At 40.0% G+C, this 241,096-nt stretch overlaps 4 protein-coding genes across 22 annotated transcripts; all 4 read left to right on the top strand.

The window, feature by feature from the left end:
• The first annotated feature begins 25,267 nt into the window (after window positions 1-25,267).
• ADGRG5 (adhesion G protein-coupled receptor G5) lies at window positions 25,268-50,728 on the top strand. 6 transcript variants are annotated; one of them, XM_012540694.3, is made up of 16 exons: window positions 25,268-25,379; window positions 27,047-27,116; window positions 28,726-28,856; window positions 29,219-29,306; window positions 31,020-31,167; window positions 32,313-32,435; window positions 32,978-33,094; window positions 34,218-34,260; window positions 35,590-35,699; window positions 35,828-35,949; window positions 36,329-36,385; window positions 36,925-37,208; window positions 38,611-38,728; window positions 38,864-39,141; window positions 39,756-39,964; window positions 48,007-50,728. In XM_012540694.3, exons 3-16 carry the CDS (start codon window positions 28,790-28,792, stop codon window positions 48,040-48,042), a joined length of 1,800 nt encoding a protein of 599 aa, XP_012396148.1. In that variant the 5' UTR covers window positions 25,268-25,379; window positions 27,047-27,116; window positions 28,726-28,789; the 3' UTR covers window positions 48,043-50,728. The 6 variants fall into 6 exon arrangements, with proteins under 6 accessions (XP_012396148.1, XP_012396146.1, XP_012396154.1 ...); XM_012540692.3 differs by lacking the exon at window positions 48,007-50,728 and adding an exon at window positions 27,455-27,554 and having other exon boundaries at window positions 39,756-41,223; XM_012540700.3 differs by lacking the exon at window positions 48,007-50,728 and adding an exon at window positions 40,074-41,223.
• Window positions 50,729-78,463: 27,735 nt separating this feature from the next.
• ADGRG1 (adhesion G protein-coupled receptor G1) lies at window positions 78,464-152,873 on the top strand. Of its 6 annotated transcripts, none has more exons than XM_031949905.1 (14): window positions 78,464-78,581; window positions 136,097-136,192; window positions 137,172-137,597; window positions 138,649-138,778; window positions 140,223-140,364; window positions 140,691-140,822; window positions 141,604-141,720; window positions 142,292-142,337; window positions 143,247-143,350; window positions 143,443-143,561; window positions 144,616-144,884; window positions 146,011-146,119; window positions 146,531-146,799; window positions 149,839-152,873. In XM_031949905.1, the coding sequence occupies exons 1-14, from the start codon at window positions 78,479-78,481 to the stop codon at window positions 149,964-149,966; spliced, it is 2,190 nt and encodes a 729-aa protein (XP_031805765.1). In that variant the 5' UTR covers window positions 78,464-78,478; the 3' UTR covers window positions 149,967-152,873. The 6 variants fall into 6 exon arrangements, with proteins under 6 accessions (XP_031805765.1, XP_012396157.1, XP_023351184.1 ...); XM_012540703.3 differs by lacking the exon at window positions 78,464-78,581 and adding an exon at window positions 78,634-78,736; XM_023495416.2 differs by lacking the exon at window positions 78,464-78,581 and adding an exon at window positions 89,453-89,617.
• A 3,504-nt stretch (window positions 152,874-156,377) lies between these two features.
• Window positions 156,378-193,827, top strand: ADGRG3 (adhesion G protein-coupled receptor G3). Of its 3 annotated transcripts, none has more exons than XM_023495422.2 (12): window positions 156,378-156,641; window positions 159,156-159,312; window positions 160,018-160,159; window positions 161,012-161,158; window positions 170,819-170,953; window positions 172,992-173,025; window positions 173,163-173,263; window positions 173,459-173,571; window positions 177,399-177,679; window positions 177,814-177,907; window positions 178,471-178,745; window positions 193,695-193,827. In XM_023495422.2, the coding sequence occupies exons 1-12, from the start codon at window positions 156,545-156,547 to the stop codon at window positions 193,703-193,705; spliced, it is 1,587 nt and encodes a 528-aa protein (XP_023351190.1). In that variant the 5' UTR covers window positions 156,378-156,544; the 3' UTR covers window positions 193,706-193,827. The 3 variants fall into 3 exon arrangements, with proteins under 3 accessions (XP_023351190.1, XP_012396166.1, XP_012396164.1); XM_012540710.3 differs by lacking the exon at window positions 193,695-193,827 and adding an exon at window positions 180,546-182,289 and having other exon boundaries at window positions 156,382-156,641; XM_012540712.3 differs by lacking the exons at window positions 161,012-161,158; window positions 193,695-193,827 and adding an exon at window positions 180,546-182,289 and having other exon boundaries at window positions 156,379-156,641.
• DRC7 (dynein regulatory complex subunit 7) lies at window positions 187,916-224,206 on the top strand. Of its 7 annotated transcripts, none has more exons than XM_031949907.1 (19): window positions 187,916-188,105; window positions 192,995-193,220; window positions 193,695-193,895; window positions 194,842-195,016; window positions 198,727-198,852; window positions 199,565-199,759; window positions 200,303-200,461; window positions 200,888-201,106; window positions 205,546-205,671; window positions 208,414-208,486; window positions 210,294-210,422; window positions 211,786-211,914; window positions 215,067-215,287; window positions 216,916-217,131; window positions 217,770-217,880; window positions 219,564-219,674; window positions 221,241-221,435; window positions 223,554-223,693; window positions 224,009-224,102. In XM_031949907.1, exons 3-19 carry the CDS (start codon window positions 193,714-193,716, stop codon window positions 224,100-224,102), a joined length of 2,601 nt encoding a protein of 866 aa, XP_031805767.1. In that variant the 5' UTR covers window positions 187,916-188,105; window positions 192,995-193,220; window positions 193,695-193,713. The 7 variants fall into 7 exon arrangements, with proteins under 7 accessions (XP_031805767.1, XP_031805769.1, XP_031805768.1 ...); XM_031949909.1 differs by lacking the exon at window positions 192,995-193,220 and adding an exon at window positions 191,604-191,799 and having other exon boundaries at window positions 187,916-188,076; XM_031949908.1 differs by having other exon boundaries at window positions 187,916-188,076.
• The last annotated feature ends 16,890 nt before the right edge of the window (window positions 224,207-241,096 follow it).

Raw genomic sequence — 241,096 nt, forward strand, 5'->3', positions numbered from 1 at the left:
TGACATTGAGATTGTAAACATGGAAATAAATGGGATGAAATAGGCATTTATATAAAGCCTTTTATATAAAGCATATTTATATATGCTAGATGTTGAGCTAAATACATCTTCTCCAACTCCTTTCATGTACTTTATGATATTCTTTTTTGGGGGGATATATTAGTCATATCCAATTCTTTGTGACACCATCTGGGTTTTTTTTGGCAAGCATATTGAAATAATTTGCCCTTTCCTTCTCCAGAACCTTTTACAGATGGGGAAACTGAGGCAAACAAGGTGAAGTGACTTGTCCAGCATCACATAACTAGTTAGTGTCTGAGACCAGATTTAAACTCAAGATTTCCTGCCTCCAGGTCATTACAGCAGCTCAATGACCAAGGATATTCTTACATCTGTGTTCTCTATGCTTCCTGGTTCTTGTTGTCTAAGGTCCAAGCTTTGCTTAGATTTATGTCAGCTACTTCCAAATGCCAGTCTGTTGGAGAAGAGAGACTGGGGAAGGGAATGAGTTGAGAAGAGCTCAGAGAAGAGATTGATGGGTTCCATACTGAGGCTAGAAGTCTAGAACCAGAAATAAGAGACCAGGGAAGAACAAGCTATTTCCACAGCTCCAGAAGACAGAGTAGAGTATCCAGTTTCTCCCTCTGTGACTGGAGACTGAAATCAATCGACCAATTAACATTCATTTATTAAAGCTTTATTATGTGTGTGAGGGATGTAGAAGACCCTTACCCAAAATGACTACTCAGAGATTACTCAGTAGAAGGCAGAAAAGTTGTTTATTGAAAACTTCCGGAGGATGAGCTGTCCCATAGCGAGATAAGAAAGAGAAAGCTTGCGGTAGGAGGGCTAAAGAAGTAGTAAAGATACATAGCTTTTATACAAGAAATTACATCACAAGTAAGAGAGCATTGAGAAGGGGAGAGGGAGGCATCTAATTGGTTGTCGCTATTTGGCGAGATTGGAATGGAAGGTTTCTGTTTCCCCGAAATCTCCTGATTTCAAGGAAACAGAAAGTCAGGCCTTCAGGCTTAATCAAGCAGACAGTGGTCCAGCTAATAGACTAAATATCGATAAATGTCAAATACCAATAAATGTCATCAGCTCAGGTTAAGTAAATATGTTTCTAGCTGGCCAAGGCTCAAGTAGATATGAGCCTGCACATATTATACAGGTCATAGGGGAAACACAGAAATAATGAAAATAAAATACAGAAAAAGAATTCATACATCCCTGTAAGTTCTTCACTTTATCTCTCTCTATTCCATACGTGTTAGGAACTGTGCTAAGTGCTGAAGATACAAATCCTCACCTCACCCCAAAAAAGCAAAACAGTGTCCTTAAGAGGCTTACATTCTAAAGAGGGAGACAATGCATACATACATAAAATATATATGTATATATAAAACATATATGTTTGTTAATAATGTTAATATTAATAATGTTAAAATTAGATAATATATAAAAATTAAATAAATAAAAGATTATATATAATTATAATATATATTTATGTATGTATGTGTCTTAATGTGACTAAAATCCCAAAGGCCATTGGTATGAAATTCTCTCCTCGTTGGTGGATCACAATACCTTCTACCTATAGGAAGGGAGGTAGAGACAGAGACAAAGGCAGAAAGACAGAGAAAGAGGAGGTCTCTTGAGTCATCTTTCAGTTGTCTTTGAGTTGTTGAGTCTTTCTAATTGCCAAAAAAAAAAAAAGATGTAAGAAGTCAGTTCCACTTCAGGTTATTTAAGGAAAAAACTCTGGGAAAAACCCCAAAAGGACCCAGAAGCCTTCATTATGCCCCATCCTTAACTTGTTACACAAGAGATTTCAAGGAGTTTACTTTGGATGAGATCTAGTACTCTCCTGACTGAACTAAGTTATATTGTTCCTAATGGGTAAGGTCCTTTACTCTGTTTTATGTGGTATGTATACTTCTATAGACCCTCTCTGATTTCTGTTTTGCTACCAATTTGGATAAATGAATTTTCTTGGCTATATGCTATGTGTGTTCATTGTAGAACTAGTATTTGCTGGGAAGTCTTAGATATAAAGTTTGGGTCCTGTTTTCCCCAATAATGAACATTGATCAGAAGTCAGATTGTACCCAATATATCGCTTAGACAAATAACATTTAAGGGAGCAAATAGATATAATTCTAGTCTAGTAATCCCTCTCTCTGAGGAAAGCAAAGCAATCCTTTCCTGCTTCCCTTCTTGGCAGGTTATAAAATCTCCAGAGAAGGGTGGGAGAAAAAGAGACTAGAGATGTCTATTCTGCCTTGCTTTAAGCCACATAATGACACCCCATGCCATATTTGGAGGATATCTTTGCTTATAACTTTACATAAAACTTAGACAAAAGAGAGACAAGGTAATGGGAAAGCAGTAATAGTTTCAAGGGACCTCTTGCTGAAGGTGACTGACCTGACTCTTAAAAAAGCCATAGATCCCAAAAGATTGAGGAAAGAAGGGACAGCAGTCTGAGTATGGGATTCAATCAGGGCAAAGGTAATGAAGTATTGTGTGTGAAGAACATTCAAAAGCACAGTTTGCCTGGGAATTGATGTCACTTTCTACTCAGATTCCTTACACTTGACATTCAGGCCTCCCTCTTCCATGGCCTCTGCCCCAAACCTCTACAGACAGAGATACTGAATATATGAGATTAAGGAGAAGGATGGAAAGGAGGAAAATTAGTCAGAGAAGCAGAAAGGAAGATTAAGGAGAAGGAAAAGAAAAGAAGAAGAGGAGAAAAGGAAGAGAAAGAAAGGAGGAGACAGAGGAGGAGAAAGAGAAGAGGAGGAAGAGGAAGAATATTTTAAGGAGGAGGAGGAGGAGAAAGGAAAGAGAAGGAGGAGAAAGAGAGAAAAGGGAAGGGAGGGAGGAGGAAAAAGAGAGATTAAAGAAGATGAAAAGAATAAAGAGATAGAAGAGGAGAAAAGAAGAGAAGAAAGGAAGAAAAAAAGAGAAAAAGGAGAATGATTAAGAGGAGAAAGAAAAGGGAAGATTAAAGAGGAAAAGAAAAAAGAGGAGGAAAGAAAGAGAAAAAAGGGAGGAAGAAGAGGAAGAGGAAAAGAAAGGAAGAAAAAAGAAATAAAGGAAGAGGAGGAGAAAAAGAAAAAAGAGGAAGAAGATTTGAAGGAAAAAGAGAATTATGAGAAAAAGGAGAAAAAAGAAAGAGAAGATAGGGGAAGAGAAGATGAAGGAAAAAGAAAAAAGAGGAGAAAGGAGAAAGGACAAGAAGAGTGGGGAAATAGAGGAAACAGGAATAAGGAAAGAGAATAAGAAGTTCGGTGAAGAGAAGAAAGAATAAGCAACAAAGGGAAAAGGAGAAAGAAGGGAAAGAGACAGTCTTTCTAATGAGCATAGTCTCCATAGAAAGAGGAGAAGAAAAAATGAGAAGGAAAAGAAACAAGAGGGAAGGGGAGGAAAAGACAGAAGAGAAGATGGTAGATGGGAAGGGCTGCTGCTAATTGATGATGATGTCCTAGAAATGATTGAACTACCTAGATCTGGATCTGTAAGAGGATCTTCAATGAAGGGAAGAAGTTCCCCCGGGGGACAATTATGCCCCAGGTAAGCTCAGATGACCCTGACAGTCAGCATTTATTGGAGGAGAGTTCTTTGGAGAATATGGCAGAGGTCAGGAAGGTGGCACACCAGGGTACATCCAGCCTTTACTCCCACGCCCATAGAAAGGTGACAACTGCTAGCCCCTTCCTGCCTCCCAATTCTTGACTTCCAGCCTCAGCATGTGGCTCAGCAGTCTCTTTTCTGGCCTCCTGATCCTTAACTTCACCCTGAAAGGAACCTCTGAACTATTTAATGAACCGAAAGGTAGGCATAGGGAGCATTCAGATACTCATGACACGGACCATTTTCATTCAGCTTCCTCTTTCCACTCTCCTGGGATCCCCTTAAAACTAGTTTGCCTGCTCTAAATCTTCATGTGGCCAAAAGCAAGGTACTTAGCAAGCCTAGGAGTGGAGTGGGTGTCGGGAGTAAGGGAGGGAGTTAGGAGGGGAGAGCTTTGGATGGACAAAGACATCACAGAGGTGAGTTTTCCCAGAGGAGGTCCAGGATTGTCCCTTCTTGGCCAAGTTATAGTATTACCAAATTCCAGAATTGGATGAGCTCTTGGAAGATCTCTCTGTGGTTTCCCAGTCCTTGGCCATATTTGAAATACTGAATCAAGAAAAGTGGTCTTCCAGCCTCTGTTGAATGACTGGAATAAGCATTCTTCCAAAGCAGGATGATTCCAGTTTGGGAATGAATTTTTCCTTATAGCAACTCTGAATCTGTTACCAAAACTGTTCTCACACTTGCCCCCATCACTTCTAGTTCTGACCCCTGGGCTGAAAGCTCTATCTCTCTTTCTCTTTCTTTCTCTCTATTTCTTTCTGTCTCTTATCTCTCTGTCTCTCTGTCTGTCTGTCTGTCTGCCTGTCTCTCTCCCTCTCTTTTCTCTTCTCTCACTCTCCAGCTTCCATTTCTCTTATCTTTCTATTCACCCTCTTTTCTCTTTTCTCTCCCTTTCTTGTCTCTTCTTTGTCTCTGTTTCTCTGTTTGGCTCTTTTCTTTATTTTTCTTTTCTCTACCTCTTGTCTTTCTTTTCTTTTTCCTCTCTGTTATCTCTTTCTATCCTAATTCTCCTCTTCCTTTCTCTTTTATTCTCTAACAACCTCCAGGTGATGGGAAACCAGGGATGTGCCCTGTGGACCATTTTAAATGTCGGCAGAAGCTACCTGGAGAATGTGCTACGGATTATCAGTGCTTCTGGATGATGAAATGCTGTTTTCTTAGTTGCCGATTCAGATGCTTGAATCCTGGAGAAGGTAAGATTGTTCCTCCTTGTACAATGGTTAGGCTGAGACAACATTGGGAAAGAGCTTTATAGTGCTAGCTATTGATTATTATCATAATTGTAGAATCCCAGGGTCCCCAGACTTTTTTCTCTTCTCACCCTTAAATTTTCCTCTTTCTGGCCCAAATCCTGGACTCCTCTCCTTCCTTCTTCCCGGAGGTTGGGTGAGAATTTCAGGGATCTTAAGACAATTCATTGTCAGAGGTTGGGGGGGGGGGGGCAGGAAAGCTCAGCCCCATTCCAAATTATGGACAGTATCAAATGCCACCCTGAGGGCCCTTTATATGGAGTCCTGAGGCACAAAAATGACTAACAGCCCAGGGTCTTGGAAGAAATGAAATCCAGCTGGTGGAGATGAGGGAGTGCATCCTACATGAAGTGTACTTAATCTAATGATGCTGAGGGCTGAGGGCTCTGGGTGAAATTGGAAGATCAGGAGAAGATGGTAGAACAGATTGTAAGTAAATTTGGGACATTGAGAAGATGAAAGGGGGGAAGAACATTGTATCTGAAAGGGAAGGGGAGGAAGTGACTGGGAGATGCCTTGGGATTTAAGAATTTAGGAGACATAATTCTGTGGGAGGGCAGTGAAAAAATCCCCTAAATCAAGTTTTAGGGGATCAGAAAAAGGGTAAGGGTAAGGTTTGGGGAGTGTGAGCAAGAAAGTAAAAACATGAATGGGAGATCTGATCAGAGAGATTGGAGAAAGGGTGAGCACTCAGGTTTCAAGAGGGGTGAGAAAATGATAGATTTGAGAGGGCTAGATTAGGGTCCTTAGAGGCGGCATCTGGAATGGAATCCATGGACTGGAACATGGGAGGTCTTCAGGAGCACATCCAGGGAGCTAGAATCCCATTTGCTCTTATTTTATTCAGCCCAAGTGTCAAGACTCAGACTCTGTGACGAAATGCCCCCACTACCATACTGCAAACTGGGGTGTTATGAAGACAAAGATTGCCATAATCAGAAAAACTGTTGTAATTCTTACTGTGGAAACATCTGCTTCTTGTCTCCAGACCCCGAGACCACTGTTAGCCCAGAGTAGTTACTGGTCTTTAGCTTTGTAATCCAGGCACTTAATAAATGTTTATTGACTGAGTGATGACTACTCGAGTTTTTATTTTCTTCTGATTGGGGGAATCTGGATAGTGTGAAAACAAGATAAAAAGTTCATAGGCTGGATCCAAATATACCACCACAGCAGTCTCAAACCTATACTTTTATTCCTTTCCTGTATGGGTTGGACTAGATGGCCTTTTCTAGTGCTCAAATTCCATGATTCTGTGACTTGGGTGTTGCATCTGCCTTTGGTTCCTCTCACCAGTTTGACTGTCTACCATCTCCATTCCCATCTCCTCAGTCCTTCAAGTCACAAACATCGTCCCCTTCTCTGGACCCAAATTTCATTCCCGTATCCAAATAAAGTTATAGGAAATCACCATTGGCGTAACTCCCTAGTCAATAGGGAAAAAGTAGGGTCCCCAGATCATATCTCTGCCTCCAACGTCCCATCTTATTCTCCCAATCTTCTCCTCCTCCTTCTTCTCCTAACTCACAAGACTGAAAGTCAGAAAGTACCTTAGTGGTCACCTAATTACCTCACCTTATAGATAGAGCCCCTATAAATGAAGTGATTTAAAAAAAAAGGATCATGGATTATAGAACTAGAAAAAGAGAATGAAAAAAAGATATTACATGGAAGAGAAACAGGAAATAGCATGTGCCAGGTTACTCAAATTACTATTGCCTTAATCACCACAGCCATTAGTGAATCAATTGCTGAAGAGAAAGGGCTCGCCTTCTTGCTACCACCAATACCAATTGCTGATCAGCTGCCATGAACAAGCAGAAAAGCACAAGAACAGGGGAATGGTGGCATCCCACCAGCCACACATGCTGCTTTCATCTTCACCAGCATTCTAGGCAGCAAACCCCATGGAGACATGGTCTGGCAATTCTTTCTGTAACAATCACTGAAAATGAGAATATAAAATTCTTGCGGGGCAAGAGTGGTTCAGAATCAGAAACTGAACTCATTTTACCAGTGGAAATGTTATTTTAAAAAACTATCAGCTTTGCTGCTGTATCTTAAGGACCATGGGATTTTCCATTTGACTTGGAACTGAAGTCCTCCATATGTGTTAGAATGTGTGTTCTTAGTTCACTTTTCTAAGTATTTAGCACAGTGCTATTTGCACATAATATACTTAATTAGTGCTTTTCACTTAGTCATTACATATGGGGAAACTGAGGCCTAAGGCTCATCAAGTTTCATAGGATCATTAATTTAGAGCTGTTAGGAATATTAAAAGCCACCTAGTCTAACTCTCTCAATTTCCCCCTCTCCTAAATCTACCACTTTTATGTCCTTTCACTAAGCCCATGGCCTCAGCACCCAACATTTCTTATGTAATTTATTTAAAATTATTCAGGGGCAGAGCAAGGATTAAAGGTAGCTTCTCCTTCCCAATCTAGATCTCTTGTTATCATACTATGTCCAAGAGATATGACTGGGAGAAAAGATGAAGTGGATGACCCTTAAGTCTGTACTTCAATGACTTTTCTGAAATTCTGAGGTTGTAGACTGGGATCAGAGAGGAGCTTTGAAGAATTAAAAGATTAGAAGATTAGATAAGAAGACCTTAGAAGATTAACTACTTTAGAGGGACAACTGCCCCTGCAGGGATTTCTGGCCTAGCAGAAGGCATAACTTGGAGCCAACCTTGCCCAAGGAAAAGCACACCAAGCTACAGGGTTTTGACTTCTGGGGAAATGGGCAATAGAAGCATTAGGAGGAAAAACTCCAAACATTTAAGGCTCAGTGACCTTGAAACCTTTCTGCTATTATCAATTGATAGTAGTAACAAGGGTAAGTGGGAAGCAGAGGAATGATTTGAACAGGAATTTTCATCATAGCAACTTGAATGAATGGATGCTCATTTGGAGTTTGCTGGAATACTTCCAGTGTGGGGGAATTTATTTTTTCCAGGGATAGTCCATCCTACTTTTAGTTAGCTAGAATTATTAGAAATCTTTCCCTTACATAAAGCGGAAACCTACCTCTCTGAAACTTCCATCCATAACTTTTTGTAATGTTCCGGCTTGCTTTCTGGAGGACCTTGGCACCAGCCTTGATCTCAGCGCAAGGGGAGAATGGTCAAAAATAGAATGTTTCATTTTCAGTCCTCTCAACCCTTAAATACCCTATTGCAATTACATCATTACAGCAGACTGAATATGTGTGAACTAGAGAACCATTATATCATCATGCTAAGTACTAAGTATATATGTGAACTAGAGAACCACCATCTCATCAATTCCACTGAGTTAACACCTTGTTGTAAGTATCCTTGCTTCAAGTATACTTCTCCAGAGTTCCAGTCTTCTATAACTTTTAGTTTTCTTCTCTTGTGCCTTCTAATTTTTGCCTGTTTTCAAAGTCCAACTCTAATGACTCCTCCTTTTGGAACCTATCAGTCAGTAGTGACTTTTCATACTTTGGCTCTCAAATGAGTTTGTATTCATATTTGTTTTATTCTTCTCTAATTGATGAGGTTCTAGTGGCAGTCAGAGAGTTGTGGAAATCCCGTTTTGATCAGAGGCACAGGTTCTTTGTGAAAGAATCATGAACCCCAAGAGTTTTAGGGGGCAAAACGGAAGTTTATTGTTAAGTAGGAAACCAGCTTTGCTAAGAGACTGACATCTTTAGTGGCAAAGTCCTATTAGGGAAATGGAGGCTGGCACTGAGACGAGAAAGCCTTCTCAGCAGTCAGGGTCCTGACAGGCACCTATACCAAGGGACAAGGCATAGTCCTGCTTTGGACATTCTGCAAAGAACAGGTGGGAGGAAATAGGAAGGTGGAAAACAACTTAGAAGAAAGAAAGGAAAGAAGCAAAAGGAAAAAGAGAAAAGAATAGAAACAGGAGCAGAAGAAGAAGAAAGTGGAACAGGAGAAAGGCAAGGAGCTTTAGAATAATCTTAGATGACTAAAGAGCTAATCTTGAGATGTAATGAAGGCTAAGCCTTGTTTAAGGGATAAGGGTGACAGTGGTCACCAAAAGTGTTTAGGACACAAAAATGGTCAGGAGCCTCTGGAGAAAGGGGAACACTGGATTTAGAATCAGAAGACCTGGAATTGAATCTTGACTCAGTTATTTGTGTAGCTGTGTGACTTGGGACAAAATATGTTTTTTCTCAGTTGTAATGTCCTTGGTTGTCTAAGGGGCATTCTAACACCCAACATCTGACTGTCTAGTGCTCCCATCCCATTTCCATTCCATGCTCTTCCCTTTAGTTCTCCTCTTGAAGGGTTTGTCTTTCCCTTTGAGTGGGGGCAGGGCAGGAGACATTTAGAGGTTCATTCCCTAGGCTGGGATTCCTAAAGGCTCAGCTGATATTAATCTAGAGCCATTAAAAAAAAAAACTCTGTAGAGTCTCCAGGGGATGTGACACATGGGTCAATAATAAAGAGCCAGTTCTTCATGGCTTAGTGCTCAGACACTGGTTGTCCTGCCAAGGGCACTATTCTGAATGCTTCAGATTGACCTTTATGGAAATTTGAAGTTTGGGGGCTGGGGAAGGAGTCATCCTAATCCTTGTTCTAACCCAGTCTTGGGATGAATGCACTTGTAGTCCAATCCTAGCTTCCTGGAAGGTCAATGACTTAAATTTTAAGAAGAGGCTCTTGAGAGCATCTTGTCCAATCCTCCCATTTTTCAGATGAGAAAACAGCCATAGAAAAGGAATGTATCTTGCTCAAAATTACACAGGGATGTGGTAGTTTAGCTGAGAACCAAACTCAGGACTTTTGGTTCCAAAGCCAATCTCATTCTGCCAGGAAAGATCCCCTCATCTTCTCTAGATCCAGGACTCTAAGTAGAGGCAAGGAGGGGAGAAAAGCCATCTAGACTTCTGGTAGGGAGAGAGACCTGGATTATCCTTAGAGAGAAGCCTAGTGGGAAAAGGGTGGAGGGAGGCTGGGAGCGCAGGGTTTGTTCCTGTCTATGCTACTAAGACCTGGATACCTAGACCTCCAGGAATAAAGGCATTTCATGCATCAACCCCTATGACTCCCCCTTATCTGGAGGAACATATATAAAATGCTTTGTTTAGCATAAAGACCTCTACAACCTTTGTCATTTTGAGTCTTCTGCTTCCCTTCTCCTCTACAGACCAACAATCCTGTGACATTGGTTTTCTTGCGGTTCCTTCCATGTCACATCCCTTCTTCCAAATAGGAGAACCTGACAGCCCAGCCTCTGCTCACCCACCCAAATCTATTTAATGGTTGGGAACACTGGGCATCAAAACTCCAAAGTAATCTCATTGTAATTGTAGAATATATCATGGGATGTAGAGTTGGGGACTTCTGAGTAATTTAGTCCAGGAATTCTCAAACTTTTTGGTCTCAGGACTCCTTTTCACTCTTAAAACTTACTGAGATTCCTTCCCTCTAAGAACTTCTATTTAAATGAGTCCAATCTAATGATTTACCACATGAGAAAATAAACTTCCTAGTATTGTGGAAATGGTTTCAACCTTGAGGACTTGCTTAAAAGTGCTGGGGATTCACCTGCAGACCACACATTGAGAACAATTAATTTAACCCAATGTCTTCATTTTGCTGAGGAATCTGGGCTAAAGCAAGTAACTTTATACAACTAACAAGTGGCCAAGCTAGGATTTGGTGGGATTTTAAAAAATTACTATTTTAATCTGTTACTAATGCCTATAGTTGTGATTTTTGTATCACAATCGTTTCTGGATATACCCGACATCATCCAGTGAGCCTCTCTTGTCATGAATCAGTTAATCAACAAACATTTACTAAATATCAACTATGTGTCAGATACCATATTAGACTCTAAGGATATAAAAGTAAAAATGAAATAATCCCTTCCTTCAAGGATTTTCCATTCTATTATGGGAGACAATGTATGTAGATAGGCATATATAGAATTTGTATTAAATTCATACATATATTGTATAAATATATTATTCATTATATTTGCATTAAATTATTTATCTATAGTTAATTTATACTATATATTCTATAATATATTTATAATTTAATGAAATAAATAATATAATGTTACATATAATTTATACATATTTATATCATGAATTATTTATTTATATTAAGCTTATTTATATTTACTATTATTTATACTACTATTATTTATATTAAACTACTATAAATTATCACAAAGTAATTATGGGGAGAAAAGATACTCATGGCCATCGAAAATAGAGGAAAGGGAAAAAATAATCATTATAAGGTGCCTACTGTGTGCTAGGCACTGGGTTAAGAGTTTTAAAATTACTATCTCATTTAATCTTCACAACAACTTTTTTATCTCCATTTTACAGTAAAAAAAAAAACTGAGTTAGACAGCAGTTAAATGATTTGCTCAGAGATATATAACTAAGGAGTGTCTGAATTTGAACTCAGGACTTCCTGATTTCAGATCCAGCCCTCTTTCCAATGCATCACCTAATTTTGGAAGATGATCTCTGAGCTGAGTCTTAAAGGAGACTAAGAATTCTAAGCACAGAGCAGAACATTCTCAAGTCTCCTCTCACACCATGCTCTCCTCTGACTTGATTTCTCCTGACGGCTCCTTCTCTTAGGAATGAGAGGGTCTAGGCTATCAGTGTCTACGTCCCAGGGGTTCTCCAATTAATCAGGATTAAAATACTGCAGAATTCCCTAATCATCATTCAGCATTGTTTTCCATTATCCTGCTACAAGGACAAATGATATTCAATGATCATCCCTTCTCCCCATTTTTCACCTTTTGCTCTGGGAATAGTAAAAAACTTGTTTTGGGAAAGGGAACACCATTCATTTATTCTATGGCTCTACTCACCAGCCTTAAAATTCACCCTTTACTGGCTTTCACCACTCTATACATTTTACCTCTCCCTAATATCATGCAGTAATAATGCTAATAGCTAGCATTTATATAGCTCTTAAAAGTTTGCAGAGTACTTTGCATGTCATCTCGTTTTATCCTTATAAGAACCTTGTAAAGTGAGGGCTATTACTATCCACATTTTACAGGTGGTTTGAAACCTGAGGAGGCACAAATCTGGGTCACAAAATCAGACATAAGGGAGATCTGAAGCAGGAAAAGCAAATAAAACCTCCCCTCCCCTTAGTGCTCTTTGCTTAGAGGCCCCCACAGATTTTTCTTCCTTCACTCAAAAGAAACCCCTCCCTGGAATTCCATTGTCACCCATTTAGACGCCTGAATTTTTCTAACAGAGAGAAGGTGAGAGAAACAGGAGGAGATGAGATCAATATTCAAGTCACAACATATTTACCAAATACTTAACATGTGCCAGGTCCTTGGCTAATCTCTGAGGATTCAAAGAAAGTCAAACATGGTTTCTGCCCTCCAGAAGCCCCCATTCTAAAGGCCAACATGCAGAACCCCATTTTGTATATGTAGAAATATATCTAAAACACATTGTTTTGTTATTTATCCATATATTTAAAACATGTTGCTGTACATATGACAGATATAGGAATATGGTTGAAAGAATAGTACATGTTTAACCTGTGCTAGATTGCTGTCTTGGGGAGGGAGAAAATTTTGTCAAATTTGTAACACAATCTTACAAAAATGAATGTTGAAAACTATTTTTACATTTATTTAGAAAAACAAAATACTACTGAAAAATTAAAAAACCCATATTGGTATATATCTTATATGTATATGGGTATGTATATTATATATAGATATAAACATACATACATATATTTGTGTGTGTGTGTGTGTGTGTGTGTGTGTGTGTGTGTGTATTAGCTAAATGGAGCAGTGGATAGAGTGACAGACCTGGAGTTAGAAAGATTGATCTTCCCGATTTCAAATCTGATCTCAGACATTTACTAGCTCTTCTGAGCAACCTATTTGGCTCACTTTCCCTATCTATAAAATGAGTTGGAAAAGGAAATGGCAACCACTCTAGTATCTTTGCCAAGAAAACCTTAAACGGGGTCATGAAGAGTCAGACATGACTGAATAATTACTGAATAACAGCAACAAGATATGTTTTATATGTATTATATATATATATATATATATACATGTGTGTATATATATTTAACACACATCATTGAATATAAAACATAACAATATGTTAAATATCTATAGTATTGTATATAAATAGGGTGCTGGGCTATTTGTCCTGATCCCATTAGAGTAATTGGGGAATATAATGTCCATCACAAGAGATATGAGTATCAATCAGATGGGAATCAATGAACAGGCAGAACAAGGATTAAGAGAGCCAAGATGTGCAGTGAGAGCATCAATGAGAAGAATTCATCTTATTCTATGAATTAACAACATGGCCTTCATCTTTCTCCTTGAAGATAGAATGAAAAAATTGGAAGATTCTATAGAAATTTTCATTTGAGAATTGGTAAACTCTGTGAAATGGAGCCATGAAAATGGAAAAGAACCTGGAGAGAGATTGGGAAGGACAAAGTGTTTAAAGCAAGTCCAGGAGTAGGGATCGGGATAATGATTAAATCAATGAGCATTTACTAAATATCTACCATGCATCAGACACTGAACCAAGTGCTTGGAATTACATTGGGTAGGTACTATACTCAGACCTTCTCTACAACTCATGACTTAGAGAATTGTGTTGAGTATGGAGAAGTTAATCACCTTGCTTAAGGTCATACAGCCATTATGAGGCAGATTCAGGATTTAAACTCGGATGTTCCTGACTTTAAAGCCAGTTCTCTCTCTGGTGCATCTTGCTGTTTCTTTTAAGTCCAGGAGTATCCAGGGCATCAGAGAGACCCAGATCCTGGAGACATATTGGCATTGGCTGAAGAGAAATGAACTCTATCCAAATGCGTCTCAAGGTCCCATGACCATTGACTGCAAAGGTCTTGCAACCTTTGACCCAAGCCTGCCTGAAACAATTGGGAAGGTCTCATGAGGTATTATTGAGAAGGTAACTATTATTGATCTTGAACCCTGACCTTTGATGTGGTCTCTACTTGAAATCTCAGACATCTTCTAGCACAACCCAATGCATGAAACTTCCTCAGGGATCTCCACAACACAAGGGAACGCAAAACAGGTTCAAAAGAAGTGGCCATGGGCCACATTTATTTGCCATCAAAGGGTCTTTTGCTTTCCCTCCTGTCAATACAGTCCTTGTTATAGGTTGAGCTGGAGGCTCAAGCACTTCCTACTCTTACCTATTGCTTAGAGGGAGTCTGAGAGCAGGACAGAAGAAGGTGACCTCATTAGTTGTTGTTGTTCAGTCATTTAAGCCATGTCTGACTCTCCAGGACTCCATTTGGAGGGTTTTTTTGCCAGAGATATTGAAGTGGTTTGTATTTTTTTCTCTAGCTCATTTTACAGATGAGAAAACTTTGTCAAACAAGATTTGCCTAGTAAGTGTTTTAAGACCAGATACGAACTCAGGAAGGTGGTCCAGTGTTCTAGCCACTCGGCCCCCAAACTTGCTATCTTTCTGCTACCCCATCTAGCTAACCTTTCTCTGGCTATGATAACAGTGGGAAACTAAAAAAGTTAAATAGAAAGCTAGAAATACAAGAGAGCAATGGTAGACCAAAGTCTCCAGGTGGGATTTATAACCAGACAATCCTATTTCTGACTGGGGGGGTCTCATTCTTGGACAGATGCAGTGGGTGCAAAAGTCCCAGGGTCTAATCTAGAGATAAAAACATCATGGTGGAGAGAGAATGTAGATTATATCATTAGATTCTGTTCCATGACTCTTATGTCCATCTCTAGTCATGCTTACCATACCATTGGGCCAGGGCACGGCTTGTTCTTGCACTCACTGCCTCAGCCTTTTTTGTTCTCAGGTGTGATCTCATCCCTTTCATCCCTGAGAGACCCACTGGGTAGCCCCAGGCCAAGCCAGAGCCTTCAAGAAACAAAGTCATGAGCTTTATCTGTCTTTTTTAATGTACAATCTAGAGAGAAAGACTCTATTTTCAGAAGTTTGGTTTGAGTATAATGATCACTCTGTTCTGTTTTATTGAGTAAGGAAGCAGCTTTGGAAGGGAGATTTTTTTTTTGAAATTCACCTGATTGCTTTTTCTTAGAGCACAATTGTATTCCATTACAGTCATATAGCACAACTTGTTCAACCACACATTGATGGACATAAAAGGGAGGTTAACAGTCAAGAGGACCAGGAAAGATTTTGGGGAGGACTTAGTCCTTTGGATTTTTTTTGAGCAATTTCTTTTTTTTCCAATTTTGGAAATTAAATTTTTCTAATATTGACCCCTGCAAAACCTTTTATTCCAAATTTTCCCGCCTTGCCTTTACCCCCTTCCCTAGCTGGCAGGTAGTCCAATACATGTTAAATATGTTGAAATATGTGTTAGATCCAATAACTTAATACATATTTATACAGTTATCTTGTTGCATAAGAAAAATAAGATCTAGAGGGAAGGAAAAGTAAAATTGCAAAAGAAAACAAAATGCAATAAATAACAGCAGAGAGAGTGAGAGTGCTACGTTGTGTTCTACACTCTGTTCCCATGGTTCTCTCTCTGGGTATAGGTGGCTCTCTTCATCACTGAATAAGTGGAACCGGTTTGAATCGTCTCAATGTTGAAGAGAGTCACGCTTCGACTGGATTTTAAAGGCATTATGGTGTTCAGTAGTCAAACAGAGAAAGTGAGAACAAGCAAGACACAGGGAGCTGTCAGATTGAGGAAAGAGAGATCAGAAAGCCAATAAGTGTGTTTAGGGGAGGGAGGGATGACAGAAACTCCCCCCCCCCATTTGGCTGCATGTTAGAATGCATGGTAATATAAGACTAGAGGAATATGATGGGGACAGATTGTGAAAGGAAGGAATAAGCATGTGAGTGCCTACTATAAGCCAAACATTGTGCTAAGCATTTTACAAATATTACTTCATTTACTTCTTACAACCCTGTGGGGTAGTTGTTGTTCAGTCATTTTGGTTGTGTATGACTTTTTGGACTTCAGTTGTGTTTTTCCTAGCAAAGATATTGAAATGATTTGTCATTTTCTTCTTCAGCTCATTTTATAGTTGAGGAAACTGAGGCAAACAGGGTTAACTGACATGTCCAAAGTTTCATAGTTAATAAGTGTCTGAGGCAGGATTTCAACTCAGGACTTCTTGACTTTGCTATATCATCGATCTGTCTTTAAGCATTTATTAAGCACCTATTATGTACCAGGCACTGTGCTGAACACTTTACAGATATTGTCTCATTTGGTCACATTTGGACAGCGAGCTGGTGCTGTGGACTGAGAACCAAGTCTGCATTCAGGAAAACCTGAGTTCAGATTTGGTCTCAGACTTGAACTACTAATGGTGTGACCCTAGACAAATCACTGGGGAAAAAACACCTCCGTCTGCCTCAGTTTTCCAAATTGTAAAATGAGACTTTTTGTGATTCTATGATTCTATTTAGAGACAGGCTAGAGTTACAAATTTTGAATTGTCCATATGGAGTCAATGGTTGAAGTCATAGTATCGCTATCCTCATGAGGATGAGTGATGTTTCCCCAGAATCCACTAGCCATTAACGCTGTATAGCAGGAGAGTTGAAACTGTTTTGTGAAGATCTATGAGAGGAGGACATTGAAAGCTGGAGAGTTTGGACTTCATCCTCCATCTTGTCACCATATGGACATTTCAGAGAGGAGCTGGATTGGGCTCTTCTTTTCCTTCCTACAAAGACCCTGAAAGGTGTTACAGGGTGTGGCTAACAACTGGGAATTTGGGGGCATTAATTAAACTAGGTACAGTGAGATGGCCCAACTGTCCCATTAGAAATCCTTATTTCTCTTGACTCCAAATAGTTATAGGAGGAAGTATTGATTAGTAATTATTCCTAGTCCTCTGGAGCTTTGCCTCAATTCTTCCCTCAATTACTGGGAACTTCTCCCCCTTGAACATTCGACCATTTCTGGGGCCTTCTCATTCTGGAATATCCCTTTCTAAGACTCATCCTTTTCTCCAATTGATGAAGTGCTCCTGAGACCTCCATTTTGTGCAGGATCCCAAGCTGGCCAGCCTTCGTTCCCTCCCATCTCATCTTCTTTTTTTTAGACTTAATAATCATACCCCTGAGCTGGGTACTTTCATCTCTACAATATAGTCCCTCCCCTCACCTCCTACTTTTTCAGCTCTGGAAGTCTGCCAGATGAGAGCTATCGCAATTAAAAAGAGTTTGATCCAGTCATTCATCCAGAATAAATAAAGTAGATGAAGAATGTCTACTAATCAGATTATATAACATGCAATTGGATGAACCAACTTAAAGAGTTGGTCCTATTCTAAGGTTTGGACTTCTCCCGAAAGGGAAATACACTAGGTTCAATCCTTCCTATTAATCCATGTCTTCCTAAAACAAAGTCAGTCTCTATGTCTCAGGGGCAATTAGATGGCACAGTTGATAGAGTAGATGGTTCAAATCCAGCCTCAAACAGTTAACACTTCTTAGCTGGGTGATTGTGAGCAAGTCACTTAACCACAATTGCCTCACTATTGTGCCACAGTTCCCTTTTTTATTGTTCTGACTCAGTTTCCCTAATTGTTCTGCCTTAGTTGCTTGAATTGTTCTGCCTGCAACCCCTCTTCCTGATCATTAGGACTGAGATAATTAAGGCTTGCAGATCTGGCCGCTCTGACATTCCACAAGAGTCATAAAACTCCAGATGTCTTATCTCAGATACCAAATTGGTATCCTCTATCTCTAAGTTCCAGACTTCCTGGCTATAGTTTGACTATCTCCTTTAGTCCCAATTGGTAAGAATTTGTGGTCCTCCCCCCAACCTGTCAGAACTGGATTGATGGTCCCTTCTTGGGGATTCTCACTCACCCAGAGTTTGGACTTCCCCCCCCCCCCCCCGGTTTTGAGCCTGAGCTTAGAGTCTCATGTATATGTATTTCATGGGAACCTCACATTGGCTGCTGGATACTTTGAGACTTATTCAGTCCTGGGGGCAACATGGATCCTGTTTTGTCCCCAGCACAATCTCTCCCTCTCAAATAAAATATTAATCTCTATCTTGCCTCAGTTTCTCCAGTATTCCATCACTCCCTCCCCCCCCCCAAAAAAAAATCAATGTCTATGAGTCTTGTTCTCTGCAATCATGGTTTCTTAACATTTCTCCACCCAGTCCCATAATCCATATATGAGCTTCTCTTCTCTTTCCAAGAGCCACATACTCAGGAAATTTCCTGTCTCTGGATAGAACATGGGATTCTGATCTTGAGACCTTGGGGGTACCCATGAAGCAACTTCTCCTCCCTCCGGGCTGCTACCCTCCGCAGTATATTCTCTGTCTCTGCTTAGAATGCTAGATTCTAAGCTAGATCACGCTGCCTAGGAAATTCCATGCAACTCCCTGCACCCTTCTCCTAACTAGTGACTTTGTCAAGAAATCCCCCTCACTGCTCACGTGGGTGGACATGCATCTATCTATTTCTGTCATATATTCTTGCCAAAAGGCAGTTATTGACTCTCATGGGTTGGGGATGCGGACTTAGAGTGAACACATCTGCCTTGCCTCGTGCATCTGCCAGCCGTGAGTAGGGGGACTTGTAGTCAGGAAGTCCTAGATCTGAATCCCACTCAGACCCTAGCTGTGTAACTCTAGGCAATTTACTATCTCTGAGGTTTAGTTTTGTCATCTGTACAATGGGAATTATAAATCTCCATAGCACTTGCCATAGTATAGGTTGTACATCCTGTACATACATACAGGATGACATATGTAAACTACTTTACAACTCTTAAAAAGCTACCTACAAATGCCAGGTCTTAGAATTCATTGGTTTATCTGAGGTCCTGGCTTCCCTAATTCCAGGGGGCTGGCAGCACCCCCTGCTGGACACAAAGCATGAATCTCCAGAATCTTCACCTGCTTTTTACAGGTAAAATGTATCAATGGGTTTGGGAGTGGGCAGATGAGCAGAAAAGACTAATGAAGGACCGATGAGAGACTTGACCTCCCGTATGTTCTTGCTCAGCTCCCCATGTTTGATCTTCCAATTGCAGACCTCTACATAAATGCTCATTCCCTTTCCCCTTGTCCAGGGCATCTATCTTGAAAGGAACTGAGGTCAGATTCCAACTCAAGAGGACTCCATCCACTCCAAGGTGCCTTTCTTTTCAGATATAGTAATAGCAATTAAAATTCTATCAATCTTTTGCTGTTTATTCTTTTGAAAACTAAATTCTCGCTCTTCTGAGAATTAAAAAAAAAAAAAGACTGCCTGGTATCCCATTGAGTGGGAAGGAATCTCAGAAATCATCCAGCCCAAAGCCCTCATTTTAGAGATGAGAAACTGAGGTCCAGTTAAGTAATTTGAACAAGATTATAAAGCTATTAAGTGGAAGAGCTGAACGGTATTATCCCAAGTCCAAGAGTACTTGGGGATTCAAGCTCCCAGAACACACAGCTGGGACCCCCCATTTTCTCCTCTCTACTAACAGTTCCAACAGCTTCCTGGATCAGCTTTAGGAACATACTAGGTTTTGTCTTTCAAAGGGCAACACTATCCTCCCTGGCTTTTTCCAGTTATGAGTCTCTAAGATTAGAGATTGGGAGCTTCTGCATGGCAGAAAACTCAGCTTAGCTTTTGAGAGAGCTAAATTGCTGGTGTGAACAGGAAAAGACTCTTGCCTGTCCCACTCTGAGAGTAAGACTTCCTGAATGGCCTTAACACCCTCTGGACTAAGCCCCTGGGAACTGTGCCGTGGACCCAGACTCATGTAAATGTGGCCAAATGATCTGGGAACAGTCTTGCCAACTGCCCAGCCTGGGAGAGTACTTAGAATTTTAATTTGGAGATTTAGAAAGAATCCCTGTGGCAGTCCAGATCAACCCACTCACCAAAGGAATTCTATCATCCCTGACAAGTTTTCATCTGGTCTCTGCTTGAAGACCTCCAAGGATGGGCAACATTTGCAGTGATAATGTTAAATGTATACATCTTCTTTAATAAAAACAAGGAGTCCCCAAAATCTGAGTGCATTTGGATGCCTAAATTTAAACTTATGCTTAATATGTTAAACTGCACCAAGACTTTTGGGACATCTTGCATATTAATTGATTCCCTGGTCATTGGAGAATTTTCCCATTTCATCACCTCTCCCAGCTGTGAGCATTGTTAAATAGCTCTAATTAGGAAAAATTCCCCCAAATCCCAATTAAATTGATGTCTTTGTAACTTCTACCTATTTTTTCCTGTAACTAAAGAGAATGAGTCTAATCCCCCTACCATAAAAAGACATTCAACTACTTGAGACATCTATCTTGTCACCCCTAAATCTTTTTTTCCAGACCAATATACTAATTTCTTTCATTTGCATAGGGAACTATTTCTCACCCAATTAGCTTCTTAATTCACCCTTAGCTGGCTCCTGCTTTGCCATCCCTCCCCTTCCCAACCTTCTCTCCCCCAACTTCTCCAGTTTTTTCCACTTCCCTCCTCAGGAACTTGCTGATCTTTTCATGGCCTGCCTTTCCCCTTGGGCAGCTCTGCCCTCCCAACCATCTGAGCCACCTCCAGGCTTCTATGGGTTTGAGACCCTTCTTCTGCTCATAATGGGTAGCTATTCACTCCTTGGTCAGTGTGTCTAATTTGCACGTCTTCCCAGACATTGTGACTGCTCCAATTCTGCCCTATAATTTTGCAGACTGACCACCAGTACATGTGTTCCTCCATCTGGGCTTTCCAGGTCTTCATCTGCCCCCTGCTTCAGTGGTCACCACTTGTCCTGGCTCTCCTCTGGGGACCTGACAGCATGGAGTTGGAACTCCATGTTGTCAATAGCAAGTCAGCCAGGCTCAACTGATCAGATAAGAACTTTCCAAAATGTTCTGGAGGCCATTGGAGAGAGCTGAGCAGTTGGGCACCTAGGACGGCACTGTGGCTCATGGAGCACACTAGAAGAGGCAAGAAGGTCTGCTCAGCTGGTTCTGGGAACAATAGGACTAGACTCAGGAAACATAATGGAACAGTTACTCCCATTGACTATTGTTATCTCTAATAGGGTCCTATGGATGGCTTCTCTAATCAAGACCCCTATCTCTGTATGGGAGCTATTGAAAACAGCCTCTTCTGACCTTTCTGTCTATCTGGGTAAGAGAGGCAAGTCTCTTCAGGGGGCATCCTTGAGAGGTAGGACAGAAAGTAGCAATAATGACACTGGTACCCTGCCCTTATATCACAATTAAAGAAACTTTTTCAAACCTTTCTGGGTTAATGTCACAACCAAATGAGATGATATTCACTTTGTGGATATTAAAGTGCAATATAAATGTTAGTTAATAATAATAACATTTTATTATTTTATAACAATTATTATAATATTTTATTATTATATAGTGACTGTCCCCCACATGCAGGATGGGAGTGATGTTTTGTGCCTCCAAAGGAGGGAGAATAGATACTTTTTATCTCTATTTTTCCAACCCTTCTTCAAGGGAGACTTTGTTTCCTGCGTTATGGGAAGCTTGGACATTTTGCTGGCCTTAGAGAAAGGGGTTTGAGGCTTAAAATTATATCTATCTGCTCCCTTAAATATTATCAGCCCAAGGGATCTAATTCTCAGGTGCAAGCTAAGTTTCTGATTGCTATTCATTGGGGGAAAGGAGGACCCCAAGCTTTACACCAAAGGCTTGACTTCCTTCTCACCAAAGATCACTTCCATAATGAACATGCACAGATAGCAAACAGCAAAGAAACCCATGTATCCAAGTCAATAGTAAAACAGAAAGGAGACAAATTAGATGAAAATATACCAGGAGCTCTCCCATATGGAGTGAGGAAATTCAGCTCAACCAAGAGAGAGTCCGAGATTTAACTCAGATTTCACTTAGATTTTCCAGGGGAAATGCCCCCAAATCTCTGGTTTAGCCAGCTAAGGTAGAGACATGCTGGAGACTACCAGCTCCTCTCATGCTAGCTTCTTCCCAGAGTCCTCGGGGCTTCCTCGGGTAGAGATTCTTTTGGTCTCTATTTGTGTATGTTTCATGAATGAAGGGACGATATTTTATCTAAGGTTTCCTCTTGGCTCTAATGTCTTGGACAATATACAGTAAACAATAGATGCTTAATGAATGTTTGTTATTTTATGCTTGTCGGGTTGTATCAGCTATTTCCTGAAAACCAAAAACTTCACAGTTGCAAAAACTCTGAGTGGTCATTTTTTTTTTTAATAGAGAAGTCTCTAGTACAGCTAGATTCAGACCTTGGGCTCTTCTACTGATTACATGTGTGATCTTGGTCAAGTGGTCCTCCAAAAGAATTTTGTTATTCTTTTCCCTAAGTCTATAAAAATTTTTTTCCAGGAATTTAAATGGTATAATACTGAATAAGTAAATTAATTTAGACAATATTTTAATTTTTGTCCTATTGGTTTGACTTACTCATGAGCAATGAATGTTTCTTTAGTTATTTAAATTTCTCTATTTCTGTAAAAAAATTTTTGTAGTTATATTCATACATACAAAATTCATATAGTATTTTAGTACATACACTCCTCAAAATTTGATAGTTTCGGTAGTTATTTTGAATGGAGTTTCTCTTTTTAGCTTGTTTTCTGGGGTTTATTACTGAAAGATGCTAGTGATTTATGTGGATTTATCTTATAGCCTACAACTTTACTGAAGTTATTAGTTATGTCAATTGATTTTTAAATAACTCTCTAGGATTTTTTAAGTATACCATCTTATCATCTGCAAAAGTGGTAATTTTGTTTATTCTTTGCCTTTTTCTTCAATGCCCTTTTCTTATTTTATTGTTATAATTAGTGCGTAAATATATCATGTTAAAAAGTATTAGTAATAACTGATATGCTTCCCTTATTTCTGATATTGTAAGGGTTTTTAATTTTCCCCCATTTTACAAAATGTTTCTTCTTGGATTTAGAAAAAGAATATATTAATGAAATATGCATTACTCCTATAATTTCTAGAGCTTTTAATAGAAACAAATTTTGGGTTTTGTCTTTTCAAAATCTATTGCTTGAATAAAATGATTTTATTATTTATATTATTTCAATATCTCATTATATTGTTAATCTTCCTTATTTAGAAGTAGCTAGGTAGCAAAATGTATAGAGCACTGGGTTTAGAATCAGAAAGACTAATTTTCATGAGTTCATATCTGGTCTCATACAGCTTGTTGTAAGTTGTAGGTTGTTGTAGACCCATCACCTAACCCTGTTTGTCTCAGTTCCTTATTTGTAAAATAAGCTGAAGAAGGAAATGGCAAACCACTCCAGTAGCTTTGCCAAGAAAACCTCAAAATGGGGTCAGAGTCAGGCACAACTGAATACTTTTTTGTTTTGGACCAACTCTGAATATCTGGTATAAATCTTCTTTAGTTTCTAAGATGTTTTAATATAACTTTTCTAATATTTAGGCAACTTGCTAATGTGTGTGTCTGTGTGCATGTGTGTATAATTTTGCATCAATGTTAATTACAGATATTGGTCTGTGGTTTTCTTTTTCTGCTTTTTTTCTCCCTAGTTTAGGTAAAAAGACTGTACTTGTATTACAGAAAGCGATTGAAAGAGTGTCTTATTATTGTAAGTGCAATCAACTTACAAAGTATTAAAATAAACTATTCTTTGAATGTTAGCTAGCATTAAATTTAAATCTATCTAGTTCTAGAGATTTCCTCCCACCCCCCTTGGAATTCACTTGTGGATGGTTCAATTTTTTTTCAGACTTTAAAAACCCTTAAATGATTTGTTTCTTCTTTTATTGATATGGATATTTTATATTTTTATAAATATTCAGCTATTTCCTCTACATTGTATGTTTTGTGGCACATAGCTGGACACAATAATTTCTGATATTTCCTTCATTTACTTTTCAGTTATTGCAAATTCTGCTTTTACATTTTTGATGTGGACAATTTGGTTTCCCTCTCTTTTAAAAAAAAATCAGGTTAGCTAACTTTTAAAGATTAGTAATTAAAAAAGAGTTCCTCAGATTATTTATCAGAATAATGGGGTTTTTTATTTTCAATTTTATTAAACATATATTTTGCTCCTAACTCTAAGATCTCTGCAGGACTCAGGGCTATCTCTCTGTAGATTTGGGGACTGGGTAAGGAAATCTAGAAGTAATCTCTTCTATACCTTATTATTCCCAGTTTACAGATGAGGTAACTAAGACTCAGAGACAAGTGACTTGGTTATTGAGTTCTGAAATTAAAGAATCTCAGAGGACTTAAGTAAATTAATGGACATACAAGTAAGGTTAGAAGTATGATCAGAATCAAGGACTTTGCCAGTTCCAGGTTTAGCCTTCTTCATTTTTCAGTTATACTGATTTTTCTAATTCATTTTCATATATACTCCATGCATTCCACATACACTACTTTCTATTGAATCTTTTCTACTGTACAAGATTTTTTAAAAATGGCCTCAGAAAAAGCCAGAGGACAGAATGACTTTATTTGACAGCACATGAAACATTCCATATCCAAAATTCCTGCCTCCTCATTAAAGGACAAAAGTTCATTTTCTCAACTCTTCCCCAGAATCATGTTTGGCCATTATAATATAGCATTCACTTTTGTTTTATTGTTCATTCCATTTACATTATCAAAGTCATTTTGTACATCGTTTTCCTGGTTCTGCTTATTTCACTCTTGCATCCATTTATATGTCTTCCCTTGCTTCTATGAATTATTTATATTTATCACTTTTTTTGTACAATAATATTCCATTATACTCACATGCTACAAATTCTAGGTCATTTCAATTAAGACCATGCAATTGTTTTTGCAAGGGAATTGGGGTTAAGTGACTTGCCCAAGGTCACAGAGTTAATAAGTGTCAAGTGTCTGAGGAAGGATTTGAACTTGGGTTCTCCTGACTTCAGGATCAGTGCTCTATCTACTTCATCATCTTAACTGGTTCGAGATCATAAAATTTAAAGAAGAATGTCTTGGAGCAGCTAGGTGGCTCAGTGGATAGAGCATTAGCCCTGAAGTCAGGAGGACCTGAGTTCAAATCTGATCTCAGACACTTAATACGTCTTAGCTGTGTGACCCTGGGCAAGTCATTTAACCCCAATTTCCCTAGGCCCTCAAAAAATGTCTCTAATGATCAATATTGACCCATTTTTTTTTCCTGTTCTTTGCTATTGCCAAAATTCCAGCATTCTTTCCATTACAACCCTAAAACTCACACACTCAAGTATATATGTAGGGACACACCAAGATCAGTTATGGAAAGCCCAATCCAAGGCATAAAAAAGAGGAGAAACGGGGCCTTTAATTTCCCCCTTCCTCCACCCACTCTCAGAGGAAGCATTTACAGGTTTCAAGGCAAAAAGAGAAGTGGGTTCTAGAATTCACAGTAATAGTTAATGTTGCTTGAAGAGACCAATTAGCCACTACAACTGAAATACTGACTTCCTCTTTCCTTCTGAAAAACTCAAAGAGTTTTTCTCCTGGGAGGAGAAGCAAAATCATCCTCAAGGCTAAGGTCAGTATGGTTCCATCTCTCTCTCCCCATTTTTCTGGTCTCCACTATCTTTGCGTTCTCTCTGTCTCTCTGTCTTTCTGTCTCTTTCTCTCTCTTTGTCTCTCTGTCTCTCTCTAATTAAAATTTTTCTGCCTAAGCTTCAGCTACTGTTCTCTTTCTGAATTGGCAAGGGCTTGGTAATACTCCAAGGCTGGGAGACAGGGTTTCTAGACGCTTTGTCCAATGTGGCCCTAATGCTTAAACACCAAAGTTCTTCATCATCTCTCCTTCATCTTGATTGGTATCTGGGACTCTTTGGTGCATCCCAGCTGACCCTGGGTGTTCGTCTAAACCTTATTGATAATGATAGGCTCTCATCTACTATGGTGAGGAGTGACAGACTTAGAGTCATTTGAACATACAGCCTCTGCTTCTGAAAAATGAGGGGGTTAAATGTGAGTATCCCTGAGGTATGGCTAGTCAGTCATTTGGGGTTTTGGGATCCTTTCTAGTGCAAACATCCTAATGTCTCTTCCATCCCAAAATGCAGTAATTCTGTAAGTTGTCCAAAACCTAATCAAACTTCAAGGTCAAGATCTTGTTTGAATCCCATCTCTTCTAGAGAGTTTTACCTGCTTACTCTAGTCTACTGTGTGACTTGCGGTTTACTCATTTTGCTGAACTTTGTTATTTAATTTCCCTAATCTTTTTCCCAGAACAGAGCTACCATATTTTTTCCTTCTGTAACCTCCCTTCTGACCATCCTTGCCCCAACCTCAGTTGCTAGTGTAGACATGTCAAATGACCCAAAGCCAGTCATAGAGAAGGCTCCCCTGTACCTCTGGGACTGACGTAGGTTTCGCCCTTCTGAATGGTTTGTGAGACTCTATTCTCTCTGTGTTTCAAATATGGCAAAGTAGTCTCATTTAAGTAAAACTTATTATTTTTCCTCCCAAGCCCTTTCCCTTACTATCTTTTCTTGTATAGAGCAACCTCCTATTACTCAGAAGAGTACATTTTAGGGAGCAAAGTCTAAGAAAAGTGGAAAATTAGGAGAGGGCTGCATTATAAGGAGCTTTGAATGTCAAACTGAACATTTTCTATCTGATCATCCTCCTAATCCCTCAGGCTCACAAACTAGAAATCAATCTGGATCCTCACTATCTCTCAATCCTCTTATGCAAGCTATCGTTAAGACCTGTAGATTTCATCTTTGCAATATCTCTTGAACAAACCCCCATTCTTTCCTCTGCACTGCCTTCCTTCTATGGCAGATCATCATCACTTCCCACCTAGACCACTGCAATAGCCTGTTTGGGGGTCTGCTTGTTGTCCCTCCTCACTCCAATCCACCCTCCATATTTAGCCACCAAAGTGATTTTCTTAAAGCTCAGGTTCAACCATGTCACCCAACTCCCCCATCCCCCCGGCCACCACCACTGAATAAACTCTAAAGACTCCCTTTTGCCTCCATGATCAGACAGAAAATGTTCTGTTTGACATTCAAAGCTTCTTATAATGCAGCCCTCTCCTAACTTTCCACTTTTCTTAGACCTTGCCTCCCTAAAGTGTATTCCTCTGAGTAACACTGCCTAGTCAGTGTCAGAGCATGGACCTGCTTCTAATCCACTTCTGTCTCCCAGTTGACCACTAGTAACCAAATTGCTGACATCTAGCTTCTCTCACAGAGAGCAAAGGACCCAGCCCTTCTAGAACATTAATTGCTGGTAGATGATCTCAGCACTCAAGATAAGCAAGGTAAGCAGAGAAGGGGACCTTTCATTTCTTCTAGGTGCACCCTAGTCCCAAGCTCACTAGTCCATCCACTTTGCTCCTCTTGAAGAAAGTTGAAGCATTTGGGAATGGCAAAGCTTTCAGAGAAAGAAAAATTTGGTTGGACTGAGACTAGGGAGCAAACTTCCTCCCCTTTTCTGTCCCTCCTGAATTGTCCCCAGGAGCTGTTAAACCTCTCCTAGAAAAGTCAGACATGAGCACTCCTATGTCTAAGGAAACATTATATGTTCCTAGGGTGGCTCAGTCCCTGTTCCTGAAGCCCTGGGATCCTTGGAGTTTTCTCCCTTTTTCTCTCCTAACAGAGTAGCGCCCCACACTTTCAATTTGGTCCTTCTTTTCACCCTATCTGGTCTCACCTTCTCTCCTCTCCTGGGAACTCTCAGCCTTGAGGAAATTTGAAAGGTGAGAATTTTTTTGGGGGGGGGAACAAAGTCACTGGGATCAAGTTTAGACCTGTTTCCCTGGGAAGGCAGAGAAGAAGGATCCCACAGGAAGGGTAGAAGATCTATATCCCTTCCCAGCCATCCCCATCTCTCCCTTATCCCACCAAAAACTGTCTACTTTTTCTGAAGTCTAGTTGAGGAGATAGAAATGGGACCCTTCCTAACTCATTGCTTAAGACTTTCTAGAATGGTAGAACTTATATCTCACCATCATAGTTTTCAGAAATAGTCACCTCATGTCACAGTGAAGTATCAGAAGACAAAATGGAAGAGGTATGATTAGACAGTTGTTCTGGAAAAGATCTGGGAATAGTATAATGGGCTTCAAGTTCAAATATGAGTCAACTAGTGAAAGATGGCGGCCAAAAAAATTCTAGTGCAATTTTTGACTGCATTAAGAGAGGTTTAACTTCTAGGAACTGAGAAATCATAGTTATCCAGTAATCTACGCTAGACTCAATGCACATATGGAGTATTATGTTTAGTTCTGGTTACTATGGTTTAGAAGGACATTGATAAGATGGCGTGTATCTGGAGGAGGGCAACCTTCATGCTGGAGAGCCTTAAGTTCATGCAGGAAAAGATTGAGAGGAAGAAATGGGATTGCTTAGCCTGGAAAAGAGAAAACTGCAGGGAGGGGGAATATAATAGCTGTCTTTGAATATTTGAAAGGTTGTCATATGGAAGGGGGATTTGACTGGTTCTGTTTGTCCTGGGAAAGGAACTAAAAACAATAGATGAACTTTTCAAGGAAATTTGGGCTTGATGTCACAAAAATCTAGAGTACCCCAAAGATTGGATGGTCTACTATATTGAAAGTAGTGGGTTCCCTCTCATTCAGCAGCTTCAAGCAAAGAATGGATGGCCATTCATCAGATATATATTTAGGGGGGATTCTTTATCAATAATAAATGAAAAAAAAGAAAACCTTTAAAAATCAATAACAAATGACTGAAATATGGTGGCTCTTTGAGCAATCAATTGGAGGAAGACTCGATGACAAAGACAAATAATTAGCATGTGCCCTTAATCAGTAGTAACACTCTGGACCAACCACTTGCCATCTGGGCTGGTTTTCTCCTCTGAGAAATGAAAGATTTGATCTAGATGGTGTCTAACATTCCTTTCAGCTTTAAAGCATGTGAGTCAAACAAGAAGTCTGCAAGTACACAGTGACAGAGAGACCGTGGGGCAATGGTGTTCCCCAAGTGGCCCTTCTTGTTCCTGTGCCTTCTGACTGGTTGGGGCTGGACTAATGAAGGTAAGCCAGCTCACATCCTACCTACTGAGCCAGGGATACGGATCCAAGTCAGATTCTGACTCTGTGAGTATATACAATGCATGCATGTGCACTTGTGTTTTTGGAAGACCCCCAAGGCCTGGGAGCATGCAAGGTTGGTGGGAGGCACACCTGGGCCCCTCGGGGACTTGGGCATGGGGCAAGGCCCTGGATGCATCTAGGGAGAGACCATCCAGATGAGAAAATGAGGACGAGGAAGACAAAAGAATGAGTTTTTCCAACTCTGTCCAATCCACCCTGAACCTTGGGGAAATGGGGGAGCACAAGGGGTAAGTCCAAGCTGAGGTCTTAGGCCTCTGCAACTTTCATGAATATGACTTCAGTTCCCCACAGAACAACAAGTGAAATTGTTGATTATATGAAGAGACTAGAAACTCGACACTTCTCTCGGAGGGCTCAAAATAGCCAAAGGTGAGAGGGGATGGGAAGTAACCTCTTCCTCTCTCCTCTGCAGCTACTTCTCTGCTACTTCTTTCTCCTTCTTGGGGTGCAGTCCTAAGATAAGGGAATCAAGAGGCCTGATACTAACAGGCTGCACGAAAGACACAGAAAATTGACTTTGGAATCCTGCCCTCTGAGAGTTACTAGTTGTGTGACCCTGGGCGAGCTGTCTAATTCTGGGACTCCGTCTCCCCATTGTAGACAAAGAGCTTGATTAGAGACAGGAAGGCTTGAGTTAAAATCTGACCTCAGATTCTTACTAGCCAAGTAACTTAATCTCTATCTTTGCTAGTTTCCCTATCTGTAAAATGGGGGTAATAATAATACCTCACAGTGGTTGTGATGATCAAATGAGATAATATTTGTAAAATGATTAGCACAGTGCCCACCACATAGTAGAAGCTTAATAAATGCTTGTTTCTTTCTTCCTGTTCCCCATAGATTTGCTATGATAGAGAAATTAGTTACTATCAATCACCTCCCTGAGCCTCAGGAATATTAATGACAATATTTGAGAAATGAACAAATTGGAAGGGAAAGAACTGCACAAGTTGAATTTTATAATGGGCAAACCCACTAAAAACATTGTTCTAGGCACATGACATTGGTATTAATCCAGGGGTTCACCTAATCAGCTTCCCCCCTACCTTTCTTCCCATTTTTTTCTTCATTCTTATGCTCAGTTCAGAATAGACTGCATTATTCTTAAAGATACAGGAGGAAGGGACTCTTTTTAAAATTTTTATTTTATTATTAATTTGTTTGTTTGTTAAAGGTTTTTATTTACAAAACATATGCATGGGTAATTTTTCAACACTGACCCTTGCAAAACTTTCTGTTCCAAATGTTTCCCTCCTCCCCCCCCACCCCTTCTCTGAGATGGCAGGTATTCCAATCCATATTAAATATGTTAAAATACATGTTACATCCAATATTTGAATACAAATTTATACAGTTAATTTGTTGCACAAGAAAAATCGGGTCAAGAAGGAAAAAAACCTGAGAAAGAAAACAAAATGCAGGCAAACATCAACAGAGAGAGTGAGAATTCTATGTTGTGGTCCACACTCAGTTCCCACAGTCCTCTCTCTGGGTGTGAGGAAGGGACTCTTTTCTTTCTTTGTCAATCTTCCCTTTTCTTTAGTGGAGGAAGCCTCCATGGCCCAGACCACACACAATGGCCTTATTGGTCCAGAGTGCAGACAATGGTTCCAACTTCAATCTCATAATTCCTTCAATCTTCTAAACTGAGTATTGCATGACCAACTTAGGACCTAGAAGTGGGTTGCTGGTCCCCTAGGTGGCTTATGGGGAAGGGTCAGGAGTCTATAAACATCTTAGCTTTGCTTATGACTCAGTGCAATCCTGGTACCAAGTCATCACAGACCTGAACTCCCCTCTGGATGAATCATGTCAACCAGTAGGTACAGTGATTAAAGAAGATAACTTGGTATCAAGAAGACCTGATCTTGGGGCAGCTAGAAGGCATGGTGGATAGAGTGTCGGCCCTGAAGTCGGGAGGACCTGAGGTCAATCTGGTCTCAGACAGTTAACACATCCTAACTTACCCCCATTACCTCAAAAAAGAAGAAAACTTGATTCTTCAGTCATTTCATGCATGGTTCTTATCTCCTTCCCTCTATTCCTCTCCATCACCTGATAATCCTTCCCTTCCTTTCCCAGATCAATTCAGTTATTGGAGGCTATGCTGAACAATGTCATCTTCCCTAGTGTGAATGTCACTCTTCAGACCAACAGCATCCAGTCTCTGGTCTTCAAGCTCACCTGTGACTTCTCTGGACTCATAATCAAGGATTCATACCTACAGAAGGTCAGAGACATCTCCTTCATTAGCTCCTTTCATGTTCTGTACAGATGCTCTGGGAGCTGTCCAGTCTAAATTAGCCTCCAGTCTAAATTCTTGATTCCCCTCCCCCAAACAGGTGGTGAGTAGGGGTCAAGATCCATAGATGTCATCCTGGCTTTGCTTCTGACTCAGTAAGATCCTGGCACCAAACATCCATAGACAGGATCTCCTTTCTATGTAAAATCACGTTGGATAGGTGGGGGACTTGGAGCTGGAAAACCTACATTTGAGTCCTACTTCAGACATATCTGTGTGATCCTATGATACCAAGTTCTCTGGACCTCAGTTTCCTCATTTATAAAATTGGCATAATAATAGCACCTTCCTCTCTGAGTTTTGTAAAGATAAAATACATTAACATATATAAAATATTTTGCAAACCTTAAGGTATTATATAAATGTTAGTTATTACTATTATTTGACTGTAAGTTAAGCACTTTGAGTTCCTAATGGGAAATTCTATATATATAATGGCTAAAGAGGAAAAGGGATTTGTATAGGGGGAAGAACACCAGATGTGGAGTGAAAAAACTTTAGTTATTTGTGGCTACTCACCTGTCTGAGCTCCAGTTTTCTCATCAATGAAGTAAGGACTTGGATTACCAGAAAATCTCTAAGGTGCCTTGCACTTGTGGCCCTATGACCCCATCCTTCAGACTGAAGCTTTACCAAGGATAGAAGACTTGTCTCCCCAGTGGAAGTTTCCCACTGGCTGCTCTAATGGAACTGCTGGACTTGAGTTCTTTCCACAGAAACTAGTTAATTCATAATATTGACTTCTTGACTAGTCAGTTCGTGAGAACATCATGATCCATAGGTCCCAATGGTATATGAAGTAACACTGGTACAGAGGAATACAGAAAGACCTCCCCACCACATGTCTTGCCCCTCCTGGTCTTCTGAGTCTAGTTTAGTGTGTAGCATACTGAATCTTGGAACGTCAGCCTGAACATTTCATCCAATGGGTACTATGTCCCTTCTAATTGCTATCTAATGTCTTCGTGTTTCCCCAAGAGCCTGGGCTTTTGGCTGGCCCCTCCAAAAAATGAGAAGCAGATCCTTGTTACAATGGCTTGGTCAATGCTCATACCTCTTCTGGACCCCCTCAGGCCACCACCAGGCATGTCATGCAGTTCCCCGCTGAGCTGACTCAGCAAGCCTGCGCAAAAAGGAAGGCTTCCCCGGAGCTGCGGTTAATCTGTATCTACTTTGACCAAAAACATTATTTCCAGGTCAGAAAAATGGAGACTGCAGATTCTGAGGGAGTCAAGGTTGGGGGGGGGGGATCATCTCAGTCTCCCTCCCAGAAGTGTCCCATTATCTGGGTCCTACCCTTCTAGCTTTGTCCCCCGTTCCCCTGATTCTATGTGGAAGAGTGGTAGTAATGTAAGAGGATCATGTCCCAATCTTTCCATTTCCTTTTACATTAAATCTCACCCCCCTTTCTTTTCTGTGTCAACTTCCTCTCTCTGGGCCCTGTCCTGTGCCAACTCTTGGGTACCATTCTTTACTAGTCCCATTCTTTTCTGTACTAATCCCATCCTTCTTTATCTTTCCTGTGCTAACTTTTGCCCTCTCTGCCCCTTCTAGTACCAACCCTCCTTTCCTCCAACTTCTTCTGACACAAACAAGAATAAAAAAGTTATTATCCATCCTCTAACAGCTGACCTGAAGACAGGCAGCTGGGCAATCTCATGGCTATTGTGTTTGGGTGGCAGGAGCTGGGATGCTCTTCCTTGCCTATTTCATCCCTCTTCCTCTTTCTTCACTCCAGGATGACAATAATAGTCTACTGCTCAACAATAATATCCTAGGAGCCAGCTTGGTGAACCATAGTGTGTCCAACCTGAAGCAGAATATAAACATCAGCTTTTGGCACAATGAAAGCCTGGTGAGTAGAGAGGAACCACTCCAAGACACACATACACACACCCTCTCTCTCTCTCTTTCTCTTTCTCTCTTTCTCTCAATCTCTCTCCTCTTCCTTTTCTGTCTCTCTCTCTCTCTCTCTCTCTCTCTCTCTCTCTGTCTTTCTCTCAATCTCTCTTCTTCCTTATCTCTCTCTCTCTCTCTCTCTCTGTGTGTGTCTCTGTCTCTCTGTCTGTCTCTGTTTGTCTCTCTCTTATACACACACACACATACACACACACACACACCTTTGAAAGCTGCTGGTACAAAACCAAAACACTTGAAGCTATTGCCAAACCATTGCATTTTGATGTGATAGTTTCCCTAAATAACTTAGCTGGACAGGACTCCATCAATATTTGTTCAATGTCTGGGAGTAGCCATGGGATTGAGGTTTGAGCACAGTCTTTGGCTGGAATGAACCCCCAAATGGAACTTTTAGAAAGTAAAATATCTTGAAGTTGGGCTACTCAGTGAGTAGCTTGAACCCTCCCATGGTACAATGGGGCCTTTGTCCAGATTGAAAGAGCCCTCTGTGCGGGTCAGGAGACACAGCTCTTCCACTAATTTGCAAGATGATCTTAAGTAATATGCCTTCTATCAGCTTCAGTTTTCTTATGTGTTTAATAAGGAAGTCAACATACTTGATCCCTGAGATCCATTCTAGCTCTAGCATTCTATGGCTTAAAGAACTGAAATCATAATCAGATAATCCAGGTTTGAGTCTTGTTTCTATTACTTATTAGCTGTGTATCTTCTTGGTTTCTATTTCCTCATTTGTAAAATAAAATTAAATGTGATAATTTCTAAGAAATAACTGGAGGGAGACTAGCTTCCACATTTTCTCCCTTCTCTAGGTGCCTGTGACATCACACAGAATATTTTCTCAGCTTATATCAATCTTAGAACATTTCATCCAGTGATTTGACAGTGTGGGAATTTGCTCAGCTCTGTAGGGAAAGGTAGTTGTCACCGAAGACAAGGACTCAGCTAAGACCAAGGCAGTTAGGGAAGAAGTGAGGATGGAAGTCCTTTCATTCTTAATACTGATTTTGACAACTGACCAGGACCTTCTCTCACTCGAGCTTCTCTTTCCTCCATCACAGGCTACATATGACTTGATGTGTGTCTTCTGGAAGGAAGGAGCAGGTGAATTCCAACAGAGGGCACAGTCCTGAGAGGGTTTGGCAGAGGCTGAAAATGTCAGCAAAGAATGAACAACTGGTTGACTAAGTCTACAGAGTGTTGGGGGGAAGCCATAGCTACCTATATCTGTTAGAAGTAACCAGTTCTTCACTTTCCAGACCTATTTCAAGGGGTTAGGCAATCAGCTCAGCACTCATATTGGCTGGGATGAAAGGAAACTCATAGGCACTTTTTGTCTTTCCAAAGCCTCTTCCATCTCTTATCTGATTTTTTTGGTTTTGTTTTTCAAGGTAGATGTTATATATTTTGTAGGGTTTTTTCATCATTTAGATTTCTCCCATGTCCCTTCCCCTTCCCCTTTCCCTTTCAGAGAACCATTTCTTATAACAAAGATATTTTCTAAGAAAGAAAAGAGGAAGAAGATGGGAAAAAAGAAGTAAAACCAAACAACATATGGAAAAAATACGGTATTTTATGTAGCACCCATAGACATCATTCCCCTCCCTCCAATAGACACTACTATAAAAAAGTTGGGAACAGCAGAACCTCATACTTCTTTTTTTGTGGCTAAGCTAGATTTTTTTTGTAATTTAGAAATGCTAATTTTCAATTTTTTTGGGTGCTCAGTGTCCTTTCCATTCACATAAAGACATTTAGATTCTTTGTGGTTCTGCTTACTTCACTTCATATCAGTTCATATAAATCTTTCCATACTTCTCTATATTTTTCTGGTTTTGTTCTATGCCCAATAATATACCATTTAGCCATTATCCATATGATTTCATTTTATCCTTACCACCACACTAGAAGTAGTGGTAGAGTATGCTCACTTCTCAGAGGAGAAAACCAAGTCCTAGTCTTGGTTTTATTTGTATTTATCTTTGGGGTCTTTTCTTGTCTCGTTCACTTTCTTTCCCTATCCCTCCACAAAAAGTGCTTCTTAATTCTGCTATGCTCAGGCCAGTATTAAACTTAGCTGACTTCTTCAAGTTGATTTGAGATGAGAATTGGTGATAAGGGGGAAGTCCAGCTTGGGCAGAGTGGAAAGATACTGGAATGGGAATCAAAATGGGATTCAGAATGGGAATGGGAAATATCGCTGAGCATTGGTGTTCTACTGTAGAAAGAAGGGGACTGGACCAAATTATATCCAAGTTCTTGTCTAACACTAAAATAAAAAATCTATGATGCCATATTTGCCATGGGTAACCCACCTTACTCCCCACCTCACCTCACAACTTGGATAATAGAGAGTCAATATTCCTTGCTGCCTACCATGTTTATTGAATTGAATTGAGATCTTGGCTACTTCTATCCCTCTCCTTGCCTTAGGAAAAGCCAGTTGGGGTGCCTGGAGCACTGAGGGATGCAAGACCGTGCAGGTAACACCATATAAAGTCCTGTGCCAATGTGACCACCTCACTTACTTTGCTGTCCTCATGGTAAGTGGCCAACCCAAGGTTGAACTCACCCATCCATTCTGGTCCCAGAGAAGAAATACTTCTCCAAAGTCGTCAGCTCATCTGTTTGCACTTAATTATCCTCCTGCCTCTCATTTCACCTCTTTCAGAAACTCTCATCCAGCAAAATTAGCATAGAGCTACTGGATCCGCTCACCTACATCTCCATTGTGGGCTGTAGCTTATCTATTGTGGCTTCGTTGCTCACCATCCTACTCCATTTCTATTCCAGGTACTCCCTAGCATCAGTGGCAGGTTCCCCTATGGATCAAATTTTCATGTCGTTCCATTCAATTTCCATGTCATCAGATTTATATCCATGTCAAATTCCTATTCCCTCTCCACCAAGAAAAAAAAAATCCTCATCTGTCTTCCTCATGTCTTCCTCTTGATTTGCCCCCAGGGAAGGCAAGGAAGATGGACAATTCTATGGAATAACAGAGCTTATGCTGAGTTAGTAGAATGGGTTGGGAAGAGCATCTGCCCTATTTGTCCTTCTCTAGAATGGGAAAAGGGTCAGCTATAGCTTGAGTTTGGGTTCACTTTGTCCTGGGATCCTGGGAATGTGAGCTAGGTCATCTCATCCTAATCTACTCACTTCCTCATCTCAGAAAAATCCTTGGCTGCTTCTGTAAAACCTTCAATTTGGGGATCATAGAGAATTCCAGGTAAACATCTCTCCAGCTTTTCAGTCATTTTCCCTGAACAGATGGAAACAATAAGGCAAAGAGCTGGAATTCCTTCTCTGCCTACCTGAGCAGCTTTCCTCTGTCCCCTGGCTTTCTCACTTGAGAAAGACCCTACACCCATGAAGTCTGGAAGTGGCAGATACAGTAATACCTATTTGTGCGGGGTGGAGAGTCTCCAGGAACAGACAAGTTCCAAGAGTTGTTCACAATAAGAGCTAAGTCTTCTTGTTCCTGCTCTGTTGGAAAATGATGGAGAGGTGGGACAGAGAGTAGGCTAATCTAGACTGAAGATAGACAAATTCTAGTAAGGACAAATAAGTGATTAGTTTTTAGATGAGCAAATTTAGAAATTAGCAAAATTTCTGGACCTGGAACTCCTGGTGATTAGCTAGGTCCTGTTGATGTTTTTGGTATGGGTGAGGGTGGTAAACTTTTTAGATCCATTCAAATCCCAACTTTCATTCAAGATCCTTCCATCTTTGAAGGGGAACTAATTATTTGTTCTATTCTAATCACAGGGGGCCACCCACATCTCATTTCAAGAAGAAGAGAGATTCCACAACCTACATCCACATAAACCTACATGTGTCTGTCATACTCTTGAATGTCACCTTCCTGCTCAGCCCTTCTCTGGTCTTCCAGCCAATAGGGTGTGTGGCCATGGCTGCCTTGCTGCACTATTCCCTGCTCAGCTGCCTCACCTGGATGGCCATTGAGGGCTTCAACCTCTACTTGCTCTTTGTCCGAGTCTATAACATCTATATCCGGAGATATATCCTCAAACTCTGTGCCTTAGGTTGGGGTGAGCACCAATCCCTCCCTCCTTCTGCCATTCTTTGACCTCTGTTTTCTTCTACCCAGATCCTCCATCCCCTTTTTCCTTTTCCTTTACCATAATAATTTTCACCCACTTCCTCAATAGTACAATCAATGCCAGGAGATCAGAGACAGAGAGACACAGAGAAAGAGAGAACAGACAGAGAGAGAACAGGTAGAGAGAGAAAAAGAGACAGAGACCGAGACAGACAGAAAGAAAGAGAGAGAGGGAAGAGAGAGAAAAGAAGAAGGAGGAGGAGAAAGAAGATAGATGAATAGATAGGAGAATGGATAGATGGATGGATAAAGAGATACATAATGATACATACATAGATGATAGATGGAAAGATGGATTGTATATAAATAAATAGGAATGTAAGCAGATGGACAAATATGAGAGTAGATGTATGGATGAATGGATGGATAGATGAAAGAAAGAAAAAAGAAAGGAAGGAAGGAAGAGAGGGAGGGAGGGAGGAAGGAAGGAAGGAAAGAAAAAGAAAGGAAGGAAAAAGGGAGGAAGAAAAAAAGGAAAGAAGAAAAAAGGAAAGGAGGAAGAAAGGAAAAAGAAAAGACAAAAGCTCTATTAGTAGGAGGGGCTGGTGAGTCAGAGAAGGATAGAGAGATGGAAAGCATTTGTTAAATGCTTACTATGTAACAGAGTATGTGCTAAGCACTAAAGATGCAAATATAAGCAAATGAGAGAGTCCCTACTTTTAAGTACCTCACATTTTAATGTAGGAAGTCCATACCTAAGGGAGCACTGGAAGAGGGAAGGATATCCATTCAGGGGCATGATGGCTGGTAAGCATGGCTGGGACCCCTCCTGGGACCCTTGATCGAGTCAGCCAATCAACACTGAGGAAAATGGACTTTCTTTGGAACCTCAGAGCATGTTGGGGTGGCTAGAAGAGAATGATTGATTACACTTCTAGGAGAAGATATCATTAGAGACCTCAAGAAACAGACAAACAACTGATTGTGTATGTGTGACAAGAAGTGGTTGCAAACCGATAGGAAGAGAATAAGCAATTATTAAGTACCTACTATGTACTAGATACGGTCCTAAGCACTTTACACATAATCTCATTTTATCCTCACAAAATCCCCACTTTACAGGTGAGGAAACTGAGGCACACAGAGTTTGAGTGACTTGCCTATAGCCACACAGTTACTAAGTATCTGAGGCCTGATTTGGGTTCACACTTTCCTGACTCCAGGAACTCCATTCTATCCCCTCTTAGGTTACCTAGTGAATATTAGGGCTTAGAAGACACTCATATCCATTATCCTTCCTAGGAACAACTGAGAGTCTATTCCAGGGCATCCAGTAGACCCTCTCCACTGGCTCCATGTCTCCCCTATTTGAGGCTCTCTTCTCTCAACAGGGTTTCCTGCCATCATAGTGCTTTTCCTCCTCCTTTTGAAGAGGTCTGCATATGGACCCTATAATATTCCAATAAAAACCAGCCTGGAGAATGATACCAACTCTCAAAATGCTTCCATGTGAGTGACTGGGAGTCTCAGGAATTTGGGAGCCCCGAGTTCTAGGAGTTGTGGCTCCAGGGTATGAGTGGGAGCAAGGACTTCCTTCCCCAGCTCCAACTGGTTTCTGGAAACCTTCCCTTCCTTCTTTCCCAGGTGCTGGATCAAATCAGTGACAATCCACCGGGTCTTTGTCATGGGCTACGCAGGTGTTGTATCCCTTTTCAATCTGGTCATCCTCATATGGGCAGTGAAGATGCTCTGTGGTCTGCGCTCCCGGGAGAAGAAGTGGGAATCACGAACCTGCCAGGACTTCACCACAGTCCTTGGCCTGAGCATGCTGCTGGGGATCACCTGGAACCTGGCTTTCTTCTCCTTCCAGGAATTCCTAGTCCCTCAGCTCTTCCTCTTCACCATCTTCAACTCCCTCTATGGTCAGTTGCCCCTCTCTTGACTTTGACTGAGGAAGGGACAGGAAAGCCTAGTGTGGTTATAGGAATACTTGTCTCTGTAGAGAAGGAGAGACAGGGATCTCAGAACCATCTCATCTCTTTCTCAGTTCCTGTTGGGTGATCAGAGGGAGGGTTGGAAGGATTGCACAAGATCTGTGGGCTTTTGCCAGCTGGAGGAGAGGGGAGTAGAGTTAGGGATTACTCCTATGACATTGGCATAGTGCTGATTATTTCCTCCTGTTTGTCTCCTCATCTTGACCACACAATCTCCAGAAAGTTGACTCGTGTTCCATGTGTCTTAGGCATCTTCTGGGACAACTTATTAGCCTTAGAGCCTTGGAATTTGTCCAGCTTTCCTGGCCAAAGGTTGGCTAAACTATCCAAAATCTCATTTGCTTATCTGTTGGGAATAGTGGATTCATTTCCTTTCATCTTTTCTAAATGTTCCACCATGTCCTATTTCCTTTCCTGAAATGGAAATTGTGCATGGCTTGGGATCTTAGGGAATGGTTAAATTCTCTCAGGAGGGTATCTGAACTCTAGGTTAAGATTACTCATCCGATTCTTCCAATGATGTGCCATCATTCTGTTCACAGGTTTTTTCCTCTTCCTGTGGTTCTGTGCCCAAAAGCGACACTCCGATTTGGAGGCTGAGACCTCCAGCTCTTCACAAATTCGGACTGGGCTCCTGAGCCACAATTCTCCTTTCAGAGCTGCTCAGCCTTCTTCTGTCACTTGCTTGTCCAGTCTTCATGGCATAAGTCACCAAAAGGATGAGGTGGAGAAGAATATGGGACATAAGGAGGTACAACCTTTCATGCCCAGTACTACTGGCTTCCCTGGGAGCCAAGATACAGCCAAAATCCTGAGCCCACAGTCAGAGAACTAATTCTTGTCCTTGATTTTTCTCTCAGAAAAAAAGATAAGGACCATGGCCAGAGGCATGTAACTTTCCCCATAGGTCATCTTCCTTCAGAGCAGGAGCAGAAGACTCAGTTGGAGGCTATCTAAGCATTGACTCAGTGGTCTTTGGAAACAATCAAAGTAATTAAGTGGAAACAAACCTTGGATTAGGAGCCAGATCTGAAGCCTTGATCCTGCCATTTGTTTATTGTATCACTTTGGGCAAAGCAAAAGCAACTCTCTGAGTTTCTGTTTCTTTATCTGTCATATAGAGATGATCCTACCTATATCTCATGAATGTTAGGAAGAAGTAGTATATTGTAGTAGAAAAAGTGATAGACCAGCAATCAAAGTTTTATGTGACCTTGGGCTCTCTCTGGCCCTCAGTTTATCCATCTGTAAAAAAGATGACATTGAACTAGATAATTTCTGGGGTCCCTTATAACTCTGGAATTCTGTGATCTTTTGACCCATTGTGCTGATTTCTGTATAAGTACTTTGGAGAACATAAATTCTGTGGAGACTTTTTTTAATTGTGATTTTCTATTTGGGAAATTCCCCATGTGGAAGCTTTCTCCATCTGTGCAGATCAGCAACTCTTTTGTAACTTAAGATCTTAGATTTTTTTTGCCTGGGCACAGCCCAGGAGGTTAAGTGATCCAGGATCACATAGACAGTATGTGTTAAAGGAAGGTCTTGAACCCAGATGCTGCTATCTCTTTAGGTATCCCCTTACTTGCTTCCCCATGCTTCTTCTCTAATGGACATAAGAGGCTATTGCTTTTTTTTTCTTTCTTTTTATGTATTTAATATTTTTCCCCAGTTAGATGTGAATTTATGTAAAACTCTATGAAAGTCAAGTTGTGAAAAAAAACCCACAGTTCTCCCTCCCTAATGAAAATAAAAACCCTCAAGAAAAATTAAGGTAAAGAGAGAGAGAGAGAGAGAGAGAGAGAGAGAGAGAGAGAGAGAGACAGTAATAGAGAATAGTTTGATCTATGTTCAGACTTGATCAGTTCCTTCTGTGGGTATTGATAGGATTTTTCATCATAACTCCTTCAGAATAGTAGTGGATCATTGTATCACTGAGAATAGCAAAATCATCTTCACCTGGTCATCTCAGAACATTGCTATTACTTTATTTCACTTTGTTCATGGAAGACTTTCCAGTTGTTGTTTTTTTTTTCGAGAGCATCCTGCTCATCATTTCCCAGAGAACAATAATATTCCATCAAAGAAACTTGCTTTGAAATTTTTTTTTTACAATTACTATTGCTAATTTTATTTCCCCCCATTAATTCTCTTTCCTTTCACTCTGTCCCTTCTCAAAAGTGTTTTGCTACTGGCCACTCCCTTCCCCAATATGCCCTCTCTTTTATCACCCTTACCTCTTACATATCCAATTCCCCTCCTCTTTTCCTGCAGAGTAAGATAGAGCTCTATAATCCCTATTGAGTATATATGTTATTCCTATTTGAGCCAAATCTGATGAGGATCTCTTATTAACAAGAAGGAGGGAATAATTGAGAGTTTTACTTATCTCTGCCTTCCTCCCCTCCCCTGCCACCACCCACTCCAACATGAATGTGAGCATTTTCCTGTTATGTGGTAAATGTTGTCCAGTCCTTTCTCTGTCCTACCTCCTTCACTTGCAACACAATGGGCAAGACTTCCTCATGGAGACATTGCTATCTTGTGTTTCTCCAGCACTCAGCAGAGGACCTGGCACATGGTAGACACTTAAGATATGTTAGTTAATTGATAGGGGGTGAGGAGGAAGGGCTAGTTAAAGGGAGATATGACACATTCATTTGGTTTCAGGCATGTTGAACATCAGCCACCTGTGAGAACTGGTGTTCTGATAAAAGACTTCCTAAATGTGGATCAGGACCAGGGCCATTGGGATGTCACTGCTAATTGATTGAGCTACAGAGCCTCTTTGGTGTAGATGGACCCAGTTAACTAGCTCTGAGGGAGGGACCATTTCCTACTTTGTTTGGATTCTGTTCCCCACTAATTTCTTGATAGACGCCAAACCCTTGGGCATCTGGGGTGAGATAAATGACGTATCAATGTTTGTATAGTAACTTGGCCAAAACACATCACTTCTCTAAATCTCAACTTCCTCAACTGAAAAAGGAAATATTAATAATATAGTCACTTCGTGGAGCTATTGTGGGAGCGAGGGTTCTGTGAAATTGAAAGGAAGGAGATCATGTATGATAAGGGACCATAAAGTCTACAGTCATCATTACTATTGTGAAAAACAGACCCATTTCCTGTGGGCAGAGTCTTGTGCTAGGTGCTTTAAGGGGAGGCAAGGGACTTGGGAGACAAACCAATTACAATATAATCTAAGGGGAAGGCAACATGGGGGGAAAGACTACATGGGGGAAAGCTCAACTTTCTGAAGGAGGCGCATCTCCATATTACTGATGCCTTGAGCCCTAATGAAGGGGAAAGGAATGTGTCTGTCTGGCTCTTTAATCCAGATCAGGCTTACCCTGCTTTGTTCAGCTGACAAACTGCATTTCCCTTATACAGGTACAATCCTGATAAGAAGGCCATAGTGAGAGAGGGGCCCAGTAAGATTGATCTGTTGGCCAAAGCTCACTGGCAGAAATCAGGAGTCCCAAATTCCATTCACAGCTGTCAGGATAATCATGAAAGCAGCCTTGGATGGGGAGTTGAGAAATAGATGGGCGATCTTGACCAAGTCATTCAGTCTCATCAACTGAGCAGGCTGGATTGATCAATCAGTCTATAAACATTAAACACCTACTATGCTCCAAATATTGTGCTAAATGCTGCCAATAGAAAGGGAAACCAAAGACAGTCTCTGCCCTCAATGAGCTTATAATCTGGTAGCCATCTTTAATATTCTATGGTTTTGTGAATCCTGTTCAATCTAGTTTCTCCTTCAGAGTCAACAGTGGGGCCAGGAGACAGGGTATACCATTAGAGATGTACCTAGGTGATTGTGTGAATATAATGTTGGATATGGAACCAGGGAGACATCAAATCCCACCTCAAACACTACCTCACATTCTCTCTTTATGAACGCTGGGAAAATAACTTGATTTCCAGTTTACTCTACTTGCTGACTTCCTACAAACAACTCTAACCCCGGAGCCAATTCAATGACTGGTACTTGGAACTTCCATATCATGAGGAAGCCCAGCCTTCACTCCTGGCTCACCCTCTGAGCTATTTGTGAGTATGTGTTTTTTGAATGTGTCTTGTTCTGATCTTCTGAAGAACCCTATCCCTCACTTTCTACTCAGTATAGGAAGTTTATAAATAGAAAGTATAAAGGGCAATAGCAGGAAGTAAGATTGCAAAGGGAAACCTAGAAGTTACACATAAACCTTCCCAATTTACAAAGTGTTATCATATATTAACCATAAGTCACAATCTGGTAGAATGTGCTAAATCGGGGGAGGCGATTAAGCTCTGGTGTCTGTACCCTTTGGTCCTAGGACAGGTAAATCTCAGGTAAGTTCCAGACATCCACAATAAAGACCAAGAGAACACCAAATGGTGTTGCTAACTTTGGGGCGATGTGGATATGCCAACTTTCAAGTTTTGCTGAGATCTTTGAGATGATTTGGATATATTAATGAATTAACCCCAAGATGACATGGGTGAGAGTAGGTTCCCCTAAAAAAAACTATAAAAATGAGACTTCAAAGTCTTTCCTTTCCCTCTCACCCTCAGCTCTCTTTTAATTTTTATTAATCACATGCTGTCCAACTCTAATCCATGATTACGTGTGATGTTCCCTGCCTCTCCCTCTCTTTCCTCCACCATCTCATCCCTTGTCCCCATTACATCTACCTCTGTACACCTTTCACCACTTGTCTGTAAATTTCCTGGACTTGTTCCTTTCTGCACCTTATAAAAGTGTGATTATAATCTTACTCCCTACGCTCATAATAGTCTTTAAATACCCAAAGAACCAGGCATTCCTGCCTCCCGTTTCATAAGTTAATTAGTGATTCACTGCTCCATCTCTTGGAGATGCCTTGACCCTATGAGAGTGACCTTCTCTCTTCCCTTTCCATTTCTTCTTTATCTTTTGTCTTCTCCTATTGGAATGTAAACTTCTTAAGAATATGAACTGCTTTTTTCTCTTTGTTTTTGCATTCTCAGGGCTTAGCATCTTAAAATGTCTTAAGGCGCTCAAATTGAGTCTTAAATACAGTAAGCAGTTAATAAATTATTGAATCCATCTATCTATCCCTCTCTTTCTCCCTCTCCCTCTATTATTCTGTCATTTTCTCTCTCTTTCTCTTTTTCACTAGCCATCCATCCATCTACTCCTTTTCCCCTCTTCTATCTAACTTCAATAATCCATCTATTGACTTCTATCTTAATCAGTTTCCTCATCTATAAAATAGAGATAGTAATAACACCTACCTCATCCAGGGTCAAAATAAAGCATGATCATATACATGCATACAATGTACATATATACATATAGGTAAACACACAATATACATATCTACGTAAGCATGCACGCACAATACGTGCTTGCAAACGTGCATGTATACACATGCTTACAAAATAAATTGGGATTACATGCATGTACATACACCTGCACACATGCACAATACAACTATGCAAATATGCATATATGCACAATGCATAACACAATGTACAATACACATCTATGTAAGCATGTAGTACACATATGTACATGTGTATCAGTACATGTAAATATATGTTCATGTATACATCTATACATACAAAATTAATTGGGATTGCATATGCATACTTACATGTATACACACATGTACACAAACCTCTATGTACATACATACATGCACGCACACTATCTGTATAAATGTGTGTGCACATATATATTGCACACACGTAAATATGCATACATGCATATGCAAGATACATTGAGGTTGCATGCATGCATACAGGTATACAGCACACAGATGCACATTATGTAAACATACACACGAACACATATGTAAATGTACACACATGTGTGTGCAAAAATTGGATTGCATATACATGTATTGCACTGTACAGACGTGTAAGTATACATTTATGTAAATATGAACATAAACGTGCATGGACCTGAAAACTTTAAAGAGACATATAAATGTTAGTTATCATCATCAAGTATCTTCTTTGGAGGTGGGTGGGAAGGAGAGTTAGACCGTGTGACACTAGATGGCGGTGCCGCACTGCTCTCTGCTCAGATTCCTGTTGCTTTTGTCTGGAGCTACCTCAGTCTCTGGGGAGGAAAAGAGCATTAAGTTCCTGGTTTAGCCTCCTAGGGAGGACAGTCCCAATTGCAAGTCCGAAATCCTCCTCAGGCCCCAGTTCGAGGCGCCCTGATTTCCCCAGGGCTTCCATGGCGGGCTGGATGACTCCCCCATCCCCTCTACAAATCCGGCTCCAAGGTGTCATGATTGGATTTTCCAGGTCCCATAAATAATCATCTCTGAAATTCAGAAGATAAATGACACAGAACAGAAACTAAGATTTCTCAGAACTGGGACAAAAGAAACAAAAGAGAAGTAAATCTTTCCTCTCCCACCCAGTTTGGTCCATGTTACCCCAATTGTATATCAACTGGAATCTTCCTTCTCTGGATGCAGCCCAAAACAGAACAGCAGAGAGCAGTGATAGGGAGGGAGGAAGCAGCTCCTCCAGTTTATAATGTAATAATAACTCCCAGTTAATAATAAATAACAGAACTTTTTGGTTTACAAAGCATTTTCTTCACAATCAGGTGAAATGTCAGTATCTTCATTTTGTAGATGAAGAAACTGGGGTTCATGAGCATTTATAGAACATCCTACGTTTTGAAAAGTGCTTTACACATATCTCACCTGATCATCCCAATGGAAAAAAAGGCTATTATTGTATCAATTTTATAGCTGAGGAAACTCAAGTTTAATGTCTTGCCCAGGACCATTCAGAAGTAAGTAGTTTCCTTTTGAATCATCAAATTAAAAAGTCAAATGTTTGCTGCCACAAATGAGTGCAACAACATTTCTGCAGATTTCAATTCTGCCTCATTTCATGCTATCTTCTGGGGATGATTGAATATCTTCCTTTAAAAATTAGACAATGTGGAATAGATTGTCTCTCCCTCTCTGTCTCTCTCTGTGTCTCTCTGTCTCTGTCTCTCTATGTGTGTGTGTGTATATATATATCTGCACATACATACATATATATATACATATTTCTTTAAACTTAATTTTTTCTTAAAGGTTTTTATTTTCACTAGTGAGGGAGACCTATTTTTCCCACAACTTGACTTTTATGGAAATATTTTGCATAACTTGACAAGTGGTTCCTTAATTGTGTGTGAGAAAAAAGAACAGAATTTAGAAATTAAAAAAATTAAATCAATATATATTTTTTGTTTTGAATGCAACTGAGAGAAAATATTGAATAAATATATAATAATAACAAAAATTAGATAATAAAGTGATTAATTACAAAGAAATCGAGGGTAGCAAAGAAGGGAGTTAGTAGAATCACTCATTCAAAAATGAGAGAATTCTCCAATAATCAGGGAATCAATTAATATACAAGATGTCCCAAAAGTCTTGGTGCAATTTAACACACTAAGTTAAAGCTTAAACTTAGGCATCCTACTGCACTAAGATTTTTGGAACTCCTTGCTTTAATTAAAAAAGATGAGCAATATACACATTTGGCATTATCACTACAAATGATATCAGAGATCAAGAAATTGTAGGTAAGTAGAAGGATGTCTTAGTTTTTTTCTTGTTGAAACAAAGAATTATTTTGCCACATACTCATTAGGCAACAGGAAACATTATCTCATGGGATACCAGTCAGTGTTCACTATGCGTGTGAATAAATAGATCATCATGAAGATAATTATAACTCCTATGCAAATGAAGAAATAGAGACATTCTATGATGAAAAATTTTCAGGATGCTCAGTCTCATACCTACATATCAGGAAGACTTTCCTTGAAAAAAAGAATTGGAAGTTGCTTAGTGTGATGAACACTTGACAACATATTCACACACATATATACCAATGAAACTAGGTCTTAATAGATAGGAATGGATTGATTATAGATAAAGCAATGGTTTCCAAATCTCCCACAGGTATAAAACCAGTTGGTCTGTTAGTTAAAGCAAAGGCTAAAGTCAATATAAAATCTAAAGAAAGATAAAGATGGAAAAACACTGAATCTCAGCTCCTACCCAACCTGTTGCAACAAGATGATGACTGGTAGCTTAGGGATCAGATACATGTTAAATGTCAACTCTATCACTATATCTTACCTATGTTTAACCAAGACAGTTGCCACAATGAAGAGGTTAAAAGAATCTAAGTTAATTGGCATTTGGTTTCCTTATCAATGGAGAAACATGTCATCCAGTTTCAAAGATATTCATTTGTAGAAATCTGCAGAAGATGACAGAAGATTGTGACTAAGTAGCATGTAATGAAATAACAAAAAAACAATTGAGGTGAAAACAAAGTGGCAGGGATTTGGGCAATTTTGTTTTAAATTTTGTTTTAAAGATTTTCAGGAATTGATTTTCAAGCTGTCTCCAAAAGGGGATAATCCCAAAGAAATGAGAAAACCCTCCACAAATATGAATTTTACAAAATAAAAATGAAATAAGGGAAAGACGTTACAGTACTGAGCCATGTGCCAATATTCATATATATATATATATACATATATATTTATATGTATTATATATATATATTGGAAATGGCCTATGCAAGCATTGAAGGCACTCTTGATGAAAACACAAGGGAACAGGTGAGCTTTCACTGATGGTTTTTCCTATAGTAGACCATAACTTCTCATTTATGCAATTGACTGAAAGGCATTGGGCTCATTATTTGTTGATATAGTAAAAAGTTTAGTCCATTCTTGATGAAGTAATGTTAGCTCTCTGTAATCACAATTTCCTTTTCTAGGTGTTTACTGGCAATTTCTTTAATGATCTCTCCTAGCATTTTCCTGAGAAGCTAAGAAGAGCACTGGTAAGATGCAAGGCTAATGAGTTGTAGTTGGGGTAGAGTGGAAAAAGAATAATACTTGGAAAAAGACAACTTGAACTTGAGCTCTGGTTGTGAATCCTACTCTTTGTTGATTTTGATCTGCTGGTTTCCTTAGAGATGTGGAAGCTGTGGTGAGACTCTCTTGTTAAACCTAATTTTGCACCCTCCCCTCCCCCCAGCCCCAGATCTACTCCTAGAGCAAGCACACAACCCCAAAACCTCAATAGCACAGACGCTGACTAATGGAAACTGCTGATATTTCCCCAAAACATCAAGATTACTCCTCAATTCAAAAAATAGCTTTTAGGGGCTATGTATGCTTCACATTATACTTGAATATGTTTGATTTGCAGTATTTTACCATTAACTTGCTGAGTGATCTTGGGCAAGGTATTTCTCAACCAGGGTCTCTGTTTCCTTATCTGTCAGATGGAAAACTTCAGAGTCACAGATTTAGAGCTGGAAAAGATCTTAGAGACCATTGGGCCCCACTCCTTTATTTTACAGATGTGGGAACTGAAGCACAAAAAGGTCAAATGACTTTACTGAAGGTCGCCTAGCTAATAAGTTTCTGGGAAAGGATTTGAATTCAGGTTTTTCTGATTCCTGGGCCAGCTCTCTACTCACCACACTTTGTAGTTGCCTTTAGTATGTAGTCTATCTCCATCCTACCATTAGAGGAAATACTAGGGAATCTCATTTGGTTCCTCTTATGCCTAACTGTGCACTGGGTATTGCTGCTGGTCATCTTTTTCTGAGTCTCTTGGCTTTGGCACTTCAGTGAGGACAGCTGAAAGAGAAAAGGGTGCAGCTGAATACAAAATAATACAAAACCCAATAAGTACCTCATTCCTGATGAGATATCAGAGAGATTTTAGACAAAATTTCGGGGTTTGACTGTGTTGATCTGAGGAAACCAGAGCTCAGACAAGATGACCAGGGTCTCAGAACGATTGCTTTCTAACTTGGGGACAAAGTGTTTACAGGAAAGGATTCCCTGCTTCCAATAATCCTTCTTTGCCCTCTGGGGAGGAGAGGGTGGTTAAGGGTCTCAATTTCTCATCCACAAACTGCATCTTGGGCCAGATTCTGCTGACTTTTCTTTTGTGCCCTCATCCTCACTTAGCACTGAAGGAAACCAGAAGTTTCCCATACTTGGACTATCTTCTTAGTCTGGCTGCATTTTCAGTAAGATGCTAACATGAAACCCTTGACCAGTCATCCAGGAAGCCGCTAATGTCCTTTGGTGGAATCCTCCCTGATCTTCTACAAACGTGGACAAAGGAGAAACCTCTGCTCTTATCTTTTTCTGAGGGATTAGGGGAGATAGGAGCTAAGGATTCTGGGTCCCTGTCAGAAGGGAACACTGGAGATATAGTAAGCACTTTATAAATACTTGTTAATTAATCAAACCTGGACAAAGGAGGAAACCCTACTCTTTTTCCTTTCTGAAGGGTTAGGGGAGATAGGCTCTAAGGATTTTGGATCCCTGACAGAAGGGAAGTTTGGAGCTGATAGAGAGATCTGAGAGAAAGTAAGCACTTTAGTAAATGCTTGTTGATTCATCAAGCCTGGATAAAGGAGGAAACTCTACTCTGTCCCTTTCTAAGGGTTTAGGAAAGATAGAGCTAAGGATTCTGGGCCCCTGTCAGAAGGGAACATCAGAATTGATAGACTTAGTATATAGTAAGCACTTAATAAATGTTTGCTGATTAATCAAGCAAACCAAGAGCTAATTAAGCAATTTTTACTTGCCTCTAGAGGCCTCATCCTTTCCTTCTGTTCTCCTTCCTCCAATTATTTGAATGTTTACAATTTATCCTACCTATAATTTATTTAGCTAGAGTTGTTATCTCCCCAATAGAGTGTGAGATTCTTGAAAGTAGGGATTGTCTTTTGCCTTTCTTGATATACCCAGCACTTAGCACAGTGCCTAGCACCTAGCAGGAACTTAATAAATGCTTATCGACTAACTCACTACATATATACATACATTTTTCTTTCATCGTGATTCAGATCTGGAACATTCCAGTTGTCCTGTTCTGAACTTTCTGGGGTCCCTGGAAGGCTCCTCTAAGATTCAGGGACCACAGACTTATGGGCAAGTAGATGAATGGTAAATTCTGCACTGGACTGGGATATGGGGGCCATTTTTGCCTGACAAGACTTTGTCCTGGGAATTCCATAAGGGGTATCTACTGACCCTTGTCAGAGACTCTCCCTGGCTCCAACAGATGTAGCCTTTATAGAGAAAGCCCTTTTTGGCTAACCCTGAGCAGATCACATAACTTTTCCAGACCTTGGTTTCCTCATTTGTAAATTGAGGGGTTGGCCTTTGATGACATCTAAGGTCCCTTCCCAGTTCTAAAGCTACAATCTTCTCTCTTTTTTTTTTTAATTTGAGCAAGCAACCTCTGCAAAATGTCTTAGTTTGTTGCAACTTAAACATTCAGGTTGCTTGCCCCTCATCATCTCTGATCTGAGAAGAAACCACAAAAAGCAATGGGGAGCAAGAAGAATCAGAGCCAGAGAGTGGGAGTGCTCCTCCTTTGTCCACTTGAGGGGGGCGAATGCTGCCCAAGTTCCTCATGCAATGGTATTGAGATGGGAAGATGGAATATGTTTATTTTTATCAACCTTACAGGATTGTTGTGAGGATCAACAAAGATGGGGCATGTGAAGCCCTTTGCCCACTTTAACGTGGTCTATTAATATCTATTATTATTATTTATTTTTAGTTTTAGAGGGTGAGAGTGGGTGTTTCTGTATGGGGTTCCTGCATAGGCAGCCCCACTTCCCGGTACCATAAATGTAGGTCCTTGGAAAAAGTTCAACTTGTTTCTGATAGGAACAATTCTCTTGCCTCACTGTAAGTGAGACTTGTGGCTAGGGTGGGTGGTAGGAATAATTTCGTTTGGTTTCTGTTCTTATGTGGTAATTTTTCCCCACTGTTAAGTGGAGGCATGACTTCCTCCCTATCAGAGGGCTCTGGGAGTGCTACTTGATTTCATTCAATTGGACAAATCTTTTATTAAAACATTGTACAAGGCAGGAAGATTCAAAAATAAAAGTCAGACAGCTATTGCCTTCAAAAAAACATAGGAGGGAAAGAAGGGGGAGCAACATATTACCAATAAGTAAACACAGAGTTTATGCAAATACCATAGTGAGGAATAGAGAGTCATTTCAAGAGAGCCGACACTATTAATGGGGGGAAGAGAGGTGTGGAGATCAGGGCAGGCTTCACATGGGAGGTGTCAGTTGAGAAGTTTAGCAATCTGTGAATTGGAGGTAGGGAAGGTGAGCAGCACAGATCTAGGAGAATTTTATACAAATCACTCAAATAATCAATCCACAAGCATTTACGAAAACCTGACTGCGTCAGGCATTGGGCTCATTACTGGTTATAAAAAGAAAAAACAAAAACAATTCCTGCCTGCCTTTAATCCTGATGTTTAAGGGGGCAGCGACATGGACACAAGTGGATAGTTTTTAAGAGCAGATGATAAGCACATTAATCAGGGAATGCTCTAGGAGCTGGAAGGAACCCTCTGTGGAAGAAGGAGCTGAGTCTTGAAGAAAAGTGATGATTCTATGAGTCAGAAGAAAGGAGGGAGAGCACATAGACAGAGGAGACAGCCACTTAGGCAACTGGAGATGGGAGAATCAAGTGTGAGGAAGAGCAAATTATCCAGAATGCCAGGACTACAGAGAACATGGAGCCGGGTATTGGATAGCCAGTAAGGGACCAGGTTAGGAAGAACTATTTTAGTTTTTTTTTCTTTTTCTTTTTGTACTTTGGCCATTTATTCCTTTTTTTTTTTTTAATAGCCTTTTATTTACAGGATATATGCATGGGTAACTTCACAGCATTAACAATTGCCAAACCTCTTGTTCCAATTTTTCACCTCTTACCCCCCACCTCCTCCCCCAGATGGCAGGATGACCAGTAGATGCTAAGTACATTAAAATATAAATTAGATACACAATAAGTATATATTACCAAAACGTTATTTTGCTGTACAAAAAGAATCAGACTCTGAAATATTGTACAATTAGCTTGTGAAGGAAATCAAAATGCAGGTGGGCATAAATATAGGGATTAGAATTCAATGTAATGGTTTTAGTCATCTCCCAGAGTTCTTTCTCTGGGTATAGCTGGTTCAGTTCATTACTGCTCCATTGGAAATGATTTGGTTGATCTCATTGCTGAGGATGGCCAGGTCCATCAGAACTGGTCATCATATAGTATTGTTGTTGAAGTATATAATGATCTCCTGGTCCTGCTCATTTCACTCAGCATCAGTTCGTGTAAGTCTCTCCAGGCCTTTCTGAAATCATCCTGTTGGTCATTTCTTACAGAACAGTAATATTCCATAATATTCATATACCACAATTTATTCAGCCATTCTCCAACTGATGGACATCCATTCAGTTTCAGTTTCTAGCCACTACAAAAGGGCTGCCACAAACATTGTGCACATACAGGTCCCTTTCCCTTCTTTATAATCTCTTTGGGATATAAGCCCAGTATAACACTGCTGGATCAAATAAGTATCACAGTTTGATAACTTTTTGAGCATAATTCAAACTACTCTCCAAAATGGTTGGATTCGTTCACAACTCCACCAACAATGCATCAATGTCCCAGTTTTCCGCATCCCCTCAACAATCATCATTATTTTTCCTGTCATCTTAGCCAATCTGACAGGTGTGTAGTGATATCTTAGAGTTGTCTTAATTTGCATTTCTCTGATTAATAATGACTTGGAGCATCTTTTCATATGACTAGAAATAGTTTCAATTTCTTCATCTGAGAATTGTCTGTTCATATCCTTTGACCATTTTTCAACTGGAGAATGGCTTGAATTTTATAAATTAGAGTTAATTCTCTATATATTTTGGAAATAAGGCCTTTATCAGAACCTTTGACTGTAAAAATATTTTCCCAGTTTATTCTTCCTTCTAATCTTGTCTGCATTAGTTTTGTTTGTACAAAAACTTTTCAGTTTGGTATAATCGAAATTTTCTATTTTGTGATCAAAAATGATCTCTAGTTCTTCTTTGGTCATAAAGACCTTCCCCAGGAAGAACTATTTTAGTAAAGTTTTTATTTTCAAAACATATGCAAAGATAATTTTTCAACATTGACCCTTGCAAAACTCTGTGTTCCAATTTCCCTCCCTTCCCCTCACCCCCTCTCTTAAATGGCAAGTAATCCAATATATGTTAAACATGGTAAAAAAAAAATTATATGTAGATTGAATATAGGCATACATATTTATATAACTATCTTGCTACAAAAAATCTGATCAAAAAGGAAGAAAAATGAGAAAGAAAATAAAATTCAAGCAAACAACAAGAAGAGTGACAATGGTATGTTACACTCAGTTCCCACAGTCCTCTCTCTGGATGCTGATGGCTCTCTTCATCACAAGATCATTGGAACTGGCCTGAATCATCTCATTGTTGACAAGAGCCATGTCAGTCAGAATTGATTATCGTATACTCTTGCTGTTGCCATATACAATAATCTGGTTCTGCTCACTTCACTTAGCATCAGTTCACATAAATCTCTCCAGGCCTTTCTGAAATCATCCTGCTGGTTGTTTCTTACAGAACAATAATATCCCATAACATTCATATACCATAATTTATTCAGCCATTCTCCAAGGATGTGCATCCATTACATTTCCAGTTTCTTGCCACTACAAAAAGGACTGCCACAAACATTTTTGCCCTTGTGGGTCCCTTTAAGATCTCTTTGAGTAGAAGTCCAGTTGGAACACTGCTGGATCAGAGAGTAAGGGCAATTTGATAACCCTTTGAGCACAGTTAGGAAAAACATTTGATGCCAGCTGGGAAGTTTCTTGGATAGGTGATCAGATTTGAGCTTTATGAAATTGTCTTTGGTAGGGTGGGGAGGATGGGTTGAAATAGGGAGAAACTTGAGACGGCTTGGAGGCTACTGCCTCCCTCAACCAGATAAAACATGATGAGGACCTGGATTGGAGTGACTGAGTAGTTGGAGAGAAGAGATCTCAATTGAAAAATGTGAAGAAAGAAACCAAGTTTGACAAGTGACTTTTTTTTTGAGGTAAGAGAAAGAACAGGGCTGAGGGTGATATCAAGGCTACAAACCAGAGATACCAGAACAATGATACTATCCACAGTAATAGGAAAGTTTGGAACAATGGAAGATTTGTGAGGAGGGAGAAGAGGATGAGCTTGGGGCTTTTGTGGGGGCAGTACGTGTAGAGATGCTGATAGGAAATCCAGTTCAAAATGGTGCTACTTTCTCTGTGAAGGCTCTCTTGATCCCCAACTTGTTAATGTTATTTCCTTTGGATTATTTTGAACTTAATAATTAGATTTTGGGGATTGGAATCAGAAGGATCTGGTACTTGTTACTTGTTAGTATATATACTTGTTAGCTAGGTGACCCTGAGAGTTTCATTTCAATTCTCCCATTCCCCTGTCATCTCCTTGCCATCTGGTACCATTAAAGTGGTAAATACCCCTGTGACCTTGGGCTCTAATTATTAAGCATTTCTCAGACTCACTAATCCTTTTTTGTTATGGGCCAGAACTCTGAACTTGAAACAAAAGATTCTTACAAGTGGAATTGATAGAGATAATAGTTATCTAATTTAGCATGGTTCACTATGGTTGATTTATTCCTACAAGAAGATATTATGGGCCAGAACTTGAAACAAGGTACTAAGTGGAATTGAGGAGACAATGGTTAAATCTAGTTTAACATTGATTTAATGCTACAACAAATGATGGTTTCCTAGTGATATAATGAGTACAAACCAATGTTTGTACTCAGTGTGGAACATATAAAAAGAAGCTCTCAGGGCCAGAAAAGGACAAGTGCACTAGAAGCTCTGGGAGGCTGAGACAGATTCATTCCATCTCCCATCTTTGTGGTGGCTGCAGGCTGAAGTACAAACCTTTGAATTTGGAGAGAATCAGAGGGCAGAGAAGGAGGTAGGCGCTCAAGCTCACGGAACCAAGGAGAAAGATAGGCCTCTAAGAAAACTAGCCGAGCCCCAAGTGAAGGAGATAGGACTTTGAAGGAGACAATAAAGGATTTGGACTTTAACCCCTGGCTACTCTCGTGGTGATTACTGAATTGAAATGAAGGCTACCTCCAGAGACCCTAAGAAAACCTCAACAGAGAACATTACATTTTAGAGAGACTATTACACTTTTTAAGGAATTTCTACATAATAGCTGGCTAGGTAGCTCAGTGGATAGAGGATTGAGCAAGGAGTCAGGAAGATCTTACTCCAGTCTCAGTTACTTACCACCTACATGACCTTAGATAAGTTACTTAACATGTCTGCTTGCATACTATTTGTAAGAGCCTGCTTTTTTCCTACTAATACTATCATCAACAATGCTTCAATTTGTCAGTAAACAGAGGGAAGACTGTGGGTGAGAAATATAGCATCAAATAAAATTTGTATCTTTTAATATATATCAGCTCTTTAAGGAATTTCAAGAGCAAGTGAGAAAACATCCAGATAACATTTATATCTTGCATGTCCACTTTCATAGTGAACTTCCAGGTCCTGTTTTTTATGGAAATTCAAAGACAAATAGCCTTCTAACCATATTAGCCAATACTTCTTTATTTCAGGCAGTCCAAGAATCTCATTCTAAATGTCATCAGGCTGCTTGAGCTTTATGTTTGCAATTTGGGATAAAAGAGGAATCTAGTTGCTTCCTACAGGTAAAAGCTGTACAGCTTACCTTCCTTCCCACGTTCCTATACTATCTCCAGGAAAAAACCCTCATGGTTTGAGACCTAATGAAATTTGGCAAATAGATATGACCCATGATAAATTTTTCGGCCATATGTCTTTTATCCATGTTATAGTAGATACCTTTTCAGGATTTACTTTTGCAATACCAACAGCAAAAGAGACAGCTCAAGTAGTCACTGAATTCCTTATACAAGCTTTTGCAATTATGAGTGTGTCACAAAGATAATGGACTTGCATATACTTCTGAACATTTTGTACACTTTTGTGCACAATATCAGATTTTACACACCACTGGCATACCTTTTAATCCTCAAGAACAGGCAATAGCAGAGAGGAGAAATAGAGACATCAAGGGGCTCCTCCAAAAACAAAAGAAAGGGGGAGCCACATATAACCCTAGAGAACTTCTAAATTTAGCTCTCTACACTATTAACTTTTTGATTTTTGATAAAGATGCACTGGCTCCAGCAGACAAGTTTTATAACCCACCAGAAGAGGAATGTCCATGTGAACATCTCCACTATCTTTAGATAATTGCCAGGTGATGTGGAGAGATCCAGAAAGTGGTGAATGGAAGGAACCAGATAAGTTAACTTCTTGGGGGAGAGGGTTTGCTTGTATTTTTACAGATGGAGAAGGAATCAGATGGGTGCCAATGAGCCATATTTGCCTTGTCCATCGGAAAGAGATGGAGAAGACCCTTGAAATAAAGGAGAAGACCCAAGAAACATCAGATGGTTCCATCTCTGACTACATGTGCCAATAAACAACAAAAATTATTGATGAAACTGCTATAGGACTTCAAAACCTGCAGGAATTATTGGATTCCCTGACACATGAAGTAATAGACAATAGATTGGTTTTGGACTATCCCTTGGCAGTTGAAGGAGGTGTATGTGTGATTGTTATTTATATACCCTCCTTCTAGGACTTATGGATATGTATAATTCCTCATGTTGATTCATATTTGTTAAGTCACTACTAGGCTGAGTTATATTACTATGTGCTTGTGTAACATACCTCCCATGCTGATGGATTTATGTATACCTGTTTCAATTTCAACCCAGAGGAAACCCACTAACAATATCTGGTTTGACTCCCCATTTCCCTTTGGTATTTTCGTCTCCCCTCCTGAGAAGTCAGGGAGAGCATGATCACTTCCTTTGTGGTGTTTTCTCCTCCCTTCCTGAGAAATCAGAGAGGGCATGACCACCTGTGTTCCAAAACAAAACAAAGTGGGAGATGTAGAGGGCCAGAACTCTGAAAAGATGTTCTTACATCTAGGTCAGCATGGTGCTTATAGTTAAATACTTATTCAATGTGAGATAATGGTTCTCTGTGGTGATGTAATGATTGCTCATGCTCAATGTGGTATAGTGATGTAATCATACTGACATATTTTAAGGACTGGGACAACTGGGAATACTCTCTCAGCCACAGCTCTCAGCCACAGACATAAGAGAAGACACCAGATTCCAGACTCCATCTTTGACCAGTCATGTGACCCTCCTATCTCCTTCACTCCTCCACTAAGACCAAGGCCTTGGGCTGATTCCAAGGTCCTCCAGAGAGCTAGTTTGGATGTTACAAACCAGACTGGCAGGAAATTGTTTCAGGGAAAGAGTGTCCAATCCTAATGTATAGAAAATAGGAAAGAGCATCATGGTTAGAATGAAGATTACTTTGGTGCCTTTCTACAGTGACCAAGCTACTACCATCCACCCTGTTGCAGCAGGACCATTGTTTTGGGGGACTTTACCCATCTCTTCCTTTAGGAATAATAAACAAATCAATACTTCCATTTCTACCAGCAATGAAGAAAATGTATTTATCAATTCCTCTAGGGCCCCACTTGTTATCTCAGTGGTTCCCAAAACAAAACCCCCTTTCTCTGGCCACCACTTTCCTATGTATGTGGTTTGTCCTCATTAGGCAGGTAGGCAATAAGCCATTTATTAAGTGCCTACTATGTGCTACACACCATGCTAAATTCTAGGGATTAAAATTCAAACAAAGAAAACTCTATTCCTTCCTCTTCAAGAGTTTATATTCTAAAGGGAAACAATATGTAAAAGCCACAGGGAATGAGGAGACTGGGAAAGTCCCTGTTTGAGGATAAGATGTTAAAGTCCAAAGAATTAGTTCTGATAAAGGCCTCATTTCTAATATAGATAGAGATAGATAGATAGATAGATATCCCAAAGAATTAGGAGAACAAATAGGGGAGTAGTGAGGGACAAGCATTTATTAAGAGCCTATTACTGCGCTAAATGCTTTAAAAAATTACCCTATTTGATCCCACAGTCATCCTAGGAGGTAGGTGCTATTATTATCCCCATTTGCCAAGGAAACTAAGGAAGACAGAGGACAACTAACCTGTCCATGGGACACTGAATTGCCCATGACAAAAGGTCACTCAGATTTTCTTGATATTTTGCCTCATTTTGAATTATTAGCACTTAGCACAGTGCCTGGCACATAGTAGGTGTTTAATAAAGATTTAACACTTTCTTGCTTGATTGAAGTCACTTAGATGCACAAAAGAGCAAAGCATGAATCCCTAAAATGAAGGCTGTAAAAGAAACTCACTAATGGGGCAAAGTCCCAGCATGACAGAAGGATATTCCAAGATGGGAAGGCCCCAAAGATTCAGAGAAGTTCCAGTGTGAGAAGGCAAAGTGTGAGTCAAGGTGGCAAAGGCCTCTAGAGTTAAAAGCATAACCAAGAAGGGGATTATAGGCTCCTTGATTGCCTCAATTTTGTACTGAAATCTTAGTACTTAACCCCAGTGGTTGGTTAATAGTAGGTCTTTAAGGAATTTCTTTTCATTTGTTCATTAATTTTCTTATAGCTGACAAAGCAGGGCAAAAGAAGAGTTTGTTACATGAAAAAGAGAGGATATGTCATTCTTCCTGGGTTGGGGCTCTAATTCTGGGGTTGTTTAGACGCCACTGCCTCACAAATTCAGGGGAAATCCCTCATGTTCAAGAAGCACCCTTTACAAAGGAGAGCTAAGACTTCCCCTTCCCCTAATGGAATCCCCAGATGTATGTGATGATTAGTCCAAAAGCCATCTCCTCCTACATAGAGCCTTCTCTCATTGCTAGAATCCTCCTAGAAATCACCTTGTATTTACTTCCTATAGTTGCTTTATTTACTTACAGGCATTCATGTTGTTTCCCCACAATAAGAATGAGGTCAAAGACTTATTTTTTGTTTCCATATCTGCAGCTCAGAAATTGAAATATGGTAAGCCTTGATAAGTAAGTGCTGAATGAATGAATGAACCAACTAACCCTTTTGCTGTTAATTCTGTTGCCCTTCCTAGCTTAAGGAAGAAATTTTTGGATTCCCTGTAGTAGAGTCTAGTATTCCTGTAATGTGATGAAAAAAAGTACAGGGATTATAGTCAGAAAGAAAGACTCAGTTCCTGATCATAATCCATAAAATTAGAGCTAGAAGGGACCTTGGAAATCATCTAGTCCAAATCCCTTATTTGATGATGAAACTGAGAAGATAAAACTGAGGCCCCAAAAAGGTTAAAGAATTTACTCAGTGTCCTCCAGGTAGTAGGAATCTGATGGGAGCTTTGACTCTTCCTGATTCTAAGTTCATTGCTCTACCCACTTGCTACTCCAGGCTTCCTCAATCCATCTCTAACATTTATTTTACTGCCTGGGGGGATGCCAGTTAACCTTTCTGAGTCTCAGTTTTCCCATTTACAGAGAGAGACTGAACTATAGAGACTGAGCTATATAAAGATATTGAACTATAGTGAGAACTAGAGAGACAGTCACTTTGAGTTGAGATGCTGAGATCAGAAACAGGAAAATTTTTTTTAAGTAAAAGTCCATTTATTCTTATACTTTCAAGTGTTTTTTTAAAAAAATAATTATAACTTTTTATTGACAGAACCCATGCCTGGGTAATTTTTTTACAATATTATCCCTTGCACTCACTTTTGTGAGTGCAATAATTTTTCTTGTATTCTGCCACAGGAACTTGAGGGCACAGTTTCTCATGCAGTGAGGGGCAGAAGGCAACATTGTTCTCTGAAGTGTGAAGACAGTGAGGCTTGGGGTTTCCTCTGCTTCTTATGTCATCTTATTGAGCAGACATTGTCAAGGTTCCTTATTCAATTTTCACACTTCGATTTCAAGACTTTTAATCCTTTGACCTACTAAAGCTTCAAATCGATTTACAGTCATGTCAGCTGAGAGTCCTAAGGGAAGGCTGGTCCTGGCAACAGAAAAGCCTGGTTCAAATCCTGTTTATACTATTCGCAACTTGTGGGACCTTGAGAAAACCATAATTTCTTTTTTATCATTGATAAAATAAGGAGCTTAGATTGAAAGATTACTAAGGCTTCTTCCAGTTCCAAATCAATGATTCTGTGAGCAGGAACAAACTGACTCTCCTTAGGGAGCTTACCATCTACTGGGGTTTTGAGACAGTCTAGGTAGGGGGGAAGTGGAGAGATTCCTCATCTGTAAAATGATTTGGAGAAGGAAATGGCAAATAATTCCAGTATCTTTGCCAAGAAAACCCAGGAGAGTCAAATATGAGTGAACAACAGCAATTTAATTCTGTGTGGTTGTTCTCCTTGATAATCCAGGTTCTCTATCTTTCTATGGAGTAGATGGTCTCTGAGAGTTGATACTGCCAAAAAATTCATCACATTGGAAATGACCTAGTAATAACAAATTTATCTGAGAACATTTTTGGTCCTCAAATAAGATGTATGTGGCCAAGCTAAATGTAAAGATATGGCTCAGTGTGGGGAGATATCTCTGGAATCTGGATCATTCCCTTCCAAGGCAGACTTTCTACATGGAGGGGAGCAGGAGAAGGCTTGCTTCTTCTCTCATCTATATCCAAGAAGAGTATTATAATGAATATACTGTTAAATGTTTAACAACCAGCTCTCCAGAAATGTATGACATACTTTGAGATTTAATGACTTATTAAAATCGTCTGCATTAGAACCAGGAGATCATTATATACTTCAACAACGATACTGTATATGGATTTCTTAGACAAAGAGAAGATCTTACTCAGTTCCAATTGATCAATGATGGACAGAAGCAGCCACACCCAAAGAAAGAACACTGGGAAATGAGTGTAAACTGTTTGCATTTTGATTTTTCTTCCCGGGTTATTTTTACCTTCTGAATCCAACAACAAGAGAACTGTTCGATTCTGCACACATATATTGTATCTAGGATATACTGTGACATGTATATTTAACATGTATAGGACTGCCTGCCATCTGGGGGAGGGGGTGGAGGGAGGGAGGGGAAAAGTCGGAACAGAAGTGAGTGCAAGGGATAATATTGTAAAAAATTACCCAGGCATGGGTTCTGTCAATAAAAAGTTATAATTATTAAAAAAAAACACTTGAAAGTATAAGAATAAATGGACCTTTACTTTAAAAAAATCTGCATCACTTTTATAAGCCTGAAGAAACAACAGAACAATAGATCAAGTCCTGATTTGTAGCACTGGCCAATTTCCAGAATGTAAATACTCATACTGAAAATTTAATAATTGCCTCTCCTGAGTCTGTACAGACTTGCTCTAGCACACTCCTGGGCATCAGGCTAGAATGATATCTATTCACTCCATCAAATATTGGAAGTTTGGGAGATGAGCCTGGTAAAGAAGGATAGCTGCTTTTCTAGTCTTTTTTAAAGAAAGGGTATTGGGTTTACACTCATGAACTGTTTATACCAAAAATAATCCCCAATAGTGAACAGCAATTTAACCTACTTATTAAGGCAAATAAAAATCAGAGATGTTAAACAGACTGAAGATTCTAGCTTAGTAAGAGCTTCAATTCAATATCTGATTCAATTAAATTGCATAGCCATTAATTAAGAGTTTACTATGTACAAGGTATTAGGGATTCAACAAGGAAAATTTCATAGTTTCTCCAATTGAAAAATCTGTGTTCTTCTGCAAATAAATGACATATCTATATATCTATATATATAATATGGGATAGATTGAGACAAGGAAAAATAAGAAGGTATGGGGGAAGAGAAATTTTAAAAAATATTTTATTGCCTTTGAGAATTCATGTTTCCTCCCCACCCCCTACCAAAACAAATATCTTACGAGGGTATTGGTTGTGGAAGAGACCATGGTCAGACCTCATGACAGATAGCACGAAATGAACATGAGGGTAAACAAGAACTACAGAGATAAAGAAAGAGACATCCCCAGAAATACTCAGCCTAAAGTTACTGCTGAAGACTTTCTTTTCACACAACTTTTTAAAAAAACACTTCAAAAAACCAAATAAAATGGTTTCTTCTTATCTAAGCTATTGTGAGAACCTTCACAATCTCTCTTATGTCTGCCCCTTCTCTCCACTCACATCCAAGGCCATCACTATCACTCAGTTCTCTTCTCATTCAGCCTGAACCACTGTGATAGTCTGATAATAATATAATGTAATGATAACTGATGTCCTTACTTCCAGTGTCCCTGCTGGATCATCTGTCCCCCCTTAGCTGTTCAGATAAACCTCCTAAAGCATAAGTCAGACATATTGCTGATTCCCTATTGCTCATCAGGGGAGTTTCAAACTCCTCAGGTCAGCATTCAAAACTGTTCATGGTCTAGTTCTAGCCTATCTTTTTATTTTCCCCAATTACATGTTAAAAAATTTTTTTTTACTTATACATGTACATTTTTTTACATATTTCCATATGGATCATGTTGGGAGAAAAAAAATCAGAACAAAAGAGAAAAACAGGAGAAGAAAAAAAAAAGAAAAAAAAGGTGAAAATAGTATGTACTGATCTACATTCAGACTTCATAGTTCTTTCTTTGGATGGATTTTCCACCCATAGTTTATTTAGCCTATCTTTTAGATCTTATTTAACATTACTCACCTTTATACACTGACTTCCATTTAATCTGAAGTTCTTGGTATTTTTGAATTCAGTGTCTCATCTCCCACCTCCAGATCTTTGAATTAACAGTTTCCTATCCCTTCAATGTATCTACTCTTCATTTTCGCATCTTAAAAAACATTTAATTACTTCAAGGTTCACCACAGGACTAAGAGAGTCTTGAGAGAAGATTTTTCCTATTTCTTTCAATGAGTTGTCTTCCTTCTCAAATTAATGTCTCTATTTTTATCTGTTAACATATTATATCACCCACCCTAACCCCAAGTAGAGTGTGTAGATCCTGAAGAAAGTTACTGTTTTCCACTTCGGCTTTGTATATCTTACACACAGGAGGAGTTTAATAAATGCTGGTTAAATTGAACTGAATTTGTCAGACTCCCAGAATGTTAAAAATAGATTGTGTTATCTCCAGAAAGAGAGACAGAAACAGGGAAAGAGACAGACAGACAGACATACACACACACATACACACACAGAGAGACAGACAGAGACAGAGACATAGAGCCAGAGAGAGAGAAAGACAGAGACAGAGAGACAGAGAGAAACACACAGAGACAGATTCAGACACAGAGAGAGGGGGAGAGGAGGGAGAGAGACAGAGACACAAAGACAGAGACAGATAGAAAGACAGAGAGTGAGAGTGAGACAGAGAGACAGAGAGAGAGACACACACACACAGAGAGACACACAGAGAGAGATAGGTGGGAAGAAGAGATATGAGTCATTTGATCTCAATGACCTCTACCTTCAGAAGACAGCATAATGGCTCTGCCTTTGCATTTCCTCTGTTTTATGGATGATAAATATAAAATACTGCAGTGAAGTTTGTGCATAAGATTTTCTCTGCCAAAAATACCCAGAAAGTTGTGACTCACCCTTTTCAGATCTGAGCCAAAAAAGCCTTCACTGAGACTTGGTATCATGGGAGCATCCCTTAAGAAAAAAGTTGCTTCATGGGGCAGGACAACAAAATATTGTGTTTGCTAAGTAGAAAGGCACTGCAGGGAGGTGAAGATAACTACAGGCTAACCAGGGAGAGATCTCCATTCTTCCCAATGTCTGTTGCTGACTCATTGCATGGCCTCAGACGATCACAGACTGAGAGCTAGAAAGAGGTGTGGATGTGGGGGTGAGGGAGAGAAGAGATCTTGGAGTTCATCTACACCTTTTTACAAAAGGTGTCACCATCCCCTGTTAGGGTTCTTACAAAGCGCTAAGTTGGTTGTCTAATTTTAGCATCGTGCTTAGCAGTTCTCTGGTTCACTAATGTATTTAGTATTCATTGGAGTTCTACAAGATTCACACGTCCAGGAGATTCACAAGTTCAGTGGAGGAGATTCACAAGTCACAACTCACACAATCCCACTCTCGGAGGAGGAGTTCACACCTCTAAAAGAGCATATAAAAGGACAAACCTCAGCCAAGAGTGGGGGGTGGGGGTGGGATTCAGAAGAAGAGAGGCTGAAGCTGGAAGAAGCAAAAGGACTAGTAACAGGAGCTCTTGGAACCAAGGAGAGAGGCCTCTAAGAAAGCTAACTGGACTGTTTTGAAGGAGACAATAAAGGAATTGAACTTTTAATTCCTGGCTCCATTTGAGGTGATTATTACTCTGAACTGAAATGAAGGCTGCTTCCAGAAGCCCTCCAAGAAATCTGCTCCCATAAATGATTATATTTTAGAGAAGAGAACATTACAGTCCTCTATTCAATAAACTTCAGTGGCTCCCTATTACTTCCAGGATCAAATAAAAAAATTCCCTCTCTTTGGTATTTCAAGTCCTTCCCAACACAGCTCCTTCCTATCTTTTTAGTCCTCTTATACCTCACTCTGTTCCACATGCTCCACCATACAGTGATATTAGCCTATTTACTGTTCCTCCACCATAATGCTCCATCCACTTTTCAATGGCTGCCTCCCGTACCCAGAATTCTCTTCCACCTTATCTTCTCCTTCTTCAAGATTCAGATCAAACCCCGCCTTCTTCAAAAGACCTTTCCTGGGACCTCTCTTCCCAATTCCCTCACCCCTTCTCTATGAAATTACCTTCCATTTATCCTATAGGGTGTCCCAAAAGTCTCAGTGAGGTTTTAAGCTTTAATAGCTTAACCTATCAGAGGCTCTGAGGTAGAATCTCTAATAGTATAAAACCTCGCTAGAACTTTGGGAATTCCCTTAACATCTTGTATATATCTAATTATTTGCAGATATCATCTCCCATCAGACCATATCCTCCTTGAGGGCAGGAACCATATTTTTGCTTTACTTTGTATCTTCAGCACTTAACCCAGCTCCTGAGATGTACTGAGCCTCTTAATAAAAGCTTGTTGTTGGGCTGGCCACTTGTGTGAGAGCCTTGAAAAACAGAAAGCATTACTATTGATCGAAAGGCATTTATTAAGAGCCAATTATGTGCCAGGCACCATATTAGGTGATGGGAGTCTAGTGACCTCAAAATGAAACATCCTTTGGGTAATAATCCTTTATGTGGGTATCTCGGTGACTTTTCTACCACAAAGTTCTTTCCAAGATGTTTTCAGAGAAGCCTCTTTTTTTTTTTTTTTTTTTTTTTTTTTTTAGAACAGTCCTGGAGAAAAGGCAGAGCAAGCATTTGAATTCCTTTATTTCTTCCCCATCCCATCTCAGAGAGGAAAGGGCTGAAATCAGAGAAATGAAGTGAGTTGGATTCCCTAAGTGCATAAAAAGCAAGGGATCCAAGCCAGTCATGGATGTGGGTCAAAAATCCGGATTGATCATTATTAGAGTGTTGTGTGATTTGGGGAAAATGTTTTGCCCTCAGTGGGACTCAAGATCGCTATTTACTTCCCAAAGAATGGTGGATTTGTATGGTTGGAAGGACCCTGGTATTTATAACTTTGTCCCTAAAACCTTTGAGACCTCAGTTTCCCTATTTGTAAAATGAAAGGGTTGGATTAAATGGCCTCTGCAGTTTCATTTGGCTTTAAGTCTATACTTTGCGAACTCCTTTTTAAATTTTAATTTTATTATAACTTTAACAACCCATCCAAATGCAAACATTTCAATACCCAAATACAGTGGAACCAGGGCCAGCAACCAGCTCTCCTGAGTTCTGAACCAAAGTTCAGAGGGAGGCTTTTTAATAGAAGTGTAATTAATGCATGGAGTCTGGTCTGTGTAAGCCATCAGCATTCTAAGATGGGACTGAGCTCACCAGAAGGAATGTGGGTGACGATGCTGGCTCCTGCCTCTCTCCCCTGTGGCTCAGGATGTGTCCCAGCAGGTCGAAGGGAACCACTTAGCCGGCAAGCTGGTGCCTGCTGGCTGCAGGCTGGTGCACAGCTCTGGAGCTTTCCACCCTTGCAGAGGAGTCCGGGGGAGGTGGGAGGCTCACTGCCAGGATATCAAGATCCTGCAGGGGCTCAGCCTCCTTTGTGAATGGGTAAACAGTAGTGGGGAGCCTAGATCTGGCCCAGAGTTCCTAGCTCTGCCCGGTTGGGGCTCATTTTTAAACTTTTTCCCCCCTTTTTACTTTTCAGGTTGCCTGGACCTCATTCAGCAAAATTCAGGAATTTCTCAGTCCATTAGCTTTTCTATCCGACCCTTTATAGATCCAGTGGGCCCTTAGTCTGGCCAGGAAATTGCTTACTATCTGGGTGATTTTTAGATAAATTACTTAATGTTCTGGGTTCATTATCTTCATTGTCAAGGTTAGATAGAGATCTAGTCCTATGAATTAGAGAGAGTAATCACAGAATCATAGATTTGGAATTGGAAGGGACCTTAAAATGTATTTGATTCAGGAGTTCTTAACCTAAGATCTGTGAACTATGGTTTTTATGTTTATTTAACTATTTCTTTTTTAAAAATAAGTTTTTACTGATGCATTTTGATGTTTATTTAACTATTTCTTTTTTGAAACAAGTTTTTATTGATGCATTTTAATGTTTATTTAACTATTTCTTTTTTAAAATAGTTTTTATTGATGCATTTTTAAAATATCACCATGATTTCCTCCAAATTGTTTTCCCCCTTCCTCAGAGAGCCACAAATGATTTTTTAAGACAAAAAGAAAAAAAAATCAGTATAATGTGACAACACATTGAAAAAGTCTTAAAATATGTGCAATGTAAAACACTTGTACACTCCCATCATTCAGAGAAGTCTTTTTTCCTAGTCATGTTTATATCCTCTATCATTTTGTAACCTTCACTTTTGATTTTTTCATGCGTCTGTTCTTTCTGTCGATATTGTTTTAGTCCCTGTGTTTAGTTTTCTTGGCTCTGTTTAGTTCCTTCTCAACTAATTCATTTAGGTCTTTCCAGGCTTCTCTATATTTATGGAGTTTGTCATTTGTTGGAGCACAGGAATTTTCCATTACATGAAGGCACTATAATTTGTTTAGCCACTCCCTAGTTGATAAACTTTGTTTCCAGTTCTTTTGAATCAGAAAAAGTGCTACTATGGTGGCAGCTGGGTGACAGTGTACCAGTCAGGAGAATCGGAAGTCAAATCTGACCTCAAATACTTAACACTTACTCCCTGTGTGACTTTGGGCGAGCCTCCCAAAAAACATGCTACTATAAATATGTTGGTGCATATTAAGACTTCTTTTTTTTTTCTCAATAACATCCTTGAAATATAAACCAAGTAACGGAATCTCTGGGTCAAACAGTATGGACATTTTAGATTCTTGATTTGCAGAATTCCAAACTGCTTTCCAAAATGGTTGCATGAATTTACATATACATCAACAGTAGACTAGTGTTCCTATCTTTCCCAAACCCTCTCCCATTGACTAATTCCAACTTTTGCCATCTTTTTCCATTTTTAGGGCATAAAGTAAAAATTTCAGAGTAGTTTTGATTTGTATCTCTCTTATTATTAGTGATTTGGAACATTTTAAAAAATGGTTGTTACATAATATTTTGCGATTCTTTTGAGAACTGTTTACTCACATCCTTTAACCATTTATCCACTGGAGACTGGTTTTTGGTATATATAGATATGTGTGTGTGTGTGTGTGTGTGTGTATGTGTGTGTGAGTTTATTTGTTCAGATACATATGTGTGTATATACCTAATCTTTATTAGAGAAATCATAATTGCAGTTCAATAGAATTGATTTCCTTTGTAATTCTGTGTATTTTATTTTAGACATTTAAAAATACTCTTCTGGGAAAGGGACCCATGTGTACAAAAAAAAAATGTTTGTGGCAGCCCTTTGGTAGTGGCTAGAAACTGAAAACTGAATGGATGCCCATCAATTAGAGAATGGCTGAATAAGTTGTGGTACATGAATGTTATGGAATATTATTGTTCTGTAAGAAATGACCAGCAGGATTATTTCAGAAAGGCCTGGAGAGACTTGCACAAACTGATGCTGAGTGAAATGAGCAGGACCAGGAGATCATTGTACATGGCAACAACAAGACTATACAACAATCAATTCTGATGGACGTAGCTCTCTTCAGCAGCAAGGTGATTCATGTCAGTTCTAATGGTCTTGTGATGGAGAGAGCCATCTACACTCAGAGAGAGGACTGTGGGAACTGAGAGTGGATTACAACATAGCATTTTCAATCTTTTTGTTGTTCACTTGCATTTTCTTCTTCTTTTTTTTTTTTTTTTTTTTACTGGTTTGATTTGATTTTTCTTGTGCAACAAGATAGCCGTATAAATATGTGTGTGTATGTGTGTGAGTGTGTGTGTATAGAATTTAACATGTATTTTTATCATGTTTAACATATATTGGACACTTGGCCTCTAGAAAAAGTCATGGGGGAAGGGAAAGAAAATTGGAACATAAGGTTTTGCCAGGGCTAATGTTAAAGAATTGTCCATGCATACGTTTTGAAAAATAAAAAGCTTTAATTAATTAAAAAATACTAATGTAAACACATAATATAATATTAAACTAAGATAAATAAAAAAATACTCTTCTGAGTAGGGGTCCACAGCTTTCACAGATTGCCAAAGAAATCCATAATATACAAAAAAGGTTAAGAATATCTGATCCCCCAAGCCATTCTCCAATTGATAAATGGTCAAAGGATATGAACAGACAATTTTCAGATGATGAAATTAAAACTATTACTACTCATATGAAAGAGTGTTCCAAATCACTATTGATCAGAGAAATGCAAATTAAGACAACTCTGAGATACTACTACACACCTGTCAGATTGGCTAGAATGACAGGGAACGATAACACGGAATGTTGGAGGGGATGCGGGGAAACAGGGACACTGATACATTGTTGGTGGAATTGTGAATACATCCAGCCATTGGAGAGCAATTTGGAACTATGCCCAAAAAGTTATCAAACTGTGCATACCCTTTGATCCAGCAGTGTCTCTACTGGGCTTATACCCCAAAGAGATACTAAAAAAGGGAAAGGGAGCTGTATGTGCCAAAATGTTTGTGGCAGCCTTATTTGTAGTGGTCAGAAGCTGGAAAATGAATGGATGCCCATCAATTGGAGAATGGTTGGGTAAATTATGGTATATGAATGTTATGGAATATTATTGTTCTGTAAGAAATGACCAGCAGGACGAATACAGAGAGGATTGGCGAGACTTACATGAACTGATGCTGAGTGAAATGAGCAGAACCAGGAAATCATTATATACCTCAACAACGATACTGTATGAGGATGTATTCTGAAGGAAGTGGATTTCTTCAACAAATACAAGATCTAACTTAGTTTCAATTGATCAAGGATGGACAGAAGCAGCTATACCCAAAGAAAGAACACTAGGAAATGAATGTAAACTGCTTGCATTTTTGTTCTTCTTCCCAGGTTATCTTCTAAATCCAATTCTCCCTGAGCAACAAGAAAACTGTCCGGTTCTGTACACATATATTGTATCCAAGATCTACTGTAACCTATTTAACATGTATAGGACTGCTTGCCATCTTGGGGAGAGGGTGGAGGGAGGGAGGGGAAAAATCGGAACAGAAGTGAGTGCAAGGGATAATGTTGTAAAAAATTACCCTGGCATGAGCTCTGTCAATAAAAAGTTATTTAATAAAAAAATATATATATCTGATCCCCATTCAACCCTTTCTTTTTACAGATTAAAGAAATAGACTCAGAGGTGTTAAGTGACTCTTATACAAGTACACAGCTTCAACAAGAGCAGAGCTGAGTTTTGAGACAGCTGGGCAGCTAGGTGTTGCAGTAGACAGAGTGGGAGTTGAAGTCAGGAGGTTCAACTTCATGAATTTAAATCTGACTTCTTGTTGTTTGACCCTGGGCAAATCACTTAATCCTGTTTGTCTCAGTTTCCTTACTTGTAATATGAGCTGAAGAAGGAAATGCCAAACCATTCTTGGATCTTTGCAAAGAAAACCCCAATGGGGTCATGGTTTATGACTGAAAAATGACTTAATAACAAGCACTCTGATGCTCAACCTAATATTCATTTTAGTTACTCCATACTGCTATTGCTTTTCTCTTGTTTCTCTTTTCTTGCTTCTCTTTCTTTAGCCTACATCTTCATTTTCCTCTCTTCCCTTTCTTTCCGAGAACTAACCCCCTCTCACTCCAGATTTGCAGCCCCAGAGAATGAAGCTCCCTTACTTCTTGTTGTCTCTCCCACAATCACCTCTTATACATCTCTGATGTTGTTTTCCCACTGATCCAAGGAAGGGGGATTCTAGAAACAAAATATTAACCTTCAGGCCCCATAAACAAGGGTTTAAGAGTAGATTATCTTCTAGCATTCAGCTCCATTTTCCACTCCCATGGCCAGAGTGGACCTAGAGTGTTTTGTAGTTTTGATCTAAAATTACAACTAAGCTCCCTCCAATTCAGAGAATCGGGAAACTTTAAGGCGGGGAGACACCTTAGATATTTAATCATTTTTCTTTGTCACTACTTATCTTTCCACCTTTCCAGACACCTATAGACAATGTGATCTCCCTAAATCTATTTGACTCTGGTTAATATTAAATCGTTTGCATTTACTGTGCAAATATCAACTGGCTGTGAGGGTAGCAGCCCCAAGCAGGTGAGGCTTTCATTGCTCTCCCTGACTGGAAGGGGCTCTCCTGACAATGTACAGGAACAAAACTGTTCCTCAGTGCTTGTAGCTTCCTCCATTAGCTCTTTGAGTCTGTCTTTTGCCTCTTTTTGTATCCCTAGCACTTAGCACAGTGCTTGGGACATAGTAAGTGCTTAATAAATGTGTATTTATCGATTGATTGAGACCTTAATGGAACTCCATTCTCTCAAGGGCTGGGATGGTATACTTAAGAAGCCACCAAATGAAATGAACTCATCCCTTTTGGGAGGGGATAGAACCTTCAATAAGTTCTAAGACCCCTTCTCTAAAGTCCTGGCTCACAGATCATCCCTGAAAGGTAAAGCTAATTGGTGGAATCACAAAGAGTTCCAGCCTCAGAGAGCAAAAGAAAAAAGGATTGGGATTGGAGGAAGGCCAAGGAAAAACTCCTTCCTCAGGATCTTCCTTCAGGTCAATCTGTACCTGGGTACATTCTGAGGTTTAGGAAGGCTTATATATGGGAATAGGGCTAACTGTGCCAAAAAAGCAGAAGTAGCCATTGGTACCTTAGATTAGTGACTCCAGAGAATAATGACAGTAACGATAACTTGTATTTCTATATTACTGGACAGTTTACAAAATTCTTTTCTCCCCAAAGTCCTGTGAGGTAAGTGGGGTATATATTATCTTGCCCCTTTAGAAATGAGAAAGTAACTTGCTCAGTGAATTGTTAAGCAGTGATGGTCTGGTAAATATTTAACAACTGGTTTCCTGGGAAGAAAAAGAACCACACCTATGTACTCATTTTTAAGTTCTTTTTTTTTTTTTTTAACACATTTAACATTTTTAACACATTTTAAAGTTCAGTTTGCATCAGAATATTTTCTACCCCTTAAATCTTAAGTTCAGACAATTTTAAGAACAATAAATCAAGTTTCATGATTAGCACAGGAGATTTTTAAGTTGTGAGTACTCACATAGAAAATTTAATAATCGGTTTAAGCTGGTTTCGGGACTTACCTGGTAATAAACATATAAACTGGAGTTTTTAACCAAGTCCAACACTCTTACTACTACACCACACTGTCTCCTAATAAATGACACTTTTGGCCTGGATTGATCATTCCAGTCTAAATTTGTGGTAGATAAGTGATACAAGAGGTGGAACACTGGGTTTTGAGCCAGGAAGATGTGAGTTCAAATATTACCATAGCTAATTAATAGCTATGTGACTATAGGCAAGTCATTTGATCTCAGTTTCTTTATCTGTAAAGTGGGAGATAATCATGGCACTTACCTCACTGGTTTATGGTCTCAGCTATGATATATTTAACTTCAAAGGATTATTCTATAAAGCCAACTATTATTATTAGCCGTTAACGTAATGCTCTATAGCCACATTCTTAGTGACTGGATCAAATAACCCCCTTACTCTTTATAGATGCTGACAGTTCTGTTCTAAGATGAACTTAAATCTAATCTCAGGTAACTAGGGGGTACCTTAATACACAGCACACTGGACTTAGAGTCAGAAATATCCATCTTGCTGAGTTCAAATCCAGCTTCAAACACTTAAAAGCTGTGTGACCCTGATCAAGTCACTTAACACTGCTTGCCTCAGTTCCCTCTCCTGTAAAAATGAGTTAGTGAAGGAAATGGAAAACCACACTAATATCTCTGCCAAGAAAACCCCAAATGGGGTCATGAACACAGGAATGTGACTAGAACAACTGAATAATAACCACAAATGCCTGATCTATTGTGGTAAGCTACATACTTAATGGATAGAGACTCGCCTTCATTCTTTCTCAAACACACATTGACTGGATCATCCTGGAAAGGCAGTTAACCTGTCGGTGCCCCAGGCAACCATCTGCAATTTTAAGTTGCAGAGAAGAGAACTGCCTTACATTAATAGAGGGAGTCTCCTTCTCTGGGGTCCCCTTACTAAGAGAAGCACAAGAAAAGCCCCTGTTCTCCCAGCTGATTTGTCCTAGTTACTAGCAAAACCTTTTTTCCTAGACTCTTAACTGAGTATATGTTCTAGACCCTTGAACTGCCTATGGATCCCTTTTTTTTTTTTTTTTGATTTTTCAAAAAATTCATTAAACAGTGTCAAAAGCAAAAGACTTTAAATTTTTTTTAAATAATTATAATTTTTTATTGACAGAGCCCATGCCTGGGTAATTTTTTACAACATTATCCCTTGCACTCGCTTCTGTTCCCACTTTTCCCCTCCTTCCCTTCACCTCCTCCCCCAGATGGCAAGCAGACCTATACATGTTAAATATGTCACAGTATATCCTAGATAAAATATATGTGTGCAGAACCGAACAGTTCTCTTGTTGCACAGGAAGAATTGGATTTAGAAGGTAAAGATAACCTGGGGCCTCTCTGTATTCATCCTGCTGGTTATTTCTTACAGAACAATAATATTCCATAACATTCATATACCACGATTTACCCAACCATTCTCCAATTGATGGGCATCCATTCATTTTCCAGTTTCTGGCCACTACAAAGAGGGCTGCCACAAACATTTTGGCACATGCAGGTCCCTTTCCCTTCTTTAAGATCTCTTTGGAATGTAAGCCAAGTAGTAGCACTGCTGGATCAAAGGGTATGCACAGTTTGATAACTTTTGGGGCATAATTCCAGATTGCTCTCCAGAATGGTTGGATTCGTTCACAACTCCACCAACAATGCATCAGTGTCCCAGTTTTCCCGCATCCCCTCCAACATTCATCCTTATTTTTTTCCTGTCATCTTAGCCAGTCTGACAGGTGTGTAGTGGTATCTCAGAGTTGTCTTAATTTGCATTTCTCTGATCAATAGTGATTCGGAACACTCTTTCATATGAGTGGAAATAGTTTCAATTTCATCATCTGAAAATTATCTATTCATATCTATGGACCCATTTGAAGAATCATGGTTTTAAATGCACAATTTAAAATGCACAGGATTACAAAGGACATTGATAATGAAATTTATTATTATTTAATCATTCAGATTCCCTGTCACCCCATTTGGGATTTTCTTTGCTAAGGTATTGGAGTGATTTGTTCCTTCCTTCTCCCACTCATTTTAGAAATCAGAAATTTGAGGCAGGTAGGTTTAAAAGACTTGTCCTGGATGACACAGTTATTGAATGTCTGAGGATGAATTTGAGCTCAAGTCCTCCTGACTTTGAACTCTAGTCCTGTCACTTTATCCATGGTATTCCTTCCCTTTCTAGACTGATATACATTTATCAAAATACTGTTTAAAAAAAACAAAACAAGCTCATGGACCTCAGTTTAAGAACTCACACATTTCCTTGAGAATTTATCCTGTGCATTGGCTTTAACTCAGGAGAATTGTATTCAAATCCCAGTCCCAGCACTTCTAGATCTGTAAACTTGAGCAAAACACTCACTATTAAGAAGCCCAGTTTCCTAATTTGTGAAATGGGAATAATAAGGCTTTCACTTAATTTGTTTATTTAAATGACTTCCAGCATTTTTTTTGGCTATCCCATCTGTCTCAAGTCTGCTCAATCTATTGTCCTTCTTGGCTTTCTTTAAATCCCAATTAAATTCCCACCTTCTATTGGAAGCCTTCCCTAATCCCTCTTAATTTCAGTGCTTTTCTCTTTTTATTTCCTATTTATTCTGCTTTGAATGTATTTGTTTGCATGTTATCTCCCCTCATTAGACTGCAAGCTCCTTGAGGTCAGGGACTGTTTTCTAGTTCTTTTTGTATTTCCAGGGCTTACACAATGCCTGGCACATGGTAGGCACTTAATAAATGTTTATTGAATGAATTAATGAAATACAACTCAAATGAGATCATATATGAACTGCTGCATAAATAAATGGTAGTTATCATTCAAATCATGATTTATTTGTGGCAATTCTATTCATAACTGAGCGACAGAAAACAAATAAAGGGCAGACACACATTCTAGAAAAACAGAGTTTTGCCTTTAAAAGAAATCAGTGTGGTAATTCTATTCATAACTGAGCGACAGAAAACAAATAAAGGGCAGACACACATTCTAGAAAAACAGAGTTTTGCCTTTAAAAGAAATCAGATGTCCAAGCAGGAGCAGGAAGAGGCTGGCGACAGTGACCCAGGCACAGCTCAATTTTTCATGGGGTGAAGGGAAAGAGAGCAGGGCCAGTACTACAGATTGAATAGAGCAAAAAAAGGCACCCCATTTAACCCCTGCCCAGGTAGGTTACAACAGTGGGGTCAGGGCCTTCAGAGTGAATGGGTGAAAGGGGAGTTGCGTGGGTTGGCTTCTGGGGAAATCATCGCAGATATAGTCTGGTGGCAAGCTCAGAAATTCTTTGGCTGAAATGGTTACTTATCACCCCTGGTATCAACCTCCTTCATGTGATTGACATCAATCTGGGCTGGCAGGCTTTCAGAGACCAAGGGTTGGCGTCCCTCACAAGCTGTGGTGGAAATCCCAGGGGAGTCCAGATACCCCCTGAGTGGGTGGCTGATAGGCGGGTAGTACATTCCCTCTATCTCTATTCCCTGTGTCGTTCAGGGTACCTCAGATGATTCCAGATATTATTATGTGCTTCCTCTCCCAACCCCCCTTTTCCCTGTCATTGACCCCTCTCTCCACCTCATTTATACCTATGATACCATCATCATCTCTCAAAGCCTCAGCTACCCAAGAGAAATAGTTATTAACCAAGAAATCTGATCCTATGGAGTGCTAGAAATTAGCGGGGTTGACAAATTGATTGTAAGTCATTTCCCCAAAACCATCCTGGATTCTAACAAAGGTTTAGAGATTGGGTTTCAATCAAATGGTTTTGTCTAGGGTGGTTCTTCCAGAAGGCAATGGGCCCAGAGTCACTAATTGGGCTCTTAATCTCAACTCAACTCCCAAATTCCAACTGCCAACTCCTACCTCTTCCAGGAAGTTTTCCAGGTTAAACCCACCCTCTCAACAAGAGGATGAAGCAACAAGGGCTTGAATTTGGACTCACTTGGAAACCTGATTCTGCTATTTGTTGGTCTGATCTTTGGCAAGTCATATAACTGCTTGGGCTTCTGTTTCTTCACATTCTAGAGGCAATATATTCTCTGAAAGACAGTCCGCTAACCTGGAATCAGGAAGACTGGCACTCTCATCTTGTTTCCTATCACTTCCTTGTTGGCATGACCATGGACAAGTCATAGAATCACAGATTTTAGAATTGAAGGTCATTTAGAGACCTCTAGTCTCCACCAAAACATTCTTGATGAGTAATCATCTGGTCTCTAACAATCCAATGGATTGTCAACTGAGGGTTGGAAAGGACCCTAGAGATCATTAAATCTAATTTTACACTTGAAGAAACTGAGGCAAATAGAGTTTAAGATACTTGTCCAGGGCTATTCAGAAAGTAAGAATCTGAAACAGGGATTTAAATCCAGGTCTTCCTTACTCCAAATTCAGTTCTCCATTTACACAATTCTGCTGCATCTATCTCCTCTATAGAGGCAATCATGTGACAGTGATAGAGTGCTAGGTCTAAAGTCAAAAAAGACCTGAGTTCAAATCAAGGCTCAAATATTAGACTATGTGTCCCTGGGCAATCCATGTAAACTCTATCTGCCTCAGTTTCTTCAACTATAAAATGGGGAGGGGGTGATAATAATATTACAGTTTCTCACAATGCAGTTGTTTTACTTATGTCCAATTCTTTACGATCCCATTTGGGGTTTTCTTGGCAGAAATATTGGATTGGTTTGTTATTTCCTCCTCTAGGTGAATAAACCGAGAAAAAAATGGGGTCAAAATCTTTCTCAGAATCACACAATCTGAGATCAATTATTGTCCTTCATTCTTGAAGAGAACCATGACAGTGGGGAGGTGATATCATAACATGCAAGTGAATTGGATTTAAGTAAGGGAGAGCTATACAAAATCCCCTTCACTTTCTTCTTGAGAGTCATCCAGGTCCAGATGGCCTCAGATGGGTCTGAGGTCACATTTGAACTCTGGGACATGAATCTTCTTGACTCTGGGTTGGGCGGTCTAATCCACTTCAGCGCCACCTAGCTGCCTCAAGGGTTGTCATGAGGATCAATGCCTGATATACAGAAGGTACTTAATAAATGCTATCTTTCTTCTTAAAGCAATTCATTCCATTTTAGAATAGCTCGATTGTTAGAAAGTTTGTCTCCTGACATCAAATTTAGAGTTGTTTCTTCTCAATGTTCACCCTTCTCCCGGGAACAGCACTCTGCACTCCTTTGTGAATCCCCTTTATCATTCTCCCTCCCTGCTCCCCATCTTATCTTTCCTTCTCCAGACTAATCATCCCCAGTTTTTTACCTGAACCTCTTTTGCCCTGGATTCCAGGCCCTTCACTGTGCTGATTATCATCCTCTAGATAGTCTGTAGGCCATCAGTGAAGATCCTCCTTAAATAGTGGCCTTGTCCCAAAACTGAGTATAATACTCCAGAGATACTTCAACCAGGACAGAGTACAGGGGGCTTCCCTGTTCTGGGAAGCCACGCCTCTCTTAATGCAGCCCAAAATAGCAGTTGTTTCTCTGGCTGCCACAAAACCCTATTGACTAATATTGAGTTTGCTGTCCAACAAAATCATTTTCCCCCAAATCATTTTCACTTAACCTCTGAACTTCAGTTTACTCATCTGTAATATGGGAATGATAATATTGACGATACCTACCTCCCAGCGGTGTAAAAAAAAAGATGAAATAAGACAATGTACGTAAAGTATTTTCGCCAACCTTTAAGTACTAATAAGGCAGTTGAGTGATGCAGTGAATAGAGCACTGAGTCTGGAGTCAAGAAGGCTCATTTTTGTGTGTTCAAATATGGCCTCAGACACTTAGTAACTGTGTGACCCTGGGCAAAATCACTTAACCTTGTCTGCCTCAGTTTCCTCATCTGTAAAACAAGTTGGAGTAGGAAATGGCAAACCACTCCACTTAAGTCACTTAAATGGGGGTCACTAAGAGTCAGACACAATTGAACAATGACTGAACAGCCATGTTCTAATGGAGATTGAGTGTCGCTGATAAGAATGATAAATCGATCAAATCACATTTGTGGATGGAACGCTGAACTTGGAGTCAAATCCTGACTCAGACACCTATTATACCGTGTGCCACTAAGAGGTCACTTAATCTGTCTGCCTCAGTTTCCTCAGCTGTGAAATGGAAATAGCACCTACCTCCCAGAGTAGTTGTGGGAATCAAATGAGATAATATTTGGAAAGAGCTTTGTAAATCTTAAAGGACTATTTAACTGCTATTATTTTTGTTGTTATTGTTGACAAGCCTTTAGTAAACACCACCTATCTTGCTAGGTGCTGGGGCTGCAAGTACACTCATTGAAAAGATCTCTTCTTTCAAAGAGTTTAGCTTTTAACAGCTTAATACAAAGAGGTAGAGACCACATGGAAGAGAATGAGTGCAAAAGCATCAGCTAAGGGCTTTCCCTGTTTCCAAGCTTTTTTTTTTTTTTCCAAGCATTTAATCTCTGCCTACACTTTATCCCTTAGATTTCAAGTTCAAGGGCAGGGCGTCCATTCCTCACACCCTGCTGAGCTCTGTAGCCATTGGGTATTGGTTGGGCCCATCCCAGGCTTTGATATTGTATTTCTATGGGAGGCTCGTATTTCAGGTTATGGCTCGAATCTGCTGCAGCATTTTTTGGTGCCTGCATCAAGCCTTTGGCCTGGGCTGCGGGCATGGTCTGGCCATCCCCTCCCCCTGCAGTGGTTGATGGACAGAGAGGGAGAGTTTTCCGGCTGGCAGCAGCCCCACCCCATCAACTAAAGGCAGCTAACACAGGTGGGCAAGGGCATATTAGACAGGAATAAAGCCAGAAAGGGTGGGGCCTCTAGGTCCCTCCTACACCTAAAGAGCTCTCTCTGTACCCAGACTGCTGGAAGAGGAAATCGGGAAGGTGGTGGTAGAGGTGTTCTGTGGAGGACCCAACCTGGGAGGTAAAATATTTAAACCATTTGGTATGGGAGGAGCAGGATGAGGGGGTCCCGAAGGAACCTGGGTGTTCTATCTCCCCCAATCTAGGCAGATCTCAGAAGCCGGAATAGGTTTGCCCATATGGAAATCTAGAATGCTAGAAGCAACCCTGGAGATTATCTGGTCCATGTCGCTCATTTTACAGATGAGTAAAACTGAGGCCTAAGGAGAAGGCTCCTAAATTTAGTGCTGAAAGGAACCAGAGAGGTACAATCCCTTCACTTTACAGAGGAAAGAATGGAGGCCCAGGAAGAAGTAAAAGTGTCCTGTGCCCTACTCAGCTGTCAGGGTCAGGATTTGAATCAAATTTTCACTCCTTTTTTTTCTGTCTAATGCACTGCACCAACTTGCTTAGAGAGAGCCCAGGATCTCTGATTCCAAATGCTTAGAAACTGCTGCCCTCAACTATTTTAGATGCTAGGGGAGCCCTGATGAGACCCAAGGTGCCTCGGGAAAGAGAGAAATAAATGAAGCTTCATTTCCTTTCCTTGATCTCCCTTCAGCTTGGAGGGGCTTAGCCTCAGGTTCAGGCTTGTCCCAGTCACCAAGAGCAGCCCTGGTACACTAAGGGAAAGGCAGGCAGAATGTTTTTTCCCAAATGAATGGCTCAGGAGCACAAACTGCTATCGGGACTCTGGCTGATGAAATTTGAGGAAAGAATTCATTTTTCCAGTTTGAGAAGTTTAGTCTGGAAAACAGCTCCTAAAGGCAGTGCCCGCCCTAAACTGGTTTGGCTTCTCCTGGGAGAAGTAACTGACTTTTGAAGCAGGCTTACGTAGTAGGGAGGGCTGGACTTGGAATTTGAATTCTCTGGGTCTCAATTTCTTCAACTGTAAAATGGGAATAGCACTATTGATCTTAAACCAGAGAGAGGGAGCTGGGAAACCTATGACTCTTGGAGGAATAAGGCTGAGAAATGGCCTGTGTAAACTAATAAATATGGATATGGAAATGCCTGTTTTTATTTTAATGGGACCAAGCAACGAAAGCAGTGGAGAATGAATGACTTTCTAAAGCCTTTCTAAAAAGCTTTGCTCTATGGCAGTGAACCTTGGTTCCCCATTATTTTGCTTCAGTTAATTTCCTTTGCTGATTGGGAAACTAGATTAAAAGGCTTTGGGGAGGCACCCCCAGGGAAACCGGTTTGTTCAGGCCAGTTTGACTGGCTTTATATAGGGAGTGAGAGAGGTTGCTTCTGACAAACAGACTGTTGGTAATGAGTAAAGATCATTGCTGTTTTTGAACTTCAGGGACTGCAGGGGGGCTCAAGGGAACCCTTGTGGTACCCCTTAGTCTAAGACGTTCCTAGCTTCAGTCTTCCAAATTGAAAATAATGTCAAAGGTCCAAAAGTAGTAGGAGAGAGATCTGTGGAGTTTGGAGACCCTGTGGTCTTACCCACTCTACGGCATATGCATTATAGTATAGGGAAAACCATTCTGGATTTGGTTGGAGCCAGAGGGCTTGAGTTCCAATGCCAGTCGGGTATAGTGAGAAACTTCCTCCTTTGCATTGGTCCAAATGATTTTCCCCACCCAGAAGAATCACAGGTGCAATCTTTGTCTCTGGCTCGTAGAACCTGCCTCACAAGTCTTTGAGGAGAGAAGAGCTCCAGAAACTATAATGTACTGTGTAAAGATGAAAATTTTGTTATTATGAAAATTTTACTCTTTTCATATTTTAATGGAATTCAGACAGAAACACTCCTAAGACAAGATACTACCTTGCTATTAATTTTTATGTTAAATGTGTGAAGGACTATTGCACAGATAGATAAAATTACTTTTTAAAATTAAATTAAATTTTATTTATTTAATATCTCCTCTCCCCCATATCCCATTACATCCAAAACAACTTTTTAACATTTTTTTTTTCATGTTGAGTTCTAAGTTCTCTCTTTTATTCCCACCTACAATTAAGAAATCACTTGGGAAGTTATGTAAAACATTTCCATAAAAGTCAAGTTGTGAAAAAAAAAACACCTAGATCTCTCACCCTAATGAAAACCCTCGAGAAAAAATTAAATTCATGAAAAATGAGAGAGAGAAAGAGAATGCCTCAGTCTCTATTCAGATACAATCAGTTCCTTCTCTGGGTATGGCTAAGATTTTTCATCACAAGTCTTGAATAGTAGTCATCAATGATTATACTACTGAGAATAGCAGTCATTCACAGCCGGTCATCCCGGAACATTGCTATTGCTTTGTATTTAATACTTTTCATTTTGCTTGAGATTCCAGATTGTATTTTATTTACTGAGACCATCCTGCTCATCATTTCCCATAGAAGAATAATATTCAATCATAAACATGGTTTATTGAGCCATTCCCCAATTGATGGGCATCCCCTCGATTTCCAATTTTTTTGCCCTGAGAAGAGAGTTGCTGTGAATATTTTTGGTGCATGTAGGTTATAAAATGCCTTTTTGTGGTTGAATTGAAAGGTTGGGATGGAAGCTCACCTCTTGCAGGCCCACTATTAGCATCTTTGGATGGGGATGATAAAGCTGCAACCAGTCCCCACATGTTTCTGCTCCGTCTCCTGATTTTGAAAGCTTTTCATTTATGGACATATGTGAGTCCTGGGAATTTTAAAAAACAATACTCTCACGTTCTCAGAGATCAGCGTCAAAGCAGGAGGATTGTGGGAGGTGATGTTATTGATACAATTTATTTCCAGAATCCTCAAGGATACTGTCAAGGCTTCTTTGTTTGTTCCTTTGTTACTATCGTTTGTTAGTTTGTTACTATCATCAGTTACATTTCTGTAAAGGCTCATGGGAAACCTGGATTAATAAGAACAAGATTTCCCTGTACACCCCCGGGGCTGGCATTCTCCTATTTTGCCATTGTGCTCATTCCCCCATCCCCCAGCGTGAATTTTAAGGTGGTTATTGTTGTTGTTGTTATGACCATCCCAGGTCCTCCACTGAGCTTTCAGGGAAACCCATTAATTGCCACTTACACCGATATCATCCAATGGACACAGAGACATCAGCCACAGAAGTGTGCTTCTGATTCCCCTCGGGACTTTGGTTTACCCCTTTATATTTTCCAACTATGGCTAAGGAAAGGGAGGGGGGTGAGATGCTTGTGAGGATATCTATCCAAAGCCAGCCCTGGCAGAGCCTCAGCTGTTGCTAATTGGGCTCCCCTCACTAATGAGGACTCGGGCAAAACAGCTGGCAGCCGCAGTCCCTGCAAATAATGGAATCATTAACTGACTGAGCCCCCTGGGCCGCTGGGAATGAGAGAATCATGGGCACAGATCCTCGTCAGAAAAAAGGGAGGGCAGGAGGGCATAGGAGGTGGGGAGGGGGCTGATCTGGGATCCAGACTGCAGGTGCCTTCGGGAAAAAATCATTAGTCTTGACTAGGGGCGGAAGGATCAGGAGAATGGAGAGGAGGAAGGTGGACAGTGTTTTGGTTCAAGGTCAAGGGAGTTTGGGGAAGGCCACGAAGTAATGGAAATGCTATTGAAAGGCATATTGCAGTGGGGAAAATGCCCACTCAAAAGGGAGGAAGAAGGCCTAGTTTCCCATTTAGAACCGAATATGATCCCTTAAGTCTTGGCTCCAAACTACACCCCCAGATAATCTGGAGCTAAGTTGAACTAGTTTAAGGGGAAATGGAAAGAACCCAGGCTTTGGCCTTAGACCATCTGGGTTCAAGTCTTAACAGCTAGATGGCATTGTGGTGAAATTACTGACCTTGAGTCAGGAAAACCCAGGTTCAAATTCTGCTTCCAGATACTTGCCAGCTATGGAACCCTGGACTTCATCACTCTCTGCCTCAGTTTCCTTATCTGTTAAATGGGAATATAATAGCACCCATCTCCCGGTATTGTTGAGAGGATCAAATGAGATGACACAGAGTGCATTGCAAACCTTAGAGGATTGATTATATAGATGCTAGCTATTGTTATCATTCCTGTCTCTACTCCTTGGAGATTATGAGGATCCCATTATGATTGCTAATAGCTAATTGATGCTGGATAAGACTCATTTTTTTATCCTTTTGTTATTTTTTTTTCTTTTGAACCATCCATGTGATTTTACTGGTGTAGAGAACTCCCAGATAGGGGGAAAAAACTCCTTTTATGATGCAGATTGGCACCCATTCTGAAACTTATGGAGAGAGCTGCCTGAGAATCAAGGCAAGTGACTTGGGCAGGATCATACCTGCCAGCAATTGAGAGCCAGAGCTTAAGCCCACTCTACCCTGAGAGGGAAGCCAGCTATTATACCATGTTTCTCATCTACAGAATGGTTAAAAATAACGCTTGTACTACCTGCCTCACAAGGTTGTGAGCTAAGTATTTTGTAAACCTTAATGGAAATGTGAACTGGAATTAAGCAGATTCCAAGGAAACAAAGTCATAAACAGCCCAGAGTGAGCAGGTTTTGCCTCTGGGTGCATTTCCTCATGGAGCTGGGAAGGTACATTTCTTGCCCTGGGCAATCGCTGATCCTGGACTTTATCCTGAATTCATGTCCACATTGGCACCTTGGGGGGCCTGTTGCCATGGTACTCCTCTCTCAAGGCTGCCTTCCTTCAGTCTGAAGAAAACAAGATTCAGAATTCCCTTTCTCCCAATAGATCGGACTGTCTTCTTCATGGCCTCCCCCTGAAACTTCCCCACCACAACCTCTTGCCAGGAAGCAGGAGAACTAGAATCTGAGCTCAGTGGGGACCTTGGACCTTCTATGAGATAGAAATGAGCACTCCCTTTTCTTGCGTGAAGGCAGGAGGCTGGACAAGTTTTCTCCCCAGCCCCCAGCTCTAGAAACTAGGATGTGTCCTTGAGAGCCTTTTGTGCCTCTTCCTTTCTAGCCACTCCTGGTGTCCCTTACATTGCACTTGTAATGTAAAATGAATTTTAATTCACACGCTAATAGAAATGACCACAGGATCTAGAGCTGGGAGGACATCCTCTTCTTTCATTCCATGTATTTCTCCTTAACTTGGCCCCTCCTGATTTTTAAACCTTCTCTGTCTTCTGCCAAGGTATTTATAGCACCTGCTTTCCTGAACCCCAAAGAACTAAATGGTTCCCCCCCTCAACTCCAATTTCCTCTATTGGGAGGCAGTTACCTTGATGGGATAGGGAGCTCCGGTTAAGATAGGGTAGCGCTTGGGAGTTATCCTCCAAAGATAACTTTCTAGACATTATGTCATGGGTTGGCCCTTAGGGAGGGAAGAAGGAAGGTAGGAGGTTGGGTGCCATAGATTTCAGGGAGGGGCTGAAGGCCTTTGAACAAACTCTGGCCTTGGGAAGAAGTGTGGGAGAAACAAAAGCAGGCTGTAGGGAAGGCCAGCAGCCAGGAAGTCACCCTGTTCCTCGTAGCATCACAAATACCCTTGACTTCTCCTTAGCAGCAGGCTTCTGACCAGATCAGCCAAAGAGAAGAGGGTCCACTTTCTCATCATCTCTGAGTAATAAATATACATGCAGTAGGTGCCCAGTATGGAGCCATTAATCCTGCAGAATGTAGGGAAACAGTATTGTGCCTGGAGTCAGGATGACTGACTTGGAATCCTGGTTGATGCTGATCAGCTGTGTGATGATAGATAAACTCTTTAATTTCTTTGAGTCTCTGTTTCCCCACCTATAAAATGGGCATGTTAATACCCATAATACCTACTTCATTGGGCTATTGTGAGAAAGGTGCCTTGAAGTATTCTATAAATATAGGTTTTATTAGGTTAAAGGGAACACTTCTCCCTCTTGCTATCTTTGGTCTATTCAAGATCCAGCTCAAGGGTCAATCCCTACCATAGACCTTTCCCAGTCCTACCTGCCTCAATGGCTCCATCTTTACTTTTTATATATTTGCTCTTACCTATCTATCTATATATATATATGTTGCTTCTTACATTATTTTCATTTTTCCCTATCTATGCTCTTAATAAATGATTGTGGAGAATTAGTATCATGAGAAAAGAACTAGTGTTGGGTGGGGGTCATCAGAGAAAACCCCCAGAAGAATTGCTCTTGGAGCAGGGACCAGTCAGAAAGAGGATCATGGGAATTCTCAGTGGTGAGAATGGCAGGATTTGAGTGTCTAGAGATAATGAGGATGATTGAAAACTAGGGACAAAAGTTCTTCTTAGCTAGTCAGAGAAGATCAGATGCAGGGCGAAATGGCCTCTCAAAGGGCATTCTCTGTGGCTGTGCAAAGGGTTAGTTTAAATCGGGATGTGTTGTTGAGCCATTGAGCCTGGGAAGAGTTTATAACCTTCCCAAATGCAAGTGTAGTCAACTGTATTTTTTTTTAAAGAATTAATTACTTTTAAAATCAGACTCAGGTAAACCCAGGTGGTTTATTAGGACCAGAGTCCAAGCGCCTCCCTTTGAGGGAACCACCCAGAACTACGGCTTGCTACAGAGCACCAAATAAGGACCCAGGAAAATCAGATCTAACTTTGATCTTTTTGCCAAACTTCCTCTGCTTCTTTCTTCAGCATTTAAATTGGTTCTAACAAAGCTGCTTAAATCCCTCCTTCTCCCATCCCAAACTTCATTTAAAAAATGGAATTAAGGCAGCTCGCGTCGTCCTGATTCTCAGCAGTACATCTGCTAGTGTTGACCAGCCCCCAGAGGAGGTTCCCCCTTTGACACATCTGGCTCCTATTTTCTGTGCCAGCTTGGGGGGGAAGGAGGCTGGCATCGGGTACACTGTGCCTTTTGTAAGGGTGGCTGAGTCATGGGGGCACACAGACTGTCAGCTGATTATGCTTTGCTGGGCTCTTCAAAGAGTATGAGTCCTGGAGAGAGGAAAGGGGAGAGGTAGGGAACTGTGTCATTATCGAGGAACTTGGCATAGGCTGCCAGGGTTTAGCAACTGCCTTGCTTTCAGGAGGAGTGTGTTGTATAAGCCAGTGCATTTCCCACGGGAATTGAAAGCTCCATGATATAACAAGGTGACGTCCCAAGTTAGTGCCTTTTACAGTAAGGGCTCAACAGCAACCCAGGATGCTCTCTGCTTATTTTATAGGTGAAGCAACTGATGCAAATAGGGTTAAGTGACTTGCCCAGGATCACATGGCTAGTAAATGTCTGAGCCTGGATTTGAACTCATGAAGTCGAGTCTTCCTAACTCCAGGTCTGGTACTCTATCCACTCTGACACACAGCTTTCCAACTATCCCTTTAAACAGGTAATTGATTAACATGTTAATTAACATAGAATCAAATGCAGATCCTTAGGGTCCTCCATTAGAAACTTTTCTTCCAAGTTGACATCACATGGACTTCTCTTGGGGTCAGACCATTCAACCAATTCTGAATTCACCTAATTTTATACTATCAGCCTTCTTTCCCCATAAAAATAGCAGAAGAGATGTTATTGGTGCTAAATCAGGTAAATTCTATCTATTGCATTTCTAACCACATCAAAGAGGAAATGGAATCAAATTGATGTAACCCGTTTAAAGTTTTCTGATTTATTTTTATCTCATTTTCCGTCTCAAAATATCCCTCTTCTGGCACTGAAAAAAAAATTAAATATAATTGTGAAATGTAGAACTAGAATTGATGACATATGCAACATTCTGCATCTGTAGTCCTCCACCTCTTTTATATTGAGAAGAGGGAGATATGTTTTGCCATCTGTTTTCTGGCCATGATACTCAGAATAGGTGCCTTTCACTTTTGTTTTTATTTATATTATTGAAGTCATTATACATTTTGTTTTCTTGTTATTGTTTTTTATACATAAACTGTCATTAAAGAAACTATACTAACTTCTTATGGCTACTACTTTCTTTTCTACATGTCTACTAACCTTCTCTTTAATATGTTCTAGAATTTTATCAAGAATCAAAGTCCAGTTTACTGAACTTGTGAGTCTGACATCTTCCCTTATTAATATTCTTTTTGTAAAAAAAAATTACAAAATTAGCCTTCTCCAATTCTGTGATATGCCTTCTCTTCTCCAGGATCTTTCAAAGAAATAGACAGTGGTTCAGCAGTTATATCCACCAGTTTTTTATCCCATTAGCAGAGAATGTATGTCATTTGGTCTTGATGCCTTGAACTCATCAACTCCTTCAGTTAGGGACACCCCCTTTCCTTCCCCTCCCACCCTTCTAAGGAAGTGAGAACAAACCTCCAAGCTGGGATGAAAATGCCATCTGGGAGAAATGTGATCTTGTAGGAAGGATTTGGGGATAGAGGGAAGTTGGGTCCAGATGGGAGGTTGTATCTTAATTTTCACTACTCACTGAGTTGTGTAATTTTGGACAGACACTTAACCTTGTTGTAAGTGCCCTATCTGTACAATGATGAGGCTGGTCAGGTCCCTTTCAACTATGAGTCCTCTAACAGGGATTCTTGAGTGTCCCTCTCTTGTGCTCTGTGTTAATATGTCAACAGGTATTAAAGGTCTTCCACAATCTGGCTCTCATCTTCCTCTCCAAATTCACTTTCCTCAACTTTTCTATGGACTTCAGCCAAACCAAACTGACTTGGCTATTCTCTAATTGCATCCAGTTCTCTTCCCTTGCTTCATCTTTGTTCACATCATTCCTTTTTTCTTAGGATGTCCTTCTCTGTATCTTTATATATTGAATCATTGTCCATATTCAAGGAGCTCAAAGCTTACTCATTCCAGTAAGCCATCCCTAATTCCCATAGCCATAAGGGAACTCAGGTGATCAAGAAATGGGGAGGGAACTAACTCAGAAGCTTTGTGGTCTAACCCACCACGGAGGAGTGCAGATTAAATTACTTGTCCCAATTTTTGGTACTAAGTGACTGAGTTGGGATGTGATCCTGGGTACCCTCATTACACTCTCCCACATTCAAATTTCCCTTCTGAATCCTTCAAAGAACTTTTATTTTACCCCATACTTCCCCATGCAGTTGTATGTGTATGTCACATTTCCCTAACAAAATATAAGTTCTCTGAGGGCAGAAGTTAAGCATCCTTCACAGAATCCAGGAGAAGGCTGGGTCCATAAGCTATTTGGAAATATTTGTTGAAAGAATGAATGTGTTTCCAGAAGGAGCTATGACTGCCCAAGGGCTTCCTTTTTCTTTCTTTGTTCCATCTTACTGGAAGCTGGCAGTGAGAACGGAGGATGGCAGGGCAAGCCCTCATGTCCAAAAATTACTCATTTCCAAGGCAGCTGATGTTTCGCCATCTGCCAGATGGGACTTAATCCCATCACCCCCCTCCCAGAGGAATAGTAGAAGTTATTCTGCATCTGTGAAATTCATACAGCCCCCTGGCAGAAAGGATCAGGGTTAAGACTGAAGTTTTAATCAAATGGATCAAATCCTTGAAGACCTTCCTTAAATCCCAGGGCCCTTTGTGGCTTTAGCTCACTCAGGTAGTTAGATGGCCGATAGCTGGCACTTATGAGATTGTCCGAGATCTGGGAGGAACGCTGAGTTATGTAGGGAACTCCTCTGGGTCCTTGATCTTTGGAAAGCTGCATTCTGGGCTCTGTATATGAACATGGCATACAGCCTATTGTAAATATAATCTCCCTTCTTCCCCACTTCCAAGAATGGCATGTGACATTCAGCTCCTCATTCCTCAAGTGGATGAATAACCAGCATGAAGTGAATCAAAAGCCAGGTAGCTTCACTAGTCTGAGTGACAGGTGGAAAGGGGCTTTCAGTCCCAGGACATGAGTTCAAACCTCGGGTCTGGGTGATCTTGAGAAATCATTCATGCTTTCTGAGGCTCATTTTCCCATCTGTGAAATGAAAGCTTGGCCTGGGTGACCTCTAAGTCTCTCCAAGTTCTAGAATTATGATGCTATGATCTGCTAAGACAGACAGGGCCATTACTCAGGGCTAAAGCTGGGGCACTCTGTCTGTATGCCCTAAAGGGCCACAGGGTAGGTCTCAGAGAGGTGACTCACAGGAAGAGCCATAGTGGATATGACGAGGAAAGAGCCAGTTCTGGCTGGGATTCAGCCTAGAACCGGGGGGCAGAGCTTACTTGTGGGTCAGGGACAAAGGGCAGACTAAGGGCTCCCCACTTCACTTTCTCTATCCCCCTGAAATGTAGCCTTCCCGTGGGCACTGAAGGACTGAGGGGGTCAGTGCACTGAGCTCCTGAGATGATCCTGCTTGATCATCAAGGCAAAAAGAAGTATGGGATAGAATTAAAAAAAAAAAAAAAAAGAATAAGGAGTTGGAGCAGGGGATCTGAGCTTTGGGCTCTCATGAGTTGCTTAAACTTTCCCAGCCCCATATTCCTAGCCTGTCAAATGAGGGCTTCGGACTCGATTCCATCGAGGTGCCCTCTCTCCCCACATCTCTGCTTTTGCTTTGTTTTAGCCATCCCGATCCTCGGGTTCCTCGTGCTCCCCAAGACACCTGCTCCCTTATGCCTGAGCCTGGGAGCCATCGGGTAAGGATGATAAAAACTCAGCGTCTCTGGGGGCACTGTTTCCCTCCCAAGCCTCCGTCCTAAGCATCTGCCTGGTCTGAGACGGTATGAGCAGCGGGACTGAGTCCCAGCGTCTCTTAGCTTAGCTCCCCACCTCCCCTCGCTACCTTTGCTGGGGCACCAGGCTTCCCACTCCAGTCCTTCCACTCCGTCCCCTTTCTTATTTCCAACTAACCTTCTGGCTGACTCACTTCTCTCCATTCATTGGGAAACAAATGAGATCCTAGGAAAAAAGGAGCCCCCCCCCCCCCCGACACACACACACCATCATCACCGACACGCACACATACCCCACCCTCCCCTCTCACTGGCTGCCAGCCTTCGCTGCCGGGGAACACACTGGCTTACAATTACCACGGTGACTCATCAGCCGAAAGCTCCCTCTTCGAAGTCCCATCCTCTCCGCGCCTCCAAAGAGCTCCCTCCGGCTCAGCACCAGGTACTGATCCGGGGCTGCTCAATCCCATGAGCCCGAGGGGGAAAGGGGGGAAATGCCTTCCAGAGTTGGAGGGGATGGGGCTGAAAGGGTTCTAACCAGCAGTTGGGGCTTAAGGGTGGGAAGTCTCTCGGGCATCCCTGAAACTAGTCGGTTTAGAGGCTCCCCAGAATTCTGTCATTCCACAGTGAGCTGTGCTATATCTTGTTAGGGATTATTTTTTTTTTCTCAGTTTTGTTTTGAGGTCGGAATGGTTGCAAGATTACTCCACTTAATGATTTGAGCACCTTGTTTTTCAGGGACCAGTTTTTGATATGGACTGGAATAGAATGGATGAGTGAAATATGGAATGGAGGTGGGAGGTGGAAAGGGGTGGAGGGTTGAAAGGGGTGGAGGGTTGAAAGGTTACTCTGCTTGATGCTTTGGGGCACCTTGGTTCTAAGTGACCAGCTCTTAACATGAAGTAGGGACATGATGAGTGAAGGGAGTGAAGGGATTAAGGCTAATCCCAGTGATTTGTAAATTTTAATTTCCTCAAAATCCAGCCAGAATTCAGGGTGATGGGGAGGGCTGTAGGGAATTCTCAGAACCTGAGAGATGCTTTGAATTTGTTGGCTAAGAAGAGGAAACAGAAGAATAGGTGAAGTATTGTTAAGGGCAATAGTTTTTAAACTTGGAAATCTGGGTGAATCAGCCTGCCTTCTGGTCCTTTTTCGGGGGAAGGGAACCCCTGGGCACTCCAACTGGGTTCTGACCTCATTGACTGGGGGGAGATGAAGTTGTAAAATTTTGTTTGCAGAAAGGTTTGTATGATCACAGAATGCAAGTCGTGTAAGAGAATTTAGAGATAAATTAACTCAGACCTCCTCCCCTTCCCCTTTCTCCATTTTTGTAGCCCATAGTTGTTGTTAAATGGTTCAGTGTGTCCCATTCTTTGTGACCTCATGGACTTTATCCATAGCATTTTCTTGGCAAAGAATGGTTTGCCATTTCCTTCCCCGGTGTGTTCCTATTTTCCAGATGAAAAACCGAGGCAAATAGGGGTAAAGAGATGTCCCATGGTCACTCAACTAGTATCTGAGATCAGATCTTCCTGATTCTAAGCCCACTGCTCTATCCACTGCACCACCCAGGATAACCCATAGAGGTCAGGTTAAATAATTTCCCCAAAGTCACAGAACATTATTATTTTGTTATCATTTTTATATATTTTGGGTATTCATTATTATAATTTTATGCAAGTGGAAATTGAGGTTCTAAGTAGAAAGGGGTGTAATTTGTGTAGGGTCACCCAGATAGCAAGTGTCTAAACCAGGAATGGTGTCCACTCCTGGCTATTGCTTAATTCTATGAGCTCATCTCTCCCATATATGGCAAAAGAAATAGATGGAAAGAGATGAGGAGGAGGATCCTCTGTGCCAGCTCACATTGGTACCAAGCTGTGTGGGCACTATCGATGGTAGCTACCCATGTATCTGAGACTGAGCATCCTATCGCTGTCAGTGATAACTAGAGGTGGAGCAGTGAGAGAACTGTGATTTCCCCAAAATCTCCCAGAAAGAACTGTGAGAGTGAGCCTCCCCTCAGCCACAAAAACAAAAAAAAGTCCCAATGAGGACTTAGGATGGGGGCATAAAGCTTCTGTGCGGAGGAAGTAAAGTTCTCACAGTGATAAGGGAAAAGCAGCAGAAAGAAACCCTCCCTCAACTCCCTTCTTGCTTTTATTTTTCAGTTGTAATCGGATGGTATCTTACTGCAAAAGTTCAAGGATTTCCTCTCTTGCTCCGCTGCTTGTACCCCCTGCCTCCCACAGCTGCCAGAGAGAAAGGCAGATGAGGGGCTGGGGAGGAAGGCCAGGCTGGGAGGAGGGTTAATTCCCTTAACTGTCAACGGTAAAACCTCAGACTAGCTCAGGTCCATTCCAGCTGGTTCCAACTGATAGATCTAGTGTTAGGGGAAACTTCTTTCTTCAAGAGATAAAGAACATGAGACCACTACTTCCTAATTCTTAAGGATTATTATTAATACCAGGCAACTTTATTATGACTCAGGTGCCCCCCCCCCCTTAATCACAGGTAACCCTGCAGCCTAATCCATATTCCAACATCCCTGATTCCTTATGTCAATATAAAATTTCCCTGCTGACCTTTCTCCAAAAGATGGAGTGGGAGAGAAGTGTCCCCGATACATTTTGTCCCAGGGGAAAGGATTTTACTGCAGAGTAGAATCTTTTTCTTTGAGACCACCACAGAATTCTGGCCATGATTAAGAGATCAAAATCCAGCTCATTCTGCTTTTTAATTTCTGGGAATGTTAGGCTTTTAAAAAAAAAATCATTCCTTTAAAACAGAAGGTTCATAACGCCTGGGAGTAAAGCTAAATTCTTGTTAGTTACTCATAGCCCTGACTTAGCTGCATGGCCATTAGCACATCATTTCCCCTTCTTAAGATATCCCTCAATAATACCTCTCTCCCTATCTTCTTCCTCATAAGAGGTTAAGAAAAAAAAAAATCAGAGGTCCTAGAAATAGAGCATTGAACTTTGATTCAGAAAGATCTGAATTCAAATCCTGCCCGAGACACTCACTAATTGAGTGGTCTCTCAAGGAAGTCACCAAACCTCTCTACTTCAGTTTTTTCATCTGTAATATGCATATTTTTATTATTATATCACATATGCACATTCTTTTGGTAAGAACTCCGATCTCAAAAAGCTATTGCAAGAATCAACTAAAATAACAAACATCAAATGCTTTAAAAATATTAAAAAGGAGGGAAGAGCAAGCCTTTATTAAGCACTTACTACATGCCTGGCACTGTGCTAAGCACTTTGACAAATAGTCAAGGATCATTTGATCCTAACAACACTGTGACTTAGATACTATTATTATAGGGCTATATAAATGGTAGTTTTAAAAAGCTAGAGTGCTTAGCACAGTGCCTAGTACATGAAAGGCACTTAATAAATGTTTATTGAATTGAATAGAGTTAAAGCAACACTGTACTCTCTATCTAGCCTTCTTGGGGCTAAGGCTAATTACGCCTGACCTCTCTAGACCTGGAGCAAACCATCTTCCCATCTCTGTGACTCATTTTCCTCCATCTGCTGAAGGGATGTGAACAAATAATCTCAAAAGGTCCCTTCTAACTTCAAATCCCATCATCTCATGCCATACACAAGGCAGTTGTACAAGCCTGGATGTGTATGTAATATAAGGCGTTGCCAAGATGCCCATTTTGGTGAGGTAGACTCTGTCTTGCCAGGGCACTTGGCTATGGAATCCCAACTGACCAAACCATGCTCACAAGTGTCGCAGACCTTACCCTAAATTTCAGTCAGCACAGAACATTGAGAATACTTTAGGGTTTGCTCAGCAACAGCTTTGCAAGCACCTGTGCGCCAGGGTCGGGCCCCAGCTGCCGGTGGGCAATGTCTGTGCCCAAACTGGGCTGCTAGAGTAGCATCCTGCTTCTTATGGTTTTGTCCAGTAGCAGTCACTGCTCTTAGCCCCCAGAGTCCTTCCCAGAAGCCAGAAATGAGAAACTTTAAAATTGAACGGGTAATGCTTAGGATTTCCCAAGTGCCCTGATAAGACCATGACTTTTTTCTCAAAGAAAAGAAAATTTTTTAAAAAAATTACCTTTTCCATGATGGGCTGATTGCTCTGTAAGTTATTTATCAGGCTCAAGATCTTAAGAGCCTGGAAACATATGGCAATATCATAATGAGAAAAGCATTTTGACACACCCACTACCCATGACATCTTGAGTAAGTCATTTAATCACCCTGAGGTCTCCATTTCTGCAATAAAAAGGTTGGATGAGGTGACTTCTGAGCCTTTTCCACCTCTGACCAATGATCCTAGAACAAGAATTTGGAAACCAACTCTGTTTCTAAGTCCTTTGAATATAATCTCTTCACTTCCCCGTTCTGATTCCTTCCTTTCATAAAATTAGGGGCTTTTGTAGTTAGGATAATAACTTTCTTTTCTAGAGCAAATTAAAGTTTACAAGCAGCTCTCCTACAAACAACATGTGAAATAGGCTCCCATTTTACAGATGATGAGGCACAGAGTTCTGATCTGTTTTGTCTAGTATCACACAGTGTCAGAGCCAGGATTCAGATCTAAGTCTTTTAATCCTAAAACCTGCTTTCTTTTTCACTAGACCACAGTCATCTATCTCAGCTCTCCATCCAATCTTCTCAGGGCTGACATTAAGTATTCAATCTCTTTATGATCTTGGAGAAACTATTTTCTAGGCAGTCATTTTTGTTTCTATAAAAGGGAGATGCCAGATTATATCATCTCTAAGGTCTTTTACTGAAATAAGACATGTGTTTACTGTGTTCTATTGTTTTCCGAGCTCTGTACTAGACTCTGAAGTGGAGCGAGACAGTTTAGGGCACCTGTGAGGTCAATGGTCTGAACCTATCCTTTCCCAGGGTTTCAAATTGAATTTTCCCTTTTCCCTAATCAGCCTCTTTGTCACTCAGCCAGACATCTGGATCACCTTGGTACTTTTCACCAGGAGAGTCATTGACACTACACATCACTTTGGGGAGGATGAGGAGATATCTTTGTTTTTCCAAGCCCTTGCCAGTACATTTGCAAAGCACTCTGTGTTTTATGCCTTTGCATGAATTATTGCTTCCCAGAATTCAGTTCTGTGAGGTTGGTGAGGAAGCAATCATGAGCCTATCTCTCTTTGGGCAAATAAAGAACTGGAAGCTTTCAGAAAGGCTGGTAATATAGCTGTAAGGGCCCAGGAGGATCCTGGAATTCAGTTCTGACTTGACTCCCCAGCTGGGTGATGCTGGCCAAGTCTCTTTCCTTCTCTGAGGCTCAGCTATCTCATCTAAAAATCATGACACTTTCACTAGCTATAGTTCCTAAAAGCTGAGGGGAGGAAAGTGCTATTGAAACAGGAGCTTTCATTATGATCATCAATGGGTGATGAGAACTGGGAATGAGATCAGTGTTTCTTTCCTAGGAACTCACAGAAATGTTCGACTTGTTTTCCAGTCACCAAAACCTCAAAGTAGCAAAGTTGAGCCTTTGGGACAAAGGTCTAAACCTTGAGTTGTACTTATTGTTGTTCAGTCATTTAAGCCATATCCAGCTCTCCCTGACCCCATTTGAGGTTTTCTTGGTAAAGAAACTGGAGTGTTTTACCATTTCCTTCTCCAGCTCATTTTACAGTTGAGGAAACTGAGGCAAACAGAATGGAGTGACACTCCTAGGTTCATATAACTAGTAAATGTACAGGACCAGATTTGAACTCAGGAAATTGAGTCTTCTTGGTTCTAGACCTAGCACCCTATCCACTGTCACCTAGTCACTCCCAAGCCCTGAGATCTGAATTTAAATTCCAGATAAGCCACTAATTACCTATGGAACTTTAGGAAATTTCCTCAATTGTGAAATGAGAACTTTCAACTAGACCAAAAGTTCTTAACCTTGGAGATTGGTTAGATTTGGATGAATTTGGATAGAAAAAGATTTACATCTTCATTTTCACCATTTTCTAAATTGAATATAAACAACAAAATGGTTCTGTAAGAAGAGGTTGGCAGTTGCTAAAGAAATTCAGGACACCAAAACCCGGCTAGAAAACATATAGAGGATTTCTCTGGTATTCCAGTTCCCAATTCATAGGTCATCCTCCCTGGGTCTTCCTGACTCCTGATCTCTCTGACCTCACCCCCAGGCCAGAAACATAGGAAAGCTGTGGATGCTGCCTCCTGCTCAGTAAAAAGCAGATTTCTCTAACAGTATGGGGTAAGCCATGGCCCCAGGTCATTTGACTCATGGGGACAGATGGAGAGGGAGGGAGGGAGATCATGTGGGCAAATTCCCAGCCCTAAGAATTGTGATAAGTCTTTCCCACTGAGGGAACTCAGACAATGAGCCTGGCATAAAGGACCCTTCTCACAGGCTTCTGTGTGTGTGAAAGGGGAGGAAGGGAAGAAAGGATCTGAACACACACACACACACACACACACACACACACACACACACATACACACAGCCATTTAACAATTTGTATTCTCCAGCCGAAGCTACAAAAGCTCAGTTTTCCCAAAGTCCAAGCGCTGATAGGATAAATTCTTTTCACTGAGGAGAGAAAATCCCCACGTAGTCAGTGAAAGGACAAAGAGATTGCCCATGGAAGTCACAAACCCAATCTGTTTGCCTGCGACTTTACAGATTCCGAATCTGTGTTGACAGCCTCCAGATGCAGATAGAGGATGGAGCATTATTGTGGTATTTAGGATTGGCAGCCTTGGGCCCGGATTAGAGCTGGTCCTGGTATCCTCAGCCAAGGGAATCCTCCCAGCCCGATTCTTGGACAACCTTTAAGGGAGAGGATTTTACAGCTATGGAATCACAGAATATCAGTGCTGAAAAGAGCTTTAGGATACAGACTATTAGAGCTAGGATTATGTGACCTGGTGAACTCATCTGGTCAACTATCTTGACAGATGAGAAAACTAAGTCTCAGAGATCTTATGATTGGTTCATGTTTACAGATCTAAGACCTTTGTCTCCCAGGCCCTTGTGCCTTGTTCTTTGGTAATTTTTATTTATTTATTTTAATTCAGAAGCAATCAGGGCTAAGTGACTTGCCCAGAGTCACATAGCTAGATAAATGCCTGAAGCCAGATTTAAACTCAAGACTTCTCGACTCTGGAGCTGCTTCTCTATCTACTGAACCACCTAGTTACCACTCCTTAGGGTTCTGAAAAATAAATTTTGAGGGGCACCTAGTTGATGTAGTGGATAGAGCACCAGCCCTGAAGTCATGAGGACCTGAGTTCAAATCTGGCATCAGTCACTTAACATTTTCTGACTTGAGCAAGTCACTTAACCCCAGTTGCTTCAGCTAAATGAATGAATGAATGAATGAATTTTGATAAGTCGGACACAATTGAAATGATTAAAGGAAATGATTAAAGGACAGTATGATGTTGGTATGATGGGGACTAGAAGAGAGAATCTAATGATTCAGCAAAGTTGTTTTTTTTTTTTTTAATCACTACAGAAATAGTGATCACAGCTCAGAGGATCAAGTTTATGTACACTGAATTAAATACATCACATTTGATCCCAGATTTACTATCTGATTCTTTAAAACCCCATTCGTTGTTCAGTTTTTTTTGTTTGTTTGTTTTGCTGAGGCAATTGGGGTTAAGTGACTTGCCCAGAGTCACACAACAGGTTTTGTTTTTTTTTTTAAAGTCATGTCCAACACTTTGTGGCTTCATTTGGGTCAAAGATATTGGAGCGGGGTTTGCTATTTCCTTCTCCAGCTCATTTTACAGATGAGGAAACTGAGGCAAGCATGGTTAAGTGCAGTGGTCACACAGCTAAAAAGTATCTGAAGTTGGATTTGAACTCAGGGAGATGAATCTTCCTGATTCAAAACCCAATTATCTATCTAATGCGCCACAGCATGTAAATCCATTGGTATATACAAAATGTTATTCGATCATTTCAGCCATGGCCATGCATTCAAGGTATACATTTTTGAACATGATCAATGTGGACATTTGTTTTGCTGGACTGTGCGTATGTTTCACATGTATTTCCCTTTTCTTTCTTTCTCTTTTTAATTTTTCAATTTGGGGAGGAGGCAGTGGGAGAAAGAGATTAAATGCTTACAAAATGGAGTAATGAATTTAAAACAACAAAGGGAGTTGGTAGCCTCCAGGCTGGTGCACTGAGGTGGAATTGTGGGAGAAGGTTTTTGTAGAGAGGTCTCCATGTTCTTGGCCGGTCTGGCTCCAGCCGTTGACTTGTGGGCGGTTGGTTCCTTTGTAAGTTTTGATCCTCAGGAAACCGAACTTTCCTTGGTTGGGATGATCCAAGCAGACCCAGAGGAAGTGGAAGCCTTCTTACTGGGGAAGGAACCTGGAGCTGAAGAGTGTTCAGTGTGTTTGAACATTAAAAGCACATTCAAATCATGGGTAACAGAAAGGAGAGCAGCAGCTGGGGCTTAGGAGTCTTGAGCAGGGCAGTTTCCGGGAATAGGACATGGCTATTTGTGTGTGTTTCTGGAGGGTTCCCCAAGGACACAGAGGCACATATTGTCCTAGAAATTACCCAGAAGTCCATCCTTAGATTGTCTTCAGGTTAAAGCCGAAGAACAATTTGCTTCCTGGCACAGAGTGAACTTGAAGAAAAGACTTTGGCTGATTAAAAACAGCAGCCAGTCCATAGAAGCTTATTTATTAATAGATGCAGCTCCAGTGCAGTATCCAAAATGCTGGACAAGCAGTAAGGAGACCTGAAACTTAGTCCCACTCACTATGTCCCTTGACTTCCCTCTTTCCCAAGGTCCTTTCTATGGGATGAGTGTGGGGTATTAACTGATACTTTAAGATTTGCAAATTGCATTGTATATATTTGATTCTCAAAAGAATGGGAAGAGTTAGCTATTATTTGCCAAATACTCTAAAGGTATTGTCTCATTTTATCCAACTCTGAGAAGCAGGTGCTGTTATTATTCCCATTTTACAGATGGGGAAATTGAGGCAAGGTTAAACAATTTTCCCAGGGCAATTTTCCCAGCTAGTATTTAAAGCAAAATTCAAACTCAGGTGCCTCTGACTAAAGAGCAGTGCTCTTTCTGCCAGGTGTTACCTAGCAGCCCCCATAGGTTGTGATTTTATGAGTCTAATGTGTATTTACAAAGTTCTTTGTTATTCTAGCTCTGCCGTTCATAAGCAACAGTACCGTAGACCTATTTTTAAACCTGTCAAATGATGGGGTTGGAATAAATGATTTCTAATGTAATCCAAGTAGTAATAATTAGAATCCTTTTTGGACACAGTTGTTGACACATGGACTTCCTCATCAGACTGTGGGTGGTTTGATAATAGTAGTTTGCTCCCTCTGTCTCATTCTGTATTTTGCCTAGTACAGTTCCTAGAATTAATGCTAGTTGATTGACCCCGTCCCTCACCCTCAAGGGGCACAGCATGTACAGTCATTGGTATATACAAAATATATTGTTATTTTTCGGACATTTCGGCTGTGTCCACACATTTGAAAATACATTTCTGAACATGACCTTATGTACATACATTGGCAAATGCAAACTATATTGTCGTTGTTCAATCGAGACTGACCCTTCATGACCCTATTTGGGGTTTTCTTGACAAAGATACTGATGTGGTTTGCCATTTCCTTCTCCAGTTCATTTTACAGATGAGGAAACTGAGGTAAACGGTAACTTGTTTAGCATCAAATACCTAGTAAGAGTCCCTGAAACCATTATTGAACTCCCTGACTGAACCTAGCTGCCCAAATAATTTATTGAGCTTTAGGAAAATCCCTTGAGAGGAGAAAGGCTTGCAGGCTGCTACAGTAATTCAAGTGGAAGGTGATGAGGAGACAGTTGTTGTTATAGTAGAAATACAAAGTTATTTCAGGTTTTGAAGGTCAAGAGCTCTAAACTGAGAGAATTGGGGAAGGCTTCCTAAAGGAGGCTACACTTAACTGAGCCTTGAAGGAAGGGAGAAACTCCAAGAGCCCCAGTGAGGCAAGAGAATGAGCATTCCCAGCATGGGATTGAGAGGAACAGCTTGTTTGAAGTCACAGGTGCAGAAGAGGAAATCTTATGTGGGGAGCCAGCCATGGGTCCATTTTGACTGGCTCAAAGCAGGGGAAGATTATTGATCAGATGCCAATCAAATTAAGTCACCTCTGAAGTCTTTTGCAACTCTCAGCTTCTGGTAGTAGCATGGGGGAGAGGGGAAGGAGAAAGGGACTGAACTATTATCTCATTGCTAAAGGGAACAACCAGAGCAGAATTTGAATCTAATTCTTCCTGACTGTATCATTTGTGATAACACAAAGACTTCTCTACAGATTTGTTATTTAGTTGTTTTTTAGTCATGTCCAATTCTTCGTGCTCCCATTTGAGGCAAAGAAACTGGAACGGTTTGCCATTTCCTTCTCCAGTTCATTTTGCAGGTGAAGAAACTGAGGCAAATGGGGTAAAGTGACTTGCCCAGAGTCACACAACTAATAAGAGTCTGAGGCTGGGTTTGAACTCGGAAACATGAGCCTTCCTGCCTCCACTGCTCTGTGTACCATGGCATCCCCTAGCTGTCCTTACAGATCAGATCCTTCCTTACATTGACCCAAATGGGTTGCCCTGAGATTTCCTCCCTGTAAATTTGAGTTTGTCCCCTGGAACCCTATAATCTCAAGTCCAGCCCTAAATATGTGATTCTATGATGATAATGAGATAAGCAATAATAATAATAATAATAGTTGACTTTATATAGTGCTTTAGGTTTTTAACCTAATGACACAAAATACACAGTCTCATTTGGGCCTCTATTAATCCTATGAGGTAAGAGCTTATAAGGATTATTATAATAATAATGATAATATAATAATAATAACCATTATTATTATTATTATCCTCATTTTCCCAATGAGGATATTGAAGCTCAGAAAAGTAATTTACTTGTGGTCACACACCTAGTGAGTAATTTAGACAGGTCTTCCTAAGACGGAGGCCAGTATTTTACCCACAACACAAACATTTTTATTAGATGAGGGACTAGGAGTCGGAGAGACCAACAGTCCCAAAGTCATCAGACCTTGGAATCGGAACTCAAACCTGGGCATCCTGACAATTCGTTCAGCCATACTTTCACTCTATCCCATTATCTCCATGAATATAAGAAAAAAATTTAATACTTGAAGCAACTACAATTTAATTGATATGATCAATCTCTCCACTGATGCTGATTGTAACCCTTCAATAACTTGGCCACAAGCAAAAGAAAAGTGACTAAATTTGGAGTCGGAGGACTGGGTTCTATTCCTGGCTCTGATACTTGTGACCTTGGTCCATTTTTCTGGGCTTCAGTTTCCTCATCTGTCAAGGGTGTTGGACTGCCTGCCTGACCTGTACAGTCCCTTCCAGCTCTAAATACACAACACTATGAACCTCAACAGTTGTTTCAATTAAAAAATCCATCCTTATTCCCCTCCCCCCAAATTTAGTGATGTCTTTCTAAACAACTTCTCTTTGAAGAGAAAACATTCTTTGTATTTCCTTAGTTCAGTCAACCAAATACTCAATAATTTAAAATCAGGGCTCCTGGCCCAGATGGGCTTAAGACACTCTCCTTTTATTTTTCTAATTTTTTCCCAATTACCAAGTTTGTTTTCTCTACACCTCATCCAATCCCCGATTGAAATGAAAGAAAAACAAAATCCCGTTAACATATACATAGCCAAATAAAACAAGTTCCCACATTGGTCTAAAAATGAATGTCTCACTCTGTATCGCCGAGTCTGCATTCATGTCTATCAGAAGGTAGGGAGCAAGGTTCATCTTTGTGGTTGATATATAATCTGAGTTCTTGGGACTTTCAAAGTTGGTTTTCTTTACAGTGTTATTTTTATGGTGTAAATTGTGCCATGGTTTTATCTCCCTTTACGCTTCTTTTTTCTGATTTTTTATTAAAGTTTTTTATTTACAAAACAGATGCACGGAATTAAGACAACTCTGAGATACCACTACACATCTCCCAGATTGGCTAAGATGACAGGAAAAGATAATGCTGAATGTTGGAGGGGATGTGGAAAAACTGGGACACTGATACATTGTGGGTGGAACTGTGAATGGATCCAACCATTCTGGAGAGCAATATGGAACTATGCATATGTTTTGTAAATAAAAAGCTTTAATAAAAATTTTAAAAATAAAAAAAAAAACATATGCATGGGTAATTTTTCAACATTGACCCTTGCGAAACCTTATGTTCCAGATTTTCCCCTCCTTCCCCCCACCTTCTCCTCTAGATGTCAAGTAATCCAATGCATGTTAAATATGTTCAAATATATTAAATCCAATATATGCATACATATTTATGCAGTTATCTTGCTGTACAAGAAAAATCACATCAAGAAGGAAAAAATAAATCTGAGAAAGAAAATAAAATGCCAGCAAACAATAACAGAAAGAGTGAAAGTGCTATGTTGTGATCCCCACTCAGTTCCCACTGTCCTCTCTCTGGGTGCAGATGGCTCTCTTCATCACAGAACAACTGGAACTGGTCTGAATCATCTCATTGTTGGAAGGAGTCACATTCATCAGAATTGATCATTTTATAATCTTCTTGTTGTCATGTACAATCCCATCACTCTTCATCAGTTCATACAAATCTTCCCAGGTTTTTCTGAATCCATTTTTTCCCCATCATTTCTTATCACATCCCTTTATATTCATATACCCTAGTTTGTTTAGCCACTTCCCCATTAATGGGAAACCTCCTTAGTCCTCAGTTGATTACCACCACAAAAAGAGCTGCTATAAATATTGTGCTTTTTCTCCTTCTTTGATCTTCTTGTGGGTCAAAGGGCATGCAGAGTTTCATGACTTAAGGGACAAAGCTCCACATTTCTTCTCAGAATGGTTTCATTCTGTCCTTTCAGAAGTAGGAAATAGCAGGGTCCTGTTTCCAGAGCTCAGAGCCCACCCTTTGCTGATAAGAGACAAGACTAAACAATGCAATCAAGTTGAATGTGATGGCAGAGGTAGTGGCCTTTACTACTTGAGATCTGTTCTGTTAAAAAAAAAAATTCTCTGAGCCTCAGTTCCCACATCTGTAAAATAAAAGTTTGTCTAGATGACTTCCAAGGACATCGATAACCCTAAAGCCATGAACCTATAATGCCACATGGTCCAATACCAATTGGCAGAAACCCCCTACCCCTATAACTCAGGGAATCCCACCTTATCTCCTAGCATCACAGTAGTTTGCTCACCCAACTCTTAGAGCTTTGAATGCCCTTGCTCTCATTCCTAATCTTGGATTCTGGACTGGGAGCCAATACCAAAGGCATCTAATCTCAAATCTTTCCGCCATGATAGCTTTGAGACATGCAACGAGATAATGTGCATGAATACACTAGACTGGAAATCCTTAACCTTTTTTTTTTTTTTTTTTTTTTTGTATTGTGATCCTTTTTAAAAATTTTATTTACTTATTTTTAATTTTTATTTTTGCTGAGGCGATTGGGGTTGAGTGACTTGCCTAGGGTCACACAGGTAGGAAGTGTTAAGTGTCTGAGGTCATATTTGAACTAGGGTCCTCCTGACTTCAGGGCTGGTGCTCTCTCCACTACACCCACTAGCTGTCCCTATTGTGGTCCTTTTTGTTGTGATAATGAAATCCCTTCTCAGAATAATGTTGTCAAATACACCGGAGTACAAAAGATCAAACAAAGTTAACAGATGGATTTTTTATAAGTTCATTCCTGTATCAGGATCCCAGCTTCTTGGGACAGGTTTAATCCCAAAGGAGAAGTGACAGTCATCCGTAGTGATTGGACTGAATTAGAGTGTGAGCTGAGTGGGAAGACTCTGCCTTCTACAATCTGTCGTGGCTAGTGCTATTCCTCAGTAACAGCGCTCACTTATCAAAGAACTTGAAAACTGGTCTTTCTGAAGTTCAGAATTCGGATTTCCTCGGAGCACTGGAGAGAGTAGCACCTCACACCGGTTCTGCCAGATGAACCCAAAAGAGAGGATGGGCTGTTCCCGTAAAGCATGAAGCTCTCCCTCTGTGTATATACTTAGTCACACAAGGCTTGGGCCCAGGCCAGCCCGGAGAATGCAGTTTGCCATTATTTCTTGAAGCTTTGTGGATGTCTGAGAATGTGTCTGTAGGCTGGCGTCACATGTCCAGTACAGTGGCTCATCATAGGAACGTGGGTTAATAACAGATGGATTTCAGTGCCCCCACGAGCCAGCCTTCTGGGTGGACCCCAGAAACCGCCAAGGACATCCAGCAGCACATTCTAGAATTCCACTGTCATCTACCATACCTGATCCCAAACCAGGTGCCCTCCCTGGAGCTACAATGAGACCTCCTTCTAAAGATGAAGTCTGTAGGACTAGCTGATCGAATCCCTTCATTTTACGAATGAGGTACTTGAGGGTATGGAGAAAGGAGGGACATGAGAGAGTAAATCAAGGTCTTCCTTGAACAAAAAGTACTTCAACAGACTCCCCAGCAATACAGTTCCCAGGACACATGACCAAAACATCACTTTTAAAATCCCAGCATTCCTCCCTCATCCTCAATAGCTATGGAATAATTTAAAGAGTCCTAGGAAGCCCTCCTTCTTTCAAAACTCCATCTATCTCAGTCCTTGGAAGTCTACCCTTAGACAACCATTCCTTATTAAAGCTCTTCTTGTCTCTGAGAGGGGTAACATCTTTAAACCCCATCAGGTATCATTCTAGTGAGGGTTAATTAACTGATTCCTGGGAGGTACATTGGTGGAGACCCCTACATGTGTGGGAAAGGGAGTCTGGGAAAGAAGGTGCCAATTATCTATCAGCTTTGCCCAGGGGTAGTTCTGGACAAGGGCTCTGGCTCTTGTACCAGTTTGATATTCTCAACATCTTTGTTCCTAATTCTGCCTCCATATTTGACACTGAAGATCCACGAACCCCAAGGATTGGAGTTATTCAGAATTGCTTGGAATATGGAGTTATGGAGGGGGAAAGGGGGAAAAGAAGACCTTTTTCTTTGCGCATGGAGGAGGTACTATGAAATAGAGGGAGTAACACCAGAGAGAAAGTCGATTCTTGCTTACTATGTGAGCTTGGGACAATCCATTAAATTTCTGAGCCTCAGTTTCCTCACATATAAAATGACTATGATTTTTCTTGTGTAGCAAAATAACTGTATAGATATGTATACATACATTATATTTAACATATACTTTAACATATTTAACATGTATTGGTCTATCTGCCATCTGGGGGAGGGAGTAGGGGAAAGGAGAGGAAAAATTGGAACAAAAGGTTTTGCAATAGTCAATGCTGAAAAATTATCCATGCATATATCTTATAAATAAAAAGCTATTAAAAAACATATAAAATGACTAGATGCACTCTGAAATGTCTTCTAGGTTTAGATATAAGATCCTAAGGTCTTTATACATGAGGCATTGGGAGATGGTAGAAAGAGCTCTAGTTCTAGCATCAAAAGAAACCTGTTATTGAAGTCTACCTGTGATATTTAGGAGTTGTGTGATCATGGGTAAGTCACTTAAAGTTATAAATGACCTTAAGGTCTGATTAGTCCAGCCTTCCTATTTTACAGATGAAGAAGCTAAAGTCCAGAGAGTTCAAGTGACTTGCTTCTGAGTTTAAGTTTCTTCATCTATAAAATGGCTTCAATAATACCATAGCACACAATTCACAGATTTGTTGTGAGAAACAAATGAGATGATACTTGTGTTGTCTATTTATGGGCAAGGGATTGATGGGAAACGTCTTTCCAGCTGGAAGAAGGGACTAAAAGGTCATAGGAGGCCTCTACCTACTCAGGAACTTTTGGACTTCATGGCTTCCTTGCCAAGAAGGGGCTACTTTTGTAAATTTCTCTGAATTTTTAAAATACAATATAAATATCAGCTTTAATTGTGATCCCGTGAAGATAATAAATGTGGCATGTGGCCCCTATTCTCGTCATCTGAAACCGTTTATGTAGGGAGGTCTCACACAAACATCCCTCATCCTCAGGCAAGGTCTCCTCCCTGTTTCTCCACAGTCTCTTCAAGCGTCTAATTATAATTATCAGACACTAATAGGTTCAGTATGGTGTTGTCAACAGTGGAAGCTAAACTGAACATTCATTAAGGAGTTGAGTTGTTAGAATGGATACAGCGCCCATCTTAAAAAAAACACTTGAGGCAAGGAGAGAAATCCAACCATCTGTCACCTGCCATTTGGAATGAAGCAGGACAGGCTGGGGATGTTGTGGCTACTTCCTTCTCCTCCTGAGGGAGTTGGGTTTTGGGGGATCCTAGATCCCAAGCTGACAGAAGCCATCAAACAGGCAGGAAAATGCAGGATCCAAAACATTGTCTTTCCAGTCTTCCCAATTCATTCTGGGGATGTCTAACATAACCTGGGGTCACAGGAATTGTAGCTGAAAGGGACCTTGAAGATTTGCCAGTTCAAACCCCTTATTATATAGAAAGAGGTGAAAATTTTGTCCAAGATTATACCATTAGGAATAATTACTCACATTTAGAGAGTCCTTTAAGACTTGAAATGTACTTTTCCCATACAGCTCAGTGAAATAAATAGTATTCAACAACATTTATTAAATGTTCATTAAATATAAAATACAAAAACAAACAAAAAATCTCTGCTGTAAAGTAACTCACATTTTAGTGGGGGCACATATAACATAAGCAAGAGTATAAATACAAAGCATAGATATAAAGTCATTTCAAAATAGAGAGAGCCTATGTATTTACATCTAATAGTCTAATAATACAGATATTTTAAAAGTAAAGAAATGGAATCTTAGAGACACCGACTTACCCAAGATCACACAGGTGGTAGTAATAATAACTGGCATTCAAAGTTGACAAGGTTTTTTCCTTGCAACAATCCTGTGAGATGGGTAGCATAAGTTTTATTTATCAGCATTTTAAAAATGAGATAATTGAGGTTCTAGATGTAAAAATTACTCACCCAGCTCAAACGGTAATAAGTGGCCAGGTTAAGATTTGAACCCAGGTCTTCTCATTCAATGCTGTGTACCTCAGTTTCCTCATCTGTAAAATGAGCTGGAGAAGGGAATGGCAAACCACTCAAGTCAGGGCTTGATTCCCTCTTTCTTGGATTTCTTTGGACTGATCATCTATGAGGTCCCAGGCAAATAATCTAGTTTTTTAGTGTTCCAGCTAGGTGCTCTCCATCACTTTCTTAAGTCTAGACAAGTAACAAAGCAATAAAATCAAGCCCTGACTTATAAGGTTTGCCATATGCTGCAGTCTAAATTCCTATGCCATGCCAAAAATTTAAAAATCAGCTCTCAAAAGCTAGCATGAGCTAGTCCCATCACCTGGAAAGAAATCATATGTAGGAAAATATTCATAACAACACTTTCTGTAGTAGTAAAGAACTGGAAATCCATTGGGGAATGGATAAACAGACCATTGTAGAGGAATATAAGGAATTTCTAGAGGAAGACACTTCTTCCATCAATGCAGGCTGACATCTTTTTTGCTATTTATGATCTTAGAGATTTGCTTAGTGAAGTGAGACACTGTGGTGTGCCCAGGGTCCCACAGCCAGCATGGATCAGAGGCCCAACTTGAACTTAGGCCCTCCCTTTTTCAAAGTCAGCTTCCTATTCACTCTGGCATACTGCCTCTCATAACACAACAAGGCAACATAATGCACCCCAGCATTTTCTAAGGCTGGATCATTTCCTTAGAGCTCCTCCTTATTTCCCCTATTACAGGAATAAGCATTTGAGGCAGGAGAGATAGGAAGGAGGCAAGAGAGTGGTGATTTTTTCCCCAATTAAGACATTTTTTAAATGACGTACTACTAAACAGTACCCGGTGTCCTGAACCAGAAGCCCAGAAACCCAGATTCAAATCAACTTTCCATTTCCTCGCCTTAAAAATGGGCATTTGAATGCTTTTCACTCCCTACTCCAAAGGATTGTTGTGAAGATCTAGTGAGATAAGAGAATATTGAGGAGGATATTGGGGAGAACGTCCCAAAAAACCTAGGTTTAAGTTCTGGCTGAGCTGTTTCCCTGCTGTGTGACCCTGGACAAGTCCCTGTCCAATAATCTTTCCATTCCTATGTTTTCTTCTCTGCAACATCAGGGAATTGGACGAGGTTCTCTTTTAGGTCTGAAACGTTCATTAAATCTCATTTGCCAGTGGAGTTGACCATCTGCTCTCATATTATTCCCTATCCCCAAATGGGCTGAAAGGAGAGCCTCCTATTCTTCCTTTATGAAGGATGTGAGAGGCAGTCCCTCAGTTTCTCATCATAAACTTATAAAAGGTGCATGAAACACCTCACAAATACCTACTGATAGCCGAGTGTATGGGGTAAGCAAGCTATTACATCCTGGTTTATCTCCTTTAAAGGAAGAGTTGAACAATGGGAAAAAAAGAAAAAGAAAAAGCCATTCTTCTCCCAGAATGGCTCTAAGATTTCTCTGGAAAGTTCCCTAAAAGAACACTTTCTTTACTTTCTCTTTTTCTCTTCTATAACTGAGCCAAAAATAGCGCTTAGGGTACCGAACACACATAGATTCCTTGTCGATCCTAGCGGGCAAGAATCTGCCTTTAGCCATACAGTTTTCACAGCAAATTGTGAATTGTCCTCTTTTGGGTTGGTTTTTTTTTCAGCCCAGAGCCATAACTAAGAGGGCATGACTGGAGTTTTGTCCAAAATTTAGAAAGTAAAAAACTTGAAAAAGATGAGTTGTAAAGTTGTGCAATTCAAAAATTGTGAGAGCACTTCTTCAGTGGGGATTCAATTTAGTCTATTTTCAGTCATGTCCAATTGTTTGTGAACCTTTTTGAGATTTTTCTTGGCAGAGATACTAGAATGGTTTGCCATTTTCTTCTACAGTTCATTTAACAGATGAGGAAACTGAAGCAAACAGAGTTGTGACTTGCTCAGGGTTATTCAACCAGTAAGTGTCTATGGTCAGATTTTATTCAGGAAGATGAGTCTTCCTGACTTTAGATCTAATGCTCTGGGCACTGTGTCATGTTTTAGCCCATTAGCAGGATTAGCTGTGTAATAATAGTAGTGAGAGAGTGAGAGTGAGAGTGAGAGAGACAGGGAGAGAGAGACAGAGAGAGAGAGAGAGACAGAAACAGAGAGACACACACAGAGAGACAGAGCAGAGACACAGAGAACAAACATATCTTGTTAAGTGGGTAAACTTTGGGCAAAATAACAACTTTTTAATCTTCTAGTCATCACTCTAAGACCTCAGGGAAGAGGTACTGGACTGAAAGTGGTAAAAGATGTTTCCCTGTTTTCCTTATCAGGGAATTCTCTACTCTTGCAGTGGTTCTCGAAGTGGGATCCAGAGAATCTTGGGGGTTTCTGAAACCCTTTCAGAGGGTCTACAAGTTCAAAATTAGTTTTTATTTCTAATACGATAAGTATATATAAATATAACTCACATAATCAAAAACCCTTTTGGCTGACCCTCAATCATTTTTTAATAGTATAAAGAGACTTAAAATAATAGTTTGAGAATCACACTCGAGTTTTAGCACAATGAGATCTCAGGTGCATTGACTATTGCTAGCCTTTAGCAACATGGAAATGATGGAGCTTAATTCCTAGCTAGTTGACTTCCCTTGCACTGCTAGGCCATGGCTGGGGTGACCCCATCCCCAACTTGGTCTCACTCTGCTCCCTCTCAGTAATAGCAGTCTTTGGGGGATCTTGGGTCTCTCCCCACAGTGGAATAGGAGGTGTCTGAGACTCTCCCTTCACCTTACTTGGACTTTATTACTCCTGCTATTGAGGCAGCTGCAAACTGCAGTGGATAGAGTCAAGAAGACTCATTCTCTTGAGTTCAAATCCAGTTTCAGATATTCACTATCTGTGTGACCGTCCTAGTCTCTATTTGCCTCAGTTCTTCATATGTAAACTGAGGAGGAAGTGGCAAACCACCACAGTATCTGTCATGAAAGCCCCAACATGACTGAAAAAGACTGAACAACAACAGAAGTCTGCCCATTACTTTCGTAGGATCTGTTATAGGATTTGAAGGTTTTCTGTTACTTGTCCCAGCTATCTCCCAGCAGCAGGACTTTGGTCGGCAAGGTCAGAAAGCTGGGGCGGCTCTGATAAGGCCATGCGGTGGTCAGTCTGCTCTGTATGGGAATGCTGAAAAACCATCACCTCAGTTAGCTTTCATGTCTGGCAGCTGACTCACACCGACTTCAAAGTCCCTCAGTCCTCCTCAACTATCTTTTCTCACAACCTACTATCTGGCAGTCTGTCCTTGTCTGTCCTTGTGCTGTCCATATTTGGGCTTTTAGTGTAGGATCTGACTAGCATCTCCATCCCATTGCATCTTCTTAGGTGTTTCCCCTTGTTCTAACCTGTCAAGAGCTTCTCTCTTTCTATTGTCCAAACCATCCGATGCTTTCTGAGAAGAATCTTGTCATTATGTGATGATCACCTGTGATGGACTTGGCTTTTTTCAACAATGAGGTGATTCAGGCCAGTTTCAATAGACTTGTGATGGAGAGAGCCATCTACACCCAGAGAGGATTATGGGTACTGATTGTGGATCACAACATAATATTTTCATCTTTTTTCTGGTCATTAGCTTGCTTTTTTTCTCTTTCTAATTTTTTTCCCTTTTTGATCTGATATTTCTTGTGCAGTGTGATAAATGTGGAAATATGTTTAGAAGAACTGCACATGTTTATATTTTGGATTATTTGCTTGTAGGGGAGGGGGATGAGAGAAGAAAGGGAGAAAGGGAGAAAAAATTGGAACACAAGATTTTGCAAGAGTGAATGTTGAAAACTATCTTTGCATATGTTTTGAAAATCAAAAGCTGTTATTAAAAATAAAAAGAATATCCCTGTCACCCACACAGAGATGAACATAAGCTTCCTTGTCTCTGATAAAAATATTGAGCAGAACAAATACCCCAAAATAACTTTAAGAAAGAAATAATAAAGGCATTGATGTTTTAAAATGGACAAAATAGGGAGAGAAATAGAATCTTCCTTCTATGTTGACATCAACAAGCCTTGACTAGAGTGGTCCAACCAACCAAACTAGCTACCATGTAACCCCTTTTTTCATACTTCCTTACTATTGTCAAAGGTACTACCACTTTCCAAATTACTCCAGCTGACAACTTTGGGGTCCTCCTGTCATCCTCACAGCCTCCCTGTGTTTAATTTGTTGCTGAATCATTTTTTTTTCTTTTCATGACATTTCTCTTACACATCCCCTTACTTCCATTTTCATACTCGCCATTCTAAAACACACCCTCATTGCCTCTTTCCTTCCCTCACTGCCTTAAGAATCACCCTCCAGTCCATCTTCTCTTAGCTGCCAAGGGATTTTCCTAAAGCTCAGTTCTAAGCATGTTCCACCCATCTTCCCTACTCAACAAACTCCAGTGGTTCCCTATTATGTCCTGGATCCAATAGTTCTCTGTTTGGCATTTAAAGCTCTTTACCTGTGCTCTTCCTACCTCATGGTCCAACAACACCGACTTATTTACCCTTCCACCAACCTGACACTCCATTTCCATCTCTATGCCTTTGCTGTGGCTGTTCCAGTGATTAGAATGCCCTTCCTCCTCCCCTCTACCTTCTAAGTTTCTTTCAAGACTCTATTGAAATCCCACCTTCTACAGGAAGCTTTTCCCAGTTCCCCTTTCCCCTCCTCCCACCCTTTGCTAATGGGATATACTCCATAGATGGAGCTCATTGAGGACAGAGTTCATGGTTTTGCCCTTTTTTGTAAGTCACCTGGCATGTGGCACAATGCCTGGCACAGAACAAGTGTTTAATAAGTGCTTGTAAGCTGCCTGCCTGCTCAATGCCATGTCCTCCTGCCAAGGTCACCTCCCCTAGACCCAGTCCAAGTCTTGGTCTGATTTGGCTTTCTGAGGTAGACAAGGTACAAAAAAACAGGAGGTTGGTGGCTACCTTCCAAGAGCTGCATTTGGAACGGTGTTTTGCTCTCCCTTGCCTTCCTCAGAGTGACCTGAGGACTCACTGACCTCATCTTCCCAGCCTTAGGCAACATCGGAAGCAGACGGGGAAGGGGAACTCAGACAGACATTGGAGCTTGTGGTTTGGGGGGAGAGAGGGCTGTCTGGAGAGGTGTGGGAGATGGAAAGAGGGAGAGCAGAGAGGGTCTGGATGTGTGGACCTCCTCAGGTAATGAAGGTGATGGCTCACTGCCCAGAACAACTATTCTTTCTCCCTTTTCCCATAAGTCACATGAGTGAATCCTGCCCTCCTGCTGGGCATTGGATTGGGCAACCACCTTGCTTCCCGAAAGGTCAGGTGTGCCAGACAGGGCGATGCTACAGGCAAAGACAGCATGATCCCATGCTGCAGGGATGGACATGGTGATCCCCCCACTACCGGCACTGCCATTGTGGTTTTCTGGGCTGGACCAAGACCTATGGGCAGTACCTCCTGGGTCAGCATTTACAAATAAACAAGTTCTTCTGAATCCATTTTGTTAACCCCACCAGAAAATGAACTCTTCCGTTGTAAATACACTCACTGGATAACTGAAGCTTTTGGTAAGGCAGCATGGGCTAGTGAAGAGAGAATTGGCTCACAAGAATGAGGATGTGAATTGGAATCCCATCTCTGCTACTTACTGTGGTCGCCCATGTGATCTTGGGCAAGTCACCACAATTCTCGGTTTCCCGATTAGCAAAATTAAGAAGTCAGAAAAAAAATAAAGAAAATTAAACTACTGTTGTGTTCTATGCTACTTTTCCAGCACCAAAACCTTTTGAAATAATGGTCATCATTTTGAGTAGCAATCTATCTAAAATTGGATCCCATGATTCCCTGACCTTTTAAGCCATGAATTACCTAAATACATCAAAAGATCCTTGATTACAACTGTATGGCTGTTCCTGCCCCATCACGACCAACCATGCTTTAGGCAATAATTTCAAGAGTTACCATAGAGCCAGAACACCATTTTCTACTGGCTAACTTTGGGTCATGAGTCTTTGCATTTGTCAAAGTGGGTCCAGTTTTGTGAAGTCAACAAGGATATTTATTAAGAAAAAAGTTTTATGTGCCAGGCACTGTGCTAAAGGCTGATGGTACAAAGAAAGGCAAGAAAATCACCTCTGCTCTCAAGGAACTCAAAGTTCAGTGAGGAGACAATTTGCAAACACTATGTACAAGCAAGATGCATACAGGATGAATTGAGGCTTCTCTTGGAAGGAAGGTATTCCCTATATTAAGCAGGGAAGACTTCTTACAGAAGGTAAACTTTTAGCTGAGACTTGAGGGAAACCAGCAAACAAATATGAGAAGGGAGAGTTCTGGGCAAATATGAGAAGGGGATTGTCGTTCATCCTTCGTTCTTGAAGAGGATCGATGACATCATAGGGGTGATGTCTTGACTTGTGTGTGAATTAGGTGTAAGTGAGGCAGAGCTGTCCAAAATTATCTCCCCTTGTTATTTTTTTTAATGTCTTTAGACAAGAAGAACAGCCAGGGAGAATGCCCAGAGTCAGCAGACAAAGTGCCCTGTATGGGGGACAACAAGGAAACTAGTATCACTGGGTTGTAGATTAAGATATAAGGTTTGCATGGGCTTGGAGAAGTCAGGGCCACTCCCACACCCCAGTGAGACATTAGAAGATGCCATTATAGGGCAGAGTTTCTTAATTTGTTTGTATCTGGACACCTTTGGTAGTTTGGTGAAGTCACTGACTTGCATAAAACATAAAACAGAAGGAATTACAAAGCATACCAATTATATTGTCATTTTGTGCATATGCATTTGTGTGCGTATACACAATATTACGAGTATCATATAGGTATATATTCAATGTTATATATATCTACATATAATTGTTGTATTGCATATAATGTCTTTTTCCCATTCAAGTTCGTGGACTCTGAAATCAATTCACAAACCTCAGAAACCCCTAGTATAAGGAATTTAACTTAATCTTCCAGTATGGTGACAATATCTTCAGTGACCCCTGAGATGTCAGGGATAGTTTACCCTACAATAAATGACCCCAGATTGCTGGGCTTTTTGAATTCTTATATTTATTTATTTTTCATAATTTTCTGTCTCTTCCCCTCTATCACTTTCTGCTGCTTTTCAATGTGTCTACCTCCATAACCACTTTCCCTCTTACTACTGCTACTTCTGTTCTGGGAAAGACTTAGAAACTAGATAACTAAGTAGACAGATAGATAGAGGGATAGATAGAGGGGTAGATGGATAGATAGATAGATGAATGATAGATGGATATTTAGCAAGTTGGGTAGATAGATAGATGGATGTGTGGATACTTCATTAAATGGATGGCTAGATTGATGAATGAATGGTAGGTGGATATTTAGCTAGTTGCATGGATAGCTAGATGGGTGGATACATGTATGGATATAGATGACTAGCTAGATGAGAGACAGAGAGGGAGAGAGAGGGAGAGAGAGAGAAAGAAAGAGAGAGAGAAAGAGAGAGAGAGAAAGAGAAAGAGAGAGAAGAGAGAGAGAAGAGAGATGGAGAGAGAGAAAGAGAGAAAGTAGAGAGGGAAAGGGAAGGAGGAATAGAGGGAGATGGAAAGAGGGAGGAAGGGAGAAAGTCAACATTTATTAAACATTTACTATGTATGAGAAACTGGATTAAACCCTAGGGTTAAAATACAAACTAGCAATACTGTTCCTATCCTCAAAGAGCTCATGTTCTAGTGGAAGAAGACAAAACATAACAGGGAATTGGAAAACTGGGGATGAGACTGGAGGAGAGCATGGTAAGGAGATGCCTGAGAAATGTCAGGGCTACAAGATAAGGCAAGAACTCTACTATCAGTGCCAAGGAGACTGGGAAAATTTTTGAATTTCCATTGGAGGGTCCATGAGGATGATAACTAGAAAATAGATGGCGTGGTTGTGATTGCCCAACATGAAACTGGCATGGTTCAAACTGGAAAGTTGCTACTGACCATACAGTGAGGCACCAATTGAGGTATGGAGGGATCTTCTATGAGTACCAGAAGCAAGCTCTGGTTCAGGAACTGGTGCAAGGACTCGGGGAGCACTAGGAGCAAGCTCTGACGCAGGGACTCAGGGAGCACCAGGAGCAAGCTCTGGCACAGGGACTCGGGGTGCAATAGGAGCAAGCTTAGATGCAGGAACTCGGGGAGCACCAGGAGCAAGCTTAGGTGCAGGGACTGGGGTCATCATTTTAGTTGCTCAGAGGCCTTTCTTGTTTCTTTCTTTCAAGCTAAGCTTCAGGCAGAGTGGGTGAGCCAGGGGGCTCAGGCCACGGCCGTGCATCCAGCACAGGTGCCGTGCCAATGGGGAGAATTCCTTCAAGAGCCTTGAAGTATGTGGCAGATCAGTGGTCCCTGGGGGATTTCCGCTCCTGGATTCATTCAGGCAGAGCTCAGAGCCAAGGGTATAAGTCCAAGAATGTGATTTTGGCCCCGGCTAGAGACTTTTTGGTGTCTCGGTGATCTTAGAAGAAAAGCCTTTATTCTTATTTAATTGAAAAAATACCTGAAAACTGGAGCAATGCTCCCTGCCAGGACTGCCCACCTTCTCCTAGCTGAAGGTGCCAGTTTTCAGCTATTTCCCTCCAGAACTCCCTCCCTTACACCAGTTTCTGTCTGAGCCTAATTTTGGTCTCTAGAGCTAGAAGTCCCTTAAATGATCCTCTAGTCCTCATGGCTCATACTATAAAGATACCCATATCAATTCAAGGTCAAGCTCAGGTGCTAAGCAATGGAGCAAAAATTCTAACACAAGCCTTGAGACTCAATCGTGGCATTTGTTTTTCTACCGCCTGGGCTGCCTCTCTGATAGGGCCATTGTGGGGATGAGATGCTAGATTGAGTGTGAAGGACTTTACTTGATATTGCTGTATATAAAGAAGGAAACTGGGGTTTAGGGGGTGAGGTGGGAAGGGAGAAGTTTATAAACATCAAAGGTAGGTTCTGAATTAAAGTCATCTTGACCCAGTCCAACACTCTGCCTACTATGCCACACTGCCTCTCAGAGACAACCTGGAAGCCCTTCAAATGGAGCAAGTCATAGGAAAGGTCCATGGAGCTTCTTTTCAGTCATGTCTGATCCAAGTCCTTCTGTTCTGCCTTCAAGGACTCACCCATCAGCATCATTTATTCTCCTTCTCACCATCAGCTTCTTAAGATAAGCAGACTCAGCCTCCAGTTCTCTGCCTAGGGTGTACCCAGTATGAGTATTCTTAGGCTCTCTTTCATCCTTCTGTGCCAGAATGTCTCTCTTCCTTCCCTCTAAATGTGGGTCCATATTCTAGGGAGCTTGCCCTTTTTTAGGGGGAATGGAGAACTCCATTCTCCAACCCATTGGTGTCCCATTGACTTCCTTTGAGATGTCTTGGCTGGATTACTCTGAAAAGGCCAGATTTCATTGTTTACTTTGGATAGAGCCATATCTGGAAGGCAGGCAGAGGGAAAATTAGAGCACCAATAATATCAGAGATCTTGGTACTAATCCCTCATGATACAAAGGAAAAAATGAAGGGTCATCTAGCTATTAAGTGGCAAGAACACTAGTGTCATGGATTCCTGCCTCCAGCTCTAGAGCTCCAGCCTCATGGCCACCATATTGATTCTTCAGCCAGAGTCATGGTCCTGGACACTCCTGCCCCAAAGCCCAGCCCGTGGGCAGAGTAGGGGGCAAGTGGATGTGACTTGACATCCTGGATGTTCTCCTCTATAAGCCTTCTTATGTATGTCAGACTTAGGAGGAAGCAGAACTAGGAGAAGGGCGCTCTCTAAGCCCCTCCTAGATGGAGCTGATGAAGCATCAGGCTCATTCTCAAGGGAGGGGGCTCTGTGTCCTTGCTTGTTGGTAATCTCTCCCTTTTTCCCCTTCAAGCTGAAGCAAGGTCACATTGTCCAGGGGCCCAGTCAAACCTTTTTCACCCGCTCCAATCTTTAAGCAAACCCTGGAGAAAGGATTAAAAATAGGAAGAGCGGAAGACTGGGGAGGAAATGGTACTCAGAGGTACAGGGTAGGGGGAAGGGAGTCATGGCTCTGGTAGAGAGTCATGGGGGCCTGGAATGGGACAGTCCAGGGTCCAGCTCCACCTCCCATTCCCCTTGGAGAGGAAATGACTCACATTCCTGAGATGCAGAAAGTAATCTCCTTGCCCGGAAGAGGTTGGAGGGGGACAAAGGGGGGGGTCTCGAAGTTGTGGGAACACCAAAAGTGGACCCCCAGGACATTTCCTTAGTTTTCAGGCTGCCCCCCAGGTGAGGAGGGAAGATCTTTATTCAGGAAATGAAATATCTATCCCCTGATCTCCACCTGCCTCCCCCTACTGTCCCCCCTCCTTCATAGTACTCATTTAACCCAACTGGCTCAGTTTTGTCCCATTGTATCTTCCCTGTTCTTTTATATGTATTTACGGAAGGGCAGGCCAAGGTCTAGGGCGTTGCTGTGTTCTTGAACCGAGAGGATGAAGTGGGCAGGCAGTGAGTGTGTATGTGTGGGGAAGGGCATGGTTAGGCGAGGGATGGCACTCCCCCAAGGGGAATTTTCAGGGGTCTGAGCCCGACCCTGGGGTGCTTTCTAGAGAGATGACCAGCTTGGGTGGAGAAGTCAGAGTTCTACCCTCTTCTCAAGGGAAGCCGCCTGGCAATATTAAGCTGAGAGAATCAGGTTTATGTTGGATGGATTCATCTGGTCCCAGGTAATATTTATTTTTGAGGAGGGGGAGGCGGAGGAGACATGAAGGACTGGGGTCCTCTACTTTATTCTATTCTGGGTGCATGGAACCATAGTAAAAGGTAATTCCCAGAGAAACTGGTAGAAATTATTAAAGAAATCACAGAATTTTGAAGTTAGAAGGAAATTAAAAATGCTCCTAACTCCAAAATTCTGTGATTACAAGTTCTAGATTTGGAGTAAATGGGATGTAAATTTGAAGTCTGTTTACATTGTTTACTACACTTATGTTACCTCAGGGAAATCCTTTTGTCTCTCTGGGTCTCAGTTTCTTCATCTGTCAAATGTGGAAACTGGACTACAATTAGGACTTCTTAACTTTTATGATGTCCTGGACTCCTTTGGCAGTCCCACGAAGCCAGCGTCCCTTCTCAGACACACGCTTAAAAATGCTTAAATTAAAACACATAGAAATGCAAAGGAAACCATTCTGTTGGAATAGTTATCAACTTTTTAAAAGTTCATAGACCCTAGTTTAAGAAGCCCTAGATTACATGATCTCCAGGGCTCTGAAGTCTGTATTGGGGGACCCAAGGGAAGGTGATTTGACTTTGGAGTCAGAGGGTTTGAGTTCAAATCTTGACTCTTCTCTTTTCTACCTGAGTAACTTTGAGCAAGTCAACAATCAATCAATCTATTAACATTTATTAAGTGCCTATTTATGAAGGCACCGTGTTTAGCACTAAGGATGCAAAAACAGACAAAGGTAGTGCTTGCCCTCTACTAGCTTGCAATCTAATGGAGGAGACACATGCAAACAAATACTTTCAAAGCAAGCTATCTACAGGATAAATAGGGCATAATTAATAGCAATAACTCTCTGGGTCTTAGTTTCTTCATCTGTAAAACAAAGAAATTGGACTAAATGATCTCTAAGATCTCTTTTAGCTCTAAATTTGTGATTCTCTGGTACTTGAAGGAAGGAGAAAAAAGGATATTAAGTCCACACTCAGTTATCTACATATTGGGACAGATAACCTGGAAGGACCCTTCTATTCTAAATCTGTGATCATATAATCCCATAATATATCCTATGGTCTCTGAGTCTCAGTTTCCCCAGTATCTAGCAAAAAAGGACAAAGAATAGAGGTTCTATCTGTGATTTTATTGATGTAATGTCCTCTTTATGAAGAACTTTCTTTCCTAGTTAGGGCTGGCACCTTCTATGTAACTTAGCATTTACAGAGTTGCCCAGAACACAGGGCAGGTAAATAATTTGTCCAGTCATATATCCAGGATGTGTCAGTCAGTCACAACTATTTATTTTATGATGCACTTACTATGCTGCAAGTACTGTCCTAAGTGCTGGAGATACAAAGAAGGGGAAAAAATATTCCCTGCTTTCAGGAGCTCCTAGTTTAGTGAGGAAGACAATATTCAAATGACTATATATAAACAAGCTATTGTGATTGTTACACCATTTTCCAGTCATGTCCAACTCTTTGTGATCCCATTTGGAATTTTCTTGATGAAGATACTGGGGTGGTTTTTCATTTCCTTCTCTAGCTCATTTTACAGAGGAGGAAACTGAGGCAAGCAGGGTTAAGTGACTTGGTCAGGGTCCCACAGTAAGTGTCTGAGGCCAGATTTGAATTCAGTAAGTTATTTTCCTGATTCCAAGTCCACTGCATCATTTATCTGAGAGCGAAGGTATTAGCAATAAGAGGGAGTATAACAGAGGCAAGATTTGAACCCAGCTCTTTATCTACTATATCCAGATGCCCCCCAATAAGGTGCTTAATAAATGCTTTTGAAATGAGATGATTGAGGCCAGTTCTTGTGAGGAAGAGTCATCTATACCCCGAGAGAAGACTGTGTTGTGGATCACAACATAGCATTTTCACTCTTTTTGTTGTTGTCTGCTTGCCTTTTGTTCCCTTTTTTACCTTTTTGATCTGATTTTTCTTGTGCAGAATGATAAGTGCATAAATATGTATACATATATTGATTTTAACATAATTTTAAACATATATTGGATTATTTGGCATCTGGGAGTGGGGGGAAGGAAGGGAAAATTTGGAACACAAGATTTTGCAAGGATCAATCTTGAAAAATTATTCATGCTTATTTTTTGAAAACAAAAAGCTTTAATTTAAAGAAAATAAAAAATAAATGCTTGTTGATTGATTAGTAAAATTATCCCTTTTTTGTTCCTAAATGCTGAGGGGAGAGAGAGAAGGATGGAAAGAGAAAGGCAAGAAGAAAAAAGGGAAAGGTGGATAGTGAGAGGAAGAGAAGAGAGAATTCTTAACCATGAAATAGTTTGGCTAATTTTGAATCCCAAGTCAACTTAGACACTTGCTTAGTAATGAAAACTCAGACTCATTTTCACAGTCCATTAAACCAAGCATGATTGGGAGGGTGACCTCCCGCAGACATCAGTGACGTGATACATTCCAAAGATGAACAGCAGCAAGTCTTAGACCAGTTTAGATCATGGAACCATGTAGCTCATTGTCACCCTTCTCTGACAAAAAGGCCTGGGCACTCGGTGTGCTTTCAGGATCTTTCAGTAATGATATTGAGAGATGAGAGCTAAATTACACTGAAGCTGATCCTGGACACAGGAGATGGGGATTTCCAAATACTTGTGATGGTCATAGATTCTTTGTCCACCCCAATAAAACTACTTCTCCTCCTCCATGGGAGCTCAGCCACAGGGTTATAAAAGTGGAAGAAAAGGAGCCTGGGAGATAGTGATGAGATTTGCCTGGACGCTGGATTTGTAGGCAGAAAACTTGGGTCCTGATGTTCTATTTATATACATAGGTGACTTTGATCAAGTCAGTTTTCCTTCTTTATAAAAAGAAGATAGATTTTCATTTCTTTTATCCAAATTTTATTTGAAGAAAGGTGGAATATTTAGAATTGGGTATTAATCCCAAAAAATGGAAAATAGAAAAAATAGTGGACTAGACATCAGCAGATTTGGTTTCCCATCCCTGCTCCAACACCTACTAGTTATGGGACATTAATTAAGTAAGTCAGTTTTCCCAGTTGTGAAATGGAATAATTATTCTACCCAGAAGTAAGTCTCAATTAGTGCAAATTATGATTGTCCCTGAAGTGATTGTCAAGTTACACTGCATATTTCTATTAGACTGGAATCAATTACCAATTTATATCATTAAAATTTCTAGTGATTAGAATTTAAACATATAGGACCATTCATGGGATTCATTATTTGCCCTAATCAGGTCCTCCTTGTATATCCTGTGACAAGTGAACGAGATGTTTGTAAAGTAAGAGTGAGCTATTGTCATTTTTCTTTTGCTTTTACAATCATCTTGTTTCTGAATATATCCTCTCCTTCCCCAATAAGACAGCCCTGGTAACAAAGATTTAAAAAGAAAAAGGAACCAGCAGTTCATTAAAACCAACCAACTCATCAAATAAGATATGTCAGTCAATATCCACAGTCTCCTTTTGCAAAAAAGAAAGAGGTAGGTTTTCTCAACTCTTCTCCACCTTGATCATTATAATTACATATCATTCAGGATTATTTTTCTTTTGATTTTGACAATCTTTTTGTACATATTGTTAAAGTCGTTGTGTTTATTGTTTGGCTGGTTCTGCTTCACTCTTCATCAGTTTGTATAATTCTTCTCTGAATTTTTCATATTCACTGTTTCTTTGGGTACAATAATATACCTTCATGTTCTGTGGTTTCTTTAGCTATTCTATAATCAATGGGTCTCTTGCTTTGTTTCCAGTTCTTTGTGACCACAAAATGTTCTGTTATAAATAATTTGGTGTATATGAGATCTTTCTCTCTGTTTTTAAACTCCCTGGGGGATATGACTACCAGTGGGATCTCTGGGTCAAAGAATGTACACATCCTAAGCATTTTCCCAGCATAATTTCAAATTGTTTTCCAGAATGATTGGATCAATTTTCATCTCCATCAACAATGTATTCACATGCATGTCTTTCCACAACCCCTTTGCCTATTCCATCTTTTTTTTTACTTTTGCCATTTTGGGGGTAATGAAGTAAATCTCAGTGTTATTATCATTTTTATTCTCTTATTATTAGTATTTAGAAAAAAATCTTTCATATAGTTTGCCATTTTTTTTAGCAAAATGTTCATATCCTTTGATAACTTATCCATTGGGGCCTCTGGGAGGGGAAAAAAGAGAGAAACGTTGGGGAGGAGAGGAAGGGAGAGAGAGACAGAGATAGACAGACAGAAGACAGACAAAGACAGGGACAGGGACAAGGAGGAGGGAGAGAGGAAGGGGAAGAGAGAAAGAGACAAATAAGAAGAGAGAGGCAGAGGGAGGAGGATACGGAAGAGGGAAGGAGAAAGAAAGAGGAAGGAGAGAGACAAAAGGAGAGGGGAAGGGAAGGAGAGAAATGGGGAGAGAGAGAGAGAGAAGGATGGAAAAAGAAAGGCAAGGAGAAAAAGGGAATGGTGGATAGTGAGAGGAAGAGAAGAGAGAGAATTCTTAATTATGTAAATATATTTTGAACATGAGAACCCTATCAAAGATACATGATACCATAGCACAAAGGCTTTCCCAATCAATACTTTCTTTTCTTATTCTAGCTGCTTTGATTTTATTTATGCTAAAGCTTTTTAATTTCATGCCATCAGCACTATCATATTACAGTTACTTTATCTTTTAATCAATTATATCTACTGCACTTTAAAATTTTAACTACTCTTTCCTCTAGTCATAGCAACAAAAGGTGCCTAATCTCTTGCTCTTCTAATTTAATAATCTGACTTTTTTCCAGAAGTTATATCCATTTTGACTTTATTATGGTACATAGTGAGTTGTTATTATTTTTTTTTACTATAGTTAGTCTATTTCCTCATCTGTAAAAATGAAAAAAATGAAAAAAAAATGAAGAGAGAACCTTTATAGCCCTAAACCTCTAGGATCCTATAATTTTCAAAAGCACTGCAGACGAGAGCATGGCTACTGCCCATCAGAGGGTTGGATTCTAAACTCTCTGAGTTGAGTAGTGAAGGCATCTCCTACTGTAGAGTTCTCATCCTAGGTCATTCAGAGAGAGTCTGATCCTGGAAGCAAAGATCTAGAGCTAGAGGGAAACTTAGAATTCACCTGGACTAGCTGCCTCATTTTACAGATGAAGAAACTGAGACTCAAAGAAAGGTCTTATAAGGCAAGTGAAGGAACACCTTCAGTGAACCAGTCATTGCTCTTCATCTCACCTCAGGAAACTAGTGGTCTGGATACCACAAATACCTTGAAGGCAGTGTAGGAGAAAGAACATGGAGTTTGGATCCTTAAGACCTGGATTCACATGCCATCTCTGCTACTTAGGTGACTTTAAGCCTCAGCTCCTGCCCCCATTGGATGAGGGGGATGAGCCAGATAACTTCCAAGGTACCTTTCATCTCTAAAATCCAAAGATCCTCTGAGAGCCTGATGATACTAGGAAAGTCTTAGGTGGCTCCACTAAGACTGTTTGGCATTTCTCATCCCGGATCTGACTCAGTCTGGGGAACCAGGCAGGAAGCCTCTTAGCAGGGAAAAAGGAAGCTGCAGCATGAGGAATTTCTCTGTCACTTTCCTTGGCTAACTGAGGGTTTCCTAGGGCAGATGTAGCACTGATTCTATTCCTCTTCTACTCCTTTCCTGAGCTGGACACACACTAGCAGCCGGATGTGACCCACGCCAGCTGCACATTCTCTGTTTCCTACCTGCTCCTCTCCCTTTCCCCAGCCTCACCAAACAGAATTAGGGAGGCCAATCCACTTAGAAAGGGAAATTTTTTTCCTATAGCTCAAAGACAGACAGCCCAAATCAGTGTATCAGTGTAATTAGATTATAAAAACTATGCCTATCTGTGTTATTCATTTATTCAGGGAAATCTTCATCAATCATCTCTCTGCACCAAACTCTGATAAAAGAGTATCCAAGAATGATTATATTCTGAAGTCCCAAATTATTTAGGAAGGAAAAAAAGGAGAGAGAGAGAGAGAGAGAGAGAGAGAGAGAGAGAGAGAGAAAGATGGAGGGGAAGGGAGGGAGGAAAAAATGGAGGAAAGGAGGGAGGGGGAGAGGAGAAAAAAGAAAGAAAAGAAAGGAAAAAGTAACAAAAGGAAGGAAAGAAGAAAAAAAAGAAGGAAGGAAGGAAGAAGAAAAGGAAGGAAGAAAAGAAGGAAGTATTTGGAACAGCTACCCTTACCCAGATTAAAATGGTAGATTCCCAAAGTAAAAAGCAAAAAAAAAAAAAAAAAAAAAAAAGCATTTATTATGATCTCATGAGAAAGGGCAACTCCCAAGAGACAAGGTGTCAGTAGAGGAATGTAAAGTGCAAACTGCAAAACACAAGATTAACACAGAATCCCTCACCCCCCAACCTTTTCTTCCATCATCTGGGGAGTCCAGGATTATACCCCAAATGGGAAGATCTATCCCAGAAACAAAAGAATACTAGTAAATAACAAATTCTTTATCCATTAAGTACTTAAATGCTAATTAAGAAGAGAGGGGAAACAGGAGGGAAATGTTCCAACACCTGCAACTTTTAGCTGTAGCTCAGCTTATTATTGCAAAGTCTCAAGTCACAAATAGGACATAGATCAAGACCACATTCTTATAAGAGGTCTTCATTGAGTTTATCCTATTCAGAATGAAGGGAGGGAGGAAAGAAGGAAGGGAGAGAGGGAGGAGCTTAATAAATGCCCACTATGTGCCAAGTACTTTATAAATATTATCTCAACTGATCCTCAAAACAGTCTTGAGAGGTAGAGGCTGTTGTTTTCTCCATTTTACACATGAGGAAACTGAAGCAGACAGTAGTCATGACTAGGGTTATCTAGCTAGGAAGGGTCTGAAGCAGGATTTAAACTTGGACCTTTCTGGCTTCTAGTCCAGTTCTCTATCTATCACCCCACCTAGATGCCCTGGAGATCCCATCAGTCCCACAGAGCATTTGATAGTGGCCCCTCTGATTCATTTGCGGACCCCTTCATTGACAGAAAGAGTTCATCTCACCCCCACTCCTAATTCTTGGACCTGATTTGTTGAATTCTGAGGAGGCCTCCAGCTTTTGGGGGGTATTTGGGTTTAGTAGCTGTAAAGTGATCCAGGCACATTTCTAGCTCTGTGGATGTTGTTTTAAAATTAAACATCCAGCAATGTCCTTCCACCCCATTCCCTTCCCCTCTCTCACCCCTTTTTCACCACCTTTGGCTGTCACCTTGCAAGGCAACTCACTTGCCCGATCTCAGTGATTCCAGTAAATTGTCACCATCTAGGGAAGCAAACAGAGTTTGGTCTGTTAAGGGTGAATGCAGAAGGGGCATGGTCCCTTCCCTCAAAGAGCCCATTGTTTGAAAAAGGAAGGAGTCCTGGGAGAGATTCAAGGGAGCTGCTCTCAGTTCTTCCTCCTGTCACCACTAATCTTCCTAATGCAGAATTCTGATAGTTTTGCTTTCCTCATCTGATAACTTTCAATGGCTCCCCATTGCCCATGGGATAAAGACCAAACTCTTCAGATAAAGAGGGAAGTAGATAATATGCAAACAAATATTTTCATGCATACCAGTGGGACAACACCAGCAAATATATGCAAAGAAAGCAAATTATACTTAGGGATAAAAGATTTATGAAATGCTTACTATGTGCTAAGAATCAGGAATAGAAATACAGTCTAAAAGACAATCCCTGCCCTCCAGGAGTTTACATTCTAATGTTATACTCTAATAACTCATAAAAGGCATGTGGGGGATGGCAAAAGAGTTCCAAAAATTATAAGCTAAAGCCTGGTTTGAAGCCTTCAGTCTAATGTCAGTGGCTCCATGATGTAGCACCATATTATACCAACAGATTTCTTTCTTACTACTTCCTCACATGTAGGTTCTGACTGCATTGATGTTCCCTGAACTTAGTGTCATTCCAGCCTCCACACCTTTGCACACATGCTGTTCTCTTTTCCTGAAATGTTCTCTCTGCTCTCCACTTACCCAAATTCTTCATGGCTTTCAAGTCTCCTCTGCAAAGTCTTTGAATATCCCCCCACTTCTCCCCCTCTCCCCCCCCACCCCCTGCTCATAGTGATCCTTCTTTTTCTTAGACCATTTTCTGTTTGTTCTAAATATCGCACAATTCACATCTTATCTTGGTCAGTCTTAGTTCGTTTCCTGTGTCAATCTTGTCTTCTCAACCAGAATAGAAGCTTCTCAACCCTAGAAAAGTAAGAATGATGTCTTCTTCTTTCCCACAGCATGACCCAGTGCCTAGGGCAGGGATGAAATAGAGAGCTACTCTAACAATGCTTTGGTACTGGCTAATTTGGTTTATTACGGAGCAGTTCATCCCCTGGAGATCATTATGGTGGAAGATAGGAGGTTATTAATTGATGAGACCACTGAAGTCTTAGAGAACTTTTCATACTCTGAAATTGCATTATCAGTGAAGAACAGAGCTTCAAAGACCATCTAACAAGTGACTTACTTAAATCCAGGTAAAGTCCTTTTCTAACTTCTATATAGAATGCAGTTGATGAAGCAGTTTTTCAGGACTGAACTTTAATTCTCCCAAATTTAGGTTAATTCTTTTGGAAAATCTATGGGCATTTAAGCCCTGGACATACATTCCAGTCCAGCCCTCAGAAACTAGTGTTGAGGTTGGGAAAGGGGGGACCCCCGAAGGCTTGGAGTCCCAGACTGGTGTCTCCAGGTGTCTCAAAAGAATTTGCAGGCTTGAACCCATCTCCTAATCAAGGGGCAAAGTTTATTGAAAGTAATGGTACACCATTACAAAGTGGACTGAATTGTAAGGAAATTCAGTTAAAAAAAACCAAAAAAACCAGAAGCAAGGAGTGACAATTTATCCAGCTTCTACCATAGATATGCTAATTCTATGGCTCAAGGGAAGGGCGAGGGAGTAATCTCCAGATGAATTGAGGGTGGTCTCCAAAATTTGATTACCACTGATCAGATTATCAGTCAGCAATGAACTGAGAAATAGTCTATTCAGAATCAGACAGATTGGACATTTCTGGGGCAGACACCAAAGCGAAAAGCCCCAGGATTTCCTGACTTAAGAGTTAGAACAAAAGCCACCCCCCCCCCCCAAGGTCAGGGGACCACAAAATCATATTGCTTCACTAGCATTACAAGGCTAGTAATTAATAAAGTCAGGAATTTGGTGGAGGGAGAGCTTCAAGAGGCAAGAGAGTAGTAAAAGTTTATTGGGGGTACATATTTATCATTTCTGCTACCAAGGAAGTTGAGTTGGTAGATTTCTTGAACTCAGGGGTTCTGAGCTACATTAGGGTTAAAGTTGATCTGTTGTCTATAATTAGTCTGACACCAGTATGGTGACCCTCTGGAAGCAGGGTACTGTGGAGGCCATATATGGAGGGATAGACTGGCCCAGGTTGGAAAGAGAGCAAGTCAAAGCTTCCATGAAGATCAGCACTAGGATTAGATCCATGACTGGCCTGGGATAGATAGGGAAAGTGAGAGAGGAGGAAGGAAGTAGACAGAGAAACAAGAGAAGAGAAAGAGTACTAGTGAGAGCATTTCCTGACCTCTCTGACAAATCAATGTCAATCTAAGCTTTATTGTTCAAAAAAATTCAGATCAACTTTCACATTGGGCTAATACCTGGCAAGATAACATGTTTTCCAATTGAAGTTTAGATCCTTCTGGGCCCTGATTCCATTATTTTCTGAGCATCTGAGGGCTGGGTGCTTTGCTAAGTGCTGTGGGAGAGGTGAGGGTGGAAGAATCGAGATGAATGAAGAGAGATGTAATGTAGGCTTAGGGTGTGAGAATCTTATGCTCAGATCTTTATTAACTTAAGAGACCTTAGGCAAATAACTTTTTTTCTCTAGGTCTCATTTCCCCATCTCTAAAATCAGTGGTTTGGACCAGATCAGATCTTTTAAAAAGTCTTTTCCTCTTATTTCCTCTCTCTACTCATTAGCAATTTTTTTTAAAAAGAAGAAAAAAAAAAAAAAAAAAAAAAAAAAAAAAACCAAATCTCTCTAACCTGAGACATTTCAAGTAGTCCATGACTCTAGAATTTTAAATGTTTGGATAACTCCCTATGTAGTCCTATCTGCTTTACATTATATATTTAAAAAAAAAAAAACATTATTCTAAGAAAGGGTGTCCACTATCTCCAGTGGACCCTGATATAAAGAAATTAAGAAGCCCTAGATTATAGCCATTCTGGAAAGCAATTTGTAACTGTGCCCAGAAAGTTACCAAATTTCATATTCCTTTTGACTCAGCTATACTTCTACTGAGCCTACTCCCCCCCCAAAAAAAATTAATAAATAAAGGAAAGAAGAAAAAGATCAATATGTACAAAAATATTTGTTGTAGCTCTTTTCCTGGTAACCCAAAATTAGAAACTAGGGAGCCATCCTCCCATTGGGAAATGGCTAAATACATTATGCTATATGAAAGTAATGGAATTATGCCACAAGAAATGATGAAATGGACAATTTCAGAGGAAACTGGAAAAACTTCTCTGAACCAGTGCAGAGCAAAGGAACAGAACTAAGGGAATCATTTATACAATAATGATAACCTGACAGAGAAAAACAACCACAAATGGCTATAGAACTTCCATCAATGACATGATAAATCATGAGTCCAAAAGAATGAAGATGAAACATACCATTTGCCTCCTGACAGAAAGGAAAATGGTGAACCTAAGATGCAGAAAGAGACATATACTTTTAGACATGGCTAATGTAGGACTTTGTTTTTGCCAGTCTCTACCAATGCATGGAGGGATTTTTTTTCTTTTAAAAAATTTGCTAATGAATAGAGAGGGGGTAATGAGAAGAAAAGATTTTTTAAAAGACTTGTCACTTAAAAATAATAAATAAACTTTAATAATTAATATGTATTTAAATAATGTATAATTTTAAATTGTCAAATTTCTATTCATTTAAACAATATTTAATAAATATTTAAATAATTATCTAATAAATTATTTTAAAAGCAAAAGCTTTTGTAAAATGCTTTAAAAAAAAAAGACACTTAGATTAGATGATCTCAAAGGTCTTTTCCAACTCTCATATCATATAATTTTGTTATGTGAATAAGACCCCAATCCCTAAAGAACTCACACTACCAAAGCCTTCAAAGAGAGGAACTTTGATCTGGACCCAATTCTCATCACCAAGAAGAACCATGGATTGCTAAAATCAAACTGATTGAGACCTTTGGAGGAAAGTGACTCTTCATCTTAGAATTGGAATTGAGGAAATGTAAGCCAAATATTGTCATACATACACACTAAATAGGGGGAAGGCAGTTCTCAAAGGGCTCAGAGAAAGGATGGATAGGATACTTTGGACTACCATTTTACAAGGAAGTCATTTTTAAGAGGAAGAGTTGGTTTGACATGATGAGATTCTGAAGATATAAAGACAAAGAATTCCAATGAAAAGGAAAACAGAAAATTTGTATAAATCAAGGATCTTCATGTTTCCTTTGTCATGGACCCCTTTGGCAATTAACCTGGTAAAGCCTTCTCAGAATAAGTTTTGAAATGCAAGTATATAAGATTATAAGGGAAAACAATTAAATTTAATAATTATTTTTTAAAAAGTTAAGAAACACAAGAAATACAAATTAGTCTTAAAAAACTAATTTGAGTGCATAGGGAATCCATTTTCCAACTTAGATTTTTTTTAAGTTTATAAAGAAGGTTTAAGTAAAGATAGAAAATGAAGAATAAATAGCATGAGATGGTCCTCTAAGAATACTGTCAGAGGGGCAGCTAGTTGGTATGGTAGATAGAGCACCAGCCCTGAAGTTAGGAGGACCTGAGTTCAAATCTGTTCTCAGATATTGAACACTACCTGTTTGACCCTGGGCAAGTTACCTCACCCCAGTTGATTGGTCAAAAAAAAAAGAAGAAGAAGAAGAAGAAAAAGAAAAAGAAGTGTCAGAACTCAGAATAAGCTAAATATTCAAAGAAAGCTAAGGACAAAAAGTAGGGTATTTTTAGCTGAATTGGAAGAAACAGGCAGGGAAAAAAGCTTTTATGGATGAATGGGATGATAATAATAGATGGTAAGGAGAAGACAAAACAGCTCAAGTCTTTGTCTATTTCTCTGATAAGGAGAATAATCTTTAGACTTGAAAGGATGGTACAAAAATAAAAAGAATAATGGAAAGTTGACAATCAAGATTTTATAAAGAGATAGTTAGTACCTACCTGCCCTTGCTGAGCTCAGGACCAGATGAATTCTATCCTTTATCTTTTGATCCAACCCCCACCCCCAATTAACAAGCATTTATCTTCTCTCCCTCTTACATTCTCCCCTTCAAAAAAAAAAAAAAAAAGAAAGGAAAATAAAATTTTTGGACAAAATGTGCAAAATTAAGTAAAACAAATTCTTACATTAGTCATATAAACATGTATATCTTATTCTTCCTTTGCCTCTCCATCAGAAGGTCAACATTAAGCTTGATCATTGGTCTTTTAGAATCACAGCTGGTCATTACACCGATCAGAACTCATAAGACTTTCAAAATTGTTGTTCTTTACCCTGTTGTTGCCATTGTATAAATAATTCTTCTGGTTCTTCTCACTCTCCTCTCCATCAATTCATACAAGTCCTTTCAGATTTTTCTGAAACTCTCCTTTCCATCATTTCTTATAGCACAATGGCTATTTTTCAGTCTGTCAGCTTGACATGAGGAAAGATGTCCTGCGATTTAGACTATCCAGAAGAGAAATGGGATGTTCTTAGGGATTAGTATCTCCTACCTTCCTTTTTTAGATAAAGGTTGATGGACTACTTTCCAGGTGGTGATGTAGAAGGCACTCCTATCTAAGGATGGTTTGAAGTGAGTGGACTCGGAGGTCATTTTCATGTCTTCAGTTTTGTCAGTTCGTGTCCAGACTACCAAAGGACCCACTCTTAATCTAAAGGCAGGACTTTGTTGCCATGATCCCAAAATTGCTTCCACATCCAGTAGGAATATGCCCCCTCCAGGGATCTCTTTCCTTCTCTTAGAACAGGGGTATTTGACCTGGGGTTCACAGACTGCTTGGTGACAGACTTCGTGAAATCCATGAAATTGTTAGGGAAAATATTGTATTTTACTGTCACTGACTTCTAACTGAAATCTAACATTTTCTTCAACTATGAAGATAGACAACAAACATTATCCTGAAAAGGGATGCACCAGACTCTCAAAATGGTCCAAGACACAAAGTAAAATGAAATACTTCTATTTTTGAGCATACTTCTGTGTAACCCTTTGTGACCTCATTTGGGGTTTTATTGGCAGAGATATTAGAGTGGTTTGCCATTTCCTTCTCCAGCTCTTTTATAGATAAGGAAACCAAGAGAAATAAGGTGAAGTAACTTTTCTGGTGCACACAGCTAATAAGTGTCTGAGGCTGGATTTGTACTCAGAAAAAGGAGTCATCCTTACTCCTAAACCAGTGTTCTATCACCCTGCTGATGTCCTTGGCCCTCTTCCATGGACAACAATCCATGGCATTACCCATTAGAGTGTAAAAGAAAGGATGGTTAAAGATGGAGAATAAAAAGAAAAGACAACCATGCTGGAAAGATACAAGATAATGGAAAATGCTCTACATCCATTATCTTGTATCCTATTTTTCAGAACCAATCCAACCCTGAGGAGAGGTGAGAAGCACAAAGAAAGTCACCCAGAAACTATCAGTCCCAGGGACTGCCACATAGAAGGATGGTGTGAACAGACAGCTCTCCTTCCTCCAAGAGAATTTGAGATAGGGGAGGTCAGCCCCAAATCTCAGGGTATCCCAGCTCCTTATATGCTGGCTGCAGGAATCTGTCCATGGAGGGAGAACCTGCTCTGCTCCTTGTGGCGATAGGAGCTACCTTTCTGCCCCCACTCTTTGGCTCTCCTGGCTTCTTCAGTGAGATAGCATCTAGGGTCTGACCAATGGTAATAATTGCCCTGTACCCTGGGCTGGGCTCTTACCCAGGAAGACAGCTGATGGAGGAGAAGGCCCTTGGGCAGCTGGTACTAAAATAGTTCTGAAGTTTTATACATATAATCAGCTCGCCATTCCACCCACCCAACTATTATCACCCAGCCAAAGTGGTCTGAGGTCACTGCTCGCCCAATCTACCCCCCACAAATGCCCTTTTGTCACTTAGAGAATATGTTAGAAACATTGCAGAGGGAATTCCCTCTACAGGACAGAATTGGAGAGCAGGAAGAGACCCACTTCGTACAGTGTTTGACACATTGCAAATGCTTTCTTATTCGTTCATTCATTTCAGCGGTCATCTGGAGTAATCATTATACTAAAGGAATTCTCACTGATGGCTGTGTCTGATAAGTGGTCTGCTTAGAGAGCTCCAAAGAGGTAGAAATGATCACCCCTCAGAGCAGCTCTTGGTACTTTGGGACAGCTGGAATCATTAGGAAGGTTTACCTGATGCCAAATCCAAATTTGTCTTTTTGCAGCCCCCTCCCCTCGCCCCCCGCCATCCCAACTCCTGGTTCTGTTCTATGACATCAAATAGGACAAGTCAAGATGGTCCTTCAAACACTCAAAGACCCCCCTATCACTCCCACCCTTTCCAGTCTTTACATCCTCGCAAGTGCCCTTAGATCTAATAACACTGGCATTCTTGCTGTTTCTTGCAAAGAAACTCCATCTCACTAGTGCTTCCCCATGCCTAAAACACTCTCCCTCCTATATCCTCCTGGCTTCTCCAACTTCCTTCAAGTGCCAGCAAACATCCACCTTCCACAGGAAGCCTTCTCCAATCCTTCTTCATCCCAGTGCCTTCCCTCTGTTGATCATTTCCTTTTGATTCCATATCTTGTTTGTTCCAATTGTTTGCATGCTCTGTCCCCCATTAGATGAAGCTCTTTGAGGGAAGGGACTGTCTTTCCTCTTTTTTTGTTTAGCTAATACTTAACAGCCTTCCCTGACTCTTTTCTACCAAACTAACAAGTCCCAGTTCCTTCAACACAATCTTCTGTCATGGACACAGGATCCTTCATTTTCAGGTTATACCTCTTCAGTTTACCCACGATGCTAAGAACTCAGGACAATTCTGGGGAGAGAGATTGGGCTAGACATGATCTCTGAAGTCCCCATTGGGATGTTATGGCTCTATATAGCCTTTGATGTGTTATCTCACTGCCCTTGGATTATTGTTTTGTGATCCTTCTCTCTCACTTGTGCCCAGTTTAACACATAGGGCAAGCTCTGTAAATACTTAATGAGCTGAATTACCTACTCAGTCAGTCAAAGACATTGCCAAGTGGCCCATTCAGTGATGGAGTGAACTGTGAGTGGACAGAGGATTTTGTGCTCAACTCTACTTTCATTTACTATTTTTGAACTGGGGAAAAACATTCTAAAACTCAGTTTTACTTCTCTCAATTCTCACCCATCTAGAACAGGAAGGGAAACCAGGAAGTAGATGGTCAGTTGAAGAGTTGGGGGGATATAAAAGAGGAAAGAAACATAATTCCTATTCATTTGACTGTCCCAGCTTTGATGCAGGAGATGGTACCTAATTATATACTATTTTGAAGTCTGGATTCTCTGACTTCAATACCTTTTAGATCTTCAAATGGGAGGCAGAAAGAGCAGTAGATTGAGCTCAGACTGACAAAACCCTAGATATGTTATTAACAGACAATATGATGCTGGTAAGACTTTTGAGGTCTCAGTTTTGTTATCTGTAAGATGGAAAGGTTGAACTAGATGGTAATAGTTTATATAAGTGTTTTGAAGCTCACTAAGAACCCTGATACTGTATATTGTTATTTTACACATGAAGAAATTAAAATTCACAAATGACGAGTAATAGCTCTGAATTCTATACTGTTTCCACTGGACCAAGTTGCTTCTCAGATAATCCATAATCCCTCTCAGCTCTGACATCCTCAATTCTAAGGTCCATCCATATCTGACACTCTGTGTTGTAAGATCCCTCCCAGCTCTGATATTCTGCATTTTAAGGTTCTTCCATCTCCAACATTCTCTGTTCTAAGGTGCTTCCACCACTGATAATCTGTGTTCCAAAGTCCCTCCCGGCTCTGACATGCTATGATCTAAGACCCCTTCCAATTCTGACGTTCTTTCTCTAAGTTCCACATCCTGAGTGTGATACTGTATATTCTGAGGTCTCTTCTAGCTTTGACCTTGTATGTGCTAAGGTCCTTTCTGTCAATTGGTGCATCCAAGTCTATATGGAAAGAAGTCATACTTTGGATAGTGAGATGTTGATTTTCCCTATTCCTGGTGCATTGTAGGCAAGAGGGATGGCCATCGCAAAGATATGGCCAGGAGAGATGGAATAGTGTGTACGATGACTACCACAGTATGTGGGAAGTAGAACAATAAAGTTACAAAGACAGGCTGGGGAAGGTCATAGAGGACTTTACATGGCCAGGGTGGGAGAGGGGCATCTGACCCAAGTTGAGGCGGGGTACTCCCATGGGTACCTCTCAGATGTGGGGCATGGCTTGCCCAAATTCATAAAGGTAAGAGTGGGCATTTACCCCACATTCAGGAAACAGCTGTCTTCCATTTTCCCTGGAGCAGAGAGTGATCAAAAGGCTGTGAAATGATATCAGGCAGGTAGCTTAGAGCCATCTGGTGAAGACCTTAGAAGTCAATATGCATTTAATTTTGGAGATAATTCTCCTGATTCCAGGTCAGTGCTCCTGAGTTCAAATCTGTCCTCAGACACTTTCTAGCTGTGTGACCCTGGGGAAGTCATTTAACTGCTTGCCTCAGTTTTTTCAGCTGTAAAATGAGTTAGAGAAAGAAATGGCAAACCACTCCATTATCTTTGCCAAGAAAATCCCAAATGGAAATCATGAAGAGTTGAACACAACTGAAAAATGATTCAACAAAAATTGTTAGAATATTTTCCTGAATTAAATTCAAATTTTTCAATTTGTCACTTCCTATTCATTGCTCCTAGTTCTGCAACTAACTAATCCAGTCCCTCTGGACACTCAATAGTTTATTGTGTTCTTCTTAAACTTCAGTGCCAAGTACACAGTACTCCCTACATAAGGTCTGATAGCAGCAGAATAAAATGAGTTATTGTTGTGTCCAATTCATGTCCAATTCTTTATGAACCCCTTTGGGGATTTTATTGACAAAGATATTGTATTGATTTGCCTTTTCCTTCTTGATCCCATCTTACAGGTGAAAAGTCTGAGGGGACAGAATTAAGATTTGTCCAGGGTCATACAGCAAATAAGTATCTAAAGTCAGATTTGAACGTAAGTCACCAGGCCTAAGGCTCTATCCATTACACCATCTAGCTGTCCTGAGTGGGCATTATCACCTTCCCATTCCTGGAAACCACACCTCTATTAATGTAACCCCAGGAAAGCATCATCCAGCTGACTCATATTGAATTTACAGGACAGTAAAACCCTGTGCACTATCTGAGAGTGGAAGATTAGAGTGGGATTGTTATCATTCAGGCATTTCAGTCCCCCATTATTCTGAGGCAGTCTTTTTTTTTTATTAAAGCTTTTTATTTTTAAAACATATGCATGGATAATCTTTCAACATTGATCCTTGAAAAACTTTATATTCCAAATTTTCCCTTCCTTTCCCCCACTCCCTTCTCTAGATGGCAAGGAATCCAATATATGTTAAACATAGTAAAAATATATGGAATTGAATATAGACATACATATTTATACAATTATCTTGCTGCACAAGAAAAATCTAATCAAAAAAGAAGAAAAGTAAGAAAGAAAACAAAATGCAAGCAAACAACAAACAAAGCAAAAACAAAATAAAAAGAGGGAACATTTTATGTTGTGATCCATATTCAGTTCCCACAATCCTCTCTCTGGGTGTAGATGGCTCTTTCTTCATCACAAGATCATTGGAACTGGTTTCAATTATCTCATTGTTGAAGAGAGCCACGTCCATCAGAGTTGATCATCACATAGTCTTCTTGTTTCGATGTACAATGATCTCCTGGTTCTGCTCACTTCACTCAGAATCAATTCATCTTCAAGCCTCTCTGAAATCAACCTGTTTATCATTTCTTACAGAACAATAATATTCCATAATATTCATATACCACAATTTATTCAGCTGTTCTCCAATTGGTGGGCATCCACTCAGTTTCCAGTTTCTGGCCACCACAAAAAGGATTGCCACAAACATTTTTGCACATGGGGGTCCCTTCCCCATCTTTATTATCTCTTTGGATATAGGAGAGGCAGAGTCTAGACAGAGATACTGGTGTGGTTTGCCATTTCCTTCTCATTTTATAGATAAGAAAAATGAGGCAAGGAGAGTTAAGTGGCTTGCCCAGAGTCATACCGCCAGTAAGTGTATGAAATCAGAATTGAACTCAGGAAGATGAGTCTTTCTGATTCCATTTGGGTTTTCTTGGAACCATTGGGTGATACAGGGGATGCAGCGATGGGATGAGTTATTATTGGGAGGATCAAATGAGATAACATATGTAAAGCACTTTGAAACACATTGCTCTTATCATCATTATTATCTCAAAACCCTTTATGGTATAATGGAGAGAAGAGTGCCATTTGACTTAAGGGGTCTGGCTCCAAATTCAACTCTGATATTCCGTCAAGTCCACTAATCTCTTCGGGTCCAGGTTTCCACTTATTTGTTCATTGCAGGGACAATTGAAGTTGGCTTCCATATCTAAGGCCCCAGATCCTTCCTAAGAGTCCCAGTATAATTGCCCGGGATAATTTGGCCATTTAAAGAAACACAGACCAAGTAATAGGTGTAAAACAAGCTTTGTGACATTGGGAGAGGGAAATGAATGAGCCATGGCTCCTCCTTGTGGCAGAAGGTTGAAGAGCTGTCCAGATGATGTCCGTTCTCATCCAGGTACCAGGCTTGGGACCTCTTTGTTCATTCCTCTCACTCCGGGGGGGTTCTGGGCTTTGCAGCTGTCCCAAGCCCTAACCCCACTCTGTGGCTGGAAACATAGGAGACTACTTCTGATGATTAGGAAGGCATGAGGTAGACATTGGGAAGGAACTCGGAGACCCAGTCTCACAGAGGCTGTCCAATCCAGCCCTCTTATTTTACAGATGAAGGAACTGCGCCATCTGGAGTTAAGTGATTGGGAAGCTTATGAGGTAGGATTAGAACAAAGGGATTCCTGACTCCATGGTTGCCAGAAAAGGGAAAAAATGCCAAGATAAAGGTTGATTCTGATCTTGACTTTTTTTTTTCAGGTGGTGACCTCCCTGTGATACTGATGAGGAACATGGCGGGCCAGTCATTTCCTAATGTGGCAGTTTTCCATATGAGTCTGTTCTTCCTCTTCCAAGGTATTGTGTCCTTCCTCTTCCCTGAGTATCCCTTCCCTAGATGGACACTTCCTGAGTGCTTCATTCTCCAGAATCCGCTTCTTTCCGTTGTATGGGTAATTCTAACTGGCACAGAAAATATGGCAAAGGGGAAAGCTTCCCCTGCTAGAGTCAGTCAGGATACTGGCTCTACCACTGATTCCCAGTGCGACTTTAGAAGAATTATATCGCTTCTCTAGACCTCAATTTCCCCATCTGTAAAAGAAATGGTTTCTCCATAACTTCTGGCTTTCTTACCTTATGAATAGATGGGGAAGGGTTGAGCAGGAGGGAGAGAATTTGGAACTCAAAAAGAAATTTAATGAACATTTAAAATAAATGAATGAAGTGATGAATGAAATGAGAGAATTTGACTCAATGACCTTTCCATATCCTATGGATCTCCCTCTTCTTGGGCCTTGTGACTTCCTAAGCTTTCTGCTCCCAAATCCTACTATTTATTCCATGACTTCTACTGAGTAGATATTAAAATTTGCAATCTAGCCACAATACCATGCTCCCTCCATAATAGATGCTAGGTTCATTTTATCCAATGATCTTTGCTCTTTCTTTTCCTTTTTCTATTTTACAAATTGGGAAACTGAGGCCCAGAAAACAATTCATGTAGAACTTTAAACAGTTTGTAAAAATCTTTAAATAAGGGCATTGCAAGAAGTTGACTACTCAATAGAGACCATGGAATAGGGAGTTTGGGAGAGGGAGGCTTAGGAAGTCAGGATGGTGAGGTCCAAAGAAAAGGAAGGTCCAAAATATCTGGGGCTGGAAGGCACTTCAGAGGTCATTGAGTTAAATCTTCTCGTTTCATTTCATTTTATTTATTTATTCATTCATTTCAGATTAGGGGCCTGGCTCTCACACTGCCTTCCTGGGCAGAAAAGGAGACCTGTTCCACATCCATGCTGAGTTTCCTGATATATCTCCTTCTTCTTCTGTTCCACAGGGATCCAGGGCAGTAACCACAAAGATGAGTTCAGGTTCTGTGGGCAAAGGAACCAGACCCATTTCAGCAGCTTGAAATACATTCAAAGTCATTCTCACCACATTGTCATTGAGAATACAGAGAATTTCTTAACAATCAAGGCTCCATTTCCTGCCAAAGACTCCCTGTCCTGGCACTTCCCTTTTCCCCGAGGCCCGTATCATTTTTGCCTCTACTGGCTTCCAAATGCCAAGAAGTTCCAACTCACTTATGGCAAGACCACTTATGAGCTGAGTGACCAGGCCCGCCAGTTTCTGTGCTTCAGCCACCTGGAGGTTGCAGACTTGGGGCAGGAGCCCTTATTGCTCAACCCTTCCTACAGCTCTTGGAGAAAACCACAGAACACCAGCCTTCTGAGTAGCCATCGATACAACTTCCACTTCCATGGTAATGATGGGAGGTGGGCACAGGATCTGAAGGGCTGGGGCTGGGGCCGGGAAGATTCATTCTTAATCCTCCACTCTTTGAGTTTCTCCCCTTTCCAATTCTGCATCTCTGCTGATGGATAGAATTATCTGAGAAGAAATAAGAGAAGGTAGATTCTTCCAGACCTCGTCCCTGGGGTCTAACTTCCCTCAGAATGAGTACTAGGGAGGTATACAAGGCTCTGTACTTTATGTGAGGGGTACAAAGATAGATGATACAAGACCCTCCCCTAAAGGATCTTATAATCTAATGGAAAAGAAAGGGGAGGCATTTATACAAATGAGAAAGGCATTTATATGAATAAATACCTTATGAGGGAGGAAAAGGCAAGTGCAAAAGAGAAGTCTAGATCACATTCTATAAGACATTGGAGAAGGAAGGAGTGACGTTAAATCAGGGGATGAGAGAAGGTGTCATGGAGGAGGTGACCCTGAGTTATTTGGATCCAAAGGATAAGTAGGTTACAGTCTAAACTATTTTGCTTTTTTTTTGTAGTCCCAATGTTTAGCACTGTGCTTAGCACATAGTAGGTGCTTAATAAGTATCAATTAACTAGTTGATGTATGAATCTATTGGTTTGAAGATGACAGTCTTTTTCTCTTTTTATATTCCCAATCTTTAGCACAGTGCTTTGGCACATAGTAGGTGCTTAATAAATATTGATTGACTGATTGTGAGCCTATTAGTTTGAAGATCACAGTCGTGCTTAATAAATATTGATTGACTGATTGTGAGCCTATTAGTTTGAAGATGACAGTCTTTTTCTCTTTTTGTATCCCCAGTGTTTAGCACAGTGCTTTGGCACGTAGTAGGTGCTTAATAAATATTGATTGACTGATTGATTATGAGTTTATTAGTTTGAAGATGGAGAAAGTTTGATTTAGGGTCCTCAATACCTAAGGTATTAGGCCTCCTTGGCCAAGAAGGTAAAAGTAGCCCCACTCTGGATGGAGAGGAACAGGTAGAGGGTGATGATGGATTCCACCTTAACTGCGACTCCCTGTCTCCCCAGATCCCCCTGGTGATGTCTCTTCTCACAATGGGTCAGTGGACATGTGTGACCTGAAACGAGAACTACAGTCACTTAGCGTGCTCTTGAGCAACCCTGGAAAAGCCGGCAGGAAACCGGCCTCCAACAGCAAGTGAGTATGCCAACAGCATCTGGCATTGCGCCAGAGGGGTTGAGCAAATAGAACATGGGGCTCATCACTGGCCGACCTTAGAAAGGTCCCCAGCCACAGGGTCCCCAAGGGGTGGGGTGGAAGAAAGAGGCTGAAAGGGAAAATGAGGAAACATTGAGTCATATTTCCTGAAATCAGGAAGCATTGAGTTATATTTCCTAGAATCACAAAATTCTAGATTTGGAAAAAATCTGGACCAACCCATATATGAAAAGGCATCCCCATCTGGGGAATAGCCATGTGACCTCTGCTTAAATACCTCTTAGAGATGGGGAGCTCATTACTTTTTGAAGTCTTCCAATTCTCTTTCCTCTTTGTCAGAAAGATCTGTGAAAAAGGGCTGCCCCTTATCGACTGGACCCTCGGCAAGTCCTTTGTCCTCAACAGACCTGAGTCTGTCACTCTATAAAAGGAGAGGTCTTATAAGGCAACTACTGAAGTGACTTTGAAAGTTTTGTAAAATTCAGTTTCCACCCTAGAGAATATCTGATCTCTTCTTTCAGAATGTGGGCTATTCCTACCTTCTTGGGAGTCCTGGACTTCTGGGGCAGACTGGTGGTGCCTTTGGAGCCCTTCTCAAAAATAATGTTTTAAATGTAGATTCAGGGTTAGAAAGGAAGCCAGTTACATTGAAATGTAATTATCAATTTTTTTTAAAGGTAAAGAACTTTTTTCATCCTCTAAGAAGGAAACCAAAGAATGGCTTGCCCAAAGTCATACTGAGAATTAGGGAGAGAGGTGGACTTAAAACCTAAATTTTTCTCCTCTCCCAGGACACTCTGACTTCTCAACTCAGTCTCCTGAGCTCCCTGATCTCCTTTAAGTACCAACTAAAATCCTACTCCAATAGGAAGCCTTCCTCAATCCCTCTTAGCTCCAGTGCCTTCCCTTGGTTGATTATTTCCTATTTATCTTGTATGAATTTTTTTTTTGCTTATTTTCTCTCTCATTAGATTGTGAGTTCCTTGAGAGTCTTTTGCCTTAGTCTAAGCACATAGTAGGTGTTTAATAAACATTTATTGATCGATCCCACTCTCCCCTTTCCTACTGCTATTCTGTCACTTTTCTCCAGGTGTTCCTCCAGGTTTTGCCTCTCTTTCTTTCCTGCTTTTCCTTACTTCTTCCTTTTTTTCTTCCATTCTGAACCTTTCTCAGTGTGTGTCTCCCTGAACCATCTCCTTATCTCTCTCCTACTATAATAGGAATAAACACAGTTGATAGTTCCGGGTGCTTGAAGTTCACAAAACTATGCAGAAACTCCATGTCAAAGAAGTTAAATGGCTTTCTCAGGATCCCACAGCCTGTTGGTGTCAGATGCAGGAGCCCAGGTTCTCTGATCACAAAATCCCATGCTCTTTCCACAACAGCAAGACTTGAGCAGTTGTTCTCTCTTCTTACTCTCTAGGCATCTCCAGAACTTAGAGTCAAAGTTGGTGGGCGTACACTTCAATGGGGATAAGGCTTCCTTTGAAGAGGAGAAGATCAATGTCACTGTGTGGAAACTGAGTCCAGAAGTGAAGGATCTGCACATCCATTCCAAAGTGGAGGTCGGTATCTGGGCAGTCAGAGGAGGAAAGAAGAGGGAAAAGGGGAAGGGAGGAGAAGAAAACTGATGAGGGCAAGAATCGGGAATTGGTCCCAAGAGAGATCAGGGAAGAAATCTGGGGTCGGTAAAAGCCAGCTGGCTCTCTCGGTTCCTAAGCTCAGAATGGACCATAGTGGAGTTATTCCTCTGAGCTGCTGTCTCAAGGTTGGTTTCAGGTGGTCTTGGTTTCTTGGTCCCATCACACTTCCTGCCCCGTGGGGTCTGGCTCCTTTGCAGCTCCCATGCCTGCTGCTTCAGGAGGTGATGGCCATTCTTTGGATTTTGCAGGTGGAGCAGAGCACGGTGCAAAAGTACTCCGTGAAGCTGCCTGGTGCCCTCTTCACAAAGGCCAAAGGCAGGCGAGGAGAAGCCAACAAGAGGCTCCTTCTCGTGGATTTTAGCAGCCAGGCCCTATTCCAGGTACCCTGGCTGAGCAGATGTCTTGATTTTCCCTTCCTGGGAGGGAAAAGCAGTTCACAGAAGTGTGTTGGGGGAGGAGAACAATGGAAGCAGAGGGCTAAAATGGAATGACTCGTAATAATAATAACTCACATTACTGTATCATTTTCCTTACAACACCCCTGACTCTCAGAGCAGAATTACCCCTGGGCAGAATAGGTGGCCACCTATTCAGTGACTTGAGATGCCAAAAAAAACTTTTGACCCTTCACTACTATCTCTTGCTTTCCATGCTTACAATTCTTTTGTGGAAAAGCTATTTTCACTCCACAGTGAGAGACTGAGCTTCAAATGCAACTCACCCTGGTTGGGGTAGGAAGTAAGGGGGGCTCTCATAGTAACGTAGGTCCTCCTCCCTTCACAGGTATAGATAGTGGAGTGGGAAGAGCACAAGTAGGAGAGGGAGGGAGCAAAGAGATGCTGCAGAGGTGGAGGAGGGCAAAGGGAAGGCAAGTCTGTTAGGGGAGTTTCAGAAAATAAGCTTGGCCATCTTCTCAGTTTTGCTATAAAACTTCCCAGACCTATTCAGCAGCACGATGAGTGGGAGGATGAATGCAAGAATGGCAACATAAGATCATAGAGTCCATCTGGACCAATCCCCACATTTATAAATGAGGAATATGAGACCCAGAAGAGTTAAGTGATTTTTCTAAGACTGCGCAGCTAGTCGCTAACAGACACGGGCAAAGATGCTATCATCAGTAGAGAGAGGTAGCAAATTTTCCCTTCCTTTTGTCTTCAGGATAAAAACTCCAGCCAAGTCCTCGGAGGGAAAGTTCTGGGTATTGTTGTACAGAACACCAAGGTGTCCAACCTTCAGGAGCCCGTGGTCCTTACCTTCTGGCACCAGCCACAACCAGTGAGTAGAATAAGCTCCTTCTGGAGAAGATAGGGTACTTGTAGGGGGTGGCGTCCATCTGGTCTCCCTGCTTTAAAGTAGAGCCTTTCTCTCTTCAGTAGATCAGGGAAGTGCTTAGGATTCAGGGCATCTTATCATGAATTTGAATGAATGAATTAATGATTAGGATCTGGACTTAGAAAGCACCTTAGATACCATTTAATCCAAGCTCCTCATTCCAAAGTAGAGAAAATTAACAATCAGTGAAGGGAAGTGACTTAGTCACTTCTAGTAAGTGATGGAGTAAGTGAATAGTAGTAAGTGATGGAGCCAAGAAAGAGCCATTGCTTTCCTTTACAACTCTCATCTCCCTGCCCCAATTTCTTTCTTCCCCCAACTTATCTATATCTCTGAAATTGCTGCCCATTTTGATTGAATTAGCCAGTCAATTCTATCTAGAAAGAGAAATCATGAAAACTTAGAATTAAGTTCATCTGAAATTCACACCTGCCTCCCTTCCCTTAATTACCTAATTCCCTGAGCTGTAAGGAGAGCTGAGGATAACAAATACAAATCTTTTCTTTTTTTACAGAAGAACGTGACCCTACAGTGTGTGTTCTGGGAAGACAACTCAGAATGTAAGTACAGAGAGAGTGAGCAGGGGACTTCTCAGCATTAGGTTAATCCCTGGAATAAAACCTTAAATTGTGTTATATTTAAAAGACGGAAGCAACTGGAATGAGCAGAGACCTGGGAAATTTTGAGCAGGGTTTGAAAGTGGGACATGGAGAAGATTCTGACAAGAGGGGGAAAAATCACTGGATCAGAGATCTGGAAGTTCATGAAGACACTGAAGTGCAAAAAGTTTAAGTGATATGTCCAGTGTCAAAGGCTAGTCTGAGACAGAGGCAGGAGAAGGCACCAATCAGTAGAAGGAGGTCTTCAGGTTTATCTTTCCTATGTCTTCAAGAGAAAAACTATTCTATAGTTTAGGATTTGAATCCAAGTGCTGGGGTTCCAAAACTAGTCTTTCGGCACCGAGCCACACTGCTGGCTTGTGAGGCAGGTAGAATAAAGATTTTGAACTGGGAGTGAGAATAGCTAATAAAGGGGCCTGTTGGAACCAGAAAGATTTAAGCCAAGCAAAGATGGGACCGAGGAGTGGAATGGAGAAGACTCAGATGTAAAACTAGAAATCAGAAATTTGAGATTAAAACCTAAAACTGATGAATGAAATTAGGGAAATTTTTCCCTTTAGAGGAGCTTCTGGAAGGCTTGTGTTCAACTTCAGGAGAACCTGACCTTTGGAGGTGGTAGGAAGCTTAGTCTGCCCCAAACCACCTATCATTAGCTTGAGATGCTTTATGGCATGTCCCCAAAACTAATTAGAACAGAAGAACCCTTCTGCTGTTCCCGAACCAGTTTTCTTGACTTGAGTGAAGATTCAGAGTTAATTCTAAGTAAAGGGAGATCTCATGGGGAAATCCCCACAAGGTTCCCCACGGGGTTGGAACTGACCTGCTTGAGCCCCTACCATCTCTTCTCAGCTGGGAGCTCAGGGAGTTGGAGTGATTCTGGCTGCAAGACCAAGGTTGGGGAGACAAACACTTCTTGTTTCTGCAACCATCTGACTTACTTTGCTGTACTGATGGTGAGTCATGATACAGACCCCGCCCTGCCCTTCCCAAACTGCCTTCTTGCCCATCTCTCTGGGCTGATCACAATGTACCTTTCCCATCACAGGTCTCCTCCGTGGAGATGGATGTCGTCCACAAGCACTATCTCACTCTGCTTTCCTATATCGGCTGTGTCATCTCAGCCTTGGCCTGCATCCTGACAATTGCCATTTACCTGTTCTCCCGGTATGGATCCGCTTGGCCTCTTGGAGAAGGGAGTGGGGCTGTGGGAGAAGAGGAAAAGGGAGGTCCTCCCTTACTGCATTTCCTCAAAGTGCAGAAATCCATGTACTCACAAAAATAATGAGTCTATTTTCCGTGATTCCATAATTAGCCTTGATTTCAGAGTCTATAGTAATTAACACTGTGGAATGTTCCTTGGAAGTGACATATATATTGGACTTTTGTAAACTGAATCCTATTTTGAGAGCTCTAGGAGAGCTAATTATTTAAAGAAGCCATATGATCATCACCCTTAATTTACCTTATCATCAACACACCAATTAGTTAATTGAAATCACAAAATTAGGGGTCAAGTAAAATCTAAACATGAAGGAGACCTTAGAAGGCTCCACTCCATCCCCTCCTTTTACAGATAAAGAAATGAAGGCCTTCACAGGAAGGTTGCACAGGCAGTAAGTAGCAGAATTAGGATTTGAATTCAGCTCTTGTGTCCCTGAGTTTAGCACTCCAACTGGAGATGTTTCCACAGTAACCCACTCCCTCTGATACAAATGTCTGGAGGAGGCAGACTCACCATCTCCCAGGAGCTGTCCAATGTCTGGAGGAGGAATCAAGGAGCTGTCCAGATACTCCAAATCTCAGCCCTTGGGCTGATCCTAGGCAGATAGATCATAGGATCTTAGAACTGGAGAGGACCTCAGAGATTAGTTAGTCCTACCCGGCTAGTTTGCAAGTAGAGAGACCAAAGTTCAGAGAAACTTACCTAATGACTCCCAACAAGGACTTAGCAGAGCTGTTTGTAAACCAATTTCTGATGAAATCCATGGTTCTCCTCATTGCGGATTTGTGTATGGGTCAACCCATCCTAAAGTAGCAAGGATGCCAGCCTTGCAGTTAGCTGGATTTGAACCCTAATTCTACTCCTTTGGTCCCTGTGACAGTGCATGGACTACCCCTGTTGGGGCCCCAGTTCTTCCTCTGCAGAGTAAGTGGGTCAGAGCAGTTATCCCTCGACCTCCTACTGCCATTAAATCCCACGGTTTGGTGGTTCCTTCAGGAGAAAGCAGAGAGACTACACCATCAAAGTCCACATGAACCTCCTGCTCTCTGTCTTCTTCCTGGACCTGAGCTTTCTACTCAGTGAACCTGTGGCTCTCCTGGAGAATGAGTTGGGCTGTCAGATCAGCGCCATCTTCCTGCACTTCTCTCTGCTGGCCTGCCTCACTTGGATGGGCATCGAAGGCTATAATCTCTATCGACTGGTGGTGGAAGTCTTCAGCACCTATGTCCATGGCTACTTGGTCAAGCTGTGCCTCGTGGGCTGGGGTGAGCAGGCGGCTGAGCCTGGGGGGAGGATGTCAGGTTGGGGAAGCCGAGGCAGGGGGAAGTGGAGGAGGTCAGGTGGGGGATCCTGGGGAGGCAGATGGAGGTAGAGGAGGTTGAGCCTGGGAACCTGGGGCAGGCAGGTAGAGGTGGAGAAGGTTACATGGGGTATCTTGGAACAAGAGACTGCCTCTTGATCCTGAAGAAAGAGTTTATATTGATCATATTGATGTTGAATCATGTGTACTAAGGAGTACTTTTTCCACCCTGCAATGACTTCCTTCCTTGATTCTCATGCCTGTACTATTGCACTACTCTAGTTCATTCATCCATCATTGTTTTACTCATCCACCCATTATTTTGGTTTTTTTAATTTTTAATAATAGGGTTTTTTTATTTTCAAAATATATGCAGATAGTTTTCAACATTTACCTTTTGCAAAACCTTATGCTCCAGATTTTTCTCCCTCCCTTTCCCCCTTTTTCTCCCCTAGATAGCAAGTAATCCAGTATAGATTAAACATCTGCAATCCTTCTAAACATACTTCTAAACATACTAATTATCCACCTTACTGCCCATGGTACTGGATTCAAATGCCTCTTCTATTTCTTGCTCCTTGAATGACCTTGGCAAGTAATTCCCCTGACCCCCAGTTCTCTCAACAGGGCTTGGATTGGTGGTCTCTAACGTCCCTTCCACCTCTACATCTATGACCTCTGACCTTTTCCCTCAGTCATTTAGGCTTAGGGACTTTTCTCTAAGAAACTTTTATTCTTTCTCACCTGGCAGCTTCTTTCCTCCTCAGGATGGAGAGAGTTCAGAAAAATGTCAGGCAATCTTTCTAAGAGGTCTTCCTAAGTCTTAGAGCTATTTTATTCCATGTTCTCCCTTTATCTTACTATCACTGACTTTAAGAAACTCTGCTAGCCTTCCCTGAAGATTAAAAAATTTGTGCTTGGGAGGTCAAGGTTTGGTGGACTCCCAGCAGGTTCTTCTTCCCTACCTTCCTCAGCAGTACCACACATTGCTCCCAGTGGTTGCCATGTAGTAAGAGCTGGGTTGGGCAAGTGGGGTGGGAGATTAAAAGCTGTCTGGGAAGGTTGTAATTCTAGGATTTTTTTCTCTCCAGGGCTCCCTATCTTTTTGGTGACAGTGACAGCATTGGTGGATGGGGAGAACTACGGCTCCATCATACTCACCGTCCAGAAGTCATCTGAAGATATTATCTACCCTTCCATGTATGTGGCCAATATGGATGGTATGGGAGAGAGAAGAGAAGTTAGGGGGTCCTCTAGTTCTTATCCCCCTCCTCATAGCTGTTCTACAGGCTGTTCATAGACAATTAAATATGTCTCCCCCCTGCCCAACCTGCCAGTGATCTTCATTTTTTCACCCATCTCCTATTACCCTGTTTCCACTCTTTTAAGTGCCCAGAATCTTTCTGCTGACCCCTGTCTTCCCTCTTGGGAAACTAGTAGAAGCTCCAGATTTAACGCTCTCTTCATGTAACTAATTGTGACACGTCTAAGATTGATTTCAGGTGTCCTAATTCCTAGTTCTGAGCTTTTTTCCCCCAAGGTAAGCTCTTAGTCTCAATTTTCTTTTTTTTTTCTTGTCCCCTCCCATCCTGTTCCTTGGGCATCCTGCAGGTGCTGGATTAGGGACCCTATTGTCAGCTACATCATGAACCTGGGCTACTTCTGCCTGGTGTTTCTGTTTAACGCCGTGATGCTGGGCACCATGACCGTGCAGATACTGCGGCTGAACCAGCGTGGCCAGAAGTGGCAGCATGCCCTCACCCTGCTGGGGCTCAGCCTGGTCCTGGGCATCCCTTGGGCTTTGGTCTTTTTTGCCTTCACCTCTGGCATGTTCCAGTTGGTTGTGCTTTATCTCTTCAGCATTATTACCTCCTTCCAAGGTGGGTACCCGTCCTTCTCTGTACCTTCTCCCCAAAGTCAACTGGGCCTAAGGGAAGAATAGCAAGGGTTTCCTGCCCCTTGCTATTCCTCTCCTGACCACTAGGCGACCTTACCCTTTGCTGTATCCATTGTCCAATATAGAAGAGAATAATCAGATGAGATGTTGGGCTAGATGACCTCAAAGGTCCTTTAAAATGTTACAAGTCTAAATCTTCGGACCCTTCTTTTCTCTTGACATTCCTTCCCCCCACCCCTTCTCCCAGATGGCAAGTTGACCAATACATGTTAAATATGTTAAAGTATAAGTTAAATACAATATAAGTATACATGTCCAAACAGTTATTTTGCTGTACAAAAAGAGTCGGACTTTGAAATAGTGTACAATTAGTCTGTGAAGGAAATCAAAAATGCAAGTGGACAAAAATAGAGGAATTGGGAATTCTATGAAGTGGTTCATAGTTGTCTTCCAGAGTTCTTTCCCTGGGTGTAGCTGGTTCAGTTCATTACTGCTCTATTGGAACTGATTTATACCTATTTTATATGCTCATATACCCAGGGTCACATAAAAATGTCTCTGGTGAAAAGAGGTTGTGAGTGGGAAAAGTTTAAGAAGCTCTGTCCTAATCTAACTTTTATATTGCTCTTTAAGATTGGCAAAATACTTGCTTAATCTTCACCACAAACTTGGGAGATAGTTGCTATCATTACTGCCAGTTTGCAGATGGGGAGTGATAAACAAAAAGAGTAAGCAAAATGTTAGATGGCTCAATGGATAGGATTCCAGGCCTAAATCTGAAAGACTATCTTTCTGAGTTCAAATCCAACTTCAAATACTTACAAGTTGTGTGATCCTGGTCAAGTCAATTAACCCATTTGCCTCAGTTTCCTCATCTGTAAAATGAGCTTGAAAAAGAAATGGCAAACCACTCTAGTATTTCTGCCAGGAATTCCCAAATGGGGTCACAAAGAGTCAAATACAACTGAATATATATTTTTTTTTAAAGAAGGAAAGCACCAATATTTGGGGGCATCCTAGAAAAGCCTTCTGTAGTCACTTACTAAGTGACATCTATTCTAGGTCTAGCCCTGGATGATACTGGGGGAGATAAGGGAGAAGGCACAATCACAGAAAGGACTTTAGAGTACATCTATACCAAACATCCCATTTTATAGATGAGGAGAATGAGGTTCAAATAGGGTGTGATTTCACTTAAGGTCACACAGATTGCCATGCTGGGATTCAAATTCATGTCTCCAGATGCTCAACCCAGGGTTTTTTATACGTGCCCATTTCTTTCCATTGAATACTTGCCAGGGTAGTACCTCACACTCAGAAAATTTAATAACTACATAATACAGCAAATGATTAAAATGGGGAATTGTGTAGTTCAGACCATCAGCAGTGGTTCTTTTTTTTTTTTTTTGGTAGCTTTTTATTTACAAGATATATGCATGGGTAATTTTTTAGCATTGACAATTGCAAAACCCTTCATTCCAATTCTTCCCCCCCCCCTTTTTCTCCAGATGGCAGGTAGACCAATATATGTTAAACATGTTAAAGCATAATTTAAATACAATATATGTATACATGTCCATACAGGATTTTGCTGCACAAGAAATATCGGACTTTGAAATAATATACAATTAACCTGTGAAGGAAATAAAAAATGCAAGCAGACAAAAACAGAGGGATTGGAAATGCTATGTAGTGGTTCATACTCATTTCCCAGAGTTCTTTCGCTGGGTGTAGCTGGTTCTATTCATTATTGAACAAATGGAACTGATTTGGTTCATCTCATTGTTGAAGATGGCCACGCCCATCAGAATTGATCATTATACAATCGTTTACAGCCATTCTCCAACTGATGGGCATCCACTCAGTTTCCAGTTTCTGGCCACTACAAACAGGGCTGCCACAAATATTTTGGCACATACAGGTCCCTTTCCCTTCTTTAAGATCTCTTTGGGATATAAGCCCAGTAGTAACACTGCTGGGTCAAAGGATATGTAGTTTGATAAGTTTTTGAGCATAATTCCAAATTGTTCTCTAGAATGGCTGGATGTATTCACAATTCCACCAATGATGTATCAGTGTCCCAGTTTTCCTGCATCCCCTCCAACATTCAGCATTATCTTTTCCTGTCATCCTAGACAATCTGACAGGTGTGTAGTGGTATCTCAGAATTGTCTTAATTTGCATTTCTCTGATTAATAATGACTTGGAGCATCTTTTCATATGGCTAGAAATAGTCCCAATTTCTTCATCTGAAAATTGTCTGTTCATATCTTTTGACCATTTATCAATTGAAGAATGGCTTGATTTCTTATAAATTAGAGTCAATTCTCTATATATTTTGGAAATGAGACCTTTATCAGAACCTTTGACTGTAAAAATGTTTTCCCAGTTTATTGCTTCCCTACTAATCTTGTCTGCATTAGTTTTGTTTTTACAAAAGCTTTTCAATTTGATATAATCAAAATTTTCTATTTTGTGATCAATAATGCTCTCTAGTTTTTTGGTCACAAATTCTTTCCTCCTCCACAGGTCTGAGAGGTAAAATATCTCATGTTCTTCTAATTTATTTATAATCTCTTTCTTTATGCCTAGATCATGAACCCATTTTGACCTTATCTTGGTTTATGGTGTTAGGTGTGGGTCAATGCCTAGTTTCTGCCATACTAGTTTCCAAGTTTCCCAGCAGTTTTTGTCAAACAGTTAATTCTTATCCCAAAAGCTGAGGTCTTTGGGTTTGTCAAACCTAGAATTATTGAAGTTATTGACTATTTTATCCTTTGAACCTAACCTATTCCACTGATCAACTAGTCTATTTCTTAGCCAATATCAAATGGTTTTGGTAACCACTTCAGCAGTGGTTCTGAGGAAGGAAAAAACAGGTATGAGCCAAAGATGTCCAAGATGGATTTATAGAAGCATTAGGAGTTGTAGATAAGTGGCACTAGGACTGGGACTTGAAGGGAAGGGTAGGTCTGGCTAGCCCACTCCCTCATTCGCTCTCTCTGTCTCTCCCCCTCCTCAGGATTCCTGATCTTCCTCTGGTACTGGTCCATGAAGCTCCAGGCCAGGGGCCCCTCCCCTCTGAAGAGCACCTCGGACAGCGTCAAGTTACCCATCAATTCTGGGAGCACTTCTGGCAGCCGCATCTAGGCACTGAGGGGACCTACATGCCCACTCCAGATAAGGGAAGAGGAGAAAAGGCGAAAACCAGTTTTCCATGCTCCACTTTCCTCCTTCTCCCACCTTTCACTGCCCTTGGTTCATGTGTGGACTTTCTTAGTCTCTCTCACTGGATTTCTCCTTCATAGTCCTGATAAATGTTCTGGGGGGTTAGTGGAGGCTTTCTCTGGTCCCAAGAGTGACTTATGATGACTGTAGAGAAAAGAAAGACATGTGATGCATGTGATGAAAGTCATCTTCGGTGGTAGGGTGGGAAGAGAAGCTAATAGGCTTGAATGGAATGATGGGAGAAAAGAAATGAGATGCTTTCTTGGCTGTGACATTTGTCAGCTGTTCTATAATCCCACACTGAGGCTAAAGCTTAACACTGAGCTTTAGACACTTCAGCTTTAGCTTGGAGACCACACCAAAAATATTCCCTGATCCATTCTCAGAAGGAACCAAAAGGTTAGTTCTAGGTAAATAGTCTAGACTGAACTACCTTTTTCTGAGTTTGTTTCAGATTTCAGCTCAAGATGTAGTGGGGGGAACCATTCTAACAATTAAAATTACCCCAAAATAGAATAGATTGCCTCATGATGTAGTAGGTGGAAGTGTTCAAGTCGAAGGTCAATGAAAAAATATTTGTCATGAATTTTTCAGATGGAAATTCTGTCCAAATAGAAGAATCCCAGCAAGCTCAAAGTGCTGTAGAAGGTCATAGATTTCTCCAGACCAATCATGACCTGGGATTGGCAGTGACTTCTCAGGTCCCAACTCATTCCTTCCTCCTGTCTCAGTAACGATATGGGGCAGAAATGTCAGTCAGAGCTCAGATATTGATAGATCTAGAAAGCTTCTGCCATCCTCTGCCTCATACCCCAACACCATAGGATTATGGAGCATCTTTCCCTGCGATCTTCCTCCAATTCTGAAATTAAGAGCCCTTAGCCAAAATCCCATTCTCACCATTCTCATTTTTATCTATTTTTTCTAATATGAGGTCAAATCAAAATGCTCCATGGGGAGTAGTGAAGAGTGTGTGTGTATGTGTGTGTATGTGTGTGTGTGTGTGTTTGTGTGTTAGCTGAAGCTCAAAAATGAATAAGGGGAGAAAGAATCTTCTCATTTTTACAGCTAGAGAAACTGAGGTTCAGAGAGGGCTGTGATATGTGATGGTCACAGAGTCAGGTCTCCATCTTTGCTCCTTCTCTACTACACTGCCTTTTCACCAGACCAAATCTCTCTTCTGAGCCCCCAAGAACAATCAGGAGTGGGAGATTGTGGTCTATAGTCTTGTCTCCTCCAGAGACAAGCTCCCACTCTTCCCATCTCCAGTCAGTCCACCATCTTGGGATAATTTTTTCTTAGCTGTCATGCACTGTGGTCATTGTATATATTTTTACATATTGTACATAGTCTGTGATTTTAATCAAAAACACTCCTTCCTCTGACACTGGTTCATTAAAGAATATCTGTTGCCAACCTTCCCAGATTTCTTTGAAACTACTCTGCCTCTCCCCCACCAAACCCTATCCCCAAATAGATGGATGCATGATGGAAAATAATTCAATCAAGCAAAGGGCAGATTAGTCCTTCATTAACCACACCACAGAACAAGCATTTTGGATCCAGAAAATTGGGACAAGATTGGAAGGAGGGCACCGACTCTATCAAGTCCTCTGACAAAAGTTGGATCATCGCTTTTAGAGAAAAAGGTCTTTAGTGAAATGGATGTTCTGGGTGTGAACTGGAATCTGGAGGACCTGGGGTTCAAGTCCCTCCCAGTGGATCTCCCTGACTCTGGGTCATCATCTGTAAGAAGGCATCGGGATAGACAGCCTTTGAGATCTCTTTTCAACTCTGAATCTATCTTGTCATGAAATCCACCTTGTGTATTTTGCAGATGAGGAAATATCTGGTGGCTGGTGGCAGAATGACTTGTCCAAAGTGATATATAGCAAACCTGGTATTTGAACACTTTCAGACCATGTTGCTTCTTGGTGAAAGAAGTCAGGAAGGCTTGAAGGATGACGAAGGCTCATGCTGCTCCAGCACCCTCAGAAGTTCTCCATCCTAGTTGCCCTCCTTAAAGGGTCTGCTAAGAGAGAGCTGGCTAGTCCAATGAGCCAATCTGGGCGCAGCTACAGGTTAGCAGTTTGGTCCTCCTATGTAACAAAGGCCTTGACTTGGGAATTTCAGCCAGCAGGCTGATGGCCAAGATCTTTTGAATCATCTTCCTGAGAATATTAGAACTTGGAGGGACTTTTGAGGCAGATCATCTCATGACAGGATCATAGAATTTAGAAACAGAATCTCTAGTTCATTCCCTTTTTACAGATGGGAAAACTGAGATCTAGAGAGGTCAAGTGGCTTGCCTAAAGTAATACAGCTATTAAGAGGAAAATAATAATTAAGCACACTTTCTTTGACTCCAAATGTAGGATTAATCCCAATGTACCCCACCAATACTCTCATTTTATATGAGGAAATTGTGACCCAGAAAGGGGGAAAGAGTGATTCTATGTTCATATCATGAGCTAGCCAAGACTGGAAATCAAACCTTCACTCTTCTAACTCTCAGATTATGATATAGAGGCAACCTCCTATTTTTCTCTCTGTGTTTCCATTCCCTTTACCAAGAGATGGCAGATCCCTGCCTAAGAGATCCCTGTCCCTAAATTCTTAGTTCTCCTATTTAAAAGAGGCACAAGAACTTTTGTATCAAGGGTAAAAATAGAAGGGAAGTCAAAAGGGACAATTGTCTAAAAGAGTCTAGCCTAAAATGTAGTGCTCTGGGTCTCCCTCCTTCAAGAGAGAATTCTCGAAGAAGAAGGTCCAGGAGATGGAAATTACAGTAGGACCCTGGATGTGGCAGCCCAGGCTCATGGAAGATCTCAAGACAGAGAAAGTGTGCCCCCTCTTAGATGACTCCCAGACAATACCCCATTCACCTAACTTAGTTCCAGCACTGGCCTCAGCCCGGGATGTCAGCCTCCACACAGGGGACTGACCTGCTGATCACTGTCCTCTATTAAGGAAACAATTACGGGGGTTTCTGAGAAGTGCTGGGGAGTGGTGCCTGAAGATGCCAGGCTCATTTGGGCTCCACTTTGAAGGTTTCACAGCTGCTCCTGGACCTCTGAGGTAAGAGTCAGCCTGGGAATGGAATAATGTGTTGCTGGAGGTCTCGGCTGTTCCTTCCTGATTCCATTAGCTCTCGGCTTTTCAGCTCATCCCCTTCCTTGACCACGCTCCATCCTAGTCACAGCTGGGAGCACTCGATGCTGGTGAATGAGCCTTTTACTGTGATGCAGCCCCTCAGATCTGCTTTCTCCCTCGCTCAACTGAGCCTGTCTTTTCCTGGAAAGCTCAATCATTCCAGCTGTTAAGGACTCCATCAAGACTCCTCATACGCCCTTATACAAGGATCCCAAAGCCCTTTGTTAATAACCCCCCCTAGACCTCCATGTAGATAATTCAGGGCTGGTTTGCATTTTTAAAAATAAAATAAAGTATTATTTTATCTGAAATTCAGACTTTGTCACTGTTTATGCTTCTCAAGTGAAAGAAAATCCCACCCTCCTTAATTCTAGTTATCCCCTGGGATACTTGGAACTAAAGCTGTGGACAAGAAGTCAGGGCAGGGACTCCTGGCTGCCTAACTATAGTTCTGCTCAGTTCTTCCATATCGCAGGTGACACTGGCAAACTTCCTTCCCCAAAGCTAGGTCTCGGCCATGTATAGGGGGTTTAGGAACAGAACTCTGAGCTGTCTTCACATAGGATCTAGATTGGGGAGGATAGAAGAGATTAAAAATCAGGGAGGAGGGTGTCAAGGGAATGGAGGAAATAGAAAATTAACTTCTGATCTTTAGGCAGCTCCTAATTCTGTGGAAGAGATTATATGTATAAAAGATTGTTGGTGGAAAATAATTATCTGATGGATATCTTCTAAAGGCTGATATGAGGGATTGATGGAGCAATAAGTAAGCTGGTACCTTTGGTGGTAGAGTGCAGAGAGCACTGGCTTTGGAGTTAGAGGATTTGAATTCAAATTATTTTTAATATTTATCATAATATTGGTCAGGGAGATAGCTACATAGCAAATTTCTAGAGAAGCAGGCCTTGAGTCAGGAAAAATCATCTTCATGGATTCAAATTCAGCCTCAGATCTTTACTAGCTACATGACCCTGAGCAAGTCACTTAACACCTTGCCTCAGTTTCCTTATCTGTTAAATGAAAGAAATGGAAAAAAATCTCAGTATCTCCTCCAAGAGAACCCCAAATCAGAAGAGTTGGATATAATTGAAATGATTCAACAACAAATATATGAAAGTCACTTAAACAACAAGCATCTATTAAATACCTACTATTTTCTGTGTTCAGAACAAAAATGAAAGAGTTTCTTTTAGTTGAAGAGCATGCATTCTTTTTAAAAATAGGTTTTATTGATTTTTTTTGCTTCTATCTATCTAATCCATCACCTAGATATCACCATGTATTCCTCTTCTTGTCCTTCCCAGAGAGCTATCCCTTTTAACAAAGAATATTTTTAAAAATAGAGGAGGAGAGGGGGGGGGGGGAATGAACAAGACAAAAAAAAAAATCTGACAGCATATTCAGTGTTCTGAAGAACAGAATAGAATAGAATTCTCTCCTCACCCACTCCCATCCCCACCCCAATTTTGCAGAGAAGGGAAGGGAGGTATCATTTCTTTTTTGCAGCCAAGCCTATTCTTAGAAAGTTTACAATATTCTTATTAGATAATTTTGTGGTAGTTATTCTTTCCATTTACATTTTTCTAGTGATATATATTTTTCCCAACTCTGTTTTTCTTCCTTTTACATCAATTCACATAAAGCCTTTCTATGTTTTTATTTATCACATTCATCATTTCTTACAGAACAGTAATCATTATATTCATGTACCACAATTTGTTTAGCCATTGCCCAATGTGTGGGCATCTACTTTGTTTCCAATTCTTTGCTGCCACAAACAAACGCTGCTATAAATAAATTGGTATGTTTATAAATTGGAGACTTTTTTAATGATCTCCTTGGGGTACACCCTACCAGTGGGATATCTGGTTAAAGGTCATTTTGGTCACTTTACTTGCATAATTCTAAATTATTTTCCAAAATAGTTATGCTAATTCACAGTTCCAACAATTAAAAAATGCATCAGTGTGGCTATCTTTTCACAGACTCTCTAGCATTGACTATTCCTATGTCTGGTCATCTGTGCCAATTTAGTGGGTGTGACGGGAAATCTCAGTTATTGTTCTGATTTGTATTTCTCTTATTACTAGTGATTTAGAGTAAAGCTTCTTAATCTGTCATTGTGGCTCAATGTGATGCCACATAACTGAATGTAGGAGTTGTGAAATTATGATTTCTTATCAATAAATGTTTGATTTATATACCTATTTTATATACCTATATACATGAGGTTGTGTAAAAATTTCTTGGGTGAAAAGAGTCACAAATGGAAAAAGTTTAAGAAGCCCTGATTTAGAGGATACTTTCATAGGGTTGTAAATAGTTAGCAATCTTATTCTAAGAAATGTTTGCTCATATTCTTTGACCACTTGTCCATTGAGGAATAAATTTTGGTCATATATATATATATATGTATCTGTTAGTTGTCTTTATATCTTGAACAATAAAGCCTCATTGGAGACATTTGATACTAAGAAATTTTCACAATTGACTGCTTTTCCTTCTTATTCTCGATACATTGATTTTGTTTGTTCTTCCACATCACATAATCAAAATTATTTAGCCTTTTATAATTGCTTTTATTCCTTTTTGGGTTGAAAATTCATCAAGGAAGTTATATTCTACAAGGAGAGATACCATGTCCATATAAAACTATAAAACATATAATTTCTCTGGATCTCAATTTCCTCATTTATAAAATGAAGGGGTTGGACTACATGATCTCTAAAATCCTTTTCTGCTCTAAATCCAATGCTATGACACCATCCTGGGTTTATAGGAAAGGTTACCACCTATAATTCTTGAAAGTGTATTTGCAGGCAGGTCAGAAGCCAGAGCTGAAATCTGAAAATAATTGACTTCCTCTTTCTATATCCTGCCTGAAGCCCAGCCAGAAATGTTCTCCAGAATGAGGATGGGTGTAGAGGAAGCCCAAGGAGGACTTATTAGCAGAAAGGTGCTCCATCAGAGGACAATTGGGGAGCCAGGGAGTTATGGAAGCTTGGAGTCCTTCCCAATCTCCAGGGAGTGGCTGATCCCCAGCTTCCAGGGATCTGCTTGATAGTGACGTGCATCCAGCCCCAGCTACAATTTATTCTCATAGAAAATTCTATAAACAGGAGTGAAAAGGAGGTCTCAGGATATGACTTGAATGTTTGTGCCCTAATTCATACATCTATCTGTCATCTGTCAGTCGCCATCTTTCATAACAGTATTATGAAGCCCCACAGGAAGAATGGACAAACAGGAAGTGTAAGGGACTCTGTAGAGACACAGAATAATCACAGGATCTTGCATAGTTGGGTGGCCATTGGGAGAGATCTGTCTAGATCTCCTCCGGGAAGAGAATGAGGTTGAGACCAGTAATGGGGGGCTCATTGAGCCAACCTACACCACCAGACCTGGGGGTCATACTTCTTCTGTTTCTCCTCCTGCTTCAGCTGGGTGAGTAGGTCAAAAGCTCTCTCCTTTTTTGTAAGAGATCCCTACCCTTCTGGGACTATATTTTACAACCCTGGGCAGACCAGAGGGCTTAGCCAATTAGAAGAAATAATTAGATTCTCTCCTTCTTCAAAGAAACTGAGAGGCTAAGTGTGGGATTCAGAAGGGGAAGGGAAGCAGAGATCTGAGGCAGGTGGTGACCTGTCTAATAAAGGAGAAATCTGTGAGGGGGAATGATAGCTCTGCCAAAATGGATTTGTCTGTTTAGAATATGCCTAGTCCCTGGAGTTGTGATATCTCCTTCAAGGTCTAGCTCAAGTCCCCCTTCTTCCATAAAGCTCTCTCTGATCCAATGTGATATAACTTTTGATAACTATATCAAAAGTGATATAACACTTTTTTCAAGTGTTGGCAAGAGGAGCCAACACTTGAATTATTATTACTAAATGTGACATATGTAAGAGGAAGTATAGCAGACTCTTTACCCTCCATCTTTACCTTTGACTGTTTATAGATTGGGCCCCTCCTTTCTCTCAAGAAACCCACATTCTAAAAAGGGAAGGGAGGAAGAAAGGAGAGAGAAGATTGCCTCCACTTTCTCTAGACTAGCAAAAGCACTTGCTAGACTCAACAATGAGACAGAAGTGGGAGATCCCTTGTGTATCCCCCAAGAGCTCACCCTCTACCTACCCTCTACCTAGGGTGATAGAATAAATTCACCCTTACTCATACAGACATAGAGAGAGAGAATGACCCAGGAATACACATTTAATATGCCAGCCAGCCAGTGCCAACCATATGAGGACAAATAGGAGTCATATACGCTTCATCAGAGTTAGTGAGTGGATTTCCCTTTGGGCCTTTATCACTTATATTCTAAAAGGGAAAGTTTGAGATCCTTTGGGTTTAATATCAAGAGCTCCAAAGGCAGAAAAAGAAGTACTGAATCCCAGTTGGCTCCTCATAACCTTGAGTGACCTTGAATCAATTACTTTTCTTGCTTTCATTTTGCTCTCTTGTAAAACAGTCAATGAACCAGAAGATTTTGAAGGTCTTTTTCAGCTCTTAAGAAAAAGTATGATCCCTCAAAATGCTCTTTTATTTCCATAACCTTCAAATAAAAATGCCAATACTTAATGATTACAAATACACATGTAAAAATTCTACTGCATAATAATTATATATGTGTGTGTATAAAAAATACTAATGCCTAATATTAATATATAACATATATATGTGGTATTTCATCATTTTTCTAAAAGGTACTGTCACATCCTTTATCATAACTGAATCTCACCACACCAGTGTAAAGGAGGCTGGGAATAGGGTATTATTCCAACTGTTCCTTATCTACTTTTAACCAAATCTCTGATTTCTTTGGTATAGGGAGCTCCTGGTAAGAAACATCTTCCACCAATGCATATGAGTACTTACTCCTAGAAGATACATAGAGCATAGAAAGGTTCAATAATTTAGCTTATGTCAAAAGCAGAATTTGAATCCAGTCCTTCCAGCTTCTAAGACCAGCTTTCTATAAACTACACTATAATATAATGTATTGAACATGACTGTATATACTGAAGGATTGATTGACTGTGTAATGGAAAAGGATGATCTTCTTCAGTCAATGTATTCAGAGAAGATTCTGTGGAAGAGGGAAGCTGTTGATGGGATCTCCAACTCTCCATCACTCCCTCCATTCCTACTTCATACTCCTAGTAAGGCATAGGATAGATTCATTTATATCTCCGGGATTAGACCTTTGATTTGTTTTTCAGTTAGAAAACGTTTTTTTCTCTCCTACTTTCCCGCCATTGGAAAAAAAAAAGAATGAAGGAAGGAACAAAAGAAAGAAGGGAGGAAGAAAAGGAAAGGAAAGGAGAGGAGAGGAGAGGAGAGGAGAGGAGAGGAGAGGAGAGGAGAAAGGAAAGGAGAAAGGAAAGGAGAAAGGAAAGGAGAAAGGAAAGGAGAAAGGAAAGGAAAGGAGAAAGGAAAGGAGAAAGGAAAGGGGAAAGGAAAGGAATCCCTCGTAATAAATAGACATAGATAGTCAAGCAGTAAGAAATCCCATATTGCTCATTTCAAAAAATGTGTATTCTATTCTATGCCTTGAGGCCATCAACCATCTGCAGGAGGTAACAGGCTTCACCATCAGCATTCTGGAGTCATGGTTGTTCATCACATTGACCAGAATTCTCAACTTTCTCAAAGTTGTCGTCCTTTATGATGTTGTTATCATTGTATAAATTGTTCTTCTGATTTTACCCATCCCTTTGGGTTTCAGTTCATACAGGTTTTCCCTGAACCTTCTGAAATCAAAGGGTGGTTTTCTCTTTAATGATTTCTTATAGTACCAAAGTATTCCATCATTTTCTTATACCCTAATCTGATTAACCATTTCCTATTTGACAAGCACTCTTCTTAGTTCCAAGCTCTTTACCAAAGGAAAGAGCTACTATACATAGTTTTTGTATGTATGTGTCCTTTTCCTCTTTCTTTGGGGGTCATGTCTTCTAGATCCTATGAAGGCTATGGAGGATCAAACTCAAACTCAAGAGACAGCAAACAATTTCTGTTCTGAAGAAACCTTACGTCCATCTCCGTATGCAGCCTCTCAGTGCTTTCTTTCATGTAACAGAAGTACTCCAAAGTGTAAGCCTGAGGTGATAGAAAGGTGAGAAAAATCTGGAGAAAACAGTGAAGTAAACCATTATTCTGGATCTAATTCTGTCCTATAAGGAGAAATTGGTTTTTCCTAATGTTTCTAAGATACACAAAAGAGAAATTGTTAGTGTGTGCATCCTCCTCAAATTAATTTGTATTTACTATCAGTTTGCATGTTATATCCTCCAGTATAATATAAGCTTCATTTCTTTGTATCCCCATCATCTTACACAATGACTTGCTTCTAATATACTCTTGATAACTATTAAATTGAATTGAAGGCAGGAGCAAAGCATTTAAGAGAGGATCCTGTAGTATTCCTGTGGTCAAGATGAAAAAAAAGTATACTAGATGATCATTTGTTTAAGTTCACTCAGAACTGATTAAATGAATAGATCTACAGAATATTCATTCATGGACCAATTTCACTTGTAAAGTAGTTTTAAATTCCCTAAGGATCTGTCCTCATCTTTGTGCTGTCAAATATTTTTATCAGTGACTTGGGTAAATGTTATAATTACAAAACCTGCAGAAGACATAAAACAAGGGGAAATGATTAGCACACAGTCAGAAACAGAATGAATTGGAGTCATTTATTCCCAAGTTTCTGTATCCATTCAGAAGCATAAGAGGGGACCAGAGAAAATTTAGAGTTAGAACTGAGTTAATCTATAGAACCTCCCAATTCCTAGCCCAGTGTCCATTCCCCCTGCAGATTCTGGATAAAGAAGGAGGAAGAACTGGCTAATGAAACATCATCAGTGCGTTTTTTGGATGAGTCCACAGTGAAGGCCACCGTCCATGAGGTCCTTGTCAACAGTTCCCAAGATCTCTTTTTCTCCACCTCACCATTTCAGGTAAGTGGTCCTTTAACTTCTAGTCTCCTATTCTCCTCACACACATCCTTTGGGAATACCAAGATTCTTTTGAATTGTCCAACCTTTCCAGCTAAGCTTTCCCCTTGCATTGATCCTCTCTTGTAGTTCCTCCACCAGATTATCCTTTTCCAAATATTATATATTCCATGAAGGCCCAGATTTGGTTATGGGTTGACTAGTACCTCTTTCTTCCCCTATGAGGACTTCTAGTATATAGAATACAAACACAGAATCTAATCATTTACAGAGAGGAAACTCAGAAATCATCTGGTTCAGGGTTTTTTAACCTGAGATGCCCAGAGAAATTTCAGGGGATCCATGAAATTGGAAGGAGAAAAAAATGATACTTCCCATGAACATTTAACTGAAATTTATCATTTCTTTCAATTGCTTAAAAAATGATCCTGAGCAGATCTCCATAGGCTTCATCAATCAATGTTTCTAGGTCAGAGCCCCTGATTGAATCAAATTCCTCTCAATTTATAGAAACTGACTAGAGAAGTTGATTTGCCCAAGGTGATCTAGTGAGTGTCTGAGCATGGATTTGAATCCTCTGACTCCAAATCTCATATCTTTTCCAGTAGATGACATTGCCCCTGGACCAGAGAGGTGTAATTTGCTCAATGTAATGAGCTAGAAGCAGATCAGGATTAGGATTTCCATACTTCGTCTCATGCTCTTGAGGTTAGAGGAGCTCCTGAGAGTTCCTCTCTTTCACTCTGTCAGGATTATTCTGTCCCCAACAAAATGCTCCAGTCTCTCCATCTGATTGATGGAACCAGCCGAGTCCCCAAGTCCCGTGGTGAAGGGGACAATGTTTGGATATTGTAGGTGCCAGCAGTACTGAATGAGAATGAGACAGAAGTACCCAACAAAGTCCACCTCCCCAGAAGCCTATTTGAAAGACTGAGACCAAAAATGAACTCCGTTCGAGTTATCCTAATGGTCATCAACATTGGAGAAGGGGAACTATTCAAGGTGAGGGTTTATCTGACATTCTATTTTATATATGGGGAGAGCAGGAACTGAGAGATCCAGCTTCCTTCATTCTTTCTTTCTTCCTTCTTCTACCCCCACCCCCATTGTTATTGTTGATTCACTTCAGATATATCCAACTCTTTGTGATCCCATTTGGAGTTATAGGGCTAATCTGGGATTCAAATAGTAGTCATAAAGTCAACAAATATTTATCAGTCACTTACTATATGCCAGGTATTGTACTTAGCTCTGGTAATACAAAGAAAGACACCCTCTCCCCCAAAAAAATCCCTGCTTTCAAGGAGTTATAAAACGACTATATACAAACAAAACATTTACAGGATAAAGTAAAGGCAGTCTCTAGAATTAGTTCAGATTGGGAAAGCCTTCCTGCAGAATATGGGATTTTAGAGAGAACTTTGAAGGGAGTCAGAATCCAGGAAGTAGAGATATGAAGTGAGAGAATTCCAGGTATGGGGCGGGAGGGGGGGCGGGGAAAGTCAGTGAAAATGCCTGCAGTGAGGGGATGGAATGAGGTGGGATCACTGAATGACAGTGTCTAGACTATATGGAGAAGAGTACAGTGTAAGAAGATTGGAAAAGCAAGAAAGGGTTAGGGTTTTAAAAGGCAAACAGAAGATGTTATACTTCAGCCTGGAGTTAATAAGGAATCACTGGAATTTGTTGCGTGGGGAATGACAGGGTCAGATTTATGATCAATTTGGCAAGTGAATGGAGAATAAACTGAAGTCAAGAGAAAGGAAACAGTCTGAAGTTATTTTTTTTAATTTTTTGAATTATATACTAAATAACCATCAATAAAAACAATTAAATAAGTGTATGAATATACAGAATAAGGAATAAAATATCACATAAAACTCTTTGCAGCTAGCAAAGCAGAATCCAAGGAAAACACAAATCAACAAAATATGCTTTGCTCTATGACTCTTTTTTTCTGTCTGAAGTTTCACCGTCCATGACACTGATTTTTAGAGCCATAAATAAGGTGGACAAGTGGGATTCAAATAGTAGTCATAAAGAGCCAAGCCCTTGGTAAAAAAGAATTCATCAAAATGGGAAGCCACCAGAAAGCTTCTCTATACTCTAGGTGCATCATGCCAGGTGAGCCCCACTACCACCAACAGCCTCTTTTCTGGGGTCTCAAAAGTCTATATGCCAAGCAACAGTTTATATTTAAGGATATTTTGAGATTTCCTTTTTTTCTGAGGCAATTGGGGTTAAGTGACTTGCCCAGGATCACATAGCTAGGAACTGTTATGAGTCTGAGACTAGATTTGAACTCAAGGTCTTCTTGACTTCAGGGCTGATGCTCTATCAACTGTGCCATCTAGCTGCCTCTGAGAACTTTTTTTTTCATATTGTTTGTTCTGGGTATGTTTCACAAAGATTTTCTCCACCCCACCCCCATGATCATATATAAAAATTTCTAATTATTGATTAATATCATTACAATTAATTATAATTATAATTAAATATTCTAATGATTTCTAATTGATATATTAACTACATATGTACCCATATATATATGTATGTATCATTCATATATTTATATGTGGGTGTTTGTATTTTACATATATGTAGGTATATGTATTTATATCATATATATGTGAACAACAGAGCCATAATTGAACACCATAATTGAACATCTTCATATCTCTTCAGATATATACACACATGCACGCATGCACACATTGCACATTAATATTCCAAAATTAACTTCACCATTGTCTAGTAGTTGAAGATGGAATGTTTTTCATTTTTAGTAACTACAGCTGGAATAGCTAGGAATTTTTTTCCCTATGTTTAGATCCTCTTGAGGATCCCTTTAGGGTAAATTTCTAGCAATTAAATTTGAGGAACAATACTTTGTGATTTAATATTGCCTGGTGGTGGGAGGAAAAACAGGAATCAATCTACCTATGATCCCCACTGTTAGTCCCTCTGGTCAATTCACTGAATCTCTCAACACACCCTAGACAACTCTTTTAAACCATAAGTCACCTAGCCAGTGCTACCTCAAAAGTCAGTACGTATTTATGAAGTACCTACTATGTGCCAGGCACTGTGCTAAGTACTGTGGATAGCAAAAAGTCTGTCCTTGAGTAGCTCACAGTCTAAGGAGAGGAACCGCAACCCAACAGCTACTTACACACAAGCTGTCAACAGGATAAATTGGAAATAATCAACTGAGAGAATTATGCAGGGCTGGAGAAGGCTTTGTGTATAAGGCGGGAGTTTAACAGGTGGAGATAAGGAGGAAGAGCATTCCAGGAGACAGAGACCATGAAGGTCCCTGAATGCCCAAGAGAGAATTTGGATTTAATCCTGAAGGAGAGAGAGAGCCTCTCATTGAGCAGGAAGATGATGTTGTCAGACCCGTGCTTTGAAAAGATCCCTCTGACAGCTGAGTGGGGGATATACTGGAATGGGGACAGATTTATAGCAGGCAGATCCACCAGCAGACTATTTCAATAATTCAGTATGATGTAACGGGGGCTTGCACCAGGATGACAGCAGTGTTGGAAGAGAGAAGGGAGCATATGCAAGAGACGTTGCAGAAGTAAAATTAACAGAATTTGGCAACGGATTGGATATTGGGAAGTAAGACAGTGTGAGAAGCTGGAGATGACATCCCGCTTTAATTCTTCGAGGTTTTGAGCCTGGAAAATTGCAGGGATGATAGTACCTTCAATAGTAAAAAGGAAATTTGGATAAGAGATTTTTGAGGAGAAAGATGATGAGTTCAGCTCCAGACATGTTGAATTTGAGATGTCTATAAGACATCCAGTTCAAAGTATCTGGTGAATTCTCTATGCCAATGAAATCACAAGGCACTGGTCCCTTCCATTGTACTTGGCCAAACTGGTCTGTGATTCAATTAGGGGAGAGTAAATTTTAAAAATATATAATATATACACATATACATGTAAATACATATACATTATATACACACATAGTAATATATACATTTTATATATGCACACATATATACATTATATACACATATACATTATATATACATATATGCACTATAAACACACACATAAATATGTATACATAATCTTATGTACATATATACATCATGTATATATAAATATTTGACCATATGCATGCACATATGAATACATATATTCACAAACATACATGTTTATGCACATATACATATAAATCAGTTCCTTATTGATCTGTTTGTCAATCTTTTAGTTACTTTCAATGATTTTTTTTCTTGTAATAAAAATGTTGTGAGGGTTTTTTTTGTTTGTTTCTTTTTTGCTATAGAAAAATCTTTTACCTTTGCATAAGCAAACCCATCAATTTAATCTCCAATCATTCCTTCTGAGGCTAATATAGCATTACTGTTTCTTCTACTTTTTTATTATTTGTTTATACTTAGATTGATTACCTAGTTAGAGTCTATATTAAGTTTTGAATGTAGCCCCATTTTTTGCTCCTCAATCTTCCCAACAATTTTTAAAAATAACAATTAAGCATTCCACACAATCCTAATTACCTACATTGGTTTCTATTTGTTTTTTTTCTCTTTTCTGTTCCATTAATCTGCCTCTTGATTTTTTCCCCAGTACCAGATAATTTTCATAATAATTACTTTACAAGCACATTTTAAAATCCGGTCATTCTCATTACCTTTGCCCATTTTCTTTCTTATGGTTCTTCATAGTCTTGCTTGTTTTCCCTATAAATGTTATCTATGAAAAATCCTATTGCTAGTTCGATTGGCTTTGCATTCGATTTGTAGATTAATTTGGGAAATTTTGGCATCTTCACTAACCATGAACCACTAACCATGAACATGGAATACTGCTTCCTATTTTGCATTCTCCTCTGATTTCCAACAACCACCATTTTGAAGCTATCATCATATGTCTTACATTTTGATGAGTTATGATAAACCACTTAATGTGTTTCATTATTATCACAAAGGTTATTTCTTTATTGATTTGCTGTGATTCTTGGTCGTAGTGTAAAGGTAGATTGATACTTCTTGTGTTCATTTTATCGTCTCATTACCTCACTAAAGTCATTTATTACTACTGTTGATTTGTTTTTGTCATTAATGGTCATGGGTTTTCTAGGCGTTCAATCTCTTTTTTTTTTTTTATTGTACTATTGATTTCATCTTTGTAAAGTCCTCCTGGGAAGGCACTTTCTTCTCTACCAATACAAGTCAGCACCTTCTAATTGATAGGCTTAGAGAATTGCCTATACAAAGACATTAAGTGACTCATGCAGGGTCCCCCAACTAGTATATGTTAGATGAGATCAAGACGTGGTTCTTCCTGATTCTGAGACCTGCTCTCTGTCTGCCACACTTTTCTCCTCTACAAAGATGTCACCTGCAAATAGGGATATAGCAGCTTCTTAACTAGAACCTGTTATTCTTTGAATTCCTTTTTTCAAATCTTGCTGTTGTTTCTAAGATTTCTACAAGTAATAAGGATGGTCATTACTGTTTTACATATTTGTAAAAGTCTCATTCCTAATTTTTTTTAAGTTTTAAACATAAATTCTATAAATCCCCTATGTTTCACAGTTAAACTCCTAGAAGAATTTATTTTTAATGTTTTTAGAGTGACCATTGCTTCCTTAAGTCTCAACTGAAATCTTAGCCTTCTACAGGAAATCTTTCCTAATCTCCTTAAATTTCTGCTGTCTTCCCTCTCTTAATTATTTCCTCTTTATCCTGTAGATAGCTTGCTTGCACATAGTTGTTTGCTTCTTGTCTTCCCTATTAGATTGTGAACCACTTTTGAGCAGGGACTATTTTTTGCCTCTTTCTGTTCACAATTCTTATCCTCCCTGAAGTATCTAACATATTTTTGTATTGTTGTTGTTTTTAAATTTAACCATCTGATTTCCTATCTTCTTGTGGATATTCTCTCATCTTTCCTCCCTGGGTTCTCATAACACGTCTATTTCTTTTCCTATTTTTCGGAAGCATCGTTCCTAGCATCTTTGGCAGGATTCCATATCCACATCCCACCCATAGATCTACCTTGGATCTTTTCCTCTTCTCTTCCTCCAAAATCTATCTTCTCATTAGCTTCCATGGATTCAACTATCATCTCTAGAGACAGATAGCTAAGCAAGTGGGCTTCCCAGAGGTAGGTCAGGAAGACTCAATTTTTGCTTCAAATATTGGGTGACCCTAAGTAAGCCAATCTCTCTCAGCCTCTGTTTCTTCATCTGCAATATGTGGGTAATAGTGCCTATCTCCCAGGATGGTTATGAGGATAAAATTAGATGTTGGTGAAGTACTTTGTAAAATCCAAAGTATTATATAAATGTTAATTATTATTATCCTATGCAGGTGACTTCCAATCCAGACATCATTTCTCTGTGTAGCTATATTCTCACATTGCTAAAAGACTGCTATTCCAAAGCCATCTCAAACTCAACATGACCCAAAAAGATCTCATCTTCTTTCTCCCTAAATCTACCATTCTCCCAGAATTCCCTTTTTCTGCAAGGTCCCCACCATTCTCCCAATGAGTCAAGTCTACCACCTAGGAGCCATACCTGACTTTTCAATTTCATTCAATTTCCCTGTCCCATCAGTTACCAAGTTTTATCAATTCTACCTCCTCGCCATCTTTTTTTGCCTCTGTCTTCTTCCCTCATGACTATCTTAGGTCAGGTTCTCATTATCTCTCATTGAGACTATAACATCCTAATGGGTTTCCCTGTATCAGTCTCTTAATCTACCCTTAATATAGCTGCCAAATTAATATGCCATAGGTATGGCCATATCATTCCTCTGCTCAAGAACTCCAATGCCTTTACAATAAAATAAAAACTCTGGTTTTTAAAGGGCTTTATGGCCCCATTTTGAATGGGGACTTTTAAAAATGGCTTTGAAAGTAGTCATTCAATTATACAAGCTGTCTCACATGCCTATGATTCTCTCCTTCCTCAATTCTGCTTCTTAGTTCTATTCCCTAGTTGTTACTTATCAAGGCTCTGCTCAAGCCTTATCAAAGGCTTCTTCTTGAGACCTTTTCTGACTCACTCTGTCAGAAGTCCCCATCGCTTTGTATTTATTGTATACATATTCTCTTTACTTATTTCTAATTAAGCCTTTTTAGACTCATGTTCCACTTTTTATAAACCCATTAGGGTTTTTTTTTAATTTGTTTGTTTGTTTTGCAAAGGTAATGTAGTGTTCCTTATCCAGCTCATGTTATGGATGAGGAAGCTGAAGGGGGGTAAAAGTTAAATGACTTGTGCAGGATCCCACAGCTAATAAGTATCTGGAGCTAAATTTGAACTCAGATCTTCCTGACTCTAGCTCTATTCACCACTTAGCTATCCTATTTCTTATCTGTAGACATATTTAACTTATTTCTGATAGAAAGTAAACTCCTTTAAGTATCATAGCAATTTTATTTTTTTTCTTATTGATCTGATTTCTGTTGTTTTCTATCCTTTATTCCCAGTTGAAGATCCTATTTGGTCACAGTAGATAGCATTGTTGTTGTATTGTTTTACATTTAATATTTATGTCAATGTTCATTTATAATATTGGTCTATTAATATTAATGATATAGTTTTCATGCTCAGTCTTGTCTTTATAGGTTTTGATATTAAAACCATATTTGCCTCCTAAAAGAGATTGGATAGCCTACCTTCTTCTCTTAAGCTTTCAATTAGTTTACATCATATCAGAGTTATTTGTTTCTCAAATTTGAAAATTTGATCAAATATGCTTCTAGGAGTGTGATGAAGTCATCTAGCTGGCTTTGGAGAACTGAGTGTTAGATTTTCAGTACTAGCATTTATACCTTAGAAATCAGCTAATGCTATTGAAGAAGGGATCCTGAAACTCTAAAAAATCCTTGAAGGAGAAAATTTCCTTCAACCTTGCCTCAATGAGAGACCCCCCCCAGGGAATCAGATAAAGTGGTTTATCTAAGTGGAGCTGGTTGAGTCTTGAGGTAGACAATTCCAACCCTATTCCTATGAAAATCTTCCATTTAATTCAACTCAAACTGTACTCGGACCCATTAAGAGCAACCCCCAGCTGAGCTGTCCCAGCCCCCACTAGGACACTCAATATAAAAGAGCCGAACTAAAACCCTCTTTTTGCAGAGGTTCCAAACATGCCAGCCCCATGCTTGGGATGCCAAGGAAGCCTCTGTCCACTGGAATATTCTTTTCCAGTGCCATATTCTCTTTACCCTCACCTATTTCCCTAGGAGACTTTATGCCTTTCCGTCAGGATTTCTAACCTTACTCCCAATCCCTATAATTAAACTTTTTTTTTTAATCAATCTAGGTTTTCAGGACTGTAAATTCCTTTACAGAGAGCCTCTGTGCCTCCAGAAGGGAGTCCCCAAAACTCCCTACCCTTGCGCCAAATCCCAAGGGGTGCAGGGGAGCCAAACCTCTCCTGAACCCTGAACCTGCCACTAGACCTTATTATTGAACTCCCTGATGACCAGAAACCCTAATATCATTTTGATTCCCTAACCCTAGGGAACCTAGATTTATCACTATGAACCAGGACTTGATTTATTGCATTGCTGATTGACTAGATTTAAGAAAGTGATATAAACTAAACTTTTGTTTTCCTCTGACAGAGTCAATGTTACACATTTACCAGCACATGGCTGCTTTTGCACCCAGTTGAACCAGGTATCTCTGCAGGGAAGTTTTTTAATAGCTGGTCTGATTTCTCCTTCTGAGAGTGTCCCATTCTTTTAATTTTGGAATTTTGCATTTTTTTAGGCAGTCACCAATTTCTTTGGGATCCTCCAATTGATTAACATAGATAATCTTTTATATTTTTTCATTTCTTTTTACCCTCATGATCTCTCCTTTCTCACTTCTGATCTTGATGATTTGGGCTTGCACTTTTAAAAATCATCTTTGTCTTTTCAAAAAAAAAAAAGACCCAGTTCTTGGATTTGTTATTTTAATTCTTTTTTTTTTATTTTAAGTTGTTCTATACCCAGATCATTGTAATCTCTTTCCCCCTCCCCTTTTTTTTCTTCTTGTATACTGCTTTGTATCTGGAAAAAGAATTTTATTTTTTTTAAATAACTTTTAATTGCTATCTATTTTTTTTATATCACCGTAAATTCTCTAAGTACTTCTTTCTTTCTCAGATAGTTATCCCATATAACAAAAAATCTTTTAAGAGGAAAAAGGGGGGGGCAGCTAGGTGGTCCAGTGGTTAGAGCACCAGACCTGAAGTCAGGAGGACCCGAATTCAAATCTAAGCTTAGACACTTAACACCTCCTAGCTGTGTGACTCTGGGCAAGTCACTTTATCCCAATTGCCTCAGGAGCAAAAAAGGAAGAAGGGGGAAAATCAGCAAAGCCAACAATACATGAAAAAAGTCAGAAAATGTATGCAATGCAACTTCCAATAAAATCTCCTTTTGATTTGATGAGTGTTTTTTCAATTGTGTACAACTCTTTGTGGACCCATTTGGGAGTTTCTTGGCAAATATAGTTGAGTGGTTTGCCATTTCCTTCTCCAGATCATTTTACAGATGAGTAAACTGAGGCAAACAGGGTAACATGACTTGCTCAGGATCACTCAGCTAATAAGTGTCTAAAGCTGGATTTGAATTCAGAAAGATGAGTCTCCCAGACTCCAGGCATACTATTTCCTAGCCCACTCACTGCTCAATTAGCACCTGTTTGGCTATTTAGAGTTTAGAGAATTGCTTCAAGCACAGAAAAGGGAAGTGGCTTGCCCAGGGTTATATAGATAGTATTTGTTAGAGGCAGAACTTGAACCCAGATCTTCCTGGCTCGGAAGCTGGATCTCTATATCCTATGTCAGGTTGCCTCACATATGTTTTCCTTACCGATGTTAAATATTGCTCAATGTCTTTAAATGTATCTTTTTATCTATTTGAAGACTTAGTATGCTTTGTTTCCCATATTTTAGCTATGTCTTGGTTCCACTATATATGAATATATGCATATATAAATTTTAAGCCTTTCAAATATATTTATCTCCCAGTTTTCTATAAGAGATGTGAGTAGTTAAAAACATTTCCTATTTGGTTTTCTCAATCATATATGAGGAACAAAATATTTATGTAAACAACCTTAGAGATTTGGGGGAAAAGTGATTTTCAAATTATATGTATAATATTGAAGGACTTTATGAAATATACAAGCCATGTAAAATATTCCATAGATTTCAAGGAATTAAATTTATTTTAAATTTATAAACTAAAACAAACATTTTTATAACAGTACAATAAAAATGATTGTACATGAAACTTCAAACCTACCATGCACAGTTTGTTGTTCCTTTCAAATATACAACATGTATTATGTAAATTATGTAAATTTCATTTTTTTCTTCTCCTGCACCCTAGGGATGGCTATCGTTAGAAACAATGTGTGTATATATACACATATATATATGTGTGTATATATACACACATATACAGAATTCTATAAATGCTTCTATTTATCAGTTTTTTTCTCAATTTGTTGCTATTATTATTTATCTAATCCTGCCTTGAGTACCCAGAGATCCAGCTCAGAACTCTACTCCTCATGTCAATGACCCAAGGGACTTGTTTGAGAAGTAGAAGAGGGAAAGGGTTATTAGTTTCCCTCCTGAAACCTAAAATGTTTTTTCTTCTCCCTTAGGGCTCAGCCACTGGGCAGAAGTTTAGCAGTTCTGTGATGGACAATCACATGATAGGCATTCGGGTTGGAACCGAGCCCATCAAGGATCTGGATGAACCTGTGGAGATCACCTTTTCCCACAAGCAGCAGCACCAGGTAAAGCCTCAGCCCTAACGAATATGGGAATGGGGCAAGCACAAATGTATGTCACACATGCAAACCATGCATATATTCTCATGGGTGCTAATAATTTACAAATATATCCATTTAACACAAACATATATATATCCTTATATACATAGATACATACCATTTCACAGTTCGTGTGGCAAATATACACATGGATACTAGCACATGCATTGTGAATATGTAACAAATACATGTTCACACGCATAAATGCAAACACATATTAACCCATACAAATGCACCCATGTGCATAAAGCAAATCAGTATGGATACATACATGTACATATATGTGATAGAGATTTGACTTTGGAATTTACAGTTTAGAAAGACAAACTTTCCATTCCAATCTTGAAAAGATTTGGACAATTGTGATCTTTGAGCAGGAAGGGGGACTTGTGTTGTACCTGGGAGTTTTTAAGGAGACAGAGTCTGTAAGAAAGGAGAATGAGGAAGGGAATAAGCATTTATAAATATTTACTATGCACCCGGCATTATGATAAGCACTTTACAGATATTTCATTGAATTGGGGCAGTCGTTTTTATGAGCCCTGTTTTCTACCTGAGGAAACTGAGACAGAAAGAAGTTAAATGGCTTGGCCAGGATCACCCAGTAAGTCAGTGTCTGAGGCTAATTTTGAACTCAGTTCTTCCTGATTTCATCTAGCTGAGAAGAACTATTATACATATTCTCTAGCAACTAGTGAGAAGGACAGCATACCCGATTCTTCATGGGACTGGAAGGAATCTGTGGCACAGGATTAACAGGTCAAAGGAAAAACAGAAAAAAGACCAAAACTACAGAAAAGAAGAGAAAAACTGAGGACAGTGTTTGTGTCCTGAAAATGTCTTGGAAACAGAAAATTCATGTTGAAACTGGTGGCTGGGATCACTTCTTTAGAGAACTTAGGGAACTTCCAAAAGATAGACTACTTACTCTGTGCTCAGGATCAAGCCTTCTAATATATACTGCTTGAATAACTTCGTGACCCCAGAAAGTGGCTTAAATGCTTTGTGCCTCAGTTTCTTCATCTACAAAATGTGACTAATAATAGAACCTACCTCAATGGGTTGTTGCAAGGATTAAAAGAGATAATTGTCAGTCATCAATAAACATTTACTAATTACCTGTGATGTGTCAAACACGGTGCTAAGCATGGGAATACAAATTAAAAAAAAAAGACAATTCTTATCTTCAAGAATATTGCAATCTCATGAAGAAACACTAAAAAAAAGCTGAAAATGGTAGAGTAGGTGGGGAAGAGAGCTAGATGGTGCCTTGCTGAGCACTTTATAAATGCAATTATTATTATTATAGATGATGTTATTATTTTGTCTAAGCATTTCCTATATGTACTGATTTTTTTTTCAAATATAAAGAAGCCAAGGGTTAGCTAGAAATATGCAAAATTTAAATTAGAGAAGAGAGCCAATGTCTGAATGTTAGGAATTTTCCTAAAGAGGGGTTCTGAACTCTTATGATTGTATTAATCATTTTTTCTTTGACATAAATCCCCCAAAAAAGACTACCTGAATCTGGGGGCCCTTATATTGCTCCTGGACTAAAAGTTAGCTGTTACAAGAGTGGAGTTGATTAAATCTCTAGCCTCCAGAAGGCAGCAAGGAATAGAAAGAACCAAAAACTTAGCACAGATCAATTGTACCTGTGGGTCATTCACACATCCATACATGTGCACTTGTATCATCACACACATAAACACAAAATCATACATGTATATATGTACTTACACATGTGATAATAATAAACACAAACACACCGATATGAACATTCACATATTTGCAAATACATACTCATCTGAACAAGCCCACAGATGTAAGTGCACAAAATAGGAAAATAGAGTATGTTTGTATCCAGAACTCACACAGTCCCACACACACAAGCAAGGCAGGGGATACAGAGCTGCACATCCCTGAGGAAATGTTCATATGTACACAACCCAAGAAACATACAGATATATTCAGAAATAAACCCCTTTTTCTGTGATTTCAGAACCTACAATGCGTGTTCTGGGATATCAGTCAAGGTAGGTGCTTCTCTGCCACATCACCCCGTCTCCTCCCAGTATCCAGGAGCACGTTCCCAGGGCCTAGGCAGGGTGGGGAGGAGAGAGATGGCTGGAGCCTGGCTTCCCCTTCTGGAGCTTAAAAGTTACTTTTGCAGGTATAGCTGGAGACTGGAAATCCACAGGTTGTTCCACAGAGCTAAGGACCAACCAGACTGTCTGCCGCTGTGACCACCTGACCTTCTTTGCCCTGTTACTGGTGACATACCCGGGCCCCTGGGGAGGAGAGTGGGATACTACAGTCTCCTAATGGCTCAGGCTCCTTAGTGATCCTGGCCAATGCACTCAGGGGGAACTGAGCCTCTCTGGCTGGGGGAGAACAGGGAGGTTGCCTGCTATTCTTGTCTGATGAAATGTTTGGTTGTTTTTTTTTTTTGGCGGGGGGACCTCACAGAACCCAGTCCTTGATGCTACCACAGTGAAGACTCTGATTCAAATCTCTCTTGTTGGCTGTGGCACATCCCTATGCTTCCTGTTATTCACCATAATCTTCTATTTTGTCCTGAGGTAGGTCAGCTTCCTATCCCCACTTGCACACACTCAAGTATGGTTTGCCTTCTCTGCATGTGTGTGTCTCTCTCTGTCTGTCTGTCCATCTCTCTCTCTTCTTCCTCCCCAGAAAAATCAACTTGTATTCAAGATTTTAATATGCACATGCTTTCTCTTCTGATAGAATATAAGCTCCTTGCAGGCAAGGACTGTTTCATTTTTTGTCTTTCTCTCCCCAAAACTTAGTCTAGTGCCTAGCACAAGGTAGGTTTAATAATTACAAAACTTAGTCTAGTGCCTAGCACAAGGTAGGTTTAATAATTATTGATTAATTGATGTGGAAGGAAAGACTTCAATTAAACATACTCATGTGACCAACTATGATAGACTTGATTCTTCTCAGTGGTTCAGTGATCCAAGACAATCCCAATAAATTTTGCATGGAAAATGCCCTGCACATGCAGAGAGAGAACTATGGAGAATGAATGTAGATTACCACATACTATTTTCACCTTTTTTTCTTCTGGTTTTTTTCCTGGTTTTTCTCTTTTGTTCTAATTTTCTTTCTCCCAACATATGGAAATATGTAAAAAAATGAATATATATGTATAACAAAAAATTTGTTTTTTACAAGTAACTGGGGAAAATAAAAATAATAAAAAGACTTACTCGTGATCATTCATAGGCTCCAGAGCCAGAAGTAAGCCTAGAGATCACCCAGTTCAACCTTTTCATTGTATAGGCAAGAAAACTGAGATTCGAAGAGGTATGGTTGGTCATTTGCCTAAGGTCATACAAAGACACAGGAGAAGTGGAAAGAGGATAACAGAAATAGTGAGAAAAAAAAGCATTATTAGGGAAACAAAAAGACTTTTGAAAGAACAGTGAGGATGCTGCTGTAGCTAATCCCTCAAGACTCAATCAAAGGGACTCCTTTATTGGGGTTTATTCCCTGGTCTAGGTAACATGTGTCCCCTTATAAAACTGAATGGCAGCAGAGGCAGCTAAAATCATGTCTTAGGATCTGTCCTTGGTGCTGACACGCAGAAATTTCTATTTCCTCCACAAGTCTACCTATGGCCTTGACTTCACTTTACCTCTAAATTCTTTCTTTTTTAAATTTCCTTTTTACTTCCTAAACTATTAGAGCTGGGGCTATCTGTAGAAGTCACCTGATCCATCCCCTTCCCAGTTTTATAAAAAAAAATTGAGGTACAGTGATTGATGTGAGCTATGATACTGAGTGTGTCACCAAATTATGGCAGCCACCAAAAGGTGGGGTTCAGTCATGTGAAGAATTCACAATGGCCATTCTCTTTGGCAAAACGTCAATTTATTTAGGGTAATAGGTTACAAGCAAAATGTAGAGATACAGCAGATACTGGAAATGGTAAATATGAAATAGAGTGAGAAAGCATATAAAAGGCAAGTTCTACAATTTCCCAGTAGAAAGAGAGGACCCCCATGGGGTTGGAGCATGTCTTTTTCTGGCAGGGTAAATCCTGAAAGGGACTTAGCACCTAAAAGATTTAAGGAGAAGTGGGGTTGAGAAGCATGGTGAAGTTAGGGAAGATACCAAGTGGCATGGGGTAGGGGGAGAGAAAGACACCCTGAGGCAGTTTGCCTTGATGGTCTGACCCAAAGGAAGGTAGCAGCAAAGCCATGGGCCACAAGTTGCTTTTTAGGGGCAATTTAGCCTCAGAGTCTTGCCATAACTTGGGTTTCTGACTGGATTACCTTTAGAGGGTAGGTCCAAGGAATTAAACTAGTCTCAATTATCGGAGCCTTCTTCCTGCTTAGCCTAAGGGATTAATTTTTAATCAATTCCTCTGCTAGCCACATCTAACAATGAAGACCTCATCAGTGATGGCCAAGATTTGCTAATTACTGGCAAAGTCAGGATTTGAACCCAGGTCTTCTGATATCCTATTCAATACTTTCCCCATTAAACTAAGAATCTCTCCTTCATTTTCCAATCCAGTAGGAAGAATGGCAAATAGACAAGAGGAACATATGGAATACCTCACATCCTTCTGGCTGTTGTAAAGATATCCTAAGGGTTTCTGAATAATCATAGGACCCCAAAATCTTCCTAAGAAAGTAGTGCAACCTGCATTTTTTATTTCCTTCACAAGCTAATTGTACAATATTTCAGAGTCTGATTCTTTTTGTACAGCAAAATAACGTTTTGGTCATGTATACTTATTGTGTATCTAATTTATATTTTAATATATTTAACATCTACTGGTCATCCTGCCATCTAGGGGAGGGGTGGGGGGGGGGGTAAGAGGTGAAAAATTGGAACAAGAGGTTTGGCAATTGTTAATGCTGTAAAGTTACCCATGCATATATCCTGTAAATAAAAGGCTATTAAAAAAAAAAAGAAAGAAAGTAGTGCATAGGGAAATATTCAAGCATTCCCTTTCCCCACCACCCAATTTGAGGTATTTGGGGTGAGGAGTGAAAAGTGAAAGGCAGTTACCCATGTATATATCCTGTAAATAAAAGGCTATTAAATATAAAAAAAAGAAAGAAAAGAAAAGTGAAAGGCACAACCAAGGAGGAAATAAATAAAAAAATAGAAACAAGTACATTCAAAGAAGGTCCAGGTCTAACTTTTATAAAAAAAACATTTTCTTTACTCTCTCCTAGAAGATTTGCTGCTTTAGTAACATCAAGCTGCAACAGGCAGCATAATATAGTAGAGTGCACACTGAGTTTAGAATTCCATGACCAAGATTCAAACCACTTTCTACTTGTGTGACTTTGGAAAAGTAACTTCATATCCCAGATCTCAGTTTCCTTATCTATAAAATGAGAGACAATGGACTAAGTAACCCATAATGTAACTTACAACCATAAAGCTTAATTCTTTTCCAATTTTATGAGCTAAGCAATTTTTCCTTGGGCCATGGTTCTATATAACTCATCAGCCCAGTCTATGTGTTTACCTCTACCCAAGAAACTCCAGCGACTATTTAATTCTACTTCTTAGATGACTTTGTGCTGATTTTAGGAGATTAAGAAACATGAGTACATGCCCAGTTCATCATAAGTTGACAGCTTAGAGTGGGCATCAATCCACCATCCAGCAAAGCCCTTTATCAACTGCCTGGAAGATCCTTATATGGACTATGACCTTGTACAGTCTACTTTTCCTTCTTGGACCTCAGTTTACTTCTCTGTGGAATAAGAGATTGGACTAGATAACTTTTAAGATCCTTTTCCCATCTTTACCAAACTATAGGTTTACAGCAAGAGTCAAAGAAGGAAACAAGCAATTATTAAGCACCTATTATGTGCCAGACTTTCTGAATAGAAGTACAAAGAATGAAACAAGTTCCACGTGCAATATTCATAATACATATATATACTTTTACATAGACATACATATATGTGTATATCTCTGTGCAAATATAGACACATATGTGTATGAGTGTATATAAGGAAGATAAATACAAAATAGTTTTAAAGAAAAAACACTAGCATTGGGAAACAGAAAGTGGTCATTTTGGGAGATGGTATGAAAAGGGTCAGACCCAAACCAAAAGCTGGGTTTTAATTCCATCTCTGCCATTAACTGTGTGACCAGAGAATTGTCTCTGGCTTTTGAATTTTCTCATCTGTAAAATGAGGGTATGGGAGCTATTCTGCCCATTTCCTAAGGCTACTGGGGAAAGTGCTTTGATTATATAAAATGTTCCCTCATGAGGACTGCTATTATTTCTCTTCTCTGCCTTACATAAAGTGCTTCTTACTTTGGAGGAGTCCAATAGCTTCCTTCTTATGGGTCTTCCTTTTGTCTTCCCATTTCTCTGACTCCTGTCCCTGCATCCCTCTTTTAGATTCACAAGGGAGAGGTTCAAGTCAGAAGATGCCCCCAAAATCCACGTGGCCCTTTGCATCAGTTTGGTCCTTCTGAATTTCACCTTCATCATCAACCTGGAGCACACCCCCCCAAAGCAAAGAGCCCCCTGCCGGGCACAAGGAGGGATCTTCCATTACTTCCTGCTCTGTTGTTTCACCTGGATGGGTATTGAGGCCTTCCACCTGTACCTGCTGGCTATCAAGATCTTCAACATATACATAAGCCACTACTTCCTGAAACTCAATCTGGTGGCCTGGGGTAGGTGACTGCCCTGAGTGTGTCTGGGGAGGGCTAAAGCTTGGTCTCAATGCCAGGTCTGGGAACCAAATGAGAGGAGCACAGAGGAAAATCCATGTTTTTTTTTTCCCTTTCTCTTCTCCTTCTGGCTTCAGGACTTCCCTTCTTAGTGGTCCTCATCACTGGAAGCACCAGCAGCTATGGGCACTACGCCATCAAGGATGGGGATAACCATACTACCTTGCAGCTGTGAGTTACATCAGTTTTCCATAGTTTCCACTGTTGGGTAAATGGGGAAGGCAGGAGGGATGAGATATCCAAAGCAAAGAGTTACTTTCTCTTCCTTAGGACAGGAAGCATCAGGTTATGGGACCATTTATCATAGGAATTTGAATTTAATGGAGCCTCAGAGATAATCTCATTAAGTCCCAGCCATCTCATTTTACAGGTGAGAAAGCTGAGACCTTGGTTTACTCACCTGTAAAAATGGAGAGCATTTTTTCTCATGTCCATGTAGTAACAAGACTAAAGTAGACAGGGCCAGTTCCCAAGGGTGGTACAGGACAACAAAAGTTAATCAAAGTTGGTTTTAGGAAACTTCAAGGGAGCAAGTGAGTTCTACATCACTAAAAACTAGATGGCTAATTTGGAAGGAATATTGCAGAGGCCGTCTCTGCTCAGAAATGAGCACCAATTTTGAGACTCGGGGATTCTGTGACAAGTTCTGGGTGATGGGAAGGAAAACCATAAGGGAAGAAAGAATGAGGCAAAGAGGCTCACTCCTCATGCTGACCCCCCTGGATATCGGTCAGGTGCTGGATAGAGAACACAACAGCCCTGTACATCACAGTCCACGGCTACTTCATTGTCATCTTCCTCTTCGGTGGTGTGGTTCTGAGTCTGGTGGCTTGGAAGATTTTCCACCTTCGAGGTTCCAAGGCAGGCAAGGAGCAGAACCAAACATGGAAGGGGGTCATCACCGTGCTTGGCCTCTCCTGTTTGGTGGGAGGAACGTGGGGGCTGGTCCTCCTCACCCCGATTGGTCTGACTACTATCTATGCCTTCACACTACTCAACTCTCTCCAAGGTAAGGATGCTTTCAGGCCCTGTCCTTTTGTAACTTGTCATATACTCTCATTTCTCCCCACCTATCCTGGGAGACAAGACAAAGAAACACCAATCTGTGCCAAGGAATAGAGAGAAAACAGGAGCCACAAATAGTAGTAGTCAGTAGTAGTAGTACTAGTAGTACTATATTAATAGTAGCAGCAGCAGAAAAGGAGGAGGAGGAGGAGGAGGAGGAGGAGGAGGAGAAAAAGAAGAAGAAGAAACAGCAGTAGTAGTAATAGTAGTACTAATAGCAATTAGTAGTAGTAGCAACAGCAATAGTACCTTGTAGTAGTAATAGTAGTAACTATTAATAGTAATAGCAGCAGCATAGTAGGAGGAGAAGGAGGAGGAAGAGGAAGAGGAGGAGAAATAGTAGTAGTAGTACTAGTAGTACTAATAGCAATTAGTAGTAGTAGTAATAGTAGAACTAATAGCAATTAGAAGTAGTAGTAGCAGCAGCATTGTAGTAGTAGTAGAAGGAGGAGGAGGAGGAGAAGTAGTAGTAGTAGTAGTAGTAGTACAAACAGCAACTAGTAATAGTAGCAACAGCAGCAGTACCTTGTAGTAGTAATAGTAGTAATTATAATAGTAGTAGCAGCAGCAGCTATAGTAGTAGTAGTAGTAGTACTAGTACTATAATAGTAGTAGCAGCAGTAGTAGTTGTACTAATAGTAGTGGTAGTAGCAGTAGCAGCTGTAATAGTAGTAGCAGAAATAGCCTCAGTAATTGTAATAGTAGTAGTAGTAGTAGCAGCAGTAGTAGTGATGGTTGTGGTGGTGGTGGAAGTAATACCAATAATGTTTATATAATACTTTAGGGTTTGCAAAGTGCTTTCTATATTACCTAATTAGATCTTCACAAAATCCCAATGAGATAGATACTATTAATGCCTCCATTTTACAGATGAAGAAGCTGAGACTGAAAGTGGTTGTGTCCAGCTATATAAAAGCTAAATATAAAGCTATATGTTAGCTATTGTTATTAATAACAATAGCTAACATATAGCTTTATGAGTTTTGAAAAGTATTTTACATGCATACATTATCTCATTAGAGATCCTCACAACAACCTTGGGAGGTAGGTGCTGTTATTAGCCCCATTTTACAGATGAGAAAATTGAAGCTGAGAAATGTTAAGTGACTTGTCTAAGGTGACCACCTGATAATAATTAAAGTTGTAAGAGCTAACAGTTTGGTGCTTTATATTTATGTGATGTTGTAGAGTTTGCAAAATACATTGCATATATTGTTTCATTTGTAATGTTAATGGCTTTATGATGCAGATTCTATTGTTAACCCATTTCCTGGGAGAAAAAACAAGCTTAGAGAGAAATGATTTTGACAGTCACACAGCCAATCATAACAATAGCTTACATTTAATGGGTTTGCAGAGCATTTAATTTGAGATCCTTCCAATAGCTTTTTGAGTTAAATGCTATTATTATACCCATTTAATAGATAAATTTCAGAGAAATTAAATTTCTTCCTTAACGTCACAAAATAGAAAGCAGCAAAGGAGGGCCTGAAGTAGAGGTCTCTTGATTCATGTTCACATCTTTGTATGTAAGAACAATTTGTGAGGTAAGGAAGGAGACAGGGATCTAGGTATCCTGCTTTCACAATGGTTAAAGAGAAGAAAAACAAGTGGTATTTGGTCTGCAGTCAATGCTGAGAAATGCCAACTCTTGAGCTCCATGTCTCCCAACATCCCCCCACACTTCCCAGCCCCGCACTGGCTTCCACCTCCAAGGCTCAAGGCAACCTCTCCTCATTTACAGGTGTTTTCATCTTCACTTGGTTTGCCATCCTTTTCTACCCAAGTCTAAGTGGGGAGTCTTCTTCCAGTACTGCCAAGTCAAATCCCAGTCATTCTGCATCCAGGGAGTAGGCAGATCCCTGCCCCTTTCAGCACTGGTGTGAGGAGGAACTGGTACCAGCTTATGGGTGTGATGGCTGAGGGGAGACCCAGGATTGGACAGAATGTTCTAACCCCAACCTAGATTTCTGAATTCCAGGTCACTTGAGTCTAGTCTGATTCTCCTCCAAATGGAAAAGGAGTCTTGCGATGGCGGACTGGCCAACTCCAAAAGCTGTGAAGGGGATGAGGTGGATCTTTGGTGCTCTCTTTACCTCTCCTTTTGAGACCATGCTTGTTCTCATTCTATCCTCTCACCTTTGACCCAAATCCCACCAACCTTGACCAATTCCCAGAAATCCCCCTCAGACGATCTTAGATCTTGAAAGAATTTCAGTGGTCATCTATAGTCTAAAAGTTCTCAGTCTTTTTATGTGTATCATAGATCCCTTTGGTAGTCTGGTGGAACTCCTCAAGAAAACATTATTAAATGCATAAATAAAATATATTACAAAGGAAACCAATTATATTGAAATTTAGGCATCAATTTTTTTGAAGTTCATAGACCCCAAAGAACATCTCTAAGTCTGACAGCCTCCTCTCTACTCTGTTATTTTATCAGTGAGAAAATGAAGGCTCCAAGGTCCCATAGCTAGTTAAGAGCACAACCAGATACAACTGGGGGATCCCGAGACCCAATCCAGTGGTCTTTCTACCATAGCTTCAGAACTTACCTCTTCTTACACCCCTAAGGCCCTGAAGCTAGTTAGCTGATAAAATGAAAAACCATCTCAACTAATAATACATTCTCTCTCAGGAAACTTGTCTTTTAAGAGAAGGCTCTTAAAGACCAAAAGGCTTTAACCCAAAGGAATCTAATGTCAAAGCCTTAATCAATGGGGCTAGCAGATGGGTGGGATATTTGAGGATATGGGGTGCAATATCCTTCAACTCACACTCCCTAACCAGCCTCCTAATCTATCAACTTCTAAAGGCCACTTGACTACCATGTCAATACATATGGTCCAATTGAGCTAAACCTAGATTAAGGATTTCCCAGTTCCTTCTCATCTCCATCTTTCTCATGTTGCATACATCATGACTTTGTGGGAGCTTATGCTGATTGATAGTGGAGGGAAGAAGTTAGGTGGGGAAGTTAAGAGCACCAGGTTGAAGTCCCTGGCCAGCCCTGGCAGGTCATGGAGCCCTGACAGAGTAGCTGTTGGCTTTTTTATTTCCCATGATAAGTCTTGCTATCCAAAGCCCCAGGGAGGACTTCAGATCTTGACTACTTTTCCTGTGACTACTTTTCCTATTCCCAGAGGAAGATGCTCAGAGGAAGAGAGAGTTCTGTTTCTGTGCCCAGAAGATTAGGATGAATATAATACAATAAATATTTATGAAGTGCCTTCTGTTTGTAGAGCCATGGGTTGAGCACTGAGGAAGATGTCAACTCTCTGCCTCAGGATACTTACTATATCCCAACTTCAGCTCAGCAAAATAGATCAAATTCTACTTTCTTCTTATTTTATATGAATTTTCAACTGGCTTCTAACTCAATCCCTTCCTTGGTCAAATAGTTAATAATGTTCAGTTATAACATTTATATGCCATGTTAAGATTTGCAAAACACTTTGTGAGTTACCTCATTTGAGCCTCACCGCCACCCTAAGAAAAATGTATTATTATTATCTCCATTTTACAGATGAGGGAATGGAAGCTGGCAGAGTTTAAATAACTTGCCCAGAGTCACACAGCTAATAAGTATCTAAGACAGAAATTGAACTCAGGTTTTCACAGTTCCAACTCCTTCCCTTCATACAGCTGCCAATATAATTTTTTTTAAAGTAGAGAGCTGCCCATGTTACTCCCTTACTCAAGAATAATGAATGAAATGGTTAAAGCATATGAACAGACAATTCTCAGATGAAGAAATTAAAACCATCTCTAGTCATATGAAAAAAAATGTTCTAAATCACTATTGATTAGAGAAATGCAAAATTAAAAAATTCATATCTCTCCGACTGGCTAAAATGACAGGAAAAGATAATGATGAATGTTGGAGGGGATGTGGGAAAACTGGGACACTGATACATTATTGGTAGAGTTGTGAACTGCTACACCCGTTCTGGAGAGCAATTTGGAACTGTCCCCAAAGGGCTATCAAAATGTGCATATCCATTGATCGAGCAGTGTTTCTAATGGGCCAGTATCACAAAGAGATCATAAAAAAGGAAAGAGACCCACATGTGCAATAATGCTTGTAGCAACCCTTTTTGTAGTGGCAAGAAACTGGAAATTGAGGATGCCCATCAGTTGGGGAATGGCTGAATAAATTATCGTATATGAATGTTGTGGAATATATTACTGTTCTATAAGAAATGCTCAGCAGGATAATTTCAGAAAGGCCTGGAGAGACTGACAGGAACTGATGCTGCGTGAAATGAGCAGGACCAGGAGATACATAACAACAAGACTATATGACAATCAATTCTGACAGACATGGCTCTCATCAATATGGTCTTATATTGAAAAAAGCCATCTGTAGCCAGAGAGAACACTGTGGGGACTGAGTATGGATCACGACATAGTATTTTTACTTTTTTATTGTTGTTTGCTTGCTTTTTGTTTTCTCTGCCATTTTTCCCCTTTTTTGATCTGATTTTTCTTGTGCAGCCTAATTGTGAAAATATATATAAAAGAACTGAACATGTTTTAAAAATAAATAGAATGATCAATGGCTCCCTATTGCCACAAGAACAAAACAAAAACTTCATGGCTTGACATTTAAAATCCTTCATAATCTGCCTTTGGCCTATTTTTCCAGACTTAATTCACATTATTCCTCTTCATACATGCTATAGTCCAGGCAAATCCAGTTTCCTGAACTTGGTCCTATGACCCCTATGTCTTAGTCTGTCCCCCATCTGTAGAATATACTCCCATCTTCACCTCTGTGTCTTAAAACTCTTAACTCTCTTCAAGGTCCAAATCAACTGCCTCTTCTTCCAGGAAGCATTTCCTAATGCCTTAATTCTGATCTCCTGTTACTATTCTCTACCACTTTAATGGATGATGCTTTTATACCTTGCTTTAAATTTTGTATCCACATTTACATCAATTAATATAACTTTTTTACTGGAAAGGATTATTTTTTGTGTGGTGTTTTTTTGGTGGGATGATATCTTGGAGAATTTTTTTGAAGCTCAAAATAGTGTCTGGCATATAGTAGATACTTAATAAAAGCTTAAGAGTAAAATACTGGGTTAAATCATTTTAATGGGAGGCAAGGGTGTACCATAGTGCATAGAGCACTGGGTCTGGAGTCGGGAAGGCTTCCTGAGTCAAATCTAGCCTTAAATACATATTAGCTTTGTGGCCATAGGCAAATCACTTAGCCCTGTTGGTCTCATCTGTAAAATGAACTGGAGAAGAAAATAGCCAACAGCTCCAATATTTTTGCCAAGAAAACCCCAAATGAAGTCACATACATGATTTAAACTATTCAACAAAATGGTAGATAATTTTAATAATGACAGAATGCTCTATATTTGCCAAATTATCTCCTCTGTAGCCAAAGTTCGAGGAAGTGATATGGATCATACAGTTAAGTTGCTCGTGATCACAGAATTTGTGGGCAGCAGAGCCTAATCTAGACCCCAGACCTCATATTCCCAATATGCTGTTTTCTCTATGACCTTTGTTAACTGAATTTTCATCTCAGATATAGAGCAAAGAGAAAACTTAAAAATCATCTAGGCAGTAGTTCTTAAACATATTGGTCTTAGAATCCTTTATAATCCTAAATAAATCACTGAGGACCTCAAAGTACTTTTGTTTATATGAGTTATTACTATCTATATTTGTTGTTGTTAAATCATTTCAGTCAACTTGCACTCTTTATGACCTCTTCTGGGTCTTTCTTGGCAAAGATACTGGAGTACCATTTCTTTCTCCAGGTCATTTTACAGATGAAGAAACTGAGGCAAATAGGGTAAGTGACTTTCCCAGGATTACATAGCTAATAAGTGTCTGAAGGCAATTTGAACTCATGAAGATTTTCTTCTTGATTCCATGCCTAATGCTTTCCCCACCTATATTTATTGTACTAAGAATTAAAATCAATAAATTATGATATATATATATATATATATAACCTATTGCTTGTTAATAAATAACTCATTGCTATGGAAATTGTATTTTTAAAAATAAAGGGAATTCATTTTATATCTTTTTTGCAAGTCTTTTGAAGTCTAGGTTTAAAAAAAGACAGCTGAATTCTCCTATTTACTGTGATGTGTTACTAATGTGTTACTAATCCACTGTGATGTGTTATTTTGGCTGAAGAAGAAGTAAATCTGGCTTCACACAGATATGTGTTTGGAAAAGGGAAGTGTATTTTAGTAAGCAAATAATGCCTTAATTTTATTATGAAAACAGTTTCAACCTTGAGGATCCTGTGAAAGGGTCTCCCAGGATCTGCAGACCAACCCCAGATCTTGTCAAACTCCTTCATTTTACATGGGGACTATTTGTATGTCCAAATTATGGCAAGGCATTCTGAGCTTCTATTGGTCTAATCAGTCACAGTCGAACATACTAACTTTACTCTAAAGTAATGATGTCATTTTGGTCCTGTTTGAAAACAAAGGACAACAACCCACTGAGAACCAACCAGAGAAGTGATGTAACTTGCCTATGATCAGCCCACTAATTAGGGGCAGAACTGGTATGCTCTAAATCTGAGCTTTTTCCCCACCAAATCTTGTTGCTTTTTCAACAGATCTGTTGATCTTTGCAGATTTTAAAAGCTAGCATTTATGTAGTTTTATACAATTTCATTTCATTTGATCCTCACAAGAACCATGGAAGATAGTGCTATTATTATCCCTAGTCCATACATGGGGAAACTGAGGCCAAAAGGTTCAGTAAGATTTTGCTTCCTTAGAGCTGAGCACATTTAATTCTGAAGAGGGAGAAGCTGAAAATAAAATGAAAGCAGTGGAAGAGGTTTGTATATCTTCTTTATCCTTTCCCATCTTCCTTTTTTCTACACTACCCCAGAAGGCTTGTTCACACCCGCCCCTCCCAAGTTTCTTCCTAGTCCCTTGACTGACTGTGAAAGCCACTTGAAAGGCTGTGAAGACACATCTCCTCTCAAATCTAGGGTCAACACCCGCCTGGGTGGCTGCCTTGAGGGGTGTGAAACCTTAGGACCCCTCCTTTTCTGAGCCCCTCTGGTGGTAAGAGAATAGAGGGAGTGTTGTGAAGGTCACATCCCAGCTAAGGACGCTGAGGTTAACAGTTACCCTGTTTGAGAGCTTGTGCACACTCACACTCCATCTCCCATCTCCACCCCTTGTTCTTTTCCATACCTGGAATGCCCTCCCTCCCTCCCCTTTGCCTCTTGGAATCCTTATTTCCTTCACAATTTAATTCATGGACCATCTTCTACATGAAGCCTTTCCTGATCCCTCTTCCACATTTTCCCAACTACCTGGTATTCATTTTGTGTATAATCATTTATAGATTTGTATATTCACATTGTCTCCCTGTTAGAATGTAAGCTTCTCAAGAGCAGGGACTGTTTCATTTTTGTCTTCATATCTCCAGTCTAAATAATAAATCCTTAATAAATGCATGTTGATTGTGGAAAAGACAAACATACAAATAGACCACTGGGGAGATTGTGAAGTGGTCTACCATTCTGGAAAGGCTTTCTTGTGTAAGAAAGTGATGAAAATGTTCATATCCTATGATCCAGAGATTCCACTACTAGATATATAACCCTAGGGAAGCATTAACAAGGAAGAAGGAAGGAAGGAAGGAAGGAAGGAAGGAAGGAAGGAAGGAAGGAAGGAAGGAAGGAAGGAAGGAAGGAAGGAAGAAGGAAGAAAGAAAAAGAAAGAAAGAAAGAAAGAAAGAAAGAAAGAAAGAAAGAAAGAAAGAGAGGGAGGAAGGAAGGAAAGAAGGAAGGAAGGAAGGAAGGAAGGAAGGAAGGAAGGAAGGAAGGAAGGAAGGAAGGAAGGAAGGAAGAGCTCATTCACTCCCTTCAAGATATGAAAGACAGTCACCCAAGTAAGGGTATTGGATAACCTGCTGTTCAATTAAGTTTCTTGACATTATCTTATTAATCTTTTCATTAAAATGCTTTTACTCATGTGATCTGTCTTGGTCTGGCAAAGGGTATTATTAGCTAGGGATTCACAAACTATAGGTTAAATAAATGGTGTAACTTGAAAAGAGTACCTTGAACTCTGGTATATCCATAATGGTTCCCTCCTCTGTGTCCTACTAGGGAAACAAACATATCACAAGACAGATAAGCCCGGGGCTTACCTCAATGCCTCCCAGAAACAAAGTGTAAGAAAGATGAAGGTCTCTCAAGCTTCTCCCCAAATTAGGGTCCCTGATGCTTTTTCAAAAATAATTTTAAAATATTTTTAATATCACAAACCTGACAATTATCAACAAAAATTACAAAAGAAAGGGTTCAACCAACAAACAAGCAGAGAAAATGATTTTGCCATGTGCCCCCTTCCAATCTGCCCCAAATTCTAGTACCATTGAGCCTATCATCCTTCCTTCTTCCTTTTTTTAAATGTACAGCTAGTCAGTCAAACTGAGACGTGTTAAAGACCTTAGTTCTAAAAGGTCTCCCATTGCACCCAGAGCCATATCCAGTCATCATGATCTATATTTTGCCACTAGACCCAGATGGCCTTGCCCGGCCCCCTCTTGCTTCAGTCCAGTTCACTTGCATGTCATGGTATCACCTCTCAGATCCCACGGTCCTCTTCAAGAACGAAGGACAAACCCCGGCCAGCCAATCTATATAAAGGAATGGTCAGGATATGTACGGTTCCTGTCCTGTACTGAAATCCCTCTCTATGTCACCTCACATAGACTTTCCGTATCTCCTGGTAAGTTCCCCAGTGAACATCCTGGTGAGTTTTAATGTCCCATCACATTCAGATCTCTTTCCTTGTGCTCAGCTGTCCTCTGGATGTCAAACTTTGAGGGTGTTTCTAGTGTGGGGCTGTTATAAATAGGGCAGCTGCAGATGGTTTCTGTACCTACAGTGGTCATCGTCAGTCAATATTGGTGGATGATTTAGACATAATGGTTTCTCCCTCCAAGGGATGGGAGGGAGGGAAGGAGGGAGGGTTTCAGAAGAAGCAGCTGGCTTAGTCCAGGGTCCAGAAGCTAGGGACTGGCCTGGGAAGTTAAGAGACTACAACTCCCAGAAGCCTTCTCTCCCCAGCTTCCGGAAGCTAGTTCCTATGGAGACGGGAGTAACAAACTAGGGCAGCTATTTAGTGGAGGAGGTTGCTGCTGCTGTTCTAGAGAGTGAAGACGGTCTGGGGGGGTAGGGAGGATCACAGCTCAACCTCCCTAAAGGGAGGGGAGGTGGGCATACCATCTGCCCAGAGATCTCTAGCTTTCATCTCCCTGTAAGCTAATATAGATTGGGGAATGGAGGGTAAGTGGGGGGTGAGTGGGGGGTAAGGGGAACAGCTGAGGAGGAGGGGGGCTGCTCAAGTGGACAGGTGGAAAAGGTGAGGCTGAGGAGGAGGAAGAGATGAAGCAGCTCTCTAGAGCCTAACGGTACAGGTTGGAGGGGAAGTCTCTCTCTGCTTGTCTCTTCCTACCTTTCCTGAATTCTGATATGTGAAAACCTCCCCACTCTACAATCTCTCCACACACCCAACATTATCTTGCTCTTCCTCACAAATTCTATCCAGTGACTCCATTTTTTCTCCTTGATATGCCCCATGTCTGGAATGCTTTGCCTCCTCACCTCTGCTTCTCAGTTTCCTTCTATGTGTGTGTGTCATCTCTTGTCTTTCCTGTGTTTCCTTCTTTCCTCTCTCTGTATCTCTCTCTATTTGTCTCTGTTTCTCTCTCTCTCCCTCTTTCCTCTCTCTATCTATCTCTGTTTCTCTGCCTCTGTCTCTGTGTTTCTCTGTCTGTGTCTCCGTGTGTGTCCATCTGTTTGTCTCTCCCTTTCCTGTTTCCCTCTTTCCTCTCTGTCTCTTTCTTTCTGTTTCTGTTCTGTCTCGTTCTTCCCTCCCTCTTTCCTCTTTCTCTCAGTCTCTCTCTTTCTGTCTCTATTTCTCTCTGTCTATGTCTCTCTGTCTCTGTCTGTCTGTCTCTTACACACACACACACATACACACAAACACGCACACACACACACACGCACATGCACACACCCCTATGCAATAAACTCCAGGGACTCCCTATTATCCATATAACTTCTTCCTACCTTTCCTGAGTTCTGATATGTGAAAATCCTCCCCACTCTATAATCTCTCCACTCACCCAACATTATCTTGCTCTTCCTCACAAATTCTATCCAGTGACTCCATTTTTTCTCCTTGATATGCCCCATGTCTGGAATGCTTTGCCTCCTCACCTCTGCTTCTCAGTTTCCTTCTATGTGTGTGTGTCATCTCTTGTCTTTCCTGTGTTTCCTTCTTTCCTCTCTCTGTATCTCTGTATCTCTCTCTATTTGTCTCTGTTTCTCTCTCTCTCCCTCTTTCCTCTCTCTCTCTGTCTCTGTTTCTCTGCCTCTGTCTCTGTGTTTCTCTGTCTGTGTCTCCGTGTGTGTCCATCTGTTTGTCTCTCCCTTTCCTGTTTCCCTCTTTCCTCTCTGTCTCTTTCTGTCTCTGTTTCTGTCTCTGTCTCTGTGTCTCTATCTCCCTCTTTCCTCTTTCTCTCAGTCTCTCTCTTTCTGTCTCTATTTCTCTCTGTCTATGTCTCTCTGTCTCTGTCTGTCTGTCTCTTACACACACACACACATACACACAAACACGCACACACACACACACACGCACATGCACACACCCCTATGCAATAAACTCCAGGGACTCCCTATTAGTCCATCATAGCTTGGCTTCTTCCTACCTTTCCTGAGTTCTGATATGTGAAAATCCTCCCCACTCTATAATCTCTCCACTCACCCAACATTATCTTGCTCTTCCTCACAAATTCTATCCAGTGACTCCATTTTTTCTCCTTGATATGCCCCATGTCTGGAATGCTTTGCCTCCTCACCTCTGCTTCTCAGTTTCCTTCTATGTGTGTGTGTCATCTCTTGTCTTTCCTGTGTTTCCTTCTTTCCTCTCTCTGTATCTCTGTATCTCTCTCTATTTGTCTCTGTTTCTCTCTCTCTCCCTCTTTCCTCTCTCTCTCTGTCTCTGTTTCTCTGCCTCTGTCTCTGTGTTTCTCTGTCTGTGTCTCCGTGTGTGTCCATCTGTTTGTCTCTCCCTTTCCTGTTTCCCTCTTTCCTCTCTGTCTCTTTCTGTCTCTGTTTCTGTCTCTGTCTCTGTGTCTCTATCTCCCTCTTTCCTCTTTCTCTCAGTCTCTCTCTTTCTGTCTCTATTTCTCTCTGTCTATGTCTCTCTGTCTCTGTCTGTCTGTCTCTTACACACACACACACATACACACAAACACGCACACACACACACGCACATGCACACACCCCTATGCAATAAACTCCAGGGACTCCCTATTAGTCCATCATAGCTTGGCTTCTTCCTACCTTTCCTGAGTTCTGATATGTGAAAATCCTCCCCACTCTATAATCTCTCCACTCACCCAACATTATCTTGCTCTTCCTCACAAACAAATTCCATCCAGTGACTCCAATTTTCCTCCTTGATATGCCCCGTGTCTGAAATGCTTTGCCTCCTCTTCCTTTCAGTTTCCTTTAAAACTCAGCTCAAATCTTACGTTCTTTGGGGAGTTTTTCTAATTCCTCCTCTCTGCAATTGTGTCCTATTTAAACTATCATATTTTACACGTTGTCTAACTGAGGACGGGGACAGTATTTCTACCTCTCTTTGTATTTCCAGCACTTGGGATAGTGCCCCACACATAGTAAATACTTATCAATGCTTGTTGGCTGACTGAGGGGGGCAGTGAATGGACTGATTCATAGAACTCTGAGGTACTTAGTTTAGTGCTTATTTTATTTTTATTATTATTTATTATTATGTGCTTATTTTTATTGATGAAAGGAGCAATAGCAATAATTTGAACATGGAACTTCAAATATTGAGGTCCTCCTACTGAGCAAGAATTATCAATATCATCATCATCAATCACCATTTATCTTTATCACTATTACAACAAGAGTTGAAGATAGGGATCTGACCCAAGATTTCACTGATAACAGGGAACTTCCAGATGAATAACTCCTTTCTACAAATGGGATCGTTGATATTTACTTTTGTAACTTAAAGTCTTGAGAGAATTGTCCAGACTAGTAAAAGGTTGACATGTAGAGTTAGTGTTTTGACCCAGGTTATAACCATGATGTATCAGACCTGAATCCTGGTCTTCTTGACCCTCTATCCTCTAAGTAATGATGATGATGATGGTAGTGGTGGTGATGATGATGATGGTGGTGGTGAAGAAGATGATGGTGAAGATAATAATGGTAGTGATAGTGGTGAAAATGACCCTCATGATAATGTGAAGATAATGATAGTACCGGTGGTGGTGGTGGTGGTGAGGATGATGATGATGATGATGACACTGTTGGTGGTAATTGATAATAGCTCCTTTATATGAAATTTATAGGTTTGCAAAACACTTCATATGCTTTAGCTCATTTTTGCTTCCAAAAAACTTAATTCATTTTAACTGAGTCTTTCTAGGGAGATGACTAGCTTTAGAATTAGAGAACCTAGGAGACAGCTAGTTGGTGCAGTGGCTATAGCACCAGCTCTGAGGTCAGTAGGACCAAATATGGTCTCAGACACTTAACATTTCCTGGCTGTGTGACCCTGGGCAAGTTACTTAACCCCAATTGCCTCAGCAAAAAAAAAAAAAAAAAAAAAAGGAATTAGAGGGCCTAGTTTAAATCCCACTACTTATTAGCTAAGATGGATAAGTCACTTAACTTCCCTGGGTCTCGGTTTTCTCCTCTGTAAAACGAGTTAATCTAGACGGCCTCTGTGGTCCCTTCCAGCTCGAAGCTAATGATCTTCGGCCATTAAAAAGAGCATTCCTGAACTTCTCAAATAGCTGATCAATGCATGCTAATCAGATTCAGAGATCGTTCCACCACAGGAATCTTGTAGTTCATCTAGTCCCTGGCACTGAGTTTTACAGACGATGAAAAAGAAGAAGATTCAGAGAAGCTCAATGATTTCCTCAGACACCCAGTAAGTCACCAGTGGGAATTTCCAGCTCTTGGAGCGATGTTTAGGTTCACTGTCAAAAATGGACAATTCCACCAGCAGGTGGGGAAGACAAAGATTAGAGGCTCATTTGTCTCTCCCAGCTTGTTCAGACTCCAGGAAACACCTCAGAGACTCTTATTCAGGTTTCAGTTGAACTAAGTGACCCTAAGACTCCTTCCAAATTCTGAGAATCTGTGATTTTTATAGTTGCTGATGGGAGCCTATGAGATGTGCTATGCTTTGCTATATGTGACATATGATATTATTGTATGTGATATGATATATGTTATATGATATTAAATGTTACCTGTATGATTGTGACATATGACATGATTTGTGTGGGGTATGGCATATTCTCTCGTGTGACTGTGACCCATAAGATGGTACCTCATACATGAGGTGACAGGTGATAGACATGGTGTGGCATGTGTGTTACATGCAATCTGCTGTATAGTGTATAATATGCCATGTGCCATGATCTTATAGATAGCATGTTATAAGTTACCTAATGTTATATGTGACCCATGACACGATAGGTGATACTCTACACAATGTGCTAGGGCATATCGCACATCACATGACACATAACCCGTTGAATTATGTGGAGTTATGTTTTGTATGTGATGTATTATATGATGTGTGACATGTTGGTATGATGTAGGGTGTGATTCTGACATGAGACTGATATAGGATTTGTTATTGTAACAGATGACAGCATACGTGACGTATTATAAGGCATGACTGAGCAATTAAGTGCTTCCTCTGTGCTAAGCACTATTCTAGAGATACAAATATAAGCAACAAAGACCATTTCTGCCCTCAAGGAGCTTGGGTTCCAGTGGGGAAGACAACATATAAAAGGACACTAGAGAGAGGAGGCAGGGGTCTACTCAAAGGAACATGGTTTGGGAATGGCCAAGCAAGAGCTCAGAGCACTGTATATGTCCAGTTCTTTTTTCATATGAAGATTCTCTCATTCTTTTTCCTGCTTTCTCTTTAGAACAGGAAATAAATTGGGGGAGGGAATCAAAGCTTTCCTTAGAGTGGGTGTCTTGAAGAGAAACTTCTCAGTGGTTAGCTCAGATATTGGCAAACAGTAGGTGTCGAGTAAATGTTGTTGGCTGATCGACCTATTCAATCCAATAAACGTTTATCAAGGTGTTTATTATGTGCACAGTACCTCTTCTGGGTGCCAGTGAGGAAAGGAGAGCTCATTCTAAAATAGCCCAATGTTATTGAGATTGGGGTGCCATGGATCTGAATAGAGAGAACCCCAAACCACAGAATGTTACCATTGGAAAGCATGTTACTCTCAGTGGTTAGCTCAGATATTGGCAAACAGTTGGTGTCGAGTAAACATTATTGGCTGATCGACCTATTCAATCCAATAAACACTTATCAAGGTATTTATTATGTGCATACTCCCTCTTCTTGGTGCCAGTGAGGAAAGGAGAGTTCATTCTAGAATTGCCCAATGTTATTGAGGTTGGGGTGCCATGGATCTGAACAGAGAGAACCCAAAACCATAGAATGTTGCCATTGGAAAGCATTTTGAGATCAATGAGTCTGATATTCATTTTTTTTTAATTTAATAGCCTTTTATTTACAGGATATATACATGGGTAACTTTACAGCATTAACAATTGCCAAACCTCTTGTTCCAATTTTTCACCTCTTACCCCCCCCCACCCCCTCCCCTAGATGGCAGGATGACCAGTAGATGTTAAATGATATTCATTTTTCAAAAGAGGAGATGGAGATCAAAAGAGAGGAAGAAGCTGGTCCGAGTGAGGCAGTAAGATTCAGATCAGAAACCGGGGCCCCTTTCTTCTAGACCAGGGCTCTTGACTCACTTTGTCTGCCCCCCTTGTTTTCAGAAGCTAGATAGAAGTGAACATGGAGGTCCTGAAGGAGAAAGTAGAAGAGGAGGAGGCAGCGGAACGCGAAGCGGAGGCTGAGCAGGCAGCCAGGAAGGCAGCAGAGAAAGAAAAAGAAGATAGTATCCTCAGCCAGGAAGAACTCTTAGATCTGGAGCAGAAGCTGAGCGAGATCGAAGTTCACATCCCTGAAATTCCAGTGTTAGTAGTGGGGGGAACAGGGATTCTTCATGATGAGGTCAGAACGAGGCAGGACTAGAAGAAGGCGAAACGGGGGGAAAGAAGGGCATCCTCCTTCCCATTGGGGAACTAGGGAAAGAGACAAGCTCAATGGGGAGAAGCAATTTTTCCATCATCGTAAACCAGTGGCTGGAGGAGTTTAGGGGTTTGGAGCCCCCAGCAGCCCAAAGGATTCTGTGCATCACTTCCTACTGTTCTTTCCTTTTATCCTCCTCCCACCTACTGCTTCCTCTGCTTCCTCTTGGATGGGGACACAGAGGGAATTCTCTAACCATATCTACCCTGCTCCCCCTCAACAAGTCCTTCCTTCTGAATTCAGCTGTCCAAACACACTTATCCTTGGCATAAAATTCCCATTCCCTCATTGCCCTGATCTCAGATGAGAGAAATTGTCTGACAAAGAATCCATATCAAGGTCTTAATTAATTTTTGGCTGAACCTATGATTTCATTCCCAGTGAAGAACTTTCTCTACCAATGAAAATTGGCACCTTCTCTCCCACTTATATAGTATTAGAGTCTTCTGGGTACACCAAATTTATGACTGACTTGAGGTCAATAGCCAATATGTAGAAGGGCCAGGACATCACCAAATCTAAAGACTCCAAGTTCCAGTAAACAGCCAATAGCTTAATGAGTCCTCTCTGCTCAGGCATATTTTTGTGAAGAGAGTAAAAAAAAAAAACTTGGTTCATCCAAAGGAAGGACTCTCTCATAGTGGAATTTTAGAGAGTATGCCAGTTTAGTAGGGCACAGGGCACTTCTTGGGCTCCCTCAGATCAAAATGCAGAGGTGAGACCTTCCAGGATCATATTACCTAGAAGAAAAGGAGAAAATCTAAGTGATGCTTCAGAATTTGTCTCCATTCCTTCCCTCCTTAATCCACCTTTTCTATCTCTGGACCACAGGGCCTTCACCAAGAGTACCATAGACACATCCACACTGCCTGAATCCTACAGAACCAACACTCCCAAGGAGGAACTGCTCATACAGGTGGCAGATAATTTCTCCCGTCAGTATGCCCACTTGTGTCCAGATCGAGAGCCGCTCTTTCTCCACCCGCTGAATGAGTGCAATATACCGGTAAGGACAAAACAAGGAAAAGGGCCATCACATTATAAACTTAAAGCTGGCAGTGACTTTAAAGTCAATAAAGGGAAAACCTTTGAGATCTTTCTCCCCGAAAGCAAACTGATTATAGGGTCATAGGATTTCAAGTTGGAAAGAACCTTAAAAATCACCAATTCCAGAACTACCATCACCCCACCTTGTGTTCTAGCTACAGGGATTGAGGTCCGGGGTCAATCAGTTTATCAGTAAACACTTTTAAAACATTTACTATGTGCTAGGTACCATATTCAGTTTTGGTGATACAAAAAAAAAAGACAAAAGACAAAATCATGGTCCCAGCACTCAAAGTGTTCCTATTCCTGTGGGGAAAACAACACACAAACAATTATATATATGCTGAGGTTAATCATTGTTGATGGAAGGCATTCTCAGAGGGAAGATGTTAGCTTCTAAAGAAATCAATCGTGTCCTCTGCAGAGGCTGAGATTTGAGCTGAGTCTTAAAGAAGGTCAGGAGTAGAGGGAGAGGAGGAAGGGGGACAATCAGAGGACAACATGGAATTGGGAGGTGGGAACATTCTAAGCATAAAAATGATAGCATTCTATACCCAGAAAAAGAACTCTGGGAGATGACTAAAAACCATTACATTGAATTCCCAGTCCCTATATTTATGCACACCTGCATCTTTGATTTCCTTCACAAGCTAATTGTACAATAATTCAGAGTCTGATTCTTTTTGTACAGCAAAATAATGTTTTGGTCATGTATACTTATTGTGTATCTAAGTTATATTTTAATATATTTAACATCTACTGGTCATCCTGCCATTTAGGGAGGGGGGGTAAGAGGTGAAAAATTGGAACAAGAGGTTTGGCAATTGTTAATGCTGTAAAGTTACCCATGTATATATCCTGTAAATTAAAGGCTATTAAATAAAAAAAAAATTTAAAAAAAAAATAAAATAAAAAAATAAAATAAAATAAAATAATAATAATAATAATAATTGCAGACATTATAAAATACTTTGGATTCTGCCAGCCAGGACAAAGCCAGAGACTATATGAACACAATAATAGAACACTTTTCATGCAAATAAAGACAAATCTAAACAAAAAAAAAATGATAGCATTCAACTCAGGACTAATGAACTCCAAATCCAATGCTCTTCCCTCTGTAAAATATTAGAAGTATTACTAGAGGGCTTTGAGCAATGCAGGATATAAGGGAAAAGGAATAAGGATGGCCGACTTATCATTCTCATTAGAAAAAGAAGAAAGGAAAATGGTTTCCCTTAGGGAACCTTTGTAGCAAATTCACTTCTTGGGGTTTCTTTATATAGATTTATTCTCAAATAAGCCTTTGTTTTAAAAATCTACCCATTCACACATTGAACTGAACACATGCTTTGTGCCAGAAATAATGCAGTAGAAACAAAGCATTCCCTGGTCCAGTGGGCCCCACAGACCCTCATGGAAGGACAGTGAATGAGTATTCATGAAAATACATGGGAATTCATGAGAATAGAAACTTATCAACCATCTCATGCGCACTAAAGAAGAGTGACCCAGGGTTATTGTCATTATGTTATTCATTGGTATAATTTACTATATGTCCTCCTGCCCTGAAGGAGATTGTTTTATGAAAGAGACAGGAATACAAAGACAAAAGTTGGGGGAACAGATAGATGGAGGAAAAAGAGAGAGAGAAGAGAAAGACAGAAAAGAGAAAGAGAAAAGACAGAGAGAGAAAAAGAAGGAGAGAGGGAGGGAGGGAGAGAGGAGGGGAGGGAGAGGAAGAAGAGATTAGGGAGGGAGGGAGGAGGAGAGAGGATGGGAGAAAGAGAGAAGAGAAAGAGAAGGGGGGGAGGGAGAGAGACACAGAGAGAGAGACAGGAAGACAGAAAGAAAAACAAGAGAGAGAAGAGACAAACTACAGATAGAGACAGACAAATAGAGGAGACACATACAAATAGACAAAAAAAGAGGAGAAAGACAGACAGACAGGCAGAAGGACAGAGAAATAAATAAACATAGAGACAGAGAATAAGGAGTAGAAAAGGGAGGGGGCAAGCAATATGATTGAGTGACTAGTATAAGAATCAGGAAGCCTCTGACACATGACCATAATTTACACACTAGGAGAATTCATACAGGGCTAAGGAGCTCAACTGACGTTAATATGACTAATGATAACCCAAAATAACTAGTTCCCTTCACAGAGATAAATCTTACTTGATACACAGCTAAATTTCTCATGCTGGTCTGCTACTTCAACTACTAACCCTCTCCCCTTTAAAAATTTTCAAAACTTTTATTAATACCTTTTGTTTTTATATTACTTTCATTTCTGAACTCTTCTTCCCTACTGAGAGTCACCTCTTTTAATGAAATAAAGAGAAAAAGAAAGGAAGGAAAGAAGGGAGAGAGGAAGGAAGGGAGGGAGGAAGAAGGAAAGGAAGAAAGAGAGGGAGGGAAGGAGAGAGGGAGGGAGGAATGCAGGGAGATAGAAAAAGAAGAAAAAAGGTAGAGAAAGAAGGGTCAATAAACAAACCAGATAAACTGATCTGACAGTATATTCTGTCCCTCCTGTAGTCCCTCCATATTCTGCAAAGAAGGGAGAGAAGTGCATTTTTCTCATCTCTTTTTCGAGGACCACCTCTCTCAATCACTGTTTACAAAGCAAATGAGATCACAGATTGTGGATGGCTAAGTTCAGGCCAACTCCTTACCATGGAATGTCAGAGGGACATTGGAGATCATTCTACAACCAGAGTTGTCCACAATTGGAATGTATTGTCTTAGGAAATAATAGATTTCTCCAACCTGGGAGGTGTCCAAGTAGCAATTGAATGATCCACTTGTCCAGGGATGTTGTCAAGGGAATTACTGGTGAGATACAAGATGGATTCGGTAATTGTGAGCCTCAGATGCAATGAATTTTTTTTAGGATTTCAGGATTTAAGGGTTGAGAGGGGTCTTGTTGATCCATTAGTCCATTGCTTCAGTTAACAATGAGGCAAACTAAGACTCAGGGAAACGATGTGATTTGTAGATGGCCATGGGACCAATCAATAGTTGAGTAAAAACCAGTATCCAAGCCTTCCATTAAACTTTCCTCTCACTACACAATATCACTTCCTTTGAGATACAACAATGATACAATGCATCACTGTTGTATCCAGAAGCCAGCATAGTCATTCCAAGAGAACGGGAAACATGAAAATAAGAAATGGAAAAGAAAAGCTAGAGAAGTTTACATGAAAAATAAGAATTGCAGGGGCAAAGCTGCTCTTTGGAAAAAGCAACTCTTCCTGCTTATCTTGTATGAGTGTCCCCTGGGGGAGGAGGAGATATAATAAATTATTCTAAGGAGTTTTATAGTTTTTGATTAATGGCAATAAGATGATCAATTTAATTCATCAAGAATTCTCTAAGTGCCATATCCTATGCTGAGGGCTGAGCATATAAATAATAATAATAATAATAAAATACATTCCTCATCTTCAGGGAGCATATAGTTTAAAACACAAACTGATTTTTCCAGGATCCAGATCTACACTCTCTCAGGATGGTCTTTTAGGAGCTCAATACCTAGTTTGTAGACTAGTGAGAGTTTGTACTGGCCGCTTTTGTCAGGATTTGTTCCCTCATTTCCTAGGGATTTAAGGTAGTTTAAAAAGGGATAACTCCAACCCCCAGCTCAAGCCTGACCTCTCCTTACAGAAATTTGTGAGCACCACGGTCCGCCCAACACTGATGCCCTATCCAGAGCTCTACAACTGGGACAGTTGTGCCGAATTTGTCTCAGATTTCCTCACTATGGTGCCCCTGCCATCTGCCATCCAGCTGGTAAGAGTATCACATCGGGCTCCATGCAGGAACATGGCATGGCTATTTTACAGAAAGATAGAGCTAAGGGCTTCTGGAATGAGGGGAACACCTGGTTATAGGTCACTCAGTGTGTCTGGGGGTAGAGCTGAGTGGAAGCTACCAGGAGGATACTTTCTCAGACTAGATAACTTTGAATTCATGAGTTTCCTAAGATTGTAGGATTGGGAGCTGGAAGGAGCCTTGGCAATCACCTAGTCCAAATCACCAACCAGCTGGCAAAGTGGACAGAATGCTAGACTTGGAGTCAAGAAGACCTGGATTCAAATCCTGCTTCAGACATTACATAGCTGAATAACCTGAATAAACAGGATCAATAAGAGTACTTCACAGGGTTATTATAAAGATCAAATGAGATGACATCCTTTACAAACTTTGCTAACCTTAAAATCTTACATAAGCAATGATATCATCATCATCATCATCATCACCCCCCAACTCTAGAAACAGATGTAAAAAAGGAGGTTACATAATTAACCCTGGTTCTATTAGTAAAGACCCAAGCCCATATTCAGGGCTCTTTCCACTACAATCACTGATTCTCTCCCCTTCTCCTATAAGCATAGACACAGATGGGCTTGCGTTCCCAGCGGGCAGAGAAGCTAGGGGCTACTCCATGACCAAGGGGCTGCCTGGACCTGTTCTCTGACTCGCTTACTTCTGCTTGTCCCAGCCAGAATATTTGTTCTCCCCTACCTCTGTCCTCAAGTACCAGAAGGGGAATTGCTTTGACTTCAGCGTCCTGCTGTGCGCCATGCTCATTGGTGCTGGCTACGATGCCTATTGCGTCAGTGGCTACGCCAGCCAGGAAATGTGCCTCATGGACCTGACTCGGGAGATGTGCCCTCTGCTGAAGAAACCCAAGAAGGTAAGGGGGGGACAGATCTGGGGCTGGGCAAGACCCTTCTCCCCTTACTTTTTCATTAATGAAACAAAGGACTATTATTACTGACTACTGACGTAACCATCCCCTTCTTTAGAAGGGGGAAAGAGAATTTCACAAGCCATTCCATTTCATTGGAAGGAGAGGAAAAAAGAATAGACAATGGAGATGTTTTCAGCACATAAGAGGGGGAATCTTGCCCAATGGTGGGACCACTCATGTCCCTGTGCCATCCAGACCTTGTAGTCTCTGATCTGATACAGATCATAGGCAACCAGGTACCAAGATACTGGACCTGGAGTCAGGAAGCCTTTAATTCAAATTTGACCTCAAACACTTCCTAGCTATAGGGACAAGTCACTTACTCTGCCTGCCTCAGTATCCCCAATTGTAAAATGGATATGATAATAGCACCTATCTCTCAGGATTTGAAGTTAACTATTGTAAAGTAATTTGTAAACCTTAAAGGACTACATAAGTGCTAATATTTGCTATCTTCATCATTATTTTGGGGGGGGGGGGCTTTAGGTAGTTGAAGAAAAAGAGAAGGTAATACCCAAAAAGTATGCAATCAAACCTGCAAGGGACCTCCGCAGCAAGTTTGAGCTGGCCCAGCAAGCCAAGAAGGAAAAAGAAATTAAGGATGCAGAGGAGAAGAAACAGAAAGAAGAAAGAGAAAAAATCTTGGTGGGTTCCATGAACTCCACAAGTGTGGTGTTTCCTGGATATACTAATCAGGAAGTTCTCATGCACACAGAGAAATCAAGGCACAGGGAAAGAGTTAAACTTCTTGAGACCATTCACTAGAGGCATCTGAATCTGAATTCAGAGCTCTGCCTTCTGGGCTGTTGAGTTTTCCCCTTTGAGTCTTAAACTTCCTCTCTTACCACCTTCTTTCATCTCCTAGAGACAGAGGTTGGTAGTTTTCTTAGTCTTTTGTAGACAGGAAGGGACATTCCCTGAGATTCCAGACCTAACTAGATGGTTTTCAAGGAATTGGGTCCTAGTTATTTTCTCCCTGTAAGAAAAGTCCACATTACTCTTGTGGGTCACCAGACCCTCACACCCAGGTTGTCCTTTCCTGGCACATTGTTACTGTTTCTCTCCTCCTAGGAAGCAAGTAAACCACCTCCAGACCCGATGCATGGTCTTCGGATTCATGCATGGGTTCTTATCCTGAGTGGAAAGCGTGAAGTCCCTGAGAGCTTCTTCATTGACCCATTTACTGCCCGCAGCTATAGAACCCAAGATGAACATTTCCTTGGGATTGAAAGCATCTGGAACCACAAGAACTACTGGGTCAACATGCAAGATTGCTGGAATGGTTGTAAGGTACCACCATTGGAGGAAAGCAGCCCAACCCAAGCAGTCAGAGGAACAGAGAGCTTGGCCCTTTGGGTCTCTCTGCCTTGTGCATGTTCAGGGATAATAATCCTTCTTGCTTAAGACAGCCAAAAAAAAAATGTTTTGGAAAAATTGGGAATTCTTTGAGGAGATAAGACAGTTCTTTTCCATTGCCTAGACTCTAAGCCGAGAAAGATCTCTTAGTCTATCCTCCTGTTCTCAGGCAAAACTGCATAACCAAAAAATCCTGGATCAAGGGAGAAAAGAGTAAATCTAATCTATATTTTAAAAAAGCCACAACCTCATTTTATCACCCATTCTAGTTTCTTCTCACATCGTCCCATTAAGAAAATTTCCCCTGATTAAACCAAAATGTCTTAAATTGCAATTTTATCTCATTTTCATGTGATCTTTCCCAGGGAGAAAGGGAGAGCAAATTGTCCACTATAGTCTTTAATACAACCATTCAGGCATTATTGTTAAGCTTTCCTGCTCTCCTAAATGATGATTATCATATTGAAAAGATGACATCCAATTTAGAGTGAGGTTTAAAGAACTATAAATACCTAAGTAAAATCAATAACGTCTTCACTAATATTTAATTATTTTGGACCATTGCTTAATCTAAACCTGTCTATTCCCTGAGGCTACAGGATATTGATATGATGCTTTCTAGTGCACCCTTTTAAAAGAGTTATAAGGCTTTGGGGGGAATATAAGTATAGATATAGAGATATAGAATTAGCTATAAATATTGACATAAACATAGATAATATATCTTGTAAGGAGATCCATGTTTAGATTAAGCAATGTTCAAGAATAATTTAAAGCCAGTGTGAAATATATATATATATATATATATAATTTTATCCAGATGTTTATTTTTTAGTTTTATTTTATTTGCAATTCCAAATCTTCTGTCTTCCCTCCCTTCCTTTTCCCCACATATTGAGAAGATGAGGAAAATAAAACCAGTTTAAATATATAGAGTCATGCAAAATAAATTTCTGCATTAGCTATGTTTGAGAGAGAGAGAGAGAGAGAGAGAGAGAGAGAGAGAGAGAGAGAGAGAGAGCACTTGCATATCACCACAGGACTTTGACATGAAAATAAGGTTCACCGCACTTGCATATCACCACAGGACTTTGACATGAAAATAAGGTTCAAGTATTGTGTTCTTCCCCTTCTTTTACCCCCTTCTCTTTGTATAAACTCTTCTTTTCATATACCATTTATATGAGAAAAATTTAGCTGTTCTTCCTCTCCCTTCCACCTCTCTCAAAATAGTCTTCTTCCTCACCCTTAAATTTTTCTTTTGAAATGATACTAGCATAATAAAATTACACTCAGATTCTCTACTTAAACTCCCTCTATGGACCCTAACACTTACTGATGATAAAGTCCTAAGAGGTTTTATATATATATATATATAAAAACCTTTCTCTATATATATATATGTGTGTGTGTGTGTGTGTGTGTGTGTGTGTGTAGAGAGAGAGATAACTATAGATACAGAGAGATATAGATATATATGAACGTAAACAGTTTAATCTTGATTAGTCCTCTATGATTTCTTTTTTTAACCTTTTTTTGTGCTTCTGTTGAGTCTTTTTTTCTGAATGCCAAATTTTCTGTTCCGCTCCAGTCTTTTCATGCTTGAAAATCTTCTATTTGTTTAAATATCTGTTTCAGATTGTACTCTGTTTTGCTGAGTAGTCTATTCTTGGTTGTATTCCTAGATTCTCTGCCTCCTAGAATATCATATTCCAAGTTCTCCATTTCTTTATGGTGGTAGCTGCTGCATTTTGGGTGGTCCTGACTATGATTCTGTGGTACTTGAATTTTCTTTCTGGCTACTTTTAGTGTCTCTTCCTTGATTGAGGAGGTCTGCATTTGAATTGTAATATTCCTAGGAGTTCTCATTATGGAATTTCAGGAGGAAATCAGTGAATTTTTTTAAGTTCTACATTGCCCTCTTTATCCTAAGATATCTAGACATTCTTCCCTATAATTTATTGCAAGTAGTATCTAAGCTGTTTTTTGTTCATGGCTTTCAGTAGTCTAATAATTCCTAAATTTTTTCTCCTTGATCTATTTTCTAGATTAGCTGTTTTTCTTCTAAAGTATTTGATGTTTTTATTTCTATTTATTTCAGCCTTTTGACTTTGTTTTATTATTTCTTTGTCTCATGAAATCATTAAGTTCTATTTGACCCATTTTAATTTTTAAGGAGTATTTTTTTCAATGATGTTTTAGAATTCTTTTACCCTTTGGCCAATTTGATTTTTAAGGATTTGTTTCTTCCACTAATTTGGGGGACTTTTTTTTTTTTTACCAAGCTATTAATTATCTTTTTAAAACTTCTATGCATAACTTTCATTTCCTTTCCAAAGTTTTCCTCTCCACTTTTATGTGTGTTTTTAAAATTTTTTGGCTCTTTTTAAAAATTTTTCTTTCCTATTTCAGAGTCTGATTCTTTTTCTACAGCAAAATAACGTTTTGGTCAGGTATACTTATTGTGTATCTAATTTATATTTTAATATATTTAACATCTACTAGTCATCCTGCCATCTAGGGGAGGGGGTGGGGGGGGGTAAGAGGTGAAAAATTGGAACAAGAGGTTTGGCAATTGTTAATGCTGTAAAGTTACCCATGTATATATCCTGTAAATAAAAGGCTATTAAATTAAAAAAAAATTTTTTCTTTCCTTCATTCTGCTAGGAATATTTGTTGATCTTATGTCTAATCTGCATTTTCTTAGAGATTTCTGCTCCGATGCTTTCTGACCTTGTATTCAGTCTCAGCCCCTGGACACTGGGATGTTCCCTGCTATTGCAGCCACAACTACCACCACAGCCACAACCACATGCAGTTACCACTGCTACCTGTTGCATTGCTGCTGCTACTATGTTTTTCTGACCAGTGTTAGGACACTCCAATGTCCACAGAGCTCTAATCTTCCTGAGCTTCACTGGGCTAGGAAAAATTACTAACTTTTATTGGCTATTGGCTTTTCCAATCAGAAACTAGTGTGGAATTTTTTCCAGATTTGTGTAAGAGCTCACCCAGATTTGGGTGAACTAGGCAAACATGCTTCTTCTTATTCCACCATCTTAATTTCAGTCCCTATCTAGGTGTTAATCATTCTTCAAATTTTACTCTAAATTGGATACCACATTTTAAAATATAACAATTAATACAGCTGCACACATAACTTTAATTGCAGTATTTTAAAACTTCAGAACAGTTTAAGACCAAAAAATCTTTACAACCAGATTTTTCTATAGCCTTTAACCTATCTAATAGGAGTAATCTTTAACATTCTGCTATTGCAGAGGAAATGTCTCTTTTGGTCAGAAACATTCCCTGGTTGATAGTTTTTACTCCACTCTCTCTCATAGCAAAGTTTTTGGTCTGCATAACGTCATACAATGGGGTCTCCCTTTCACTCATTTTCTCCTTCTCTCCCTTTTCCACTCTGCAAATTTCTTTCTTTCTTTCTTTCTTTTTTTCTTTCTTTCTTTCTTTCTTTCTTTCTTTCTTTCTTTCTTTCTTTCTTTCTTTCTTTCTTTCTTTCTTTCTTTCTTTCTTTCCTTCTTCTTCTTCTTCTTCTTCTTCTTCTTCTTCTTCTTCTTCTTCTTCTTCTTCTTCTTCTTCTTCTTCTTCTTCTTCTTCTTCTTCTTCTTCTTCTTCTTCTTCTTCTTCTTCTTCTTCTTCTTCTTCTTCTTCTTCTTCTTCTTCTTCCACTCTGTGTGTCTGTCTGTCTCTCCCCCTCCACTGTCGATCCATCTCTTTCTCTGTGTCTATCCATGTCTCTGTCTCTCTCTTACTCTCTCTTTCTGTCTGTCTCTGTGTCTCTGTGTTATTGTGTGTCTCTGTCTCTTTCTGTCTTTCTGTATCTGTCTGTCTCTCTCTCCTTCTCTCTCTCTCTCTCTCTCTCTCTCTCTCTCTCTCTCTCTCTCTCCCCCCCAGCTCCCTCCCTCTCTTCCAGCTCCCTCCCTCTCTCTCCCCCTCAATATGCTATGCATTTCACCACCCAGTTGCTTCTTAAACAAAGTCATCTCTTCATAAGAGGAAGAGGGCAAAATAGCAAAGAGCGTTGGTTGAGTCACTTCTCTGCTCAGAGCCTCAGTTTTGGCAAATGTGAAAGGAAGGAGAGCTGGACCACATGACCCTGAGTGTCCTTTCTGGTTCTGCCATTTGATGTCCAGCAATCTCCTAACACTGTTGTGTCCTTTGTGCACGCCCTTGATTGTCCACATAGGTAGTAGCCCTGAGCATCCTCAGAACCATGCCTGTTTTGCCAACCTTGATTTTTTTTAATCCTCTGTTAAATAACCTTTTATGTTTGATTTAAATATATTTTAAATAGCTAAGTCCTAACAGTTTGAGTTTGGCTGGAGCTCAGAATTTTTTTTCCTTCCCAGGATCTCACCTTTGACCTAGGAGATCCTCTGAGGTGGGAATTCTTGCTTTTGGGGACTGAAAAGCCTTATCTTTCCCTGATGGAAGAGGAAGAAGACCTTGCAGAGGATGATGATATTGAAAATCTGGTAAGCATGGTGTTTTTTTTTTTTTTTGTGTGTGTGTGTGTGTGTGTGTGTTCTATTTATATACATCCTCACTGTAGTGAGAGGAGAAAAGAAGCTGAAGAAATGTTAGTTCAAGCAAGATAAATCTGAACCCTCAAGAATAGAAATATAGCTAAAGATAACTATAGATGGAAAGAGCAGATCCTTAGATATGGAAGGGATCATTTTACTTAAAGGAAAATGGAGGTACAGAATGGGAAATAAAGAACTTGCTCATAATTATGCATATAAGACAGACAGATTTACATACACATGGCAGGTAGAGATATACATATGCACATATGTATATAGATACATACATACATACTTAGGTACATAGATAAATGAATAGGTAGCTACATACACACATGGACAGATACATATATATAAACACAGACACAAATATATGAATATATAGACAGATACATACACACAAATAGATACATAGAGAGGTAGATGGATTAATATGTACATAGACACATAGATACATACATATGTAGACAGATACATACATAGACAAATGGATACATATATGGACAGGGGATAGATAGATACATACATAGACAGATAGATACCTGCACATATTCTTACCCAACTAGATATATACATATATACATACATACATACATAGACAGATAGATACATACACAGAAACATAGATGCACACACAAATAAATACATACATACACACACAGACAGACATGGACAGGCAGATAGATAGATATGTAAATATAAAATTGATAGTAAATAGATAGATAATTGATAGATGATAGATGATTGATAGGCAGATAGATTATAGATAGATAATTGATAGATGATAATTGATAGGTAAATAGATAAATAGATATATAGATATATGATTGATAGGTAGATAGATGAAAAGACAAATAGAAGTATAGCGAGACAGAAGAATCGTTTTCTTTTGTGCCAGGTGCTGGGCTCAGCCCCAGGAGTACATACAGTCTCTGCCTGGGACCTTCCATTCTCATGTCTCACGATGACTTATAAAGGGGACTGGAAACCAGTGAGTGGAGGGTGGGAGGAAGCTGCTCAGAGCCAGGGTCTGGCCGGACGTGTCCAGGAAACGCATTCTGGGTCAGAACGAGCCACGCTCTAAGGCTGACCAAACCCATCTCTTGGGTTCCTTCTGCTCCAAGTCCTCGTGGTCACAGATCTACTAAAACAGTTCCAGAGGCTCCTAATTTTGAGTCGAGGTCGCCCTCTGCTGACTATAACGTGTCATGCATGTCATCATTTATGGTCTATTGTATCTTGACCTCAAGGTCAACACCATCCCAGGCCGTCTGGACTTTGGTGCCTCTGAAGAGAGAGGGAACGACTCTGCCTCATTTAAATTAAGTTCACTCGGAAGTCAGGACGTGCCACTGGATGACAGAGTTGATGGAACCAGCTTCATAGTCAGGAAGTCCTGGATTCAAGTGCCGCAATTCCCTTCACACTTAGGCTCCCCCTCTACTGAAATCACAAGTCTAGTGCATCCCCCAGACCTTGTTTCCCCTTCATCAGGAGGAAAAGTGGGCTGTGTGTGAACAGAATTGTTAAAGCTCCTCCTCACGGTGGGAGGCCCAAGCGGAGGGCCTGAGAGCATGGGTTTGGAGCAGGCAGGAAGGAGCTCCAGAGATATTCTGGCCCAATCCCTTCATGCAACAACAGGGAAAGGAGGCCTTGAGAGGTTACGTGATTTAAGATCTTAGATTTGGAACTCAAAGATTTTAGAAAACCAGCTCCTCATTCGACAAATGAGGAAACAGGACCAGGTGCTAAGTCAGGAACCTGATAAAAAAAATAGCTGCCAGTTATCTCACTTTTAGGGTTAATTAACTCCTGCACACTCATGGAGGGGGCGAGCATCAGCTGCAAGATCACCAATGAGCAAACCACTTCACTTCCGGATGGCCTGTGAGGACTCTTCCAGAGCTAAATCTGTGCCCTCCCTGAGACTTTTCTGTTAAAAAAAGGAATTGGACTAGGTCAGGGATCCTCAATATTTTTGTATGATAGAACCCCAATAGAAGCATATGAATCATTCTCAGGAGAGAAAGAGAGACAGAGACAGAGACAGAGACAGAGACAGAAGAAGAGACACACAGACAGGGACAGACAGACACACAGAGAAAAAGATGGAGCAGCAGAGAGAGCAACAGGCAGAAAGAGACAGACAGAGACAGAGAGACAGAGACAGAGACAGACAGAAGAAGAGACACACAGACAGGGACAGAGACACAGAGAAAAAGATGGAGCAGCAGAGAACAACAGGCAGAAAGAGACAAGAGACACAGACAGAGACAGAGAGACAGAGATGAAAAAACAGAGACAAAGAGACCAAGAGAGAGAGACTTAACCTTGCTCTGAGTATCTCTGTCCTTGACTAAGAAAAGATCTGCAGGGGTCTGAAGCATCACCCAGAAAGAGGTGATGCTTGATGTTTAAGATACATTAAAATATACAGAATTATGATGAAAACTATATCAAAATATAGTTATCAAGAAATTTAAGAATCCCTAAATTTGGATTATTGCTGAGATATTTTCTAGTTCTGAATTCTTTGTTCCTAAGTTATTTTTACCTCTCTGGCATTCAGTTTCTTCATCTGCAAGACAAGCAGGCTGGTTGAGAGGGTCTCTAAAGCCCTTTGCCCCTCTGAATTCTTTAAGCCTAAAAAATCCACCCAACCTCCACTGAAATCACTTTCTTTCTCCATAGGACAAAGAAGATGAAAACAAGAACTTTGATATGCCCTGTTCTTGGGTGGAACCCATTTATATATCACCCAAAGGTAAATACCTAATTTCTCAATGACTGCCTGGTTTTCCCTCCTCAGACAAGTCCAGTTCCCTAAGATTCCAACCAGGGGTCTCAATGGTTGTTAGGCTAATATTAACTTGATTTCAGTCCTATTCCAGGTTCATACTTTAAATCTAAAATTGGTTTCCCTTGCGTGTTTACTGTCCCACCAGAAGGTACTCATTCCCCTCTCCTTACTGCCCACAGGAAATTGATGTAAATAATTTGGTTATCACCATTGAGAGTGATGGTCATGTCTTTGGTTATTGCCATTGAGAATGATGGTCACATCCTTGCCCCAAGTATGTCTGGGAGGAAATTGGTAAAAAAAATAATTTGGTTATTGTCATTGAGAATGATGGCCATATCCTTGCCCCAAGTAAATTTGGGAGGAAATTGATAAAAAATAATAATTTGGTTATTGCCGTTGAGAATGATGGGAGATACACTTGCTCCAAGTGTACTCCCCAGAGATTGAAAATGGTTCTGAGGAGACCCAGTGCCACTCAGAAAAAGACTAGCAAGCCCCTTGGCACTTTTCTGGAAACCCAAGTAACACTGTGCTGAAGTCAAAAGCTAAATGGAAGATGCTTTTCTAAATAGGAAGTCAAGGAGAAAGGGGCATATACTGGTCCCTGTGGCTCCACAGATAGTCTAGTCATGTATGGGTAGGATTGTGCCAAAGAGACAGAGGCAGCTCAAACCTAAGGAATCGGGAAGAAGGGAACTTTGCAGGTGCTGAACTGTCTCATCAGAAGTTGGAACCTTCCTAGAGAAATCTAATCAACCAATCAACAAATGTTAATCAAATGCTTTTCTAATGGGCCCAGAACTGTGATAAGCACTGGGAAAGCGAAGAGAGCCAAAAACATGGTCCCTATCCTCAAGGAGCTTACTAAACAATACAAAGTCCATATACAGGTATGATTGAATAATAAAATAAGTACCAGATAACCCTTAGGAATCCAGAAGGATCTCCTGCAAAAAGTTACTCTTGCCTAAGACTTATAGGAAATCAGGGATTCTAAGAAAAGCAGGAGTACATTCCAAGCAGAGATAGTGAAAAGAGCAAGGAAATAGAAGATGTGGGATTTTGTTTAAAAAACAGCAAATAGACATAGAGAGCTTGAAGGGAAATAAAGTATGAATATCCTGAAGAGAGGCAGGAAGGGATCAGGTTTGGAAGAACATTAAATGCCAAGCAGGGACTTTATATTTGATCCTAGAAATAATATCCCCCACAATTTATTGAGTAGGGGGAGGGGGCATGATATGGCCAGCTAACTGTCCAAGGAGCTAAAAATTGGGGATACCAAAATCAGTGTTGGAATTTATTTCACTCAACAACAGTTAAGTAGAGATCCAGTTATGGAAAAGTATTAGGGAGAGAGGGGAGATGGGTTAGGAGAAGGAGATACTAGACATTCTTGCTGCCATCAATAATATAATGAATATAATTCATTGGACTGAATTCACTGTGTTTCGTATATTAGTAAAAGGGTGCAGAAGTCCAAAAGGCAGCAGGTGACTATTAAGTCAAGTAAATAGAGACTCTGAATTTTAGGATAAAACTGATAGCATATTCTATGCATTCTTAGTTGGCCGAATAAGATAGTGTCATCAAACACCTTTCTTGATCTTTTTTTTTTGGTTTGTTTTAACATGTGGGTCCCTTTCCCAGTTTCTAATTCCTAAAATCTCATTGTCTCAGAGAGCTTGACTCTGGTTGAAGAGAGGCACAGGGCTGACAAACTTCCCACTAAGATAAATGAAGGAGATTTGCTTTCTTCTCTCCTCAGATTTTGAGACCCGCTCTCCTCAAGGGAAGAAGGTGATCCAGTACAAGCAGTCCAAACTGGAGAAATGGACTCCATATCTGAATGCCAATGGGCTGGTGTCTCGCCTCACCATCTACGAGGATGTGGATTGTAAGGAGGGGAAATAGGGAGCAAGGAGGAAAGGGGAACTTCCTTTAAATCAAAGGGGAAATCCCATTGGCAAAGAGAGAAGCAAGGTCAAGGATAATGAGCTAGATAGACTGCCTAAGCCTCTGGGAGGCCAGTGAATGCTGGAAATGCTGGGATGCGGTCTAAAGAACAAGCAAGGAAGCAATTCCACAAGCATTTATTAAGTACCTATTGTGTGCCAAGCACTGTGCTAAGCCCTGGGGATACAAATAAATGCAAGGAAATCATCCTACTCTCAGAGGAGATTATGGGGGAAGAAAACATAAGTAGATAGGTAAGTAGATAGATGATAGACATATACATAGATGGATGATAGATATATATAGTAGACAGAAGAATAGATAGATGATAGATAGTAGATATATGGATACAGATAGATGATAGATAGTGGATAGTTGATAGATAAATGGTAGATAGATAGTACATAGACAAATATAGATAGAATAAGTAGGTAGGTAGGTAGGTAGGTAGATGATAGACACATACAGAGATGGATGATAGATAGTAGATAGATGAATAAATAGATGATAGACAGTAGATAGTTGATAGATAAATAGATGATAAATAAATGATAGATATTACTATCTAAGTGAACATAGATAGAAGACAGTTGGTAGGTAGACAGATAGACAAAAAGATAATACAAGTGATGTTGAAGAATAATGAGGTTTTACAATTGATTATCTATGTTAGCTAACTGAGAGTGAATCCAAGATGGAGATAACTGGAAGGATGTTGGTACTTTTAAGAGTAATAGGAAAGTTTAAAAGAAGAACTGTTTGGGAAGTGGGAGAGTAAGTTCTGTTTTGGACAAATTATGTGCCTATACAATATCCGTTTTGAGAAGTACAAAATGTAGTTTGTGATGTAGGACAGGGTCTTAGGAGAGAGTCTAGGACTGGAAATACAGATCTTCAAGTCATTTATATAGAGATAATAATTAAATCAATGGGAGCTGATCAGATCAGCAAAGTAGAAAGTAGGGAAAGAAAAAAGAAGCATACCTTAAGGTTAGAAGCTTGGGAGCTAACAAAGGGGACTAAAAAGGACAAAGAAAGATTAAGAAGGAGCAGTCAAAAAACTAAGAGGAGAGTATTGGATCTAGAATCAAGAGACCTAAGTTTGAATCCCATCTTTGACATTCACTAGCTTTCTGATCCAAACTAGTCTTTTTACCTCTCAAAATCTTGATGACTTTAACTATAAAATGGAAATAATAATAACAATAATAATACCTACTTCTTAAAATTATTATAAGAATCAAATAATATATGTGTCACTTCTAAATCATATGTCATTTATTACTATTATCCTCTCTGGTTAGGTCTCAAGCCCATTGAAGTGAGGGAATGGTACAAGAACAGGGAAGACACGTTAGAGATGAGACAAATGGATAAAGTCTCGAATTGGACCACCGAATACTTCAAGCCTGGGCATTTCCTGGCCCTGAGAGGTACACAGCTCTCCTCAACCACATCAGAAGCCTTAGAAGCTCAAGGTCTATAGAGTCCTCAGAGGTCATCTCATTTCTTTAAAATGCCCCTGACTAGGGATCCAAGGGCAAAGTTAGTAGATGGGAAAAAAGAAAGAGGCACAGATAAAAAAAAAAAAAAAAAAAAAAAATGAAATATTTATAAGATTTTTAGGATGAAAGGAACCTTAGTTATCATCCATTCCAACTCTAATAAACTGAGGCAAACTGAGGCTTGCAGAGATGTCCAGTCATACAAATATCAACTGGCACAGCTAGGATTCAAATCCAGGACTCCCAACCCCAAATCTTGTGCCTTTTCTGCTCACTCATCATTTTGCTGATCCAAGAACACTTTCCCCTCACCTCCCACCCTCCACCCCTGATATCTCAAGTACTTGGCCAAGATCCACAAAGAACATATCCTAAGATTTGGACCCAGAGTAGGGTGGGGCAAATATAAACATTATGGAGCTGAGCCACTTCAACAAGCATTCATTAAGCAATCACTATGTGGGAGGCACAGTGCTAAGTGCTGAGAATACAAATACAGGCAGAAATACTGTCTCTGCTCTCTGAGAATTTACATTCTGATGGGGGGAGACATTACATGAGGAGGAGCTGAATGGGGAAGAAAGTGTGTCTGGCTGGTAAAGAAAATGAAGCATGGAGGAAAGAAGAGGGCTCCCTCACTCACAGGGATGGGTTTTATGGACTCAAGTGATGAGCAAAGGAGGTGGAAACCTAGAATCATGGAATCTCAAAGAGATCAAGTATTTCTGGGGTCATTTAATGCAAACTTCACCCCCATTCAAGAATCCCTTTTAGAATATCCCTGACGGGAGAAATGAACAAAAACATCAGCCCTCTATTTGAATACTTGCAGTGACAGAGAGCTCATTGTTTTGTTTTGTTTTATTTGAAGTGGCCCATTCCATTGTTAAACTGCCTTCATTATTAGAAATTCTTCTTTATATCTTCCTCTTGGCATCTTCTACACATTGGTGCTACATCTGCTTTTTAGGTTTAGCCAGAAAAAATCTAATGTAATCCCTCTTCCAAATGGCATCCTTCAGGTAAAGGAAAATAGCAAAAAGAGCCTCCTCTAAGACTTCTCTTCTACAACTAACCATCCCAAAGCATAGTACAGAGGAAAGAGCATAGGGTTTAGAGTTCAACAATGGATTTTGTCCATTCGGTAGTCTTGTCATGGCTTTAAGAATCTCTATGATGACCTGAGAAATGGGTGCTCTTTTCTCTGACCCACAAGCCAGATCCTGGGGACCTTATCCAGTGGGACACGGGGGATTGTTGTATCCCTATTGCATTACTTTGGTACACTGGCCTTACCCAGAATTCCCTAGGACAATCTCTAAATATATCTCTCTAACTCATGTCTAATTATCTCCAAATATGGATAACATTTGGAGTCCCCATCTCCCATCTGAGCATTAAAGATTGGTGTATTAGAGATAGGGCACTCTATATTTCACTCTATAAAAAATGTATGATATAGAAAGGCCTGAGAACTGAGAATCAATACAGAACCAATGCAGAAAAACATAAACCACTCAAATACTCCATTAGACTGTTCCATTAGACTCTATCTGAAAGATAAATTGTCTTTGAAGGATGCTAAACAAAAATCTTCTTGTCACAGCTATGAAACTTCAAGCAATAGCAAGATGAGGTTACAAGGTATAACTTTCATGGCCACCAAGACATGGCTCTAATCATCCAATCTAGGGTGCCATGTTAGGAACCTTCTCCCTCTAGAACAGTGGTTTTCAAAGAGAATCCTGGGGGTCTCCAAAACCCTTTCAGAATATTTACAAATTCAAAATTAGTTTTTATTTCTAGTATGAGAAATATCTACTTGATACATAACCCACATAAACAAAAACTCTTTGGACAGATCCTCAATAATTTTAATAGTGTAAAGATACTGAGAACAAAGGTTTGAGAACCACTGTTCTGGATGACCGGTACTCAATCTTCTGAACTCAGAATTTCTCTACTTTGGGATTATCTACAAGATCACTCCTCCAACCCTCTACACAGGAGTTTGAAGTTCATTAAATTGTCCACGAACCTTCACCCTGATCAACACAGGCCTAGACAAGTCTCCTCCTGTTATGTATTTCTGCTGCAAGTCCTCATTATCTGCCCCCAGGATGGGAGTGCAGGGATGGAGAAGAAAGCAGTCCTTATTGTTCCTTCCCACTCTCCCTTTCCTACTTTTAGATGAACTCCACAAGACCGTGCCAGGTATAATGTTGAGTGAGTCTCGGAAAGGGCACTGCCAACTCATTTTATACAGAAAGGAAGGATGGCTCTTCTACATGAGTCTACCTCCTTGCCTCCCATTTGCCAATTATATGGGAAGCAGCCTCAGTTCCAGGGGATCAAAAAGAGTCCCCTGTGTTCTGTCCACAAGCATCATTGTCTCTTACAAGGCTCTCCTCGGTGGGGAGGTGCCCCTCAAATGCCTCTAAACAAACAAACAAAAAAACCATGTCTTATAATTTCATCATGTGGTCAGCAGAATTCTTGATCAATCCCTGATCTCCTAATTCTGAGCTTAGTATATTCTCATGAAGATTTGGGTGCTACCTCTATCTTTAAAGAACTCCCAGGTATCTGAGTTCTGAATCTAGTACACTTGATCACTCCAAGTCCAAGGTGCAAACAAACAATTTGCTCTTTTCCCAACCCAGCAAAGAAGTTTCCAAAGAAGTTAAAAAGAAGTTCTAGAAAATTTAAATAAATAAAATCACCAGCAATAAGGTTAAAAAGTGTCAGACATAAAACTCCCTGGACACTAAGTTCAAAAACCTGCTTTGTTGCATTTCCACTCCAGTGGGTCTCAGCTGGTCCCCAATCAATCCCCTTTGTGTGTGTGTTGGGGAAGGAGGCAGAGTTAACCCAAACAACCCCAGGTGTGCACCAGAACACTCATTTCCCCCAGTCCTATTTTGTGGTATAGGAGTGAAAGGAGTTCACTCAGATCTTCCTAGGTCCACCTGGCCTACAGCACAGCACAAAGTCTCTCAAGTCAAGGTCCTAGGGGGAAGTGAACCATCATCTGAGCAAGGCGGCTCTGACATGACTCATCTCTCATTTCTGCCTTTTAGTGCACACCTACAAGAGCATGATACCTGAAACAGAGCGTACGATGGAATTCTACCATAAAGCCAGAGTGGATGGCCTTGTGAAGAGAACCGAGACTCCCCGATCAATGACCGAATACTATGAGGGGAGGGCAGATTTCCTTGTCTACCGACATATCGATTATGGTCCCCGGTCCAAGAAATTTAGCCTCAGCACTGTGGAGACAAACCCTCGGCCCATGTTGGTATGAGCTATAGGCCTGTAGTGTGCTGTTGTCCGTCACCTTGGAGCCTACGGTCCCATTCATATGATAAGGATAATGATGGTCATTATAATGCTCATATTGATGATATTATGTTAGCCCAGTGTAGTATGGATAGAGGGCATTGGAAGACCCGAGAATTGAAGTCTTAGTCATGCTAGCAACCTTGAGCAAAAAGTCAACCTTTCTGAGCCTGTTTCCTCATCTATTAAAAATGCTTTCCTTAATCACATTCTAGATTCTAGATTGAGGCAGAAAGGACCTTAAAAGTTATCAAGCCCAACCGCCTTCATTTTAAAAATGAGTAAATTGAGACACAAAGAAGAAACATGACTTGCCCAAAGTGATATGGCTAGTGTGTAACAGTTCTCTGCCTCTCTATCATTCCACCCTACCTTCATGACCTCCTGTTTATATGTGTCATTGGTCAGTGGACAAAGATATCATAAAGATAACGCACAGAGCACCAGGTCTGGAGTCAGAACAATCTCAGTTCAAATGTAGCCTCAGACACGAGTCACCTGGGCAGGTGACAACCCTGTTCACCTCAGTTTACCTATTTGTAAAAACAAGCTGAAGAAAAAAAATGGCAAGCCATTCTAGTACTTTTACTAAGAAAATCCCAAATGGAGTCATGAAGAGTCAGACATGATTGAAACTGAACAACAATAGTTAAGCTAACATTAATACAGTCTAAAAATTGTGCTTATGCTCCACTTCCTTTTCTGCTGCTTTACTCCTATCATTGCAGAAGCCAAAGAGGACCACATGCTATTTTATATTTTTTCTTTGTTTCATGGTCTACCATAGCTAAGTGACTTGATGGGTTTTTTTTCTTGGATGGTCCTTGAAAAATAGACACATAAGACTATTGTGATGAAGGTGCTTTATAAGGTGCTATGGATATGACAGTGAATGTCATTGTCAATATTATTATTAATAATAGTAGTAATAACTATAATTTATATAGCACCTTAAGGTTTTCAAAATGCTCTAAAATATATTTTTTATCTTCACAATAGCTCTAGGAACAGGGAGGTAATCATTATTATTATTGTTAAGTGTAAATTAAAATATGATTTCTGGCACTTCACCTTGTCAGGCACTCACATCAACATTTGAAGTGGACAGGTTGAAAAGTCTACTGTGATCTGGACAAGGATTAGAATTTTCTACCACCTCCTTCCACTTTGGTAGATTAAACGACAATGACCCAAGCCATCTCTCCTTCACTTCTGGTATCTTTGCTGTCGTTCAATTGTGAACAACTCATTTGACCCCATTTGGAAATTTCTTGGCAAAGATACTGGAGTAATCTGCATTTCCTTCTTCAATTGGTTTCTACTCTAACATTGTCAATTTCTTCTCTCCACCTTTGATAAACTAAGAGAAGAAAGAAAAAATGGGGATGAGAAAAAGTCAAGGAAGAATAAAAGAAACAAGACTTTTTAAAATAGCTGATTAAATTTTGACCCCCTTACTAAAGGAACCCCAGCTTTCATCCCCCTAACATCACTCCAAACCTACTGAAGGGATACAGAGAAATCAGTGATAATTGCTCTGGCTATGATCCTTTCCATGATTTTCCACACTCCAATTTCTTCCCCTAGAAAATCACAGAGCGATTCAACCGAAACCCTGAAAAGATGGCAGATGATGACGTGGATGAGCGTATATTTGTGGTCTCAGATGAGCGGATTCAACTTCGGTACCACTGCAGGGATGATTACATCACTGTCTCAACACGGGAATTCTTAAAAAGGAATGAAGTGGACAACAAAGGGAATAAGATCATCATGACTCCAGAAATGTGTATTTCCTATGAGGTAGGAAAACAGACAGTCAGATAGGCAGATAGACAGACAGAAGACAGGCAAACAGAAAGACAGGTAGACAGGCAGGAGGGCAGGCAGGTAAGCAGACCATATTTTCTTTCTCTGGTGATTCTGTCTGTATTAGCTCTTAAGTATAAACAGAATCCTGATGTTCAGACCTGGTCACTTCAGTCTCCCTTTTTTTGAGGGGGAAGAGGAGTGATATGCTGTTTTATTTTTTTCTTGCAGAGTCTTTAAAGCCCTTCAGAATCACAATTATGAAATAAAACATTCACAGTCCCTCAATCTCTTGTCCAGCTCCTTTTCCCTAGGGGCTCAAGGATTATAATTTAGATGATGTCACTCAACTTAATTTTAACCCAGCAAGTGACCTCCCTAATGGGCATGCATTTCAGTGTCAGAAACTAGTGAGGGAATAAATGGTGACAATATAGTGGCATTTGCCTCAAATTCATCCCAGGCATGCCCTGCTGATGGTGTTACTATTAGTCATCTATGACCTCAGCAGTGAGGATGGGCAAGAGAAAGAAAGACATCAGGATGCAGAGAGTCAGTGACTTAGAGCAGATCCTAAGAAGATCAGAGCTAGAATCTTGGAATCTCCCTCATCACCTTTACTGGGATTCCAGGTAGAACCTCGGGAACACACCAAGAAGCTGTTATTCCAATATGAGATGATGATGGACTTAAAGAATGAAGAGAGGCTGTCTAAACACCAAGTCTGGGAATCTGAAATGGAGGTAACGGTCTACCTATCTGGGAAGGGAAGAGGGGAGACATGTCATTGGGATTCAGAGACCCTAAGGTACATACTTAAAGAACCTCAGGATTTTAGAATTAGAATGTGTCATTGTTGTTCATCCTTCATTTTTTGGAAGAGCATCAGTGACATCATAGATGATGTCTTCTTCATGAATTGGATTTAAGTGAGGCAGAGTTGTAGCCCCTTGGGGAATGTCTGAGGAAGCCTATGGACCCCTTTTCAGAATGTTTTGTTGCTTACGTTCCTAATGGAAGGGTTTTCCTCCAAGTTCACAGACTCTCTGAAATCTCTCCCATGGACCTTAAGTTAAGAATTTAATAGAAATTTTAACACAAAGGATGTCAGAGAATGTGCTCAAAGGAACCTTTGAAACAGATTGGCAGAGCAGTTTACCACAGAACTTACACCTGGAAGAGAATGTAAGGAACACTGAAGTCATGTAGTACAACCAACCCACTTATGTTACTGATGAGGAAAGTGAGACCACAAGAAATTAAATGATTTGCTCAATCTGACCCAGAAATAGTGGCAAGGCTAGGATTAGAATCCAGGACTTCTGACTGTCCATCCAGTGTTTCACCATGGAACCTTATCATCTCTCTAGCTGTCCATCAGGTCTATCCATTTTTCTCCTATTTTTCTCTGTTTCTTGGCACATCAACAGCTTGTATCATTCAAAAGGCTAACCTCATGGCCCCACCTACTCAATTCTCTGTCTCTTCTCTGACCAAACCCAGTTCATGTATTTGAACCAACTTTCCCCCTTTTTCCTGCTAAACTGTACTTCTAAATCACACCCCCCAGTGACCTCTCTTGGAAAATTTTCAGGATTAGCTGAAATGGTCAATTCTCAAAAAAAAAAAAAAAAAAAAAATACTCCACTCACTTTTGAGTTCACTGAACCAAAATGGCCCCAGAGAACAGATCAAGAAACCTACCTACCTCCTCTCAGTAAAGAGGTAGGGAGATTATTTAGGCAGAGTTTCATATACATTACCAGATATATTTTTGCTTAGTTATTTGTCAGATAAATTTTTGCTGAGTTATTTTTCTGAGTAACAGTGGAGAGCTCAATTCCTCCTATGGGGCAATACAAGAAGGGAGTATTTCCAGAAACAAAAATGAAAGTTTAAGGAAAACTTATCCAAAAAAAAAAAAATACCACTTTTCAGATATACCTAAAGTATACTGCTTGAGTAGTCCAATAAGTAAATTGTGGAAAATTCAGTCACTCCCTACCCTATGCAGAATAATTGGGACTTTTCATGGAAACCACTGATACAAATGATTTATAAAGAGTTGTTTCCATATAGAATTGCCTGGTGGTACTGTGGGAGAGTTGTCAATGGGGAATAGACTCTCCACAATTTTTATCTTCTGGATATACTGGTACCTGAAGGGTGAGCAGTCTATCTCTCATCTCTACAATGAGAAGCTCTAGAATTAGGGTTAAGGTTATCATGGATGGTGAGTCATAAGCCACAGACCACAGCAACCTTAGCAATTACAAAGGAAGTCACCTCCCATAATACTAAGCTTCTGTTACAACAAAAGGGCACTGAGGGAAGTGGTTTTTCCTCCATCTCCCGATCAAGCCTAGGCAAACAGAGAAGCCATCATAGAAGCCAAATGTCTCAGCAGGCTTTGTATTTCCAAAAAGGTCCTAGAGATTCTGAAGGTCCGAGAAGAAGAGGAAGATACTCACAATCTCACAGTCTCCATCTATGACACCAAGAGAAATGAGAAGAGCAAAGAGCAACGTGAAGCCATGGTAAGTGGCAGGAGGGTGGCTTAGGGAAGCCTTCACCATCCCTGTGGAACTGGCAAGTTGCTTTCATTGGTCCCTCGCTCATTCAAGAGAGTGGCTGTTCCAGGGACTGAAACCCTTCGGTCTTTCTTTCCAAATGTCCTCAAGGTCTATGCATCTAGCCATCGACATGCTTGAATATCAAACAATCATACTTCTATGATCAAAAGAAAACCCAGGCTCTGGCTTGTTTTTACAATTGAGGAAAGGGAGACACGAGGATGTTAAATGACTTTTCACAAAGTAGTTAGCATGAGAGACGTAGGACCTCTTGACTATAAAGTCAGTACTCTTTCCACAGTGCCACCTGTCCCAAGGTGAAAGTAGATTCTTCTCTGCAGATGTCTTTGTCCTTCAGGGACATAGGGATCCAATTTAAGTCAAGACCCAAAATGTCAACCAGACCAGGGCTTGTTAAACTTTCTCTACTCACAGTCCCTTTTTACCTGAGAAATACAGACATATAAAATTGGTATATGAATCAGACATGTAGTGATAATAGATCATAATTTCATGACTCCCACATTCAATTACAAGACCCCACATGGGGTTGCAAACCACATTTTAAGAAGCTGGGAACTAGAAGAAACATTGTCTGATTGAAAAAAAAGCAATTGGGTTGTCCGCCTAAGTAAATATCCTTAATACTGCCTAGGATGGCAAAATATCATTTAATTGACTGAAATCCTATTGAGTTCTTTGCCTTTCCCTATCTTGAGTGCAGTGATGGCGCTGTCCATTCAGGTCCTCAGGATAGGGCTGCCCTCACTAGCCCTGACTTCTGCAAATTCATGAGGGAGGAGTTAGGTTAGATCGTCATGTTCTAAGACATAAAATTTTTTGGAACTTTGATTTCCCCCAAATAGGCTGAGTAGGACAAGTAGGCAAGAAGTCACTGAAGAACATGGATCCATAGACTAATCTGGTTCTGTCAAACCAAATAGCGACAAAGCCTGCTAAACTGTATATAAGAGCCGAGTTCTAATTCCAACTGTGGCCCCAGATCTCTGAGCAATTATGTACAAGTCACTTTCATGTGTCTGCTCCTGTTTTTCCATCTATAAAAGAAGGTTATTAAAAACACAATACAGTACTCAAATAGGAGTCAGAAAACATGGGTTCAAATCCTGGATTCCTTCACATCCTATTGTAACAATAAATTCTGGCCCTATTCTCCCAGAATACCAAGTGCTGTTTTGGTGACAGTGGACAAGCTACCCAGAATAACTCTAAATGAGTGGGGTAGGGGAATGAGCTAGATAATGCATTTTTCCATATAGGAGGTTCCCTGTATCCTAAATCCTCCAGTTCTAAGTCCCTTCTAGTGTCAGCATCTTTGATTCTAAGTTTCTGGGTTGCTTTATACTCTGAACCAGCTGAGGAGAGAACAGTTCTTGGTCCTTCGGGCCACAGGAGACCTGGATTCCCATCCCAGCCAAGGAGTGTGCCTACTTTCCTCTGAGGCTCTCATCTTTCTGGGTAGAACTCAGCAGCCCTGGATGAATGTCTCCCCTTCTCTGTCTCATCCAGGAACGGCAGGCCCAGGAGGAGCACATGCGCCAAGTGGAGGCTGAGCTGGATTACTTGGCACCCTTCCTGGTTCAGCTCCCTCCTGGCGAGAAGTTGACTCGATGGCAGGCGTTACGCCTGAAAGATGAATGTCTCAATGACTTCAAGCAGCGGCTCATTGACAAGGCCAATCTCATCCAGTCCCGCTTTGAGAAGGTGGGTACTGCTTGGCTGGCCTCAGGCTTTTCACCTGAGCAATGGTCTCAGCATCAGGAGGACCTGAGTTTAGAGAGAGATGGAGGAAATAAAAAACAAAAAAGGAAGGGGGGAAGAGAGACAGAGAAGGAGAGGGGGGAAAGGAGGGAGAGAGGAAGGAAGGGAAGGAGAGAAAGGGAAGGAAGGAGAGAAGGGGAAGAAAGAGAGAGGGGAGGAAGAGAGAGGGATGGAGGGAGAGAGGGAGAGACTGAGACAGAAAAACAGAGAATAGAGACAGAAATAGAGACAGAGGGAGAGACTGAGACAGAAAAACAGAGAATAGAGACAGAAATAGAGACAGAGACAGAAAGAGAAAGAGGGAGGGAAAGAGGAAGAGACGCTGCCCTTAAGGAACTCACAGTATAAGAAGAAAAAACAAAGAATAATAAAGAGAGAGTCTGGAAGGAAAAGAGGTAGATGTGGATATCCAGAAAGTTCTGCAGAGATAGATTTTTGAGTCCAGGGGCACTGTATGACACAAGAGAAAGAGCATTGACCCTGAAGTCAAAAAGCCTGTGATCAAATTCTACTTTCTTCACTTACTATGGTGTGACCTTGGACAAATCCTTTCAAACCTCAGTTTACTCATCCATAAAAGAGGGTGCTAGAGGACTTTTGGAGTCATCCCTTAGAGTTCTCTAGCTATGTCTTATCATCCTAGGGAGTGGTCGTCAGAACAATTCTTGTGAATGAGATTATCAAGGGATATAGTGTGGACAGAAGAGAAAATGAGTACATATAGACCTTTGGGAATATTCTTATTAGGATACTGTGAAAAGGAAGAGGAGCCAGGCAAAGAAGAAGAGAAGGAACAATTAGTTCTGTAGTGAATTTCAACCATTTTAAGATCAGGAGCAGAGAAATGGCAGGGTAGGAGCCAAGGGTGACCCAAAGGGAGACTTCACAGGTCAAAAATGTCAGCATGTTAGCAAAGGATTCTGAGGGTAACAACAGATCCCTCCTAGAGAGGAAGCGTAGCAAACAATGATTTCAAGACCAGCTAGGGAAGACAGCAAAGCTAGAGGGAGGGAGAGGGACTGGGCGAACAAGAGTTGGCCAAATGACTGAAGGACTAAGGCACGAGTCCAACAAAGGGTAGAATCCCAGGAATCTGCGGTTGGAGAGCAAAATGTCAAAGTTCCGAGTCTTGGAGGTTCCAGACTTCTAAGAAATGTCAGGTTCTGAGACATGCTTGTGTTACTGGTGTGTAACTGAAGCAGGATGTGGAAGGACAGAGTTAGGATTGGAGAAGTTGTGGGACTATCTAGGCAGGGGATCAGAAAGGTTGTGAATATGAATACTGGGTGGGGGGAGGAAGAAAAAAAATTTTAATAAAAAATATATTAAAATATTTTTAATTATATGAATTCTGGAATCCCCAAGGAGAAAGACAAGGGATAAATCAGTTAGGTGAATGATCTTTTTACCCAATTTCGGTTTCATGAAACAAGCTGACTTTGGAAGAAAGAAATCCGTGAATTTGGCTTTTATTAGCTGTATGGTTTAAACAGTGAAGTTTGCACATTGTTCTTGTAGGCATTTCCTCCATTTGAATGAACCAAAATAAGGAAAAGTTGTTGATAGTAGATTGGAGTCCAACACTATTGATGCCAGGGGGGAAAAGCAAGCATGAAGGCAGTACTAAAGAACTCCTTCATTCCTTATCCATAACCTTTATCCCCTCTCTCTTTTTTTGTATATGTATTTGTGTGTGTGTGTCTGACTCTTTCTGTGTCTCTCTCTGATTGTTTCTCTGTCTCTTTCTCTACGTATGTTTCCCTGTCTCGCTCTCTGTATCTCTCTGTCTCTGTCTCTCTGTGTCTCTCTTTCTGGCTCTGGCTATTTCTCTCTCTGTGTCTCTGTCTCGTGTGTGTGTGTGTGTGTGTGTGTGTGTGTGTGTGTGTCTATCTCTATGTTTCTCTCTGTGTATGTATGTTTGTTTCTCTGTCTCGGTTTGTCTCCCTCTTTGTGTGTGTATATTTATCTCTCTGTCTCTCTATCTCTCTGTGTATCTTTGTCTCTTTTTGTCTCTGTCTGTGTATCTATCTCTCTGTCTGACTGTCTCCCCCCCACCCACAGGAGACTCAGGAACTTCAGAAGAAGCAACAATGGTATCAAGAAAACCAGGTTACCATGACAATAGAGGATGAAGATGCTTACCTCACATACTGCTCTCAAGCCATGTTCCGGATCCGTATTCTGGAGCAGCGACTAAACAGGTGAGGATTTACTGGCTCATGATCCTCCGGAGAGAGCCATGGTCAATAGTCCCTGTGATCTACCCCAAGTTCGATACATGTCCCTGGGGTGGGGGGCTCACATTTCTCCTCTCCAGCTCTCAGTTTGCCCAAATGTTAAATCAGATTCTTGAGCAATTTTTAATGTGCCTTCTAGTTCTGTTAATCTAGGCTTCTGCAAATGAATTGGGTCGTTGGGATTTTGCTTTCCATGATGGTCTCTTGTCCCAACACTTTCCATTTTTAACTTCTGGATAAAGGACTAATCAATCCCTCAATCCTTTTTTCTGCTTTCAGACACAAGGAACTCGCCCCACATAAGTATCTGGCCCTGGAGGAAAAGTTGTACAGGGATCCGCGCCTTATCGAGTATCTGAAAGTGTTTGTCTAACATTTCTTGTGCTTGCCTCTCCTTCAGAGAAGGGGACACCCTACCCTCTACCCCGGCCTGCCCCACCTCTTAGCTCCTTGCTCAATAAATAGTTCTCCAGCCTACTCTTCAGCCTCATAATCCCTTCACAGAATGTACAATGCTACTATTAATCTGTTGTCAGTGCCCATCGGGGATCTTATCCCTGCTAATGATTTTGGGGGAAATTTTAAGAAGTGATTTTTACATGAAATTTTATGTGATTTCTTTCAGTTTCCCTAAAAATAAAATTTTTCTTAATAAGCTTTTTGATCTGCAAGCCCCAGAGTTACCTTGAAAATGATTGGATAAATTTCCAAATTTTCAGCTATTTTTCTAGTGTTGATGAGAACAGACTAAGACCATATTTTAATTATTTTTGCTTCCTCCAGTACCTACCATGAGGCCTATATAGCACATGTTTGATAAAGATTTGTTGAATGAATGAATCAATCAATCAATCAAGATTCATTAAGCACCTATGTGCCACATACTGTGGATACAGACAGAGATAGAAACAGAGGACAAAGACAGTCCCTTTCCTCATGGAGCTCACAATTTAATGGAGGAGACAAAAAGTAAACAAAGAAATACACACAGGCTACAGACAAGATAAAAAGGAAACAGCTAATAGAAGGAAGATGGGAAAGTCTTCCCATGAAAGATGGATTTTTAGTTAGGACGTAAGGAAGCCAGGGAGGTCAACAGGCAGAAATGAGAGGAGTCCAGCCTTGGTAGACATCCAGAGATAATATCCAATCAAGAGTTGATGCCCATCTTATTGATGGAATGGCCAGGAGACTTAGATAAGGTGTAAGAAGACTTGGAAAGGTTATGAAAGACTTTGAATGCCAAATAGAAGATTTTATATTTGATCTTGGAGGCCATGGGGAACCACTGAAATTATTTAGGGGGTAGAAGGGAGGGAAGAGAATGATTTTAGGAAAATCATTTGAGTGGCTGAATGGAAGATGAACTGGAGTGAGGAGAGCCTTGAGGGAGGTAGACCCACCAGCAGCTATCACAGTAGTCCAGGTATGAGGTGATGAGAATCAGCACTAGGTGGGGTGGCAGTGTCAGGAGAAACAAGGGGGCATATGTGGGAGATGTTACCAAGGTGAAATCAATACTCTTTGGGCAACACATTGGATAGAGGAGGAGGAGAATCCAGGATGCCCTCTACAGTAAAAGGAAAAATGTAGAGAATGTCTAAGGAGGCAAATAATCAGTTTTAAACATGTTGAATTTAAGCTGTCTACTGAACATTCAGTTTGAGATACCTGAAGGTAATTTTGAGATGCAAAACTGGAAGCCAGTGGTAAGGTTGGGGCAGAAAAGATAGATTTGAGAATCATGGGCATTGCTGTTAGTTCAGTTATTCAGTCTTCAATTGTGTCTGACTCTGTGACTCTGTGAATCATAGCACGGCCCTTCTATCCTCCACTCTCTCCTGAAGTTTGACCAAGCTCACCTTTGTTGCTTCCATAAAATTCTCTATCTCAACTTCTGCTATCCTCTTCTTTTGTTTCAATCTTTCCCAACATCAAGATCTTGTGTTGTGTCTTGTCATTATATGGCCAAAGCATTTAAGCCTCAGCTTCAGTATTTGAGCTTCCAATGAATCATCTGAATCGTTTCTTTAAGATAGACTGATTTTTATCTCCTTGCTGTCCAAGAGGCTCTCAAAAGTAAATTCTTTGACACTTCATTTTCCTTCACAACCATCCATTATTACTAGTATGGAAAAACCATAGCTTTGACTATATAGAACTTTGTCAGCAAGGTGATATTTCTGCTTTTTAGTATACTGTCCAGATTTGATAGAGCTTTCTTACAGTAGCAAGCATTTTCTAATTTCATTGTTACGGTCATCATCTGTTCAAGACCTTTGAGCCCAAGAACATAAAATCTGACACTGCTTTGATTTCTTCTCCCATTTGCAAGGAAGTGATAGGACCAGTTGTCAAGATCTTAAGGGTTCTGTTTGGTTTTTTATGTTAAGCTTCAAACCAGTTTTTACACATTCCTCTTTCACCCTCATCAAGAGACTTTTTCACTTTTTGCTTTCAGAATGGTATCATCTGCATATCTGAGGTTGTTGATATTTCTCCCAGAAATCTTAATTTCAGCTTTTTATTTTGTCCAGTCTGGATCTCTCATGTAAATAAGTTTTAAAAAATAAGATGACAATATTTAGCCTTGTTGTACTCCGTTTCCGATCTTAAATCTATCAATTGTTCCATGTTCAATTCTAACTCGTGTTTCCTGACCCAAATACAGGTTCCCCAAAAGACAAGAAGATAAATACTCCCATTTCTTGGAGGACTTGCCACATTTTGTTGTGATTCATACATTCAAAGGCTGTACTGTAGTCAATGAAGCAAAAATAAATGTTTTTCTAGAATTACCTGGATTTCTGAAGTAAATTTCTGGTGGATCTGTCTCTCTCAAGGTATCCTCCATTGCAATTTGGTCTGTAGCTCATCTGCTTCTTCAAAAATCTAGCTCAACTGTCTCTTCAAAAACCAACCTATTCTGGTCATTCTTAGTTTACATATTGCTTTACATATCACAATTATGAAATTGCCTTCCTGACAGAATCTTAAGCAAAACCTTGCTGGCATGTGAAACGAGCACGGTTATTCAGTAATTTGAATCTTCTTTGGTATTGCCCTTCTTTAGGATTGGTTTATAAACTGATCTTTTTCAATCCAGCAGTCACTGTTGATTTTTCCAAATTTGTTGGCATATTGAGTGCAGCTTTTTAACATCATCTTTTAGGATTTTAAATAGCTCAACTAGAATTCCATCATCTCCACTCCAGCTTTATTGTTAGCAATGCTTTCTAAGGCCCAAGTTGACTTCGTTCTCTAGGATGTTGCCCTAGATCAGTAACCACACCATCATGGTTATTGGTGACATTAAGATCTTTCTTGTATGATTTTTCTGTGTATTCTTGCCGCCTCCTCTTAATCTTTTGTGCTTCTGTTAAGTATCTACTTTTTTGTCTTTTATCATGCTTTTTTTAATGAAATGTTCCCTTGATATCTCCAACTTTCTTGATGAGATCTCCTCTTTGCTATCTAGTGTTTTTTTCTATTTGTTTGCATTGTTCATTTAAGAAAACTTTGTCTCCTTGTTGTTCTCTAAAACAGCTGGGTATGTTTTTCCCTTTTCCCTTTCCCTTTCCTCTTGCATTTCTCCTCAGTGTCATCAGATAGGCATTTTGCTTTGTTGCTCTTCTTGGGAATGTTATTTTGTTGCTGCCTTCTATACATTATTGCAAATGTCTGCCCATAATTCTTCAAGTACTCCATGTACCAAATCTAATTCTAGTCCTCATTTCCACTCCATAAACATAAGGAGTGTTATTTAGGTGATAGCTATGTGGTCTCATGGTTTTCCTTATTTTCTTAAGTTAAAGTCTAAATTTTGCAATAACAATTTCATCATCTGAGCTATAGTCACCTCCAGGTTTTGTTTTAACTGACTGTTCAGAACTTTTCCATCTTTGCCTGCAGGGTATATAAGCAATCTGAATTTGATATTGACCCATTGGAGTTGCTGAAAAAAAAAAAATGTTTGCTAAGATCAGCACTAGTTATCTTGGCAAAACTCTGTCTTTGCCCTACATCATTTTGTACTCCGAGGCCAAACTTGCTCATTATTCCAATTATCTTTTGGTTTCCTACTTTAGCATTCTAATCTCCTATGATGAATGTGACATTGGGGGTCTCGTGTGTGTGTGTGTGTGTGTGTGTGTGTGTGTGTGTGAGAGAGACAGAGACAGAGAGAGAGAGGAGAGAGAAGGAGGGAGGGAGAGGGAGAGGGAGAGGGAGGGAGAGAGAAGTGTCAATTGTAGCCTCTTTGGCATCAATGGTTGGAGCACAGGCTTGTATTACTGTGATGTTGAATGGTTTGCCTTGGATGGGAACATATGTTTTGTTGCCTTTATTTGTTAAATATTTCCCAATTTCATTTTAATGTGATTTAGGAGTGTTGTGGACCACATGTTTGACACCTCTGCCTTAAACTATGCCCTAGGAAGAAGTTAGGCAAGTGCTGGGAAGGATTTTTTCTTTATCATTTGGGGATAAGGGAGCAGAGTTATTCCCTTGACTACAACAAGGACCACTCTTACAAGGTGGGAGGAGCAGGGGGGGGCGGGGGGGAGTGTCTGTATCTTTATCTAGAATAATTTAGAGGCCTTTAGCATTTGGGAGGACCTATTAGGGAAATTCTCCACCCAAGCTTCTCATTATCAAATAACTTAATTTCAAGGATCCAATTGAGAAATTTAGCTTTTCTCCTTTTATTTTAGATTTCAATTAAACAGCCTTTTCCCCTTTCCCATCTTCAATATGTTTCCTGAAAAGTCAGACTTTGAATTTGAGTTTATATTTGAATTTAATTATGAATGTTATATCACTATATTTATTTATTCAAGATCTTCCAACTAAAGTTCTTAGAATGTACATGACTCAAAAGTATTCATTCCCCCCCCCCCTTTTTTTTAATTAGACCTAGATTTCTTGTTTTATTGTGATAGCATTATTGAGCTCCAGTTGAAAAACAGTGCCCACTGTCTTGGAAACCACAAATTACTATTCTTGATGAGTAATCCACTTGGGGAGTCCCAAATATATACAGGGTCTACCTGATTCTGCTTACTCGCTTTTTGAACTGAGCCTACTTATCCTCAGGAGGGATAAGCTCAGACCTCCCATTGGAATTCCCTTACAGTGATATTTAAAGAAATTTGGGGTTCCCTCTGTTGTTTTTAGGATTCAGAGGAATTTTATAGTTTTAAACTTGGTCTGTGGGTTTGAGTCAGTGCAGGAACACTGAGATAGCAGAAGAGCAAGAGGATAATTCCCCATACTTCCCCTGAACCTAGTATAGAACCCCCCTCCCCTTAATGTATAGTATAAGTTTGTTGTAGCACTTGTTACCTGTAGTTCAAGTGTTGCTATACAAGTGCTAAATAAAATCAGTTTGGTTTATCAACTGAGAGTGAAGATGTGACTTCCAGTCAGCCCAAGATTATAAATAATTTAAAATACTTGAAAGTATTTTATGGAATCATATGACCATAATTATAAAATAGTTCATATAAAAAAAGACAACATCTAAAACAATGGGAGAAATTTCTCATGGGCAAGCTGAGCCAACATAAAAGAATGACAATTTTTAATAAATTAATTTATTTATTCAGTCTCAAAGCAATCAAACTACCAAAAATTATTTCATATACTTACAAACAATAAATTTTTTCTGGAAAAACAAAAACTGTCAAGAGAATTAATTGGGGGAAAAGTGAAGGAACAGTATAAGATTTCAAAGTATATTACAGAGCATTAATTATGAAAACAATCTGGTATTTGCTAAGAATTTGAGTGGTTGCACTGGATTAAGTACACAATACACAGTAGTAAATGACCATAGTAATCTTGTGTTTGATAAACCTTTGGGGACAAGAATTCACTATTTGACAAAAATTACTGGGAAAATGGAAAGCAATTTAGCAAAAACTAAGTATCAACTAATGTCTTACACCATATACCAAGATAAAGTCAAATTGGATACATGATTTTATACAAAGATAAAGTCAAGTTGGATACATGATTTAGAAATAAAGCATACTCTAAGTAAATTAGGCAAGCATGGAAAATTTTACCTGTCAAATCTATGGATAAGAAAAGAATTTATAACTGAACAAAAGATAGCATTGTATAAACTGAATGATTTTGATTACATTAAATTTAAGCTTTTACGCAAACATAACCAATGCAGGAAACTGGAGGGGGGAATAGTTTTTACAGTAATTTTCTTTGATAAAGTTCTCACTTCTCAAATACATAGGGAACTGAGTCAAATTTATATATATATATATATATATATATATATATATATATATATGCATACACACAAATCATTCCTGAATTGATAAATGGTCAAAGGATTAAAAGCAGTTTTCAGAGAAAAAAAAAAAAAAGCTATAGTTATATAGGAAAATGCTCTAAATCACTATTGATTAGTGAAATACAAATTAAAACAACTCTAAAGTATAACCTCACACCAGATTGCCTAACATGATGGAAAAGGGAAGTGACAAAATGTTGGAGAGGATGTGGAAAAACTGGGACACTATTGCACTGTTGGTGGAGTTGTGAACTGGTATATCTATAATGGAAAACAATTTGGAACTATATCCAAAGGGCTACAGAACTCGGCACACCTTTTGACCCAACAATCCCACTATTAGGTATATCCCAAAGAGATCAAAGGGGGAAAAAGAAACTAAAAGTACAAAAATATTTATGATATCTTTCTTATGGCAGCAAAGAACTGAAAATTGAGATATTCATCAATTGAGGATTAGATGAACTAGTTGCAGTGTATGATTGTGACAGAATCTTATTGTGTTATAAAAAAATGATCAGTAGGATGTTTTCAGAAAAACCTGGGAGGGCTGATGCAGAATGAGGAGGGAATTATGAACTGATATGAAATTATGTAGAGTGAAGTAAAAAAAAAAAACCACTATAAATATTTTTATACAATGATCAATTGAGCAACTTGGCTTTTCTGATTAATGCAATGATCTAAGACAATTTTAAAGGACTTATTGTGGAAGATGTTCTCCACCTCCAAGGAGAGAAACTATGGGAGTTTAAATGCAGATTGAAGCATAATTTTTATCTTACTTTTTTTTCAATATTGCTAGTATAAAAATGAATGTGAAATGATTTTACATATATAATGAATATCACATTTCTTGCCTTCTCAGTGGGTGACAGAGGGTAGAAAGAAGAAAGACTTCAGAACTCATTTTTTTAAATGAATGTTATAAACAAATGTGTTTTTGTTTTAAATAAAGGCATTGAAAGACAAAGAGAGTTTTGTGCTTTATCTTAGAAATAATAGGGAACCTCTGCCTACAAAAACAAAATCAAAAACTATATGAACACAATTACAAAATACTTTTTCATACAAAGAACTTTAAACTATTGGGAAAATATAAATTACTCACGGGTAGGCTGAGCTAACCATACCAATCAAACTCTGCTAAGAAATTACTTTGCAGAGCTAGGAAAAAATAGTTCATTTGGAAGAAGAAAAGTTCAAGAATGTCAAGGGAATTAATGAAAAATACAAAAGAAGGTGGCCTAGCTGTACCAGACATAAAACTATATTATAAAGCAGTAATTGTCAAAAAACATTTGATATTGGGGCAGCTAGGTGACGCAGTAGATAGGACATCAGAACTGAAATCAGGAGGACCTGAGTTCAAATGTGACCTCAAGACATTTAACACTTCTTAGCTGTGTGACCTTGGGCAAGTTACTTAATCCCAATTGCCTCAGGAAAAAAAAAATGGTACTGGTTAAGAAATAGAATAGTTGATCAGTGGAATGGGTTAGTTCAATAGTCAATGACTATAGTAATCTAGTGTTTAATAAACCCAAAAACCCCAGCTTCTGGAATAAGAACTTACTTTTTGACAAAAATTGTTAGGAAAATTGGAAAATAGTATGGTAGAAACTAGGCATTGAGCAATATCTAGCACCCAAGATAAGGTAGAAATGGGTTTATGATTTAGATAAACAAATTAGAACAAAGGATAGTCTATTTTTCACATCTGTGGAGAAGGAAAAAAAAAAAATTCGGCCAAAGAAGAAGTAGAGTATATTATGGAATCCAAAATGGGTAATTTTGATTATATGAAATTAAAAAGTTTTTGTGCAAACAAAACCAATGCAGATAAGATTAGAAAGGAAGCAGCAGTGCTACTACTGGGCTTATACCCCAAGGAGATACTAAAGAAGGGAAAGGGACCTGTATGTGCCAAAATGTTTGTGGCAGCCCTATTTGTAGTGGCTAGAAACTGGAAAATGAATGGATGCCCTTCGATTGGAGAATGGTTGGATAAATTGTGGTATATGAATGTTATGGAATATTATTGTTCTGTAAGAAATGACCAGCAGGATGAATACAGAGAGGCTTGGAGAGATTTACATGAACTGATGCTGAGTGAAATGAGCAGAACCAGGAGATCATTATATACTTCAACAATGATCCTGTATGAGGATGTATTCTGATGGAAGTGGATTTCTTTGACAAAGAGACCTAACTCAGTTTCAATTGATCAATGATGGACAGAAGCAGCTACACTCAAAGAAAGAACACTGGGAAATGAATGTAAACTGTTTGCATTTTTGTTTTTCTTCCCAGGTTATTTCCACCTTCTGAATCCAATTCTCCCTGTGCAACAAGAGAACTGTTTGGTTCTGCACACATATATTGTATCTAAGATATACTGTGACATATTCAACATATATAGGACTGCTTGCCATCTGGGGGAGGGGTGGAGGGAGAGAGGGGAAAAATCGGAACAGAAGTGAGTGCAAGGGATAATGTTGTAAAAAAATTATCCTGGCATGGGTTCTGTCAATAAAAAGTTATTATAATAAAAAAAATAAAATTTAAAAAAAAAAAAGGAAAGGAAGCAGAAAACTGAGGGAATTTTTTTTCTTTTTTACATCCAAGGGTTCTGATAAAGGCCTCATTTCTAAAATATATAGAGAATTGACTCAAATTTATGAAAATACAAGCCATTCTCCAATTGATAAATGATCAAAAGAATATGAGCAGATAATTTTCAGATGAAGAAATTAAAGCCATTTCTGGCCATATGAAAAATTGATCTAAATCATTATTGATCAAAGAAATGCAAATTGAGACAGCTCTGAGATACTATTACACACCTCTCAGATTGACTAAGATGACAAGAAAAGATAATGATAAATGTTGGAGGGAACGTGGGAAAACTGGGACACTAAATACATTGTTGGTGGAATTGTGAACTGATCCAACCATTCTGGAGAACAATACTGAACTTGCCCAAAAGACTATCAAAATACACTTTGTTCCAGCAGTGTCTCTACAGGGCTTGTATTTCAATAAGATCATAAAAAAGGGAAAAGAACCCACATGTGCAAAAATGTTTATAGTGGCAAGGGATAGAAATTGAGTGAAAGCCTATCAATTGAGAAATGGCTGAATAAAAGTATGGTATGTGAATATAAAGGAATATTATTATTCTATAAGAAATGATGTGCAAAATGTTTTCAGAAAAGCCTGGGAAAGACTTACATGAACTGATACTGAGTGAAGCAAGCAGAACCTAGAGCTATGTACAATAACACAAGATTATGTGATGATCAGCTGTGATGGATTTGGCTCTTCTCAATGATAATAATCCAATAGACTGGGGATGGAAAATGCCATCTACATCTAGAAAGAGAACTATGGAGACTGAGTAAGGATCGAAGCATAGTATTTTTACCTTCTTTTGGTTTGGTGGGTTTTTTCCCACTTTTGGTCTGATTTTTCTGAAACAACATAACAAATATGGAAATATATTTAAGAGAATTATACCTATAACAGATTACTTGCTGTCTTGGGAAGGGGAAGATAAAGGAGGGAAGGAGAAAAAATTTAGAACACAAAATCTTACAAAAATGGACTGTTGAAAACTATTTTTTCATATATTTGGAAAAATAAATTTTTTTTTAGAGAAATAATAGGGAACCATGGGAGCTGATTAAGCAAGACAGTAACTTGATCAGATTTGTACTTTAGGATTGGGCAATCATACAGAAAATGGATCGAAGACTTGAGACTGGGATGATTAGAAGACTTTTGTAGTTATGTAGGCCAGAGCTTATGAAAGCCTGAAATGTTTTATTGGATAAGTTTGAATTTGAATTCTGCTTGAAATACTACTAGCTATGTAATTCTGGGCATTACTTGACCTTTCTCAGGCTGTTTCTTCTATAAAATAGATATTAAAAAACACCTACCTCAAAGGATTGTTGTGGGAATTAAATTTAAATGAAATAAAGCTAAAGTGCTTTGCAAACTTTAAAACACTCTAAATGTTAGCTATAACTTTATATTTTCAATATCCCCCTATATACCTACTGGCTTTCCCCCCACTGCCTGCAGGTCTTGCCTGGCCTATCTATAAACAACTGGAGTCTACCCCCCTCTTTTGCCTCCCCCAACCATCTTCCTAGAAAGAGTAATCTATATTTGCTGCCTCTGCTTTCTTATACTTTCTCCATCTTTGACCTTCAATATGGCTTCCAAGGCTGTCACTCTACTGAAATTACTCATCTAAAAATATATGAATGACTTCAGATCAAATGCAATTGTGTTTTCTCAGTTTCCACGCTCCTTGACTTCCCTACGGTCTTTGACCAACTTCTCATCCTTGATGTGCTCTCCTCCTTTGGTTTCCATGACAGTCACTTCTCCAAGTACTTGTCACTCTACTTCCTCTTCTTCACCTTTGACAGCTCATTATCCATCCCCTGTCGTGAGGGCTATCCACATTTCTTATCTGTTCCTATGGCATCAATTAGCTTTTCTACACAGAACATTTTTTAACCTTTCTCCAATTCCAATTCCAGTCTTCTACAGGAAATCTCTGATCATGTTACTTCCCTACTTAAACAGCAACCATGATTCTTTCTTATTCTTTTTTTTTTTTTTAATTTTCAAAAGTATTTTATTTTTCCAATTTTCTTCCTAGAAGTCAAACAATGAACATTTATTAAGTACCTATTACATATGTGTCTCTGTGCTAAATCCTGGGTCCTGCCAAAAACTCAAACTTATTATATCTGAAGATAGGATTTAGAACTGGAAGAGGCTGTAAAGACCAATAAGTCTAAATCCTCCATTTTATAGATGAGGAAGCTAAAGCTGAGAGAGATTAAATGATTAACTGACCCAGAATCATACAGCTTTTAAGTGTCTGAGATAGGACTGAACTAAGTACTACTTAGTACTACTTACTTCCTAACTCCAAACCTCCTATTATGCCATCGTTTTTCTATCTTCTACTACTTCTACTTCTATCTTCTACTACTAAACCTTGTCCCTCCTACAAAATTCTCAGCTGTCACAACTGCCTTTCTCTCAATCATAGAAGTCCATCTCCTATATCTGATAACCTCCCATATCTTATTGATTGACTTTCACAATAACTCTGACATCCATTGGTTCCAATGCCTTTTATTTGGACTATTGTAATAATCGACTAAAATTCTGCCTTCGGCAAGAAGCTATTTCTAATTTATCCTGAATACATTTTGTTTGTATGTAGCTGTTTGCATATTGTTTCCTCAATTAGAGCAAGAACTATTTTTGCCTTTCTTTGTATCCCCAGCACTTCACCAAGATGCCAGGCACCTAGTGGGCACTTAATGTTTGCTGACTGACTTAACTGACTGGTTGATATTACTTCTCACATGGCTTCTATTCCAGCCAAACTGGACATCTGTTCTCTGAACTTGACAACATTTAGACTCCTACCCTTATGCATTCTCCCAGACATTTTTTATGGCAAGTATGTGCTTCCACCTAATCTTTGCCTTTCCAAATCTCAATATTCCTTCAAAGTTTAGCTCAGATGCTGCCATGTTTGGGAAGGCTAAACATCACTTCTACTATCCCTGGTATTCTCCTATTTCCTCTCTTTTGAAAGCATTCAATATTATTTATATTAATATTTATATTATCACCCTGACTTATATTAGACCTCACTTGTATGCATGTTGTTCCTAGACCTCCATTAAATGAGAGATCTTTGAAACCAGTATTTTTGTTTTAATCTGTGTAATCTTCCCCTAGCATGATGCCTTCCATAATTAGTAGGTCCCGATCGATTTTTGGGGGAGTGTGTATGTGTTTAATTAAACTGATGGAAAAGGGAGGTTTTGTTCACTTCTTAATTTTTACTGGTGTGAATCTTGATGAAGTTTTGGGAATCCAGACCCAGACTTTCCTCCAACAGGGCTTCTCTCTCTCTCTCTCTGTCACACACACATACACACACACCTCCCTGCTCTATCTCCTGAAATGGGTTGATAAGGCCCAGAGCATTTATCTAGTGCCAATTGGTCCCCTCTGGTCAGTCATTAGCGTCCCACCCTAGTCACATGATCTCCATGTGGTCACTGTGGTAGTCTCTGGACACAGCACTGCAACAGACCCATAAAGACTACTTTTTTACAACCTTGCTAAGATTACAATGGCCTTTCCTAGAACTCCAGGGCTATCTCCCTGATCCCACCCTTTCCTAAGGATTCAAATGATTATTTAAATTTGTAGTCTTTTAAAAATCACTTTAAAGGATCATAGAATGTAAGATCATCAGGAACATGGTCCTCTTTATCTGGGGGCTGTTTCCTTATCCTGGATCCATCTTTTTACCTAATTTTCTCATTAAAACTAAGCCTAAGCAATTGGTATTACCCCTCCTAGAACCAAACACCAGCTGAATAATGATTTGTGCTTCTATGTGCTCAGTCCTAAATATAGCCCTAAGGGACATAGAGAATTAGAAATGTAGCCTTGAACATACACATGACCAGTTTCTAATACATTAAGCAGTGTGGCTTGGTGGATACTGATATACTTGGAATCAAGAAAACTGGAGTTCAGATTCTTTCTCAGATACTTATGTGTTTAACTGACCTCAGTCAAGTTATTCTGAGTCTTGGTTTTCTCATCTAAAAATGAGAAGACCGATCACTGATCTTAAAATTTTCTCTTTTGTTATTTAATTGGATTTTTAATTTGGTTTTCTAGAGAATTTTTTTAATCACACATCTAATTCATTGATTTATTATTTCTCTATTTTAGCAAGGAAAGTATTTAGAAATAAACATTTTCCCCTAAGGACTAGTTGGGCTACATTCTATAAATTTTGATCCATATAGTTAAATATTGTCTATGGTATCTTTCAGCATAATATCGGTTCCTTGTTTATCTTTTTTAATCAAGATTATTTTTGCTGGTGTCTTATCTGAGATCTTGAATCTGCTTTTTCTAAGTTCAGCTGAAGAATAATAATTTTTGTTGTTTTGGCCCCATATTTTAACTCCATGTATTAAAATTTTTTGGATGGTATTTCTAATCAATTCTACTTTCTTCCTTTTTATGAATGAGTTTATCCCACATTCAGAATTATGACGACTAATTTTCCATTTCCCTGAAATTTATCTTAAATTTTCTCCCCCCCTCCCTCACTCTCTTCCCCATCTTTACAAAAAAAGAGTGATTAAAAGAGGAGTGTAGTCAGAGGAATGACTTCACCTCTGTATGGTCCCATCTTATTATTCATTAAAGCTACCTTTTTATGTTTCCTTTTAACTCCTTTTTACTCAACTCTCATTTTTTTTATTAGGAATACTCAAAAATCTTCTGTTTCATTAAAGGATAATTTTTCCTTTGCAGAATTATACTGAGTTTTGCTGGATAAGTTATTTTTATTGTTTTAAGCCTATATCTTTTGCCTTTCATAATATTGTATTCTAAGATTTCTGTTCTTTTATTGTGGTAGCTAATGTAGTTGTAAACTTGACTATAGATCCTTTATATTTGAACTCTTGCTCTCTGCCTGCTTGCAATATTTTTTGTTTGACCTAGAAGTTCTGGATTTTGGCTAAGACATTCCAGGGAGCTTTCACTTTGGGTTTCTTTCAGAAGAGGACCAATGGATTCTATTTTTGCTTTGCCTTCTGGTTTTAAGAGCTCGTGGCAATTTGCTTTCATGCGTTTTTAAAATTGAATATACAGGGATTTTTTGTTTTTTGTTTTTTAGGGTTTTGTTTTGTTTTTGTTTGGGAGGGGATCATAGTTAACAGGTGACTTATTTTCCCAACCAATTACTTTTCATAAACTAATTTCTTTTCTTTTTTTTATTATAGCTTTTTATTTACAAGTTATATGCATAGCTAATTTTACAGCATTGACAATTGCCAAACCTTTTGTTCGAATTTTTCCCCTTTTCCCCCATCTCCTCCCCCACCTCATGGCAGGTTGACTAATACATGTTAAGTATGTTAAAGCATATATGTCCTAACAGTTATTTTGCTGTACAAAAAGAATCAGAGTTTGAAATAGTGTACTATTAGCCTGTGAAGGAAATAAAAAATGCAGGCAGATAAAAATAGAGGGATTGGGAATTCTATGTAATGGTTCATAGTCATCTCCCAGAGTTCTTTCGCTGGGCGTAGCTGGTTCAGTTATTGGAATTGATTTGGTTCATCTCATTACTGAAGATGGCCACGTCCATCAGAATTGATCATCATATAGTATTGTTGTCCTGGTCCTGCTCATTTCACTCAGCATCAGTTCATGTAAGTCTCTCTAGGTCTTTCTGAAATCATCCTGTTGGTCATTTCTTACAGAACAATAATATTCCATAATATTCATATACCACAATTTATTCAGCCATTCTCCAATTGATGGGCATCCACTCAGTTTCCAGTTTCTGGCCACTACAAACAGGGCTGCCACAAACATTCATGTACATACATGTCCCTTTCCCTTCTTTAGTATCTCTTTGGTATATAAGTCCAGTAGAAACACTGCTAGATCAAATGGTATGCACAGTTTGATAACTTTTTGAGCATAGTTCCAAATTGCTCTCCAGAATGGCTGGATGTATTCACAATTCCACCAACAATGTATTAGTGCTCCTGTTTTCCCACATCCCCTCCAACATTCCGCATTATCTTTCCCGGCCATTCTAGCCAATCTGACAAGTGTGTAGTGGTATCTCAGAGTTGTCTTAATTTGCATTTCTCTGATTAATAATGACTTGGAGCATCTTTTCATATGGCTAGAAATAGTTTCAATTTCTTCATCTGTAAATTGTCTGTTCATATCCTTTGACCATTTTTCAATTGGAGAATGGCTTGATTTCTTATAAATTAGAGTCAATTCTCTATATATTTTGGAAATGAGGCCTTTATCAGAACCTTTGACTGTAAAAATGTTTTCCCAGTTTATTGCTTCCCTTCTAATCTTGTCTGCATTAGTTTTGTTTGTACAAAAACTTTTCAATTTGATATAATCAAAATTTTCTATTTTGTGATCAATAATTATCTCTAGTTCTTCTTGTTTTCTTCTTTTTTTTTCCCGGCTTTTGATTTTATCTTGATACATCTGGTTGTCTCATGGAGTCATTAATTGCTGTTTGATAAAATTCTAATTTTTAGAGAATCTTTTATTTGAGCAAGGTTTTACCTTTTTTTTTTTGTATTAAATTTTAAATTCTCCAACTTTTCTGTCCGGTGCTTTCTCAAAAATTTTTCTTTAAAATAACTTTATAATTTGAACTCTTAAAAAAACAACTCATTTATCCTTTGCCATTGGTAGACATTCCCATCCCTCAACAACCTCTCCCCCATTGAATTTTATGCTATTTAAATTTGTCCAGACCCATATGTGGATGTTTTATTAATCTCTAGGATATCTTCTTTTTCTCAGTGAATTCAGTATATGATTCACAGTTTAGTTGTATCCTCAGTGCCTAATATAGTACCTACCACATAATGCTTAATAAATACTTAACAGATAGGGTACTTGTTGAAGTCAAGCAACCTCAAATAACCTGACTTCTTATATCCCCACTCTATTTAATTCCTATGACCACCTACTGATCCACAGAGATTGTCAAATTCCCTAATCTACCCATTACCTATGACTGAGAACTCAGAAACTTCTTTATCTGATACAATCTCCTGTCATACTCTCTCTCCCTATGTTATATTCTTTTCCTTACCATGACAAGTAATCTCTCCCCCCTTTGGTATCACAGAATCACAAAATTTGACAGTTGGGACAGTCTTCAGTGATTTTCTAAGAAAATCCAATCTATTCACCGAAGGAATACCCACTGTAACATACCATACAAGTGGTCTTATTTTGCCAGGCCATCACTCTTGCTTTGTCTATCTTCTTCTTCTATCTCAATCTTTATCTTTTAGAGACCTAATTGGATTTTAAACTACCTCCTCTTGAGTCTTTTGCTCCCTTTTACATTCAAAGATCAAGTCTTCCCAAAACCTGACCCTGGATTTACTTCCTCAAACCACTTCATTCCTACTAAAGTACTGCAAGTTGAAAAAAGTTATGCAACTGTAATGACTAGGTCTACTACATATCTGTTATCAAATGTTAATTGTATAATCCCTGAAAATCCCCTGAAAAATCCCTTCATAATCCTCTAGCCTATTCTCTATAATGGCTGTTCCAAAACTTGTTTTTTTCCCTAAATTTCTACAATACCTACTTCCCCTACTCTCTTAGCTAAGCTCTCAATTATTGGGGGAAAAAAATCATAGCCATTCACCAAGAGATCCAACAACTTTCATAACCATTCACCAAGAAATCTCTACTCTCCATTCTCCCTACCTAACAACTCTCATAGCCATTCACCAAGGGATTCTTACTCTCCATTCTCCCCACCTAATAACTCCTACTCCCCTCCCAACATCATACTCCATCCTAATTTCTTTTATTCCAGTCTTTGTTAAAAAGGAAGCCCTTTTCACCAAGCCCTCCTTTACATGTTCTTAATCCCACTCCATCCTACCTTATCCATTAGATTGCTCCCACTAGCATCAATTCTCTATTTTTCAAATTGTTTCTATTTTCCTGCTGACCACAAATATACCTAAGTCTCCCTGATCCTTAAAGAAAAACTCTCACTAGATTATTTCTGCTTACTATCATTGTCTCTACTCCCCTTTCCTAGGAAATCTTAAAAAGGCAATCTTTGCACAGAGCCTCTACTTTCTTTCACTCTTTTCACAGTGCACTGCAATGTGGTTTCTTATTAGAATCCTAGTATTAACTCATTAGAGTTGATGCAAACAATGCTTGTGTGCTTAGGATTTATACCTCTGGGAGAATTCACACAGTAGAGCTCACACCTTTGAGAGTTCATATATTAGCTCACACATTGGAGTTCACAAGTTCAGGAGATTCACAAGTCAGAAACCCACAATCCCACTCTTGGAGGAGGAGTCAACCTTTGGGTTCATACCTTTAAGAGATCATATATAAGAAGCTCTTAGAGCTTCAGTCAGTCAGTCAGTTAAGGAGATTGA

The sequence above is a fragment of the Sarcophilus harrisii genome, chromosome 2 (assembly GCF_902635505.1).
Source record: "Sarcophilus harrisii chromosome 2, mSarHar1.11, whole genome shotgun sequence".
In the NCBI taxonomy this organism is placed as follows: domain Eukaryota; kingdom Metazoa; phylum Chordata; class Mammalia; order Dasyuromorphia; family Dasyuridae; genus Sarcophilus; species Sarcophilus harrisii.

Excerpts from the sequence above, each read along its gene's own strand:
- ADGRG5 (XM_012540692.3), top strand. The coding sequence starts at position 28,790 with ATGGTGTTCCCCAAGTGGCCCTTCTTGTTCCTGTGCCTTCTGACTGGT. Across the intron at positions 33,095-34,217 it reads TTTGGCACAATGAAAGCCTG|GCTACATATGACTTGATGTG; the intron begins GTGAGTAGAGAG and ends CCTCCATCACAG. Across the intron at positions 36,386-36,924 it reads GGGATCATAGAGAATTCCAG|GGGGCCACCCACATCTCATT; the intron begins GTAAACATCTCT and ends TTCTAATCACAG.
- ADGRG1 (XM_031949905.1), top strand. The coding sequence starts at position 78,479 with ATGGTCTGGCCATCCCCTCCCCCTGCAGTGGTTGATGGACAGAGAGGG. Across the intron at positions 78,582-136,096 it reads ACTAAAGGCAGCTAACACAG|GTGGTGACCTCCCTGTGATA; the intron begins GTGGGCAAGGGC and ends TTTTTTTTTCAG. Across the intron at positions 141,721-142,291 it reads TCTGGCACCAGCCACAACCA|AAGAACGTGACCCTACAGTG; the intron begins GTGAGTAGAATA and ends CTTTTTTTACAG.
- ADGRG3 (XM_012540710.3), top strand. The coding sequence starts at position 156,545 with ATGAGGTTGAGACCAGTAATGGGGGGCTCATTGAGCCAACCTACACCA. Across the intron at positions 173,572-177,398 it reads ATCTTCTATTTTGTCCTGAG|ATTCACAAGGGAGAGGTTCA; the intron begins GTAGGTCAGCTT and ends TCCCTCTTTTAG. Across the intron at positions 178,746-180,545 it reads ACTACTCAACTCTCTCCAAG|GTGTTTTCATCTTCACTTGG; the intron begins GTAAGGATGCTT and ends CCTCATTTACAG.
- DRC7 (XM_031949907.1), top strand. The coding sequence starts at position 193,714 with ATGGAGGTCCTGAAGGAGAAAGTAGAAGAGGAGGAGGCAGCGGAACGC. Across the intron at positions 201,107-205,545 it reads ATTGCTGGAATGGTTGTAAG|GATCTCACCTTTGACCTAGG; the intron begins GTACCACCATTG and ends TTTCCTTCCCAG. Across the intron at positions 223,694-224,008 it reads CTGGAGCAGCGACTAAACAG|ACACAAGGAACTCGCCCCAC; the intron begins GTGAGGATTTAC and ends TTCTGCTTTCAG.